The sequence below is a fragment of the Megalops cyprinoides genome, chromosome 1 (genome assembly GCF_013368585.1).
Source record: "Megalops cyprinoides isolate fMegCyp1 chromosome 1, fMegCyp1.pri, whole genome shotgun sequence".
Taxonomy (NCBI): Eukaryota; Metazoa; Chordata; class Actinopteri; order Elopiformes; family Megalopidae; genus Megalops; species Megalops cyprinoides.
Genome location: NC_050583.1, coordinates 15686809 through 15973830, shown reverse-complemented (window position 1 = coordinate 15973830; position 287022 = coordinate 15686809). Strand labels below are relative to the sequence as shown.

The 287022-nt window shown below is 42.8% G+C and overlaps 14 protein-coding genes and 3 long non-coding RNA genes across 23 annotated transcripts; 12 read left to right on the top strand and 5 right to left on the bottom strand.

Moving 5' to 3' along the window:
• Positions 1-10436: 10436 nt before the first annotated feature.
• nfil3-5 (nuclear factor, interleukin 3 regulated, member 5) lies at positions 10437-24401 on the bottom strand. Its single transcript, XM_036550478.1, has 2 exons — positions 24088-24401; positions 10437-14973 (listed from the first exon to the last, which is right to left on the bottom strand). The coding sequence occupies exon 2, from the start codon at positions 14355-14357 to the stop codon at positions 12561-12563; it is 1797 nt and encodes a 598-aa protein (XP_036406371.1). The 5' UTR covers positions 14358-14973; positions 24088-24401; the 3' UTR covers positions 10437-12560.
• Positions 24402-30099: 5698 nt separating this feature from the next.
• LOC118781012 (NFIL3 like protein-like) lies at positions 30100-34790 on the bottom strand. Its single transcript, XM_036533848.1, has 2 exons — positions 34483-34790; positions 30100-33133 (listed from the first exon to the last, which is right to left on the bottom strand). The coding sequence occupies exon 2, from the start codon at positions 32990-32992 to the stop codon at positions 31787-31789; it is 1206 nt and encodes a 401-aa protein (XP_036389741.1). The 5' UTR covers positions 32993-33133; positions 34483-34790; the 3' UTR covers positions 30100-31786.
• Positions 34791-61726: 26936 nt separating this feature from the next.
• Positions 61727-64610, bottom strand: klf1 (Kruppel-like factor 1 (erythroid)). Its single transcript, XM_036543130.1, has 3 exons — positions 64446-64610; positions 62749-63646; positions 61727-62333 (listed from the first exon to the last, which is right to left on the bottom strand). Exons 1-3 carry the CDS (start codon positions 64515-64517, stop codon positions 62158-62160), a joined length of 1146 nt encoding a protein of 381 aa, XP_036399023.1. The 5' UTR covers positions 64518-64610; the 3' UTR covers positions 61727-62157.
• A 4495-nt stretch (positions 64611-69105) lies between these two features.
• LOC118773960 lies at positions 69106-70054 on the top strand. Its single transcript, XR_005004794.1, has 3 exons — positions 69106-69272; positions 69776-69882; positions 70004-70054. It is a non-coding gene; the product is annotated as an uncharacterized LOC118773960 (long non-coding RNA).
• Positions 70055-70176: 122 nt separating this feature from the next.
• LOC118775645 lies at positions 70177-84711 on the top strand. Its single transcript, XM_036525696.1, has 18 exons — positions 70177-70182; positions 70874-70981; positions 71436-71636; positions 72087-72200; positions 73100-73224; positions 73437-73656; positions 74077-74224; positions 74508-74674; positions 74778-74961; positions 76175-76277; positions 76755-76875; positions 77029-77104; positions 77431-77664; positions 79741-80046; positions 82860-83207; positions 83934-84230; positions 84358-84396; positions 84701-84711. The coding sequence occupies exons 1-18, from the start codon at positions 70177-70179 to the stop codon at positions 84709-84711; spliced, it is 2808 nt and encodes a 935-aa protein (XP_036381589.1).
• A 223-nt stretch (positions 84712-84934) lies between these two features.
• LOC118793579 lies at positions 84935-85733 on the top strand. The gene is made up of 3 exons (XR_005005662.1): positions 84935-85034; positions 85523-85553; positions 85693-85733. It is a non-coding gene; the product is annotated as an uncharacterized LOC118793579 (long non-coding RNA).
• A 23273-nt stretch (positions 85734-109006) lies between these two features.
• On the bottom strand, positions 109007-138816 carry palm3 (paralemmin 3). 2 transcript variants are annotated; one of them, XM_036554906.1, is made up of 8 exons: positions 138399-138816; positions 121477-121528; positions 119037-119117; positions 116043-116161; positions 115233-115341; positions 112896-112932; positions 112293-112373; positions 109007-111216 (listed from the first exon to the last, which is right to left on the bottom strand). In XM_036554906.1, exons 2-8 carry the CDS (start codon positions 121519-121521, stop codon positions 109946-109948), a joined length of 1743 nt encoding a protein of 580 aa, XP_036410799.1. In that variant the 5' UTR covers positions 121522-121528; positions 138399-138816; the 3' UTR covers positions 109007-109945. The 2 variants fall into 2 exon arrangements, with proteins under 2 accessions (XP_036410799.1, XP_036371429.1); XM_036515536.1 differs by lacking the exon at positions 138399-138816 and adding an exon at positions 133320-133391.
• Positions 138817-142016: 3200 nt separating this feature from the next.
• On the top strand, positions 142017-173457 carry LOC118788904 (phospholipid phosphatase-related protein type 5-like). Of its 4 annotated transcripts, none has more exons than XM_036545114.1 (9): positions 142017-142034; positions 142465-142632; positions 145042-145147; positions 158160-158348; positions 169464-169584; positions 170457-170707; positions 171006-171182; positions 171436-171563; positions 172765-173457. In XM_036545114.1, the coding sequence occupies exons 3-9, from the start codon at positions 145079-145081 to the stop codon at positions 172868-172870; spliced, it is 1041 nt and encodes a 346-aa protein (XP_036401007.1). In that variant the 5' UTR covers positions 142017-142034; positions 142465-142632; positions 145042-145078; the 3' UTR covers positions 172871-173457. The 4 variants fall into 4 exon arrangements, with proteins under 4 accessions (XP_036401007.1, XP_036400998.1, XP_036401024.1 ...); XM_036545105.1 differs by lacking the exon at positions 142017-142034 and adding an exon at positions 142213-142292 and having other exon boundaries at positions 142462-142632; XM_036545131.1 differs by lacking the exon at positions 142017-142034 and having other exon boundaries at positions 142223-142632; positions 171436-171579; positions 172765-172872.
• Positions 173458-186813: 13356 nt separating this feature from the next.
• Positions 186814-194543, top strand: LOC118773435. Its single transcript, XR_005004730.1, has 3 exons — positions 186814-187101; positions 193709-193808; positions 194500-194543. It is a non-coding gene; the product is annotated as an uncharacterized LOC118773435 (long non-coding RNA).
• Positions 194544-200513: 5970 nt separating this feature from the next.
• Positions 200514-210814, top strand: LOC118785128 (TLC domain-containing protein 4-B-like). Of its 2 annotated transcripts, none has more exons than XM_036539671.1 (7): positions 200514-200772; positions 202809-202970; positions 203961-204050; positions 206043-206101; positions 206301-206395; positions 206706-206779; positions 207375-210814. In XM_036539671.1, exons 2-7 carry the CDS (start codon positions 202825-202827, stop codon positions 207721-207723), a joined length of 813 nt encoding a protein of 270 aa, XP_036395564.1. In that variant the 5' UTR covers positions 200514-200772; positions 202809-202824; the 3' UTR covers positions 207724-210814. The 2 variants fall into 2 exon arrangements, with proteins under 2 accessions (XP_036395564.1, XP_036395573.1); XM_036539680.1 differs by having other exon boundaries at positions 202512-202970.
• Positions 210815-216771: 5957 nt separating this feature from the next.
• Positions 216772-226465, top strand: LOC118784397 (calponin-1-like). The gene is made up of 7 exons (XM_036538633.1): positions 216772-217034; positions 220703-220824; positions 221262-221328; positions 222147-222284; positions 222835-222951; positions 223278-223424; positions 223894-226465. The coding sequence occupies exons 1-7, from the start codon at positions 216975-216977 to the stop codon at positions 224140-224142; spliced, it is 900 nt and encodes a 299-aa protein (XP_036394526.1). The 5' UTR covers positions 216772-216974; the 3' UTR covers positions 224143-226465.
• A 1164-nt stretch (positions 226466-227629) lies between these two features.
• Positions 227630-230741, bottom strand: elof1 (ELF1 homolog, elongation factor 1). Its single transcript, XM_036534959.1, has 4 exons — positions 230675-230741; positions 230069-230198; positions 229670-229740; positions 227630-229115 (listed from the first exon to the last, which is right to left on the bottom strand). Exons 2-4 carry the CDS (start codon positions 230182-230184, stop codon positions 229051-229053), a joined length of 252 nt encoding a protein of 83 aa, XP_036390852.1. The 5' UTR covers positions 230185-230198; positions 230675-230741; the 3' UTR covers positions 227630-229050.
• A 1861-nt stretch (positions 230742-232602) lies between these two features.
• Positions 232603-236404, top strand: pld6 (phospholipase D family, member 6). The gene is made up of 3 exons (XM_036525575.1): positions 232603-232799; positions 233131-233366; positions 236124-236404. Exons 1-3 carry the CDS (start codon positions 232603-232605, stop codon positions 236402-236404), a joined length of 714 nt encoding a protein of 237 aa, XP_036381468.1.
• Positions 236405-238299: 1895 nt separating this feature from the next.
• Positions 238300-249634, top strand: LOC118786912 (ras-related protein Rab-3D-like). 2 transcript variants are annotated; one of them, XM_036542272.1, is made up of 5 exons: positions 238300-238475; positions 243198-243434; positions 247272-247390; positions 247919-248043; positions 248204-249634. In XM_036542272.1, the coding sequence occupies exons 2-5, from the start codon at positions 243198-243200 to the stop codon at positions 248389-248391; spliced, it is 669 nt and encodes a 222-aa protein (XP_036398165.1). In that variant the 5' UTR covers positions 238300-238475; the 3' UTR covers positions 248392-249634. The 2 variants fall into 2 exon arrangements, with proteins under 2 accessions (XP_036398165.1, XP_036398171.1); XM_036542278.1 differs by having other exon boundaries at positions 238300-238523.
• A 2996-nt stretch (positions 249635-252630) lies between these two features.
• epor (erythropoietin receptor) lies at positions 252631-257033 on the top strand. The gene is made up of 8 exons (XM_036534892.1): positions 252631-252872; positions 253609-253732; positions 254229-254395; positions 254501-254652; positions 254954-255110; positions 255283-255370; positions 255583-255670; positions 255930-257033. The coding sequence occupies exons 1-8, from the start codon at positions 252773-252775 to the stop codon at positions 256641-256643; spliced, it is 1590 nt and encodes a 529-aa protein (XP_036390785.1). The 5' UTR covers positions 252631-252772; the 3' UTR covers positions 256644-257033.
• Positions 257034-262314: 5281 nt separating this feature from the next.
• LOC118792885 (tetraspanin-1-like) lies at positions 262315-268417 on the top strand. The gene is made up of 8 exons (XM_036550718.1): positions 262315-262359; positions 264753-264832; positions 265880-266095; positions 266558-266632; positions 266734-266841; positions 267174-267299; positions 267706-267798; positions 268324-268417. Exons 2-8 carry the CDS (start codon positions 264776-264778, stop codon positions 268381-268383), a joined length of 735 nt encoding a protein of 244 aa, XP_036406611.1. The 5' UTR covers positions 262315-262359; positions 264753-264775; the 3' UTR covers positions 268384-268417.
• Positions 268418-273043: 4626 nt separating this feature from the next.
• LOC118779363 (tetratricopeptide repeat protein 39A-like) lies at positions 273044-284178 on the top strand. The gene is made up of 18 exons (XM_036531430.1): positions 273044-273305; positions 274322-274426; positions 275616-275747; positions 276577-276641; positions 276820-276887; positions 277298-277362; positions 277869-277968; positions 278161-278226; positions 278560-278668; positions 278921-278988; positions 279546-279605; positions 279806-279967; positions 280061-280152; positions 280317-280437; positions 280575-280686; positions 281245-281359; positions 282117-282233; positions 282399-284178. The coding sequence occupies exons 1-18, from the start codon at positions 273268-273270 to the stop codon at positions 282508-282510; spliced, it is 1707 nt and encodes a 568-aa protein (XP_036387323.1). The 5' UTR covers positions 273044-273267; the 3' UTR covers positions 282511-284178.
• The last annotated feature ends 2844 nt before the right edge of the window (positions 284179-287022 follow it).

Genomic DNA, 287022 nt, shown 5'->3' with positions numbered 1-287022 from the left:
AATTTTTGCGTCCGACTTTGTGCCGCCCCGCCAAACTGTTTTCTGTTACATATTTAGGGAGGTCAATTAGATTTAAGCCTGTCGGTAAATAACATGAGCTACGGCTATTTGATGTTGGGTTTTTAAAGAGTACTCTGACTTGGTCTCGAAAACAGTGAAATGGTAAGCTGCAATGGCAAAATGTTTCAGACTCAGACGTGCACATACTGTAGTCTGAGACCTTTCAAGATTATAATTTATCAGCTTCATAATGTTATAATATTTCTTAACATTCATCTAGAGTGTCTTTTTTGGGTGTCTATTCTCAGGCTAATTTGTCATGACATTTGTTTCTTAGCCCCTGCTTCTCTGGTGAGAAATGTGTGTTCATCCACGTGCTAAGCAAGGTCATTGGTTACTTTAGATGACCTTTGAGTCTTTAAGTCCAGGTATACTAATTATAGATCCACTAAATAATCTGTGTTTCCTAACATCTGTCTTTCACAGTTATAAAAAGGAATTCCAAAATCCAGTGGAAAACTTTGACTCTGATTTCTTGATATGCGTCAATTAATCGATATTGATCTACTAGATACAATGTGAATTTATAAATCTAGATAGCTGTAAATAATCTAGAGCTACAAACTGGTACACCTTTCATCTAGAAAAATGGATAATGTGTTGGCTATAGGGAGGAGCCCATAGTTTGTGTGGCCTCACAACCCCTCTCCCTTTACAAAAAAAGACTTCTGGTAGAGAGAGACTAAAATATGGACTTACTAATGTATACTTGCTCTCATATTACAGCGATCTGCCCCATAAGGCCTGGCTATATTTGCTGCATTTCGGCTGTACATCTCTCCCATGGATGCTGTAGAGAGTACTGAGCTGTGATTCATTAGTAGCTGATGGCGCAGAGTGTATTTTTGTCTAAAACCTCCATCACACGCAGGATGTTGATGCACTAGGGGCTATTTACTATTGCATAATCTGGAATTGATTCATTACAGTCCAGTTACTCCAGTGCCCTGCTTCATCTTCCACGTCTGCTGAATATCCTACCCACTGAATCATGGTCATTTTACCTCCTGTCTTGTCCTTATCAGTTTCTCCAGTTTCACTGCTGTACTACTTTGGGGTTGGTCACCAGTACATAAATATAGCTGTCATTATTTCCAAGCGACTGTAACTGTAATTTTCGGTGTCACTGCTTTTCAAGTCGAGCAGCAGACCAAATGGCCATTCTTTTAATGCCTGACCTCACCACTTCTAAGGGCAGAAGTGAAGTCGAGAGCTTTCTCCCCTCCTGCCTTCCTTGCATTCACAAAAGGAGCAGCGTTGCATGCTGGGACGTCATCCTGGTCACGTGCGGGAGCTGTAGTTTTGTGTGTCAGTAGGCTGTGTCAGTGATCACAAGGCTGTGGCAGCCAGTTGGCCAGGATGACTGAAAGGGTAAGAAGGCCTTGGGGTGGCTGAGGCCTCACTGGGATTATGTGCTCTGGCATGTGGGACTCCGCCATAATGGCCTACAGAGCTCATGTTCTCTCCACCATGTCCCCCTGTTTTATCCATTACTGAAGCCAGTGAGGGACTGAGAGGAGGGTGTGGCAGGGGAAAAACACTCCGTGCTTGTTGAGAGGGAAATCAGTCGGGGGAATAAAGAAAAAGGAAAGAATCACATACGGTAAAAGGCCGCGAGCGTCGGCCAGAATGACCTCACCGCCATCATGCTCTGGCGGACAGCAACAGCACAGGGGCGGAGGGGTCACTGTGAACTGGTCAGTGACAAGGGGCTGATCAAAGTCCTTATTATTCATCACAGTCAAGTTTGGCCCTGCTGCCTCCGTGTAGGCTTTAAAGCAAAGGCACTTTGACTGCACACAACTGCACCACATTAAAAACACCTACGATTCTTGTTAACTTGTTGAATACAGTCCGGAAAGAAAAAAGGAAGTTTTTGGAAGTGGCTGTAAATCTAAATTGAACACAATAGAAGGAGAAAAAAGTTTCACTTTTGGTTGGTGGACAATGAATAAATAAATCAAAACAACTGCAGGCTGTAAATGATTAACCCTCCCTTACTTCCAAAACACAGCCGGCTCCCAGAGAGTTTCCAACACGTGAGCTTAATGTCAATAGCGCTTACCCAAGTGGAATGATTCTATATGAGGTAATGGCCACATATCAGTTTGGTAATGGTGTTGGTCAATCATTGCCATATTGCATCATGTGTTTTGCTTAGCAGATACCCTTTTCCCCAGGCTTGCTGTTGCTTTTGCTGGAGCAAGGGTGGGAAAGAGACCCACCTGGGCTTTGAACCCATGACTTGTTGAAGGATATAAGCACTCTTTTGCCCTGCTTCTCTTGTCTATCTATCTATCGGGGGTAGTGTGGTGTATTTTTGGCTGTTGGCCTCCTATCAAACCTGGCCCTAAATAACTCTGACCACAGAAAGCATATACAGTAAGTCACAAACATTAAGCTGCTTAACTGGACAGCTGGCAAGATCCTTTGCTGAAATTCTATACAGAGTCAAATTTAACAATTCACCCCCCCCCCCCCCACCAATACCACTACCCCATAGTACAAACACACCCTCAGTGTCTCTGGCTCCTTAAAAGGTTCTCTCCTTAAAAGTTGTTAAGCAGCACCAAAGACTAATTCTTACAACAGGCCAAACATTGCGAAGGCTAATGTTATAAAAGTCTGGGAAAATAAACTGTAAAAAAAACAGATTCCCTGAGAAACATGGTAGCAATAAAAGAAGATGACAGATGTTTGTGTAGTCTTTGATTAGAGCTGTATATGGTCTGGATTCTTGAAGAAGGGAGTGGAGCTCCTTCAAGTCAGAAGGGGGGACCGAGTGAGGGGAGACTGCAGAAGGGGGGGCAGGAGGCGGGAAGCTGGCTTGGCCTACTTTAACAGGGCCTCAGTCGGTCACTCCTCCCCCCACCCCCCCCTCGCCTACCCCGCCTTAGGCTCTCAGTCAAACAGGCTGCAAATATGTTGCCGGAGAGGGTTCACGCGAGGTTGTAGTGGAGAAATGTGTTTGCTGGAGGAAGGAGGGTGGTGGTCGGGGGGGGAGTTGGGCGAAGGGGGCCAGGGAATAGGGGAGTGACTGACCTACATTCTACATTAGCTGTTCCTCCCCAGTTAGTTTTTACTCACTCACTCATTTCTGGACACGCTCTTTCTTTCAAGTTACACCTCACCTCACTCCGCCCTGCTCTCGAACAGTAATGCACTGTATCGCACCTCTGTTGTCCATGTACGATGTTCAGTATTTCTCTCTCTTTTCATTTTTGTCCTTTTTTTCCTGTGCCTGGTTTTATTTCACTCCTTTATTTTAGTTTGTTTTGAGCTGAGATCATCATATGGACTCTGTGGGGACCTGTTTTTTATGTGAAAAAAAAAGGTCAGTAAAGTGGGAGAGAGCCAAAGTTAAACCCTTGTATATTATATCAGATCAAATGGGAGGACCCCAACGGACAGCGTGGCCCTGCACACGCCCAGTATGTGGAGCGGATGCCAGCTCGCACACAGTGACCCAGTGCAGCCACATGAGCCAGCGCGGCATGACTCACACACTCCGGTACATAATGGATGGCTGTGAATTTTCTGAGGGGGACGTCAGACATTTTTACTCCTCGCTCCCATCTCTCTCTTTCTCTGCCTCTCCACCCCTCTCCGGTGCCCCTTTGCTCCTGACAGGGACGACTGACCTATTTTCCACCACCGAAGGAAGGAGGAAAAAAAAAAGAAAAGGGAGCAGCCATTCCAGCAGCTGTAATTCAGCTCTGAACCCAGAGTCTCCCCGCAGGCACGCAGCCAACCAGGCCATGTCCATGACTCCTCTCATTCTCTCCAACAGACCTTCCTCTCCTGCCCAAACGGCGGGGAGACAAACATTCAACCTGATGTATTACACTGTAACCCAGAAGCAGAGCCAGACTGCAGCAAAGCTTGTGCCCGTCTGTGCCAACTAACCAAGATCGCTGGGTTGCTCTGCTTTCTCTCTGTCTGGTGTTTTTACGCTTTACCGGATAAATGCACCTCAACACCATGAAAAACAGCAGTGAATTGTGAAATAGGTTTTCTCTACTAGATCATATGAGTCACTTCAGGAAAAAAAATGCCCTGGAAAAAAAAGAGGTCCTTGAATAATAACAGTCATGATAATAGCTACAGTAATAGTGTCTGTGATTCTGCTCAATTTTGTCATCTTCAGATTTGAGGTCAACAGTGGGGGAAAGCTGTGACTGATAACATTACTGCCTATTCTCTGAACATGTACTCTTTTAAACTCTTTTAAAGTTCCTGTTAACTCAGTTTTAAAATAATTTTGTTTATCATGTATTATCATTAACAATAATTTTATGTATATGATACAATTATCAATAGTAATAATAATATGCATGCATTGTGTAGGCACATTTACACATACAAATTTTATGACCTAATATCTGATCCAGTATAATTATACCACTTATAGTGTAACAGCACTTCAGCTGGAAACCACCTCTGTGATTGGCATTTTTGATAATTATTTACTCCCAGCTCTCACCCTGACATTAATCATACTCGACACACTTTCAGTGAGGTTTCCCCACACTGTAATGTACGAGCACAGTGAGAACTGAGATTCACTTAATTAAAGTGGAACCATTCATCCCTTTACTGTTATTGGGCTCTTGAGATCATTCATAAAAATAATGTTTCACACTAGTGCAAAGATCCATAGTGTAATTTGCAGAGTCTGAGCATTGAGTTATAGTGGAAGGGGTGAATGAAAGAATCTGTTTTGGGCGAGTGTTGGATGTTTGATGGTCCAGTGCTGCTCCTGTTTTACTGACAACAGCAGTATTGTTTTGTGTAGCTGGGCAAAGACTGTCATTTCCAAATGGTAAAGGTCTTCTCAGCATGAGGAGACTATAATAGGTTTTTTTTTTTTTTTTGCATTTTAACACTGAGCAGAGAGTCTCTGTGTCTCCACTTGCCACTCTGTTTGAGTGACAGCGGTGCATGGGTAGGTTAGGCACTAGCATTGTGACACGAGGTTCCTAATCAAACAGGGCTTGGCTTTGGTCCAGCAGGAAGGAAATTTGAGAGAGAGAGATACAGTGAACCTTTTGTTTGACTTTGAGTTCCTCTCTGCTCCTTTCTCCCCCTCCCTGCCTCATTCCCTCCCTCTCTCTCTCTTCTCCTCCTCTCCCGCCCTCCTCTTTATCTCCGTGCTTCTCTCTCTCTCGCTCTCTCTCTCTCTCTCCCTCTCTCTCTCTCTCTCTGTTTTTCTGTGACCTACTTTCTAGGCACCTTGGTTACATAACTGGGCCGCTTTGTGCTCCGAATGCCCAATCCCGGCCTGCCACAGTGGCTGACCTCCAAAGGACTTCACTGGCTCTCTCCGGCAGGAAGTGGAGCAGACCGGGGGGGAGGGGGGGCAGTATCAGTGCCAGGACTGAGGGCAAGGGATACAGGGTCACTGCAGGAGTAGACACAGAGAGAGTTTGCTGCTCAAAATACATTTCCCTACCTCTTCCAAAAGGGTACAGACATAACTGCACTGGCAAATAGCTTTGCAGCCCTGGGTATTTGGGGAGGTACAGTGTGAGCTCTGCCAACGTTGCATGAGATGAAGAAAGATGTGTGCGGTACACACGGGGGTGAGGAACTGCATTGCATAATCGTTTCCCCTGTTGTTCAGTGAATTTTTCTGAATTTCATTGCTAAGCATGCATGTTTCAAATGAAAAGATGACACAACAAAAGGGCACGGGACAGACAATGATTCGGAGAAGGAATATGAGATGAAAGATTTGCATATGCTAACTCACTTATGTCCCAAAATCAAGTTCAGCATTTCAGGTTACCTTTTTTGTTTTGTTTCTCTGGATTTTCTGTCAAGTTAACTGAGAGGTTCCCAGCAGTTTCCCTGAGGCTAAAGGTTGAACAAACTGGTAAGACATCCAACACAAACAAGTTTGGTAAATGGTATTTATTTTCAAGAATTAAGGAAATGAATCACCCAGGCTGGGGTTGTGACAAAGTGAATTCTCTGAAAAGACCATGCCGTACAATGTCTTTAAGCCACATAACTTTATGAACAGAGACCTCGTGTACAGGTAACACTGGGTGGATTCCCAGACAGGTATGTGAGCAGTAAGTGCCTCAGGGGCAGCCCTCTCCCCACAGGTTCAGATGAGTAACTATACATACACAATTACACTGAACTTTGAATATGGAAGTGTGAATGTGTTAACCTTGAGCAACTGCTTGGCAGTTCTACAATTCTCTCTGTTTGTTTTTTGGCCAAGACATACACAAATATAACTGCTTATAAGTGCTTCACATAACATATAACATTAAAGAAAAACCCTCAAGTTTTAAGTACACCATGTTGCTCTCTGTCTACCAGGATTTACAACATAAACACCCCTCCACTATTGCCCCTCCAAAAAAAAATCTGCAAAATGTAGAGGAATTGTGGTTTTGATGTTAAGGCAGTTGTGTTGTGACATCTTAGTGCTTCATAAATTGGACAGGTCTTAGGGCTGGTGTGTTTTGAGTTTGGGGGCATCATCTAACAGCAATATAAATTCTATATTTGTGTCTGAAATATGTTTGTCTTTTGTGTGTCAGCGGCTTCCAAACAGGTTTGGAGGTTGTGAAACACCTCTCTGTGGTAATGTGCATTACGGAGCATAAATCGTGGAGGAGTCGAACGGGGGGAAAGAGCGTGACGAGACTCCTAAGCTGTGTAATATCCTGTGGTTTCTCATGAGAGCTAGGGTGGTGACCTGGCTGACTGGGCCCGGCCCGTTGCACCACACAGGCTCGGCTTGGGGCAGCTCAACAGCTGGACGACGCTCTCAGCAAAGGTAGTCCCGCTTTGGGCCAAAGTGTGTACGTTAGGCGTCCCAGATTAGACCAACGGCAGAAGAGGGAATCCAGGTCATGTTTTTGCTTTGCTAAGTTGTGGGGCGGGAGGGAGGAGACTGCTGTGGTGGTGGGGCGGAGGGGGGGGTGTCACTTCTTTGAGTCCAATCCAAGTAACTGACAATACCAGGATGTAAACACACAAGGCTCGCAAGCTCTTTCAGAATACAGTTTCAAACAAAGGAACGATTGTGGCATCTCCCTGAGGCCGTGATGCGTCAGGCCTGCATCCTGTAATCCTGGAGGAGGTCTGTGACTCGCTGTTGTGCCACGGACCCTCCGCCCCGGAGCGAGTCCGGGAGCCGGATAACCCTGCAGCCCTGTTTTACAGCATATCCTAGAGTGTTTACTCTGCACGACATGCTCTGTGACGTAGGCCCGCCACCCCCTCACTCTACCCCCTCTCTCCTTACTCTTCATTACTCCTCACTCCCTCCATCTTTCCCCTCCCTCCCTCCCTCCCCTCCACACTGACCTACTTTTTCCCTGACCTGTTTTTGCAAGCCTCCGCGTGTTTGAAGCGAGTCAAAAAGGCTAACAAAAAAAAAAGGGGGGGGGGGTGGTGGCGGGGAATCGCAGCAGAATCCACAGAGCGCCGGGGCTGTCAGGGAATGTCACCTTGTTATCGTTCCACGGGTGTCGTGGCAACCGGTAGAGTGACACCGGCCGTGGCTAACGAGGGGGATTACGCGGGACACAGGCACAGTGCGGGCCAAACAAAGAGTCCAGGCAGGGCGAGGCATCTGGTTTCAAAGGCCTGCTTTGTTTGCAGGCTCTTTTTGCAGGTTACTGGGACACGGTGCTGCCCTTGCCTGGCGTTTGTGCTTGCCGTAGCTCTGAACGTGACGTTATGAAAGCTCTGTGCGTGTGAGGAAAGGATCCTGACCCACTGATCTCATTCTGGTTTGCTGAACCCCCCCCCCCCACGCCTCACCCTATGTTTTTTGCTGGTTTTGTTTTACGCCTTATTCACAGTCCATGTGCTGGCAACATTGCAATTTAGCCAATGGTACACTTAGTATATTTACAAGATAATCTACTTTCCTGCACAATAGATTTAAGGATTTCACACAGGCTCATAAAACCGAACTTTTATAGGGCTCTGGTGGTTCAGTACATGCAGCCAATTATTAGGAGCTTAAGGACAAAAACGGCCAATGGACGCAAGTGTTTGTGTCATGGTTGTACAGTGCACTTAACTTGACCCGCTCTCGAGTGCTGGGAAAGATGTACTGTGTGAAGCCTGGAGAAATATGGCCCAAGAACCACGCTGAAGTAAAAGAGTCGTTATTGTCAATTAACAGCTGTGGGATCCTATTGGGAGGATAAACACAGGAGATTCTTGCTAAATCATAAAATGATATATGGTAAAGTTTCATGTTTTTTGGGAATGGAATGCTGTTACAATGTTCCAATCCCTCTCAGGCTCTTTTTATGCAGTGTTTGGTGCTTAAATTTATGAGTGCAGTCAATGCTCCGGACTGAACAGAAAGCAATACCCTGTCTTGTGTAATGAAGTGTGTGTGCATGTGTGCGTGCGTGCGTGCGTGCGTGCGTGTGTGCGTGTGTGCGTGTGTGTGTGTGTGTGTGCACGCGTGTGTGTGCAGCTTTGCCTTCTCTGCCTGGGTTCAGAATGAATAAGTAGGCCATTGTCAGGGATGAAAGTCAGGCACCCTGTGGAACAGTATGTACCCGTGTGTCACTTTGATGCTACTCTCATTTCAATTAATCCTTCGTGTCAGCACAGACAGAGAGAGAGGAAAATAGATGTTTCTTTATAGATATTTATATAAGAGACAGAGAGAGAGAGAGAGAGAGAGAATGAACCAAGGCTGTTTATACTTCATGTGCCTTAGAAAATGAGAGGCTTTCTCTCAATGCCTTTGCCAGATTGTTTAAATTTTCATCATTAAGCCACTTATCCAATGACACTGACCAAAAAAAAAAAGAAAAAACAGTTACCTCAAGCTGGTTGTCGCAAGAATCAGAAAAATATGTAAATATATATGTGACTCTATATGGCTAACGATACCTGAGAGAACAGGTCCCTACACGTGATTCAGCTCAAGACTCTTGAGTCTCAGGTTGTGTGTATGACCTTAGGCGGACTGGAAAAGATGTGGCCCTCGCTGTAATAATGCTGATACTCTGTGTAACACTGTCGGCATCCTGTAATACTGATGGAATGATGTAATAATACTGGCACACTGTAATACTGATGGAATGATGTAATAATACTGGCACACTGTAATACTGATGGAATGATGTAATAATACTTGAATTCTGTAATATTATTATTACATTGTAACATTGTTACATTGTACTGGGATGTTCTAATAATATTAGCACACTGGAAAACACTGGATAGCATGCTTTATTCATACTGATCCATTGTAATACTGCTAGCATGTTATAAAATTGTTACACTAATATTTCTGGCATGTTATAAATATACTGGCACACTGTAATATTGTTTTAGTACTCCTGGTATGCTGTAATAATATTGGTACAGTGTAATACTGCTTGAATGTTGAAATAATACCCCCATGTTGTAATAATACCGGGACACTGTAATGCTCTTGGCATACTCTTGGCTGCTGGGATGTTGTATTAATACTATGAATGTTGTAATACTGCTTGCAAGTTGCAGTAATACTGGGATTTTGCAGTACTGCTGGCATACCGTTATAATGCCAGCATGCTTTCATACTGCTGGTGCTCTGAAGTACTGTTGGCATATTCTTATACTGTTGGCATGCTGTAATAATGCTGGCACACTGTAGAGCTACTGGCATGTTCTAGCAGTGCTGGCATGTGGTAATACTGCTGGCGTGTTGTAATGATACCGGCACACTCCAATACTAATGGCATGCTGTAATATCATACACTGTAATATTACTGCCAGACTGCAATACTGCAATACCCTGCTACACCCCACACCCAATTATTTTTCAGTCTTATGGTGTAAATATGCAAATGAGAACCACAGTTTGTTTCTGACAACAAGGTAACATGACACTGGAAAAATACCTATATTTATTTTTTAATTCATGGTGTAGTGCAGGGTTTTGTTTTTATTTGTCCCTTATACTACTTGCCCCTACTACCCTTGAAAGAAATTGGGATACCCGGAGCGGGGGGGAAAAAAAGGGTCTTGCGTCATTTTGAGAAATTCAACATTTTATTTATTTTTTTTGTTTGGAATTCACTCTGCATCAAATAACCTTAGTGTCTTTACTTGCTCATCCATTTCTTAAAGATGGAGGATGAAAGCACTGACACCCCTTTCCTTCTCATTACAAGCCTCATTGTCTTCCTTTTTTCCTTTCTCTTTTTCTTTAAAACACACATCTCTGCTGAATACAGGTTTATAGGGAAGCAGGGAAAGGGGCCAAGTACACATCACTGTTAAGAGGAGAACGACAAAAGGAACAGAAAAAACATTTACCAAAAATCCAAATAATAATAATAAAATAATAATAATACAAAATAATAAAATAAACCATACAACATTGTCCAAGAGAGAAAAAACTTTACATTTATACACAAGGGCCAGTGGCAGGCACCTGAAACATGAAAACACTTAACACAGACTTTATAAACTGTACGATCCAGTGCAGGCTTAGCATTGCAACCCAACATGAGAAACAGAAAGGTGGGGGACAGGGTTAGGTCTATAATACAGGGAGGCACCTTGGAGACTTAAAAAAAAAAACAGTTTGACTGTCCGGTACCGGATGACAGTCCTGGTAACCAGTTAAATATTTGCCACTCATAAGAGTGATTTAATTTTTTTTTTTTTTTACCTGATTATTGTGACTGTTACATGCATTATCTCTTATGTCAGTGGAAAATGAACCAATCAGGAACAGTGGAAATGTCTGGAACTGTTGGAGCTGAACTTGGTTATGTCTAAAGATAGAGGGAAATGTGAGAGCTCTTGAATGGCAGAGTACAAGGTGCCCTTTCCTACTGAGGTAGTATGAGAACAGTCACCAAACCCTTAATCTCAGTGAAAAAGCACTGGACGTCATTGCATGACTTGTCGAACTTTGAGTGCAATGCTTTGTGTAGCTGTATGGTTCATCCTAGGAAGTGTGTGTGTGTGTGCGCAACTACTAACGTTCACATATATATCAACATTGTCCAGTTTTATATCATACTGTATTCCTATATTTACAGAGACCCCCACCTTTCGTGATTGCCATTTCATCTTGAATTCAATGATTTTACTCGTACAAACACTTTTTTTTTGTTGAGTTAACTTGTTTTAATCGGTCATATTCCGATTAAATGCTGTTTTTTTCTCTCTCATCTACATATTTGGGCATGACAGAAGCACAGATACAATGAGATAAAAATGGAAACACATCTGAAAGTGTAAAGACCAGGGCTAAGTTACAGTAAAAGCACAGTGGACTGGTGGCTTGCTGGAAATTCTCTAATACCCTGTTGGGAAGGCACTGGTTCAAATGTGATTTGAAGTATGGCAACTTCATATTTTTGTGTATTTAATAAAAAAAAAAAGCATTACAATATTTGGAATTATTTTCAGAGTGTAGTCATTTAAGCTGAACATCTCCCAGTCTTTAGTCCTTTAAAGATGACATTGTGAGCAACAGTGCATGATAGAGCACTGAAGTGGACATCTTAACCAGTCTGCACTGTCCAACAGGGTTGACCTCAACGCTCTCAGAGAGCCCCTGCTCTGGGCAGAGCGGCTGAGAACAGGAGGAAAACTATCACTGTACTTTTAAAAGCTGTGGTTCATAGTGCAGTAAACAAGAGAAAAAGTAAGAAACTTAAAAAAAACAACATTGGAAGCTTTTAATTTAAGTGGTATTTGCTGCAACAGACAAGGTAGGACTGTACAATGGTTCCAACAAGGACAAACTGACGACCTTTCAAGTCCACTCCCTCCTTTACAGTTTCCTGTCTTTATTTTTTTTGTTTGAACTTTTTTGTTTTCTTCTTAAAATATATTTATATATAATATATATATAATATGTATATTTATATATCACAGTAAGATACAATCCAAGTGCTTGAAAATTAAAGGGTGATGGGGCTGACATGGAAAAGGTACTAGCAGACTGGAAGTGATGGGGTTGAGGAAGAAGGATGGAACTCTTGTTCAGAGTAACAACTTTGGTCAGGGAATGTTCCCAGGACTCCTTGCTCTTCTGTTGTGGCCACCCACTAAGTCTGTGTCTGTCTCAAGGGCCCTTACAGATCACACAAAGTGTGGGTTGCAGCCTATCTTTCAAATGTTAATTAATGTGCTGTAATGACTTCTAATGTTCATCTCTCATTTACATCTTGTGAAATATCAGAAGATGAACACGGAGAGTTCCATTCCTCTTCTCACTCACACAGCTTGCCTGATCTGTAAGTGCTTCTGTTGTTTGGATACACTGGGGGGGGGAAGCCAGAGAAATGTCCTTTGATACTGTAAGACTGTGCACCCATAAGACCAGATGCATTTGGGAGTTTAGTTAATGAACCCTGCTTTCTGATGGTGAGGGTATTTATGATGCTTGATTATTGACAAAGAGGTCTTCAAATATCTGGGTGGGAAGGAGTTTCTGGCTAGTTTTTTTTCTTGAATGATGATGTGAGAGACACTGTTTAATCCACTTGTCTTGCTCAGTCACGCCTCTTGTTACGGGTGGTCCGACTACTAGAGTCCTTCTTCCCACCCTCCTTCCTCGCCTCCTCCTCCTTTTGCGGGGGTGCCTCTTGGGTGCCGATCCCCACAGGCGACCGGTTCTCTGTCTCCTTATAACAGCTGTGACCTGTCTGCTGGGTGAGGGCCAGGTAGGGGTGCTGCGGTAAGGCTGGGGCAGCCGACGTGGTGGGCGAGGTGTCGTACTGGGTGCCAGCCCCTCCGTTACTCAGTGCTCTGTGCTTCAGCCTCAGCTTGTGAGGCAGGGCGGTGCCTTTAACCTCCACCTGGTTCTCCTCGCTTTGGTTGTGGGAGGCAGCGGCCAGCGGGTCGGGCCGCGGGGAGGCCAGCTGCGCCACGGACAGGTGCTGGTGATAACTTCCCATCTCGGAGCTGGAGGAGGAAGGCGACTCGTCGTCGGTCGAGGCCTCTTTGTCCGAGCTCCGGGGGTCTCCGTCGCTGGAGGAGGTGTCCTTGGCTGAGGACGAGCGCTCTTGATAGTACCCCTCGGTTCCGGAGCCGCCCTCGTAGGTCAGCACGGGCGGCTCCTCGTCCATGGGGCTGAGGTAGGAGAGGTGGTGATGATACGGCTGGGACTCGCCCTCCTCACTGCTGTGAAGGAGATCTGGGGCAAAACAGTTGAGGCCCCTGTTCTTCTGTGCACCATGACTCTGATAGGCATACTGCCCCTGTCTCTCCTGCTGCTGCTGGTGGTTGGCTCCAAACCCTTGTCCCTCCCCTGCGTCAGTGCTACCGTTGGCATACTCATAGCGCGGGGAGTCTAAGGTCTTCATCTCCAGCTGCTTCGCCACCTCTGTCACACTCACTGAGCTCTCTTGCTTGGCAGCTTCATGGCCCGCCTGGGTAAGATGTGTGAATGGAGTGGCCTGTTGAGGTGGCGCTGGTTGTTGATCCATGTCCTGTGGTCTCTGGCTGTCGACGGGATAGGAGGTACTGCTGGAGCGGTACAGGATGACACTCCTCTGGGGGGTGGCAGCAGGGGGAGCAGGGGAGGTGTGGGACTCGTGGTGACCGTGGTGGTAGTCTTGGCCATGATGGAGCTGTGAGGGCCCCAGGCCGCGATGGACGTTGAACACGCCACTGGCGACGTTGGTCTCCAGCCCGCCCATGTCCATGGTTGCCTCGTGCTTGATGTCGTAGCTCATGGGCTCGGGGCTGTCCCGAGAGGAGCCGTCGGACATGTCGGACAGGGACCCGCGGGGGGAGTACTTGGGCAGCGGCGTGTGCCGCTCCCCCCTCGTGGACTGCTCCGCCTCCGAGGAGTCCGAGTTCATCATCACCTGGGAGGAGCTGGAGTAGCCGCTGCTGGAGAAGTAGGCGTTCCCGGAGGAGGAGCTGCCCCCGCCTCCGCTGCTGCCTATCTGCTGACTCTTTTCCATGTAGGAGGCGGTGCTGATGAGGCCGAAGCGGAGCTTCAGCTGCAGCAGCTCGGTCTTCAGCCGCACGTTCTCCTCGTTGAGCGCCATGACGCGATTCTCCAGCACCATGTCGTTGAGCCGCCGCTTCTCCCGGGAGCGCTTGGCTGCCTCGTTGTTCTTGCGGCGCTTCTCCCAGTAGGAGGCGTCCTTCTTCTCGTCGGATATGAACTCGCGCTTGCGGCGGCAGGTCATGTTGCTTGGCTTGGGCTTGATCACGCGGGCCTGGCGAGAGGGGTTGACGTTGGGGGAGGGCACGCTCTCACTGTAGCTGGAGAAAGTCTCCAAGTTTTCAAGGTTGTTGGAACTGGATGTCGAGACGTGCAAATTCAGGCTTTCCATTGTTCTTCACTGGAGGCCAGATTAGAAAGATGGCACTCAGCAGACATTGAAAATGAAATATGTTGAAAATGTAAAAACAAAACAGTGAGGTGGAACAAGCAATATTTTCTTATTTTGATTTGGATTGGATTTCTAAGTGGCTGGATCAGCAAAAAACTCCCGATGAGGTATTTGTGTTCCTTTGAGAGGGTACCTCATTGAGTTTGTTGTGGAATTTCCTTTCTTTTTCCTTTCTCACTGTGTTCAAGTGTCTACGTTAGCTAGGAAGATCAAGAATAGATGGAACTCCACAAAAATCTCGCACATTTATCTGAAGGTTAGGTTAGGCAACGCAAAGTCTCCTGCCATAAACAGAAGAGGTTCACAGTGATTCTTGCAAACTTTTTTTTCCACAGCAAAGTGGGTCAAAGCTGCCTGAAGGAATTCCTGGAGTCTGGAGAATGTGGAGGGTTTTTGTTTGTTTTCAAATCTTTGCAAGAGGTTTGTGCTTCCAGGGATGTGCCCCACTGCTCCTGGCGTCCCGCGAGATGTAGGTCACTCCGTCTGCCTGTGGATTTTCGACACCTCGCCGGGGTCTGCAGGCCCAGAATTCGTGTCACTGCTCACAAGGGACGTTCTGAGGAAACAAAGGAAGAAATTTAAATTTTTTTTATTCCCCATCAGATGCTGGTGTGAATACATGACAATACAAACACTGAATACAGCAATGCCTCATTGCACGCAGCAAACAATTTGTCTTGGGTTAATTAACATTAAGGAATTAATTCATGCACTTAAAGATTTCATTTACTGACAGTTTTTTATGTGCAAGTTATATGTAGACACATAGAGTTGTTAGATAAAGAACAAAAAATGAGATTCCTTTTTTGGTTCACACCCACAGTGTTTCAAACAACTCCTGCATAGTCTGTTACCCATAGCAACTACTGTCTGACCCTGTGCCCCAGGTAATTGATCTGCTCTGTCTCTGACCTGTAACCTCTAGCCTTTGACCTGATGTCGCAGTCTGCTGATCTTGTGTAACCATAGATACAGTATTTCTAATCAGGTACAATGTTTTCCCTCTGTTTCAAGAACTTGGCCAGTGTGGTCCAGTCTGATCGAGAAATGTAATCTTTGCAGATGTAATAACTATGATGCCAATAATGCAGCCTAAATCAAATGAATCAAAGGTCCAAATGAGAATGAAAAAGGTAGCTGAATTAGTAGAAAAAATGATTCATAATTTAAAATAATCTGTCTGAGCACTCTTGCAGCAGAAAAACATTGATCATAAACCCATTTTTGTCAGAAACTGTGATAAAAATGTATTTATATTAGTTAAAAAGCATTGACAATCATGATAAAATCTAAGCTCGAGGAAATCAAAGGCTGGAATTTAGGTGCTGGTTTTTGAAAAATGCTTTACTCTTCACAGTGTGGCATACACAGGTGGCCAGATAGGATCCCAGGTAGTGCCAGGGGCAATCCACAGGTGCAGCGGGGGAGGATTCTGTGATATTTTGGAATCTGGGTCAGTGATGGAATTTCAAATCACCCCCCCCCCCCAAAAAAAAAAAAAAAAAAAACCAAACAAACAAAAAGGACCTCAACAGTAATCCGCCCATAAAGGGAAAGACGAGATGGATGGGTATGGTGGGGAGGCAGACAGCAGGGTTGAGGAATATAGGTCAGATGAGAAGGGTGGGGGCTGGGGGGGGGGTGTGAGTCCTGATGCAGCTTGCTTGTGTAAGACTCAGACCATGTCACATAACTGCGGGTGTACGTGACTGCAGGGAGAGCTGAGGCAGGCTGAGCGAATGAGAGGAGAGGCAGGGCGGGGCCGCTGTATGGCCACTGTCATCCGCTCCCTCCCTGTTCTAACCTGCTCAGATCAGCTGCCGCAGGCAAACACTGCTAAGCACAGCAACGCGGAGCAGACTTCTGCACGTTTTGCTGCTTAAAATACGCATTGCATGTGACTTTTCCACTCAGTGGCAGTGTTGCTGATTTCAAGACATAAACAGTCATTAAGATACCAGAGGTGGTGCTTTTTTTAATAAGTGCCCATTGTTTTTGCAGACCAATTTCATCATTATTTTAAAACATACAAAATTGTTTCTTTTTTACATTTACTGCTGTGGTTAACCACATTGAACATTTGTGCATTTGTTCTATTAAGTAAGAACACAAGCTCATGTGAATTTCATTTTTGTATCTGCAACCTGTGTTTGACTATTCAACCCTAATACAAAGCCCAATCTGAAGACTGTGCTAAACTACTGTTTTAAATCACATTGTTGTTACATCCATGGTTTTTGTTTTGCTGTACAGACATCCAGTTTGCATCCATTTTAGAAGTATGCTGACCTCATGCTAACAGGGAGAATGATTGCTGTCTTCACAGCGCCAGCGAGACAGGATCAAAGTGAGATTGAGTATACTCAATTTGAAATAGAACTGTACTCTATAAAAATAAATATCTTCAATATTTCAGGATGGCCACCTGCACATGCTGACAAGGCTCATGGTGATGGGGGAAAAACTGAACTGTTGTTGGGTGTCATAAATCAAGGGCCCATTCATCACGTCAGAGGGGGGCTGCCCATTCATTAGAAGGGAGCTGTCACAAGCTGATGCCAGTGCTTGAAAAATACTGTGGAAGGAAATAGAGATTTCTTCACAACTGCTTCCGTGAATGTCAATTTGCAAGCCTACTAAAACTGTAAAGTGAGGATCTGTTATTACTTAAACAATTAATCCAACATATTCAAGTTTACGACATCTGGTGAAGCTATGAATATGTGTCGGTATTAGCTCTCCAATTTGTTGACTGGACAGCTATCTCCAGTCTGTGCTTGTGTGCTGAAATTAAAATATCCTTTGGCTCTGAGATGGAGCAGCCAAGTTTTTTAGACCTATTATGTCATCGTGGTATTGCACAACCCAGATATGTTCCCAGTACCTTCTGGAAGCAACACTAATCCTCACTATTAATGAACTGAACCACTGAAGCCCTGTCTCATATTGCGCATAAATATTACTTTATTTTTACAGTTTATTTTTATTTAAAAGACTTCATGTCCTCATTTCTTAATAAAATTATTCTTGGAGAAATAAGAGAGAGATGGAATGTCCCCCCATTCACACTAAATGTTTTTCAACAGGCTAGAAGTAATGTGATTATGCAACAGTCACACAAAAAAAACAAATTCCCATTTAATTATCCAACGAATACAATACTTGCTGATTTTTGTCTATGCTGGCTCTCATGTAGGATATTTGTGTCTGTATTCACTGTATCTGTTAAGACCATGAATGAACCCCCCCCTCTTTTGTTCTCAGCAGCATGACCTTGACAGGTATTCATTAAGACAATGCCATTATCAAGCAATTATAACTATCTAATTTTTCTGCATTTTCTTCCATCATGAATGGTAACTTAACACATGTTACAATTCCTAGACGGCCAAAAGAGAAATTCAGTTTTTTATGTTTTAAATATATGTCAAAGTCTTCAGTATATACTGAATAATATACCAGTCTCACATGTAATTTTATGCATAAATGTAAGTAGAAATAATTTTACAAACAACTAGAAATACATTTTGATAGAATAATACTACTATTTCACCTATATATTAAATTTTTACATCCTTGAGTGCGTACTAATTTTAATAATAGCTTTTTCTTTTCCCCATCTCCTGTGACAACATTTAAACACAGATAATCATTTGCACTGGGTCTTACTTGCTGAGACACACTGCTTGACGCATAAACCCTGATCTCTTCCAAGTGAGCTGCATGTAATCATGTAATCTACCAATCTTTTTCCTGTGTTATATCCCAGGAGTCTGGGATTATGTTACATAACCATTAACCATCATCCTTTTTTATGATGCAGTTTAATAACCATCTCTCTGCTTTCTCTGGAAATTCAGAGATTTCACGCTTCCCAGGGCTTCATTCAGCGGAGAGGTAGGGATACAGGAGAGCCTTTGTCTCCTCCTTTGCCGTCACCCCCAAAGCAGAGTCTTAAACGTCACCATTGTTCCTGTGTGCCCGCCTGTTATTACCAAATTACTGTGAATCACAAAGATTTGTATAATGAGAGACTGCATAACATGAAAGAGAAAAGGTCAGATCCAACAGCCATTTCCATATGGCTTTGGAAAAGGAGCACCAGAGGGGAAAGAGACTTTCTCCTGGCGTGTCCCACTGACCTAGAAACCAGGCTGCACAGTAAACACTGCTTTCTGTCTTGACGCCGCGCCGAAAAATAGGTCAGTGGGACTGCGAGTGAGGCACAGAGGGAGGAGAGAGAGAGAGAGAGAGAGAGAGAGAGAGAGAGAGAGAGAGAGAGAGAGAGAGGGAGAGAGAGGGAGAGGGAGAGGGAGAGAGAGAGAGAATTAGAACATGCTCTAAAAATAGAGCAAGTCAGGGAGAGGGAGGAGTGTGCCTGGAGGATTTCCATTGGCGGAGAGGAGGGGAATTTTACCAGCACTGCAGGATGGAGAAAAAAAAACGTCAGCAACAGAAAAACGGATTATACGGAGCAATGAATCATACCTAACATTAATCCCTAACACCTCCGCCCTTCCGATTCGGGGTGTCTGCAGTGATAAATACCCAGCAATAAAGCAGGAAAATAAACAAACAGAAAATTGACGTGACTGCATACGCACCCATGTCTGTTCAACTCTTGCAGTGAAAATGAAGAAAGACAATATTTTATCCTCTAATTCATCATTTGCTTTGTCCTCACAGCCAAGCTGATGTAAAATGCCCTGGTCCCCTGCATATCTAGACTGCAGTATGCAGCACAAAAGGTTACAGATGTGCTATTAAATGATATTAAGTTGCTAATTTCAGACTCACCTATTGTGCAAATAATGTTTGGTCTTGTGACTTAAACCCTTCTGCCAAAGCCTTCAGGCAAAGCAAGAAAAGGTGGACCTTAATTTAACACTCCACTAAATTGATACTTTCTCTTTTATTTACACCTGAGTGCTGGGGTACATTTCTGTCATATCTCATCCAGAAAAGAATTCATGAGGTTGGACCATACATGGTAGTTGCTCTGAAGAGAGGCTTGAAAGTTATTTCAGACATTGCTTAAAGTCCACCCTGACACTTAGCCAGGGCAGTGTGTGTGTGTGTGTGTGTGTGTGTGTGTGTGTGTGTGTGTGTGTGTGTGTGTGTGTGTGTGTGGCATCTCGTTTCTCTCAGCGACATGTTTAGCCTCTGCACGTGGAGAGGTCACTTTCCTGATTTCCACGTCTGGGTTCCATATTCCAAGAAAGAGTTTCCCTGAAAGTCAGGCAGAGTTCCATGCAAACTCCCAGTTCAATAAACAAAGATAAACATGAAAACGCAGCCCAGCTCCACATGCCTCTCCAGTCACATGCGCTCTGGAACCATAAAGTGCTGCAATTTACTCCCTTCAAACCACCTTGCAGTAACATTACACCCCCTTCTATCTTTTATGATCTTTTTTCTTAAAACCCTGTGAGGGGGAGGAGAGGGCAAGGTACACGCTGAAAGGCTCACACTGATCTGACAAAAAAAAAATAGCAGCACTCACTCTATAGTCTAAATAAGTGCACCAGTGCATGTGTCAGGGTTATATTTACTGATAGAATTCTTAGGTCTGTTCAGAGGTCAATCTATAAGACCTCTGAAAGAAATACTGTATCCAGATTTCTCTCTTTTAGTTGAAGCCAGCCCATTCAGTTCCATTAAACACTTAGATCAGGCTTTTTCATGACCGATGGATATTTTCCATTTAAAATGGGGAAAGTTATATAGCTCTATTACTTGATATTTCATCTGAAGCATGAGCAGATAAATAATGCTCTGCATTATCAGTTTATTACCAATGTTTATTTTAAGACAGGAGTAACATCCAGTTTTGTGCCACGTTACGCATTGTGTTTGCATACTGTCAGGAATCCCACAGTGCAGGAGAGATTTTTTTGCCTGTGTGTGATTAAGCTGGTTTCTAAAAGAAATGCATTTTAAAATGATGATTCTGTACCCAAGGCAACCGGTGCATCAATTTTACAACCTCCCTAGTGCGAAATATAAACAATCATTTGTGGACTTGACAACTACAAAACAAAAACCAAATACCACAGCAAACAGAGGCTTGTGTGGCTGTTTTTTAGGTATATTTGACAGGCTGTGTATGTGGACTGCTTGTGGAGGGACACAAAATATCAATGGATAATGTCAAAGCAGAACAATCGGATGTTTTGAGATAAGGACAGAGTATAAAAAAAACTGTACACTATGAACTCTATCCCCCTCACGAGTCTGCACAATATGGTCAAGATACGCATATAAGGTCCCTGTGCTTATACCCTTACAGTTCTCCCACAGAAATTCATGACTTAATACAGCTAGTGTGATACTTTATATTTAATAACTGCTGAAAGTGCCAGACAGGTGTTGGTTGCAATTTAGTTTCTACAGATTCCTGCTGACAGACAAGGCAGCCATGTAATTCTGTGAATGTCTATGTGAAAAAGGCTTAACTTGTCACTGGCATGGTGTGAACAATAAAAAAATTGCTACAAAATGTTGCTTGCACTGAACACCGCTTTAGCACAGTGTGTGCATCTGTGTATTGGGCTACAGACTATTAATTACAATGCTGATTTAAATCCAGGCAAGTAACCATCTGAATGAGAACATGGAATGCATTTGATACCACAGGTCTTAAAACTTTATGGACTGATGCTACCCAAAATTAGCAGTTATTCTTCTGTCAAATGTGTTTTACTGTAGATTGACAGAATTAAATTAAAGCTCTCATTGCATTTTTTCTTATGTAAGGTGGTCTTATGGGATTTTTTTGTTTTACCCCTCCTCCTTCTCTCTCCTTTTCCCCCTGTGACTAATTTGACCTACATTTCAAAGCTGGCAATGCAAACTGGGTTAAGCACTGACCAACTGGCAACCCTCCCCAATAGGCACATCATAGACTTTTGCTTTCCATTAGTTGCATCATCTGAACACATCCCAATTAATAATTATTTTATTATGCAACCCACTAAGAAGCCCTCTTGAACTCCCATGAGAGGGGTGCAACAAAATGTCCAAGGCCAAATGCACAACACACCTCTAAAATGCGAGCTGTCCATGCAGTACTTGAAAACAGGACACCCGTTTCACTATGAACTGTCAAAAACACTAACGAATTATTAGATTATTTAGAAAAAACCCCATTTACTGTCAAAACCAGTTGCAAGTACAGGTCTATTTATTACCTCCTCATTGTCACCGTTTTGACAATCTGGGACAAAAACATATGCAAGTGACATTATGCACTGCAAAATTACATTCTTTTCTTTGCACCACGCGCCTTCACTTCTAACGACTTCATACTCGATCACACCTCATTGCGATTTATATGCTGCATGACGAGATCAACAGTATTCGGATAACCCATTGTCTGACACTATATCGAATGTGGGTCATCGCGGAACTCCTGCAGGCGACCACGTGGAGCTGTGCTCTTTTCTTCTTGTGCCTGACCACGATTGACAATCGGATCACAGATTCACAGGAGTGACCTTTTTTATGTGTGTTTCTAGGAACCATTTGAACCCGATGGATCTACTACACTAGCTACACGAACCCAATAAACACGGAAGCCATTCGAGGACAGGAACCACTATCAATGAACAAAGGTTTTAGTTACGCATCTGACATCTGATCATTAAAACGACTTATACAGTGGTTTCTTTTGCAAAGCTGTGATTTAAGGAAAACTATAATAGCTTAATCGACAAGGTGACGCCACTTTAAGTTAACATGTGAGTGGGGCTCGTGTGTGGAATGTCTACAGCTCTTCAAGCGGCCTGCCCTACTGTACAAGGTTACACTTTTACCGCAACAGTTTCTTTATTAAACAGACTTCAGCATCCAGCTGTGGCACATCTGGGCTACAATTTGTGAAAGAATTTCCTTTTCAACTATATCTGTTTGCTACGAGCAAATGCTCTTTGTTAGCAAATTTCATGTGGCTCGTTAGCATTTTACAAAATGCGCCCAAGTCCTACATTTAATTAACCTATATCAAACCTGAAAGGTTAAATCATGGTTTGTGCATTCAGCTACATCTTAAATCAGTGTAATAAATCAAATCCAGTAGTATTTTAAGCCTCACGTACAAAATTGATAGCATAGCCAATTAAATTGCGTTAAAACATAGAGTCGAACACCTACCATAATCTAAACAGGGTTTTTTGCAGTGTTTGGTGTTACATTACTGTTTGCAACAGAATTAATTGACAAAGTTTATCTTAAAAGATTAGAAATACAAGATTAAATCTGCGTGTTCGACAGTCCGTGTTATATAGATTATATATTCATAACTTTTCCCGAAGAAACACTCCTTATTCTTAACTTAGCTTGTCTGCCAATTAGTATGTCTCATTCTGCCTGCCAAAAAATCACATGTACTATTGACGAAGCGTTACATTGTGCATGTGTAACATTAGCACATTTTTGTCACCATAGCTAGCTGTGCATATACCACTTCAAAATGGCTCACTGCGTGTCATCCTCCAACTCGCTTCCATTATGCAAAGACGCTGCTAACCAAAACAGTTTATACATTATTACGCAACAATCAAAGACGAAGCATGCTACAGTCAGCACTGACAAAAAACCTAAAGGACACTATCTTTCCCAATACAAACCACCGGTGAGCAGATCGTAGTACGAAAGTCGGTATTACCGTTGATATTTTGTTTGTGTGGGAAATGCATACGTAGAGTGATGAATAAATCAATGTATGGTCAGTTGTTCACTCCAGCAGGCATCTGTCACGTAAAGACATACATTGTGACTTGTAAGTACCCTCTGGCCCTCTGCGGAGAGCTCATACACGTGACAGCGAGACAAGTGTTCCTGGTTTTCGTAAGGAATTTTTTCCAGTTGTCCACGTGAGCTCGTGACCTCAAAAGCTTGTTTGAAAATAAACGTTTTTTTTTTTCCTCGTTACTTGGAGCCGCACGAAACTAAATGGCTGTTGTCACAATGTGTCAATAAGGAAGTTACAGTGTCGTTTACAGTGTACAATCTGTTTTTTATACTTTGTGGACACATCATAGGCACCTCGGCTTTTATTGTAGCCTATATCAAATGAAAACAAACTATCGTGCTACCTGTATGTCGTTCAGGAAAACGAGAAATATTCTTCCAAAGACTAAGCAACGGCACCTATCATCTCTGCTCAAAATTGAACTATGCAGTTTCATGCATTGCTCCAGCCACCCCTTCTCTTACAATGGACATTCCCTATACCCTTTGTATTCCCAAAGGAATTTACCCCCCTCCCCCAATCAAATTCATCACCGAAACACGAAGGGGAGAAAACCCGCCTCGCCTTGACATTGAGAACATGCGTGGCGTTATTGCCAACATACAAACCGCTCCAAACGACCCACATCATTTACAGCAATCCGCAACGTGAACAGCTTTTGTAAGAATGGTGCAAGACAAAAAAATACCATAGATTCAAACAGTATTTAAGATAATATAAGAATTCAAAATAATCATTGTAATGCAACACGTAGCGTCTAGACCAGCATACGAAACACTGAACATCTGCTAATTCTGTTAAAAACAATTTCCCCGGATTAACTCACAATTCACCATCGTGTCCAAGAACACAGGCTTTTTAGATACATTTATTAACCGATATCGGCGAAAGAAAAAGAAAAAAAAACGTGAAACCTACCTTTGTGTGTTTTCAAATTACAAATCCATATCGTTCCGCATCGTGCTTCGGTTCAGTAGTTATTTTCGCTTCTTTCTTTTTGTCTCCGAAGTTTGAATTGAAATATGCCGAACGGTAGAACACTCACTGGATCTAAGGTACCTCAGTCTCAGTGTGTGGATTCGGTGTCTCCCCCTTTGCTCTGAGTCCTCATGTTATGTTGGTGACTTGCTCCAATTCTCCCTCTCTCTCTTCCCGTCTCAGAATGTATGTTAGTAGGTCAGTAGTTGCATAACAGCCCGCTTTGGGTGCCTTGTCACGTTTTTTGTTCTCTCTCGCTCTCTCTCTCGCTCTCTCTCTCTCTCTCTCTCTCTCTCTCCCTCCCTCCCCGCCTTGCTCCCTGTTTACCCCCCTTCTCCATCGTCTCTCTCCCTGCAACGCGATGTGAGGAGAGGGGGGAGGGGATTGGGGTATCAGTGTAACGCCAGACTAGCTCCGATGTAGGGCACAAACACGCATAAATAATAAGGTTACTAAACCGAGAGCGGGAGAGAGAGAGAGTGAGTGAAACACTCAGACAGGCAGGCAGTCTGAAAAATAGAATACCTAGGGATGCATATTTAGAAACATGCCGCTAGCGGACGATATAAAAAGAAAAACATGGTTGTATGCCATAGCCATTGTGTGGGAAGAAAATATATCAACTGCACGCGCAACGACGGTGGGTGGTTATACAAAGCGTTCCACCAAGGGATGCCAATGTGGAGGAATCACAGACCAAAAGCAGTAATTGAAATGAAAGCCTAACAACATTATGGTAACAAGCCCAAGTCTCCGATTCACAATACTGCCTATATGCAACTAATGTGAAAATATTTAAAATGGGCTTTGGTCAAGGTCATTATATAACATTCAGAATGGTTAGTTGATTTCAACGAATAAAAACAAGTGCACTGCTGCCGAGGCTGGTGATAATATAGGGGTTCATTTAATGAAGAGCCACTCTGTTTTCCGTGCTTTGTTTATTCACTAGGCAGACATGATTATCTTGGATGACTTACACAGCTCACATTTGATGTATACCATTTGTTTCACTGAAGTAATTTAAGTGCATTGCTCATAATTACAATGCTACTGTACTTTCTGTTGTATGAAAGGTGACACTGGCTTCATTTTGATTAACTGATTTACCACTGATGTTTTTTTTTCAACACTGTATTTGGAACTGGCTTGCCCACCTTCCCACCCACAGCTTTTAAAGTATCTTCTGTATATACAAAAAAAAAAAAACAAGAAGTGCAAATGCAGAACTTGTGAGTTACATGTCAGAGGGAAATTACAGAGCATTTCTTACGAACCAAGAAAACACAAGTCAGAGGAAACAATGAAAAGCTTTCGTCACTGTTTGCCAACACTCACACACATACTGTACTTTGAAGTGAATGCTCGTGTCACAGTGTGATTCATTAGTGACAAGCTGCCTGATACAGATTTTGTATGTTTCTGACACGTTTGAATATAAAGTGGCTGATAATTACGAAAATTAAGACATTACGTGCAAAGATTTTGGGATATTGGATGGCCAGGTGTAAGTGTTACATAAAGAGGCACCAGTCTGATGCAGCTTGCACCTGTATAACAATATTTTTAGAACAGAGTGCACTTACAGCAAATGTGCATACAGCCTTTATATAGATTATGTACAGTATGTTCTTTTTTTTTTCTTAGACTTAAAGGGGGGATGTAACACATGACTTTTTTTTACATTAAACTATTGTCATTTAACAGATAGTTTTGTCTAGAGTGGTTTATATTGGTTGCATTTTTTCCATTTATAAAGCTGGGTATTTACTGAGGCAATTGTGGGTTAAGTATGTTGCCCAAGGTTACAACAGCAGTGTCCCAGCAGGGAATTGAACCAGCAACCTTTCAGTTATCAGCCCTGCTTCTTACCACTATGCCACATATGCTGCCCATATGTAATGCAGACAGTGATTTTGTTTATGTCCTGCAGACCTGATTCTTATGAAAAATACAGAGAAGCAATATAACCAAACCATGAGCCATAAGGTGTGGGGTTATATCTTTTGATGTAACATTTGAGAATCGGATGTTTAAGCCAATTATTCTTGAAGTAATGCAGTTAGGTATTGGTGTCATTTTAACTACAAATGCAATAAAAATTAAATGTTTTTTTTTCTTGTCTCTTAACTTTCCTTGGTTCTCTCACATTATTGTCATCATATTTTATTGCCATTTATTATGCCTGCAAAGCACTTTGTGCTACTTTATTGGATGTAAGATGCTGTAAACATAAATATATCGAAACTAAAATTGATTCCTTTAGAACTTTTACAATGTAGAGTACAGTCAGGTTAGGATCATGACCTTTGGAGTGGAGTGGGTGGTGCTTATAGTTTCAGTATAATGGCACTAATCATAAATGAATTGTTTTGCTTTCCTGTTTCATTTTTGGCTTCTATTTAATTTTTGATCTCTTACTGTCTACTAATTAACCTCATTCCTCAGAGTCCACCATTAATCATTTCAGGACTGAAAACACAAAGTTATGGACATTCTGGGAATGTCACAGGAAAAAAACAAAGAAGGACAAACATTAAAACCTGCACTATGTAAAATTATCCAGAAGCAGAAACCTGTGCTGAGAGTTTCTGTGAGGTGGTCAGTCAGGGCGAACACCCACCTAGTTCCTTGTTTACCTAGTTGTACACATGCCTGTGATCCACATCATGATTGGATTGCAGAGTCTTTCTTTTGCCCTTTGGGCACAAGGCTTTTTTTTTTTTTTTTACTGGTAACACACACAAGGTCTATAGGGTCAATCGAAAGGGCTCATTGAGGGAACCCAAGAGCAGTGAATAGTTTTTTTTTTTTCTTTTTGCTTTTTTTCCACAGTAGATTGGCACATAATAGAGTTTACACATTCTTCCACCGTATGAAGTAGGACTGTGTTTATTGTACCCTAGGTGTTTCCTAATAGGTCTCACACCTGCATGACCTGTCAGGTGTTTGGTAGGGATGGGGGCTGGGGGCTGTCTGCTTAACTGCTTTTTATGGAGACCAGCATGGCAACTGTGTGCAGCTTTCAACAAGGGAGTTTGGGTGAAGTGTGAGAGTGGTGAAATGAGTCACCTTCATTCTTTCCATGTTGGTAATCTTCTCTTTGTTTGTGGGAAACAGACTGAACTGGAGGCAGTGGCAAAGGGAGCGTTAGAAAGGGGCTGAACACCCACTATCAGACGCCTTCCTCTCTCTCATTCCGCTCTCCTCTCTTTGTTCCCAGACTGATGAAGGCAGCACAGAGCTGAAACGCTGGCCTTGAACTTGAGCCCCCCCCCCTCCCCCCGATACCTTCCCCCCCGACCCCATCCCTCTCAGCTGCGTCTGCAAGGGTTCCCATAGCAACTGTCGCGCTTCCTGCCTAGCAACAGGCTTTCTCTCCCAAAGAAAAAAAGGGGCTGGAGGTGGTATAGGGTGGTGGCTGGGGGTGGGGAGGGGGGGGTTGAACAAAGGCCTGATATGTGTTTATCTAACACCCTTATCAATCCAGCAGGGGAGTTTCAGCAAACCACACTCATTAATATGGCTCACTTCTGAGCACTGCTGTACGCTCAGCAAACCGCACTGCAGGCTCCTCTGAAAACAATGACGGAACATAGCATAAAGTACACTTCTAAAGAAAATGACCATGGGTGACAGAAGTATGTGGTGTCATTTGGACTCCATTTTAACAGGAGACAACCCATTTATTTCCCCTAATATTCCTTAAATCACTCTGACACCTTGCTGTGTTGACATCTTGTGATTCAGTGTGTGCAGTACCCCGTGGAGCCTAGAGAGGGAAGCGTGATTTAGAATTAATCCAATTAATTAAGCAGATAATGGAAAAAAAACAATTAAGTGATGGATATGAGTGCCTAGATGCTATGCCTTCCACCCTTCCTTATCATAAAATCAGGAACTGGAGGAGTCTGACACTGACATGTTCCAATATCACCCATTATGTACCAACATCTCCCTGCCATTTTTATTAATCTTATAATTTTTATTAAACATCAAATTACCCCATTGTGGTTAATGTGAACAGTCAAGGTAGCATCCATATTGTATAAAGTGGAACAGGAATGAAGCATTCAGTTCATTTCTCTCAAAGTGTGTTTAATGAAAATTGTCTCATTTGCAGTCTGCATTTGTAAGTCACATGATATTTAAACAATAAAAGATGAACGTGTCAACAATGACTGGAAGGCCATGCGTTTGCGGTTTCTTGGCACTATCAATGTAATTTAATTGTTGCTGCCATCTAGTGGTGTACAGTTGTAGCAAGACATTTTTTCCTTGATGAAGAAGTAAGAATATTTAAGGATCGACACAAGGCTAAATGAAGACTAAAAAGGTTCAGCAGCAAAAGATGGTGGTACCATAACCCTTTGTAGTTAAATGGTGAAAAAACACTGTATTTGACATTAAATGAAATTCTTTGATTAATTTCCATATGGGTGGATTTAAGGTATCTTAAAAATGTACCGGTACTTTGTGTTAGTATATTTGTCTTTTAATTTATGCATCTCAGATGGTATTATTGTATTTCCTGTTTTCAGTTAGTGGTAGATCAATGTTTGTTTGAATTCATAAGTGTAGTTTACCCTCGATTTCCCAGTCATTCTTAAGGCAGTCCATTTGTTAAAAAGTCAAAGTTGTTTGCTGTCATATTCAAAGTCTGCTTAAAGTACAGCATATAAATGCTTTAATGAGGTCAGAGCTGAACAGTGTGAGATACATTGGCGTGGACAAGAGCGTCACATCTGTGTCTGTCTCTCTGCCCTCATCTGCCCTCCCTCTACTCCTCTCCTCTCAATCCTTTCTGTTTTTCTCTCTCTGTCAGAGTAAAGCTTGCTGAACAACAGAGACGTGTAGCAAATTTAGTTAGAAGGCGAAAACTGATAACCCTCCGTGTGGCTTTTAGTAAGTGGTGCGCTGGCAAGTCTGTATAAATGACTGACTCACACAGGGTGGAGTGCACAGCATGACGCACTATTCACCCCATTCAGTCACAATCCCTGGGCGCCCGTACAGTGCAAACTTACTGCGCTTCTCTCCCCCCACCAGCACATTTTAAACCTTTGAGCTTGAATGGAATGCTGCCATTTTAAAAATTCTTTTTTCCAAGAAAAGAAAGAACATCTGCAGGATTCTATTTAGGCAACCGCAAATTGGACTGAAGAGTGTAGCATTTTCTAGGGATGGCTTAGACTGATCTCCTGTTTGCGTTCAGCGAGTCCCAGCACTGCTTGGCCCGCCACCCACATCCAGTCATCCTCCACCTCCACTCTGAGTGATCACGGGCTTAGGCACTGCAGAGGCCGAGTCTTTTAGCGAGCGCAGGGCGATGACTAACCGGAGGAGGGCTGTCAGCTCATGCTGGGCCCATCCCACAGGAGATGTTCTCCATGTCTCTACAGGCCAGTGGCTGTCAGGTCTAAAGGCCTCTGTGCAGCTCAAATCTGTCAGAACACATTGAGTCTGGGGGCAGGGACTGAGTCACGCAGGTACGAAAGCCATTTGGGAATACTTCTGTGCTGCCTTTTATTTTTGGAAGGAAAGGAAATGAAATAACTTCCTGATTGATTTTGCAGCATTAACAGTATTTTTTTTAAATGGTCATAATCATTTTTTAAAACTAATCTGTTCATCATTCCCTACAACATATGGACATTAATTACTATGAGATGGGGAGATGTTGATGTAGATATGTCACTTTCCATCAAGGGGTATCATTTTGAAATGAAATGTCTGTACTGTGTATGTAGTTGGTTTTGTAGGCACCATTTAATTTGACTCAGTAAGCCCCAATTCATTAGAGACAAGATCTGACATAAATAAAACCAAGACACAGTATTTTCAAAAAACGAAAAACATTTATTTACAAGTACATAAACCGTATTGCATATTATATTACATGACAATTGCATAATCAAAATCTATTGATATTTGCAATGCATGTATGTTAAATAAACTATGTTTTGAGTATCGTACTGTAAGAAACACTGTATACATAGACATGAGAATACAGCCAGTAATCGCAGAACAATGTGATGTCATACAGAAACAGCAATACAAAGCAGCAGTTTACTTAGTGTTATATCACGGTGGTGTATCACAGATAGCAGAATGGTTTCAGTGTTGCAAACTAATCCTGCTTGTTCAGTAGTCTGTTTGTATGATATGATACAGAGCAATATTTAGTTGTCCTTTGTTACCATGAACACCATGCTGACTGGAAATATCTGATAGGAAGTTTGATGAGTATTTCTTTAATGGTCTCTACAGTAACATCCTCACTGGTGTCAGAACAGTCAGTTACACCAGCTGGACATTAGCCCAGAGCTGGATGTGAACGTCCTTTTCTACAATGCTGCTGTCTTTGCCCACTTAATGCTCTTATCCAGAGTGACCCACATTGTGCTTTGTGTTTTACAAGTACAACAATAAGGTCAAACAGGTAACTGCCCAGTTGATTTTTACTTCAAGCTCTGAGACAGCTTGGTTCAGTGGAATGTACCATGTCTACCATGCAACACTGTCGTGGTGTTTAAATACTTCTCCAAAGTCACAGAAGACTGCAGTGCTCCATGCATTAGGCTATGTCCGCATATTCTTTTGCAACAGGTTGAAGTCTGGTCAAAGTCACCTTTCCTCTCCTTTTTCTCCTATATATGACCGCTCACATTTCAACATCAGATCAAGCTTAATTGCTGTATCAAACACCCTTTGTTAATAAGGCGTAGTTTTAAACTGTGATCATGTTAACTGTACGTGTGCACAGTGTACCCACTATTGGTGATGTGCAGTACCAAGCTGTGCAGTGATGTGATGTCAGTGAAATAACTTCATGCTTTGTGACCTTACAGTAATTACAGTGAGTCAAAAGTTCTTAATAGTTTGTGGGCTGTAGATAACATCCAGCGAAGACTTGAGTGGAATCTGACAAACCAAGCTGCATTCTTCCAGTCACGGTGAGGTTATGTGAGGTTTTCTGGGGTGAACACGGTAGTTAGTTAGCATATTCAACACTGCAAAACACTTTTGTGCGTGAGTATTTGTACCGAGAGCTGTCATGAGCTCAGTTAGTTGAAACGATACTTGATACAAAAGTTGAAAGTATACACGTAACCTTCAACAGAATCCTTGTTTGAAAACAAACCCATGCACATAGTGTGAGGTGTGGAGGTGTTTTTACATGTTCACGGTCCTCAAAAGTGTCTGAGGGACGGGAAGGGACAGAGGGACAGTACAGTGTTAGCAGAGTATTGCTCAGGTAGTGAGGAGATATAAATGGTTTGGACAGAAGCGGTGCTCTGTCTGAGGCAGAGAGCAAATGAACACCTTGATCCTTTTTGTAACCATGTACAACCCAATACATGACTGTGGCTGTATACTTTTGGCAGGGAAAAGAAGTCCCTGATACAGTAAAGTGGAACTTGTAAAAGTACACAGTTATGTTTAGAGAAGTCGAGCCTCTTTCAGTTTGTCTTGTAGATGGGGCACAGTGACAGCATACGGTAAATGTCTTTACTGCGCTCATGTCTGTCATGTTCTCTCTCTCTCGCCTTACTGTATGGCGGGAAGGCTGCAGTCTCCTGCCCCTCTCTCAGTTCCTTCAGTGAAAAGAGGTAGTGTCTCTTCGTTTCTCTCGGTCTTAGCTCATCCTTGAGAGCAGCTGCTGAGAGAAAAGCTTCTTGAGCTGGGCCACCTCCTCACTCAGGGAGCTGAGCTGGGACTTGAGGACACTGTTCTCCATGTGGTACTGTGCATCTGTCTGACTCTGTGGAGGGGGAAGGCTGTAACTGCCAGCCTGGGGGTAACACTGCTGCTCCTGCCTGGGATATTGTTGCTGCTGTTGCTGCTGCCAGGCGCCTGGACCCTCAGCCCCGCCGAAATGGACTTGGCCCCTTATTGGCTCCCTTGAAACATCCCGGCCTCCCATTGGCTGCATGGGGCTGCGCCTGCTGTCTCCATTCGGCCCTCCTGTCTCCGCCCCGTCCCCGGCTCCCGGAGTCTTGAACCTCAGTTTGTGAGGCAGGCTCTTCATGCCCTCTGCAGAGTCAACCCCAGCTGGGCCAGGGTGTGGTTCGTACCCTGGCTCCTCCCCGCCACGAGGGGACAGTTTACCGTGTTCGCTAAGCCGGTCATCGAAGAACACGGGGCTGCCCACACTGGAGCTTCCAGGGGTGGAGAAGCCCGAATCCTCCGACATGCTGCCCGTTTCTCGGGCCCCTCGGCCCCCATACAGGCAGCCCTGAGTGGGGGGAGGGTGCGGTGCCGGGGTGCTGGGATGACCTCCCTCACTGCGGGGGAGATAGTAGCGTGGCGCGGGATGCGGGGGAGCACAGGCCGCGGCGGAGAGGGGCAGGATGGGAGTGTCAGAGGGGTCCTTCACCAGGCCAAAGCGGAACTTGAGCGCCAGGAGCTCAGCCCGCAGGCGGGCGTTCTCCTCCAGCAGCGCCATCACCCTGTTTTCCAGCACCATGTCGTTGACACGGCGCTTCTCCCGCGAGCGCTTGGCCGCCTCGTTGTTCTTCTTGCGCTTGTCCCAGTAGCCGTCATCCTTCTTCTCGTCCGGGATGAACTCCCGCTTGCGGCGCAGGGAGTTGGCGTTGCTGCACTCCTTGCGCTTCAGAGCCGAGGTGCGGCCTAGCAGCGAACGAGCCAGCAGGCTGCTGGAGGTCAGAATGGACACGGTCTCGTCAGTGAAGGACAGAGTCCCGTCTGAAGAAGCCGTTTCCAGGCCCCCCACACTGGACGGCATAGGGGACACCAGCTCCTGCAGGACAGCATCACTTTGTCCAGTCATTTCTTCAGAATTCTCCTCTATCACCTTGACGACCCCACTCATTAGTTGCATGGACCGAGGGACTGGGGTTTTTCGAGTTTAGTGGTTTTCTGTCTTGAAGGAGGTATGGAGCTGGTGAAGGCTGGTGGTGACTCTTTAGAGCTAACTGTCCCTGAGATTTGAGACTAATCTTTCCTGCAGCCACAGCTCCTCCTAGTGGCACAAAGAGAAGAGTGAGAGAGATAGATGGTGAGGGGAATCTGAGTAAATGTTATGTAAGATCTGTTACCACACACTGTTACGTAACCAGTAACATCTTTTCAGTGAAATTATAATGTTTTCACGTCGGACACACAAACACGAAATATACAATAAATTACAGTTACTCAACACTTCATACAAAATTTCACTCCTTAACTTAAAGACTTTATCCGCAGAGATATGCATGGAAACTGTATGGCTACTGTGCCCATGAGAGAAAGACGTATGTTTTCAGTTGAGAACAAACGGTGACAGAACATTTAAACCACTCACCATTAACACTAAAAACAGCATGTTATAGAACACTAAATAACTAAAATAACTATATCATGGAAGTAACCGTAATACTTAATATCCAACATAAAGTGATCAAGTTGCCTTTCGAGAGATATGTTAACATTTTCAGAATATTAAAATATGCCTTTTTTTAAGTGACAATGCAGCCTCCACAGCTACGTAGCTCCTTTATTAAAGAAATCGATGTTGACCTACATAGACAGCAGCCAATGTGTAACTACTGTGATTTCATCTCATGGACTGAGGCGACATGAGCTGTTAAGCAGACACAGCTTCGACAATACGCAAACTCAGTGGCAACCTTGGGCACAACAAACAGCACTTAACATGCATGTTGTGCTAGAAATCAAACTCTTAGCTTGTCTTTACGCGTGGTACATACTCGCCTTCACAAGTTAGCCAGAAATAGAGGCTGGCTGAACTATCAGGTGATCGATAGATAACGCAGCGCAGTCTATTTCAAGCCTCACCCCGAATGTAATTTTCTCTCGTTATGCAACATTACCACGAGCGCGTTCCGTTCGAACATCCTGTACTCGCATTACATTCATTCTGCAGGCGCCACGCCAGGATTGTTATTTACACGTTGGATAACATTTCAATCCAATGTTATATAAATTTATAATACGTCTAACCTTTGATGTTAAGTAAAAGCTGGGGAAACTACACACGTCTAGATAATGATCGACAATTACGGAAGAAACCAAAAAATAAACACGACCGAGCCTACTAGTTCTCGTCTCCTTTCTATGTTGTCCGTTATCCTTAACTTTTCTAACCATAACATCTGTACGTATGCAGTCAAATACTACAACTCATACACAATACAAATTAAACCGTGTTTACACAGACATAGTAACTTTGATTACACACATAGCGTTCATTTTCACCCGTGAATCAGTACTATATTAATATTCCTTTTGTCCATGAGTCAGATAAATTAACTCGTTACGTGGTGATATTTTTGGTAGATTATGTATTCAAAAGAAAGGTGATAACCCTACCTGCGAAGAAATGGTAAATTCCTCTTACTCCTTTGGGAAATTGGCTATTCACAGCGATTTAAGGTGGGAATCTGTCCCATGTAACGCTATAAAAACCAAACAGTTGGTAGTTTAGTTTGATTGCTGCTCCTGTAAATATTCATAAAGAACTGTAGCCTATACGTAGGCTCTATAGAAATATGATGTAGCGATGCCAGTTGTTCTCCCACCTCGCCTTGCTTGTTTCTGCTCCGCGGTAGATGCCGCAGCTCGTATTTGTTTCTTCCACCGGCAAGTTCAGCCGAGGACGTACCCTTACCTCGCTTGAACCCCGGGGCCTCAGCGAGAGACAGCAGTTAAGACCGCCCCTCTGTCTGTTAAAGACCCACCCCGTCACGGGTAAGCTCCTATGCACTCGCAGAGATCCAATTCAGGCTTCATCCACCTTCCGATCACCCTCTTTCCCTAACAACTTTCATGGGGATAATCTTTTCATCAACATTAATTAATATTGCTCTCACTTCTCTGTCTGGTGTTTGTTCGACTGTCAATTTCAGAGCCTTATAGAATGCAGTGGTCTTTAGTGTTTAGGGAGTTTTTCTCGCTCCAATTTGTAGTCGAGGTCCGGCCCAGTCACATCGATTTACGGGAAGGGTCATAAATACAGAAGCTACAGGTATTTCACGGAGTGCACCACAAGATTATGCAAGCGACACTGTACAGATAAAACTTCACAGAAATCGCCTTTTCAGTTGTTATTTTGAAAATGACATTATGACTTCGTGTTCATTTACCATAGTGAAAACAGAACTGCGTTCAAACCCAGCTCCAATGTTTTAATGCTTCGCTTTTGCAAGGGCTTGAGGGGACAGAACAGGGGTAAAGAACTCTTTTCAGCTTTAAATGCTGAGATTACTTATAGAATAGAGAAATGATGGAATAAATTATACCCCTTTGACCATGCAGATCTCATGTTATCAGAGTACTTCATAAGCACAAGTGTAGTTTGTCCAGTCTAAAATACTAAAATATTCTGTAGTTTCTTTGTGAAACTGTCTTAAGACAGAAAGGCACAATACCTCTCTTTAGTTGCATGTAAAGCTATTATTGAACTAGCAGCGTCAGTAGACTAATTTAATTCAATGACACCCATTATTGCTGTGCTGCAATGTTTGTTAAACAAACATTTCCTCTTTATATCAAAATTATCATTATCCATCAAGTGGTTTTAGCACAATTGTAATGGTGGACAGTATGTGAAACCCATGGAATATATATAAGAACAAACTCTCTGTTTCTTCAACATCTTATAATTACTCAAAGGTAGTGGCGCATTGTGTCATTTTAAAATTCCTATGCCTAAATGGGGTAATTAAACAAATCTTGATAAGTGTGTGATGAGTTAAGGTCTATGTCCAAATAAACAGTATGAGAGCTTTTTTCCCATTTTGGTGGAAATTGTTTGAATATAGCAGCGTTTCCCAAACCTGCTCCAACACATCTGATTTAAATGATCAGTTTGTTATTAAGCAGCTTCAGGAGTTCATAACGAGTTGATCATTTGAATCTAAAACATAGATCTAAAACATGCAGGACAAGGGGTCCTCCAGGAGAAGTTTGGGAAACACTGGGATACAGTATACTTCAGACCTTGGTGAAAGGAGTTGTATGCTCCCATTCTACTTATGCTTGCTGTTAGAGTTTCGAGGACCCAAGCAAATTGAAAGCATGAACATATTTAAAAGATTGAACAGCTCAAGGTGGCAATGGGCTTACTTGCCACGCTCCCCCCCACCCCCACCCCAGTCGAAGACGGTGAAAAATGAGACGTGTTTGCTATTCAGCAAATGACTTAATCCTAGAGAGCTGATTAATAAGACTTTTGCAGTCTTATTTTTCTGACTCTCTTTTCCTGGAGTGGCTAAACTTTCCTGGAAAAACAAAGAACTCAAACGTGAGTGGAGAACAGCATATACAACTCACAGTTCAATGACACACAGATTATTGTTTCCCTTTGCCTTCTCGTCAGAGCATTTTTACATATGCCTTTTCAATATGTTCATACAGCTATCCATATAGTCTATAGTCAGCAATGAATGCTTTTCAGCTTTTACTGAATGAGTTGAAAATTCAAGTTTTTTTGCAGTTTTTGTTTTAGCCATCCTTTTATGTTATGTTTTTTGTTAGTCATAATGAATGTGACTGTGGTCCAAAGTATTCAGTTATACAGGACACCTGCTCAGTTATAAAGAATTCCACAACAGTGGTTTTCTGAGAAAATGCTTTGCTTGGAAAGAACAGATTCAACTACAGCAGCCATTACTAGGTCCCTTCTCAAGGACCCAATAATCCCAGTAGATAGAATGACCTGTAAATATTGTCTCATCATTTTATCCTTGGAAATCCCAGTGGAATGGAAGGTAACAATTTAGACTGAACTCAGACAAGGTGCATGTTAAACAGATGTCAGATTATATTTAAGGTTTACACATCAGAACATTGTGTTGGGTAGGATGGAGGGAAGTGAACGCTTTTGCTCTACTCTGCTGCGCTGTCTCAATCCCTGAACCCATATACATGTACTGTAGATATTTTTGTCACTCTGTAGTGAGTGACAAACAGGCCACTGCTTAGGTTTTGACACCCAAGTTTTAACTCAGACATAAATCCATGTGCTAATGAAGCAGGCTGCAAGAGGCTCGCGAAAAGCTTCATCAGGAGCAAACAGACCTCCACCACATGTCCACAAAGAGAGTGCTAACACTGGGGATGAACACATCGGAGGTGATAATGAAGAGACAAATCTCTGTGATCTTTAATCTTCAGCACTTCCGCAAATGGTCTACTCCCAGTCTGCCCAGTACTCCCCCTCCCGCCCCCTCCCGCCCCCTCCCGCCCCACAGTGCCCACCTGCACTGGGCCGCTGCGTCATCTCTAATCCCCCTGGTTCTTCCTTCCGGATCAGATCTTTAATCAGAGGCCCCCTGGCAGGAACATCTCACGTCCTTCCTGGCTGCACCTAGGGATTACAGTAGAATCAGCCACAGTCTCACACCTACTGGTTTCTCTAAGCAGAGTGAATGGGGCTGCTGGCCGGTCCTGTTAGACCTCTCCCTACAGCTTCTGCCACAGCTTACACTTTCTGCTGCATTGGGGGGTGGAGTCCATGTCAAAACATCTTTCTCTGGCCTCCTGTCCTGCTCTCTGCTGTGGTGCGATGGAGTTCACACTGATCTCCGCACCATCTCCTGTGCTCTATACTGCCCCCCTATGCTCGGTGTTACAATGACATTCATGCGGGCATTGTTATCCATGCTACATCCATGCTACGAAACATTACATTGGCACCATAAATTGTAAAAGCACCAAAACACTTATCACATTGACTGCTAATTCACCTTAGAACAAATCACAAATAGTTGCTTTGCCAATAATTGTTTGAAAACAAAGCAAAAAAAAAAGTCTTGCACAACTAGAGAGCTACAACTTGAATAAGAAATTATCCTCAAACTTAATGTTTGTTAACAACCAGATTTTATGCTATATTGCACAACAGTGCCCTGCCCACAAATGTCCTAGAGATAACATGGCACTGCTGCAAGTTCACTTGCCAATATATTCTGGTCTTTGTAGACTGTAATAAGTTGTGTGTGACCCAGATGTCAACAATATCCACTTGTACTTGGAGTCATAATGCACTTGTGTTATTAGTTCCACTGTAAATCCCTTGGCCATTCTGTCCCTGCACTGTGGTCACAGAGCCCATCCTATTCATTGTCTGCAACACGGCCCTTGTGCCTTGTTTTAATTAATTCCCAATCCTACGAAATGCTAATGCCCGTGTGGTTTTGCTTGGGTTTTAGTGGAGCATTTCCTCATTTATTTGCAACAACTCGTACACCACAATCCAGACGAAATCACAGATTGTTTCTCGACTCCAGTTCAGATGCCAGTGGGTTGGAATTGCTCATAGGTGATAATTTAATTCTAATTAAAAACTCACAAGCCCACCTACTCTCACCAGTTTTTCAGGTCAGGTTGCACATAGAGTGTACTGTTGATATATGGAAAGAGAGGAGCCAAATTACCTTATTGAGGTCAAAGATAGTAAACAGTTCAAAATCAAACATATTATGTTGTGCTAGTTTTTCATCATCTTGACAAGCTGGAGACATTATGCATGTCATATAGAATGCATGAGTTATATTTTTATACACAATATTGTGTGAATCCTACTTTCTCCCTGAGAAATTTAAAGAATGTTGTTTAAGAAATGGCTATAGTGTATGCTGGCCTTGCAGATACTCTGTCGTTTGTATGATTTTTAATGGCTTTAGTAGTGTGCAGGGGCAAGAAGGCAAAAGCCTTTCAGAAAACTTTTCAGAAACGTTTCCTGCTCCTGCAGATGCTGCCAGGGTACCCATGGAGTGAGAAGGAAATTCACCAGATGGGAGCTGCCCATGGCAGTGTAAAACCAAAGACCAAATCTCATCTCATAATTTTTTTCAGACTTCCCCAGACGATTGGTTTTAAAGCCTGACTCCTTGTTGTGCTCTGGCATTGTCTCCCCTCCCCTACTGGTCTCCGCCCCTACAGTAAGCAGTGAGGTCCAGCCCATACTCCCCCTGACCAGATCACTGTGTATGCTTGGAGGTCACTGTCCTCCACTCTGTTTGCCGTGATGACTATCATAAGCCCAAGATGTCCAAACATCCAGTCTCACAGGGCCAGCTTAGCCTGGGGGAAAGACAGGACCTGAGCTGAACACATATATCTGCCTTGAACACACCCAAAACACAGCTTGCTTTACATACCTACGTATTTGTACACACACTCACACACACACATGCATACCTTACATATGCAGGTTTTACAGAAGAACACATTCATGTACGTCAACACGCATTTCTACTGGTATCCACTACAGCTCAATGCAGCATACATTTTTCTGCACACTCAGAGATGCACACTATATATCTAGAGTGACAGTCTAACCTGGAAAGACCTTTTGACTGCTTTGACAGTGAAATGAAGTGAAGAGCTGGTGATGTCATCAGGCTGAGGATATTTGCCACTGAGAGAGCATTATGCAATAAACCCACGAGGGTAAAACTACATCAGGTTATAAAATGTTTTCTCCTCTAAAGCTAATTCCTTTATAACAATAATAGCCATTGTCATTTTTTAAAGACGGTTTCATTGTTTTATGGAATTGGCACAGTTGAGGAGATCGTATGTACGCAGGAAAAACTTTAGCATTACTAAAGTCCGTAATAAGATAAGTGCGCTCGGGGTTGGACTGTTCTGACTTCACCTCACACAGCCTCAGACAGATCAAAACCTCCACAAACACTCAGTGCGTGAATCAGTCTCAGGCCATGCAAATTTGATAAGATTCTTGAGAGGCTCCAGCTCCAGCGTTGGCTGGAACCTGGTCAGGAAGGTTTCTGTATGATTATCCATTTCTATCCTCAACAAAACGTGCACTTTCCTTCCAGCCTGTCAAATGATGTGAATGCCAAGAGACTGCCAAGTGGGTCTGGGCAGAGATATAAATGGCCACTGCTGGCCTGCCTGGCACTGGGGGTGGCACTCGAAAGCCTTTGGCTATGTTGTTATTCCGCAAGTGTAACTGGAGAAAAGGAAAGCAGGAAAACGGAGAGAAAGAGAGGAGTTGTTTTGCAGGGCCCTCTGGTACGTGCATGACCACTGCTCTAGGTTCCAGGCCGAGGTACCGCTTTGAGGTCAGCTGAGGTTTCTAGATTAAGGACACAACTGTATGCACTCTCTATCTCTATCGATAAAACAAATAACAACAAGCATAAAGTCACCTCTCCAGCTGTAGCTAGGTCACTCCCCCCGGATTCGCCCAGTGCTGTATCTGAGGAACCGTGGTTATGGCCACAAAGTAGCTTTGTGTGATAATCCCATCTTTACTGTCTAATTCATACCATGCTGACACACGTTTCAGCCCTGCACTCCAGATCCTTTTTTGCTGAGTTCTTCTACTCACATACCTCAAAGTTTTTAATGAGAGCTTTGGCTCTGAGTGTTTTTAGCCAGACCTTTTGCAGATGATGTGGCCATATTGCTCATGTTAAATATCCAAAGACATGTTAATTCTCATTTGCCCATATTTCAAAAGGGAGCAGCTGCCTCTGTTTTGTGTTTATCTGTTGGAAATTTCATTGGATCCTCAGTGCACACTTTTACATTCTTGGTTTACTCTACATACAATATTCTCAATTTCCAGGGGGATATTCAGAATGTAATTTTGAAGAAAATTAGTCTGAAAATTATTCCAAATAAAGCACTTAATAGAATATGTTTATATACCATATCACTCAAATGTTGTTTTTAAACATAACATAGACTTCCTATTTGAAACAAAAGAAGAATTATGCATATACATTTTATAATTATGCATGAATGTATAGCTAAGGACAGAAACTAAAGTTTTATATACTTTTATTAAGGACACATTTAAACCTGAAAGTTGTAACATGATATAACTGTGTCCTTACTTAACCTAAAATGATGCTGTAGAGGGAAACATTTGTCATTCTGAGTCAGTATGTCACAGCTAATGAATACAGATTGAGCATAGTCAAAAATGTTACAATGTAGTTAGAACTACATGAGTCTGTTTGGCAGAGTACTGATAGTGGCCTCTGCTTATAGATAAAAAATCTTTTACGCTAAGTAATGATTATTGTTATGATTATTATTATTATACGGGACAAAGTGTCAGCATTGGAAAGTGTAATGAAATTTTCTGATAAAATACACAGGATTTTGTCCTTGAAATGGAAATGGAAATTATTAGTCTTATGAAATGGGAACAATAAGACTGTTAAAATATGTGCATCAACCAGTATGAGTAATCACTAATATAGTACCTACTACTGTAAAAAAAAAAAAAAACTCAATGGAATAAAAACAGAATAAAATTTCTTAAGGTTTATAATACTTATTTTTGCTGATCATTACTGATTGTTTTACTTCCATGTAACAATGATAAAAATTGAGGAAAACAGGGTGGTGTTTAGTAGGTTATCCTGCACACATTCACTTGGATAATATTAGCTTCCATTTGGAGAATGGGAATTTTTCTGCTGCATGTTGTTTATAACAAGGCTTTAGCTGGTTTTAAGGGGATCAGTTGTATTCTATAGGCCAAGACTGAAAGAGTGTTTTGGAAGCATGACTGGCTATATATATATATATATATATATATATATATATATATATATATATATGGCTATATATATATATATATATATATATATATATATATATAGCCATATATATATATCAGAGAACACCATGTAAAAAGTAATGTACCATATAGCAGGGGGATAAGGTCAATATAGATTCATTCATTACATTCTAGGACACATAGAAAAGGAATGGTAAAATGGAGGTCACAATTGTTTATCAAATTTTAAATCTCAGGCTTTACCCATTTCAAATGTACTACATACTATTAGCTACACAGCAAGTGTGAAGAGTGTAAAAATACATAAAACTGGATCACATAAAACATTTACCTTTTTCGCTTTAACAAATTTGATAGTAAAATCCAAAATCAGCCCACAAAAATATTGAAATAAAAGCGGTATTTATTAGCAGGCGTTTGTGAGGCTTGCATTCAACTGAGGCAAAGTGGAAAACAGTGTCCTTGTTTGACTCCGCACACATTTGCCAGTTCAAGTGAGGAAACGGCTAAGCCGTCCAACCCTCCCCAACCTCTCTTGCCCTCGCTCACTCGCTCGCTCTCTCCCCCCATACACCCCCCCCCCCCCCCCCCACCTCTGAAAAGCTGTCTCTAATCCTGGACTCTGACATTGTGCCAAGGTCTACATTATGACAGTTTGAGTAACAACCTTAGACAGTCGAGACAATAGAATTGCATCACAGTGATGACTGTGAGAGGCACTGCAGAGAGGAAAAAAACAACAAAAAAAAACTGCTGGAGCATAAACACTCTTTTTAGAAGCTTTTTTCAATCTGTAATATTTACAGATGAGGTAGAAATGAGGGCAGCAATTATCTTCGTAGGTGTTCAATCTTTCATTTCCTTTTGAATTCTGTAATAATGAGGTAGATATTTTCAATGCACAAAAAGCTCTTTTGTCTTTTCCACAGAAGGCAGGACTGCGGGCTTGTCATAGCTGATGACGATAATGACAGTGGAAATGATAATTATGATGGATTATTATTATTATTGTCATTATTACATAAAGTTAACCACCTTTAGGTAAGGTTTTTCTCCTTTTGCAATGATATTCAGCTCTGTGTGTGGATGTTTTCCAGTGGTGGGTTACCAGAAATGTATGTTTATGTAACACTATATGGGTGCATATGTTCTCACATGTTCCGCATCATGAACATGTGAAATGCGAGGTTCTGGCCAAAAATAGAGCATGACTCAGTAAGGGTAACTTTGGAGTCTGTTACATAACAAGAGCCACACTCTTCCTCCTCCATTCTAAAATGAATTTCTCTCAATCTCCCCAGCCCCCCCCCCCCCACTCCCCCCGCACACAGCGCATCAGTTCACAAACCACATGCTACCCGTCCAATCTTACACACAATATCCCACAGTAGCAGTCTGTTCTATCAGATGTTTTTCAGCATTGGGATCTTATCCAGATTGGAGGGGAATATCAAAAGAAAGTGAAGTGTTGAACATTAGATAAGACCTCCCTTTTCCTTCTATGCAGTGCTATTCCCAAACCCCCATCTACATCACCCTGTTACTGTAGCAACAAACTGATGGATTCTAGAATGTGAATTAAAGCAGGGAATTGTTTGTGTGAGGGACAGTGACAGGGAGAAATCTAGAATAAGGAAAATGATAAGATAGATGATATGGATATGGTTTTCTCAAAGATCAATAATATATAGTAGGGTATGGCAGGTTGTAAGAGGTACATTTAGCTCTTTGGCTGAGACTAACAGAGACTTGCTTTGGGTGGTAGGATTTCGATTGGATTTGTAAAACACTTAGATTTCACTGCCTATTATTAAACGTGATGGGGCTATGTTTGAAATTTACCTGGGAGAAGCAAAGCCGTATTGGAAAGTTTCTTTATGGGACAGCTATTTTTGATATTTAAAATATACAAAAAACTTAACTGACAGTTGGTTTATGCACACAGTCCTGCATGGGCGGGAGCAAGCCAACTATAGTAATTTAATGTGTACAGTGTTTCATGCAATTAGTCCCCGGTTATACAACTCCAAGACCAACTGTATAAATGATGACTACAAAAACAAGGAATCTAGGATTCCTCTTTCATGAGAGCAAGAGGCAAGCTGAGTTGAAATCCTAAAATAAACTTCTCAGCTAAATCAAATCAACGTGAAATGAGTAAACAGAAATAAGATGAAGCATACAAGTTCTCTCTGAGCAAAAAAATATGTCAAAATAACAGCGGAAAGCACACAAAGCAGCTTTTGTCTTCACACTGAGAGGACTGTCTGAGAATTGTAAAAGAGAGGGAGAGGGAGAGAGGGTGTGAACAGTTTGTATGACCTGACTCTAATTATACTGTTAGCTTTGGGGGAATCTGCGTAGACAGCTGTCCTGAGATGGCCTCAGGTAAATTAGCCGTGAGGCCAGGCGTGCTTTCTATATTAACTTGAAACTCTAAACACTGTGCTATTTAGTTCATCTTAGGATATATTGTCAGGTCCTTACGCTCCTCAGAGTTGTAATGGTTGAACCTTTACCATGCAAAAGCTAATGCTGAGACACATTAATTCTTTAATACATTACTCTTGTGAAGACAATTATAGATTCCCAATAATTCTAGTCAAGTGCTGGCCACCTTAACACCTTCCCAGATGCATATTTCTTGTTTGATTACAAGTAATCAATAAAAGTTCTTCTTTTTACAACAAAACATTTTTGGAATTGGAGTCAAACAGTACAGGAAGTTGTAGAGCCTTAAGTTGTAGAGGTCTCTTGCGAGCCAGTTTTGTCTTATTTCTGTGCTAGGGTGGCAGCTATACCTGCCAGCAAAATAGAGACTAGGAAAAGAAACAAACTGTTCAGTGCTTAGTATGCTGTCAGTTCTGTAGCATTCACATATTATATGGATATTTAACCTGTCTATATCTGTGCCCTGTAATAATGTTAATTTATTTAGGCAGTGACACCATTTTTAAAAATTTTAACACCATTTGGCAGATTGATGCGTTTTATATCCAGGGCACTGATTTAACCATGCAGGTTTCACACCAGTTGCACAATCGGTAACATATAATGTAAACCTGAAACCTCAGTTGACCCCATATGATGTTATGGAAAATCTTGCTTACACTAGATGGAATGTATGTATCAGGTTTCATTCATGTATGGTAGTGTTGCCTTGCTGATCCATGCTGGCAGTCTTTTATAACTAAGTTAAACTACTCAGTAAAACCCAACGAATCGAGAATATGAAAATAATTGAATTACTTGCTGTCAAGCCAGACAAAGTGAGCTTTTTTAATAAATACTGGCAGAGGTTTGCATGATCTGATGAATTTGTATACAACAGGTTTGCATTACATTTAAAATGTACTTCAGCATTTGGCAGGATTAATAAAAACTATCAGCCACAAATAACTTGCTAGAATTAGCTATGAATTTTAATAGCTTGTTGGTAAACATCCTTACATTAAAGCACACATAGACTATAATTAATATGTGTGTATAAGTAATAAGTGTTCATTATGGAGAGAGTTTCAAAAACACTAATTACAAAGTGTGTGTGTTTTGGAGCAAGATTTTACAGCATTGTATTGCTAATAAATGTATATAGAGGCCAATTAATCAGAAGCAATGTACAGTAGGTAGACAAAATAAGGGAAACACCGTCAATATGTATTTATTAACTGATGGGAGAGTTGGACCACCCTTTGCTTCAGAAAGGTTTTGGTGCTTTTTGGACTGCTGTTAAACAAGTTTTGAACTGTTTTCAGTGGGATATTGGAAAAAAATCTTCAAAAAGGCAAACCTCTCCTGCTTTGAGAGATGAAGGAAGTGGAAATATCCTCTGCACTCTGTGTTCCAGAACTTCCCATAAAGGTTCAATGATGCTTACATTACATTACATTATATTACATCATTTAGCAGACGCTCTTACCCAGAGCAAGTTCCGAATAAGTGCATCACTATGCTAAGAGTGGTCATTGAGAAGTATTACATAAATAGAAAATAGGGATAGATAGGATATATAGAGGTAGATAGAGAGGAAGGTAGCCTAGAGATGCAGCTTGAAAAGATGAGTTTTCAGCTTTCTCTTGAAGGCACTCAGGGAGTCTGTTGTACGAATCTCATGTGCTTAGATCTGGTGATTGGGGAGGCCATGGAAGGTGTTTGACTTCATCACAGTATTTATGAAACCATTCTTGAATCCATTTAGTAGTGTGTATGGGGGTATTACTATCTTGGAATATGGGAACATATGGTGGAAAAATGTTTACACCATAGGGTGCCCCTGGTTGCCTAAAATGGCTTTGTGTATTCTTTAGCCATAATTCCTCCATGCAGAGTAATAACTGGACCCAATGACTCCCATAAGAAGACTGCCCATACTATAACAAATCCATCTCCATGTTTAACAGTTTGTTGAAAGCTTCCTTTGGCTTTCTCCAAACACACATGTCCAGATGCAGGAAGACTAAAAGACAACTCAGCAGACCACATTACTTTCTTTCACTGCTCAGAAGTCCAGGTTTTGTGCTTGTTGCTAGTTAACTGCAATTTTTCAGACGAGGTAGATATCGTCATTGAATTAATTAGCTAGCTAGCTTCTGTCAGCTTGCAGTTAGCTAGATATTTTGTAAATGTGAATGTCCTCTTGAAAAACGATCTTCTCATCTTGGTATTAAACTGTCCAAACCGGATCTATGGTGCTGTATATCATACTGGAAGAGTAGGTGACATAAATAAGAAAATGGGATGGGTTGGCTAGACTTGTGGCTTTGTTAGAGAGGTTGACCTGCCAATGACAGATAGAACACCACAGAATAAGTGTATATTTTACAGTACAAATGCAACATTTTTCCTTTGTTGTGCCTCTACAAGCATAGCTACTTAGCAGCTAGCTACTGGACATAAGAATGAACTGCATTAGCTACAGTGGATGAAGGATCACTCAACTTTAAATGTACTCTACATGTTTTATCTCTCTGTACATCAATGGTCAGTATGATTTTTTGACTATATAGTTACTTAGCTAGCCGTGTTGCAAAAAAGTGCTGACCCATTGTCGTCGGTGATGTTTGAAAGAGTAATGTTAACACCAAAAGCTACTACACTGCCACCTGCTGGTTGAATCTGGGCTCACATTGAAAATAGCTGACAAAAGATTTCAGGTCTTGTTGCTGAAATGGCTTCTTCACACTCCCACCTGAAAGACCTCCACCTGCATTACTGATGTCTGCTGCTCATCTGACCAGAAATCTTTAATGATAATGGAGTGCCATGGCAGTGGTCACAGGCATGACTAAAAGCCAGTGCAGTGATTTTTAAATATGATTTTAATATGAAAGAATAACAAACACAATCCTTGTGTTTGTAATTCAGCTCTGTTGTGAGGGGACTGGTTTAACAGCTTTGACATTAATGTCACAGGAATACACCATGTACATCAGCAATCTGGAGAGTCAAGCCTACTGGCAAATGTACTGTCTCCATTAAATTTGAACTGTCACACCTATATATATATATATATATTTTCAGGACACACCCTGTACCATTTGCTGAAGGGTAATGTAGCACTTGATTAGCTGGTAGTGCAAGGTGTTCAAGCCAGTGCAGTGTTTAAGCTGAGCCAGTGGCAAAAAAAGAGTACAAATGCAAGTGGATACTACAGATATATTGTAAACACTTCCGTGAAGCCTGAGGCTTACCCTTAGCCAAAAGTCACAGAATTATTTGCAACTTTGGCTGTGTACCTTTCATAAAGCCGGACATAAAATAGGCAGGGCTTCCAACAGCTGGTTTAGAATGTAGGTACGGCAGAGCTGGTCACCATTACATTACACACAGGGAACTTTTTTCATGCATTGCAATGACAAGTCATAACAATGTTCCAATGATTTAAAGATACACTTATTCAAAGCTGCTGTTTTGGAACTGCTGTACCAGCTGGATCAGTCAGCCGCTTGGAAGTAGATGGCAGCTACTGTGGGTTGATGATGATCGGCCACAGTATGATGAGTAGAAGCCACCAGTACTGTTGGCTGATGACTCCCCATATGACCCTGTTGAATCAGGTATAACTTTATGGCCAGGAGACCCCTGTCTGTTTTGCTTCAAGAATAATCACCACTGTAGGGCATAACGATACTGAGAGTGAGAAAGAGGCCGTAAAGGTTTTCTTTGCAGTGATGAAATCTCACCAATATCTCCTCTCCTCCAGGTACAGGCTTTTTGAGCAACTAGTGAATGCTGATGCTTTGAGTCACTTCCCACTGCTTCTCAATGCCATGAAATTCTGCCTCTGTTAAGAGGACTCAGAGGTGGTTCCTGACACCCCACTGTGTGCAAAGAAAATTGCTTTGCTGGCTTTGAAGGATCAGGTCCTATTCAGAAAGTTGTGCTAGATGCTGCACATATGACCATCTGATGTGCAGAATGGCCTTTGAAAGTTCTTTACTGATCAACGCAACAAGCACTCGGTGCAGGAGACCTGCCCGCTCTAGGGGACTTGCCATGCTGGGGACATCCAGACAAGGGTGGAGATTCTCACAATGTTGCGTGATTTTCACCCTGGGATTATGTCCATGACAGTGCCAGTGAGAAGCTATATATGGTGGCCGAGAATGGATATTGACATCTGGCAAGTCGGGTAGCGTTTGACACTTCATTTGAAAACTAAGAACTGGAAGTGGAAGGAGTAGTCAAATGTTGCTCAACGTGCCAGATGCCATGTCATACACCACAAGGAATGGAATCAGGAACATAACAATACCAAGAAACAGCATTGGCAAGGATCACCACAAGTGACTAGCAAACATGCCTGGCGAGGTTCCTGTTGTCACAACACATCAGACCCAGTTCATAACTGAAAGAATCCCCGCATAATCATCTATGGATTGCTGGCTGACCACTTCCTTCCAGGCCAGGCTCCACCGTGACTTTGGGGGGAAAATGCATGGAGAACAAGAGTCTGAGATCGAGAAGAGACAGTGTGCCAACTGAGGGTTTCTTCCTGATAAAAGTGTATACATTACAGAAGTTCATGGGAGGTCAAAACTGAATACTAGCGGTCTTTGAAGGAGGGACTGGCCTGGTGTCCTATTGGGTATGGATGCCTGACAGTCATTGTCGTGGCCCTGTGTTGACTAGAGCAGCCCCCATGTTCAGACGAGTCAGCAGAGAGTTCTGAGTCCCATCCTGACAGCCTCTCCATAGGCAGTCCTCTTGCCACCTCTCTTGAGCATTGAGTTTTCCTCTCATACAGGTATGCTGCCCTTCTCAGTTGTGCTACCAGATATGCTACCTTCTGATCATGTTCTTGCCCTGTCAGCCACTCCCTTCGGCTTCCCTGCTTTGTGAAATGTCTGCCAAGTTGTTTCAAGGACTGCGTTAACAGGAGGGTATCGGTGTGATTAACTGGTGAACTGTTACATGCACATATCCCATCTAGAAATGGGGTGTACACTTGCTGGACTTCCAGGTAATAAGATGGTGCCTAGCTAATATAATATACATTGCTTTACCAAGTTTGCCTTTTGGGCAGAAAGGCTGAGTTAGTATTCATCCCCCGTCTCCTCATCATTTCTGCCAACGTTCACACGCTGAGCTCAGAATCTAACATTTACATTCTCAGCATATAAACATGGAGGTGTACAGAAGGAGAGAGGGAGAACACAGTCTAAACCCTTTCAACTCTGTTCATCTCAGTCTCACTTCACAAGGATGTGTGGTTAGTTGCCTCGCTGTGGGGTGGGTTGGGTGGCGACTGGGCAGAGCCGTCACAAAGGACAACTAAACATGTGCGCTGGATCTGAGAAGGTCTCAGAAGATCCAAGAAGGTCTTTGTTAGCTTGTATGGGAGCAAAATGCTTTTGATGAAATATTTGTGGGAAAGTGTGAGACTAACATTGAAGGGCTGTTTGCATGCTAGAAATAATGACTTGCTGTGAATGAGGCAGGGGAGTTCAATGCTATATTATGAGCCTACTTGATATAAGACAGATGAATAGGCAATATTCTAAGGTTTATAAATCTATGAAGCCAGTGAGAGCTGCAAAATAAAAACATTATTTTTTGCCATTGTAGGTCAAACTCTGTTCAGATTTGTTATGTTGTTTAATTTATTTTAATTTGTTTTTAACTTCAACTTCAACTTCAAAATGTTGTGATTCATTGTAGCCATGAGGAGGATTCACTACACCGAATACTTATACTGTACTTTATGAATGTGTAAATTCAAATATCCAAATATGTAGACGGTAATAATAACCTATGAATATTTCACCTGGCCATATTTGTCTAGCCCTTTGCCTTTAACTTATCATCTATGGGAAACCATGATTTAACTGACAATGATCCAGCTTGAGACAAGGTTTCCAGGAAAACATTTTATCTCGAAAACAGGCACCGTCTATGCTTAAATTAATCTCATAAATTCAGAGCTCATAAATTCAGAGGACAGAGGAAAACATGAGACTGGAGCATATTTAAATAGCAGTAATGTGGAATTTAGTGTTATGGTTTGTGATTTTTTTAATTCATATATATTAATTCATATACATATTGAACATAACTTTTTCTCTCTCTCTCTCTCTCTCTTTTTCTATACACACACACACACACACACACACACACACACACACACACACACACACACACACAATGTGTGAGTGTGAAGATATTGCATTTTGTAATATTCCCAGGGCATCAGGCAATATCGTAACACATTCGTCACAGCCTTGCTAAAATGGCGCTGTTTAATAATGAAGAAAAAAAATCCTTTTATAGATGACTACAGGGGACAGCTTATGTAAAATTTAAGAGAAGGTTGAGAGGGGTTTGGGATGATTGCCAGTCATCTTTTGTACCACAGGGGAGGGAGGGAAGGGGGGGGGGGGTAAGAGAATGAAAGAGAGAGAGAGAGCAACAAGGGTTATGCAACCAGTGCTGGGTTCTTACGTAATAGAAAGAGAAGCAGTGGGTAGGACGAATATAGATAGCCCAGTTTCAGGACAGTGGACTGAAATGCACGTCTGAGTCCAAGTGGTACATGTGCAGGTATCTAGAACATTCAGTGTATCCTAAGTCTCTGTTGCCCAGTTATTATTTTATTTCAACAATGTTTCTCTCACAAAACATAATCATAGGTTTTTTGATTAAAAAAATTAAGGTAAAATATATAAAAAAATAAAATATAAATCATAACTTTAAAGTAAACTTAATTAAAAAAAAAAATCAAAAACAAAATTGATTTCTTGGTAATTATTTGCTTTGGTTAATGCACTAGCAAAATTAAATGTTAATTAAAATCTAGGGAAGCTGTAGTTTTGCCTAATTTATCGTTCCTAACAACTGTTGAGTTGTTTTCACTTATATATATAATGTATATATATATAATGTATTTAGCTAATATCTTCCTTCAGTTGAGGAAAATATTCCAAGTCAGCAAAGTAAAACCCAACATAATGCATGGAAACATTATAAAACCCATCCATCTCTAGCGAGGGTGCTTGTGAAAGCTACCCATTGACTTGTCAATCCCAAAGGTTTCTTTTTATCTGCAGTAGTCACTCACTGAATGTTATTATGGTGGACTGTAAGTAGCAAAAAAAAAAAAAAAAAAAAATTTAAATGACTCCCCACAGAATTGTAGAAGAGCCTGTCTTTCTGGAGAGAAATATGTCTGATTTTCAAAGACATTCATGCATCAATTTCATTTTCTCTGTTGCTTCTCTTTCCTTTGTCTTTTAGTGCTAATGATGAAAAGGCATTTCATTTTTAACAACATTAAAGGAGAGGGTAGGGCTTAAAATCTATTTTTAAAGAGAGATTTTTAGAATTTTGATGATGGTATCTTATAGTACGCTTTTCCCCTGTCTATCAACCCACATGGGCTATTTTACCTGGAACCTTCAGTATTGCACATGTAAATTTGTGCATTGTCTAAGGCTAGCACACCTGGAGTTAATTTTTGCCATCCTTCTCTCTTTTGGTGTGTTAAACGCAGTTGATGACATTTCCCTGGCTTGTAGCCTGAAAGTGTACAGCAGTTGTGACATTTTGAGGATGTGGGCTTCATTATTTGCGAAGCATTTACACGAGAAAAGCTTTGACAAAACTTATGAGGTTAGCACAAGCTAATTGGTACAATCAGACAACATGAGAATGTGTTTGATTGTAAAAAATCTTTGATTCTCAGTACATGGCTTTTTAGTTTGGGAAAATTACTTTCTCATGACATATGAAGCACACTACATCTGCAGTGCACATGGATGGATTCGGCACACGAACACCTTATTTTTATTACCTTGGATGAAAAATGGACATGTGCATGCGAGAACACATTTTCTCAGAAATATATAGGCTTCCTGTGCAGGCCCCATATCTTCCTTACCCATCTTTTTTTTTTTCTGGGAAAATGTTTTTTGCGGCAAACTGCTCTTAGCAGCACTCCCCAGCACAGCCAGATCTAGGTCGTTCTGACCAGTAAACAACCCTCTCCTATTCCGGGGCTTCTTACAGCCACGGTTGCTTGGCAACCAGTCTCTCTGACAATGTTGCTGGCCATTTTAGAAACCGCCCCAAGCACCTTGCAGAGACATACATGTCTTTGATAATAGATAACGACAAACGTTTCCTCCCTCTGTCTTTCCCTGTTCCTACCGATTGGAGCACTTTGAGTTGATGGACAGTGACAATATGCTTTTAGTACTCCTTTCAAGTTATAACATTGAAAATATAAAAATAAAAAGGGGTCAGCAACATTTCAGAAGACTCAAGGATATTTCCAGGATGTTGAGTCCACATGTTTCCGTGACGTTGACCTGCGAGATAAGGATACTTGCATCTATTACAGGACTGATGATAAATCATATATTTTATTCATGTGTTTATGCAAGTGCTTTTACGCTTGAGAGGCCCCATTTGAAAGTAAAGTCAGATCAGCAGGGTCTGTTAAGGGGAACCTGTGAAAAAAGTTTCAGAGCCAACGGAAGACTAATATAGGAACTTATAGAACAGTAATATATTAACAAACGAGCTAATAGATTTGTATGTATGGATTAGGGCTCCCGATGATGAGCCAGGTAGACTCATCAGCCTCGTTGTCAAGCTACTATTTAAAAATTTTACATAATTTATTTTTTTTCCCAAGTGACAGAGAACTGATTTCAGTTTATTTTAAATGAGCTTGATACTAGCACAAATTGTCCTAAATCACAAACGTGGCACACCAAAGGGAGAATGTTCAGTAATCAATTTGGTATGAGAAAAGATGTGGTAATTACCACCAGCTCTAAGTTTCACTTCTGCTCTGGGGTATAGGTTGTCCATTTAAAAACCTCTGGGGTAGCAGTGTTGCACAGTAGTAAGGAGCAGCGCTTGTAACCAAAAGGCTGTTGGTTCTATTCCCTGCAGGAGCATTGCTGCTGTACCCTTGGACAAGGTACTTAACCTAGAATTGCCTCAATAAATATCCAGCTGTATACATGTACGATAAATAACATGTTAAAACTGTAACCTGTGTAAGTCGCTCTGGATAAGAGGGTCTGATAAATGCCAATGATGTAATATAATAATATTTGGTCCAGAAGGAAGACTGCCCCCTGCCAACAACTCTTATGACAACAAACTGGTCTTCTGAGGTCTCTGATCCAAGATGTCTCCCTGCCCATTCCTGCCTCTGGGAAATGGCTGTTGGGAAGCACAGAGCCCCCACTGCCAGGACATGTTGTGCATCAGGAACCAATATCCACCTTGATTGAAAACCATGAGATAGCTGAAATTCATAAAAAAGGAAATATTTTAAGCTTAATATTTTGGATCACAAATTAAGAAGGCTTAAACCTGAATCCAGGACAGAGAAAAATTAAATTTATTTTGTGGTATTCTTTAAAACGGACAGATCTAAAGCTCCATCATCCTTGCAATATGACTGAGTTCAATATTACACAATATGCTCTAAAGCCAAAGACCAGTTGTACGGAATTTAGCCATTGATGGCTTACCGGCTTACATTCATCTCTGTTGTAAGATGAAAATTCTCCACAAAGAGTTATTGGTAGCCTACATAAAGAGGTTTATTTACATGCCTTTCACAGATCAAGGGATTTATTACCCGCAAGAAAAACAACACCACCACCATCAAACACCGCTGCTGCATTAATGTAGGGAACGGCCTCTGACAGTAGTCAACAGCAAATCAGTGTAATTAGCAGGTTCTTTTGTCCAATAGCTGGGAGGTAGCTGTTGCACCTGCTCCTTCTTCAATGCCTTATCAGTACAGTTTTCACCAGAGAAGAAATGTTCTACTCTGTTGTAGAACAGAGAAACCTTCTGTTCTGGAGAAACTTTCCTCATGATTGAACAGGAACCATTTCAGATAATAGCACCTTTCCCAAAATAACACAATGGCACTTAAGGGCCACTGTAGTCCTGCTTCCTTTTCATTCCCTATTGGGTTGTGGGAAAGAAACAGCCTTCAACGTACCTCTCAAATTTATTGCGTAATCAAAAAAAATGAGCCATTTAGATCATAATTATGATCATGATTTAGATCATAAGATTAGTTTTAGATATTTTTTATCTTTGCAAGTTCACCCATTCCTTGGACTCAAAGCCCACAATGCTGAGTGTAGGCAATCATTCCTTAGAGCAAACATGATAGAAAATGTTTCCAACAGAAAGGGGGGGGGGCTTCACAGTACTGTGAAGAAAGTATATTGTTCAAGATTCATGGAGCTTGGTTTCTGCCATTATTTGTCAGAAAGTTGTGACCCCTGATGAAGGAGACAGCGGTCAGTGACAGTATCTAGCAGAAAGCAAGCCATCAAGAACTGAGTAATGTCTGGAGCTCAATATAGCAAAATAAATGAATGGTTGACTGATCTAAGGTGCAATTTACAAGTGCCCCCATCTACTGCTATTAGCAGGCAAAACTTGAATCTGACAGGAATGCAAAATATGTCAGTAAAGTTCATGTACTTAATGCATGTGATGAGACCTTCCAAATAAAAGAACCAATACATTATCTACTTCTTACTGCCTAATGGTGGAATTTAAATGGGGTTTTGACAATCCTAGCTCTCTTTTATAAAGTAAATTGCTCTGTAGGGACATTTAAATCATGTACTGTGCTAGTATGGGAATTCAAGTTTTCACAAACAAGCTGGGAAAAATAACAGAGATGTGAAGGACAACAGAAGTCACATTTTATCTGCAAAACAGCAGCAGCAACAACAACAAGTCCATTTATTTCAAAAAGAGCATGCATTACCTAAATGCAAAGTAATAAATGTAATTCAATAAATCAACTGTTCTGTTTATGTACTGTAGAGCCAGAAATTCAAAAGAAAAACTATTAATTTGGCTATGTGCAAGGTAAACAACAGAGGTGTCCCTTGCAGACTGTGTGTCTCAATTGGCTTAACATACTGGAAATGCAACGCAGTAGAATTACCATACTGTAAAGATGGGGACAAAGCCAAAAGTACCGTTTTGTTTCTGAGACAAATTTTATGCTGCTCAAATAAAGCGTAATGATTTAATGTGTTTGTTTTTTGGGAAATGCTTTACATTAAGCTCATACACGGATTTGTCCTGCTAATAAGATCTGTTTTGTTTGACTCCTCTGTTACTGCTGTGCATGTTGTCCCTTCTCTACTACTTACTGTAAATGTTCCAGATAGAAATGTTCTAAATAGAAAAGTGATTTTTTTTTTCTTCATTGATTTTCCACTTTGGTGAAGCCCTTTTTTGTTTTAGTACATGAGCTGTAATATTGATACATTTGAAGACCCCAATTAAGGACATATGCAGCTTTTCATCTGGTTCATTTCACAAAAGGATGTGACGGCTGAATTTCAATCATGAGCCTAAACTGTACTTGTTAATAAATATGAGCTTTATTAATACAGCGATTGTTCTTGTCTGAAACTGAGAAAATAGTGTTGTGTGTGTATATCTTTCCTTACTTCAAACTAAATGTTTTTATTTTGTTTTGTAAATGTTCTCTTGTTTTGATCATGGACATCTCATGAACACAAAGGAGTATGTTGAAAAAAAACATAAGTTTGATTGAATTAGCACCAAAGACTGCTTTTCCACAATAGAAGACCTGAACCCCTTTTTGCAGTCATGAACCCCTGTATCCAAACACTTCTCCAAAGATTGTAAATTAAATGGTTTTACATAACAAAACTCTCTGTGCAAGATTTTTAATGGGAAAAGGAATGTTACTGTTTATCTAGTTGGGGCTGGGAAGCAATATGTGATAATAGTTCAGCCCAGTCCGAGAGACAGAACACATAGCTCCCTTTATTTTAAATGTTACTGTGAAATAAAATGTGGGGCAAAAGACATCATGAAACACAACACCCCATCATACCAGAAATATCTGATAAGACTATCCCTTGTGTGTGGGTGGATAACAACCTATATAACCTATATGAAGAGTGTAGAACATGAGCTTAAGAATGTGAGGTTTTGATAACATTGTTTATTCCAATGAATGTAATCTATAGGAATGGGAGTGTCCTGTGTGGTTGGCATTGAGGTGAGGAAAAACTTATTTGGTGATTGTGTAAAGCAGTTGCAAGAACGGATAATACACAGTCATAGGTACCAGCTGAAGTAGAAATGTAAATACACAGGGTTCAGAAAGCTCTTACTGAAAGCTGAATTTTGACCTTTTACCTTGAGGATTAAAAGTCTTCTGGCGACAAGTGAGGGTAACATTTGTGTCAAAATCCGTGCATAACTGGCTGTTTGAGACTGGAAACTACTTCTGTGATGACAGGACAGAAGGACAATCTGAAAATACCTTGTTGAATTACTTTATCGGTGGGGGACAATGCATGTCTGGCAAGATATTCTATCACAGAGGTAGAAAGCATGTGAATATATGCCAGGATACTTAACACATATGTCCGGCTCTGGATTTTACCTTCATCAGTGCTGCTGCACACTGTTTTTGCCCAGTGAACTCACCCACAGTGTGTGCTGTAAATGAGCTTAACCCAAAGCGATGGCCCCAATCAGCTAACCAATGAGAGACTTGCAGCCAGTATGGTAAACAAGCTCTGATTGGCCAGCTGTGTGCTCTGTCCCAGATTGCTCTCTCATTCCCAGCAGCTGACCTTAAATCACATCTCTCATGACGTCCCTGTGTGACTTCTGCGCGCTGATTCTGTGATTCTCGTCTGCTCTTTTACTGTGCTCTGCCTTCTCCCTTTTCTCCTCTGGCTTCTCTATAGCCCCCCCTCCCCTTTGTTCTCGGCTTTTTACGTCTCCAGCGATTTCCTCTCTGTCTCTCACTCCCTTGATTTCACCCTGTTGAGGAAACGACAGTTCTGGAGATGTACACATTTGGCAAAATGAAGTATGTAAATATTACAGTGCAAATCAAATGAGACCTATATCAGAAACACACCAATTTTGCTTTGATTTATATGATTCAGAGCTCTGTAGCAAAGTGCTCACCATCTGTATCAAGGGAGAACAGCCTCTAAACTGGAAATAGTAGAAGTTGATTGAAATGATGAAATATAGTTGCCTACTTGGAAAAGAGATAGAAAATGACAAATATATGGCTCATTTACCATGACAGTTAAGTATGCATGAAAATTGCCAATGATACAAAACAAGCAACAGTGCTATATTTCTGTACTATTTAAAACAATATGAAGGCTTGCAGTTGTCATGTGGAGGTGACGGAAATTGTGAACTCCTTTGAATCACTTGTCAGTTGGAAAAAGTCCTACCTTATGCAACACATTACGTCTGCCAAGCAGGTAATTTAAAAGGTTAACTCAAGAAAGGGTGCGTGGTTTTGGGGGAGGGGAGATGTGACACATCATGAAAGAAAACAAGTGGCAACAAGCAAGGTGTGTCTTTCCAAAGAAAGCGAAGGATTAAGCCTAAGGAAAATTCATGCCTGGAATCAGTTAACTTTGAACTTTGACACACAATTAAACACACCTGTTCCTTTTACTCTTCATAAACACAGTTCAACCAAGTTCAATGATCACAACAATTACATACAAAAAGAATTATGGCTTCAGTGAAAAGAAGTAGCTCTTGTATTACAAGCTAAGGACAATTGTGGGTTGAATTCAGGCCTCAGCTTTTAAGCAATTGATTGTTCAGTAGCACACTTTGGAACAGGGCTTCATATTTGTATTTGTATTTTCCATGTCATTACCTTTTTAAGGATAAATGTAGCAGAATATTTTCAATGATTATTTTTGGTTTGCTGCCGGTGTGAAAGTAAGGTGAATTTGGGCTACTCTGAAGGTGGAATCATAAGGGTTAATTCTTTCTGAGAGCTTAATGGACAGGTCACGAGGTCAATTTATTAGCAGTAGATGTTTTTGTTTTGTTATTGTTTGGACAATTTCCCTTGTTTTTTCTAGGACAGTGGAATGTTTGAGAACTCTCCATGACTTTCCTGGAAGAAAATATTTTCAAGGATTTTCAAAGGCACTTAACCCAGAGTTGCCTCAATAAATCTGCATAAATGGGTAACATGTAAAAACTGTAACCTATGTAAATAGCTCTGGGTTAGAGTGTCTGCTAAATGCCGATAGTGTAATGCAATGTAACGTAAAGACTGTGAAACTTTCTAGGGGTTCTGTATGTTTGGGATGACTAATCTTTCCAACTAATGGCAACAAGCATAAAAACACATTTTTTCATTTTTTTCATTCAAATTCTTTGAGAGTCTTTAATAGAGTATTCTTTAAGAATATTCTATTAACAACACATTCTTAAAATATTAATATTCCTTCTAAAAGCCGTAAAATCTGATAGCTGCAGCATTATGCATCAGCACTGGGAAAACATCAATCCTCTGTGTTTAACCAGTTTCAACCCCAGGCAGTGCCACCCAACCGGAGGTCAGAACTGAAACAAGAGCTTGGCTGCTGTGGTGTTGTTTACACCGTAGTGGGTCGAGTCAGGCCACTCTGCATGTATGCATGTTGAGGTGAACTGAGGTTGGGCGGGGGGGGGGGAGACGGAGAGGACTCAGCTTTAGAGATGAGTCATATGTTTACTGGACCTCGAAGTGCAGCAGCCATGTCTAAGATTTATCATTTGTGGCAGTAGACAGGGGGCAAAAACATTTTCGGGTGAGGAAGGGTGCCCAATGTGTGTGCGTTAGATTGGTAGATTGGTGATTATGTGCCGCAGCGCATTGTTTCCCCTATAATAAATGAATAATAACTTACAGCTTGCAATGCATTTTCTTGTCTGTCCAAATGACATGTGGCTTTTATTTTTTTATCTATTCATTTTTACTTGCAGTCTTAAAGTTATAATGGAGATGCAGTATATTGGGGTAGGGGATATCACAATGTGCAATGTACAATACCTTCCTCATTCCAAGTTATGTTGCTTTCTTTCACCACATGCTTGTGAATGCTATAACCTCCAGCAACTCCTCCAGCTTGCCTGCCCTCCTCCTCCTGGTGTCCAGCAGTAATCGTGTGTCGTGAGTCGTGTGCAGAGTGATGTATGGGTCCGCGGAGATGGGTAGGGCCAGGGCTAGCTCCAGGCCATGTCCAGAGAGCAGCCAAGTGGACAGACAGTGGCTACATACAGGGGTTTGGCACCTAATCAGAGATATGGGGCATGAGAGGGGAGGCACACATTTGTGTAAGGAGTTTATGCCCAATCCTCCCTATCTCTCCCCTGTTATCTGTTCATCCATTGTTGTTGTTGCCCTCACAGGTAGTCGTGTAGATTTCTGATTGTTTCAGAGCGTGCCTGTGTGCACGCCTGCACAGCTGAATGGTTAGGTGTGACGTCCGCCCAGCAGTGCGAGGGCCGGTCACTCCGGATGGCGCTCATCAAGGCCGCCGCGGCGCTCGGCTCCCGCGGCGGCAGGTGACTCATCCTCACCGCGGGGCGATGGCGCTGAACGGCTCGTCGCCCAGCAGCGGGAGGGTGATGTCAGACAGTCTGCGGAGCTCGCCGTCGCAGCGAGAGACTCCACACAGCGCGCCCCTGTTTGCGAATGACTCGCGCAGAGAGACAGAGCGAGACAGAGAGAGAAAGCGAGAAAGAGAGAGAGAGAGAAGGATGAATGGACAGCACTGTCTGAGTCTCTATCCCCCCTCACACACACACACACACACTTACACACACGCACGCACGCACACACTCACACACACACACGCACGCACGCACGCACACACTCACACACAGGCACGCACGCACACACACACACACACACACACACACGCACATCTGACTGCATCTCTGGTGAATACTGCCCAGCCACTGAGAACATGGCAGTTATCTAAAAGTCACCCAAGGCTTTCCAAGAAATGCTTGGAACATGGCGTTTCTTTTGTGAAGAAAAATTGGCTTCTGTCCAAGGCTACTGTCAGGGCTCATTTTGAAAGTTGGATGACTTTGGGGAAATTACATTATTTTAACGCTGTTTCTAGTTTGATACTCTGTCATGGTATCACAGGATGTCCTGTGCCTACATTCCTGTGGTTTGTGCTTTTCCTGTGATGTGTAATTTGTGTGTCATGCCATGATGCAATTGCTGTTGCTGTGGATATATGCTCCTGCCATATTAACTAAAAAAATACATAAAGAGAAAGAGACAGAAAAGAGTGGCAAATATGCTCTATATAAGAGCCCTGTCACAGGTGTGGTGGTCACCATAGCAATATGACTTCATACTGGCAGTCAAAAGCTACAGTGGAAGTGAAACTTTTATACTTGTGTACTGGCCCTGTCCAATTTTCCACAAAAGGACATCTTCCTTGTTTCTGGGTGGCAGCAGAGAAGATTAATCCTTCTCTCCCTGTCTGAGAGCTTGTTGTTAGGGGCTTACTAGAACCCTTGCCAGTGTATTACAGCTATCAATCCAATTCTGACAGGCAAAGATGTGATGACAAACCCAGTACGAATCACACCTGTTAGACCGTGTGAGTGCCTAAGTGAGTATGCTCAAACTGTTCTTTCATTTGACGCAACGACTGAATCACTCCTCAGTGTGTTGCATAAGAGAATATTTTGTTAATTGAGTGGCTGATCCTTGGCATCTCTTAGATGTGGTGATCCTTGCTGAGACCATGAGGAACTGATTCGAAAACGGCATAGAAGCCTTGTGTAGTGTTTTCCACCTGCTGGTGAAAAGTGGCATTGCATGCATGTTTTCCTTAATTCACTAGCACAATAAAGATTCAGAATTGTCATCCAGATCTGAATGCAATGAAATAAGACTCACATTTTTTTCAAAGCAAAACACTTTTATTTAACAGAGTAATAAATTTAATTGTGAATTATGAACTTTTACAAAAGTAGAAACAAATGGTTTTATATTAAAAATATAATCATACAAATGCAAAAAGGGTTCCTTAGAGATTTTAAATCGAAAATATTCTTGTTTAACATATAGGGGAACTTTTAATTGTCACATCTGCAGTCTGTACCACTGGGGTAGTATATGCTAAGCCAGCTATGTAATCAGTTTAAGTACAGTAACCAAATTCCTGTCTTTATTTTTAACTTTGCCAAGCATAGTGCACTAACACGGACAACAGACAGGGGGTAGAGCTCACAACTGGAACATAGGCAGACAGTAAGGCTAGGACCAGGGTCCATCTCTTTAACATCTCACAGTGTTTATACACTTCTCACCATGTATACTGACACTGAATGACATTTTTTAAATCTCCACCTTCTCTTTTTACAGTGCTGCACTAAAACCTACAGAAAATGAATGCCTCCCCTTGATTTCCAACACTAATTCTCCACTCAGTGCTGGTGGTCCTTTTTGTGTAAATACATTTATATATAAAACTTTTGACCATTTTGATTTTGCCTGTGCACATTATACGTGAAGCTTTTTTACACACTCTGCAAGACATTCTGAAACACATCTTAGGTAAAGTTACATGTTAACAAGTACAACAGCGCCATGGTTGAAATATGAACCAACCCTCAATCATGAGTTTAGTGTCCTAACAGCTAGTCCACACTGTTGCCATACGTAGCAGTTCTGTGGTATTTTCAGACCAAGGCATTGCTTAGTGTTGAGTCCTGAATTAAAGCTGTGTGGTTGAGTTTCCTTCGGCGCACTTTGAAGTTGGAGCGTGGCAGTGGTACAACTCTATCCCAGGAAAACATGAATGTGCCCTTTAAACTGATTTAAACTTTACCGTTTTCTCACCCTGCCATTAAAATTACAGTTGGTCTGGAAGCTGCAATCCATTGGGCGTGGGATCAGATGAGCGTGAAGGAATGAGATGGGAATGAGAAGAGTGCATCAGAGAGAAGTTGGGCAACTTGCATATATCAGGGAATGAAAATAATGTGTGATTTATTGCTAGCCAGTCTGTTACCTCTATGGCAGGGTGTGTTACTGTCTTTGTGCATTCTTGTCTGAGCGCCGTTGCTTGACAACATGTGTGGGTGAGGACATGTGTGTGTGTATGTGTGTGTGAGTGTGTGAGCGTAAGTGCGCGCGTGTGTGTGTCTCAGGTGTGTCTCTTCATGTGCAGGGCCAGGTGGTCGGAGCGTGAAAAGGCCCGCTGACACAGAATGCACTCGTAGGGTTTCTGCCCGGTGTGTTTGCGGTAGTGTCGGGTCAGCTCATCTGAGCGGGCAAACTTCCAGCCACACCCCTCCCAGGTGCAGTGGTATGGCTTTTCACCTGTGGAGACAATAGGAGAGATGTAGCTTGTTGTTAGTACTGTCAAGTGATAACCTATTACACGAGGAGTATTCACAAATGCCCATACATTTCAATACAGCATTCAGTTTCATGCTCTAGAGTGTGCTTTCTTCAGAAATCCAAACAATTTAGGCACATTTGTGGTGTGTCTTCAGATCATTCAAAAGATTTATTAACATAAATCCCCTTGTTTTGGTGAAGCAGCTACATTATTATCCTATATTTGTTTTGTATTCAGATTTTTACTTTACAGATTTTATTCAGAGACATTTACTGCCCTCTTTGATTTTCTTGAGACTGGGGTTTGACCATTGCTACATATGTAGCAATTGTTTGTTCACTGAATATTTTCCTTGCCTTATTTTCCCCCAACAGTATAACAGTATTTTGTTACCTGTATGAGTGCGAAGGTGTGCTTTGAGGTGGGAGCTCTTGGTGTAAGTCTTGCTGCAGCCTGGGTACTCACAACAGTGAATTGCAGCCCGTTTCTTGACAACAGTCTTTCTGTTGCGCTTCCCATCTGGGCCTGCAGGGGGCGCTGAAGAACTTGGGAGGAGGGATTTTGAAGAGGGAAAAAAATTGGGTGCATGATAGTGGGTGTAGGTACTTTGATTCGGGTAAACTCCAGGGTAGTGGTAGTTTGGGATGAAGTTGTAGTGATGAGGGGGGATTAATGAGGCATCTGTGTCTATTGTTGGTGTTTGAAGATATCGGGTATCAGGAAAAGATATTGCAGAGGAGGAATGAGGGTAGTAGTGTCCAAAATCCTGTGGCTTCCCCTTGCCTTGGCCCACAGCAACCCTTTCACCATTTCGCTCCAGGTTGCTCCCTACAGGGAAACCAAATTGGTCCACAGGGGGTTGTGTTGGGTAGGGTTTCCCTTGTTGTTCCACACCGTAGCTTCTGTGATAGAGCTCTGGTAAAGTAGAGTTGAGGGATTCAACAGGTGAGAGAAGTTCAGCCATAAGGCTGCTGTTGTTTAAATGGTATCTGTCTGTTCCGACCTGCTCCTTTGGGCCCCTTCCTTCCTGTGCATTGGGTACGTACAATCCAGTTTGGTCTTGCAGCGTGAGTCGTTGTGAACTGTAGTCCAGAGGAGGGTTCAGCTCAGGGGATGAGCTGCCCCAGTTAGACAGTAGGAACTCCATGTCCCAGCAGGCTTCATTGTCATCCTCCAGGTGCTCCTCTGTCAAAGACTCAGGGGGCTTCTGCTGGTGCGTGTTTTGAGCCCCAAAGACTGTCTTTTTCTCCTCAGCCTCCACACTGACAGAACCATCACTGAACTTCCACACCTAGTTGGGAGGGAGGGGCAGGGGTTAAAAGAGGCAAATAGCGGAATAAATAAGAGGTGGAGAGAGTGAATAGAAACGATGAGAGAGATAAAGGATGTTTACAGAGACAAAGGAAGAGATAGAAATGACAACTGGGTGGACGAGAAAGATGACGAAAGAATTCTACTTTCACTCTTGTTAAATAAGTGAAGACACATAATGATTCTATTATCCTAATTGTTATTATAATATACTCCTAATTAACTAAATCTTTGAGTTATTCGCAGTCCATGTGTCGCATCGATATTTTGTTGTTATCAGCAAACTTGGTTTTTGTAACATAATGTTCTTCATTAATTAATTAAAAATTAACAAACATTTCTGTGCCATAAAGTAAAATGTACGAGATCATACATATAATGAAATGCATATACATGGCAATAATATGAAGAATAAAAGCAAGAAACCAGATGCGTGTCAAACTGGGTAACACTGTGGAGTTGAGAGTCCTGGTGGTTGAAGTCTTAGGGTTCAAATAGATGGAACGAGGACTGAAACTCATGGGCCAGATTACTATTACCCTTTAATAAGCTTTGTATCTAAATAGCTACATGAAGCCCTCAATCAATATTAATAGTTTCAAATATTTCTAAAACTCTTCCTTGTGAATGTATACTTTAGAGGGAGCAGAGGGTTACATGCATTAAAACAAGAATTACAATGCTGTAGTAATGCAACTTACTGTACATACCATCTCCATGTATAACCACTGCTGTGCATATTTGTTTAAACATTAGGGAAAAAGGAAAAAAAAACTTACCTTCATCTCTTCAAAGTTACAGAAGTTTGAAAATGAACTGAAGGAAGGCAGGACTGCCTGAGTCAAAGCCATCCGAGCACGCTTGCACAGAAGTATATAATGAAACACCAGCAAAAAACTGTGCAAAACCTCTGAAAGAGGTTTTTTTGGTGTGATTAGAGTGATGTAAATATTTAAGGGCTTAAATAAATAATATCATCAATTACCATAAATAATAAAAAATATAGTAAATCACACTTGTCTTGTCTGAATTCCTTACCCCCTTTTTGTCCCTCAATTTTAAATTTCACTTTTGACTCCTTCAGAGTATTCAGACACTGATGGGTGGGGCTTGAATATTCACCAACAGCTTATTTACATGTTCCAGTCTGTTGTCTGTGTAAGAACAGTGACCCAGCAATTCTGCTATCACCTCTGTGATGTTTGTGTCTTTCCTATTCTTTGTGATCTTGATTGAAATCAGACCTGTTTGCATCTTAATATCAGAGCCCCTAATGGCTTTCTGATCCTTTGCAAATAAAGAATAAATTGAATGAAACTGCACGATTAAAATGTTTTGAATGTGCTACTTTACTAAATACAGGTCAGATATTAGGTACATGCACTGCTGTCATAGCTGTTAGAATAATATGACAGCTCTTAAATGTACTAATATTGTGTGTGTGTGTGTTTGTGCGTGTGTGTGTGTGTGTGTGTGTGTGCGTGTGTGTGCATGTGTGCGTGCGTGTGTGTGTGTGTGTGTTTGTGCATGTGTGTGTGTGTGTGTGTTTGTGTGTGTGCATGTGCGTATGTCTATGAGTGCATGTGTGTGTACCTGGACAAAAACATATGCCTTTCAAAATGTTGGTCTTTTAGACTCACTCACTTTTAGACCCTCACTGCAACGGATTGCTTTATTTTGTCAGTGTACACATTTCCATTCAGGTTTCAGCATGGTGAACATGTTCTTCCTCCTCTCTTTCTTTCACGCTGTCTTGCTGCGCTGGAAGATTCGTTTCTGGGAAGACCTGTGCACGCAGGGTGATTATAGAGGGGTCGTGTTTATCAGCGAGTGAGGCACGAAGACAGACTCCCTGTTCCAGGACAGATAATGGCAACCTGGCCCCTGACAGCCACTGATGACTCTTCACAGCAGATAAAGACGCGCACTTCCACTACACGGCATCTTAGGAACATCGCTGAAAAACATACTCACAACGTTGTATGAAAGCTTGCCTATATGTCCAGCAACACCTGTATTTATGCGTGACCATGCTATTGCCCCAAGTTATCAAGAGAATGTCTTCATTTGCATTATTTCAAAGAGTAATAAGCTGTAACTGCACAGTGTTTTATTTCAGGATTTGTGTTGAATATTAGTGTTTGTTTTCCCTGGGATGGTGCTCTAACTTAGCCTGGGGATGTTCATTTGACTATTCTTTCAAGCTGCAATCCCATGAACATTTCTGAAGTTCTTCTGAAGGCCTTTTGGCTTATTTTTGTGGGGTTGGAGTTGTTCTTATGTATGTCTGTTAGGATCTGAGGGGGATAAACCAGTTCACTTGCCTTTACGTAGTTCAACCTATTTATTTTGAGTACTGCACGAAACCTAAATTAAATTATTTGACCAAGGAGTCGATTATTCGACTCTAGTCGCTAAGCATGGAACTGGTTTTGTCTACCACATCGGTTGGCAACGGGTTGCTATGGCACAGGCGCATGCAAACTGTTTGCTGCTAAGTGCGAGGTACTGTGTGGAGGAATACAGATAAGCTTTTAATACACATTGTACTTTGGTAATTTAGCCACTTTGGTTATTTCTCTTTGGCAATGTTGTAACGCTTTTTTGTACTGTACTAAATAGTAATAATGACAATATCTGATCAGATAAATCTGTAAAACTACAAAACGCTTTAACAACACGTGAATCATTTCAGGCTACTGTCATTTGTCGTAGAAGGCAGTAAGCAATCTTCAGTGAGGTGTATGCAGCTGTGAATTGCTAATATTTTAACTGTAACGAACATCATTGATAATGAGTGAGTGACAATCCTTGTAATTAAGCCGAATATTTAAAATATGTCGCCGAACTATGCATATTTAATTTATAATCCAATAGTAATGCTAAACGCTACCGTTCACTATTCAGTGGTTTGTGTTTTGTGTAAGTTACGTGTGCTGATGTGAATGTGTAATGTATATGATGTTTGTGCATATAGTAATATCATTGCCCCAATGTTTCTTAATAGCTTTAACAATTTTGACCTGCGCTGTCTTTACAAATTCTGTATGACCACTGTCAGGCGCGGACAGTGATGCAGCGGTCTGAGCGAGCTCCGCCGCCTCTCTGCGAGCGGCCCCAGCCCCCCAGGCCCAGCGAGGTGGGGCAAGCACGTCAAATGAACGAGATGTGGCGGTATCTGGAGGAGAGCGGTCTGCAGCGCTGCGCCCACAGCCTGTGTGCCGACACGCTGCGTCACGCTCAGGCAAACGAGACAGCAGGCTCGCTTACGGTCCCAGTCAACCCGTACCCCGCCTTCGCGGGCCGGCTGCGACAGCTTGCGGAGAGGTGGGATGCCTAACAATGTGGGATGTGGTGGGATGCCTCTGTGCTATGCAGATATCGTTTTATGTTTGACGGTGTGGTGCATACTCATCCCTGCAAGAGAGTAATAGCAATAAAATCAGGTGTCTCGCAGATCGAATCTGTTTTGTATGCAGGAGGAGGATGGCTAAGCCGAGCACTGAGGAGAGATTCAAAAGGGCAGTCTCCTTCCCCACCACCCTCACTGCCGTCAAACATGTTGCAGGTCAGGCAAGGCGGATTGTTAATCAAAGCCTGTATTTCAATGTTATTTTTGGTAGTCATTGCCTTCATGAGAGGTTTGCCCTTTCCCACATATCAACTATAATCAGTGTGGAAGCTCTGCTCATTGTAATAATATGGATAAGGCAGAAGTAGTGTGTGGGACATTGGTGGCTTCCGCTATCTACTATCGTCTGTCTACCTGTACATTCAGGTGCTAAAGGGTGCTCCCATGTGTGGGGTGTTCCCAGCATCCTCCGCTGTGTAAACCCACGGGAGATGAGGCAGTACCAATGGCTGCTGGAGGATGCAACCCCTCCGCTTTCGAAGATGGGCCACCACAGTCCTTACACTGTGAGTCTGCATTGAGAATGCACTGCGTCGCAAATGATCACCCTCTGCTCTGAGGCGGACCATGGCCCCTTTCTGGTGTCTTTGCATTACATGACATTATTGGTATTTTAGCGGACGCTCTTATCCAGAGCGACTTATATTGGTTTTTTATAATGTTATCCATTTATACAGCTGGATATTTACTGAGGCAATTGTGGATTAAGTACCTTTCCCAAGGGTTCAGCAGCTGTGCCCTAGAGGAGAATCGAACCGGCAACCTTTTGGAGTCCTGCTCCTTAACGACTATGCTACACTGCCTGAATAACTGAAGGGCTCCCTCTCTGCCCATGCCTCAGATCCAGGCCGCCTGCTCCCTCACAGGACCCTGCATATTCTCTGGCACCCTCCTCCCCGCCTCTCCCGCACTCTGCCTGGATCTGCTTCAGATCTGCATCATCGCTGGGCCCGACCCGTGCCGTGCCCGGGCCCTCTTCGCCCGCTGTCTCCGCCAGGATGTCATCAGGATGAGCCAGCAGGGCCGCCACCGTGTCCTCGGGTCAGTGGAGGTCAGAAGGCGGCATAACTGCAGAGGAAGCTGAAAACCACAATTCATACCCCATGTACTGCGTGTAGTGCCGTCTCTCTGATAGCCAAACGAACTTAATTCCTCACCAGGATAAGAAAAAAGTTTGGGGTTTGAGGTACACAAAGCACTAGAACCCATAGAACATTAAGGATACATGGCTATCGGTAGATGTATGGACTTCATGTTATCAGTTTGTAAGTCTAGTCAATATCTCATGCTTAGCACAACCTCCAAATGCCTTAATATTTTCAGGTGTCAAAGTCATTTGTTCTTGTTCAGTTCATTTGTAATTTTGTATATAGTGGTTGTTTTTGTTTATTGCAAATACTGTACAATGGCACAGTAATGTTTTTAAAGTAAAGAAACGTACACATATTTGATCTACTCCTGGAAGAAGCAGCTGACATGTTTGGATAAACTAATTCTTATGGTATGTAATAAATGTGTTGACCTTTTTGTTATTAAAAAAATCCATTAAACTTTGACATCCTCAAAGTTGGTAAGAAGATGAGTTTTAAGTAGCTTGCTTTGTGCAACTGGAGCGTACAATTGCATGCTCATTGTTTGAGATAGTTGTCAGAGAGTGGCAGCTAAGTATGTACAATCAGCAATTTTGGAAAACAGCTGATTAGTTACCGAAATTGCATAACGTCACTTACATTAAAATTAAATCAAAGTCTTCTACTGGATTTAACTTTGGAAGTCACCTACTATGCACTTCCTTTTTAAATCTAGATTTGTTTGAATCACCTGATCTCTTTGTTTCTCATTTATTTATATTTTGCAGAATTACAGTTCCAGCTGATGTTAAAGGTGGGACCAAGGTGTTCTCCAAGGCACGTATCTCTCTATTCTGAGACAGGCGTTTCTTCATGTGATCAATAATGTGTAACTCTTACCTTACACTAACACAAATGTCACATATCTTGTAGGAGGAAGTCTCTTTGCCGGACTCAGGGTTCGAGGAGGCGGTTCAGAGCTTCCTGGACCGTGACAGGGAGGGGCTTGTGAAAGTGCTGTGCATCTGGAGGGTGGACCCCAAAGGCCTACGCTACCAAAGGGGCAGCAAGGCCTATTGCCTCACGGTCATTCAAACTGCTTCTGACCACAAGGAGAAGGAGAGGTGAGAGAATGGAGAGAAATATCTACAAACTCTCAATGTCTCTGATGTAAAGGATGCGTGGTGTTTTCCCACTACAAACAGAGAATAAAATGCTTGATTGCTGACAGCAAAGTCTTTTGTAAAAAATGAAAAATGGAATATTCAAAGCATTTAATGAGAAACATGCCTGAGTCTGAACATAAAGCATCACCTGTGTGCCTTTCGATGGAATAGTCAAAATCCAGTTTGTAGTTTTGCTGTTTCTGACACTATAATGAATGAATATTTCACAAATGGATACTGCTCAGTCATATGAGTTCATTATAAACAGACCTGGCAATACATCCTATTTAGACACACCCAATTTTGATACTTTTTTGTTTTAAGATCTGGCTCTTTGATTCTTTAAATATATAACACAATGATAAAACATTTCGCATTTGCAGCGTCATTATCTTGCTGCCCTAAAGTGAGTGACAATGGGTAGTAATGGCTTACATCTTTCCTCTTCTTCTTTTTGTCAGAGTGCTTTCTTTCCCACAGCGCCCCCTGCTGTTGCTGTGCTGCAGCGTGTTCCCCCAGCAGGCTCAGGCTGAGGCTTACACCCGTGCTCACATACCTGAGCATGCAGGTCAAAAACTTCCCTGCGCTATAACCTTTTTTCATGTTTATTGCATTGTAAGATCAGTGATACGAAAGAGGAAAACTTCAAGAAAATAATGCCCCATGCTTGCTATATATTTGTTCTGCAGCAGAGAGCATCGTGGATGTTTTTGCCCCGGTCCGTAACATCTTGACAGGGGAGCTGTCAGCCCTGCGTCTCCCCCAGGATGCCCTCCCTGCAGCTCATCTTTGCTGTGTGCTGTTGCTTCTGCTCCTGGAGGCGGATGGCAACACACGCAGCACTGAAATACAGACACCTCCCATGGAGGTGGGGCTGAGCGCTCACTCTGAGGTGTGTGAGAGGGCTGGGGTGCTGAATGAGCTGTAATCCTCTCTTGATTCTCTGCATTAAATCAGTCCATTGTTTTAGTGTAGCACCTTTCATAGTGGTATCGCTGCAGAGAGAACCTGAGAGAGCAGGAGCTAGTGTTTGAGGTGCTGTCTATTGGATGAGCTGCTGGGCTGAGGTCCTGACTCTCTGTGGTATTTAAATACAGCATCAGATTTACCGTATCCTAATTGTAGGGTATCTTCGGCAGCTGCGGTGTCCTGGTCAAATTCCCAATCTGGTTTTGTAATCTCTTCCCAGTTTAACTGACTTAGTAAATCTTTGGTCTCTATTGCCAGTGATATGAGTGAGTTCTTTAGTGGAAAATGGCTTCTTGCCCACACACACACACACACACACACACACGCACACACAGTGGTGGAGGATGAGGCGAATAACCTCACTTTAAAAAGCTTTGAATTCCTTGTAAGGTTGAATTCCTTGTAAGGTTGTAATTATCATTACTCACTCTCTGTGAGTCGAAAACAGGTGTGCCACTGTCTCCGGGGTGATCCCTGGAGTAGTCTGGTTTGCTTCTACATCTGCATTCAGAATACTTCCATAATCCAGTCACTCCTCCACAGAGGTGCCTGCATCGCCATGTTTTGCATCTTGTTGCTCACTGTTCCAGGCTCTGGAGCAGCTCTACAGGTTCCTGCAGGGTCCGGCTGCTGGGCTGTGGGCCCTGAGGCAGCACGCTCTGTCCCTCTGCCAGCTCCTCCAGTCCCAGCCGGCAGAGGTGAGGAGGCGGGCGTTCCGCCAAAAACAAGAAGAGCATAGCTACCTGTGCATATCAAACACTTATGTCTTGTTTTTTTTTACCAGGATGGGTGCAGATGCACTTAAACGTGGCAATGCTAACAGTGCCATTGTTAAAAAGTAAATGTTGAATGTTAACAGACCTTAACTGCAGCCTTTTCTGTACTTAATCACCTTGCTGCATGTGAAGGAAAATGGCAAAGCAGACCTACGGATTTTCTGAAGTTACAGACTAAAATATATACTTTAGGAGCATATTCAGATCTGTTAGGTTGGACTGCTTTTCTTCTTAGCTAATTAGCTAGCTAACTTGCTGCCTTATGTGACCACACATTAGCTTTTTAGGTAGCTTGAAGCTGCGCTGGTTGCTAGTTGTCGTCCATTGTGCAAGATGTGGATCTGAGAAGGGTAAGACATCTGATGTCTGCTTTCAGAGCATGGATGCGGAGATATGCGCCGTCCTGGCTGGCCAGCTGCAGGAGCTGCTTCTGGATTATGTGACTGAGTCAGAGCCCCACGACAGTTGGTGCGCTGACTCACAGCACTCCCTGAAGAGTCTGCGCAGCCAACTGCAGGCTGTGCGCAGCCAGCTGGCGCATGGCCCCAGTCATACCGCACTTGCACAGCTGAGAGAGGTGAGGCGGGGAAGGGGTGGGAGATGCGCACTGGCGTGCTGTAAGCATGTCTCTCGCCGTGTGTGTGCTCTGCACAGTGACGCTAGCACATCTCTCTGCACTGTATGCTCAGCGGTGTAGGCATTCAGAGGTGCATGTTCAGTACTCTGACTCAGGGCCGGCGCCATGGGGGTGCATTCCACCCCCAGGCGGACCTCAGTGCACCCCCCCAGTTGTCTCTTTATATCCCAGTGTCTACATAGTATTTGTTATGTTTTTTTTTTAAGATATGACGTTTTGTGCCCCCCCAGTGGATTACAAGTGCACCCCTCTTTATTTTCTCTGGGCGCCGAGCCTGCTCTGACTTCATGCCTCTGTCTGTTTGAAGAACAGTGCTTGTATAGTCTCGCTCTGTCACTGCAGTGGTATCGATGATACTGTATAGTCTCTCCCTCACATATGCAAATCCAGTGGTGCTGGAGGAGCAGTGTTTTGGAGTGCCAGCTGGTGTCAGACTCCCTGCCCTGGGTACCGGTCCTCAAGGACATCCTGCAGAAGGCTGAGCCAGGGGATGGTGCAGTAGAGGTAACTAGGAATGACTCAAATTTGTGATTGCATGCTTCTGATTCAGCTCAGTCTTACCTTGCACTATTAATACTTAGGTATCCATAGTAATTGGGTGGGTGTTCACCACCATGAGAATCCTGTGGTTTTGCACACCAATGATGTTAGTGCAGAAAGTTAGAAACATGTTAACAAATCTTATCATAGTGATTAGTCACTGCACAGAGACAAATTTTGCACTACAGGAAGTGACCAAACTGCACCCCTGCTGTTCCAGAACCCTTGAAGGCGTTGTGGACCACTGTTTTGTGCTCCGTATGTGACTAAGCAGGATATTAAACGAGACACATTCAGTGGAAGAAGATCAAAAACATATTGTTGATAAAATGAAATAAATGTGACTCTCGTAGAAGTTAAAAAAGAGGTGGGACACAGTTAGGGGGTAATGTCTCACTCCTCTTGGTCACTGACCACAGCAGCATACCAGTGCAATGCAGAGAGCAGTGTTGGACAAAGAGCTGCTGTACTGCACAGAGCGTACAGTGCAGCTAGGACGCGGTGAGGACCCTGCACACCTAACAGGCGCGGTCTTACGGGTAACTTGCACATATGCACACACATGCATGAATGCACGCGTGCACATACACACATACAGATACACACACATACATATGCACACACATATGTGTGAACACGCACATGCACAGGTTTTCATGCACACGCACACATGCACTTGTGTGCATACACACTTGAATAGTAATTAATTATCACAGTAATTACTAGCATGTTAAGTAGTATCTTCATAAAAGTTGTTTTTAGTAATTTTTTATAATAAATATAAATAATTTTTTCATTAAAATATCAATTGCTTAATATGAAATACAAAAGAGTGTGTCTGTATATCTGTGTGTGCGTTTCAGTACCTGGTGGACTGTGAATTGGACCGTTGCTGGGAGAGATGTCTATGGACAGTGCTCTCTGTCTCCCCGCTGCCTTTTAACCCGTACATTTCCCTAGTCCAGGAGTTCAGGCTCGCTGCGCTCAGGTCAGGCCCTCACTCAGCGCCGTCCATCCTGTGTTGTCTGTGCACATTACAGCCTCTTACTTTGAGTTGGCTCAAAAACAGATGATTGGAAAACAGATCATCTTCTGTCATTGGTACAGGTCTTTAGTACTAAATGTTTCGTAACATGATAAGGGGAAGACTGACAAATGCTGTCTGATTTGGCGGGGTGGTATTATGGCCTGCCCCCACAGGAAGTCACTATGGGAACAGTCAGATGCGGAGCTGCTGAAGCAGGTGCTGCCGCCCCAGACTCTGACCCGCGCTCCCGGGGGACTCCTGCACTGCGGGCCGGGGGGCGAAGGATTCGGCCTGCAGACTGCTCTCGGGGCCTCGCATCCTGACCGGGTCAAAGAGTGTCTGCGTCTAGCTCAGAGCCTGGAGTGTAAGCCCAAACATGCTGGGAGATTCAAGGTACTGTACACGAGGAGCTGATTTGTGTGTTTTTTGTTGCACCTGCATATTGTTATAATCATAGATGCTGTCAAATATATACCTAGACAATCATATGCCACCACAGTATGGTTAATGCTGCGTGCAGACATCTGAAAATCCATACAAACTCCAGATGTACCCACAGGCATGTTATTATCAGTCCAGTTCAGAGCAGGTGACCAAACTGGGAAATATGAGCAGAGCTATAGTTGCTTTGAAATTGCATAAAAATGCGTAATATAAAAAAATGAATTTTCGTATGAAATATGAAATGTCTCACAAGATACTGCAGTATCACTAATTGCAATATGTCATGGCATGCACCAAATGGACACAGGCTGACATTATATCTGTAGTTTTCCAAAATCCTGTAAGTAACAGCACGCTGTATGTCCGCAGGTGGAGAGAAGCATAGCAGTTGTGTCCCCCAGGGCATGGCTTGGGACGCTCTCTCCCTTCCTTTGTGGATTGCAAGTTGTTGAGTTCTGCTACATAAGAGCGCCACCTGGCTGCCTTGAAGAAGTGCTGCAGGTGTACGCCAAAATGGGTAAGCAGGATCTTTAATCTTGTTTTTAAAATGTATATTCATTTTTAATATTGCTTAGTACCTGAAAAAGGATTAAAAAAATAAGATTTCAACTTACGGAGGAAACTGTCCTAGAGAGAACGTTCCTCTGAAGTGAATGGTAGTAATGATGCTTTGCCACTAGAGGGCAAAAAGGGTTAGAATATGGTCCTAGTTATTGAACACAGCCTATTCAGCTCTTAATTTCTACACAGCTCACTCCTGTCTTATTCATTCTCTGGCCACTCTGTGCTCCCCCATGTAGTCCTGTCTGAGCTGTCTGAGCTGGGTGGGAAGGATGGCCTGACTCCATACACAGTGCACCTGGGCCCTGGGCGGGCGTGGCGCATGCAGCAGGTCGCAGCCTTCCCAACCCGCTTCCAGGAGTGTTTCATAGACGCCTTGCGACAGAAGCACCCTGTGCACCTCCAGGTAACAGCATTAAACCACAAAGCCTGGATGGAGGGGCGGTGGTGGTCCCGTAAATCTGCTGTTTGTTAGGTTGTTGTGTACGGTGGTCTGTATGCGCCTGCAGGTGTTCCGGGCCCCGCGTGGGAGTGCGCAGTGGCGCTTCCTACCCCTCCAGAAGCACTTTGTTCTCTACTGCCTGCATGAGGATGGATCCACGTGGCTGTGTCTTCCCCATCACAACCCTCTGTTCCTCTACCAGGCTGTCTTTACCTCTTTGGACCAAGCGGCCCTCCACCTCCGCACCGTCGGTATGTGCCTCTACTAGCCTTGCACTCCAGCTATGCTCTCATGACTGGGGAGTTTGAGGACATTCGGGTGTTCTGTTTTGTTCCACTTTGCCCCAGGAGAACCCTTCGGCAGTCTAGACTGTGCAGCAGATTATCTGCGAGTCAGACCTGTCTGGTTCCTGTTGCTGCAAAGCTTCCAGCAGCCTGCGTTGTAAGCGCCGCCCAGGACAAAGATCAAAAATAGTATGCCCTGGAGGAGATCCCAGGGTTCTCTGAGGATACAGTGGCTTTCTATTCTGGGCTCATGTGATGCTTCATTCACATCTCTCTCCTCAGGTCATCGCTCTTATAAGCTGTTGTGGCTCTGCAGTGTTAAAATGGGTTCTAGCTCCAGAGTTACCCTTCTTTACCCTCTCTGCTGTAGCCTAGGCTGGGTTTTTTTCTTCAGGGTCTGAGACGAAGGAGTTATATCCTGTCTTAGACCTGGGGAGCCCACACAGCTGCAATATTAGGAGCTGTGGGCCCTGCAGCTTTACAGCACTGATTTGGTGGGGTGGTTCGTCTCAGGAGGAAGCTGCAGTTTTGTGGTTTCACAATAACTGATGCTCACCTAATGCTCTTCCAGGAAGCTGTCCCCACTGCGGTCAATGACTTAACCCTAAATTAGCCGCGGGCCCCAGCAGTGCCTCACAGCACTGCAGTCAACACTCCAGCAGTACCTCTGTCCCCATGTACTGGTCCTCTTCATGCTCTGAAATTACTTCACCATCCAGTTCTCTAAGACCTCTGTCCAATGTGGCCTGGCTGGGGTGTATCCGATTACAGTTTTCAGTGTCATGATCTTGCGGTTACAGGATAATTTTTTTTTTACAGGATCAAGATTTTGAGATAGGCAAACAGTTGCAGGTCACAGCTTACTTTGGCATGTTATACAGTGCATAGATCCGTAGGGTGTCTATAGCAACATACATCCACAAGGTGTCAGTGCATACACAAGTTTTCCTTGTCAGAGGTTTTGAGTCTCCACCAGATTGTGGCTCATGTCAGTATTTATAATAACTGGGTCTTTGCTGCATATTAAAATGTATCTTAATTACATTAAGTGCAGCTGCACTGATGCACTGAAATGCAAAAATGCAGTAGTCTCAATAACTGAATAATCAGTAGACTCAATTAGTCAAAAATTACTTGTTTGGCTTGGAGAACTCTTCGAATGAATGCTGTCTTTGCTCAGGACAGGATCCATTCAGTAGTGGCAGTCTTCAGCAGGTGATGTCAGAGGTGGATTCCCAAATCACCGACGCTTTCCTGAGAGGCGAGATACTGCAGGGCTACCGGTAAGTGGCAGTATCACCAAGACTGTGTGCCATAACAGCCTCACAATGATGCTTTGTTAACAGCAAATAAATTACTTGCAACCACAATGCTAATGTTTCAGTTTCAAGGCACATCATCTCAAACCCTGTGCTGTTTGGTTTTTTTTGTGCTGTCTGGTTCATCCTGGCTTGTCTATTTCACAGCACCTGACTTTGCTGTGTGTTTGCTTATAGTACACGCACCCTCATGCGACTTGTGTTGTGGGTACTAAGCAACAATAAACAGTTGAATGGAATGGTTTATGGAAGTTGGAATATGTTTGCTTCTCTGTGCTCTGGCTCTGCTGCATGTTAAGTTATGGCAGTATGTGGCAGTACGTCTTTAGTGTGGCATCTGCTGGTGCTTGTATTACTCTGTAGTCTGTGCTGTGTTTAATGTACAGTTCTTTGCACATGTACACTTGTATGTGTATCAGCTTGTGCTATCCCCCAACACAGGCTGGTGGCTCTGAGGTGTCTGGTGACAGGAGAGGAAGCCTGTCTGCCGGACTGCTGGAGAATGTGTCACAGTGTCTGCGCTCAGCTGGAGTTCCTCTCTGCCGTTGCCGAGGGCCTGCAGGTCAGTGAGGGGTCACCTTTCAACCGCAGCCCCAGGCAGGAGGCTGCATGGAGATATGTTAAGGACTGGACTGGGTGCATTTCTGCCACTGTTTCTCTGTTTCTCCTCTGCCTCAGGAAACATGAACTGATCATTCTTGTTACTTTGATTCAGGGCCTCCTGGAGCTGGGTGAGCAAGGGGAGCAGTCGGCACCAGGACAGACAGCGTTACCATACCAGGCAGCCATTGGTAAAGAGTGTCATGAATTTTCTGTTGCGTGTAAAGAAAATGTGCTGGGATGAGGGAATTTCTTTCCTGTGATTTGTGAAGAGTTATGTGCACAACACATGACTAGAGCTTTTATGAATTACTCACATTTAATAAATTAATGATTTGCTTTTAATTTTTTTTTTTCAAGTGGAGAAAGGATTCATGAACAAACCATAAATGCAAACACTCGTAATGTTTTCAGATATTTGTGATTTTTGTCATGTTGGTGCCTTATTAATTATTTGTTTCCCACTTGATCAGGTTTTTGCTTTTTTGCTGGTCTTTTCTTTCCCTTCCATGCTCAGAGGAGATGTCTGAAGGCCTCTCCTGGCTCTTAAAGCAAACACTGCAGCACCCTGAGGCTCTGGCGCCCCCTGGAGTGTGGGAGACAGTACTGAACTGGCAGGAAAGTGTGGCGAGGGGTAGCAGGGCAGTGTGGGTGAGGGGTGTGGTGGGGGTCTGCCGGGCTGTTTCGGAGGGCCTGTTCCGCGACCTTCACCCTCTCTGTCACCAGGTGCAGGCCCTGCTAGACAGACTGGGTACTGCTGGAGAGATGCGGGAGGTCAGGACAGAGGTCTGCTGCACAAAAATGGTACCCCCCCACTCACAGTCCCACCCCCACGGAAGCCCTGCATGCCACAACCAGAAGCCCAGTCGCAACGTACACCTCACTGGGGCACAGGCCCTGGAGCTTTTCTGATTGCCTCATTGTCTTGCGGTCCATCTGTTAACTCTTGGATAGAGTCCTGCAGTCCTTGGAGAGAAGGAAATGGGATATGTCTACAAGCCTGCATCTGTTATGATCTACGTATTGCTGTTTATTCTTGTTATATGCAATGAAAATATTTGATAACACCCTTATGACACACAAACACACACTGTAATTTTTATTTTAATTTATTTTATGTTGTCTCGGGAAAGTGCCGCCAGAAGGGACCCAGAAGTGGCTCAGCTAGTTAGGGTGCTTCTTCCAAGTGTAGGCTCAGTCCTATGGCGTATGTTCAAATCCAGCAATGTCATCTGCCAATAAGGACTGGGAGCTCACAGCAGCAGAGCAAATTGACCTTCTGCTGGGGATAGGGGTGGGTAGATTGACCAGGGCCCCTTTGTGACACAGCTCTTGGCTCGTTCATGTCCCTACGAGTTGCTCATATGGTGTCAGTTATATGCACCTATCTTCTGTTTGGTGCCTGCTTCCTGCTGCTCTGTGTAACCTGGGGTGCTGAAAATAATCATAATAGGTGTGTGTGTGTGTGCATATCAGAAGATTGCGTTAGTATTTCACCTCACGCTCTTACGCGAGTGCATTAGTTGTTGCAATGGGATGAGCCTAATGAGCAATTAGCGATCACAAAGCGTCTGTTGAAAAAGGAGGGAGGGAGAGGAAAAGGCAAATTGAAATGTATTTAAAGCGTTGCCTCGGAAATGAACAGGGAAATGATGAAGAGAATCGGGAAATGAAAAAGAGAATGAGAGCGGCCGCAGGCTCTCTCCAGCGAGGGCTGGTGTTGGGGTTGTGACTGTCGGTACATGACTCACAGCATGGAACACTGGTGTAGCTCACTCAAGAATGGTCCTCTGCTTGAAATTGTCCAGATGTAAACCTGCTTAGGTAATGGAATGGTTAAGACATAATAAAATATGAGTGCTTTATGTTTGGTCGCCATTTATGATATGAAGTGGATTGATAAGCAAATAAATGTATACAGTAGTTATCAGACTGAGATAAATTATTTTAAATATTGTTCCCTGAATTCCTGCATGAGAAAAAAAAAATAAAAAAGGACTCTCTCAAAGACAGTGATAGTATCTATATAGATGACTCTGTCATTTCTGTTGCTGTAAGTTTTATAAGAAGTTCCTCCTCTCTACAGATAGTCTTTTCTGAAGGTCTGAGAGTAAACTACCACTAAAACATCTGGTAAAAAGCTGCTGTGGTTTGAGTTTTGCTTCCTGTTTAGGTGACATCAGATCCTTGCTTACGGTCAGGGGGGACGTTCATGAACAGGGAAGAAGTGTTTCCATGTAGAAAGACCTCATGAGAGCACCATTTCCCTGTCTTGTGAGAACCGTGTTGCATATGAAAGTGACTTTGCACTAGGTGGTTCCACAAACCACACACATGCATGCGCACAGATACACAAAGACACACACACACACACACACACACACACACTCCTAGCTATATCCTGTTCAGTTTGACAGTTATAATGCACTGAATTTTGGGTGAACTGCGGTGAAGAATGCCAGCAGCTCGACAGTACTGCTCAGTTAAAGAGTTAGTCCTCATAAACAGTTGTATCCTGCTGTTGTGGGGTAAGTATTTTTTCTCTGCTTTCCTACATATGTAATCTAATCTTAATGGGAAAATATCTTGAAGAAGGCTAAAAAGGCTAAAAAGTCCTTTTAGGGAAACAAAGAAAGCAGAACTTAATGAAATAGTGTTTGTTTGTATAGATACCTAATATTTTATACATAAGCTTGGACTACATGGAATGACCAAATTCAGGTAATTTTAAGAGACAACGTTAATCTTCCTTTCTCATGGGTGGTTTACATTTTTCAAATACTGAAACGGAACGGATGCAGTCTGATGGTGTTTTGTTCTCTCCCAGTTTCAGCCTCTGTGTCAGACCCTGCCCCTCCTGTTTCACCGGCACCCTCACTGTCCCAGGAGGCGCAGGAAGGGGGTACGGTACACCTGCTGTGTCAGGCCCCTAGGGGCCACACCGGGGTCCTATTCCGTCTCTTCAGAGTTCAAGAGCTGGTGGACAGCATAAACTTCGAAAACGAACAGCAAGGAGCCCGATTTAGTCTGAGAGGTGATGCTGTGGCCAAACAGGCGTTGTACTGCTGCCTGTATAAGACTCGTGACGGAATCTACAGCAACGTCAGCCCTTATCTGACAGTGGGCCCAGTTGGTGAGTGTGCGGGCTGGGTTTGGTGTACTGTTGCTCAGTGTGGAATCCTCTGGCTGGATCACACCAGCAGGTTGCGTTGAATTTGATGGGCTTGTTGCCTTGGTGATCCTTGTGCTGAACACATTGGTGATGCTTGGTGCTGTTTTGTCAGAATGCCCAGATTTATTCAGCCTGCGACTTGATGGTATTAGTGCAGCAAGAAAAGAGTTCATGTGCACCTGAGTGCAGTCATTATAAAAGCACATGTAAATATTGATGTAAATATTGAAATATCTGGATGATATTGATTTGTATTTGAAAAACTCTCTGCTGAAATAAAGAATCAAGGATGGAAACGGGTGTAGATTTTGAAGAATGTATGGTGTTGCTCTGCGGATGATAGCATCACTGTCATCGCATATGTGTGAGCTGTATCAAGACATTAGCCTTCAGATAGCCCTCTTGTACAGTATGTAATTGTAAAAGGACTGTGGTTTTAAACTTAAGAGTATTGCTTAAAAAGGACGTATGTGGATTATTCGAACACGTGTTTTGATATTTTGGCATTTTCAGTTTTTAGTATCAGCATGTGACAGTTTGATTTAGTGATGGATAAGCATGCTCTAGCCCAGCTGAGCTATGTTTCATTTGTTCATTTGTTTTCAGGGATTGTGTCATACTGGCCCAGAGTTTACTGCTTGATAGAGCTAGACCCATTAAGAACACTGAATTCAATTCATTGCTCACAATAAAAAACAATAAGCCTGATGAGCTTATGTACTTAGAGCAGTCTCAGTGATTCCAAATGTCCACATGTCTACTATTTTCCCCTCTGTCCAATTTGGCCTCTTAAACATTTATTCTTCTCTCCGCAAAGCCAGTCTTATTTATGAACTAATTACTGAAAAAATGTAGATGTTATTCATTTGACCAAAGCTGGGCTCTGACAAACGAATTGTTTAAAGTGGACAGACCAGATGGCTGCATTTTTACCCCCAGAAGCTTGCCTCAGTGATTAGAGGAAGGAGAACTGTCTACATTTAAAACTCCCTGATGGTTATGTCTTCTGATAGTGGGGAACATTCCGTTTATTAATGAGTTTCTTGGAAGGGCCTTACTACATACAGTATAATAATCCTGCCCCTCCACAGTTATGGTAAATCGTCCTACTGTACTAATCAAATCTTATTGAGGAACATGAAGACAATCCCATGTTTTTTTACAACACTGTAGCTCAGTCAGCAAACAAATGGATTTACACGTTTTGTCCCTTAAGGCAGGACTAATACAATGTGTTATTATTTGGGAACCAAACTGGTGCCAAAACCCTCCCCACCTACTGTAAAATGGTACAGTACAAGACTCCTAACATTGCCTCAGTCACTGCCCATTAAACATCACACTGACTTCCAAGTACTGTCTTCAGCCATAAAAATTTTATGTGGGTTTGCATCTTAATCCAAGAAAAACCACCAATGCACTATGGCCATGCCTTTAGTCATTATGCCCTAAAACAGGGGCAAATTTGCCATATATTTTATATATCTAGCAAATGCTGTCTGTCTGTTTAAATCCAACTTTAGAGTTAATCTCTTGAGCTTTTGCTCTGTCTGTAATTGGTCATATAATTGTTCATTATATGATGGTTTCCTAAAGCAAGGTTTAGGGAGCCCTGGGGGTGGGAGGGTGTTCAAAGGAACAGCCGTCTCTAAGCAACACTGAACTTGCGATTCTACAGCTGTGTTTCTATTATGGATTTTGTGGAAGAGTTCTTTGTCTAAATTGTGTAAAAACTGTGCCATACTAAAGACAGATTACCTTTCCTGAAGAAGTGCAAGACAAAGGAAGACAGATATCCTCAGACATGCTGTACCTCCGTTATTACAAAAGAACACTCCCATCCGTTTTGAGAAACGTAGACGTAGACGCTCAGCTACCAACTGGCTGATTTACAGATTTCATTGTCCTTCCTCTTTACATTGTGGTGGGTGTGTCTCACACACAGAATCTTGCAAACACACACACACTCACACACACACACATACACACACACACTCACACACACACACATACACACACACACACACACACACACACTCACACACACACACACACACACACACACACACATACACACACACACACACACACACACACACACACACACACACACACACACATACACACACACACACACACATACACACACACACACACACGCACACACACACACACACACACACACACACACACGCATACACACACACACACACACGCACACACACACACACACACACACACACACACACAGGTGTGAAGGTATGCATACACACTCATATGGTCACATTCACAGATACTCGCAGAGATAAAAGCATGTGGCAGGAAGTGTGGAGAAGATGACTTCACTGAGGTGTGACCGTTAGAGATAAAGCTGGCAGCAGCTGAAACAATGCGGTGACTGGAACCTCAGTATGACCTGCCACATCCCCTAAACTCTTACACTGAGGCCGACAGGCGTGCTGCCATCTCCACAGAGCCACTCAGCCACAGAATGAAGCACACAGTGCACCAGTTGCTCTGCAAAGTATACAGCAGCTTCCCCTTCTTCTCTGTGTGCCCTCATACATATTCTCTGTAAAGCACTTAGTTTGGTGTGTCATATATTCTCTTATTGGTTTATAAGAAAACAGCTAACATTTTCATATATCTTATATATAAATAAATAAATATATATATATATTTGTATCGCAGGGCAACATTGGCCTTCATATTTGAATAATCTCATATTTTCCTCCATTTTGTTCTCTTACTCTTTCTCACTTCTCCCTCCACAGTTCCAGTCTCACCTCCCCCACAACCCTTCTTATCAGTGGAGCCCCCTGGTGGCAGGGTCAGCCGGGGCCAGAGTCTGTCCTTCCACTGCTCAGCCCCACCCTTCCAACGCCCCACTCCCCAAGCCTTCCTCCTGCTGAGGCGGGGTGCAGTGACCGAGGCGTCTATGGTGTCCCCGGTCTCGCTGGTGTCGCGTTATTCCGCCGCCCCTGGCTCGGAGGTGTCCTTTGACGTCGGCCCAGTGAGGGGAGAGGAAGGGGGCTTTTACACCTGCCTGTACCAGGTCGCCCTGCCAGAACATGGTCAGATAAACTCCTCTGCCAGCGAACCCGTCCGTGTCACTGTCTCAGGTGAGAATGACAGAAAGAGACAGGCAGGGAGTTCCCCTGTATAGCTCAGTGGTTGAGGTGTTTGTGCTGATCGCAAGCTATGCTCTGATGGAACCCCGGCCATATCATCAGCCAGCGATGACTGGGATACTACAGCGGAGGACAAATTTGCTTTTTCCTTTGGGGATAGGGGTGACACCAGCAGCCCCCACTGGTCAGCTGGGCACCCACATTCTCCAGGATAAAACTGCACATGTCCGATGTCTGTGCAGGCTTGACAGGGGGTCTGCAGCATGAACAAAAGTGACTCTTGCCAAGTGTTTCAGAGGAGAGCATGTGTTTGTCTGCACTTTCCTGGGTTGTTAGTGGGGGATGTAGCGATGGATGGCATATCTATGCTACAATGGGAATGTTCTAAATTAGGGAAAAGGGGAAAATATCATTGTGCATTCCAACTTTTAAAAAAGCGAAAAGACAAAGAGAAGATGAGGGTCAGTACTGGATATGTTAGTGATGCACAACAACTTTATTCATTGAATCAGATATAACTTTTTTATCCAATCAAACAGTAGGTTCACTTGGGGGTATGACATAAGCTTCATCAATGTCACTTTCGGGGAATTATTGTCTGTGACCCTTCAGCAGTACAGCAGTATGCAGCAAAAGCCATTGAAAATATCCTATAGTGATGTGGTGCCCAAGTGTGAATGTTCTGGCTTCTCTCTCCTCTTGATGTCTTCCTCTCAGAGCTGCTGCCTGCACCCACGCTCTCCCTGGGTCAGGACCCAAAAGACCAGTTCAGAAAAGTTCTGGAGTGCAGGGGGTCGCCGTCTTACCCCGGGGTCCAGTTCTCATTGTTCCACGTGGGCTCCTCGCTCCCTGTAAGCGTCCGCCGTGCCCCCTCGACCCGCCACGCCGTGCTCTTCCCCCTGCCCGTCCACCAGCGGGACCCGGACCAGTACCAGTGCCAGTACAGCGTGCTGCTGGGTGACGGCTGGAGGGAGTCAGAGCGCAGCCGTCCCCTCGCCGTACCCACCCCCACGGGTGCGTATATGTGCCAGCGTGTAGGTGTGATGCGCGACGTTCTCTGCAACGGTAATTAAAACCGAACTCGCCTCGCTAACTGTGTGCTCTCTGCTTGGTTCCATCTGCTCCATTTATTGCCTCTCAGACACGGATGTCGTCACGTCTCCACCTACTCCTCCATCAGGTAACGCTTCATAAATTTCAGCGTATACTGTAATCATTCCCGTTCCTTCCTACACAGAGAGGCGCAGTCATTAAAGGGAGCTGCATCTGAGCGTTAATCAGCTTCACTTACTGCCAACTCCCATCCCTGTTTATGTTCGCATGCTGTAAATTAGCACCCAGTTTATTTATTTGCATCTCTCATCTTCACAAGGCATTTACTGAAGCATTTCAGGCACTTTCAAGTCCCTTTCCTTATTCAGTACACCCCAGTATGGCTTACCCTCTCTTTGTGCTACTTTCCCCCCTGTGTGCACCCTTGTTAGATGACTGGTAAGGACGGAGAGAATCCCAGTGTGAACATTATAAACCCTGTCCCCCCCCCCCCTCCTCCCCCTTCCTGTTTTACTGATTCACTGGCCCACTCAGCGATGTCAGAAAACGCTCAATGCTGAGGAGGCCTCTGATTTAGTGGATAGGGGAAGGGGGGGGGGGCAGTGTTGTAACCCAGCATTAAACTGTGTTCACTGAGTGAAACAGAGGGCTGTGCTCTCCTTCCCTTAGGGTCTATCGATTGGCCACTGGTCGCAGGTTCGGTGTCAGCTGTCCTTCTGTTCCTGGTAGTGCTGGCTGGGCTGGGTATCGCCATTCACAGGAAAGGTAGGGAAGGTAGTCATTTAGGGCTCTGTTTTACACAACTTTATTCTTTTAAGAGCACGTCACACCAAGTTCACTTGCATTTGGTTCACATTGGGTGTACTTTCAAACAACATTCCCTCTTTTTCAAATAAGCTTTTCTTCATTTCGGACCAGGGTATACAATCAGACAAATTAATTCGGAAACACACTTACATTTGTTCACAGCACTTGCAACAACACACCAAAATTCTGCTAGATTCAAATGACGTCTTTTCAACCGCTCACAGTGGAGATTCTTCAGTTAATATATAAGTATGATGAAAAATACAGCAAGTCTGTGTACTGTGCTCTTCACGCTTCTGTTTGAATCAGCCTGTCCACAGTGCACCCACTGCACCAATATTTATATATAAATATTAAGTAAGGCTGTTCAAACAGATGACTGTTGCTGCAGCCGTGATCACCTTGCTCCAGGATATAACAGCAGTGTCTGTCTCTTTACATTTCAGTCAAAGCTGTGGCAAAGGAAAGAAAGAAAAGGTGGGTATAACACACAGGAAGTCAGTTTAGAGTAATTTGCATGCCATTAATTAACATAAATAGTGTTCTAGCAATGCATGATATCACATCCTTTGATGTGTAACACATAAGAACAGAAATGTTCTTTACTTGTGTACAGGGAGGAAGCCCATTTCTGGAAATGCATTCACCCAAGAGACCACATCCTTGGCAAGTCCCCTCATTTGTTTCATGCTGCTTTGTACTTTGTACTTGTTTTTGTCTGAATGACACATGTGTGGTCAGTGATTAGGGCCGCTTGACCTTCAGAACTGATGAGCTGTTTGTCAAAAGTGAGGATCAGAACAAAGAAATGACATGTGTCGTCAGTTTGCTTTATTTAAATTATGCGGCATGATTTTTTTTTTCCCCCCACAGACCTAACCCTCAACCGTGTCAGCACTGGTTCTCAGGTAATGAATTATATACCTTCCCTTCTCACTTATTAATAAGCTACTCTGAAAGTTCTACTCAATACCCCATTGAGTGGTGCTGGCAGTGCAGAAATCCCTCTGTCAGTAATGATCCGCCATCTGATCTTTGCTCTAATCTGACAGCTGTGTTCATAATGAGAGCTATATTAATAAACATGCCCACTATAGTGCCTCCGCTTCAGGAAGAGTTGTCAGAAGATTATTTTCAGTGTAGAGTATTTTTTTCAGAGGAGAAATAAAAAGTACCCTACAGTGTCATAGCTGTATAAAATGGCCAAGGTGATAAGACAAAAGAAAGACTTCTGGTGAAGATATAGCCTGGTTTACCTATGCCTATCTTGGCATTACATGGAAATGTGTTGCAGTATAATTATCTAATTATAATATCTCATTATTAAACACGCTGTTGTGTAGAATCCCTGTTATGGAATGTTCGCATGGATTCTATTTAATTGTTGTTGTGCAGTTTAGACATTGTAAAATAGATGATTGTTGAGCTAGTAAGATTGAACTTAAATGATATATTTTGACTTCATAAATATTTTAGAGAGATGGTTTTCACTTGGATATACAAGTGAAAACCTTGCCTTGCAAGGGTTTTCCACCTGGCAGTTGAATATATGTATTAGCAAAGAATTTTATTCATGAGTTTGTCTCATCCATGGTTTGATTTCTCTACTTTTTCCTTTTAACCCTTGTCATGTCAAGACATTTTATGCCCCTATCACTAGAGTTCAATAAGTGACAAAAAAGACGTCTGCATTTCCTGGCCGTTTCTGTCCCACAAGGCTATATTGTCCATTTATGTGGTTTAGACCTTTCTGATGGGTCAATCATACAACTTAAACACGTATTTCAATTCTGAGGCAGGAAGCACATTCAGTGCTTAGCAAGAAGCGTTTCAGCAAGCGAATGGAGGTGATATTGCTTCCCTGAACTGGAAGCAATTTTTTTTTCCCTTACCTTGTCTACCTAACAATTATGACTTCTCCTTGAACCCTAAACATATATTGTCAGTACACTGTGTTTGTCGTGTCGTGACTACTTTAAACCACCCCATTCTGTACTCTGTAGCAACGCGTGTTGAGCAAAATCATTTCCTTTCCCCATGCATTTCAAAACACCGTGACTTCAGCACTGCTTCATACAGGCGTGTAAGACTACGCGTCATTGCTTGCGCTCACTGGATGGAGCAAGCGCTGAAAATGTTGCAGTCGGTAACAGTCTCCTCTGTTGTGTTTAATCTTGCTCCCTCTCCCTCCCGCAGCAGTAACAATGCCCTCCCTCTGTGCCACCGGGCGTCCATGCACCCAGGCGCACTGTAGCCGCAGTGCTCTCCAAATTTCACCTCCCAAGGGCCCGCTCGGCATTGTCTCCTGTTCCAAACCTCGGCTCACTCGCTTCGAGCGTGGATTAATTACCCGATTAATTAGGCAGATTAATGTAATGCCTCTTGCCGGGCTTCGAATTCTTACATGGATTCTCTATCCCAAATCAGCACAGCGCCCGTTTAAAGCTATTAACGGCACGAGGAAAAACACTCGTAAGAAGCCTGAGAGAGAAAAGAAAGGGCTTGCGATACATGAGGCAGAGGACACTTCAGGATCTGGGGCACCTCCTGTGTCTTTTCTGAATCCAAACCTGTTTAAGCTATATTGTGTTGGCTGATTTTGACATTGTTACCGTGCTGTGCTCCATGTGTATGGGCACACGCTGTGTGTCTGTTTCAGGCCCAAGTTTTTAATTGCAGGCACGGCAGAGGTTCAGCCTGGTGTTCATGTATCTGTGTGGGACTGAATGAAAGATGTAATAGGAAAACAGCTGAGGCATGGGTTGTGAGTCACACTGCTGCTGAGGTGTACAGGGGTGGGCGGTTTGTTGGGGAGTGGAAGTGTGATTTTGAGGGGGTGATTGGTGGGGAACCGGGAAGGTTTTGTGCCCAGGTTTGTGTTCTTATAGTTTGGCTTTGTGGGGTATAAAATGACGTGATTGTGACAGAGCGTTCTCTGGGATTTGTTTGCAGGAATGGGGTCCCAGTGTCAGAGCTCCGCTCCGATCATCCTCATCGCCCACCCCCCAGGATCAACTCTCCACGTTTCTGAACCCCCCGACCAGCTGACCCCATCTCCCATAGGGAACACATCTCTTTCTCCCCTTCCCCTTTTGACCCGTATTGCTGTATTTTAACTTTTAATTGTCAACTGTTTCTCCTCCTTACTTCTCACTTTTGAATAATAACTTTATTCACTGCTGCTCTTTGTGAGATAATCTTGTTGAGATATTCAGAGAGCACCAATAAGGAAGGATCCAGGGGAACTTTTGTTAATGCCAGATATCACGTATTAGAGTATGATAGGAAGTGAAAGAAGACACAACTGTAGCCATAATCCCCCAAAATATTCATGTTTACAGTTCATACAACATGGTGATGGTGGTAATTCAATAATGTTGGTTCCTTATTTTTTGCTAAGTCTTGCACAATATTTAGTTATTAAAGAAAAACATTCTGAGGGAAGTTCCAAAGGATCTGGCAAAAAAGCATTATTTTGCAGAAAAGCCTAAAATGAGTTATTTGGTTTCTGTGCAGTGGTATGTGCATACATACAATTAATGTATATATGTCTATTGATAAAGATGTTGAAATAGTAAAATATATTTTCAATTAAAATGTATCTTTTATGAGATGCCACAGAGAAATTCTGTCTTTTTTAGTCTGGGCTGGGGTTGTGGGCTTATTTTTAGGATCATTGACAAATTTATTCTGCAGTTTGTGTGTGGACTGTGCTTCATCTATGAACAGTTATTTCCACATGTCACAAGAGGGCACTGTAGGCTATAGAATTAGGAATAGAATGCTTTAACAATTTAAAAGTCTACAGGAAAGGTATGTCGTTATGACTTATTATATGAAAGAAAATAAAGATGAAATGTTTGCTTTGTTATAACTGGTAAAATGTTTGGAAAGTTGAAACTGGCATAGTAGGTTGCTGTCACCATTATTTGAATAGTGTCACAGTCTAGGTTTCCCTGGAGACAGAGCCCTTGCCAACAGAGGCAATGCAATCCTGATATCCAGGGAGGCACAGACAGAGAGAAGCCAGAGAGTAACAGTGCTTCAAGTTTTACTGTGTGAGCTGAAATAGCGCGGTGTGGCTAAGACTTAGCAGTACTTAGCGAAAGGTGGACAGCAGCTTCATATTGTTTTCCAACATCTGTGTTTCTTCATTCCTAAAACAGAACGCCTTTCTAAGACCAAGTACTATTACCAGGAACATTCCAATGTAAGAAGAAGTGAAACACAACCACTTCAAAATTCACAGTGCATGCTTTGGTTAACAAATTGGTTAGTCCCAGGGCTTTGTTCAGAGGTCCAGTACTCAGAATGGTTGAGAATGTTATCAGTGTGTGTTATCATGTTTAAATACATCACTCGGTCTCTTGTCATAATGACTATATTAACTCCTCAGTGAGACTTTACTATGAAGTTAATAAATTCTGGATGTCTCAGCTGTTCCTTTCCTAACAGAGCCTGGAAAATACTTAACAGCAGAGTGGTAGTCAACGATAATGCAACAGGAGTCAGAAAATGGATGTGTTCAACTGCTGCTGGCCAGAGCAGCACCTTTGTACGGTGTGATAAACCTCAGGGCGGCCAGGCGCTTCCCCCTCCTGCGGTTTTATCCTCCTGTCAGACTGTGTGAAAGTAGGTGGCGGTGTGAGAATCCAAACCCTACTTATCAATTGTAGGTGGAGAATTGCAGGTTGTATAATGGGACTCTGTGTGCGTTCTGGGCTTTTATGATCATACGAGCTTTCCAGAACGCCGCCTTGGGTAAAGACACAGACATCCTGCAGCTCTGATGGGAACAGTGACGGACTCGTTGTGTCAGAGCTGATAGCACATGGCATCGTCGCCATAAAAGGATATGGTTTCTCGCAGCCATGTCCTGGGCCACACCATAAGGCACACTGCACATTCAAACACATTGTTTCTATAGACATTCAAGGCAACTTTTCTTATATTCTTTGATACACGCTTACATTACAGTGTGGCACTGAAACAGCTGAGATAAAGCAGGGATGATAGTGCGTTTGGATTCTAAACTCACGAGTCCCTCAATGAGGTAACCAGAGAGGTATTTTGGGTGTGTAAATCTATTCAAATGTTATGTTTGTTTTGCAGTATAATTACGGACTATGTCATGATCAGGGAAAGGTGGAGCGTCATTTTTGTTGACTCCTTTTTCCAACATGGCCTTACTGTCACGAAACTGAGAGTGCATAGATGAGAGGAAGATAAGGCAAGGGGGTGTATTTTTATTTGGGGAAACTAAGATCAACAATGTAACTATGCAGTGTCTGGCAAGAGAACTACTGCGTCATAGGCTCTATAGACTTCTTTCAGTGTAACATACTTGATAATTATACACAACAATCAAAAACAGGTTCAGGGTGATTACAGTTGAAGTTCTCTGCCACCCTTATTTGAAGCTCATCAGCTACCGCTGCTTCACATGTAGCTATATTTCTTCACTTCTACTGAGCTCACCACTAAACAAAACTGAAATGTAGCATAGTGGTAAGGAGCAGGAGTCGTAACTGAAAGGTTGCCAGTTTGATTCCCGGCTGGGGCACTGCCGTTGTAACGTTGGTCAAGGTACTGAACCAACAATTGTGTCAGTAAATACCCAGCTTTATAAATAGGTAACATGTAAAAAAAACTGTAACTTACGTAGGTTGCTCTGGATATTCTGCTAAATGCCAGTAATATAAAGAAACAAAAAGTTACTTACATAGTATTAACACAAAAAGAATTACTCATGATGGTTGAACATATTTGAAAATGTCTTTTAAAATTCAATTTTATATAGTGAACGATACCACATTTTATCTAGGTACCTCTCCATGGATGATATGAAACCAGCACCAAGTGCAAAAGATAATCACCATAAACACAGTAGTGCCTGATAGTGGCCTAGTGTAGTATCCATGCAGCATGAGCCAAGAATGTGTGTGTGCATGTGTGAGTGAGCGGGTGAGAGAGAGCAAGAGATAACACACTGCTGTGTGCGGCTGTGTGATGTCATGTGTGAAGTCTCTGGTGTGTCACTCATAGGAAGGTGTGGGGTGTTCTGGTCATATTGATCTTATGGGATGGTAGTGCAGCTGCCACCTCACCTACAGGACGGTCCCATCCACAATGACGTAACTAAACTCTGTGAGTCAGAGGTGGCACAATGATAGGGGATTCAATCTATGAGATTGAACGCTGATAACGCTGATTGAGCACTGATAACTTCAGCGGGACCGGAGGGAGATAACTGATCACATTTGAATACAACTAAAGTATATTGGACTAATTTGGCTCCAACTCCTACCATTCAAACGTAAAACAATGTGCCTTTTGTGCCCTTATATTTAATGCTGTTTTCCATTTATAGCATTAGGGATGTAAAGCAATGAAGGAGGCATCTGTTGTGATCCTTGATTTGTTCCCCCGTGCAGACAGCCCCAGCGCTGTGTAATTCTCAAAGCTCTCTCCAACACAAACACAGGGCCCTCCAACAAGCGGTAAATGATCCAAAATGACTGGGAGGAAGACAGTGACACGTCTCGTTGCAAACCGCGGGGCGCTTTGCAGACAGTTGCTGGAGGACATAACAATGGCGAGGTTGAAAGGGGTTTCGGAGGAAGGCGTCGGGAGGCAGAACGCTGCCCTGGGCGTGTTTCTGCTCTCCCATTGATAAGTGCAGCAGTCGGGGAGACAGCCCTGTGGAAAGATCAGCACTGCAGACAGTGAGCCCCCCCCCATGTCAGTTCGATCAGGCGCTGCTCCAGGTTGCCTTGTCAGCCATCCGATCTCTGTCAGCAGTCTAGTCAGTTACACGCGTGAATATCGCAAAGTCAGAGCTGACGCTGAGATTGATGTTCTGTCCTTTCCCATCACTTTAAAGGCTAATCTCTGATCACCGTAACAAGGAGACGGGTGAGTAAATCGGGTAAAACGGTTTTACGGATGTCGTCAGCAAAAGTCTGTCTGTCAGTCTGCGTCACCATAAAGAGGCTCTCGCTTTCTCATTCTGAACATTCACATTCATCAACACACACCCAGAATCCAGGCCATAGTGAATGACAATATATCTCCAAATGCACGCATATTACATTACACAAAACAAGGGTTAGTCACTAACACAAACATTGTCTCGTGATTACTCATGCCTGCTGGTGACATTGCGTGATATTGGCAAGAATAGGCAGCAGAACAAAGGTCATTATAACCTGTAAAGATACTAAAGAAGCTCTGTAGCACAAGTGAGTCAGAGACATGCATCTCAGTTTACTTAAATGAGGTATATCCCGTAATTTCAACTGAGTGACGAACGTATGCCTTAATAACACTACTTAAACTATAACACGCGGAAAACCCTGCTATTTTACTCATCGGTTTCTTGGAAATGCATCAGAAACAGAATAATGTGCATCCACTTTCTTCCCTGCCGCGAAACGGGCTCACAATACCAATTTGTCCCTGCCAGGTTACGTTACACCAGCCGCCCCCTCCACCCCCCTCCGCTCCCCCATTGTTTGGGCCTCCTTACAAAGGATTGTTGCGTAAGCACACGGAGCCAGTCTCGCTGGACTGAGGCTCCTCTGATCCTGTGTTTACATACGAGTGAGAGAGCATGCAAGACAGAAAGAGGGATACTTGTCTCTTTGATTTCTTTGCTCAGGTCCCTGTAAGCTACTGTTGGTAAGGCTTTGAGGGCATCAAGTACAGTGTTGCATTTAAGGGCTGTGTTTTGCTGTTACTGTTTGAAACTGGGGGCTGTTTTGACCATTTAGGGCCTGCAGGGAATGGCCAGAGGACCCGTAACCTCAGTTTCAGCTGAACTGAGGCACTTGGACAGGTATGTATAGATGTGCACAGAACCAGTGAAGACTCTCAAAGGTTATCAGCCCTATCATCAGTCACAGACTCTTCCACATTCTCCAAACAGAAACTTTTTTGTGATGTAATTATGCCAAGCATCACAACAGAAGAGTCTCATTGTGTCACACAGTTAATGTAATTTATGAGGTGTAAACATAACAATAGAAGCACCGCCCTCAAGGGGCTGAGCTTTACCATATTTGGTTGTGTTTGTCTGTGATGGACGCATTGACAAAGAGACAAGGAAATATGGTTGAGTGTGGTATGTGGGCATGGTTTCAGCGGACTCACCACCCCAGTAAAACAACCCTCTCTCTCACCACCACAGAGGGTTTATGTGCTAATAAAAATGACATGAGACCTCAAATGCAGTAGCACTGACATCTGATTTATTTATTCCTGTTTTTGTTTTACACAGGACTTGTAAGGTCATGAAAGCGGAGAAATTTTGCCTTGAGATATTTATGTCAGGCTATACAAGTGAAATTATTTGTTCGACTGTCAAAAAAGGCAATATTCAGCATGATTATCCTAAGGACAATGACTGTAAAGACAAAGTTTTCAGATTTAAATAAAACTGGATCACAATGACAGCATGAATCTTGAAACTATAATTGTCTAAATGAGTCTAAAAATACTGATACATCATATCACTATAAACAGAATAGAGAGGCTTTTCCTCTCTGATTCATTCATTCATATTTAGGTCTACTCATAAAATATACTATATATACATATATAAAATCATAGATGGCAAATAGTGCTACAAGGCTGGTAAAGCAAATAGAGAATGCAATGCACACTGTAAGGGTTGGGCTGAGAGATCAGAGCAGGGTGCCAAGACTGCAGTCAAATAAAGTCCCTCTGAAAGCCCTGACAAGCCATGCCCAGGATTCACACACCCTGTGGCGGCATGCAACAAATGAGAAGCATGAATGGATGAATTCATCAGCCACCCTTCTGCTGACGTGTCCAGAACATCTACCCAAAGTTCTTTTGTTCTGAAACTTCCAACATTCCACAGTTCTGCCATCCTGGGCCCGCTGTTCTAGATCCCTAGAGGGTGGGAGGGGGGACTCTTGATTCTGAGTCAGGGGACGTTGGGGAGGTGGGGTGCAGTTCATTGTGGCGGTCTGAAGGGCAATGCTGAGCTCAGTCCTGCTCTTCATGGTGTCCGTTCACCATGCCGGACTCCCAGCGCTGCAAGAGTGGATTCTTCTGCCGGGGGGCCCTGGGATGAATGGGGGCCTGAAGAAGTCAACCAGAACACAGAGATCAAGCTTACACAGGGAGCTGAATAACTTAACACTCCAAGGTCACTGTCAGAATCTCCTCTTCAGATCAAATTAATTGCACCTAGATTATAATTACAGGTGAATGATATGCCACATGTACCTGAACCTGCTCTAATTATCTCAGCTAATTACAGACTGATATTAAATATGTCCATTTTGTCTGTACTTCAGGGCTTGTCTTTGCTGCCTAATTCAGCACTAATCATTTACACGTCAGTGCAACTAAGGAAATGTTGTTGTGTTGGCTCATTTAAGCTCAGTACACCACTATTGCAGCCATATTGTGTCACAATTGTAAACAGAGGTTGCCAATGCGAATTTAAGTAGTGTTTCTGATATTTCATAAACCCATATCCTAGGTGAACTCGGCAGTGATGAATGTGCATACTGTGTCTGGATTTTAATTTCAAACACTAAACCCTTTTATTAGTCTGTGGCTATATTTGCTGAGGGAGGTTCATTACAGTTGTAAATGTAATGATAAGAGTAGATGAACATTCCTGAACTGGAAACACAGCACATTGGACTATGAGACAGTATACCAGACAAGAGGAGGACATGGAAATAGCAGGGAGTGCGGTTGCAGGCAATAATACAGGGCACAGTTTATTTCTTTGTCAGTCAGTCAGTCATTCAGTCATTCCAAACTCCTCAGTCTGATAATGGCAGCATGTCAGCTTTACCTCGGTCTGCTCCGCCGCCTCCGCGTCGTTCTGCGGTGGCGGCCAGGTAAAGTCCAGTTTCCGCAGCGACTGCCGAGCTGTAGCCAAGGAACAAGGGAAAGAGGGGAGAATAAAAAAAAAAAAAAGAAATCCAAAAAATATTTATGTCAGACACATAGGCCACCTCGTAAGGAATCACTGTTTTTCAGAAGGTTTGTAACTCAAACAGACACTTGTAAAAGGCATGGGAATCCTAACCTGTCTTCTGCCCACCGTGACTTCAGTTTCCTAATGTACAGAACCACAACAGGGCGGGCAAGACTCGCTTGTTACAGACATATAACGGGATGATATGGACAGGAATGATATAGACATGAATAGACATGATACAGTGGACAGCTCTGTTGGACAGAAGGTGCTGTTTGATTATGGCTGAGCTGGCCATTTGGTCAGTATGTTATACCATGCTGTGGTTTCAGTGGATTCACATGTGTTTCAGTCTGTGCTCCGTCATTGGCCAACATATACCAATTCTCTGTCACATGGCTGTCTGGAGTGTAATGTCTCAGCATTGGACAACATATAGGTTTTAGCTGTTAAGCTCAGAAGCATCAGTGTTGAAGGGCCCAACACGTTCTTGGAGGTGCTAGAAACTGTCAGCAGCAGTTAGCTGATCTATAGAATAAGGTATTAACACAATGCTTGTCATCCTTGGTGCTGGGGACATGCTTAGAGGACATTAGAGGACAAGCAATTACATTTCATTGCATTGGGATTGTCAATGAACACTACTTAATATGTCTTGGCAGTTAGTCTCCAACAACACATATGTGAAAGAAAGTAAATGGTTTATTCACCATAGCCTTGTGAATGACGAACCCTTAAAATACAGAGAGAACTGTCTTAAGCTTAATTTTTCACATCAAATGTAATCTTACTTAAATAAGCTTGAATCATTTCTCATTATTAATTTCTTTAAGGGGCCCAGGTGAGCAGAAACAATTTAGAGAAATATTACATTATTAAGTCTTTCTTATTCTACAAACACCATTCCCATTACACGTGTCATTTACAAAGAACAGTACATAAGATACCTGTCAAGTAATGTTGAACAGAGATCAATATTCAGTAAACAGCTAACCAATGAAGACTTTGAGTAGAACACAATGCGCCCCTGGGACAAAGACTGTGGCACACCATGCTAACCAGTCTACAGAACCTGAAGTTGGAATGAAAACCATACATGCCCACACTCAAAGAAACACACTCAGCAAGTTGCTAGGACAGTATTCGATTGGATAATAGGATGTGTGTTTGATCTCCTGACTAAACACATATCCCTCATGCTGAGCTAAATCTTCTTATGGTACTTAATGCAGGACTCAATGGCCTAACCTAAACTCTAAAGACAAATGCATTGAGGTCAGATACATATGAACATAGAGGAATACACATTTGCTGTGTCACCAGCAGTTATTACTGTGTTCTTAGTACAGACTTGCCAGCTAATGACACCTATTAAATCCCTGGACTTGGTGGAACCGACCTGGGGAGAACTTCAGTTCTAACACACATTCATCCTAATAGACGACCTGCCATTGTGTTCCCTCATACACCATCTACACAGGGTGTTAATGAGTGCCCAAAGGACTGCATTCTGTCCAGCTACTAACAACCTGGCATTCCTCTAACAGCCTCCGACACTTCAGTATTGAAGTTCAGACTGGGAATAAGACGTGAAGGCAGGCCTCAGGTGCAGAGGAGTTACAGTGTTGTGAGTGGTTTTACCACCTTCTCTCTGGATATGCACTCAGCTGGATGGCAAGGTTTGAGATTCCTTTCTCTACCCCACCCATTGACAGAGCTTCATATGCTGCTTTATAAGGTCCAGAGTTATCTCTAAGTCTATTATGGGACACCCTGGGCTCTGTGCATATGACACAGAGAAATAAAAGCAAACAACATCTCTGAGATGCTTTACCCTAATCCTGCTGTGTCAGGGCAAACGCCCTAGTAAAGTGCCACTCTCTCTCATTCTCACGTCTCTCAGGTGGCTAATGCCACATTCCGATGTGATGAGTTTGCATTTTGGGTTTGGTACAGAGCTTGACAAACCCAGGCTTGGACCTTAAGAAACACCCCCCTTCAGCACTGCTCTCTCCTGTCTTTGAAGTGCCTCAGCAGCTGAAATGTCTCTGAGCCTGACATGGGGAGTTGTTTGTGTTTGGTATTCTGCTGAGCACAGTAGGTGTGGCTGAGGTCGCCTGATGTCACAACACTAAATTGGGTGTGTGTTCTGTTCTGTAGCAGCATTTAGGACACCCACTACAACAAGAATCACCTTAACGGTAGTTGAATAGTGCACACTGGTCTGTACTAAACATCAGAATATTGTAATTATTAGAAATAAATATCAAAATAAATATCAAAATAAAATAAATATGAAAATTGATGTAAAATAGTTCCTGTCAACTGAGGAAACTTTACATATATAGGGTAAAGGGTACAGGCAATTTTAGCGGGGGGGGGATGTGTGTCTTTATACCCTATTTGCTGTTGTAAAAGATATCCACACACGCGCACACACACATACACACATACAGAACATTTTCACAAACACTCCATCTCCATCGTCATTCACTGAGTCACTGAGAACTTCAGGGCTAGTTGAGCCAGACTGTACCGTGTCAGGACTAGAGGGCAGGGAAGGGCACAGAGAAAACGATGTTCTAACAGTGTTCTCGGAAGAAGGAAATTAAAAATGAGTGACAGAGAGAGTGAGGGGGAACTGTAGAACTTGCGCAAGGAGAGGACAGACAGGAAGTTTTAATTATCGTGGAGCAGTTTTGTGATCTTCTCCTGGCAGCTCCTCCGTGTAACAGAACCCCGGGGAGAATGCACTGTACAGAAGGCCCCTATACAGACACAGCCAGACTGGCACCTGCCAGGTTTCCCTACATAAACACTGAGGTGGTGCCAGATCAGTGATAATCATCTCAGCTACCAAAACACCGAGACAGAAATGAACACTGGGGTAGTCCCAGTTCAGAACTGATCACCAGCGCATATTCAGAGTGTTGTGGGGGGGGCACAGTAGGAGACGGCACACTTTCCATCAAGGAGAGGTGAGACTATCCCTGTTAAAGTCTCCTACCTCCCTTAGAGTAATGTGTCTATTAACAGAAATTTCCAGTTTGCATGTCCTTCCACCATTCTAATTAAGTACTTACAAAATGAGCAGTCTCTGTTCTCTGCCTGGCTTTGCAGGCACCTCTCGCCTGAGTGTTACTGCACAGGTGTGGGGAGAGCAGGACAGGGATGGCATGTTTGGGGCTTAGCGCGGATCAGCGCCGGGCACAAACACATGGGGAACCAGGCGTGAAAACTTCACGGCAGTTTCGGGAGGATAGTGTTTCAGGACCGTGTGAATGCCATCCTGGACAATGGGGCCCACAAGCAACGCAACACTGATTCCTTCCCGCTCACCTGAGCACAGGTAAGAGAAGACCTTGAGACAGGTCTCACTTTTGTGTGTGCTGCCCAAAAAAAGAGCACTTGTTCAAACCACAAACGCTGAAAGGCATTTTGTGTGTGAAATCTGTTACGAGTGCTTTTGCCTATTCAGGAGGGTGCAGTTGTTTGCCTGGCTGTTTCGTGCTACCATAATTACATGATAGCAATTATGGGATCACATTAACCATCCAGACATGGAAACAGAACTGCTTAGCACATTCTGAAGGAGGGCATGCCTCATGTACAAGCCTGAGCTGAACCAGGCCGCTTTTGAGTTGGGGTCCTGTGTCCATCCTTGCTGACACTCTCACTAACTAAGTCCCCTCTCAGACACTGTAATTAAGGTGTGCTGAGGAGTGGAATATCCTGGCAGCAACACAGGATCTGGGCTACTGGAAACAAGCACCTTGGGGGCTCCAGTCCCAGAAACCTCCCGCTAAGTTTCGCGTCAGATGCTGGACCAGCACTGCGGCGGAAAACAGGAGGCCTGTTTGCAGGCGCAAACGACCTGTCCCTTCTGGCTCGGCTGCGCTTCCGCTTGCCAAAAAAACATCCTACTCACATTAAAAGCAGATGGCTACTCTGACTCTGCTCCTCTCTAAATGGGAAGAGTGGGAATACTGTGTAAGCAGAGACAGCCTCGCGCTCTGTGCCCCAGAGATCGCCTCAGTGTTAGATTAGTGTCGTTCCTGCTGCTGTGTGGGCTGCTAATAGAGGAGCACAAAGTTACAGCCTCTGACGCAATTACAGGCTGAGGCCACAGTAACCGGTACGAAAAATACTGGCTGATGGATAGTAATGGTGTAAGAGGTTTAATCTACAGCCAGGTGACATGTTGACCTGACTGTCCTTTCACACATGAGCACACACACACCCAGGTTAATTTACTTTGCAAATCAAGCTTGGCTAGCATTCCTAATCTGGGTTTGAATGAAACATCTGAATGTCTCTTATTCCATATCAATTCAAATATACAGGGATTGGCCAATATGCTGCTATGGGGAGTGTTAGCCTGGTCTGACACTGTTGCTTATTCAACTTGAATAGATACACTTCTGTTCTGTTGTGCTGGAAATCGCTCTGGGTAAAAGTGCCTGCTATATGAATGTAATGTAATGTCACTGTGAAGTCATAAGGCCTGTAATTAAGGCATACTAACTATTCAATGTTATAGCAACAGAGATATTGTATATGTAAACATTCAATGAGAGGCTGTGACCTGCAGCATACTGGCTTGCAGTTGTCAGTGGACTTGTGATACATACATTTCTTATACTAACAGTCACCTGTTGATGCTGTGATATAAATTGATTAAGAATGTCAAAAAAGTAGCTCCTTCATTCACAACAAGGCTCCAATTCAAACACCCAAATCCTGAGGTAGCTCCTTCAGGATTTGGATGTGTGAATTGCTCTTTTTCTGAGTACGAAAGTGTGGGGAAATACCTACAAATAATTATGTAGCAAATACATGTTACATTCTGAAATTGTATCATCAGTAATGGACTAGGCAGGTCAATGGACAAAGGTCTTCGATGGACAGAGAGTATTATTGTTCTAACTGGGATCTGGGAGATCTCAGGATTCTTTTCAGAGCTCTACAGAAGATTGCAGTGTACCTCCAATATACACGGTAGTAGAGGACAAAGAATGCTGACTACCTTTTATTGAAATTAATTGAAATTGATTTTTTATGTTATCATTATTGAAAAATAGTAAATTGAAATGTAACAAAAGGACCCCACTTTGCGCACACACACACACACACACACACACACACACACACACACATACACACACACACCCAGCACTGACCTGATGGTGTTGATGAGGAGGCCCGCAAGTGTGGTTCTGGACTCAAAAGACCATTGTGGGGAGGGGTAGGGCTGCGTATCTCTGTGCTGGGCGGCTGCCCCCCTCCAGCGCCTGTCACCCCGTAAAGACTGTTCCTCTGTCTCTGCAGCTCTCTCTCCCTCTCCCGGGCCTCCCGGATATCCTGTTCCACCTGTGGCTTCAAAGACATGGAGGAGCGCAGCTTGAAGAAGGGGTTCTCCTTGGGCACAAGAGACTCTTCTTCTTCTTGCCTTCCTTCATCCTCTCCAGTGTTGCTCCTGTCCTCTACTCCGGGATCCAAGGAGGGCAACATAGTCCCTGAGTCCACCACCGTTACCCTGTGCCCCTCGGACAGGGACCCTGTGCTGTGGCAGGTACGCAGTGGCCTGTCTGGGTTGGGCAGAGGGGCACAGAGGACAAGGTTGTTCTCCAAAATGATGACCTGGCTGGTAGTTCCCTCAGAGAGTGTGGGGCCACGGGGGGCTGCAGGGACGTGGGAGCAGGCCTGGTTCTGGTTCTGGCCAAGCAGCTCCATGCTACTTGTACGTTCCAGGATAGAAGTAGAGGTGGATCCATCCCCCTGGACTCCCAGAGCAGAGATGTCACTGGCAGAAGAGGAGGCCCTCTTGGACTGTGAGGCTGAAGTCCTGGGTGTCTCTTTGATCTCCTGAAAGGCTTCAAACAGCTGCTTTTTCTCTCGCAGTTGCCGCACAGTGCCCTTGTCGTAGACGCCTGGCACTTTACCCAGCTGGACCAGAACCTGCTCCCTCTCGGTCTCTGCGTTGATCTCCCTCTGCATCTTCTTTCCAGCAAACTGCCTGTCTTTGCCTGCACCGTTGCTCGATTTGGAGGGTAGGGCCTGGGAGAGGATGGGCTTCCGCAAAGGGATCTCCACAAACTCCTCCGTTTTGGAAAGCCCGCGGGACATCCGCAGGCTCTGCTCTCTCTCCATGGCACGGCGGATCTCCCTCTCAATGGGTGTCTCGTTCGGAGGCGAGGGGGGCCTGCTGTGTTCCTCTGAGGTGAGGGGGGCAGAGTGGAGCTCCACTGTGCTGCCGGGAGAGAAGTCAGCAGACACCCCGCTGTCACTCTGGTTATCCTCGCCGTTCTCCACCTCCATCCTAGCCACTCTGCTGTCTTTCAGCTGGGCTGGAGGACCTGATTTAGCTTTCTCGCTTTCCTTTACCTCTGTGTTTACTCTTTGCTCGTCCTCTGCACTTCTCTCCCTCTGTTCCTCTTGCCCTTCCTCGCCCGTGTGGAGCCCAGCTACGCTCTGCTCTCCCTCTCCACTCATTTGTCCTCCTGCTCCCTCCTCCCCCTCTCCCTCGCTCCCCCGCCCTGCCCGCTCCTTTACAACAGAACTGGAGCCACAGCACTCTGCCCCTTCATTGGTAGGCTCCAGGGCAACCGTAGCTAAGGGTGGAGATCTGTCGAACACCTGTTGCACTTCTTGCCTCTGTTGTAAGAGACACAGGCGATGCAGCAGCAGCTCCCCCTGCTGTCTCTCTTGTGCGATTTTGGCATGTTGTGGAGTGCCCTCCTCCTGTTGCTGCTGAGAGGGCTGGGAGGTCGCCGTTGGAGAGGGGTCTAAGATCTGGCCATCGGACAACCTCCGGGAAAATGAGGGTTTAGGCGGTCTGCTGCTGGTGCTGTCGAGTCTGACCCACTGCTTCCGGGCTGTGCTGAAGTCAAGGGGCTTGCAGTCCACCCTTTGGTTCTCACTACCTCCCCTCGTATCATGCATCCCAGGTGTGGCCTCTGACTGTCCTGCTGACTCTCCTTTGTTAGGAGCATTTGCAAGATCCAGGGAGAGTACTTTTCTAAGCCTGCGTCCATGTGCTGGGTTGGATGTAATTTTGTGGACATCTGCAGCACTCCAACTGTAAAGTCGAGACTTTAAACGTGTCTGCTCTGATCTACCCCCCATGCTCTCATGTGCTGATTGTGGAGGTTCACCTTCCTCACCGAGCACTTTCACATCCTTAATGCTTCCCTCCTTGGAATGAACTGACATTCTCTCCTCTTTCTCCATTTCCAAACCAGCATCCAGGAGCGGGGCGGGTGGCCACTCTTGACCCTCAGATGGATCCGTGTCCTCTTGAGCAAAAGAGATATAAGTTACACATGTTGTACTGGCTTCCACTTCAGGGCCCTGTCTGCTGCTGTGATTGACACCACTCTCTACAGCCCGGGTTGGATCGGTGCAGGGTGGGGGAATTTGAAAAACCTCAATTACTCCATCTGAATCATTATGGTTCCCCACACTGATCAACTGCTGAGGCTCCTCAACTGGACAATCAGACTGTGGTACATCAAGGTAAGTGTCCTCCCGTTCTGCTCTGGGGACATCCCTGTTCTCATCTGAGTCCCTATCCATCCACAGCCTGCTGCCCAAGTCCTCCCGAGGACTGGTAATGGCCTCTGTTGCCATGGTGAGGAAGTTCTTGTTTGGTTCCATTGACCTTTAATGTGGAAAAGTGTTTGCTGCCTTCTGCACCTGCTAAAATTAAATCTCCTCTGACCTCCTCAATAAATGAATCTGCAATGGTGAGAGCAAAGAGAATTATGAAATTTACAAGAATTAGTGAACTAATCCCCCTTCCTAACAACCTTTCAACTCCCAAAGCAATATCCACATGGTGAGTCTGCCAACATCTCCAACAGAAGTCTTGATAAATTCATCCAAGATACTTCATGGAGTACTTAAGTAATTTTTAATATTTTAAAGCCATTTGAAAAAAAAGCTATTATTAATTTACATAGACACAATATCTTAATTTAGCTTGTATAAACAAGATTCAGAACACTTCAATGTCTAGAAACTGATTTCTCGTGATCTGCATTTTTATTTTATTTTTAAAATTTATTTAACCTTTATTTAACCAGGATAAAAACCCGCTGAGATATAAAATCTCTTTTGCAAGGGTGACCTGGCCAAGAGGACAGCAGGGAACATTAAAACAGTTACATGACATTATATTACAAGTAAGACATTACAGCATAAAAATATACAGCAACATGGATCTAAAAAGGAAGTTTTGACCAATCAAGCCGCCTTGCAAAATTCACTCAAGGCCTGTGTGTTGTCTTAGCCTGCTTCTGAAGCGCGAGGTCTATGGTAGTTAGGTTCAGTACAGACATGGGTCCATGGCGAGCCCTCAGGGCAAGTCTTTACAGCAGTATTCTGACACAAACCAGCTGACTACTTGCCCTGACATGATCATAATATTTGATCTCGCTGGCAAAGATCATTTGTAATATGACCTGGCTACACAACAATCTGAATCTCTAAGAAGGCCTAGGGGTGTTGCATATTCCATTCAGTAATTCCGTGTGAACAAGAGGAAGAAACATCATCCCATCAATAACACATTGTGTACTCCTCCATGTGTGACAAACCCCGCTGATTAATGATGCTGCGTGGGTTTTGAAGGTAGTGTGCAAACAAATGACATCTCTATTTAGAGGGCGTTTATGCTGCACACACAGTGAGCGTACGGGATCCCCCTGGATGCCGACAAAACTGCACCTTTCACCTTGCAAAAAGAAGCCCCGTGAACCTATCCAGAGGGGCTACTATGCAGATCTTACTGTTTTCTGTAGCAGTAAGAGCTCGCCTCCCCACCGCCGGACATAAGAGGCTCTCCTCATCCATGCTGTGCAACCTGCAATGTTTCTTGCTGATTCGGGGCAAACTTTAATGAGCTTACCTCTCTCAGAGCAGCTCAAGGCAAGTATGACATATATCTGCCAGCTGACAGAACAATGGCTGAGCTTTCAGCTCTGTCAGGTCACTGTGGTCCTTTCCCTCCCTCCTTCCCTCCTTCGGTTGTAGTTCAGTACTCCCTCTGCATCTCATTATATGCTCATGATACATTATGTTATTGGTATTTAGCAGACGCTCTTTTCCAGGGCGACTTACACAGGCTACAGTTTTTTTTTTTTACATGTTACCCATGCTAAGTACCTTGCCCATGGGTATGACAGCACTGACTCAGCGGGAAATCAAACTAGCAACCTTTTGGTTAGAAGTCCTGCTCCTTACCACTACCATACACTGCCGTCTCTCCTCTGTCCTGGCTGTGCATCCAGCTCTCCCTTGTCCACATGACCAGATCTGTCTGCATCTTTGCATTCAGCACAAGTATATCTCTGGTTCATCTCCCGTTGGCCTTACTCCAGTCATGGGCCCTTTGTGTATGTGTCAGTCCACCACGTGTCCAGCGTGCCCTCATTGCCCCCCTCCCCCTCCCCTCTACCCCTCTGTTCATTCATGAGACCCGTTCAAGGGATGGATTCGAGGGCCTTGCCAAAAAATTTCCACGGTTGACAAACTTTTCGGCGAGGTCTGGATTTTTCCTGCATAAATTAGAAAGTGATTAACAGAGGAATGTCAAGCCCGAAGGAGAGGGTGTACAAATGGACCACATGTAGATTCTACCACCCCCTTGCTCCATAAACCCACACAAAACCCTACCTGTTATAAAACAATGAGTAATTTCGAACTAATCACAAACACTTCTGGGTTACAGGCCAGTAATTGTGTCCTATTACACAAGAGGCAGAGGGAAGTTATGCAGAGATTACTCTCCCACAGAAATATCTTTAAATAAACAGAAAACCCAGCCATCCTTGGTAAATGTATTTTCAGATATTTCAAACAGATAGCCACCACACCAAAAGGGTTATGTAAAAGGCTGCATCCATCAAGTCCACATTGCCTAAGTATCACATCTCCTGAATAAGCCACCTTTTTCATTGCCATCCTTCAGTAAATGTTTGAGTTTGACCACAGGTTGAACACTATTACACCCATATCCCTAAAGGGCTCATACAAATTGATAAGGCCTCCCATGTATCTGAGTCAGATTTTCCCTTTGGGACATAGTACTTTCCTTATAAGGGAAATAGTATTGTACTGTTGTGGGGAATGGTGGAGTGGGGTGTGTTAAGGTGGAGGAGATGGCAAGAAGTGTAATAAAAAACTATAAATGTCTATAAATGTCCTTTGTCTTCTGAGGCACAGGACTCTTCCTATTCACTACGTTTACAGTAGAAACATCTGAAAATCTGCCACAAACTCAAAAACACATTGCATATATTATTGTTTAAAAGAGCTTTACGCAATTGTTTTGTTTAGAAAAGCAGTATGTCCTCCGTCAATGCAGAAGTGCTTTTTTTTTTTTAACGCAGTGTAGCGTTCAGCAAAAAGTGTGACTTGAACTATATCCTACCTGTCCGAGGGCAGTGTCATACAAAACTAGTAGACAACTGTGTCTGTTTGTGCTCAGTATATGAATACTGGGCCTGATGAGAAACCTGAGGCAATCAGAGGCACCTGAATTCCATTTCTCTCCCCATGAGCTGGATTTGCAAAAAAAAAAAAAAAAAAAATTTGCTGTAAGCATTTGAGCAAGATGTTAACCCACACTCATTTTCATGACAGGACTCTAATCCTACCAACAATAAACAAATATGTAATTACTTAAACCACTGTTTATAATGAAATACATACAGATAAAAGAATGGGAATGCATGCTTAAGTTTTTCATAGTGCATACCAATAGGATTGTACTGGAAGACACAGAGAGACAGAAAATTGTACTCTTTTTGCTTTTATCTAGGCCTAAATACAATTAAAAGGATAGAATATTGTGCAACATTATTTTGATAAAATATACATGACACATTGCACATTCCATTCATTTTAGAACGTATATTTTATATCCATTCAATGTAAAAAAATTGTTGGCGCTAATGCAATAGTTTCATGTTAGCGTAGCATGGGCCGCTTCTCAGAGATCTCTTCAAAGCCATGTTATATGACCATTTCCATTAATTTTCTTACATTCCTATATTTTTGAGATATAAAATAAGGACAATTGAGTTACAATGACGATTCTCCAAATATATTCTCAAGGTTTTAAGCACAAGCAGGGCTTGTATTTTGGCTTGTTTACTTACAGCGTTCACAGCAGTGAAGTATGTGAAGACTTGCAGTACAAGTGTGCTCAGTATGGCAAAGCATGCAGATTAACACTTTCAATCTGATTATTAAATCTCATTAGAAGACAATGTGGTCACCTTCAATTTCCTAAAGACTGTGATCCCTGCACGTGTTGCAAAGGTGGTTTCAGATTTCACATGGAAAAATTACAGCAGATTTGACTGATAGGATTTCCTTTAGTCCTATGGGATATTCTTGGGAAACAGTAATCTGTTTCTACAGACGCAAGAAAACATTTTTATGTGTAGGTATTTCTGGTATATTTTTCTTTTGATGCTCTGATGTAAAACATTCTTGTGTACTTCCTTAAATAATGACAACACATATCACAAAAAGATGACATTTTTCTTGTCAGAGAAGATTTTTGTTCTGAGCCTTCAGGCATGTGTGCCTGCACATCTGATTGAGTCCTACCGATGCAATTAAGCACAACTGAGTAAAGGTACTGCTGTTGTAAAAGGTATGCCATTGCAGTGGGCCTTGCTTGATTATTTTAAGTAGTAAACTGAATAATTTACAGATTAGTGCATGTGCAGAACCATTGGATGGATAGTGTTACAAAAGAAGTTACATTTGTGATAATTTGAATCCTCCAATGAGGGTGGTTTTTTCCCCAAGAAGTCACTTAAAGTGCTTATATCAGTCCCTCTTTTTACCTCATGAACTTTATAAACACCATATCATTAAAGTTATTAAAACTGCATAAAAAGGACAAAGAAGTTCAAATAAATGATGAAATACAATTTAGATGCAAAACTACAGAAGAAAGTGTTTTATGCTTTTCTTCTCTGGGGAAAAAAAAAACTTTTGACTGGTACTGTATATCCACCAAATTCAGATATTTGTGTACAGTCAATTTAGCAATGGTTATCTGTCAATTCCTGATGTAAGCACTAAAAAACAAGTGCGTAATCAGGTTGTTAATGGAAGTTAATGCTATACGGCTTATTGAGAAGTGGAGAGTGTACAGTACATGCACAGTATCAGTCAAAAGTTTGGACAGACCTTTCTTTCTTTATTTTTACTATTTTCCACATGTTAGAATAATAGTAAAGATATCAAAACTATGAAATAACACAAAACGAATTATGCACTGACCAAAAAAAGTGTTAAACAAATGAAAACTCTTATATTTTAGATTTTTCAAATTAGCCAAAAAATACTCTTTTTAAACTTAAAATGTTTTTTGCAAGAACTTCATAGACATCATTTTCACTGTTTATATTTGTCTAAAAAACAAAATTCAAGCATTTCAGCACAAGTCTTTAGATCAAAATGTCTTTGGATGCACGTCTTCCATGATCTTAATTCGGTGTGTCCAAACGTTTGACTGGTACTGTACATAAGTGGCAATCGCATTCTAAATGAACTCTGGGTGCATTACTACCCTTGACCATAGCATCCTTGGAGACAAGTGTGAGATCTTTATCCGAATACATTGTATTGTTATAATAGCAAACACCACCATTAAGTATATTAATGTAAATATCAGTGTAATTTGTAAAGCAAAACTTCTGACTTGATGTGTTTGAAAGCTGTACCGTACTACGAAGCAGTAATAATTGCAACGATTATTAACGATACTTACTAAACTGTACCAGCATTTACTACTACTACAATTCAATAAATGTTGGAGGTTGGATAATATGAAAAATTAAAAGTATGGAGGAACAGACTAAGTCCTCTTTTAACTCACGAGGTTAAATGACTGTTGTGTTGACACTTGGCTCTTACGTGCGCAAACAACTCAATCAGTTCATGACGAAAATAACTATATACCCACCTGTTTGAAGAGAATATTGCTTAGTTTCGTCGTGCCTGCGCGCCCTGGTTCGTCAGAAGCATAATCATCAACCAACTCCCACAGAACAAAATCAATGCGACGCCAGCAACAGGGTTGGAAACACAACTAAGGCATGATTGAAGTACTGAACCGTACGCCGCGCCTCCCGTGCAGTTCCCTCCCTCCCTGGCACACATACACGGTGCACACGACTGCTCTCGGCCCACTTTTTCTGTTGTGCACTCCTGAATTCGACACTGAGTAACGCAGTAGCGTTGCAACATTATCCCTGCAATTTATTCGTTGCCCTAAAACAGATTCATGCCTAGGTTTCGAACGTTGTCTGTGGAAAATGTTCGTATGGTTTTCCCTCGCAGATCATTTAAAATTGCTTATTTAAACGTTTGCTGGACTCGAGAGTTTAAAATGTCTCCTAAAATTAAAGACGCTTTTAATACTTAAGCGCACATACCGTAAACACCGTGAGCAGTCATGCTTTTTATTTCATAACAGAACGAACATAATCGCTATTACCGTTCGCTTGTTCAATATCTCGATTCGTTGCCAGAAGATTTATTAACCTCAAAAGAAATAATTTTATGGTTAATCACTGCACAAAAACCTGTTTAGTAGTGGCCCTCTTGTCCAATTTTGGTAAAAAGTATCCCGTCTTTCCATAAATTTATTGGAGTACACGGTCTACACTGTATTAGCCTTTTAATCCATTTTTCACTGCGCTGCTTGCGACATTGAATTAGAGATTTTAATTGTGTATAGATGAAAAACACAATCTTTCTGACACTTTTGACAGTGTACACCCACTACTGAAGATGTATCTATGGAAACAGTTCTCTCTCGTTTTTATAAAGCACTCAATACTTACAAAAACTGTTATTTCACATATGTCAGTTTAATTATTAAACCACTTTTTTCAAAATAACTCAACCATGAAACATACATTTTATACAATAACCCCCACCTGTCTCAGTTCATGTTATATACATTAAGCTACACAGCAATATTACAAAACGGTAACTGTGCATTTACTTTTTTTAATATTGTCTTGATCCTTGAGGACCATGTATTAAAGCATTTCAAACACATGAATATTTGTGTAAAATGATTTCCCTATAAAGATTGCTGATTAAAAGTAAAATCAAGGCTTGGAAGCCATAAAGGACTGTAGGCGTCAAAACTGTGAAAAGTAAGTCCAGATGATAAAAACTGCATATCCTCCCTTCAGTCCTAAAACAAGTTTGTGATAATGCGGACTCTACAATGCCAAACAAACAAACAAAAAAATCATCAGAGGAATAAGAGCAGTAAAAATACACCTGCAGCAAAAAAGACAACTGCAGTACTCTATTATGTCCAGCAGATGGAGTATCTGAATCATTGTAACCCTGGGGTAATGCACACAGGACATGATTAGTACAGTAAATAAACAATGAAACACTTCATTTTACGGTAACAAAAAAGGCGGATCTTGTGTAAAGCTGAAAAATCTAGCTGTAACCTGAAACCAGGCAACAATCACAGTTTGTGAGTTGTTTGCCGTTTTATTGTGGTTTGGTTCAGATTGCTCCACTGTCTGGGATCAGCCTCACAGTGTCCAGGTCCAGCTCCACTCATTCATTTGGTATTTGCTCAGATGTGCTAGAGTGTTGGGGAGGGCAGATTTTCTCAGTGGAGCCAGCGGTTTGCGGCCACTTTGTGAACACTGCCTGTCAATGTTCAAGAGCAGACAGGGGGGAGGGGAACTCGGGAGGCAGGTTGCTGATGCAGTTTGATGTAGTCTTTACAGTCTGTAGTGTGCTGAGGAAATCACCTGAGAGAGAGAGAGAGACAGACAGAGAGAGACAGAAAGAAATAGGGAGGGGAAGTGAGAGGGAAACAGTTTTGTCCTAGTCTGAGAAATCACATGACAGAGCAGCACTGGCAGGTCTTGCGTTTGGGGGCGTCCCCTCCCTCGCCTCGGCTGGGAGCGGCGGCGTCGGTCTGGCCGGAGGCTTTGGAGGAGACCAGTAGGGTCTCCTGCTCAGATGGCTGGACTGGGGTTTCTGTCGTCTCCTTCAGAGGTTGAAGCTCTGGCTCGCCAGCGTCCTCCACCTTCGCGTTCCCATCCAGAGGAACATCCTGGAACTGCCCGGGTGTGCCTGCCGGAGCCGCGGCCTCATCTTCCTCGATCTTCCCCTCTGCGTCCGCACCCTCTTCCTCCGTGCCGGGCTGGGGTGTGAGCGAGGGCTGGCCTGTGGAGTACACCGGGAGCTGAGAGGCCGAGGCTTCCGCCTCTGCAGAGGCAGCAGGAAGCTCCGCCTCAGGAGCTGGAGCCTCCTCTGCAGGCTGACCCGCTCCCTCGCACACTGCCCCTCCTGCTTGTGTTTCTGTTTCAGTTTCTGTGTCTGCTGCTGCGGCTTCCTCAGCCTGGGGGGCCTCGGGTTCAGTCTTTATTTCGGAATCCAAAGGACCCCCAGCACCCGCTTCTGTGTCAGGTTGAGGGGCCTCTCCCTCTGCCTCAGTCTCAGCCTCAGAGGGTTCAGCTGCAGCAGAGCTGTCAGATGGTGCGGGAGGCTCTGTGCTGTTGCCTGGGGGTGCCTCCTGCTCCGTTTCGGGCAGCTCTTCACCCTCGTCTGTGATGATCACCCTCTCCGCCCGGATGATCTCTCCAGCATCCTCATCTCCCCCGTCCTCCCCGGGCTCTGCCTCCGCGAACCCCAGGAACGTCATGGTGACGGGACCCTCCCCCAGCTGATCCGGTGCGCCGTCCGCGCTACCTCCTTCCAGCTGTGGGCTTTGCGCATCACTCACGGGGCCATTGGTGCTGGGCGTGCCTTCGGGCTGCGGGGGACTGGGGGTGGAATCAGCTCCTGTGCACCCGTTCTCCTCTGCCGGGCCTTTGTGGGTCTCCTCCCCATCCCCCTCTGTCCCATTGGGGGTGACTGCAGCCTCCTCCGGCGCCGCCTCGGCCGCGGTGCCCGCGACCGCAGACAGGACCTGTCCCAGCTCCTCGGGGGTGGGCTGAGCCCCATCCCCCAGGCCCCCGACAGTCTGCACACTCGTGCGGCCGTCGTCAAACACCGTCTCCCCCGAGGGCGCCAGCTCCCCTGGAGCCACGGGGGACACAGACTTGATGGTGGTGGCCCCTGTCTTCAGGTCCCTCTCCACCTGCACCTCAACAACTCCCACCACTGCAATGAAAAAAGGAGGGAAAGAGCCTGACTTCAAACAGACAGATCTACAGAACGCAAGGCCACACTGGAAACAGCACAAAAATAAAACAAGCGCACAGCGGAGCAGAGAGGGGAAGTTGGAGCGTCTTTGTTTCGTCTAATTCAGATCTCTTCCTTCCCCTGACTAATGTGGTTTAATCTGAAGCGGTAAACGGAGCAGTGAGAAGCGGAGTCACATGGCGTTCTCCTGTTCTGGATTTACCCTCTCCTTGCCCCTCAGCGCGCATCAAAACTGCATCAAAAACACACTGGGCCCAATTTTCGTTCCAGCGCAAGCGGCATCAAAGCTGTTTACGCTACCCAGACCTCTGTGCGGCAAAAACGCCAAGAGCGCCAAAAAAGCAGTTTGCGTCCTGATTACACTACCGCGTAGCCTTGAATAGGAGGGGGACAGGAAATGGTTATCTTTTCAAGGAACTGTTGTGAGTACCAGTGGCACAATGGCATGCTGAAGCTGATGCAATAGGCTTTTTCTTTCTGCAGCACAGAATCCGCTGGGTCCATTCCTCAGCGGGGTTCTGTGGCAGTCTTTTATGAACATCTGAAAAGGTGCGTTTGTTAAAGAAGGTCATGTTTTGAGACGGCTCAAGAGACACCTAATAGTGTGTGCTGCTAATTCTACAGGAGTAACCAGAGGGCGTTCATTCTTAAGATGTGACGTCTACATATTACATCGCCATGGGCCAGCTAACTAATTTGGTCTGCAATTAATACTGAATTCACTTAAATTCAATCTATGGTATGAATTAACAGTTATGAAAATCACATTCAAGAAGCTAACTAACCCACAGTGACCACAATGCAGAAATTAGTATTAATGTTTTTCACTTGCCAGCTGACCCATTAGCTGTATTGTGCAGCTTGTGGGTAATGACTGAAATTATAAGGTATAGAGAGGTATAGAGGTGATTAGAAATTTAGTTATTAGACATTAGGGGTTAGATGTTGTCTGAAAATAATCAGAGATGTGTTTAAAATGTAAGAATGAGTCCATAATACACAAATATTTTGGGGTTGCAGACTATTTCCTTTACCTGAGCGCTCCTGTTCTCCATTCTCAACAGTATTTCCCTGGAGGGAGGTGGGGAGTATGGGAATCTCAGGGGAACCACCATCTAAACAACAGATAGAAACGTTGACAAGAGAAGCACTGGGAATGATCACATTTACACAGAAAATTATTCAGCTGTACCCCTCACGCACGGTCATACACAAACTATAAGCACACAAGCACAAGATGGGATCCAAAAGATGGAAACTTGCCTACTCAGTAATGACTAGTTTTTATCTTCTATCTGTTAGAGGGCCAGCAAGCACTTGTGAAGAGATCCATTGTTGGCAATACACCATGTTTGTAGTTTTTGTCAGCGTGCATTTGAAGGTTGCCTCAAATTTCATAACCACTACTTTAGTCTGCCAACCTAATTGCAAACTGAGACATGCGTAAAAACTTGAAAGGCAATTTCTCGTGTGGCTGTTTCTTTTTACAAACGGAGTGAAAGACTCATTACCACAGCAGGGGAGCTCTGTGATAGTGGTTCAGTAGTAGAGGAAAAAAATACAGAGACAGAGAGTGAGAGAGAAGGTGGGTGAGAGGAGGGTCATACAGGTAGTTGAGACAGACAGGCCACACCCACCTCCCGTCACGACCTCCGCCTTCTCTGCCTCGTCACTCTGTTGGAGCAGAAGATAGACAAGGTCACCTGACGTCTCGGGACTAAGCACCTCTGGCATTCCTTCCACCTCCTCTAAATACTCACTATCACTGAAACCCTAAACTGGTGAATATTTCATGATGACCAGACAGGGAGGAGCAGCAGAGTGTCACAGTACACAGCTCTCCACGCAATCCTTGCTGACATATAGCTGCACCTTTCAGGAACTGCACAGTGGTCCTGCTAACACTCCCAAGGGAGAATATCAAATATTTTACAGCAGGTAACTGAAAATTTTCAGATTTCAGAACTGAAATATAAAGCAGGAAGAATGCCTACAAAGACAGAATCAATGCCAAAAAAACTGCCATTTGGAAACACAAGACGGCGTCAGTGAGTCACACAGTACTGTATAATATATAGAGCTGAGTGGTAATTATAATGCCTTGGGGTTGGCAGGAATTTGCGGGGCATGCACAAAGAAAACTTTTGTAGATCAAGCACCTGAATGTTCACTGAAAAACAGACGGTATGGATAAAAGCGATACTATGTGATAAAAGTGGCCCTCCTCCTGCACAAACTCTCTCATTATCCAGCCCCTTTAGGGTGTCTCAGAATGGCAGTGTGAATTTAAGTGCAACTTTCTTTAGCATTCAGTCTTATCTAAAAGCCAGTTTTTCTTGAAAAAAAAAAAAAGATCACATACTATGTGGGTGTTCTGTAAATCACCTAGCACATTTCGGGTTGGGGGAAAGCAAGTGATGCAGCTGAACAAAGCGAGGGGTATAGAGTCAATGGAAAACATCTGTACTCACTACAAATATTTTTAAGCTTTAAGTTACTGCTTTCTTCACAGTTGCATCCCCTGTGAGAAGCAGGATCTCTAGGAATGTGTAGTTTGGGTGATTTAGCGCAGCGCAGGAAACTCACATATGTCAGTAGGTCCCCAAAGCATTAAATACTTTTTTGTACTTTATGACCAGTTTTAAGTGGGTGCAGTATTTTCAAAAAAGAATATTTTTGGAGTAAATTTATTTTTTAACTTTTTTGTTAAACTTTTTTGAGTTATTGCTAGATAAAATGGAAGTATATCCAAAACAATTTAAGTGATACAATTCATATCTTATCATAACACGGAGAAAAAGGATTTTCTCCTGAACTGTAAAAAGTTTAGCTGATAAAGTGGTAGCTGGTGCTTTAGGTTGACTCTTACTAAAAAAAAACAAAACAAATAAACAGAAAAAACTACCCAGACATCCAGATCCTTATTTGTATAATGTGCCATATTGGCATTATGGTTTCTGAAGTCAATTTGGACTCTAGCACAGAATGAGAACAGAGACTATATCTGAGAGGACATGCACCTGTGAATCCTGCTCGTAATTGAATGAACACAAAAAGAAAATGAACACTGACACTAAGAAGCACTTTTTCATGCAGACTGTTATCAATGCATGAACTATTCAACAGGATTGTTAGTAGGAGCAGAGACACCTTCTTCATGTTAGAGGACTGGCTTGACACAGTGCAAGATACACTCTGGACTGTAGTGAAATGATGATCTTAGCTGGACTGAATGGCCTGTGCTCGTCATTAAACTTATTATTTTCTAAAATAGGAGGGGTGACATGTTGCTGATCTCTGATTTAGCATGATCCTATGATTTGCTATGGGAGTATTTGTACGCTTGTTTAATTGGTATGAACGGTACAGTGAACCTTTTGCAATGAATTCTGGGAAGAGGTTGTCAGTGCACACAGTTAACTCTGAATCCGCAAGCAATTATTTTAATCAAGGAAAATATTTCCCTGTGTTGCTTTGACAATACCAGAATGCTCAAGAGCTCTTCTCTCTGGCTCACACTGACAGATTAACAAAGTGCTTTTATTCCAAGGTTCAGAGCATTGGAAGAACATATACCACATATATCTCTATCTATGGGAACAAAATTACTTGGTGTAGTTTTTAGTCCTCTAATTACCATAAGTAACAAGTTAGTGATTCTTTAGACCTGAAAAGGACTGGTATGCAACAGTATGTGCTGAAGGAGAGTATGGGAGCTGAGTGTAAGTCTGATTCAGAATACAGGGCTGTGGCATTTACAGGTCAATAGTTTAGTTAATTAAATCCTTATCCGCATTTTCTGTTTACTTAATTAAAAGCGCACCATTCTGGTGTCCCCAGAGAAGAATAAAATCTATCCAGGTAATAGAGGTAAATGAATCAATAAAAAAGTGACTGATTCAGTGGAGATGCAAATTTGCCAGGGTGCGAGTTCTCCCTCCGGGGCGGCTGCAGCAATCCACACCCTCCCTCACCTGACTGATGCCGGCTTTGTCGCCATCTGTGTCATTCTGGGCTTGTGCATCCCCCTGCTGTTGCAGCTTCTCTGCTTCTTCTGCCAGCTGCTGGCTCTCTGTCTGCAGCCTGAAACACGCACACACAGCCTCCCGTAAGCATCAACACGCATACACATGAACACACACACACACACACAAACCCACAAACGCACACGCATTCACGCACACAATCGCATGCGTACACACATAAACGCATGCACCCATATGCGCACGCACACATATGCAGACGCACACATATGTGGACACACACATACACAATCACAGCCTGCGGCGTCCCACACACACACACACAACAGTTTCATGCACACATACAACATTTTATTCCAGTCCACACAAAGACATACAAACTCACCAGCCCAAACACTTTCGTAATTACACACACTGTTATTCGCATACCTACACAAACACACACACAGGAACAGGAACCACAGAGAGCTCAGCCAACACTGTAATCTATCCACAGCCCACACAATTACTGATCTCACCTTTATTTCTAATATTGGTAAACCACAGGAAACTCAGTCTGCAAAATCTGCTATAAACTAAACAATAGTTTAATTGAACTCAACTTCTTAAGCAAATAAACTTACATCCTTCGGTTGGCTTTGCAGTGGGAACGCAGCAAAGTGAGGGTGGGGTCAGCATAAGTGATATCCCTAAAGTTGATCTAATCCAGCTCCAATAGTGTGAGCATGTGATGATAGGTGGAGGGGGTGGGGCGTAGCGGAGTTGGGCGTGAGTGTATGGTGGGCGGTGGTGAGGTCTTACTTGTCTATCCGCTCCTCTATCTCCTGAGCCTGTGAGCCCCAGAGAGGAGAGCTGGGCCCAGCACTGTCAGGAGTGGAGGGGGGGCCGTCCATCAACCACTGGTCTCTCAGAGACTTCCTCTGCGAGACAGACAAAGAGAGAGAGAGAGAGAGACGCTGTCACACAAGTCCCCTTCGCCACAGCGCAGTGACAGTTCATTATGTTAAACATTCTTCTCCTCTGCACACATCAGCACACACACACACACGCATGCACGCACACACACACACACACACACACACACACACACACGCATATACACACGCACACAGACATTCACAGATGTCTGTGTGCGTCTAGTTAGCTAGCTGTTAATTTACCCATTGAACAGGTCACCTTAGCCATCATCGCAACAATTGCCCCCCCTGAGAAATTTGGCATGAGCTGCCACTGAATTGTATATACATAGTTCAATTATTCATTGCCAAAGACAATTCATGCCAATTTATGCACATTCTTAGGTCATAGCTGGCTACTTTTATTTTATTTTATTAAAGAAGGAAAGCAGAAGCACTTTAAGTTAAAAGGAAAAACAAATTTTAAACAAATAAAAAAATGCTGATTTACTATTTAATAAAGGACATTTTTTCAAGTCATCGTTTTTCTTGTGTTTTTTAGTACCGCGATAAATATCGCATTGTGGACTTTTTATTGTGGTATTATCATACTGTGAGTTTTTGGTATCGTTACATCCCTAACAGACACACACAGAAACACGCGCGCGCACACACGCACACCCAAACGTCCCTGTGAGCTGGCACACGCTGCGCTGTGTAAGAATCTGAGATCTGGCTCTGAAAAGACCATTTATCAACATGTAGATATGATATGGCAGCCGCACAATGTGGCCTGATTCGGTGCTTGGGACCACCTTGCTGCAAGTCTCCATCTCCGCCTCAGACTGGCGCTGCCAGTGTGTACACAGTGATGCAGATCACGTGGAAGCTGGCAAACGGGCACCACGGCTGACAGAGCTCCTCTCCCAGCATGCACTGCTCCTTCTTTTCCTTGCCTGTCCATCTTTTTAAAGTTTAGAACGATCTGTCCACGACAAAGAGCCTGCCCATCCTTTTAAACCAGCATATGATTTCCAAAACAAATAGCGCCTCAGCCCAAGGCACAACCTCTCTGATCGCCGGTGGAAGATGCAAAGCCAAGAGCACTGTGCCACTGCCAAATGAGGAAATCTGCTCCAAGCGCTTCCTTCCTGGGGCTGGGAGGTCCTAGAACGTCTGTAGCTAAGCCTCGCGCCCTTTCCGTGATGGGCTGAGTGCAGGCATTCGGGTCCTGCGCTTCAGAACAAAACAGGGCAGCTCACAGCAATGAAAAAAGCATTCCAAATGGAGCAGAACTTAAATACATAAATAAATAAATAAATAAATAAATAAAAAGTGTGAAAAAAGAGACACAGGTTAAGAGCTTCAAAGGAAAAATGGAAAGGTGTTCAGGTTTTTTTCTCTCAGGGGAAAAAAAAAACTTCAATGGAGGCTTTTAGAGCAGAGGATGGGATGAAACGTAATTATCTGGGCTTGAACTTTAAGGAATTCATACTGCAGGAGAGAAATAAGCAGAAGCTCTCTCTTTCTCTCCTCACTTTCTCTCATATATATGTATGTACTGAGAGCTAGAGACAGATAGATAGAGAGAGTGAGAAAGAGAGAGAGAGAGAGTGAGAGAGAGGGAAACACATTAAGACAGACTAGTTTTATTCACGCACGAAATAAACAGGGCCTCTTTTGTGGCGCTAGATTTAGATCAACAGATTTTCAAAGCACTGCAGCGAGGCGTGGAAGGCCAGTTTAGAAAACATTCGGAGGCAGGAAGAGACCCGAGCTGTGAAACTGAGACACTGTTCTCTGGACTGTAACCACTGTGCGAAACCATCAGACAAGGGCTAGACCCGGATGCAGGCTCCAAAGCATACAGCGGCACTGACGCCAGTGATCCTCAGCCCCTGGCTGCACAACTCTAGCGTTCAGAGCGTAAGGACTGTGCTGGCACTGGGCGTGTGTGAAGAGAAGGGGACCCTGATCTCTGCAGCTTTAAACGAGGGTGAACAGGTCAGGTGGAGCTGAAAGGGATCAGCATCAAGGTAAACCAGCACAGGAAGCGGAGTCACTGCCACAGAAGGAAACTCAACAAGCCCCCCTCCCAGCCACGCCCCTCATCCAGCTCTCCCCTGCTGGAGCTCACACCGTGTCCACTGCCAGGTCATTATGAGGGGCTCATTAGCACGGTGGGATGGAGGGAGCTGTGGCATTAGTGTGTCTGGGAGCAGGAGAGACAGGGAGAAAGAGAGAGAGAGAGAGAGAGAGAGAGAGAGAGAGAGAGAGAGAGAGAGAGAGAGAGGAAGGCAGACTGTGGGGAAGTGGAAAAAAAAACTGATAGAGAAAGAGGAAACAGATTGAACAGTAGATTTCTGTGTGTATGCAATGCTGCTACGTTACCATATTCACGTGTATACACACACATGCATGCACAAGCGCACGCGCACACACGCACAGACACACACACACACACACACACTAAAGAATTTGCTTGGAACAGTGTCGCTCACTTCAACTGCAGTACAGTCGGAAGGGGGAACGCCAATCTGGAAACAATGTGAACAATAGGAGAGCGGCTCATTGCAGAGAGTAAATAAACAGACACATAAAGTGATTTCATGAGAGGAAGACTAATCCCGAGCCGTGCCGGAGAGACTGGCAGGGTCAGGAAGGGTGTGCGTGTTGGGAATGGGATCGGCACTCCGGACCAAACAGGAACGTGACAGCGCAAGCGCTCAACACAACAGTCTGAGGCCGTGCCTTTACTCCGGGTGAACTGCATGTGAGAGAGTTAATCCATCTACTTTCGTAGTGTTTTTTTTCTGATTTGCTTGCTGTTTTATCACGCTGGCAATGTACGTGAGACTTGTGGGATCGGGGGTGGGGGTTGAGGGGTTAAAGTTCACACCTTGAGCTGCTGCAGTCTGAGCCTCTCGTCCTCCATCTCTCGCCTGGCTCGCTCCTGCTCCTCCTGGAGTCGCCGCTTCTCCTGAGGAGAGAAACACGTCAAGGGTGCAGCCACAGCCAAGCCGGCTTGCTGATCCATGGATTCAGCGCTCTCATACCCCCATCTGTCCAATCTTACAGATCTGACTTGTGCAGCATGCGCCCGTAAAGCATGCGCCCTGTGACATCATCTCTGTGAGCCCAGCAGTTGGCGCCACTGATAAGCCAAAAGGGCACACACCTTCTAGCACAGCGTGCTCATCACTCTCACTACAGATTGCTGGGGAGTAGCATGGCTTTGGTGCTAAGCATGATCAGTGCAGCTTCTAAAATTATACTGTTCACACAGTACACCACCACCAGTGTGACAGGCTCTGAAGCAAGGGCATAACTTTGGGTTGAACATTGGGGGGGGTTGAGGTCTCCATGAATATGATTATTTGGGGGGTTGTACTGGCCAGATTTGATTATTAAGGGGTTACAACCCCACCATCCCCCCCGTAATTTACGCCCATGCTCTGAAGTGTCTGTCTTAACCAACATCGTTCTCAACTAAGCCAAACTGCTATGAGAATGAAGCCTGTGTGTGTGTGTGTGCATGTGTGTGTGAGTCAGTGCCGGTATACTGCAGGAATGTAAGGAGTTACGTGTCTGTGTGACAGTTCGGCACCCACCCCGCTGTATCTGGGTATGCTGCAGCTTTATCTACGCCATCAGAGGCCGACACAGTGATGTCATCAGGAGTGAGTCTGTGGTAACCACACTTTCTCTGCTGCACAGTAACACACAGCCTTCCCCCGGCTGCTCTGTGGAGCACAGAAATGCCCCTCTCATGGGAGGGGAAGACAGGGTGCAGCCCCTCCCTCGCTGTGTGGAGTGTTTCTGGTCCCTGCTGCTGGTGCATTGTGCTCAGGAAGGCGCTGCTTCCGACGCTGCAGCGGCAAGCTGAATTATTCAGATGGCGCAGCATGGCGAGCCGGGCTTGGGTTTACATACCTGGCGCTCTCTGCGTGTGTGTGTGTGCGTGTGCATGTGCGCATGTGCATGCGTACGTACGTGTCAGTGTTTGCGGATGCTGCGACAGAATGCTCTCTCAAACAGCCATGACAATTTGGTAAGCGTTTCACATTTCGCTGTTAACTCTGATGAGGAGACTATGGTGCTAGGCTGCTCTCTAAGGATCCAGCACAGCCCTCTGCACCATTCTGCCGGAACAGGAAGGTCTGCTACTTCTATGACATCATGAGGCAGGCTGTCTAACCTGTAATTTCGCAGTTCCATACCCTCAGACCACCTAATGTTGATGGAAGCATGTCAATCTAGTACTTTACTCAGCGCTTACAGAGCATGCTCACTACTGTCGTATTGGGTCATACAGTGGTCCTCTCTAATAAATTAAGAATCATAATTTGCATTGAAATTTTAATGAAATGCTTATTTTTTTAATATTCAGATCTGAAATGTGTTAATTGGCCAGCATGGAGCCAGAATTTTAAAGGCCCTGCCAAACAGTCTGGCACGATGACATCAAATCTTGCTTTTAAACTGTGTACAGTGTAGATTCTAATAAATTAAAACAACCGCTCATATAAGTTGGATAAATTGAATTATTTCACATATAATTTGATCACCGCTCAATTAAATGGAGAGAGGTACGAATTTTTTTTTTTTTTTTTTATGAATGAATACAAAATTAAGCACAGAGAACAAAGAGAAGCTCCACCACACCGTGGCCGGAAGAAACAGGGGGCGTGACCGGGTTGTGTTACCCCACAGGGCAGGGACAGCTAGGCACCTTGATCCTGTCAAATGGACTGGTCTGGCAGGTGTCAAATAGCCACCAAACCTTTCTGGCCCTGACATGGTGGAATGAGCTTCCCTTAGGGGTTAGGACAGGAGAGTTGCCAGCCATCTCCTGCCACGGTTTTGTCCCCTACCTAATCCCATCACTGAAATATTGCATTTACTTATGTATTACTGTAGGAAATTACTGCATATTATATTATATTTTCCAATTAAAAAAAAATGTTTCAGCTGTATTCCGTATGGCGCTGCTTATTACAACACTGTGTGAGGGACGGACCCACGCTGACATGTGGTCTGTCATTTAATGTAAAAGTTGCTGCAGTAACAAAAATGCCTTTAAGCCAATCAATATCGGGTGAAAGCTGCTCTCCACCTGTCCTCCTCTCACTCCTCTCCTGCTGTCCCCCTCTTCTACACCCACTCTTTCCCAGCTCTCCCATGACCTTTCAAATGGTTTTCCTCCACCCAAAGCCCAGTACCCACTCCACACCCACTTTCCACCCACTCTTCGCCAAATTTTTCCCACTTTCAGTCCAGCATTCCACCCATTCTCAGCCTGTTCTCCCCTCCTCCCTGCTCGCGTTCTGCCCACTCACCGCAATGGCCTGCAGCCTCTGCTGGTACTTCTCTGCCTCGTCCATTTTGGATCTGCAACAGACAAGCAAAGAGGAGAGGGTTTCTGTAGTGCTGAGATTGTGATTGTGAATGCCAGAGCAGAGCCCTGGAGGATCCCCATCCCACCTGTGGAAACCTGCTACACCATGGCCCACAAATCATAGCTGTTATTCCAAACATCGAGAAACATACAGCTATTACATGTCATTCATCAAATATCACAGACAAGAGAGTTCACAGCAAGAGATAAGCATACAAAATATTTTTACAGATTCTGATCAAGGAAGGTGACATAATTAGGGTGTTGGGTCCCAGCCTGACTGAATCTTAGGGCCAGAGTTCAAAATCTCTGACAATCAGCAGAGTAGCTGCTCAGTTTTTATGTGGCACAAAGATAGAACTGGCCACCTTTACTTGCATTTCTCAGTTTTGCGGACACAAGCAATTTTTGGGAAATACGCCCGAGGCATGAAGTGGAATGTTTCTGATGGCAAGACAATTCAGTTAGTTTGAAGGTAACAACTCATGGAAAGTTGTAGAAGTTGTAGAAAGCAGTACGTGCTCAAGCAGAATCTGTACTCTGAGCCTAAAAACAGCCTCCTGCTTCCCACACTGCCGACCCCTTCGGGTTACAAAGATTTTCCAACGTCGCTCCATGGCTCCACGAAGTGTCTTCCACACCATCTCCACACACAACAAACTAAACGCCTGCTTTCTCACACACTTCCCGAGTGAGGCGTCAGTGTGAAACCGATGTACGTGGAGGCTTCGGCATGCAGCTTTCTATGAACACCCTCTCACTTGGTTCCAACTTTATGCTGGAGAGAAGATTTCTCACAGAGCTTCAGAAAACCTTGCCCGGAAAAAAGAATTTAGGAGTAAACAAAAAAAAAAGCCTTTGATGATGCATGTTGTTGTGCTCCCAAAAGAAAAGCCTGGCGCTGATTAAAAAAAAAAACCCTTTTCATCATGAGGCTTTTCATCCTCACAGGAGAGAGAGAGAGCGAGAGAGAGAGAAAGAGAGAGAGAGAGGGAGAGAGAGAGAGAGAGAGAGAGAGAGAAAGGGAGAGAGAGACTGACACATGCGCCTCTGTACCTCAAGGCTTTAAGTTACCTAGCCCAGCTGTTGCCATGGTGACCTACCCACCGCCACACAAACAAGCATATTCAGACTCAAATTCGTCCTTTTTTTTCTCTGCAACAGTTCCAAAACATAGTATAAAAGCCCAAGTATAAAAGCTTTTCTGGATTATTGCGGCTCAAAGGAGAACGCCCACATACAGTAGGAATTGATCTGCTTGTGGAGGAGACGAGGGAGAGCTTTGAAAGCCTGGTTTTCTTCTCAGAGTGGTCCAGAGGAGTCAGGGATAGGACAGGAGGCAAGAGGAGTCAGAGAGAAAATGGGAGGCAGGGGAAGTCAGGGGGAGGATGAGAGGCAGAGGTTAGTAATAAGTCCCTCCACCCTTTGTGGCCCCCTGTGGGCTCATAGCAGGTCAGGTTTCAGGGCATATTCTCACACTAGGATGGATGTTTTCCCTGTAGGAAACCATGGAAGCGATATGGAATCTGCCTGCAGCGCAGCAGTAGAAGCAGACTTCAGTAACCATGCAGAGTGGCTGAGGGAGTGGAAAGAACACCACAGTGCAGTCAGCTGCATTTAGCGCTAGCTTATTGAGCTGACAGCTTTGCCAAGCTTCAGTGACTGAGGCTATCCACTGCGCCGCACACGGCTTCGAGCCCCCTCTTTCAGGGTGCTTTATTACCATTGATTCCTTACAGAATGCATCACTTAAGGTCTTTGTCAAAGGCAATCCAGTCCATCGCAAACCAGCCTCCTTCACTCTCACTCGTCCTCTCTCAAACACGCGCTGAATATTAGCGCATCACCGGTTCAGAAGTACAGGCCTCGTGCATCGGCTTGTTCCGTCAGCAATTAAGGCTCTGTGATTCTTGTTCTTGGCATTTCACCCCCTAACCCTACCGCTTCTGCTCATGCGCTCCCTGAAGCTATTGCAAAGGCAGAGTACACAAAACCCACATCAAAGGGAATGCTGCACCACACTGGCTGTTTGTAGCCGGCAGGTGAGCTAAGCGACTGTCGACAGCTTTCAGACGATGAGCCAGGCTGCGTCACATCACCGGCTCAGTCTGACAGAGCACTGCGCTCTGGGCCACCTGGGCACCTGTGAACAACGCCACTCAGCGCTGTGAGCCACAACTTTTATTCTTTACTTTTACTATTTTCCGCATTTTATGATTATAGCAAAGGCATCAAAACTATGAAACAACACAAATGGAATTATGCAGTGACCAAAAAAAGCGTTACAGAAATCACAACTCTCTTACATTTTAAATTCTTCAAAGTAGACAAAAAATATTTTTTAAAAATCCAAATCCAAAATGCCATACATAGGCATCAACGTCACTCATATTTGCCTAAGAAACAAATTTCAAGCATTTAAACATAAGTCTTTAGATTAAAATGTCTTTGAATGCGTATTTCCCATTATCTTATCCTACCTTGATCACGTGTGTCCAAACTACACTGGTACTGTATGTATGAAACTCAGCGACGTCCATTACATGGGGGTAACATCATAAAATAAAATAATAATGGTGATAGCTGCTTGGCATCAGTGTTTCAATATACATGCTTTTTGATTTTCTGACATCAGAAAAAAAAGACAGACTATGTACCTGTCAGACCTTAATCACTATATATGACCTCACTGGTGACTGGGAAAACCTGTTTCGTATGCTTACTGGTTCTGCCTGAAACCATCTGAAGCTGGCACTGGCACACAGCCTAATTGGCTCAGAGACAGGGTAGAGACTGACACATACAGCCCGGTTTAGGCTCAAACACAGGGTAGAGACTGGTGCACACGGCTTGGTCTAGGCTTACAGGCAGGGAAAGTCGAATTGGACAATTGAATGGCAAGTACTAGCACCCAGCCCCCAGTGACATTCACCAGTGACATCACCCTGCCAATCAAATCCAGTGTAGCAAATCCTGATGCAATTATCGCACACCGCAAACAATTTCACTCTTTCTGCTCCAGTGCCCTAGCCTAACAGAAATAACCTTCTGGGGATATTCTCCAGAGGTGACTGACTGAGCTGATTTTTTTCTTTAAATTAACCAATGAATACACTTATTGTTATATGTACATTGCACTAAAAAGCTGTTGAACAAACATTTTTTTACCGATGTGTTACCATGTGTGACTATTGTAATTAGTGCGGTGAAGGCCGTCTGCCAGCAGCATGACTGCAAACTCAGAGAGGTGAAGGAACAGACCTCAGTGGCAGATGTGCGGGGGGATCATGACGCTGACAGGTGTGCTGTGGGACCGGAGCAGGTGTTCGGCTGGACTGCAACGGAGAATGCCCTGCAATGTGTCGTGCTGCGTCGCCATGGTGACAGAGCGGCCGCGAGACCACTTCATCAGCGGCTTGTTCGTAAGTGTGTGGATATTGCGCACCCTGGAAAAACCCTGCCGCTCTTAAAGATGGATCGCTCACAGAGCTGCATGTGGCAGCTATCCTTCATCTGGGGTGTTATTCTGTACTCTACTAGTCTAGCCTAGCACAGCTTTCATGAACAGGAAGTGTGTAAGCTGGATGTGACAAAGATGAATAGTAGAGATATGGGAGATCTTTTTTTGTGTCAGATTCTGGGGGAACAGGCGACAGTTATGGGCCTGAATGGTGATGAATCACTCAATACGAAAGAGGCTGTCAAAACCTCGCCTCGGTGAATGAAATGCAATAAGTGAAAATGCTAGAGAGCCATCCCGGTGTATGGGCGGGCCTTTGTAGTGAGCGATACTATAGGAAAAGAGCTCTCAGTGTCCTCCAGACAAGGTCTTTTAGGTTATGTCACGACCTGTGGCTTTCTGATCCTGACTCAAGAGAGGAGACACACCTGATCCTCCATAGCACTGGTCCTTAATAAATGTATTGCCTGTCTGCACATGCATCACAGACATCAAATTACAATCTTATATTAACATATCTGGGAAAGGTTAACTTCCTGGAATAAAGGTACTTATGCAATTGTTCTATGGCAAACAGCCAAAGATGGCAACGTCCCAAAACTACTGAGATGGACAAAAAGGAGGACACCTGAGAACCTGAAGAGCATGTGACAGGGAGTTGCTAAGGTTTTGTGAGTTGTTACCCTTTGGTTTGTGGTGGGAGAGGTAAGGCTGGGTGATTAATCGAATGTTATTTTCCAATTATGATTTTGGCTTCCAACGATTACGAAAACAAGATAATTGAGATAATGCGGCACAATAATCGTTACTGAAATGAATATACAAACTGTATCTATTATTTATGTTTGTCTCATTTTTTTACACTTATTTTTTTTTATTTGTTTTTCAGTTGAATTATATTTAAAGTTCTGCGCTTTAAGAAAAGAAAATCCGCTGTTAACCCTTTCACACGTAACTTACTTTTATGCTATGTAGCGTGCATGTTACGTTACATGGTTTGTTATGTTTTCATTAGTGTTATTAAGCTTCTCATAGTTTTCAATCAGCATTTGCTATATTTTTAACGTTAAATCTCTGTTTCCTCAAAGCTAAAATTAGCTAGAATTTTTCCAATCTAGTGTTCTAATCGCACAGGTTTTAGCATACACACTACACGGCAAATCACACTGGTGTGACCGTATGCGCAAAAGTTTTTTTTTAAAAGTTCAATAAATGCATGATGTTTCCAAAGTCAATGAGTAATTGTGTTAAATAATCGTGATCTCAATATTGACCCAAATAATCGCAATTATGATTTTTGCCATAATCGAGCAGCCCTAGGGAGAGGTGGGGCATTGTACTAGGCTCTGCCTGGCCTTTGAAATTCCCCAAGGCAAACACTGGTCCCCTGATTTTTGCTGTACAGTTCAGATGAGCTTAAATTGTTTACACATACTGGGTCTGACCTGTACATGTGTGTGCCCATGAGTGTCATTGCCTTTGTCCCCTGAGATCATTTCCTGTTCTTCAGCTGCACCGACAGGGAGGCATACTCAATCATGGAGAACCGAGAGGTCTCAAGCTGTGAGTGAGACAGGGGAGCGAGGTGGACCTCACTCAGGAATGCAGAGAGACAGTGTTCGAGGTGCTGACTTTGGGGGAGGGCGGGGTGAAGGGGGGTTGGGGGGGCGGAGCATGCATGCATTGGCTGGGGCTGCGGTTGGAATGCCCCATCCCTAGCTGCACGCCCCATCAGCTTGCTGTGAAATCACCGAATGATGTGAACCTCGACGTTTAAATGCCATATTCTACACCGGTCAGCCACGGCTGAGTGAGAAAATGATTTACTGCACTGGAAATCAGTCATATACCAGAGTAAGGACATTCTGGTCCTTAAAGCACTACTCTGCCCTTCAAAGGTGATCCCGTCTTTAAGGCAGCTTTGTCCTTGAGTGCACATTCAGGGAAGGCCTTTCTTATCAGTTATTTGTTTTCTGTTCCCTTCCAAATCCTGTTGCTGAAGGTTCATATTTGGGATTTAAACACGCTGCTCTCAGATAAAGGACATTGCAGCTAACATCTGTCTTGTGTGTGTCTGTCTCAGCATGACGTGTATGCAGTGCACACTTATGTATATGTGTGAGTGTGTGTGTGTGTGTGTGTGTGTGTGTGTGTGTATGCGTATGCATCTCATACATGTGAGTATGTGTTTGTGAGTGGTGTGGGTGTTGCGGGGGTATGAGTGGAATCTTAAAAATGCTGTAAAAGCAGCCGCAGTCCTGTGGAGTGCACTCCCTGGGCAGCACTGGGTCAAGGGAAGGAAAACAGAGCATTCCAGCGAGAGCATGTTAACGTGTGGCCCTACGGCAAGAGTGCAGCACTTTGTCATGACAGATCACAGGTCTGGGCACGAGCCAGGGATTATTAAACATAACACAGGTCTGGCTCAAAAGACACATAAAATCCCAGCACTGAGACACGATTCCAATCCTTTAAATTGAGTGGATCATTAGACAAACACACACACACACACACACAACTGGTTGATCCACTCCACTCTTATGTATTTAGATTCCATAACATTCCAAGGAAAGAGGGCTAAAGCAGAAAGCCTGAGGAGAACCCTGTTTAAACAATACTGGAAAAAACTCTTTAAAACTGTGTGTATGCGCTTGTGCATTAGAAGAGGCAAGTTTCAGCGCGGGCAGAGAGGTAATAATGCGTAATTGACTTACAGGGGCTCGTTTCAGAGCGGGCCTGTGTTTGGTCGGAGGCCACCTCCCTCTCTGAGCGGTGATATTATGGAGCAGATCAATGCTCTCTCTGTCAGGGTTTTTCCCCAGGGCTGTGCTCTTAAACAATGGCACTCCTGTTCAGACAGGAACCGGTACTTCAGAGCACCCGAGCGCTCTCCATGCCGCCCGTCACCGAACACCGCGAAACTCTCACCTTTACCTGCTCGCCGCTTTGCCTCTGCCTCGCGCAGCAGTCACATCTTTACATTAAAAACGAGGCGCAAATTCAGCGGACACGTTCCCGAGATGTCACGCCATCGGGATCACACTTCACACGCCGGGCAGCGGTGTCTGCTCTGGGCTGCCTTCCATTAACATGGCAGACAGCGCTGAGGTCAGGCTGCTGAAGGCAGATGATTCTTGACGTGTCAGGGTGTGAACTCTGCCATGCAAGTGAGCAAACAATTTCACTTATTCCTCGGCCCCGCTCGGCAGCCCCCCCCCCCCCCCCCCCTCGACACACATTCACACACAGACATGCTCTGCTGAAAATGTGTGTGTTTGTGTGTGCGTGCACCCTTCCTGTTAATGCAGGCTTCCTGGTAGAGCCGCTGCAGACCGACTGAGCGTGTGGTCATATGTGTGAGAGTGCCTGTATTCACAGGTCTCTTAACAATGAAACGGAATGAAAAAGGGAGGATCTCCTGTTTCCGCGAGGGTGTGGGGATGTTGGTGAGGGAGAAGAGAGAGGGAGGTGGATGGGGGAGGGGGTGCTGAGTGGGAGTGGGTGGACGTGAACCTGCAGCTTCCTGGATCAAGCTTGGCAGGCCAAACGCAGGTGTGTGAGGGGTTAACCCCGTCACCTGGCTGAAAAGCTGAACCAAAAGCGCGCACACACCCTTCCTCAGGGTGTCATCATGATGCTGTTAAATCTGTCAGTCAGCATTCCTCAGCGGTAATATGCGTTAGCTCACGGCTGTAACATCCTGCCCTTTAGGGTGCCTTTCCAGCACAGATAATGAGGGCCTGTGTGTGGTGCAGGCCTTCATACTGGTCAGCACCTGGAATAGCTGGAGCCTCCTGCCAGCGTGCACGCGCGCACACACACACACACACACACACACAATCGCTCTGTAAAGCGACACTGTTGCACACACACATCCTCTACAGAAATCCCCACCCTGCCCCCAACCAGTCCGCTGCTGCTTTCCGCGCAAGCGCGCTCCATGCTCAAATGCTTCACAAACTCCTGTGTGACCTTCCCACTGAAAGTAACCCAATAAAAAGGGATTCTCTGTCTGCTATGCGGGCATGTCCGCACAGCCACTTTTAATCTGGCCAGCCAGAGACGCATAGCCTGTGTCATCTCCCCCCCCCCGTGCATATAGCCTAACCCACATTCCTTTAATTAGGATCTTCAAGCGGGCCGCAGGGAATGGAGTCTGAGTCACAGCAGGACAAAGCCATGCGGAGAGACACCTCCGTCTGGGGCTGCCGCATCCCGGGAGAGGCGGTTCTGCGTTCACATCCATCAGCTGCGTGTGCGCCCGACTAGCGAAACCTCAAATCAACCCGATTCATCACACTCTGAAGTGACGAAAGCCTGTGGTGTTCTCTGATCGCAACATTAAGGATGCACGAGTGAAGTAGCAATGGTGATGAGAAATGTTGCAGTTCTCTCCCGGGACTCTTCATCCATGCAGTCTGAAGAAGCTATCTGCCACTTTAGCGGTTTTGTACTTTGGGGTGTGAAATCTACAACGTGACCCTCTCTTCCAGCACTGTGGAGGGAACAGGAGGACTCAGGAGTCTCAGAGGAGTCTCAGAGGTGTCTGTTCGCCCTTAGCCTTCACTCCTTTTTCATTCTCCTTTTTGCCATCATCACTGTGTGTGTGAGGGTGCAACCCATGACTGATGATCCAGGGGTTCATGTGTCCCTTATGGGGTAGGGGGTGTGAGTGTGCCTCTGTGTGTGTGTGTGTGTGTGTGTGTGTGTGTAAGGGGGAGGGGGCGTTGTCTCCATGGCTCCATGATACACAGATGTGCCCCTGTTGTCACTAATAGGCCCAGAGGAGAGGAAATGACAAAGTGGGTCCCACAGACACAGAGACACACACACACACACACACAGACACACTCGAGCACACACACACACACACACACACACAGAGGCATGTGCGCACATGCGCGCGTGCACACACACACACACACACACACACACACACACACACACACACACACACACACAGATATCCACACCAAAGGGTAAACACTCGGAAGCTTTTCACACTACAATTACTCAGGAGCCACAGCTCTTCCCATCATTCAGATCCCATCAACGGTTATTGGCATTTAAATGGGTTGGTGCACTTTCGTAATGTACACTCAAAAATATACGCTTGACAGCCGACAACTGAGACTTTTTTTTTTTTGGCTTTCAAGCATTTTGAAACCACGGCGAAGACCTGGAAAATGCAGTTAGTCTACACGCATGGCCAGGTTTGAACTGCAGTGAACCATCCAAGCTGACTTCTCATCCGTTGTCATATCATATTTAGAAATGACACCACTGGCTCCCAGGGTACAGAATTCACCAATACTCATTACTGTTTCCAAAAGAAATGATAAGAACGTGTCCTTAAAAACATGGCAGAATAATTTGTATTTACGTAACCGATGCCCTTAATACCTCCGAGTGGAATGGAGATAGACGCTTTATCGGCTAGGGAAGTGTACCGAGAGATCATAAAAAAAACAACGATAACATCCCCCCAATCAATCTCATACATTCACACAGCCGACACTTGCCAACGCAGACAGGAAGAGGAAGAGAGTTTGTCAAGGCCAGGAACACTCTGACTGTCTCTCCCTCCACACCCCTCAACCCAGCACTGAAATAATGTCGCCTAGGCCTTGTGTTTTGGGGCTGTCTTTTAAAGGCATTTGTCATTTGGAAGACTGATTCTCTCACTCTTGCCCCCCCCCCATCCTCCATATTGAGTTACAGCCCCTAGCAGCATACCACAGCTACTGTCCTATCCCTGTCAGGCCAGCTCAGAACTCTCTAAATCCCGTGTTCACCTTTACAAGCCTAAAGCGATTATCTGATGCCTTCAGTTGACAGCTACCGCAGAAAAGAAGAGGCTGACTGGTAAAAACCTGCACGTTATCTCACACACGGTTTTTAGTCATAACATCCTTGACTGAAAATCAGTGCATGTTAAAATTCCTAATAGTCCATGATCTGAACTAATGCTGATTTCCATGTTTGACAAGAAGCCAAAGCACGGCTCACAGAAGAATGAGAGAGGAGGAGGATCTCTCCCCCCGAGCCACAGCAGAGCCACCCGGCTCTGACGAGTCCTGACAAGACACCTTCAACTGCCCCTGAATACCGAGACTGTTCATCCCAACGCTATGTGCTGCACGCCCTTTCAGCACATACCGGGGTCAAAGCACAGACTAAAACTCTCGCTCTTTCTCACATACACAAACACCTACTGCATAATGCACACACACATAATCTCAGATCCACTCACAGGCAAAAATGCACCAACCGCATATGCAAGTACCTGCAAACTGCTAGATACACTCACGCCATACGCGGGCGGTGTGTGTTAGGGTTAGGGTTAGTCTGTGAGTTTATCTGGGAAACACGCTTGCTCTATCCATAACCTAAATGGGGGGATAAACAGAAAAATGCAAAGATGCTAACACAAATGCAGCTTTATTACACAAACGTCTAACCCCTAACTGCGAGAAGCCCAAGCGCTATAATCAATCTTTTTTAGATGGCTTTAAAGGATGGTCACAGCTTTACAGGCTGAACAGCTGTTATCACAGCATACATACTGTACATGTGTGCTAACATGTCATTACTTGTTCTTGTCATTTTCCTGTCTGTGTGCAGGATTAGCATTTTACCGAAACAGGTTTGGGAAGGCATTTGTGTGTGTCTGTTGTAATCAGGTATCAGTGTCGTACTGATGTCATCAGGTAAGGCTCCCATATGAATGGCATGCAGGCCTCTCTGCCTCATGGCAAGGTAATTATATACGTATTAGTATCCTGCAATAGCCCTGCAATTGTATTTTGAAGGCAAGCTCCTGTTTGTGTACTACTATCCTTGACATTTGTAATGTGACATGTCATGTGTCATGATGAAGTTACATATAAGAAACTGGAAAGACTGAATGTCAGTTTTATTATGCACAGTTTCTATTGCCATGGTGATCCAAGTTACACAGAACAATATTTGGCAAATAAAAGGCAATGGTAAACAGTACCCAACACCCTGCAGCTACCCAAGGTTAAATAATTTTGCGTTTGTATTTGTTATTTTTGTACCCTAACTTTTTTTTTTTTTTTTGCAAATGACTCTGGTATTTCCCATTCGTTGGCGTCCCAGAACAGCAGCAGCTACGACGAAAACAAAAGCTTTTCAAAAGCAATCAGATCTTATTTCTATGCAGATGCATTTTCCACCCCGAGGCCCTGAAAAAGCTGAGTCACCTTGCAGCTCGCTGCCTTCAGTGCTCAACATTTAACTCCAGCGCTGACCCAAATCCTGCCTGAAGAAGCACGGGTGGGGAAGACAAACTCGCCTCTTGATTCAGCCAGCGCGTGAAAGATAATAGTCATAATGCAACTATTATGGAGTGGCTCTCATAATGGAACACGTTCCCAGTAAACTCTTTCAGGGACTCTTCGGAGGGCGTCAGCAGCTCGTTAACCCCTTTACTGCTGGGATGAGCCGCAGAGAACAGAAGCATTGTGGTAACCTTTAATGCCGAGGGGAATGTCTGCACGTTTTCTGAGGGGTCTGACACTGACAAAACAGATGCCACATAATGTACGAGGATGATTATTCAAGCAAGCAAAAATGTATTTGCATGCATACAAGATAATTAGGAAAATACAATTGCACATCTGCCGTGATGTGCATTTAATTTCGCATACAACTACATATTATGTGCATTCCTTTGCAAACCTCAAAAAATATAGGGGGAGAACTCTAACCATCTCTGGATAGCTGAAATTGCACTGGAAATGAGCAAATTTTGCCAAAGATAATGAGCAAATAGAAACAGGTCATGTAGTCTTTTTTCCATCCACTAATACGCATATATTATGCTTTTTAGCCATTTAAATTGGGACAAAAAGGCTTACATAATTAATCTTAATAAATCTTTCAAAGATCAGCAAAAGAACGTAGAGGAACGCAACCCTAAAACATAAGTGTCAATTAGCACCTGCAACTTGCCCTCCTAGTAAAGTCTCTTTCAAGAGTGCAGGCGCAACCTCACAGTCTCACCACCCTAATTACACTTGGGTTGCAGTGTGCAGTAGTTTTCTAAACAGGAAGCATTTTTATGAGTCAAAACTAGTCAGGGCATCATAAAACCACACACGCTGATGAAGACAACTGCAGCCTGTTTCAACTGAAAAAAACACAACCATGTGTTTATCTCTATGTGTTCCCATGAAAGGCTGTGAAATTCTTACGTAGGCTTCTGTAATGGCAAATGACATTATGAAGTCTCTGTCATTCAGTAAAATGCAGTTTTTTGGTACATTTGTAGAGAATACATTAATACGTGATAATTTAACTGTCACCGATTCCCACTGGTCAACATTAATGTAGGAAGTAAAGAGCTCCTGCATTCATGGAGTTAAAATGCTCCGAGAGGAATGCCTGGATATTTCTGCGGATACAGCGTAAGGGTCAACCGATGTCCTTTCAATAAATGAAGAGGCCCCTGTTCGTTTTCGGCCGTGCTGCGTGACAGCTCAAACGCACTCAGCTGGGCAGATAGGATCTAAAGATGCAGGAGACATTGCACATGCCATCAAAGAGCAGTTGGAGCGATTTTTCACACTGCCTGCACAGATTAAAAATTAAACGCATGAAGCGGAGAGGGAAGGGGCGGTCGTCAGATGTGCTTCTGAATGCGGATCCAAAGCTAATTCCAAACGAGCGCTCTGGCTCTGGGGCACATGGGCTGAGATTTTCATGGCATCACTGCTCTGCTGATTGTGGTCTCCACATCAACCAGCATTCAAGGTCTGCCGGGGAAGTGTGTATGACAGAGTCACAGGGTTCACAGCAACAGGGAGACGTAGCAGCGCACACAGGCCGTTATTCACAGGGTAAACACACAAAGGTTCTGCGCCTGTCAGGAACTGTTATTGCTGGAAAGCTCCAATATAATAGGACACAGCCCTCTCATGTGAATGTGGGGACCTTTGGGGCAACTGACTGTCAGCGTCAAAAACTGACTGGCAGCCAGAGATTTACGGTACGTATAGCAATATTTCACAATCCAGTCCACTGTGAAGCACAGACTTTATGCAGCATGCAAAGCAGATGTTCACCTATCAGCTGCATATTCAAATAAATGTTCACTGTCACAGGTGTCTATATTTATCAAGGATCCATCTTTGATGCTTTGAATCCACAGTGAATGAGTCTCGAACAGCCAGCACACACCGATAGGGCTGTTGCACATCCAATCCCTTTACGGAACCCAGACACTAAAGGTATCTACAAGGGTTTCAGTGAAAGTCAGCCATGTTTACACTGGCCTGGATTTAGCTGTACTTCAACCCGGCTGGAGTTTTCATCGCGTTGACATTACCTTCAGGTACACCTTGGCCTGGGACCAGACTCTGCAGGCTCGTTCTCCGACATTATATTCAACGTGGCCAAAAGTGGGCCATGCAGAGGCAGTCAGGTTTACTGCGCAGCATGGAACTAGGACACGGCTCGCACACCATGGCAGATGTGTCCCGGTAAAAGCCCTTCGCCTCACCGCATTCTGCGTTACGTTCCACAAGAAACGTTATAAAACCAAGGAAAGCTACAGAGAAGTCAACTGACAACCGCCACTTTTATTATTCAAAAGGTGTACTGTGATGGACGGCGCTTCCCCGAGCGCGCGACAGAGCTCCTTAATAACCGGCTGCCGTCACACAGGGGCGAGACGCCGCTTTAAGCAGCTGTTCCACAGGTGTCCCGCTAAAGGGATGGCAGATGAGGAACTGCGCTCCACACGCTGTGGTGTTGAACAATAAGCAGAGGCACAGTGCATTCGCTGAGGGCTGTGGGAACCTCACACGTTATATTGCTGATGTAATAAATTAGGTAGCATGAAGCCCCCCCCCCCCCGACTTCCTCAAACGAACAGGAATGGACTTTGTCTGGAACCACATTTGAATGCTAATTTCATGCACTTCCATCATTTAACTAGAATCATTCAGGCAGTTGTCAATTAAGAGGAAGCATCTCAGAACTGTATGCAAAATGACTTAGATGAGGAGTGGCATAATCAATTCATTGCCTCCAGCTCCACGTTTAATTTTGTTTTCCAAGTTCCCCACCAAACGAACTGTAAATGGCAAGTGTGGCAACATAAGAAAGTACTGCATTTATTTTGCAAGCACATTTACACTGTGTTGTAGGAATATGTGATATGCAGAGGAGTACTGAGGCCAAGTTGAGATAGGATGTTATGTGTAACTGACAAAATTCAACAAAAACTCAAAGATCTTTTGGAATGACTCTGAGTGGAATTGGTATGGGTCAGCTTCATCTGACTGCGTCCAGTGAGAGCATAGCATATATTAGGAAGGGTCCACTTCAATTTGACTTGACTCTACGGAGACCTGCTGGAGAGGGCTGTGCAAAGATCCAGCATGACTGTTAGAAAGCATTGTTTAACAAATGCTTAGAAGCCTTGATTTACAGTTATGTTCACATTTTAAAAGTTTGTATTGACTTCCTTTAAAAGTGGGTACCTTTATTTGAGTGTAATGTAGCATGAATGACAAAGAACCTCATAAATAATAGGAATAAAGCTGCCATTATGTCAGGAAGGGCCACTTCCTTGTTTATAATCACGCTAGCAGGCTTTGCCTCATCAGTAACAAGTAGAATATTGTTTGTATTTTTTTTGTTTGTTTTTTTAATATTGTTATTTTAACAGTCTCACCTGTCACCACATTGAAGGGACTTAGGGAAAGTGGCAGGATATTACATGTAGGAGTTGGAAAACCGTTTACTTCCAAAGCCTGCCTTCCCAGGCAAAACAAACAATATGACATCTTTCACACCATTCAGGTAGTAGGAGGATGGGAAGGAGGAGAAAGAGAAAGAATGACACAGAGAAGCAGAGACAGGAGGGCCAGCAGAGCAAACAGACTGTGTGTAAAGAGTGCGAGGCAGGCAGAAGCAGCAGGCGCCCCACACACACACACACACACACACACACACACACACGCACACGCACACGCACACGCACACGCACACGCGCACACGCACACGCACACGCACACGCACACACACACACACACGCACACACACACACGCACACGCACATACACACACACGCACACGCACGCACACGCACACACACGCACAGGCACAGGCACACACAGGCACAGGCACACACAGGCACAGGCACACACAGGCACAGGCACACACAGGCACAGGCACACACGTGCACACACGTGCACACACAGGCACACACACAGGCACACGGACACACAGGCACACGGACACACAGATACACGGACACAGACATACACACACAGCTGTGTAGATGCCTATATGAAGCTTTCAGGCACCTTATGCAGGTGACAGGGTGGCCTGTAAAAAAGGGAGGGCTGGGTTCGCAGGCAAAAGCCACTCATAGGAGCCACTGTCCTTCAGAGCAAGTGTCAACATAAACTCTAGCACAGCTGATGAGCACTGCTTTTGCAGCTCCCTTTTAACACATGGTCAAAGATCTCAGATTCATTCCAATTAAGAATATTTGTAGGAGGAGAAGTATGCGTGCAATTTTTTAAGTGGGACCAGAGATCCCCAGAGTGGCATGTGTAGAAATACGATGCACTCGAAGACTGCAATGTTCACCACAAAGGACACTGCAAGCAGTGAGGAATTTCCCTCCAGCGTGTTTCACATCCATCACCATAAACAGGGTCATTTTCCAGGATCTGCACCAGACTGTGCTGACTGGGGGCCCTGCCCCACCTCTGCTTTCAGCTCACCGGAACGCCTTTAAGCGAATGCTACCGCCACCTTACTATTAGCATTTACAGTACTGACAGTATGGCCATTTTTGCCCACGTGTCCTTCATATCAGAGCTAAGAAAACACAAGCTGCACTCTCGCCTCCCTGCACATGCCACCCATAGGTCCGACACACACCAGACGCTGTGGTTCTTTTCATCTCCTGCTTCAGACACCTGCACGGGGTTCTCTTTTCTTTTTGAGGAAACGGACTCATTGTAATTACAGACCACAAAAATTGAGTGAGGTTCTGCCAAGGTGGAAACATCAGCGTAGCCTCTTCATCTGCAATAATTCAGCCCACTGCAATGCCCTATTCCCACGTTTCTCTTTCTGTTTTGTGAGCTTCTGTTTTTTTTTTTTTTTTTTTTCCTTTTTCGGAAAGCACAGGGGTGTCTTAAAGTCAGCCCTGAAAGCCCCAGGCTGAGTGTGCCTGCTCATAACCCAAGCAGGGAGCTTAAACGCGGTTTCTCTTTTTCACTGTGACAGCTTCAGGCTCTCTGCATTTGTTACAGAAGTCAGTGAGGGGGTGGCAGCACAAGAGTTGCTAGTAGTGAAGGAGGCAGTGGTTTCACAGGAACTGCAACAATTTAGCTGCTGATCAGAACATGTAAAGCACTTTAAAGTGTCCTCTAAAAATGTGTCCGTTTCAACAGCTGTGGTTTCATGTTCTCGTTATACAGCGTAATTGAGATATTTGTATTTTTTTAAGCTTTAAAAGGAGCCATGTGGAGTGCTATTGATCAATTCCCTCTAGCAGTACTAATAATAATTTTTACTTAGATCTACAGTCACATCAGGTCATTTATAGTAGGCCAGACATCTGTAGATCACTGTTCATTCCGCATGCATCAACTCAGAAAGCGAGCCGCCCGCTCTGATGAGTAGGCCTTAACCACATACTAAATTTGTTAGTATTACATCACTCACTTCATTCCGCATTATACCTGTAAACAGATAAGGGGTTGCCCATTAGCGCTTTGCCTCCTTTATTGACGTGAGAAACGTGGTGTCATGGGCTAATTCCACACGTTGCACCGAAGGATGTCCTCTGGGGGGCGAATGCTTTATTTTCATTGCTTAGTGCCAGTACCCAGTGAGAGGCAATATATTCCCCCCTCCCGCAAGTGAAGATGACATTCATACTATGCGGCTGAAACGGAATTAATTCAACTTTAGCCAGACAGGCAAGGGGTTCCCTCCCACTCCCAACCAAACGCCTTCACTAGCCAACCTTGCCCAACTTCTAAAATGCTCCACCTCCTGCCGAACAACATATGTCAAGATAATGATCTGGATAGATAGAAAATACAAAATATAGGAAACTTCGGTATTTTCTATCATTTGACACATTAACAATCGTATATTATATAAAAAATAAGTCCCGGGTGTATTACGTTCACATAAAAACAGCTGAATCGTAGTCTGACAACTAAGAAACGTCCACCCAACAACTCAGTTTTTACCTGCTGGCTGGCACGGTCTCAAACGGTCTGCCCAAGGACCCAAATTTGCCCTAATTTTAAAATTAACAGCTCACAATCGTCCCCAGGTACTACACTCCAAGAAATGCAGAGAACTTTAAATCAACAATGTGAGTGGTCTGACAGCCTTACCTGATTCGATGTAGCTAGCTAGCTACTGTGCGCGGAGGTCCCACTCAGTGTGAAAAAGAACGTGAAATAAAATCTAAAAACACTCGGAATTCTGCTCGACAAATAAAATAAACCGTATCAACACATAAGCTTTCAATAAAATATCTCCGATGTTAATTAAATTTCCACGAAACAAATGTTTCCGTGCAGGTCTTCCTGTGTAAAAGAAACACCTGAGTTCTTTGTCCGAAAGAAAACCCAATGTAAAATCTAGTTGCATTCGTGCTAGAGCGAATACATTCAACTTTTACGCACGCGAATAAGCTGTAAAAGACAAAAAAAGTTCTAGAACTCCTCACAAAAGCTACTTCTGCCACCTCTCTGGTTTCTCCCTCTAAGTTGGTGCGTGTCAAATTTTAACAGCAAGCACGCTGTGCTTCTTCGCTGCTAACCAGCTCTACCTGACTTTGAGTTCCTGCGGTGTGGCCAACCCACTTTTTACATTGCTAACGTTAGCGATCTTTTAAACAGGGGTGTATGGTTTCCTGTTATTTTTCACAGGTGGCGAAACAAATGCACTCTTAAAACTCCCTCATTAAAACCAGCGGGCAAAACGCGAAGGATATTTGAACATTTTGGTGGGAGGTTCAAATAGCAGGTTAGTTTAAAGTTAACGGGGTGGCTTATAAAACGTGTGGGCAACGTGTGGACTATGATTATGTAATCGACGATAATGTTGCAGCGGGTTATACTGTATCTGCCTTACACGTGGGGCTAAAGGAAAAAAACTTACCTATTACGTGGACATTTCAGTCCTTAATTTCTTTGAATTGTATTTCTTATTTACAAAACTGGAACCGACCTCCCTTAAATATGATTTCTTTAAAATGATATCCCGTTATTTAAGAATTGCGCAAGAACAACTGTTTTTGTTGAAATACAGACTGCGTGTTATTGATTATTCTAAGTAACTGTGGCTCAGATGTAGCTCAACTAAACCATGTTATGCAAACAACAATGGTATAATGCAAACACTATGTAAATCTGAGGACTTGTACAACTTGCGCAAAATGGATATGGAATGTTAAATAATCGTTAAAAATATTTGCAAGGCTTATTGGGCTTCTGTGTCTTCAGTTTTGTCACCGTTGTCACAGATGAAGCTTCACTGGAGAACGGAATGAAATTGTGTTTGACAGAGCGTTTAAACACAGCGGCTTGGGCACATGACGGTCAATGATCTGCTACGGAAATGAGCGTCTCGGCCCAGCATTCTAAGAACTCCCTCACAGCAGAATGGAGCTCTGTAACGCAATTTAGGATGAGAGGAATTACATGGGTGCATGTGAGAGAGCGGTCATGAGGATGGTTCACATTTCGCATTCAAGTGTCCTTTATTGTCCTCACATGAGGAAATTCTTTCTGAAACTCACAGAATACAGCAGCATGCATGCGAAATCACATGTTTGGTTGAAGCCAGCCCTGTGTTCACACACAGTGTAATTTTTTTTGTTTTATAAAATTTACATTTTTTTCAAGCTGGTGGTGGAATGAACCCCTTTTTTGATGTAAAAATTTCTAAGCCCAGATAGTAACTTTACAGTTTTTTAACGGTTGCGTAAAGTTGCATAGAGGGTGGTCAACAACTGAAACAGTCACGTTTCCCCCTCTTTTGAAGGGATTCTTCTGACATTCAAAAATATGGTTTATATATATATATATATATATATATATATATATATATATATATATATATATATATATATATATATATATATGGAGAAAGAGAGAGAGAGCATAAAATGACATTTATTGCAGTAGATTTAAAATGGCCTCTGATATTGAAGTAAAGTGTGATAATTTCATTTGTACAGAATGGAATGCATCTGTGAATTTCATAGCACTTTACAAGTATGTGTGTCTATATGTGTGAGTGAGTGAGTGGGTGTGTGTGTGTGTGTGTGTGTGTGTGTGTGTGTGTGTGTGGGGGGGGGGGGGGGGGGGGGGGGGGGCCTGCTCACCTCAACCACCACCAATGTGATGCATGGCAGCCATTTTGAAGCACATTAGCTACACATCAGCTGAGGTGAGGAGGGAGGCATTGAAAGAAGAGAGAACAGAGACAGAGTGCAGCCCGTGAAGCACATGCTCTGTAGTCGCTGCTCTGCTAGGGCTGATGGGAACCTTTTGCGGGCTACTGCTTGCTCACAGCGCAGGGTAACTGACACCCACACTGGCACAGCGAGAGAAAGGGAAGGAGGGAAACATTGTGTGCCGTGGCCTACAACCTGGAACCTTGCCATATTCCATAGAAGCCTGTGGACCTTTTTGGTCTTTTGCAGCACTTCTCTGCGTAGACACCTTTTTTTTTTCTATGTCTTTGTATGAGTCAGCCTGTATGAAGCTGTGCCTTTGTGTATACTGTTGTATACAGTATATGGTTTGTGCATGAGAAGTGTGTCTCATTGTCAGCTGTCCATTGTATGGCGGCAGGTCTTTGTCGTGGAATGCGTGTTAGCATGCACACGTTCTGTTGGCCTGTGTAGTCATGTGCAGCGTGTGTCTTTGTTGGTAACGGGGAACCTTTTGTGTGGACTGCCTCCATCTCTTTGTTTCTGGTCTTTGCAGTGTACATGTTTTTGTTAATAACTGCCCCTCCTCAGCTGTATGAATTGTATGTGGGGATCTGTTTTGAGGAGTGTGTGCGTGTGTGTGTGTGTGTTGTGTGCTGTGTCTGACTACAGTATGGCTCAGAGTTGTATGACACTGTGTGTGCGACTGCATCTCTGCCTCAGTATATAATGCAGACACAGGGTTGTCATGGCAACCACAAATCCACATCCTGCACTTCATGAAGACCCCCTGTCAATAGCAATCACTTAGGCAACGGCACCCCCCCTCTATCTGGGCAGACAGTAATTATGGGGTGGATAAAAACCCAATGCCCCTACATGACAAAGGAATAAATAATCATTTGTGGATTTAACATTTCTATCACTGTGTGACAGTAGAATATTTTTTGTCTGATTGCATGTAGCTAGATTGGGGAACACTGCGTTCTTAATGGTACCTGTGTCATTACTATGCAGCATTGACGTTTCATGGAATATATCCATAACATATTAAGGCAAGTTGCCATTAAAACATTGGTCCTTCTGTTTCCAGGCATCAGACTCATACAAAGCACAACAGACACAGAGATTCATATGCAGATGTTCACAGCCATACTGCCAGCATGCACAACTACTGAAACACACACAAACAGAGACAATAGGAGTCATCACAAGTATACAACAGAAAAATACAAACAAAATGAAAAAAAAAAAAACGCTGTATGTGCAAGCCTGTGTGTGTATACATAGCTGCACACAGATTTTGTACTCACATTTACACAAGAAAACCTTTAAGATGTCTACACAAAGATATATGTATCACATGCACTTGCAGCCACTCTGCCTGCAGCCATTCCCAAATAGCTAGGCAGCCCCTGCACCTGAGCGCTCCTGACCCACATTGCTCAACCTGCGCCAATGCAAATGTGCGCGACTCGTGTGGCGGGATGTGCCATTAACCCCGCATCACTGAAGCCCATGCCTGAGGCGCACGCACAGGCTGCAATCTGATGACTGATGCTCACCTGACTGTCATTTCTACTCTGTGCGTTTGTAATGTCTCCTCTTGTATACAGTGAGCGGGAAAAAAAAAAGGCTGGCTGGCTTTCGAATACAAATGAGCTGCGCTCGCTCTCTTTTCCCCAGCACTCCCTCTCTCCTGCTCTCTTTCTCTCTCGCTCTCTTTCTCTCTCCCTCTCTCTCTCTCTCTCTCTCCCTCTCTCGCTCTCTCGCCTTCAAACTCTCCCTCTCTCTTTCTCTCTCTCCATCTCCACAGCAGCTGTATCTAAGAGCACTGAAGCCAGTAATTTCAGACTGTTGATTAATTAGCTCTAGCTAGCTATTTGAACAGGCAAATTAGGGGGAATCTGCTTGCTGTGTTGCTTGTTGAGGAGAGGGGAGGGAGGACAACGCGATCACTGCCGTTTCTTTTTTGTGTCTGTGGTGCTTGTGTCTCGTGCTCCGCTGAGAAGCAGCAGAAGTGGATGGCAGTCAGCTATAACTGAGGAGAGAACGGAAAGGAGAGCAGACACACAGCAGAAATCTGAAGCTCTGAAATCACTGTGCTCTGAAAAAGCACCTTCCTCCACCAGAAATGGCCTCTGCATAGGAATTCACTTGCACACAGCAGCAAGAAATCAGAGGTAAGACAATGGCTACAGCATGCTTCTGTTTCCCTGCTTGATGCTTTTGTTAGGACTTGGCATGTGCTTCATAGCACCTTTGTCCAAGATTGTGGATTTCCGTGCAATTTGTTTGGGTGCTTTTCCTTTGAAATGCCATGCAGAATGAGAGCAGAGTGGGTCAGGGCTGTTGCAGAAAGAGAATATTCAGCCTGTGACCCACATTGCTGGACCCTAGCAGGAGAGAGACACCATGTTTCACTGTGGTATTCCCCTAATGGCAGTTCCAATTACCCTTCATTCTGAAATCCTATTACAATTATCCGTCACCCTATTAATAGTGTGAAGTGGGACTTTGCTAGGTATGGGGGTGGGTGGTGAAAAGAGGGGAGGTATGACTGTGTGTGTGTGTGTGTGTGTGCGTGTGTGTGTGTGTGTGTGTGTGTGTGTGTGTGTGTGTGTGTGCTGCAGTTGGGTGAGTATGAGCCTGCATCAGCAGGTGCCCCCCAGTTGGAAGATAGTATGAGAAGAAAGTGATACTAAAGCACTAACACAGCCAACACACTGATGTAGCCCACACACACAAACACACACACAAACACAAACACACTGACACTGACTGCGCTGAGGCTATGGTATTGGTATAAATTGATTAGCTCTACATTAATGCATATCCTAAAATAGCTGTGCATACATTATGCGGGCATTCAGACTGTTGTGTTCAATTAGCATGTGTGTCTGGAGGCACTTGACAAGTGGACATATGGCTTGTGTTTTTTTTCTACACTAGTGATGACTGTGGACATGAGGGGTGGTGTAGTTGACCTCAGCTGTCAGTTAGTTTCCTTTCTCTTCTTTTCACATGATGTCCCTTCTATTGTTTGAGTTAGAGTTCCCCTTTCCAGTCTTTTTCATCTTTCACAGACTTCTCTCTTCCCTGCTCCCTCTCTTTGCCTCCTGATTCTACCTGCTTTCCTTCTTCTCATCTTTCCCTCTTTTAATCCTTCTCTGTGGCATGGATAACACTGCACTGCAGCCTATATCTCAGTGGCAGTGATCCCCACTGTGTGTGTGTGTGTGTGTGTGTGTGTGTGCATGTGTGTGTGTGTGCGTGTGTGTGTGTGTGTGTGTGTGTGTGTGCATATGTGTGTGTGTGTGTGTGTGCTTGTGTGTGTGTTTGTGTGTGTGTGTGTGTGTGTGTGTGTGTGTGTGTGTGTGTGTGTGTTCGTGTGCTGCTTTGTTGTGTAGGAGTCCAGGTCACTCTGTCATTTCAAACTCCTTTTTCAAATGAAGCTGTTATGGACACTGACCTGGGTTCCTCGCGTACAAAGGACCAGGGGCTCCAGGGAAACTAGAGGAATTAAGTACAGCATGCCTCTCCAGATTCTCAATATGTGCAACTGCATGTCTCAAAGCATTCTTTTGCATGAAAAGGAAAACCACTATAAAGTAGTTGGATCTTCTTAGATTGCCTCCCTCTGTCCCATACTGGGTGAATTAGCATCCCTGCCCTAGTTTTCTGTCTTACTCAACAGCTTTTCAGTGAAGCTAACTTCACAAAAGATCAGTTGAATATCACTACTTTCCTCTCAGGTTCTCTGATTCTTGATCTGCACCACGGATGAAAGTGAGCACTGAGCATGTGCAGTTCTAATGAGCTTTAACCGTTTGGAAATGGCAGCTCTGAAATTTCTGAGATCTAACATTCTTTTAAAGTCTCTGCACTCACTATCCTCCAGGTTAATCTTGAAAGCTCTCCTCATCTTGACCCATGCTGTAGAAAGTGACAAATAAAAGATTTTCCTGCCAAAGCATGCACGAGTCAGCTTTACTGTACACATGCCTCATGTCATTCTTGCTGACAATGGAACTGAATATCATGTCTTATTCATTTGTCTTTCTTCCTCTTTCTCCCCCTCTCTCACTGATGATGTTAGAAGCTGGATAAGTGCATTCACACTGCTGGTGGGGGGGGGTCACTGATCCCTGCTTATACTTATGCGTCCGGCAGCAGATATCTCTTTGGTACGGGGTGGTTGTAAACTGATAACAGAACTGTGCACAGAGTGAGCTTCTCTTGTACCGCTGGCTCCGCACTGATTCTATCAACTACTCCATCTCACTATTGAAAAAATCTACTATCCTCCCCCCCCCCATTCAGGCCTGTTCGGTCAGTCCTAAGGGTGGGAGGCCTCTTGTTCTCAGAGCAGCAGAGTTGTGAATGTCCCTACTGGGTCAGCCACAGCAAGGCAATGCAGAGGCAGGGTTGATCTGGCCTCTGGGTTTCGGCACACAAAGTCAAGTGTGTTTTTAGATTACATCACGTGTATCGAGATGTTATGAGGAGGGCTGATTGTGCCATTGCTCCAGGAAAGATCATTCGTACAGCACATGGACTGGATCACTGCTGAGACCAGTGTCTCTCTCCAGGTCTGAGACAGCGGAGGGGGACCGAACGGACAGGAAGATGGCGGGAGAAAAGCCAGGAGGAGTGAAAAACAGCATCTCCATTGTGCCTTGCTTCCTGTTTGTGGAGGTGAGTTGGCTGGTCAGGGGTCCTTACGTGAGCTTCTAGCCCTGCAGCTGCATGCACTTCGGTTTTTGGCAGTCTATGGTATCTCATACCAAATTTGATCTCAATCAATGGTATTTGTTTTATGCTGCCTTTCATTCATAGAAATCAAACTGCACTTTAATTCCACCCTGTATCTTTGCTTATTTTCAGAGCATTTGTTTTTCATCGGTGGCCTACGTCTCAGCCTCACTGCTTTTTTTCAATATCCGTTTAATTAACTTATTATTGATATTGTGTGACTCCTTGTCTTGTACCTTCGCAGGACACAATTTCAGCTGCACTTGATGCCATTCCATTCCATTCACCGATGGTTGAATCAATGCTGCATTATGAGAATATCAGTTATCGTGGGTTTAGTGGAGAAAAGTTATTGCTTTGATCAAAGTCCTCTGGTTGTTCTTTGACCTCTTTGTTCTGTGCATCAAAACTGTTCTTCTCTCATACATTTCCCACGTCTCTTTAATCCCTAAATGACTCAGGGGGTTCACATATCCTCTGAAGTTGTTCTTAATTAATCCTTGTAATTAATGTAGAACTCAATTAGCCCAATCGGCCTTCACACCCATATTACAACAAGGATGAGGAGCCCTCGGGTGGGTCGTGTGGAAACCCAGCACACCCCTGAGACTGACACGGAGTCCTGGAACAGCTGAGGACACAGAGTGTTGCGCAAGCGTTCTGTGACTGTGCAACAGCTCACAGGTCTGACTGAAACAGCTGCAGTGACGCTAAAATGCTCTGTGACTGTGAAGTAGCACAGAGCCCTAAATCAGCTGAACTAAGGCATACGGCGCAGTGCTGCATGACTGTGCAATATCGCAAACGGTCATGAAACTGACACACCGAGTGACTCAGAATGGTCTGGTGACTGTGAAACAGACCATGGCCATAAAATAGCTGAACTGAGGCTTACATGAATGTTACCTGACTGTGTAATGCCAGAGAGTTCTGTAACAGCTGCACAGAATGGCCTTACGAATGTCATGCGAATGTGCAGCATCACATGGTCCCGAAGCATCTGCGCTGAGTAACACGCGTGTGAGCCCAGACACAGAGCCCAGACACAGCTGAACCGAAGGAATCGCAAATTCATGTGACCGTGCAAAAAGCACAGAGCCCCGAAACAGCTGAACTGAGCAACCATGTGAGCGCTGCTCAAGTGTACAAACATTTACATTTATTCATTTAGCAGACGCTTTTATCCAAAGCGACTTACATAGGTTACAGCTCTTTACAACGGTATCCAATTTTACAGCTGGGTGTTTAGGCAACTGTGGGTTAAGCACCTTGCCCAAAGGTACAGCAGCAGTGTCCCAGCGGGGATCGAACCAGCAACCTTTCGGTTACGAGTCCTGCTCCTTAACCACTATGCTACACTGCCGCCCACTGCCTGCCCAAACCACACAGAGCCCCCAGAACTTCTGAGCTCAGTAACTGTGTGACTTTGTGACTGTGCAACGGCACACGGCCTTGCTTGTGCTCACGGCCCACCAGCACGCAGAGGGCTGGGATCCATTGTGATGCTTGGTTAGGATAGCACAGCTCAGTGAGCAATGCTGCTCACATTAAAGCCTCTCTGTTTCCGGCTCTGTCAGTCTCGCGCATCTCTCACTCTGCCATGTGCAGAGCTTTTTTATCCTCGAGTGGCACAACCGAAAGTGTGATAAAAGGAGAGAGCCCCCGCATGCATCCGTCTTTAAGCTCTCTATTTACATCTCATTGTCATTTTTTGCCAGATGCAAAATTCTCAGCCATTTCCTCTTCCTTTTATTTGGTGCAGTTGTGCCCTCCTTCATTTCTGCCTCTGTATGTGAGAAATATCAGTGGAAAGGATTACAACAGGCTTTGCTTTTCATTCCAGCGAGGCAGTGGGATTTAGACAGTGAGGATTGTTATGCTTTTTACTAATAATTGACTAGTGTGTTCCAGTGAAGAGAGAATGACTTAACATCACCCTGGTTGTAAGGGTCACATATTAACAGAAGTTAATTGAAACTTAGGTGTCCTGATCAACGCAGAATTAAATATAATATCCCCGTGCCTGATCTGTGAAATGAGTCTACACTTTGACAGTGTTGTAAATGAAAAATGTGTGACTATTTGCTTGGTGAAAATGGAACACAAAAGAATGCTTTGGCCATTAAAAAAAGGTTTCTATTGCTCCATTCACAGAAGAATGTGAAGAATAATGTACAACAGAAAACTATTTATACTGCTGTTGTAAAGGTATCTTATGATGTACTGTGTATGATTGCACCAGTTACTCAATGCTCTAGTGCAGGACTTTGGTGTATTTCTGTGTAGTTTGTTTAATGTTGTATCCTCTTGGTTTGTGCTTCCGGTGTGTTTGTGCTGATCTGGATAATTCTTTTCGACATACATATGTTCAAGGACAGGCCTTTACCAGGATAATTCGTTTCCCAATAACTCAAAAACATAAAGGTACACCATTATTCTGTTAAAGATTTACACGTCCTGTATAAAGTGTCACTACAATGTCCTTTGGACATGGTCCCCCAAACGCTTGCTCAGCTGAGTGAAACTCGTTAAAAACCAGATCCGTTTAACTTTGAGTGAAATGCCCCCTTCCCTTATGTAATATGTTGACTGAAATGTGTTCCCTCCTGTACACTCAGTGCACCCCCCATACTAAACTGTCAGGACAGGTTCAACAGGTAAGCTAACTGTACATTTAAAGTAAGGAATTTGGCGTTTTTTAATATCTCAACTTGAAAAAAAACAGGCATACATCTGTCCATTTTTTATCTGTTGTAACTTAAAATTCATATATTCACATCAGTACTCTGATTCTAAACTGTGTAGAATCATTTGCATAGGCAGTCTTGAGTTTGTCTGTAATCTGATTGGTGGGACCTAGGTGATGGTGGGAGGCCCTCGCATTACGCACGCAGCCCCCAGTGGCTATATTTAGTACTGCGTGGGCTTCACATCCCTCCTACAGCACATGGAAGGCAGAATCTCTGCTGTCCGCAAGACTGCATTTTAATCGGTTCAGGCCAGGGTGGCTGTGTCAGATTAGGCTCAGTTTGACCTCATTGAGCTTGGCTGCGTGATGATTTGTTGGCCTACAGTTTTCATCGATTTATTTGCTTTTGCGGACACCCACGGCTACGTGTTTGATTGAATTGCACTAGAGGGTGCTATTGGAATGTCAGCTGTGGTTTGGTCCCCCTCATATCCATTTCATTGAAGACATACAGTACAGCTGGCAACCAGCAAACTGGGGATGCGAGGGTGCTGTTTCTTGCTGTTCTGATGTGTAATTTGTATAATGCACTGTCTCTCCTGTGTCATTTACTGTCTCTGTTACTCTGTGCCCTCTCTTACAATTTGGTTGAGTTTAATGAGTTTAATGCGGGCGGCAGTGTAGCATAGTGGTTAAGGAGCAGGACTCGTAACCGAAAGGTTGCCGGTTCAATCCCCGCTGGGACACCGCTGCTGTACCCTTGGGCAAGGTACTTAACCCACAATTGCTTCAGTAGATATCCAACTATATAAATGGATAACATTGTACAGAACTGTAACCTATGTAAGTCGCTTTGGATAAAAGCATCTGCCAAATGAATAAATGTAATGAGGCTTCATTGAGACGACAAAAAACACTTGTCAAAGCACCTGAACAGAAATGCATCTTTCAACAAAAACATGTGTTGTTACAAAAGTAAGTCTGACGTACTTCAAAGCCGCTGTTGTGGTGGTATCGTGGTCATTCCCCATCCCTCAGGTGGTGCTCCTCGGTGAAGGACTGCGCTACCGTACTGTGCACGGCCCTTCCTCAGGACCCGGAGTCTGGCCTTGTCTGAGAGGGTGTGGAAATTTTGGAGGCTTTCAGCTATTTTTGGGACATGCACATCCCTCATTTCACTATATTTATCACGTAAGAGGATAAAAAACAACTGTTGCTTGACCTCTCGCTGATCGCAGTCGGAACACAGCCTGGATGATCTGGGCAAACAGGTTTGCCTCTGGCAATCCAATCTTTCTGAATAGTCAAACTGTGTTCTCTGAATCTGTATTTTGTCTTTGTTTTTTTTATCCGTTTCATATTTTTCACTGTGGACAGATAGTTTGCCATGGTGTGATGTTTTTTTACGACACCATAACACCTCATTCTACACAGTAGCCATTTTCTCAAATGAACTCCAGACAACGTCTGGAGAATCAGGTCCAGACATTGTCTGGAGTTGCCCTTTGTCACATGTAACACACAACAGGAGATTGTCCATGTCAGGTGTATTCTCACCTACTCGAAATACTCCATTTGGTTTAGGCAAGGAGTCTGGGTAGAGTGTGCAGCAGGCAGGACAGGACACAAAAAGTACGCTGCGGAAATCACAGTGTTTTGTTTACAGCACATCAAAGATGGCGGACGACTCATCCGTAATGATGACTGTTTTTGCATTGATATCAGTACCGCATGTATTTGGATGTATCCGCAATATCAGCGAAAGAGTGGAAAGCAATATACAGGCGAGCAGAAAAGAGTACGAAGCAGCTGCACTGTGTGCACCCTTGGATGTTTGTATTCTTCCAGTTTCCCGCCAGTCACATGATAGAAACGTTATCAACACACCCACTCGCTCGCTGTGAATTCTCCGGACAATGACCCGCTCTATTCACAAATGGACTCAATCGGACATTACACGGGCTTTGTACTAGGGAGCTGGTAGGGTAAAGTCTGTTTAATGTCTGGTCCAACCGATTCAGACATTTGCGCTCTCACATACAGCTCCTCCAGGTAATGTCTAGATGAGTTCAGGGTCGCAGTGCATGTCTGAAAGGGGCTAGTGATTATGAGTGTGTCCCAATAGGTCACATAGCTTTGTTTGTGTTGTGTTACAAGTTGGTGGGCTCTTGTGTGCATCTGTAAGGGGCTGTCCTGAGACTGCCTGTGTTAGTGGGGCTAATGCTTTTACCCTCAGGATGTGCTGGTTGAGGGGTGCAGATCTTGGCATTGTGGGGGTTTGGGATGATTCACACAGAGGCCCCAGCTTTTCAGGTCTTTCCAAAGTGTAATTACACTTTTATTGAATTTTGATGAGCAAAGGGCATTGGCCTAATTTTGCTCTGCATATGTTGTTTGGAGTCCTCCATTGTAAATGGTAGGTGCATGCAGGATGTTTGTTAGACGTTCGTCCCATTGGAAAGTCTTGGGATTGTAAACCAAGCCCATTTTTCACTGTCATACAACGCAGTTGTTTCAAATACATATCCATGTGCTCTCATGGAGATTTTAAATGGGTTCATTTTTTTATCATTGTAGACAGCCCTGTGAGTATTTTTTCTGAGTTTATTTGCTGCCAGGTTGGAGATGAGCCCACCTTTAAACCCACCTTTACACCTAGTAGTGTGCAGTGTAGTGTTCTTCCTCTCCTTTTGTTTTTTCCACTGTTCTATGATTAGCTCCTCTCTCTCTCTCTCTCTCTCTCTCTCTCTCTCCCTCTCTCTCTCTCTCTCTCTCTCTGGCTCTCTGTCTTCACACCTGTTGGAGGGAGTTTTTAAAGGGATATCTCCAGCACACTGCTGTTGTGAGAGCAAAGCCATGCAATATCTCCCTTCATAACCGTCTTATTTGGTTTTTATAACCGTGATGCAACATCTGCTTGCATTCTGCTTGCAAGTTAACACGACAGACTGACCAGAATAATCTGGGGTAATAAGAGGACATTTTAAAGCTTTAAGAGAAGTGTATATGTAAATAATGCTAATAATGTAAGATAATGTAATGTAAAAATAATGCTTGGTGAAATGCATAAAAATATAAATAATAAAAATAATGATGCATGATGCAATGATGCTAATATTAACTTAAAATGTATATTTCTGATCTATGAGTACAGTTGCACATCAACTACAGCTGTGTGTATGTGTGCATGTATATTCATACACAAGAGAGTCTCTTGCTGGTGTGAAGCTTAGATTTGACCAAGTTTGGATTTAGCCTCTTGTCAAGGATACAGATACCTAACAGAATACCTACTTCATGTATCATATTACAATCCATTAAACTGCAAAGAATTCTGATTGATGCACATGTGATATCTCTTAGCCTAGCTGTTTTCCAATCAATTGTGTTAGTTTCACATGTACTAAGCTAAGTTAAATATTTGATCTTCCCTCGCTGATTAAAATATTAATATATTAAGTAGATATGCTGTGTTCAATGTAAGGAGGTCTGTATGCACTCTGCCCTCTGCATCTACTGCTAGGCATTGACTGCTGGGTTTTTCCTGCGCTTATTGGTGTTTGCTCTTTGTGTTTGCTTTGTGTCTATAGGTTGTGTGCATGTGGAGGTTGGTACATTGTGGTTTATGTGTAATGTCCTCCAGGTGTACACTGAAATCAATATTTGAGTGTAAATCCTTCCGTTGTGTTTGCACTGCATACAATAGTGCATGTATAGCAGTCTACATGCCCCGTTCTCTGTAACGCTGTGCAGCTCCCTACAGCAATGCCGAAGAATTGCTGTCACAGTTCACACACAAGGATTCAGAGAGAGAGAGAGAGAGAGAGAGAGCAGAGAGATGGAGAGATGGAAAAATATATTTTAAATCAGGGTAAGAAGAGCCAGAGTATTGAATAGGACACCTGGAAAAGAATAAAGATAGAAAGAAAACAATAGCGAACAAAAAATTGGCAAGTAATGAGGGAGTCTAAGAGAGTGAGAGAAAGAACTGGAGTATAAGCGAGTGCCACGAGATGCATGCTGGGCTTTGATCCTTCTCCAGCCCACGCCTCTCTCTCTCCCTCTCTCTCCCTCTCTCCCTCTCTCTCTCTCTGTCTGTCTCTCTCTCTCTCTCTCTCGCTCTCTCTCTCACACACACGCACGCACACACACACACACACACACACACAGTCTCTTTCTCGTTTTCTCGCTCTTTCCTCAAAGTAGCCCCCGGGGCATGTTTAACAGTATTGCAGAGGCTCAAACTCACAATCCTCTTACAGCCTCCCAGAGTCAGCCCTGCAACCTCCCTCTGCCTAAGAACATGAGCCCACACATGTCAACTGTGTTCTCTTGCCCAGCCTATTAACCCCTCTCACGTCCCCTCAACCTTTAATTCCCTCCCTTCTCTCTCTTTGCGTTCTTCTCTCCTCCTCCTCATTCTTTTCGTCCGTCCATCGGGGGGAATCTGTGGCCCTTGTGTCGTATAGCCTCAGCACTAGGGGGCAGACTGACCCGCACACTGCCCCTCTCGCTCTCCCCTTCATCTCCGTTCCATCCACATCCTCCTCTGTTTTGCCTCCCATCTTCCTCTGTCTCTCTCACGCTCACTGTTCTCTGGTTCGCTCTCCTGACAACCTCTCCCGCTTCCTATTTCTCCTCATTTCTCTATTTGCTGTTTTTGTTTTCATATGTAGCCAGAGAGCACAATAGGAAAAAAAAAATCCATTTCAGAACTCTAAGGGTATTATTGTGCCGCCTGTGTGAGAGTGAAAAGGGTGAGAAGGTATGCCATCGCACAGGCCGGTGAGCACACCTGTGCATCATCCATCCCTCTCCAGAATTTGACAGAATGGTATTTGTATTGCAAAAATCTGCATATGAAAAGACGTGGTTAGGGTGTTGCATTAAAATGCAGAAATATTGTGCCACTGCATTGTTCCCCTGTTCAATGTGTGATCTTCTTTGACGAATTGAAAGGAGCGCAGTGTTAGCCCGGGCAGTTCCAGCCCTCCGGGACAACAGGGGTCACTACTGCTTTGTTTGTTTGTTTCACCTGTAAGGATGCATCAGGTTTCACAGCTCTTTGAATCCAGTTACCTGTTTGTCCTCTGGCCTTCATTTGTTTCCAGATGAATAGGTCCCACAGCCACCTGCAGGTTGCAGGGCCATTAGCTCAGTGGCATTCAACGGAGCCTTTTAGCTGACTGTAATAACTGTAATCTGGGATTTGGATGGTGAAAGCTTCTCTGGATATCAAGCTCAGCTGAAGTACAATGTGTGCAAGTATCTGCACCATGGCAGTGCCACTCTGGGGTCCAATCACACCCTAATGCGCCTACCCACCCAAGCAGTGTAATTATGAATACAGCTATGAACTCAGCTAGGTGCGCAGCCCCTGATGAATGAGCACTGCACTGAAGGGGGGGTTCTCAAGTCACATACCTATGTCAAATATACAGAGCTGTGGAAGCTGACAATCACACCTCACCTGCCATTATGTTTCTGGTGGCTTAGATTTGGCCAGTGCTGATTTGGATAGGGAAGGGGAGAGAGTAAATGTTCTTTGGAAGCTCCTGACGGGCTGAAAACCTTAAAAGCTGACAACGTGTTGCGCAGACACGGAAACTGCTGTCTTAGAACAGTTTGAAAGGGTGGAACTCCCAAGGGAAAAACTTGCAATTAAACCACAGAAAACAATATCAGCACGCAGCGAATTGTCTTGCTTCCACTGTGTGGGTCATTGCCTGCCCCGCTGCGTTTCACCGTAAAAGCTGTCACTGTAAAAGCTGATTCACCTCCCCTAGTTAGTTCACGTTATCTTTGTCTCAGCGGTGCTGTGCAGGTTAATTGCACTGAAGCTGATTGGGGACAAGCCCTCAGGAAAAAAACCTGTCCTCCCCGCTACTGTACACGCTACCCTCTGATGTAAAGAATGACAGAGAAATGAAGAGGTTTAAAAAATGAGAGAGAAAGAGACAAAGGATAGCGGCAGAGATTGGTGCAGGTAGGAACAGCCACAGGAAGTGAGGCCACAAAGAGGAGAGAGGCACTTGTACAAGAATTTCAGCTGAATAGCTTTTTAAAAGTGGAGAGCTTTTAAAGGTGCAGCTACCCCCTGTTGTGTACGAGTGGCCATGTTGGATGCAAGCTCATCTGCTTGCAGCCCCAGGGGGTTCTACAGCTGGGGTCCTCTCTCTGATCTGCACAGGGGCTCCAATCATCTCATAGATGGGGGGAGGGGTGAGAAAGCTCCTTCAGTGGCACAGGCATGGCCATTAAATATTCAGAAGGGATAAAATGTTACTATGAGCACAGAGAGGCAGGAAATGAGGTCAGAGGAGAAAATGTGCAGAGAGGTGGAGTGTGAGATCGAGGTGGAGGGGTTGAGGTGCCATTTAACTGTTGAAATAAAACTAGCCTCCATACCCAATGCATCAGGGCATCCCTAAATGAGGTGATATTGCGAAAGATCAGCCTTCCTGGTTCACAGCACTGCTGGTTATAGCATGCCATCTCCTCCATCACCTCCCTCCACCACATGCCACAGCTTCAGAGGAAACCTTGTTATCTGTGAACAGCCGTGCAAGAGTCCTCATTAACATGGAGCTGTCCAGACCTCTCAACTCACACACTTGACTTTACACTTGACTTTTCTCCATCTGTGGCCAAGCTGACGCAAGGAACTCCGTCCTGTTCCTGTCAGAGCTGTGCTTGCAGGTTAGCGCTGTGTCAGCCCTGCTGCTGTCTTTTCCGCCATGTTTGTCTCTGTTCCATGCTCCACCTACCACCTACCACCACTCCTGTATCAGTGGTAAACTTGCTCCAAGTCCGAGAGGACTGCAGGGGGCCCTGAAAGCCAGCCGTGATTCAGTGAAGGTGGCAATGACATTCCATCAGTCCTTCGTCACAGTTCTACTCATTCACAGTCCAGCGCTCTCTCTCTCTCTCTCTCTCTCTCTCTCTCTCTCTCTCTCTCTCCCTCTGTCTTTCTCTCTCTTTCTCTCTGTCTCTCTCTCTCTTGCTCACCCCAGGATTAGACATGTGCTCTCTGACACAGCCAGGTATGTGCTTTAATGAGCAGGACGTGGACAAGGACCGGATTGCAGTTAAAAATAAATCAATTGAAACTACTGTGATCAATTGGTTTAGATGGCTGGCTCAAAGTAGGGCAGCTTCATCAGAAAAATTATGAACAGTGCACTGAAGTGTCTATTACTACTGTAGTAAGAAGCGATGCACTAATATAAGCTGGCATGTGAATGTACTGCTGCTAGCTTGAGGTCAGCTTGGATTTGAATAATTAGCTTGAAATGAAGAGTCTCCTTTTAGACTGCCAAGCAAATCACTCTACAAAATGGCAGTGGTGGCAGCATGTGCAGGATGAGCAACCATATTAACAGTAATGATGTGTTGTATGATTGAAGCCAATTTAAAACCAAGTGAAAGCTGTGCTTTGACGACAGAAACTTAACTACTAGCCTAATGCCAATTTGACTGAATTTAGCTAAGTTAGTTAAGCGAGAAACCTCTCTTAAAGTCAGTTTAGAAGAATCTGACAGGTATGAACTGTCTCGTAAACGCTACGACATCAACAGCTAAAGATACTTAATCTGTTTTAGACTAACAGATGGGGGAGCTGTAGATTTGGACAAGGCCACAAAACACATTTTCCAATGCCCTGGACTCCCTGCTAATAATAAATTGTCCATCACATGTCAAATTAACAAAGGAGGCTCATTTGACCACTCTGATTTCTATGAACAATGAATGTGTGCATTCTTGGGTTAGTATACCAATTGCATTATTCTTTAGACAATCCCTACACAATTAACAAGCCTGTCCCATCCTCAAATACAAAAAAAAACCATTCACCACTTCCTTTTCAGGTCAGCTGTCCACAGCATCCCTCCTCCACCCCATCTCTTCCCTTTTTTCTGTACGTGTGTACAATGTAAAATGTGGCAGTCAACAACTCACACCCAAGGCAAGGCGTGACCCCTTCCTCAGACTCCAAGCGAAAGACCTCTACTCAATTCATATTTGTTATTAATATGCTGAGTTTCACTGGACCACGATATGCTGTGAAAAGGGTACGGCTGCTGTTCAGTGCCCATTGATACAGGCCTGAGTCACTAAGCCGTTTCTATCAACGGTGTGAAGTTGTTGCCCTGTAAATATTTTGGCACACTTGTACTAGAGTGACTGGGCCTGGATTGAGGTGAGTCTAGTGACAGTGCAGAGAGCTGGTGGGAGGGATTATGGAAACAAAGACAGGGTGCTGGAGAACAGGCTTCAGGATGTGACATATTTCCCCTCAGAGGGGAGGGAAACGGGGACAAACCTGTTACCATGATGAGGAGGAGGGAGAGACGTCTGAAGTCCTGAACGGGTCTGAACTCATGGGATGAGGGTCTGTAAATCGTATTGAAAGGGGAATGCGCAATTCAGTGGGCAAAGTCTGGTGTTATTTCCCAGACAAAACATTTATGAAGAGATTGATGAGCTGTCAGTAGAACAGTACTAATGTTGGAGGAATATGCACAACAATAGCACTTGTCTGAAAATATTTTGATCCACTGTTACCCTCCTGGAAGACTTCACAATTAAAAGGATTGACTAAACTGAAAACTGCTGTTTTTCCTGTTTAAACCATCTTGCACCTTGTCCCAGTCAGTGCAGAGAGCTGAGAAACACAACATGAAAGGGAAGAAGACAAAACCACACACTTTGAGAAGTTGGGAAGGCAGGGAAAGGAGTCAGACAGTCCTGATGCGGGAATGTGATAACGCTTTAAATGTTTGCTCAGCAGTTTATGGAAGGAAATGTTGAATTCAAAGCACTGAAGTTAAAAAGTCTTACTTTGTTCTCAGCGGTTGAAAGCTCAGCATGGGGTTTGTGTGTGCTTCTGCATAGTTTTTAACAAGAAAATAGCAAGTGTTGATACATGTCAAATGAATCAGTAAATCTGTGATTGTTGTTTTTGTTACAGCAATTAAACTCATTTTACTCTTTCATGAACCCACTTCAGCATCTCCTCTTGTTCATTGAAGATCAACCTCCCCCACCCCTACATCCCCTAATCCACCCCCATCTGCCAAAAAAAGGCTTATGTTCTTTATGGCTTATGACGACTTTTAAAAGAGGTACCCCCTCTCCATGACAACCTGTACGGAGGTGAGAGATTCAAAAGAGATTAAAAATACGTCGTGTGCTAAAATAGAAAAGGAATCAATTTAATGAGGACTTAAGCCTGTGTCTATACAGGGAAAATGGGAGCAGGCAAAGCTAAAGGAAAAGAATGTGTTTGATTTAATGTGACTATAAATAACTGCGTGCTTGAGCTGCTGTTTGTGTGTTGCACATGTCCCCAGTGTCTTCGGTCTTGACGAGATGGTTGAAGTTGAGCAAATAAAATGAGCTGAAAGGGTTTGGGGCTGAAACATGTTAAAAATACACTAATACGTGCATAGCACATTCATACAAGTACAAACACATACACACAAAAACACAGTGCTGCATGATTTGCATATATACAAATACTAAATATTAAGAACATACATACACACACACACACACACACACACACACACACACACACACACACCCCTCAATGCAAAGTAAAATGACACGCGTGTACCAGAGTGTGCTGCAGGCACACGCTCTTAGTCCTTCACACATTTACAGACACATGCACATCACACTGCATGCTCACGGACACACACACACGCACACACACACGCACACACTTTCAATAATACACCCACTCCTCCTCAGTACATACACACACATAAGCACGCACAGTACCACACACAATCCCCCATCCCTCTCCCTTTCTCTCCCCTTCTCTCTCATAAGCTTGCACTTGTTCTCTGTCTCTCTCTCTCTCTCCCTCCCTCTCCCTCACCCTCACTCTCGCTCTCTCCCTCCCTCCCTCCCTCTCTCCCTCTTTCTCTCTCTCTCTCTCTGCCATCTCATTTCTTTGTTTTCTTCCTTGCTGTACAGCAGAATCTTCATATTTTTTGTTTGTTTATTTTATCCTTCTCCTGGGTATGAAGGCACTTCTCTCCTGTTGACAGCAGCCTCCTTCCATCTCTCACCGTGCACATTTTCACGTTTAACACACTGTGGCAGCCTCCATGCCTCCTCTCCAAAGGACTATTCTTTTAAATTCTGGGCATTGATTCGATATTTTGCCTCTTCTATGTTTCTCTTCTTCGCACTTAAGATAAGAGCGCCTGGCTTTCCCTTTTCTTGCCTAAAGCTGGGACCATGTTCTATTTCCAGCTGGTGATCATGGCCGGCACAGTGCTCCTGGCTTACTACTTCGAGTACACGGATACTTTCCCCGTCCACATCCAGGGCTTCTTCTGCTACGACAAGGCATTCTCCAAGCCCTACCCCGGCCCGGAGGACAACAGCAAAGCCCCTCCAGTGCTGGTGTACTCCCTGGTCACTGCCATCCCCACCGTCACGGTAAGACTGTCACTGCCAGCCTCCTCTCTCTGGTATAGCTCCGGTAGATGGAGTATGTGTGCGTGTGTCACAGTGTGTGTGTGTGTGTGTGTGTGTGTGTGTGTATATGAATATGCGCATATGTGCAGGAGTGTTTACCTATTAGTAGCTGAATGTTCTGTTGTGTGTTTTTTTTAAATAATGTGCAATTCTCTCACACTATTTGCAAATGTGTGCCTGTGTGCTGTGTAGATCTTGCATGTTTCTGAGTGCTCTGTATTGCTACCGCTGTGTGTGTTTTTATGCAGACAGTATGTGTTGTTGTCTGTTCTTTTTTGAGTCCCTCCACTTTAAATGGGAGACAGAATGAACAGCTTGCCTGGCCGTGCCCCCAGCCTCTGCTGCCCTCTGTCCCTCTGTCACACTGTCACTCTGTCACTCAGCACTGGGTGTCACAGTGGGAGGTTGTGTTTGTGTGTGTGTGTGTGTGTGTGTGTGTGTCTGTGTCTGTGTGTCTGACGGTATGAATGGGCACACAGGGAGCCAGTGAGCATGAAACATGCTGCACCTGGCACTACCGTTTTCACAGTCAGCCTGCTGTGGACTCAGGGAAAACCCGACACGGCCCAGGTCACGCTGGAGTGGAGAGACGGTGACAGTGTGTGAGGCACTGTGATAATGTAAAGAGCCATTCCTCACTTGCAAGACATCAGTTCTTTAACTGATGCAGCTGATGCAACTGATTAGGAGTAGAAAAGCCTAAAATTGCATTTTAAATGCATTTTTTTTTCAATAGAATAATGAATGCCAATCAATAGGAAGTCTTCAGGAGAATTGTGTGTGCACACATGTCCATGTGGGTCTGTGTGAGCATGCGTACAAGCGTACATGCATGCTTGTGTGTGTGTGTGTGTGTGTGTGTGTGGTGTGCTTTCTGTTCACCTGTGCACATATACTAGATGAAGAAAATCACTGTCTCACTGGCACACTGGACATCTCCTGCAGTTTAGAGGACACTTCCATCTCATTCCTCCACTGTCAAAGAAATTACGTGGTAGCAGTGCAATAGTCCATTGGCGGTTTTAGGCCGTAAACAGCATTGGGTGACTGCAATCTCCCAAAGTGTCATGGCTCATCGCTTTTCATTTTACCCTTTAGTCTTACTTTCCAAATTAAAGTCAGATGTCATTAGTTTCAGTCGTTATATCAGCTACATTAGGTGACTGAAACAACCCTGAAACAATCCATAGCTTAATGTTCTTTGCTTGCTACATCATTCAATGTACACTCACACCTGACAGAGGCACTTGACCATTTTCTGCAGTTCACTGGACCAAGCACTATAACATTCTACCATTGATTTGACTGGTTACGTTTATTGCAGATTGCAGATTGTACACACAATGTGTACTGCTGGCTTTTGCCGGGAGTACCACTGTGTGATATTTTTGAACACATTTCTCACATTATGGAGCGTGTGACACACTTGATCCTCACACAATTCAGTTTCATTTTGACATTTTAAATGGAAGTTGATCGTGCTTGTTTAAACTTTTTGTTAAGAAAGGTGTGCAAATCAAAATAATTTCAGCATCTATATTTATGAAAAAAACTGCATGCAAAGCTTTATTAAAGGTATTCATTTATCCACACACCTTTGTATTCAACCTAAAATGTAGATTTAAACAAGAGTGCAATCCACTTCTGTTGAAAATTTGTAGTTTTTTGATTTGCTGGTACAGGTTAGATGCTTGTTAACTGCCTCTCTGAAAATAGAGGCACTGATTGGCAATTCCTCTGTAATTAACTCGTACACCTGTGGTGACATTTTAGAGTTAGGTATGCAAAGACTGCAGAATAACACCACTAAACCTATGATGGCAATGTGCCAAAATGTAAAAAAAAAAAAAATCTCATGTTAATCAGACAAAGTGAGAAGAATGAGAGAAGCGGGACCCATGGGAATAAACAACCATAGCATGGTGTACAGCAGAAGTTTAAATATGCATAGACTCTGAACCTGAGACAGGCCCATAGTCTCTGTGCATGGCACCTTGCAGCTGATTCATTAATTATAAGTTGTTGTTTTTTTCCCAAGACAAAATTTGTCATGCACCATATGGTCCCAAAGAGATCGGCTCCCCTAACATACTGTAAAAAACCTGCTAATTGACACATCTGTCTGTACTGAACCACCAAGGGCTGCAGCATGTGATGAGTCTCACTGATGTACTGATAGCTCTCTGACACCCTGCTCAGCCTGCCAAAAACCGTACCGGGAGAAAGGCCTCTACTGTACAGAAGCACAGCTTTCAATCATTGAGGAAAGTGATCTGCATTCATCAGTTAAGTAAAAGTGATAATTATTGTGGAAAGCACCGTGACAACACTGAGCACAATAATCTTAACTCCTCTGTCAGCACAGGGTAACAGATTGCAACTTTACTTCAACTACAGCTACTTGTAATGCTTGCTGTTTATGTTACATGCAATATCGAGATGTGTTTTGGATCCTGTGATCTAGTGACTGTGATGCATGGTGGTATACTTGGCTTCTCTTGTTTAGTCAGGTTGCACAAGTTAACTTGTGGTAGGGCTTGAATGGTGTTATGCTCACACTCATTAGTCTGGGTGTTTTGTTAGCCTGGTCTGACACTGTTGCTCATTTAACTTGAATGGATACGCTTCTGTTCTAATTGTGCTGGAAGTTGCTCTGGATAACAGTGACTGCTAAATGAATGTAATGTAATGTACTGTACGGTTTGGGTGCATTTTATACCTGACATTAGGGACAATATAATTAGTGTTGAGATTTACTGCTGAAGTCAGATGTCCTTTTTGATCATATTGTGAGTACTGAATGAATGTGCTGGGATTAATGCCCTTGTCTGATACAGACCCCAAACCTCTCAGAGTTCACCTGGGATAGTTCATTCATGATGGCCAGGCACTGTGACAGAGCTGAAACCACCCTGGGCGATCTTGCACCGGGGAGAAAGCCACATGGTGTGGAAAAACAACCCTGACAATAATGCAATAGGACTTCATTTTTTCCTAATCTGGAACAAAAATCTAAAAATCCGCCCCCATTGGTGTGGAAGGTGTATCAGAGCCGAAGCAGAACCTTAAGAGGGCTGGCTGCCTGCCAGACGTACAGATGTGTAGGTAAGGGGAGGCAAGTGCGGGTGAGTCCTAATTTTTCTCAAGGGCACAGATCCTGACAGCTCATAATGACTTCCTGTTGGAATATGCACCTGCCTGCCTCTGAAAGGAGAGCCACTCGCCCAGTACGCCCTACTCTCCAAATTTGCGTGTCCCCCTTGAACTCCTTGAAAGCTCATATGAGCACTGCCATGCTGAGGTCTCTCTCTTTCCCTCTTTCTCTCTCTCTCTCTCTTTCTCTTTCTCTGCCGCCCGCAGAAACACACCAATGACAGCAGGTTAAAAGGATCCCGTCTCGCCCTGTGACATCGTCACTTCCCTCGCGCTCCCTCTGTCTTTCCGCCTAATTATCGGCGCATGCCGAGGGGGCTTCCATGCTGTCTCTCACGAGCTCCCTCTGAAAGAGCGCCACTGAGATGGCAGCAATTAAAACACAACAAAGTTCTTTTTCCCCTCTCCCCGCCCGATGCAACTGAGGCTGTTTTAACAGTCAGTAATTACCCGCCACGCTTAATGAACTCCCTGCAACCAGGCAACGAAACATGAAAGGCCGACTTGGAAGCAATTATCAAAATTTTAATATTAGCATTAAGCACTTAATATCGGCTCTGTTTTTACTATCATAATTACATGCTGCTTGTTTGTTCTTATGAGGTTGGGAGTTCAGCTTCTGCCTCTTCAGAAGTACGGTAATAGCTAATGCGATTAGAAAGGCTCTGTGCTGGGCTGCGCACTGAATGGGAGACTTCTGCTCTTCAGTTCTCTGCCTCTTCTTGAACCAATATGCACCCTTAAACTTCTCAGATATTAATAGCTTCTGCTGGTGCAGGTTATTTCTCTGCCAGGGCATTCCTTTTCGTCTAGTTCATAGAAAGCCTCTCCAGAGTGTTGGAACAGACATTGCACTTGAATTGGATGGAGAGAGATGCATGCATTGAGTGAGAGAAACACAAGGAACTTGATTTATAAGCCAGGGGAAGATAGGTATAAGATGGAGGATCATTAGTGATAAAAGAATGACAGCCCCCCCCCCCCCCCCCCCCAACCTCAGTCCCATATTCACTCATCCACTCAGTGTTGAATTTGCCCTGCGGGATGGTGCTCAGTTAGCTGGCTCATGGAAGCAGATGGCATGGGAAACCTCAGGGGCTACGCGCCGGCTCTCTCACATCTGTCCGCAATAGGGCTGCACTTTGGATGCAGGGAGGAGGGGCAGCTTGAAAGACTGGGAGAGGGAGAGGAGTGGCACTTAGTCTTACAGAACAGCGAGAGCTGTCTCTTCCTCAAAAACCTAGAGTGGGAAAGAGAGAAAGGGAAGAAAATGAGGGACAGAATAGAAATGTGACTTGATGTCTACAGATGGTGGGGAGCACTGGTAACGTGAGGAAAGGAAGACATTGAAAGAGATGGTTGAGATTGAGAGTAACTGCATGAGACATTGTTCATTTTTTAGGACCTTGTATTTATGGATATTTTTATATTGTCAGCAAGGGAGGGGGTCGGGGGTATCTGAGAGGGCCTGCAGACCCTGACCTCCTGTGTCGCTGGCAACGACATTACTATAATACATCTCAAAGGTCGAGGCCCCTTAATGGGACTGGTATCCTCTGCTATCGAGCTCTCAGCTTGTGAGGTCTTCATTTGCTTGCATGTGGTGCCAGGCCCAATCATTGTAGCTGTACCCTGAGGAAGATGCTAAACCTCCATTGATCTTGAGAAGACCAGTGGTATGGGTGGGTAGCCGAATGTCAATACAAACATGCAAGCACTATAAGTTGTCCTGAACTCCCGAATGTGCCGCAAAAAGAAATTATGTAAATACTGTACTGTAAATGATGTAATTAGCTATGACAAAGTAGGTTTTGACTATTGCTGTGATTTCCATGCAAATGTGTAACAGATCGTGAAGGCACACCAGCCCTGCAGCTCAGTCCATTCAGCTGGAGTGTACAAAGTTTGCATCATTTAAAAATCAATAGTTTATCAAACAATATCTGAAGGCAAAATGAAACCAATCAAGCACAGACAGTTTCGAGACAACAGTGGGTAGCATTCCCAGCTGAGATATGCACAAGTCATGTTTGCGATTGCCGTGGTAAGGCTGCGGGTTCCTACAGCATGAATAGGCCTGTGTGTAAGGAACATGTGTGCATGAATTGTGCTGGACACACAAACACACACACACACACACACACACACACACGCAGTATGACAGATGAAGACACATGAGTGTGTAATAGGATTAAAGTGCGTTTGTCACAGATCTTCCATTTCAGTCCTCTGAGAGACCCAGAAGTAAGCCATCTCTTCTTTTGCGTTTCACATCCTCCTTTACCAGACATGAAAGACCAGAGTATCCATTTAGCCGCTCTGTCTCAAATGGATGTGCCTTCAGAATCTCAAGAAGCTTTAATAAGGGCTTTTTTCATGTTTACTGATGCTTCCCCAAAATCAGCCCTGAAAATGTCATGGAAAAGAAATGAATCAAAAGACAGGATGTGGGGAAGGAAAAAAGAAGAAGGGAAGTCTACTGAAGAGGAACAGACAGGAGAGGAGGGAGAAGAGGAGAATGACTTCTGCATGTCATACCTGGGTCAGCGGTTGAGCGCTGAGCGAGACGAAAAGGGATTGGGAGGGATTTAACCAGGAAGAGAGGGGAGAGGGAGAGAGAGAAAGAGAGAGCGTGAAATTGAAGTAGAAGAGAACAGCAGAGGTGGAGAGAGAGAGAGAGAGGAAGAGAGAGATGCTAACCTACTTTTCCACACTGGGGTTGGAAATATGCCCGGGTAATAGAGAAGATCAGGAAAAGAAAGGATGAGAGAGAAAAGGAGAGATGAGGAGGAAAGTAGGAGAGGGCTGGGTTAGAAAATTGAGATGACATCGTCACACAGGGAGCTTTGACTGCAGCTCTTTTGATAGCCAGAGGTCTGAAATACTGAACTGCGGACTGAGAACAGACAAAGGTGAGAGTCAGGATGCCACGTTACTACAGGGGCTCTGCTTTTTACTATTCTTAAGGTATTTGCTGAATGGAGATTTAAGAGAATCATGGGAATTAGCATGGCCATGGTTTATGACATTTGACTTGGAGTCCTAGGTTGATGTAGAGCATACTATCTGGAACAGATTGTGGACACTAGAAAAGGTTATTGAGCCCCTTCCCCCTTCACCCAGTTGCCATCACTGACTGGAGACTGGGCAGCAGGGAAGGAGGGTGATACTGACACAGGAAGGTAAAGGTGCAATGGGCTCTTTATGTAAGCTGGGAAAACTGGTTCAGTAGATTTAGTCTGCTTTCTGAAAAGGCTTTCTAATCTTTCACTTAAAACCCCCTTCATTCTGTTCCCTCTCGTCTCCCTCATCTCATAGTCTCCTATCTCAAAACCTTTCCCTTTTCCTACCCTGCTTTCTTTGTGTACCCTTTCTACACCCCCCCCCACCCCCCCCCCCCCCCCCCCCGTATCACTCCTTCCCCTCTTTAAAATCAACTGAAACTCCTTCTCCATGCTCCCTTTTAACCTTGTCCACCATGACTTGACATAATTTTTGACAATGACAGTTAGCAGCACTTAAATTTGCAGTTTCATTTGTTCATTTGATAAACGTTCTGCGCGTGTGGGGGTGGCTTGGGTGTGCTGGTGTGCTCTTTACTCAGTTCAATCAACTGGAATCTTCAGTTTTCCCTCGGATGAATCAGCCTTCAGCAAACAGACATTATCGATCAATAAGTATGGTTTAACAAACCCCTTAAATTCAGCTCACTGAACAAAATGGATTCACCACCTAATAATGGCTCAATTTATGGCTGCGAATGCCGGAATAGAACTGAACCTGTCACATTTGCTGATTTCACACGAGATCAGCACAGGTCACTGGGGCGATAAGGCAGAAAATGCCTGACGCTTCTGAATCGGGTGGAACAAAAGAGGCGCATACCCTGGAGGCGGCCGGGCGCAGAGCCCCAGAACCCTGGGGGACATCTGGCCTCTCTTACAGTGACATCGGAGTCACGGTGTGGGTCGGCGGTGCTGTCCCAGAATCGGGAGCAGACTGATAGGCTTCCTCACCGATCGGCAATTTATGAGTCACGCTCCATCACTGTCCACGGTGTTTTTCCACACCGCCCACGTTGCTGCCACATGACTCTCTCTTCCATACACTGACGCCCATATTGGTCTGATTTCTACTCCGTTGCTTGGTGGCTTCTGCCCCACTAGTGTAGAAATCCTCTCAGCTCTGTGCACCAGCCCTACTGCTATGCCGTCGGCACTCACACGGACAGGAAAGTGTTAACAGGTACAGCTCAGCAGGTGGAGGTTGTACGTGATGCTCCACTGAGCTTCCAGGGCACAGCATGTTTTTATGCTAATAATCAAGCTGATGTGCTGTGCTGTAATATATTTTTAATGCAATATAAATAAAATATATTAAAGATACAGCGATTAATAGGGTGGTACAAAGCCCAGGACCACAATCTTTTTTTTTTAAACATATTAGCTATTACCTTTCATTTTTAGCCATAGACTTGACTGTATTGACAGCGGTTATAATGTAGCCTGCATTCAAAGCGGCCTTTCATCATGCGATACATCTGTTAGGGTGAATACACTGCCAGTGTCAGTCACTGTCACCCTCAGTATCCTTCTCTTTGCCTCCCTCTCATCATCTTACCTCCCTCTCGAACTCCCAAACCTCCCTCTCCATCGCTGTCTCCTCCTCTTCCTCAGGCTGTGTAATGGTCATAAATAAAAAATGGTAACTTCGCCTGCATATATGTCACAGCTAATATATTTCAACATCTTTTTATCTCCCTTACAAATCTAATAAAAATAAGATACTAAAAATTATTTTACCACAGATTATGACTTAGCCTATTTTATCATCTAGATGGATGACCTATAGTTTCTTTTTTTCTATTTGTTTACCTTTTTTCTGCCACTGTTGGGCCTTTACAGGTCTTGTTCCCCCTTTGATACTGAAATATTTCAACAGGTTTGTTAAATACTTATAACAGTGCCTGTGGCTTAAACTGTGATCCGGACCACGATGAACAACCTTTTATCAGCCTGAGCCCCGGAGCAGCCACTGTGCACAATATTCCCCAGCAGTGCTGTGTCAGCCATAGATGCTTAGTATTGATACTATTGTGTTACACTTGATAGAGTCTGTGCATTACCTTCTGGCCGAGGGCCAGTGAGTGGTCCCATGTGCAATAACACTGATGAGCGCTCTCTTTGTCCCAGCAGCTCACAGATACACCCCTCTCCACCGCTTGACCCCAGGCGTTTAGACAGCTTTTGTCTCCTATCCTTTTTTGTAGTGACGTAATCTTCTTTCTGATACACAGACCAAAGGTGGGGTCATTCATGCTTGACATGCAATGCGTACATGAGGCGCATCATCTAATATGATTGCATCTACTTAAAGAGTTGTGTGCATCATGTTTAGGTGCATGTGTTTGCATCTGTGTGTGTGTGTGTGTGTGTGTGTGTATGTGTGTGTGTGTGTGTTTTAAAGTCCATGAGAATATAGCAGTATCATCAGGTTTGCACGATGCAGATGCATGATTTAAAAGCTGCTGGTTTAAATATGTGTGTGACATGGTTTACTGTGTGAGCTGCATCTAGGGTTTCCTGTGAATAATTCATCTTTTTCTCCCTCCCTCCCCACTGTACTATAAAAGCATTTATAATTTAGTCTTATCAACACAAGTAGCCATTAACACTGTGCTGAAACGTGCAGAGGACGCCTAGTCACCCGTAATGAGCTGTGTAATAACTTTTTCAATGCAATCATTTAAGTGCATTTTGGTGGGGAGCAGGGAATGATTACAGCACTGCTTCCTCTTAGTGTTGCAGGGTGAAGTGCTTAAATGGTTATGTGGAGGGAATGAAGTCGGACATGTGAGACCACATCGCCATCGTTCATCACCAAAGGCAGCCATAAGCCTGTTTGTGACAGTTTCACTCTCTGCTTTCCCTCTCTGCTTATCTATTAATTTGCTCTAACAGTGCTCCTCATCCGGGGCTGACCTGAGTAGTTTCCTCTTGTACAGCTGAGTATTCATTAAGGCCAATCAAGTCAGAGCTGTGTATTACTGAACTGGTTGCAATTACAGTGGTATTAATTCTTAACCAGAAAAACCTATTCTTCAAATGAACCTTTAACAGGACTATGAATAATATAGCCTTGTATGTCTGAATAACACTTTTCATAGGATTTTTGTTGCCCAAGGGAGCTCAGGGGATCTCAATAAAAGATTAAAAAATGATGATAATATTAAAAACAGCTACATTTTAGATAAAGTGCAAATGAAAGGAGTGCTTATCATTCTAAAAAGGGTAGCATCCTGTTCCTATCAGTCAAAGATTGAGTTAAGGGGTGGGTCACTTCTCACCGGGGGAGACGTGTCACCGGAAAGCCCTGCTGCGATGACGCACCGAGGCCCGCCAGGTCGCGCGGTACGTCAGCGATGACTCTGCAGACAGCCCCGGGATGAGGTCCTGGCTCTCCTCAAACGTTGTGACACGGGGGAGGCATCCGCCCCGACGAGAGGGGTCACCAACTGAGGCGGTCACGCGGACAAGGACACGTGCCCACCGGCGTGTCGGATCCGTCTCCTGTCTGTCACCCCGGCTTATCAACGGCCACCTTCCTCTGCTCCGCACGTCCCTCTGATATCATAACACGCTGGAGCTCGCGATTATATATGGCCGCGCGGCTAGACAGGAACTCACACTGATGGCAGAGTGTTCCCTGGCACGGGAGCTGTGGTGCAGTTACAGCTCTGCAGCCCCTCAGAGCTCATAGCTCCAGGACAGGCGCTGTGTACACTTGGCTCCTCCACGGGACGGCCACGTGGGGGAAGGAGCTCTCCTATTATTTGGACATCCACAGCTGTGCGTTTAGCGTAGTGTCAATATTAGTCTACTGGCGTTGGGGCTGAGTCGAATTGTGTCAACGCTGGGGGCTCTCAGTTCAGCCTGCAGTCCCCACCCAGCCCTGCACATCACAGGCTGCGTGCACAGGCTTGGATCTGCTGTTCCCGATCCGTACATCCGATGACTAACACACATCAAAGCCCCAATCGTCTCTGCCGATTATCCTCGGGCCCGAAGACTCCATTAAATCCCATTTTCCCTCATTTCTATTAATAAAGACGTGCCACCAGCCTGTGTCGGACTCTGTTGTTCCTCCGCGTCTCGTTTGTACCGTGGGTTTCTGCCATGCATATTTCATGACCATGTAACCTACATTCGGTCCCTGTCAATAGTGCTTTGGAGACGCTGTGATCAGAAGATATCGCTGCTTGCAGTATAGGTTTTCGGGACCCAAGTCTTGACAGCTGTGACTCTTGAGTGGAGTTGGTTATTTTGTAAAGCTTTGGCTCCTCGAAACAAAATTTCCTGCTGCACAACCGCAGAGCAGAAACAGAAAGCAGCAGTGCTGTGTGTGTTAATGTACATCACGTGACCGCAAATTATGAATGCCTACTTTGTTACTGTAAAACATTTATCAGCAAACATTTCATTATATGTTATGCACACAAGGAAGGACAGCTTTGATCATTGATCCCGTCTTTTATTAAATAAAGCTCTCTGGTATGTATTCACACCGTTTTGTAAAATATGAATACTTGATGGATGTGGCTATAAATCGATCGTTTGTAATAAAAAGGAAACATTTTGTGTTATGTTTTCTGTAGAGAAAACAGTGCTTTTGCTTGTCCATATGTTTTGTGGTCCTGGAGCTACAATTACGTTTGTTTGGAATAATGATGTATTCCAAACATCATGCAGCTTTTTAAAATGGAATCTGATGTGCTGTCATGATTAAGCCAGTAGCATTTGTCCTTGGTTAGCCCTTCACTCGGGGAGGTATTACAGAGGGAACAGAAATCCGCACAGAATGTGCCTTGAATGTTCTCCTGTAAAGCCCCTGCTTTTGATTGGTCATGTTTTGTTCTTCCTCCAGATCCTGGCAGGTGAGCTGACCTGTTTCTTCATGAAGTCAGAGGGGGTGCAGGAGAAGACCATAGTGACGGCAGACTGCTGCTACTTCAACCCCCTGCTGCGCAGAATTGTGCGCTTCCTCGGTAACTATGGCACCGCTTCAGTTTAACGCACCTCTGTCTGACACAGCCCAAACTAACACACCCCTCGGTCTAATGCACCTCAGTCTGACACAGCCCTCGGTCTAATACATCTCAGTCTTACACAGCCCTCGGTCTAACACACCTCAGTGTGACACAGCCCTCGGTCTAACACACCTCAGTCTAACACAGCCCTCGGTCTAACACACCTCAGTGTGACACAGCCCACAGTCTAACACAGTGTTTCTCAACCCTCTCCTGGAGTACCCCCTGCTCTGCATGTTTTAGATCTCTCCCTGATCCAACACAGCTGATTCAAATGATCAGTTTGTTATTAAGCAGCTTCAGGAGTTCATAATGAGTTGATCATTTGAATCAGTGCTGTGTTGGAGCAGGGAGAGATCTAAAACATGCAGGGCAGGGGGTACTCCAGGAGAGGGTTGAGAAACACTGGTCTAACACACCTCATTCTGATACGCCTCAGGCTCACACCCTTCAGTCTTCTACGTTTCAGCTCTGAATTTAACACTCAATAAGGAACATAAGGTGCATGAAGTGTCCAGTTACACATTGCGATTGCACCATGGTCAATGAGCTTTTCACTTCATTTGACTGATGATTATATATGCCAACAAGTTACTTATGATTTTCTCTCTCTATTCTCTCTGTCTCTCTCTACTTGTGTGTCTTGTTCTGTCCCTCATCTCTGAATCTTCTTTATTGCTCCTCTCTTTCATTTTCTCACACACCCTTCTTTTCCATTCTTCTCATAATTTTCATTCTCAAATTTTCAAATTTCTCCCCTCTTACCCCTTCATCCCTTCCCCCACCCTTTCTCACCCTTATATCTCTCTCTTCTCTCTTTCCTCTCTCAGGAGTCTATTCTTTTGGTCTCTTCACCACTACTATATTTGCCAATGCAGGGCAGGTGGTGACAGGAAATCAGACGCCTCACTTCCTGTCTGCCTGTCGCCCCAACTACACAGCCCTGGGCTGCCACTCCCCCATGCAGTACATTACTGAGCGTCGCGCGTGCACAGGAAACCCCTTTGTTGTTGCGTCCGCCCGCAAATCCTTCCCCTCCAAGGATGCAGCTCTCAGCATCTACTCTGCTGTCTACACAGTGGTATGAGCTCCAAGGGCAGGGACGAAGGGGTGCAGGGAGGGAAAGGAGTCCTGGATCATTGGGGTCTGTTTTATCAACCTGTTTGTTTGCTGACACTGGTTATTATCATTGGTTTGGCTTGTCAAGACTCAGACATCCGCATCCGGTAACACAGAGCATCTTCAGCTGCTAACAATCTCCAGATTATGTAATATACTGTATATATAACTTGAAAAGTACTTTATAACTGTATCCTACAAATTTCCAATTGCTTGCCTCTCAGTATGTGTCTCTGTGTTCGTGTGAATCTCTGTCCCAGATGTACGTGACCATAGTATTCCGCACGAAGGGCACAAGGCTGACAAAACCCACCCTGTGCCTGACGCTGCTGTCTCTGGCCGTGCTGGTAGGCGTGGTCCGTGTGGCCGAGTACCGCAACCATTGGTCAGACGTGTTGGCTGGTTTCCTGACTGGGGGTGCCATTGCAGCTTTTCTGGTGAGGGGTGTGGAGTGCTGAATGGGAGGAAGTGGCATGTGCGCTGCTAAGGTGTGTTATGTGGATGGGACTCCAACAGGGGTCTGAAATTTCCTATGTGGGAATGTCAGTGTTACAGTATCAGCCATATCCATGCCATTGGTAGTGCCCTCCAGCTTAGAAACTAGAGCCCCCCTCTCTGGCTTTTTTTGTATCCACCCTCTTTCCTTCCCTCCTCCCTCTACCCTTTCTTACACTGACCTTTCACCTCCAGGTGACTTGTGTGATCAACAACTTCCAGCAGCCGCGGCCCCCCCCACCGCCGGCCCCGCCCCAACGTCCAGAGCCCGTACTCAGCATGCCGATGATGCCCCTTCCCTGTGTGGAGAGTCCACTCGAAAAGTTAAGTGGCCCTCAGGTAAGGGGTGGGGGGGAGTGGCAGACAGCAGGGCAAAGGGGGAAATGTGCACCCCGTCCCTTCTCTACCCCTCAAACGTCCCCACGAAAGCACACCTGCACCACATCCCTCCCCTTGCAGGAGTGCCCACCTAAAGCCCACCCACCCTGAGCCCCACACTGCACACCCTGCACGCAGATCCTGGCTCTCTCCACACATGAGCAGACCCCAGCCCCTTCAAGCCCCACCCACCCTGGTCCTCAAACTCTCCCTCTGGCACACAGTCTAGCTTCAAGACCAAAGCTTTTTGTCCTGCAGGCGGTATGTAAAGGATTCACTGACGCCTGTGGCACATTTACCTGTCAGTCTTAAAGCAGGGGTGACGAGTTACAGACCCAAAAGCACTCTGCAGGACCTGCACAGAAGCGGGTACTTGAACCTGACTGAATACTCTATATCTATATCTACTCTATATCTACTCTATGAATACTGCATTTGTTCTGCTGAAATTACTGATGTTGATACAGAAATCAATAGCACTTACAGTAACAAAGCACTATTGTATGACTGTGCTGTGGGTCCAGCATCCCAAGAGCATTTTCTCCAGAAATGACTTGAACTGATGAGACGTGTATCTGCATCCTAGTTTGTAATAACAGACATGAGCACACAGCTGTTCCTCTTATAGCTCTCTCCAGCACTCAGTGTTTATGGAGGGGAGCTTAGTTCCTTGAGGTGAATCAGCATTTATGCTGACCTAATTCAGGTCCAGAAGAGAAGAGGAATTTGAGACCAGAGTTCTTCCTTTTCTACAGTCAATGCTGTGGAATACTCTTTAACTGTTGAACCCTGAAAGACATTATGAGGCGACTGACACTTATTATTTTCTGACTGCCACTCTCTCTAGCTCTCCTGTCTCTCTCCTCTTTCACTCATCTTCTCTCCTTCTGCACCCTCACTGTCCTCATGTCTCTCCTCATCCCCTCACAAACTATTTTCTGTCTTCCTGTTCATCCCTGTCGATCACACACAATATTCTTTCATTCCCCTATTCCTCTTCCCTCTCTTTATTGACAGTTGTGCATCTGATGATCTCACGCTCCGCGTCTCTTCTTTTTTCTCCTCACTCTCCCTCTTCCTCTCTCTACTCCTACTACCTCTCTCCAATCCTTTCTCCCTTCTCTCTCCCTCTTTTCACCTCTGCAGACTGCGGGATCTGCGTTCACAGAGATCACATGACCATCAGCCTTACCTGTTCCCCGCCACCCCCGATGTCCTCATACCGTCTCGCTCCATCTCCAGCGAAGTCTAGACCTTCCGTCCGACCACGCCCACCAATGTGCCGTTCATCCTGCTGGAAGACCCCCCCTCACCCGCTCTTATTCCACACAGGTCTAGACTCAGACCCCATCATGCTGTGCGAACATTACCAAAAATAATACGTATGCCCCCTTCCTCTAGGCACGCTTTTCTATTCTGGACTGAGGTGAGCTACTGTCGTGTACAGTGTTATTTGCCTTTTTCATAGTTGTTTTTTCATACTGACCATTGTGATAGTAAAAAATTTACAACAGTCCAGACTTCAAAAAGTCCACACATTTTTATTTTCCTTTGAGCTTTTTTTCCTCCACCTGAAAGAAAGAAGACGAAATCCTTATTTTCTGGCATTAACTTAAGATATTCAGTTCCAATGGTATGGAAAAAAACTGAAAAGAATCCACATCAGCCCCTAAATCTAACTGAGAAATTGATTGTTCCTGGTTGTTATTCAGCATTCTCTATGTTTTGAAGGAGCACAAACTGGGACAAAGGCAGTCTATAAGTGAGATTCACCCTTCAGGTTGGGTGTCTAAATAGCATCTCCTCCCTTCACACCTATTAGAACTGACTCCAGCCCCTGACCCCAAATATGGACTTTTGTGGTGTGATGCACAGAAATGGTCCCCAGATGGTCCAACCCAACTGCTCACGACCAGCTTCTCCAGGAGTCCTTTAATCTGCCATTCAAAGGACACAGAGCCCTCTGTGGGAACTACTGCAGGTCCTATCACAGACTCCACAGGAAGTGACATCATTCTCTGTGATGGACACAGGAACCCTGGACACACAGGCCCATCCCCTCTCTGTCTGCCCATCCTTTCATCTCAGCCGACACAAGCCACTGTAAACAAATCCCTTCTCCTCAGCACATCCACAGAATAAACTGCCAGTGAAGCTCACTCTGAAGATCAGATTCACACCAGCTCCCCAGGCCCCATCCTCCTTTCTTTTCTCAGCTGGATCACAAACTTCTCACTCTTGTACAAATGTTAGATTGCACGGGAACATTTGCCTACCGCCATACAGAGGATCAACATAGAGACTCAGAACTCTGATCTCCAGTCTGTAGTGCAGGTAAGGAGAGAGACCTAAGCTCCTATGACTGTAACACCTGAATCGGTGAGCGCTTACACATTGCCGTGTGTCTGGAATAATGTCCATCTGTGAGGTTAGAATGTAGCTCTCACTCAGTGACTCCCAGAGCAGTAGGCTGCATGGCATACATTACCCTGACTGAATCTACGTAATCAAGCCTTTGTGTATGGTTAAATTGCTGCAGTCAGCTGATGAACTTCACAGCTCTCCATGTAATGGAACACTTCAAAAATCAGATAAAGGACCTCAGCATGATGAGACAAAAGTCCCTTTAATTGAAAGAATGACCAGTTTGATGGATGCACAGCTACAGTATGTATTCTTTGACACTAAAAGGTGGTAGTATTAGCTGGATAACTGTGTCCTCTCGCTGCTCTGTGCCGAGACTTGAGTACATTGCCGGGCACCATGGTGTCCTTTTACCAGGGAATGTTCTAGACTTCTTCCACTTAGTCCCACACAAAGAAATAGAAATTAAATTCATCCTTGTGTTGGCTGAGGAGCCGACCGGAAAACACTTTTCACAGGCTTGTGCAATTCAAAGGATCTTTTCATATTGCTCAGGAACAAAGAAACAAAAAAAGGGAATTCAACCACTGACATACGTTCATTCATTTCTTTGATGGTTGGAGGCGTGTAAAAAGAAACGTTTAAAAGAAACACTCTTAGATTTTAGAAAAGTTGGAAGAGACAAACCTTGACAGGTCATAGCATAGGAAATTTGTATTTTCTGTATAGGGGAAATTTTTCATATGGTATTTGTCATGTGTTTTCAAAGCAGGGAACTTGTTATTGTGACGTAAGCTGTAGCGGATAGCCACTAACATGACCCTGAGATTCAGTATGGCAGAAGGAGAGCAGGAGTCAGAGAGAAAGATGGGAATACAAAAAGAATCTTTCCGGAATGGAATCGTATCAAATGGAACAAATTTAAATTGCATATAATAGAAGCATTGAACCATGTACTGCCTAGCACATGGGACTACTCTTAATTTTTTACTTCTGTCTACTTCTGCTCTACTGAAAGTTGTCTGTTTATTATGTATCTATTTATTTATGAAATAATTCATTAACAGATGGTTTATAGATTTCTTTATGTACACGTATATCAGGTGTGCACACTGTGTACGCCGCTACTTTCAGTCGGCATGACAGTTTTGCTGGTGTTGATTTGCACAACCCCCCCGACTCACGCACTTCCTTTCTCTCCTCCAGCTGTTTGTCCTTCTTTCTTTCTACCACAAGTACTTTGATTGCTATAATTTCACCAAATGCTCCTTCAGCTGTGTCCTCCTCTCACTTCACTCTCCTCTTCTTTCTCCACCTTCCTTTTTTTCCCTCACACTGGAACCTGTTTGTATCATTTTGTAAATATCTCTTTTTGTATAAAAAAAAAATATTTTACGCACACGCACACTGTCAATGCTTCAGTCGTTACAGAGAGAGAGAGAGAGACAGAGAGAGAGAGAGAGAGCATCAATTGTCTGACTGTAGCGGGAAGGCGGGATCTGATGATACAACTCAGCGTTATACCAACTGCATTAGGAATGCCGTGGAATCCTGTAGGTTTCACGTTACTTTTCAATTTATAAGCACCTGCAGCAACACACGAGGTCACTTCCTGTCCAGATAATGACTTCGATTCTACTGACAGGGGATTAGAATGAAAGCATAGCAGGCGCTGTAGGCCTACAGGACCCAAATTACCCAGCTGTGGGCTATACTGTGTGTGAACGGAGCGTCACCCTCACTGAAACACACGTCTGAGGATCAGCTTGTGCTGAACATTCTGCAGCAAAAATGAGAATGGATTATCTGTAACGTACACAGTAAAAGGGATAATATGGCCCCATCTTTGCCACAGTAAAGGATATCACAATCGTTGAAAGACTGCTGCCAGCTGATGTTGTGCAAGTCTATCCTGAACACAGATGACTATTGTCTTACTCTGGCCATTGATCTCTTTAATCCAGAATGTGGAACATGGAACATGGAGTATATGAGATGCAGTCAGTATTGTGTGTGTGTGTGTGTGTGTGTGTGTGTGTGTGTGTGTGTGTGTGTGTGTGTGTGTGTGTGTGTACGTATGGGGCACAACGGAGGGTGTCAGTTCAAGACTCTAGTCAATACCGAAGCCTGAAGTTGACCTGTAAAGGTATATACATATTACATGTAGGCCAATTTGTCCATACAATTTCAAATAGGAAATGTAGCTGTCCATACTTTACAATAGGAGATGTAGCTGTCCATCACTTTCAGACATCAGTACACTAAATGGACCCCATACACACACAGTACATGTATTTAATTGTGTTTACTAAAACCTCATAGACCCAGTCTAAGAAAAAAGCATCATTCCAAGCTCAGCTCACACAGGTACATATATACACATGGTTGGGAGTGGAAGCTGACTTCTAGAATGACATCATTTTCCAGCTTTAAAGTAGACTCCATCAGTCCATCAGTGCTGGATGTAGAGGCCGTGCAAGCCAATTTGTGGGTCAAATTAGGTACAGCTAATTAATAGTAATTAATTAATAATTAATAGCAATCTTATTTGGGCTGCCAGCTCTCACTCTGAGGCCCTTGTTTTTAAGTTTCCTTTTTCAAATAGCAAATACAGCAGCTGATGTGCTCTTGTGGGTGTCTTTATACATATGAAGTACTGCTCAGTCTAAACCAATCTTTTCACTGCTCTGCCACACTTTTCATTATTAATTTTTGCTAACAAATTTCAGCTACTCCTGTACTGTTGCTGCATTTGGTTTATGTTATCAGCTCTATTGGAGGGCAGCCTTGGCTTTAATTAGATTCCTATACCTTATTTTAAGTATCTATTATCAAGCACTTAAACTTAAAGTTAGACACCCCCCTGTGGACCCTTGGAAAGTGTCTAAACACAGTGCTAGCAGGTGCTCATGATGTTGATGTTTTTGGCTTTTTTCAGCCAACACTTTTTAAAAATCAATTAGGAAAAAAAGAACACGAAAAAGAAGCAAAATGTAATATGAAGTGTTTTAAGGTGACACTGTTTTTTTCCTGTTATGATGATGTACCTTCTGTTTTGTAAAGGTTTGTCAGATAAAAAAATAAATAAATAAAAAAACTGTATGTATTGCAAAAGACGTGTTGTGTTCTGTTCGATTAAAAAAAAAAGCTTGAGCTTCTTAACTCATGTCCCTCTCCATAAAATTCTGTTCCAAACTCTGCCGGGTATGACCTTCAATAGATCTCCAGCAGGCCTCCAGACTTCCAGATCTCCATAAAAACCTCAGACATCCAGCAGATCTCTGTCTAAACCCTCAACCTCTAATGGATCCCTAGCAGACCTCCAGACCTCTATCAGAACCCCCAAGCAAACCTTGCTTATGTCACAAGCTCCAGGCCCTGTCCACCACCTCACACTCCCTCTTTATTTTTCATTTCCAAAGGTCCATCAATGAGCCCAAGAACTCAATGAAAAAACAATCAGACATACATGGATCTATACTGCCCCCTTTTGGCATTTTAAAGAACTTTTATACTTGTCTCAGCGTTAATAAAGCATTTGAAGCAAGCGTCAAATGGTACTGAATCTATAAGTTACGTGAAACTGTTTCTTTCATAAAATCAATTGTTTGCCAGGATAATTGTCAATATCGATAAAATAGTATCATAATTGGTCCTTGATCAATTCCTTGAAATGAAATACACCTTATAGTCCACAAGGTGGCCACATTTACCTTTTCAATTTTTTTTTACTCCAGTTTCCAGCTTTTAAAAATCTTCTTGACTGTTTTTCATCATTTCATACATAAAGAAAATCTGTGTTGGTGTGTGAATTGGACAATTTTCTGTGACACCTGTTTTTCTAAGCACAAAAAGAGGAGAGAATAAGTCTTGTTAATTACATGTTTCTTTGACAGGGAGTTTTTCCATCATTGTTGTTATTAGAGTGAAACGAAAGTTCTAACAGCTGTCAGCGTTGCCATGGTTTCCTAAGCAGGTGTCACAAAACTACAGCCCCCCAGAGTTACAATCCAGCAGACTTTCCAGTACTCTTTAAACCTATGTCAGTGACACATGGCTGTAGCTTTAATTGCAATGGCTCAGACATGTAGCTGCAGCTTCAGCTGTGGTCAATCAGATATGTAGCTGCAGCTTCAGCTGCTGTTGGGTAGATGGGCAATTGTTGGCTTCTGCTTCTGGATCAGTGCCTCAACCCCCCCCCCCCCCCCCCCCCCCGGAGAAAAATATCACAATTACTGAAATCTTTTCAACAATGTGCGGTAAATGTAGTGTTACAGTAATGTACTATATGCAGATTATTCCTAGAAATGTAATGGCGGCATTACCCTCCCTCTGTTACAGTCTTCATTGTGTACCTTGCAGATACAACAGATACTGTACACCTGTACTGTACAGACTGTACATCTGTGGATTCTATTGGAGATGACAGAGTGCGCAACAAAACACAAGGCCAGATATTTACATATCCAGATATCAGTCTGTAATACTGTACAGAGATTGTAACCAGAAAGGAGAACTGATCACTGACTGCTTCCCTAAAGCCGTAAGCTTTCCTGCGAATTTCTGAATGTCCTACACATCACTGCACAGTAAATACCTCCCATCGCACAGTCATAGAGCTCCCCTGTGTGTGTGTGTCCTACCTCGTGTTAGATGAACTGGTCCCTCTGCTTATGTGACCTTCCCTCCAGGTGGGGCGAATACCCGCACAGAGGCAATTATCAGGATGTCACTGATTGCTCCATTAAAGAAGCTGCAATTATGCCAGTGTGCATCGACATGAAAAAGAGGAAATAGGGAAATAGCTTATTATGAGAGTGATGTGGAAAGGATGAAACTTGACTATGCAAACTGTTCAGAGGGACACGTGGACTCATGGGTGGAACTGATGGAGATAGATATTAGTAGCTTGTTCCATGAATGACTGTCTGGTGAATGGATGAACAAATCTTACTCCTCATTTTAGGTTTCTTATTGTTTTTTTTCCTCCATGAAAATTAAATTAATGACAATAATATTATATAATCATACAGCACAGTCAAACCATATATACACACACATGCATATGTACACATATGCACGCATGCATGCACAAAACCAGACAAACACATATATACACCTACACATGCATATTCATAAACATTACCACATGCATGCATGCACATGTGTGTACACACACACACACACACACACATATACTCATTTGCACACACACACATACACACACACACACACACACACTCCTACACACAAGCGCAGAGCACTCACAGCCCCCTCTCGCTCCAGCATTATCTTTCCCGGAAATTGCATTTCCAGCGCAGCCGGGGCTCCATTATAAAAAGGGAGCGACATGCTGTAACCTTTTTAAAAAGCCATTAGCGATGCACCTGCCCCTCCCCCCTTCATCTGCACCCTCTCTGCCTCCCTCCTTCCTGAAAGCCTTGTAATGTTATTTACATTTTACACCAATTATCTACAAACCCCCCCCCCCCCCCCCCGCCTTCTATGACCGCCGTGCCCCGAACAAGAGCGGCGAGGGGTGAGAGATCATAGGGAGTCAAGGGGTGACTCCGGGTTTGAGTGATGGGGTGAAACAGTGTATCAGAGTGATGGGGTGACGGTATGTTGGAGTGTTGGGGTGACAGCATATTAGAGTAATGGGGTGACATTAGATTGAAATGATTTGGTGACAGTAGATTAGGCTAATGGGGTGCCAGTATATAGGAGTGTTGGGGTGGCAGTAAATTAAAGTAATGGGGTGATGGTAGATTGGAATGATTGGGTGGCAAGAGAGGGGATTCATTGGGTGACAGTATATTAGAGTGACTACACAGCATGTTGAACATTACCTTAAAAACTAAGCGCTGGTGGATTGTTGTTGCATTTTATGCCAGTGTAGAATAAATTCAGAGACTTGTACTCTGCAGTCTACGACTTGTATCCCCACTCCCCCACACCCCACCTCACACACACACACACACACACACACACACACAAAACAGAAGGAGAGGCACAGGCAGCGAGAGGAAATTGAGGCAAGGCAGATGCACAGACTGACAGGGAGCAAATCCAATTGTGAGGGCCACTTCCAGGAAGTGAGAGTGGAGAGCCGAGCCCGGTATAATGAGCAGGACTCAGGATGAGATGGAGCTCAGAGCTCCTCCGTGTTCCAGAACTCAGCGGCACGCTTCCGCTGCCCCTGGTCCTCGCTCCACCAACTTTCCGCTCCGCAACTCCTATTCCTACGAGCGCTCCTTCTGTCCCCCAGCTCTCTGTCTCCGCACGTGGAGGCGAGACTCCTGGTTTATCTGCTGGGATTGTGGAATTGTCAGGGAGAAAAAAAAAATAACAAGACTTATTCAGTATAACATAATGTAAAATGCTTGTTAGCCAATTCACCAAGGATGAAACCCTATACTCACGGCCTGGTAGTGTCTGCCCCGGTAGCATCGGCAGCTGGTGGTCGACAGAATTCTGCGTGATGGGGTTCGGATTTCCATTTGCATTGTCACAGCAAACTCGTCACACTTACTTTACCTTTACGTCAAGATCAGATTAGTCTATACTCTGCAACCATCCCACCCTGCTATTTCCCAGATTTCGACTGAACACCGAATGAATGGATCGGTTTGCTCACTTAAGGCTTTTTTTTGTTATTATTATTTTAGACCACAGCGACGCCTCCCTCTGTATTTCCTCTCCTCCACAGTACTGACATGTGACCCACCGCAGATTTCAGCGGATCAATGCTATTGCATCATCCCGACAGACTGGGACCCGAGGGCCCGGCGGTGTTCAGCAGCCGGCTGCAGTACATCAGAGAGCATCTCGCCGTGCGCCGCTGCGTCCGGGGGGAGCTCTTCAGAGCAGCCCGCTGCCACTCCCTTCAAGGAGCAGAAATCACCACAGGGTCATCACATGTAAGCACAAGCTCTAAGGTGTGTTTGCTGACGGGGGGGATTTGGGATTTGGGACTTGCGGGATATCAAGTAGGATGTGCAGCTACAGACACGGAATGTCTGCTGCACTGCCCAGGGAGGGAGAGAAGGCTCAGCTTAAAGAATAAAGGAGGCATTAGCCATGTGGTGAGGAGCTGAAGGCCTGTACAGATTTGGCCAATTATACACGCCATAATAGAAGCAATAAATACAGCTTTTACAGGCCGAGTTTACAGCCACTCATAACTCAGTTTAGTCATGGGGAATCATTACGGTTTACACATGGATCCATCACTGGTCATGCTAGTGTCGGGGAGATGGCATGGATCAATATGGACACTTTAATGAGCATTTATGCGACTTAACAGCTCACCCAAGGACACGTCTCAAGCAAATGATAAGATATATTCCACATAAAAAACATGCAAATTGCACGGGTGCCGCCACACATCTGTGTTTGCTGGGCGAAATGTGTGCAACAGAATGTGGTAATGAACCCCTTGAAGACATGTGTGGTGTGAGTTAGAGTATCTGTCATCTCTCTTTGCACCCCTGAGCACTGGGTCATATTGATACTACAGCTCAGTACTCTACCCCCCCCTCCCCTTTCACTCTACCACCCTGGAGCTCAGCGCTAGTAACCATCTCTTCCTCTTCCAGGGAATTAAGGTTCTGCTCTCTTGTGGCCTATCTGGTGTCCCTACCCTCTATCTGTCGGTGTCTCTATCCCTGTATCCTTTCTCTAACAACACGCACTGCTGCATTCTGGGCAGGGAAGCTGCAGCCTTCCCTGTGCTTTGAAAACCGCTCCCCATCTCAATATTTTTCTCATCTGTTCAAAGCGCAATATCTCCTTTGTGTCCATTCATCTGCAGCCAACAAATCCTCCCCGTTCTCGGGAGAGAGCGTTGCACTGCCACTGAAGTTCATTCATCTCCCCATCTGCATCATGGCCCTGCCCCGTCTGGCTACCCGCGGTAATTTGTCTCGCTGGCCCTGCTCTGTAGCTGTGACACTACAGCAGGTGTGTCAGGAGAGAGCACTGGGACAGATGCCCTAAGGCCCACAGCAGACTGGATGGAGTCAGACACTGGGCCCATATGGAGGGTCAGCATGCTTCAAACGCTGAGTGGAACAGACAAGGGATCTTCACAGAGCTCCTCGCAGGGCCAAAGCCGCAGGCTGTGGGATGTGAGCGTTAGGGGCCTCAACAACGCCGCTAATGTTTTTGATCGTGTTTCGAAACTCCTCATTCAGTACGCGTGATCAGCCGAAATGTATCACGCTGAATTGCCCAAGCATGCTCAAAGCACCACAACAGCAGCCATCCCCGTACTTCCTTTCCTCACAGATCTGTCAAATATCACCAGGCCCCATCGTAGCCACCGTCCGCCAGGATCTGTACTGTACAACAGGTCTGTGGCAATCTGGGATCCAATTTCCAGCCTGAGGCTGGAGGGACTTGGCTTGCACAGGGCCCATTAAAAGTGTGCCTGCTGTCTGCCCACCTCTCTGATTTGGCACCGCAGTTGCAGGGAGCTGGCAGCGGGTGCATCTGGGCTCCGTTCTGCTGTTTCTCCGGCGGTCCTCCTGTGGTGGCTGTTAAGGACTGTGATTTGTGAGGGTGTTCTTGTAAGAAGCGCAGCCCTGGCAATGCAGGTGAGCAGAGAGGAGAGGAGAGGAGGAAATAAAGAGTGAGCCGGGTACACTTCATCCCTCTTTTGTAACCGTAACGGATGGTTGATCCCTTCCCAAAAATATATCATTGACTTGCTAAATAATTTTGTACCAGGCATCAGCTTGCCCTTTTTTTAAAAATATTTTTTATTGTTGTTTTTTGTGTCAGTTTCACTGCCATTTTCAAATGTACAAGAGTTTATACACACTAACAAACTGATTCAGTTTTCGGTTCATCCTCATTCTGCCATTCTGCGCACAGAAACATCCATTACAATATTGAGACAGACAGCAGTGTGCATATGACTTCACCCTTGCCTTGTACAGAGCTCTATTAAAAGAACAAACAAAACATCATGCACATGAGGAAGCAGTCACAGACACATCACGTGTGACTAATCACTTGGTCTCCCACACTGTTACGAATGCTTAGAATTCTCAAAGAGCCATGATTTCACTACATCTACAGCTTTGCATTAAATCTGCAGGTTAGCCTGTGGTACCATCAGGTTATTGGCAAGATTCCACTGTTTCAGCTCATAACAACTGTGTGCAATTCTAATTGTGCATCAGAAATAATGTCAACTATGTAATGTAAACTATACAGATTCATAAATGTTTCATTTTTTTATCCAAAGATAGGCAGGTAATCTGGAATAAATTCAAATCTAATAAAATCAATCTTTGTACTATAAGATGCTGTCATATATGAAATGACATATAATGAAATATAAACAAAGGTGAAACATGCTAAAGCTTAGTGGAGCCCACAGCCTGTATGTATGCATTTAAGACAGTAGTCCATGGAGTCATGACTGAATGGTGGAGACTTCTATGGCTGTTCTGAATTTGCATCATATCTTGCCACAGATTTACCTCTGTCTCTGCCACACAGTGAATTTCAGAGTGGGACGTACGGTTTTTCTGAAAGCTAAATGTCTGAAGGCTATGAGTAACCCTAGCATCTAATCAAATTTTGATCTCTGCTCATGTGTGTTTAGTTGAGACATTGTTTATGTAAACCACATACAGGCCATATGCAAGCAGCCCATTTTGCCTTTCAAAACTATTGACATTGGACAAGCAGTATGGGAAATAATTCTGTGTCTGTGTGTGTGTGTGTGTGAGATTTTGTGTGCATGCCTGACTGTGTGTGCAGTGAGGAGCTCTTTTGCACATTCTAGCACAAACCACCCAACCCCATTGTAATAGAGCATGAATTCATTTTTGCGATAAAAAATTATATTTTGCCTAGCTCTGCTGTACCCCCTAATAACTTTAAGACTCTGTCTTGCAAGTAGGGAGACAAAGAGAAGGACTTAAAGCAGGGGAAGAAGAAGAGACTAATAACAAATGCTGAGCAAAGGGTGAGAGAAGGCCATAAAATCAGAGTTGATATTAAAGTTGCACAAGCTCTTAACAAGCTGTTATACACAGGTGGATCTCTATTTTCACAACTGTTTTTAAAAGTAGAAACTGAGGCAAGTGTCTGATCACAAACAAGGCTACCATGAGGAACTTTGGATTTGTTGTCATATTTTCATCTCTGGTTCAAAGGTTGTGTCTTGATGATCTTCAGCTAGGTTTTCGTTTTACAAAAAAAAAAAAAAAATTAAAAATCAATGAGGTCTGCAAAGTTTCCCACCAAAGTGTGGTGATGGCTGAGAGGATAATCATTCCGGTCCATCCAGCCAGCACTGTGACATCAGCAACATGATTCATTCTCTTAATCAGACAGCACATTGTGACATCACCATAGTGATCCACTCTCTTTCCCACACAGTGAAGTGTGACATCACCATAGTGATCCACACCCTTCCCAGACAGCACCATGGCATCATGGGTAAAAACCATACTCTTCACCAATGGTGAATTGATCTACCAAAAATTATTGGCCATCTGTGCTGTCTTCAGATAGTTGTGGGCTAACATTTTAATATTTGTTACGTTTACAAGGACCACAATAAATATTGGGGTGGGTATAAGCTTATAATAAAAATTGCAGTTAAGCAGCAAATAGTCATTCTCATAGGATTTTAATTGGTGCCCCACACACACTAAGCCAATTAGCTAAGTGGGAGACAGAGGTGAAGTAATACTTCAAAATCTGTATAAATAATAGGAAGCTAGCTACCCAGTTTACAGTAGCTAGCTACATTATTTATTTTATTACTGAAGTCATCACATTCATATAATGTCCTTGTATGCCAGTTATGTGGGTTATACTTTCAGCAGCTTTGAAAATCATGACAAACTCTGTGAAAAGGTGGGTTTGCCGGGGTTCAATGAAATAAAAACATTACATTGCATCTACCTCCCTCCTGTAGTCATAGCTACTTCAGTCCCCATTTTTGGTGGCTGTTAGCTATTAGCTTGTGTTAGCAAATGGCAAACAGTGGCCTCCCGTTTAATGGTTCTTCAACCCCCCCCCCCACACACACACACACACACACACACACGCACACACACACACACACACACACAGTGCATCCCTTGTGTGTTCGTCCCACACACCGGTGATATAAAAAAATAAAAAAAGAAGCTGGAATTCATTAGTGAACATTTCCAGTGTTTGCAGAGGTGAATGTGTCTTAATTGGCAAAGTGTGACATCATAAGCACAATCCACACCCTGTGCGAGAGAGTGTTGTGCAACTTCACCTCTGTGTTTCAATGCCCTGTTAAATGAAACATGGGAACATGCAGAAAACTGAGCAGAGCCAGTTCTGTAGACACTGTAGCTGAATTCTCTTCCTCTGACCTTTTGCATTAAATGTGACCCCTCTTTGCAATCCAGACCTTATTATTCACACTCTCTATACTAGCCCCTCTCAAATCTAAAATAGCTGGGAACACTTCAGGTACCTTCTCTTTTCAAAGCTACTTGGAGCAAATGTGCTTGTGTCGTTCCAGAATAGCTGTAACCACCACAAAAAAAAACCCTGTGCGATATACCGGTTTGGTTCTGTTCTTTGTGCTTAACCAGTCTTGATAGTGATGTTTATACTCTGAGTGCCTTGGGAGAAAAAGGTAGACCGTAACCTCAGCAGTGAATTTCTGAGGGAAATGGTTTGAGCGAGGACATCTTGTATTACAACAGATGAGAAGCGGATTAGGGACCGAGGAAGCCACGATCCCATTCAGCACGCCTGTTTAATGGCTACGCCTGGATGTCCCGTGAGATTGGATTAGGGACGCAGCCCAACTCGCAGGGTTTTCTTCCAGAGCCCCTTCTGTCTTCTGCACGGTTCACACTCGCCACTCCACAGAATTCGAAGAGTCTGCCATTTTGTCATTAGAATTGCAGTTTAATTAAAGCTCCGAGTGTACAGTCCGATTATTTACTTTGAAGACCACTCTAAAAACATTCTGAGACCACACCTGTATGTGGCATCGAGTGACATCATCCCCATTTCCTCTTTAGGCAATAAATTCATAAAGACAGCTACCTTTCTGGCATTGTGTGTGACATCCTCAGATGGAAGGAAAAAAATGTCTTGGGTTATTTGAATGCAATCACAAAAAGGAAGTCATGTATTTATTAACATCACTGGAAAAAGCATGTAATCTGAACGAATGACAGCAAAAGTTTTAAAATGTCATCACGTCTTTTAGTATGATACAGTATAACAATTTAAGTTATACTGTTCACTGGTGGAGGGAAACATAAGAATGAAAAATAATGATGTCAATCAATGGTATTAAAATTAAATTATGTTTGTAAATGAAGAAAAAGTTCACTGAAGATCAGGGTCATGTTGAGGCCAAGATACACAAAGAAAGATGTATCCTAGCAACGAGGCACCATTGTAATTAGCGTCCCTGATCTTGGAACTATATTGTACATTTAAGTCATTTCCTGCAAGGTGGTTACTTTTAGAAGAGTTAATCTAAAGACACAAATCTTTTGAAAAATAGTGTTCAGGTGTGATGATTTAGTAGATGTTTAGTAGATTTAGTAGATGGAGAAGAATGTACCCACTGACAATGATGATAACACCACCTCCAATAATAATAATACTATTAACAATAATGCATTTCATTCCTCTTGTTAAATCTCCTTGTGAATTACTATAAATTGACTTCGCCGCGCCCAGGTTGCCATTCTCCACATTAGCAAGGCTTGTTAGACATACGGTGATAGAGTTAGGGTGTGTGTGTGTGTGTGTGAGAGAGAGAGAGAGAGAGAGAGAGAGAGAGAGAAAGAGAGAGAGAGAGAGAGAGAGAGAGTGCGCGCGCGTGTGTGTGTGGGATGGAGGGATGGAGCCAAAGGATTCAAGGGATCAAGCAAGGGGTAAGGGTGGTTCAGAAATAGAAGATGTCACTTGGATCTTTTTCCCTTCTTTCTTCTCCTAAAAAGGAGGAGCAGTGCGAGGTGACAGCGGCGAAAGAGAAAGACAGAGCAGAGGGGGGCGTTTCCCGATCATATTTTTTCCAATACACGGTCAGAATTGTGTCACTGACTTGTGTGTGAAAGAAGACAATGGCTGAAGTAGAGACAACGGGTGAGTTTTTAAAACATGTATCATACATTTATACGAAGCACGTTAGATGTACTCAATTTTATATGGTATGCTCCGGGACACAAAATCATAAAAGTGTGTAGAAAGGAGGTGATGTTCATGTTTTGCAGTCTTCGTGATTTGAAAGCTGTTAAGATGATAAAAAACCACTATGGTATACGGATGCTCTGGACATCTTGCTAATTTATTTGTGAAAGTATGCGATTACTCTAACGCTGCAAGTGGTCCCTGTAGCGGTATACCGCACACATGCGACTATAATTCCTTCTGGTTGATAACAAAAGATAGTCCATCGTTGAATCAAGAGCTTCCCTTAATCACACTACCACGAAGCGGACGGCGCCCTTCCCGTGCTCGTTTCGTAGCGTCAGTTGTGAGCGCACGAATCTGAAATTTTACAGATTACCTTGCCGTAAGATTAACAAACCGTACCAGGAGGGATCCTCCCTGCAGAGAAGTTGTGTGTTCAGCCACTTGCCTCGTGATTCCTTTCATTTCTAAAAGACTACAAACTGTTATATTGCAAATCTGAGTGAATTCCATTCATGGATGTGTCTTAGTAAAATCTTCCGAAGGACGGATACTCAGTTCAAACGTTTCTGAAGACAAATATCGTTTTGTAAAGCAACAAAGAAACATTGGTACAAATGTCAAAACCCTAAAAACGTGTTCACTTTTTGGGAAAAATAAATAAATAAATAAATAAAAATCCTCGAAGTCGCGGACCTATAACGCGGAGATGACGTGTAAAATTGTGCAAGGGAAATTAGCTTTTGATAATGGGAAGCCTATTCAATACAGTCAAACTGATCAACCAGTTAGGTCTGTTTTTCGTCTCCAACGCGGGGCTGGAGTCTTAGGGAAATAGTTTATGTATACATATATATAAACTTCACCATCTTCAGATTCTGGTTAGAAATGTATTTGTTAGGCCATATCATTCTGCCTGCTCTGAAGAATTGCTCCGAGGGGTGTAATAAAAACCCATACAATTCTCGGGGTGGAAATACCGGAAACCGTTTGCATTACCATTGTCAACTGGGGAATAGCTTCGTACGCTGTCTTTGCTATAATAACAGATCTCGGCCTTTGATAACATTTGGATGTCTTCATATTGTAATATCAATCTTAAAAGTGTTCTCTTTGCGCGTATTTGTATTGTACGTAGATGTAGAATTTAAATGAATCAAAGTGTCCCCAGATGCGATGAGACAAAAACTTAAAGTCATGCTAATTAATGTATTCCATCTGAGGGCCTCCTCATTCCAGCTTCACATTCAGTCTCAGTGTTGATCCTGGACTGAATGTTGAAACGACTTTCTTCTTTGGATGCGTTATGATAGACTGATGTAACGTGTATGCGCTGAAAAGATAGGATTGGTTGATGCAGAGGGAAATGGTGTGATAAAATTATGTAACATGAATTCCTTTTCAAATGGAGAGTTATTTTAAATTTAATTTTCATTTTAACATGAGCTGTCCTTCTTGCCGTAAACACAAAGTCTGTCTTTGTGTGTGTTTGTTTCAGATACCACAGAAAATCACTTTTTTATGGAGTGCACCCTAAAACCAGTCTTAATCGTAGTGTTTTCACAAACCAGAAAAGTGCTGTGCTGTTACATTTTGCAGATTATATATTGAATAAATTGTTATGCATTGTGCCAGTATTATGACAGACATCGTATGTCATCACAATATGTATGTATTAATTTGAAGTAAGCTTGTCAGTGTGTATAGCTATTTACAGTAGTTGAGAATAATAACACAAGGACCGTCTGTTTGTGGTTCTCTAGCATAGGATTGTACATGTCGTGCACATGTCTCATGTGCTTCTGATATAAACATTATATGTGTTTCCTCTTGATCCACCTCAGGGATCATTAAACAACATTGTTAAAAATGGGATTATTTTCCTTTTGAATTTGCCTTCCTGCTCAACAGGGGTTGGATTGCAAAAAGATACAGTCTTACTCTGAAATCCAACATTTTTGCCCATTCAGTCTGGCATTGTTAAACAGAGACCCACCAAGGCATTATAAGAGCTGGCCATACTGATTGTAGCTCTGTGTTCTTCTTCCCACTCAACACCCAATTGCTGAGTCCTGGTTTCTAGATTTTCAGATTTTCACTGGCCAGGGACATGTAGTTAGAGAAGAAACAGTTGTGACTGTTGCAGAAGTGAGGAGTTGTTTTTTTTCACCTCCTGTTTTGACACCTCCCTCCTGTAGTGTGGGGGGAGGGGGCATGAGATGCTTTGGTGATAACTACTCTCTGGTGCCTTGTTAGGAAAAACATTTTTAAAGATAGATGAAAACTACTCAATCAAAATTTTCAATCTTCCTATTTATCGACAGATTCTTTTATCTAACAGTTTCCGTTTGTCTTGGACCAATATGGCAGCATGGACTGATTTTTTTTTTCATCACACCTACATATATGGTTATTTTATTTTATCGATAATTTAATATTGTTTATGCAGAACCTCACTGAACTAATCAAAGTATGTCCGTGTAGTATTACAATGAGGGACACTTTATGTGAAAGGGAACAAGAGAATGAAAGATGGAAAGGAATTAGAGGAATGGTGAAAAGAAAAACAGAGCGAAATAATCAAAATATATTAAAAACATGAACAGATGGACAGCCAGAGAGAGAAAGAGAAACTCCAGTTTGTAAACTAGCACTGATATCTCCATGTGGTGCTGTCCGTGGTGCTGCTCTGTTCATGCCCCTCCCCTTCTCTCTTTCAGAGTGGCATCTCCAGTCTTTATAACTGACAAGTACAAAATAGGGGTGGTGCACATTATCTCTCAGTCATATGCTCAATGGGACTGACAGAGAGTGCATGGGGGAAAGGAGAGGAGTGAAACTAAACATCTGCTTGATAATTGGGCTCCCTATAGTATTGTATCATGCACTGACATCTATTGGATAACTGGTTTTCCTGGCTTCTTCATTATGGTTATGCAAAGTCTAGTTCAGCATGAAAACATGGGACTGAAAGGGGGGGTGGGGGGGCGAGTGAGGCAAAGATGACCGCAAAACCCAGCTACGTTAATGGCTCCCACGATTTAAAAGTCGATTTGGACTGGAGGATTTTTCAAATTCAGAGATAAATAAGCAATCGATTCACAAACATGTGAGAAAGGACATTAATGCTGATGTAGCCCCAAAGGCGCAAAACTTGTGAGAAACCCCAGTGTGCCTCTTCATGAGCTGTAGATTAAACCTCTGTAAGTAGTCAAGAGACAGATCTCTGTGTCTGCTACATTTTTAGTTGCTGGTCGGAACCACAGATCTCACAGCTCTTTGTACGATGTCGTCTTTTCGAGAGAAGAGAAGAATGGACAGTTTCTTAATGCACTTTAATTCATGAAATCCTTAGGGAGATGGGGGGAAAGTACAGTTAAAGTGCTTAGAGGCTGACAGCAGGATTTCTGCTCTCGCTATGAAAGTGCTGTTATCGGTCTGGAGTTGCCTACCAAATCCCCACCATTGATTCCAACATTCTTTCGGGTTTCATCAAGCCATCAGTGATTTTACATTTTAACAGTTTTGGGATGATAGAAAAATAGGAAAATAAATTATTCTTTTCCTTTTCCCCTTTTCAGATTGACATTTACATTTATCTAGCAGATAACCAGAGCATCTTAAATAGGCTAGTGCTCCAGAACAAATCAGGCAAGACTGCGCATAGTGCATATTCCAGCTGGTCACATATTGTCACTGTTTAATTCAGATCTAGAAAAGGCATGGACGAAGTGTGAAATGGCTTTTTGCATGTTCTCTGGCATGCCAAAATCATTCAGAAAGCCAAACTGTGAGCATTTTATGCCATTTCTACATTTTAAACCTTGTTATCCTAGAATTTTAAATCTGGGAAAGTGTGTCACTTACTTTTATTTGAATGGTGAAAACAGCACTAGGACTCAAATTTTAGATGTTTTAAAATCACTGAAGTGTTTTCTTTTTTTTCAAGACAACATGATATGAACAGACTGTTTTCATCAGCAGACACATTTGTCTTCCAAGCCAAGAATTAGACATCTGCCTATGGAATGTTACAAACCTCAGCACCGGATAGAGATAGAGAGATAGAGGAAGTCAGTGGAGACAGACAGCAACAATATGGACTACTAGTGTCAAATGTTTATAATGGTGCATTCTAGGAATCAGTTGGAGGCATCTTGGAAACATACACAGACAGTATTAATATATTTTAAAAATATGTGAATATTCAGCAAAAATCTTTAATAGTCAGCACTGTTCAATCAGAGGGAGTAGGTTCTGTGTTCTAAAACATTAAAAGCCTGTTTATAAATTCTGATCAGAATCTTAGTCATAGCACCACACAGAACCACATAGCATAGCTTTTGCAGAGGTTAGGAACACACTTTGAACCCAAAGTATATTTAGGACCTTTTCACAAATAATTAATTGCATGCACATCAAAGGGGACATTCAGTGAGTAAACTCACATCCACTAAAAATAGTGCCTAGCCTAAAGCCCTGTACAACACATTCTTTGAACAGATGCATATATAAAAACAAACATTTCTGCTGATAACATTTTAAGTGACAGATAGCACGTGACCATTGGATTTAATTGTTGGTATTGAAATGTTGTCTATGATACTATTATTAAAACCTCCAAACTTATGAGCTCATCAAAAAGAAATTGCTTTCATTTTCTCCACATACAGTCTGCATATGCAGATATGTGCATATGTACATATACATATGTATACACACATACATTGATGGGCAGGTAAGTGAACAATTTCATAATTGCTCTTCTAATAGCTGGTCAGTCACAACATTAGCAAACCAGCCAGAGAGAGTAAATGGAGAGTAAATAATAATCCTCCTGAGCTTTTGAAGGTGAATAACAGTTGGTTTTTTAAAAGATACAACATTGTCTATATTAACTGCTAATATATTTACAATATGTTAAGCTCTTATTGTTAACAGTGAGCAGCAGTGCCAGTAAAATAAAACAGTAGAGTCTGAGAATATGACTGAGAGATTAGCAAACCAATCGGTTGATTCAGCAATCTGATCATAAACTAATGGAAAATGACAGGCACTTATTCAGATAGCAGCCACCCACGTAGAGTAAAAGTCAGATAAGGCCATTTTTATTCAGAGGTACTCCAAACAAAGCCCTATACCATGCACGTATTTTTTTTAGATGAATGAATTACAAACCTTAAACAAATAATTATCTGTAATAAACTGAGATCACCTTGACAGACAGCACATTCATTAATATTATTTAACAATACTCACAAAATGAAACACAGACATTTAGTATTTCATCATTAGACTGATGACTTATTTGCATGTATTAAATTTGCCATTGTTTTGAGAAAGCATTTATTCTATTTGCAGCAGTTTACATTTTAATTATAGTATGTTTCAGTGTATTTTTTAATTATGATACTCTTCAAATCTAATCTCAGTCTCCAGGAAAAATTCAGTTATTCATATTTAAAGGAGACTAAACCATCCCATATATTTGGATAAAACAGAAATTTGCTACCCTTAAAATTTGCATAACAAGGATTTCAGTTAGAATATTATACTGATTTACAGGGGCCATTGTTTACCAAATGCCAATATATTTGCTCTCATTGTTATAATTTAATAGCAGGAAAGAGTTCTCCAGGAAACAGCAGTGCACTGATTTAATCTTTTTGATAATTAAAATTGATGCCTGATGTTTTCTAGCTCACCATTTCAATTTTAAAGAGCCAAAGCATGCACAGAAATGGGAAAAAGTCTGTTGTTTTTGAATGAAAGATTGCTGAATCCTTTCATATCGTGTACCTGGGTTTGGTTGTGCAGAATGGGGTGCTGTGACATATCTGTAAGTAATTTCAAGGGTGTAGAGCTGAAACAATGATGTGACTGTATGCTGTTTTAAAGTGACAGAAACACACTAAGCGATGTGTAGCTAAGAGTTACAATTATAGTGCTAAAAATACAGTTGAAACTCCACTGGTTACAGAAGCTAAAGGAATTTATTTTTCATTTGTGGCCTGTACAGAATACAGGTATTATGATGCTAATAGACCCATCAAAAGAAGGAAGAAGCAAACTTTAGATGCTTACTGAGAAGCATACTGTAAGTCTGTGTTTTAGCCTTGGCAGGCTGCAGGAACAGGACTCTCCAATAGCAAGTGCATGGGGAAATACAGATTTGTGTATATCACGAAAGGGTCCAGTGATGTTATGGCTGGAATGAAGGTTACAGGCTCAAGTACTTAATGGGAGAGTGTTAGTTCACTTTTGAATAAGATAGCTAATTTGAATTACTTTAGTAAACCAATCCAGCATTATGATTTGTAGTATAATGATTTAAAATGTATGCATGGTAATTATAAATCTACCATACATATTTTATCCTAAACTCTAACTATTTATAAATGAAATAGAGAGTTGTAGACAGTTGAGGTCAAATTATTCATGTGCTTAGTAAGTATGGTGGTATTGTTTTTATACATATTTTCCATGTGTGTATTTTGTGGCATCAATTTTAAAAGCCTTGTTTGACTAAATGTCTTACAAATAACATGGATTTCCACAGGCTGGGCGTCCTTACTGATTGGATCATTTGCGTGGGTGATTGTTGGATAATCTACTCAATTGGACCCAGACCGGCAGTAGTGTACTGTGAAGAATGTATGGTACGTGAATGTTATGTGCAAGTGGACTTTTTTCATGGTATTTACAGGGCCAATCAAGTACAGAGAAGTATAGAAAAAAAAAAACTTAAAAGGCTGCAAGCATGTTTCATTTGAATAAAGCAAAGTGATGATACAGAGGTCCAAAAGGGTGAGACTATGAAAAATAATACTAAAAACAATGGGCTTCCACCCTTCAGGCTTGGAAGTCTAAAATTCACACTCAAATACAGAGAAAATGCTATGCTCGTAATGCGGTGGCGAACAGTCGCTGAGCCACTTTGTTAGGGCTGGGGTTTTAATGATGGGTTTTCTTTTGAAACACACAAGGTTGAACAAATGCTACACAGCCCTATGTACCTATGGTTTTACCTTGCAGGGTCTGAAACAGTCCTAGCCGTTCTCTTCTGCAGTATTGGGGATGTCCATGACCAGGTCTAATGCATCCAACTGCATCGTAATGGACCCTCAAAGCATCCTAAATGCATGTCCTTCTGCAGCTCTGGTTGTCTGCCATACACTGATTGAGTCTGTGTTCTAAATCAAAGAAATATAATTTCAAGAAGTCTGTTTATTTTGGGTTCTTAAAAGAAAAACAGATGTCTTAATGTGATTGCATGTATGACAAAAGTTGCTTTAAAAAACTATTCACAACAAAGGCCCTTTTTCAATATTTTCATGTTTTCTTTTCCAGGTTATAGTTCCTCTGTTACTCACAGTCCCCTTACCCCGCCATCTTCCCTCCTTAATGGAAAGGGGGATGGGATGGAGAGAGAGAGAGAGAGAGAGAGAGAAGGTATAGGGGATTATGTCCTTGGACCCAGGTGCTCCCGTCTCGACCACGGGTATTCTTGGGTTGATAATACGGATGTCGATGTTATTGCTTGAGAATACGCGTAGCTGAGTGGAAGCCATTATCTTCAAAGGCCTGTTGCTTCGATAACGAAAAAACCCTCTCTGGAGGGGGGAAGAGATGGCAGAGGGGTGGAGCCATCGTGTTCTAAATTTCTGTCACCCTGAGTAAGAGGGTAAAATATGAACACATCCTGGAAGTCACGTCATCACCAGGGTAAGAACCTTGTGCAGTTAAATGCTGTTATTCTGAAATGTCGTGGACAATGACACTGAAATAAGTATTTATAAGTCATGTGGACAATGACACTGCAACTTTAAAAGTCATCCAAAGTTGAAAGATGCCAGGGACATTGAGTCTGAAAAGGAACACATCTTATTTGTTGTTTTTGTTTGTGTTCCAATATTGAATATGAGAACATAGCTATTCTGGGCAATCCAGGTTCAAATAAGACCATAATAAAATGTAGTGTTGAGAACAAGCCATTCAGACCTAGTCTCATTATTTTACCCATAGTGCATCGAGCACTTCATCAAGTCTGGTCTTCAACAATTCAAGGGTATCTACATCCACTATGCAGATACCCTTGTATTGCATACCCATCCACTGTGAGTCCCGGTAAGATATTGAAGGTATGAAGGCAATAGGACCGAGGTATAAAGGCAATGTAGAAGTCCCATAAATTCCCATAAATTACTGGAAAGTGCATTTGGGACTGCATACATTAGTGAGAAAGCACTTGAAAGATTGGCAGGTTGGGATATGTGTTAGGAGAAGATTGTGGGGTATGGGTCAAAGTACTTATTCATTCCATTATTTCATTTTTTAAGCTCATAATTTTGCTGGTTTAAAATTGGTTTTAACAAGATTATGTAAATCCTCCCATTTCACAGTGGGGGATGTAAGGCCGTTCGACAACTTATCCTTGTCAAACCATTGAAACCCCCAGGAAAATGGATTCTCCCTGCCCTTGTACAGTACAGAGTAATACTCCTGGGACAAGCATTGCCAATGAGCGATCCAGATGTGTGGGCAGGGATGTGGGCAGGAGTGTGTGTGTGTGTGTGTGTGTGTGTGTGTGTGTGTGTGTATGCGTGTGCACGCGCGTGTGTGTGTGTGTGTGTGTGTGTGTGTGTGTGTGTGTGTGTGTGTGTATGCGTGTGCGCGCGCATTTCAGCTCATCTTAATGACAAACCCTCACCAATGAGCAGGCCAACTATAATTAAGCCACGTGGATGCGTGTCTGGCCTTCGCACGCGCAATGGGTTTGTCAACAATAATTTGACTGAGAAAGAAAAATGACAATGATAAAGGAGCAGCATGCTCTGGTGGTTATGAACCTGGGCCAGTAATCTAAAAGTTACAGGTTCAATTCCCAAATGGAGTGTCTGAGTTGTACCCTTGAGCAAGGTACTTAACCCGAATTTCCTCTGTAAACATTCTGGCGCACAAACAAATAATGTGTATGTCAGTCTGGATAGTGCCATCTCATCAGTAAATAATGTAGTGAGTAGATAAATTTAGGATTTGGTGTGGGGGTGGGGCCATTTTCTCTGATTTTGAAGCCCATTATGATTACTTTGTAATATTTTCCATCTAAACAATGAGTCCACGTTTGAGCGGCCAGGGGACTCGTAATTACCCTTCTAATTAATCTGCTCTCGTTAGGTTTAATTTAATTATGTCCAGAGACCTGAAAAAAGTGTGACTCGCTTATGAGATGTGGCATATGACTGCAGAGAAGAGAACCAAAGAAACACATTAGAGCAAGTGATGTTTATTATTATAACCGATACCATCATTGGTGTGGTGTTTTAGTTCCCAATTTCAGCATTTGAACAGATGTTGTTAGGAAATAAATGCATGTCGACAAAATAGCAAATTTTTTGTTAGCTTATACATGTGCATCTTACAAGTAAGACATTATAATGTCTGTCTGCAAATCAAACTGTGCATTTCTGTCTTTTTGCTTGGCACTTCATTTTTTGGTGCCTCTTTTAATTGCTAATCATCCCACCTTTGTTAACATGGTCGTGTTGTATTTGTGCTACTTCATAACATCGAGTAGATAATGTACATATGTGTGTGCATTTTAAACAGATAAAAAAACAATATAAATAAATAAATAACAATCACGCGCATAGCTCTAGGTGCCTAGCAACCGAATCCCTCGGTTGCCTGGGAAACAGTCGCTCTGGAATGTGAGGTGATTGGCAACCGTTACAACGAGGAGGGAATGACACTTGACCTCGTGTGCTGACTGAGGGGGAAGACAGAGAGAGAGAGAGAAAGAAAGAAAGAAAGAAAGAAAGAAAGAAATTAATAATCATTTTACATTTTTGTCTACAACCTCTCCCAGTTTTAACCTCTCCTGCTCTCTTGCTCTCTGATACACACATCTCACACACACACAAGCACGTACGCATGGTCACACGCAACCAAATAGATGTGCTCATAAGCATTGATTCACTTGGAAAACATTGCTTTCATGTGACTTCCCAAACAATGTAATACAGAAGGCAACCAACTGAATTACTGCTAAGCAAAGCGGTATAAAAAGAGGTAACAAAGCTTGGTTTTGGTAAATTACTAAGCATGTCCATCCTGCCGAATAATTTTTCATTAATTGCAGCATGACCTTGGGTAGTTAGGTCAAGAGATCATCACAGATTGTGACATGTTAGAGATTATAGAGCTTAAAGATGGAAGGACTCAGACACAAAGAGGAAGGGAGAAACTTCAATTAAATTAGATATGAATCTCGTAGCATTGTTTGTGTTTGATAAGCCTCCAACTGGTATTTCCACATTGATTTTTCATTCATTCATTTGGTGAGAGAGAGAAAGAGACAGAAAGAAACTTGTGCTCACGGTCTGGCTTATATTCCATAGTGAGGAGCACAATGATTTATTGAGATGTTGCAATGCTGTCAATGCTGGTATTTGATATACCGAATAGTGTTAATGTTGTCAAGTATCCCGCGTCTTCTCAATGATTTTAATGCATTTTATTAAACAAGTCTGTGCCAATATCTGTTTTCAAAAATGCTGGCAGTCAACTGTTCCACCTAGCACCACTTTTAATACATGTTTAAACTGTGTGTGGTCTGTGTGATGCCAGGCAGGGGTATGATTTTGAAACGATGTGTAGGTGTGTATTTTATAGAATGGCAATGCAAAAAATATGTCCCCCACCGTAAAGCAGCCCTCACACTCCATGCCACCTCCACAATCCCCCCCACGCACACACACACACACAAACACACACATCCTTATTCCCACCCACTCCAGCGCAGAACATGGCCCACACTGTGGCAAACACCCTTAGACAACTGGATTGGAATGCTGTAGTATGAAAATAATGACTGGTCACAACCACAGAAGGGATCCAATTAACCCACAGTGTTTATTTGAACCTGAGGAGCTCCATCACACCCAGTCATGTCAGCTGAGGCCACCGCTACAGCAGACATACTATATAAAGTCAAGACCACACCCAAAACCCAGGCCCTTCCTGTCATAGCAGACAAATGCGGATTTTAGTTTAACCTCATGCTTCTTTTTTGTTATCTTATTTTATTGTTTTTCTCAATCGCACTGTCTTCACAGAGTTTGTTGTGATTGTGTCTTGGTCCAAGATGGAGATGGTGGAGATGAGAAGCCCTGTCCCCACCCTCCTCGGATAACCTCAGTGAATCAGGCTGAACAGAAAAGAAGCAGACGATTATATAAAACAGGGATGCCTGCAGATAGCTCCCCCAGCACACAGGATATACCTTTTTGGCTGTGACTAAGCAGCCATAAAATGGTGTCCTTCATACACTTATTGACTAACAGAGCGAGCATATCCCTCAATGTAACAGCAGCAACTTCACGGTGCTGTTAAAGGGATCAACAAAAGCAGCCCCTGAGTACTGCCTGTTCTTACTCTTGTCTGATTTGGGGAAAAAGAGAATCTGAAATAATTTTGTCCATACAGTAAACACCATTTTATCTGTGAAAACCAGAACTATGTCTGCAATTATTTTCCACTGAAGATGTATTATTTACTTGTAACACCAGTAATGAGGACAGCATAATAATGGTGCCACCTTATGGTGATCCTTAGTATGGAATTTCATCAAAAACATGTTTCTTTGAGCAGAGGTGAAGTATTCATTTTTATCTTAACAAACAGCAGGGGTAATGGAACATGATGGCTGCTGCTCTCACAGCAATGACACAGCTTTGTTGCTCTTTTTAGGAGGAGAATTCAATTATAATTCAGCCACATTACAATGAGTCAGACTGAAATAAATCATATCCATGCTTCTGCATTTATGAGTACTAAGAAAACACTACGCTATTAGTTGGCTTTTCATAATCAGAATCAGTCTTTAATGGCCAAGTATGGTTTTACACATACAAGGAATTTGACTCCGGTTCCAGTGTCTCTCTCCAGTGCGTTCAGACAATGATTTACAAGGTGACAACAACAAATACCATCCAAGACCTTTGACTGAGATGTGGTATCAGTTTCATTCTTAATATTTCAGTCACAGAATTGATCATTTCACAAGTCAGTGTTATCCAGTTGAGCCTATTTGGGACATGTTTCTTTTGAACTGGTAACACAGGTTTTAAAAGGAAGGACTCTTTCTGCAGGAAACAATGCTGCAATCTAGCGACATCCAGTGGGGGCATGTGAGCCTCAAACAGAGAAGGATAAATTTCTAATTGTCCTGAACCATTTTTGGATTGTGTTGTGTGATCAACAAAAGCATCAGTATATGTAAAAGTACCATAATTGCCTGGTTATGATCCAAATTATTCAATGTAATCTGATGTCTGTCAGTGAATTGAACTGAAGTGATTAAATTCAGTTGAAGTGATTCAGTGTGAAGTGGTCAAATGTATTATTACCACATTAGAATTCATCAAGTAAAAGGAATTGGTTGGTGAGCAACCCGTACAAAAATCAGCAAGCTTCCAAACCACAAGAAACAAATTCAGAATTATTATGAGTATTATCAATATTTCTGTATGCCCTATTTGTATCCTACCAGTTGGTACTGATTAAATGAGGTCAAACCATATCATATGCAAGAATGAAGAAAAAGAAGCAGGTGAATGTTATGGGTGGAGTGGTACAACACTGCCTCTGGGACGTACATTTCATACATAATAACATATTAAAATAAGTATGTTTTATTAAAACATTCTCCAAGTTGACTGTTCATTCATTTTGTACAAATGTAAACTCTAACAGTCATACATTTCATACATACAGGTATTGATTGATTATTTCATATAGGAGAAATGGAGAAGGTTTATTTGTGGGGAACAAACAAACTAAATTCTTATTTTCATTTCATTTTATTTTCATTCTCTATGACAGAGGACTTAGTAGAGTAGACAGAGAGAGAGACTTAGTAGTAGAGACTTAGAGTATTGTATATCACCGCTACATAAAGAGCAATCAAATCACTTCAAACCACTGATTGTAGCATGTGTGCTGATTGTATGTGGGAAAATCATTCATAGATCTAAAGATATAGATACATCATGGAAAAACATCATGGATAAAGTATCAGTCACAGGTGTACAACTTGCCCGCCACCCCCTCCCCGTAAGTCAAGCGATCTTTTCTTGAAGCTGTACACTGGAAATTGAGGAAATCGAGTACAGGGTGAACGGATTTCTTGCGATGAAGGTTTGACCATACATCATGTATACGGAACAGGGGAGAAAGGTCATACTCCAACTGAGTGAACCCCGTTATTGTTGCTCAAGGAAGGCGTGGTTACGTGGAGGGGCGTGTAGTCGAGGAGGAGCCCGGCCAAGATACGCGCTGTCGTCACAGGTCTGTCTGAGCTGTCAGTGTAGAAACAGAACGGGCAGACAACAAAAACTTTGTAGTGGTTGTTTACTTCCAGCAAAGGTTCACGGGAATGAAACCATAAAATGACCCTTTCAAGAAATTATGCGGGTTGTATTTGCAATTGTGGGATTAATGCATAACGACATGAAAAAATATCTCAGGCTATAGGCATCCCTGACGTGCCTACCCACCAAGAAAGTACGAAGACGGCAAGCGAAGCGTCCCGCCGATACAGGCATATGCAACTGTTTTCAGGTAGCTGTCTGCATGAATTTATTTATGTATTTATATCGTGTGTTCAGAAATAACGTTACAGTTTTATCAACATTAAGATGCGACGGAAACGCCTAGCATTGTTGGTGCTTAATCGTGCTAGTGATCAATGAGATATGAGGAGCGAATACCAAAGAAAAATGAGAAGTCTAGAGGCTGAACGTTTGCTCCAGCTATTTTTTTTTCTGTAATTTTATTTTAAATAATACCTACTGTAAAGACAATAAACTCGATTTATTCCGTTTTTTAACCGTTACTGTTTCTCTTTGTTTTCCTATTAATGAACATGTAGTCACACGGCTTCGTCAAATTACAAACTGTAACGTTGGTTAGCTATTGCTAGCTCTCGGAAAACTGGCTTGCAGTGGGTTGCCATGTTTTTTTCTTTTCTATTATTCAAGAGCAACAGCTATAGCCTATAGGAGTACTGAACTGTGACGGTTCTGTATTGTCTTAAGAGAATGTGCCACAAAGCTACGCTATATAGATTTCATAGGCGAAAATGTTACATATACTTGTATGCAAGAGTCAAAGTGATATTATAATTTCAATGGCTTCAGCTACTCGCCCTGAGAATTCAGACTAAAGTGTTGAAATTTTTGAAGAACTAGGTTCAGTCATGTGTTTTTCCGGGTAAAAATAAATGCGTACGTGTTTTTAACTTTTTCAGTTCCGGTATACACTGTAGGGCGAAAAAAGTTGGAATTTAGTGAAACACAATTAGAATTCAGCAACAACAAAACTATGGTCAACTATGGGCAAAAACTTTAGATTTTTTTTTAAAACAATGTTTGTATGAAGATAAAGTGAAGGTCTACACAACAAGATGAACTGCAATATTATCAGTCCATTCGATTCAATCTAGTTCCAAAAAGGCGCTTTCGGGTTCAGGCTTTTTCGGAACCAGATTGTCTGTAGACTAGAGGATGCAAAGGAAACGTCGTTCCAGCTCCTAGTCAGATTTAACAGACCAAGTCAACTCACTAAAACGTTTCCAGTGCATAAAGGTACGTGTCTAAATAATACTAATCTGTACGTATCAAGTGCCAGGCAGGGAAAATGCTATTATGGTGTGTTGGTGTGGGAATGTGTTTTCAAGGAAAGTAATTGAAGGGAGAGCAAAGCAGCATAAAGTAGCATTGTCTCCAACGGGCTAACTTTTCAGCTCCTAATCCTAAATGCAGTAATGATAAACCCTCTCAGCCCTTGTCCTTAAATTACTGCTATGTTTCTGGTATGGCACAGTGTAAGATCCTGGAAGATCCTGCCCCACTGGAGATCAATTTCTTTAATTTCAGTAATTATACATCATAACAAGTTGCATAGGGGCTGAAATAGTGGGTGTATGGTGGCACAGTATGCAACTCTAGGGCTTAAAGAGCACCGTCTTAAAGCACATTAAGAAGACAAAATCCACTTTCCTTTAATCCCTGGGAATTCTGGGAAATTGGGCCTTGTTAATATAGCACAAGTGTGAACTTCTACAGTGTTTGCCTTAGGCCTATTTGTAGCGTGTGTTAATGTGGCTTTTTAAAATCAGGCCTTTCGTAGTGCGGTGGTGTAGAGAGCTCTTGTGACAGTGCAAAGTCATTCTCCAGGGTATTAACGGACACTGACCCCTTCAAGGCCCTGTTCCATAAACAAAGGATTTGTCACTGTAATGCTGTTGTCTCTCTTTTTTCTCTCCTTTCTTCTCCCTCTCTCTCCCTCCTTAACCTCAGTCTTATCCTCAAGCTTCATCTTGAAAAATCCTATTTTTTAATGATCTTTTCCTCCCTGTTTTCACACTGGTTAGAGAGCTTTCCTGCAGCTTTTCTCAGTCATCTGTTGCCCATCTCTCCTCCGCCCACACTCCAGAGCTTTCTGCACCCCATCTGTCTTGGCCTCCTGATCTTCTCATATTGCCCTATTTATCTCTTTGGGTCTACACATGACCTTTCCTGCACCTCTCTCCCGCCTCCCATCCCTGGTGTCACTCTCTGGTTTGCCCTCTCACACCTGCTCTTCCTGCCGTCCAGCTGTTTCAGGTGAGTGATGGAGATGAGAGAGTGGAGTGTGGTGGCCGGGAGCTTTGCTGGTTTCCAGCTGCTCTTCTCCATAGTCTGTCCCCTGCTCTCCCGTGCCCTGGCCCCAGGATACAGCCGCCTAGCCCCTGGCAAGCACACAGAGTGGAACTCCAGGTAGGGCAGACCTCTCACACATATCTTAGCTAGGCATCAAAATATAAGCATCAGCATACATTAAATGTAATCACAATGTAAAGCTTTTAAACCGGAGTTTATACAGCTAACATAACTCTTGGATGATCAATCTTATTAGTAAGTCGCTTAGAACATTTATACTAGAGCATAAAGTAACAAGGGAAAAATATTCACCGCCAAATGCACCATATCACAATGAGCAACGAATAACCATTTCTTCATTTCAAGTACTCATTTACCAATATATTTATAAATAGAGAGGCCATTGTAAACTGTGATGTAAACTTTCATAAACACACCCTCAACATTCTCCATGGAGGAGAATGCAGTGGCTTGTGAAAAGGGACAGAGTTTAGCAAAATGCAACCCATATTTTATTCCAGTTTCCTTCCTTCCTCAGAAACCGCTGGTGTCAAATCCCCCGACAATGTAAATTATTTACAGGCACTGATGCATAGCTCTGGCTGTGTCACTGCTCTTTACACCCCTTTCTCACGCCAGAGCTTAAACCAGACTAGCACAAGCTGGCTACCCTGATACACGATTGCTTTTCCATGGTGTTAGCAGCAACTAGAGCTGTAGCACATGACATTACACTGAATGCAGGTGTCTACCCAAATCAAAATGGCTGCCTGGACTTCCTGTGCAGTCCAAGGTGAAAGCCCCCCACCCCCTAAAAAAAAAAAAAATTAAAGTCCATCTTATTTCTGTGTATGTCTGTCCTCTGTTTGGTGTGATCAGTAATGGCACTGTGGTTTTAGCAGCAAGGCCATCCGTAATGACGAACGTACACATTATAGATGTCCTTGGATATCTCTCTTGAAAGTTGGCAATCGTCAGTAACACTAGCAGGCTAAGCGGATATGGTTTAACATGGTAAAAAGCAAACCACTCAGACCCTGAACTAAGGACTCCATCCTGTTTTCAGCTTTACAGTAAAAAGGGCTGATGTTGTGTCTTTGTTTCTAGGTTGGTTTCCACCATCCATGCTCTGATTGTGGGATTTTTCTGTCTCTATATCCTGTGGTTTGATGACGCTGTCAACACAGACCCAGTCTGGTAAGAGAACAGCTGAGATAACCCCTCCATTGTGAAAAGAGGGTCAGATACTGGTTAAATAGTGCCCCTATCAGCTACTAGATTAGGGTAGGTGAAAATAATGTTCTCATGATGTTGTAATGTTGTAAAAATGTACACGTGCTATTGCAATAGCATACTTATTTACTGTAGTGAGAAAGATCGTTCTCTGTATTGAGACAGAGAGAGAGAGAGATAAAGCCAACTGGCTGGTTTTAAATGTCTCAGTTCTGTTTTTCATGTTGAGCCCAGTGTTTCTGAGTTTCACTTCTCACTTCTACTGCTGCCCTCCTCTCTCACATCGTCCACCCAGAGGAGGAGGGGTAATTAATTTCTTTCCTCTTTGCCTCCTTCTTTTCACAGCACTCCACATCACACCAATAGAGAAACTAGACCGTGTCTCTCACTCTCTCTCTCTCTCTCTCTCTCTCTCTATCCTGTATTCATTCTCTCTCTCTCTCTTTCACTCTCATTCTCTCTCTCTCTCTCTCTGTCCCTCCCTCATGCCAAACAAGGCTCCTTTTCATGGCCAGCAACAGCAGCACTGTCTGCAGCCCCCGTTCCTCCCCATGTGACCCCCCCCCCCCCCCAAGCTCTTGCCGTCTGATCAATACCCCAGCTCTCTTGCTTCCATTGTCTCCTCTGTCCAGCATATCGAATGGAGAGAGCAACGAAAGAAAATCCCCTCCTTCTTTCTTTCTCTCCCTCTTTCTCTTTCGTTTGTTTTTTTCACCCTAGTTGCATTCCCAGGCTTTTGTAGGGGTATCTCACACTGGCTCCCTGTTTCTCTCCTGCTTTTGTTTTCTTCCTTTGAGCTCCTGCTTCTCTTCCTGTAGCTGTAATCTTCTACTTGACCTGTTCATAAATTATGTTTTGTTGTCTCATTTTGTCCTTCAATTTGTCCTCTTTTTTTGTACCTACTTTTATTGTCATTTTAATGGCAAGTTTTAGGCGAGATGTTGTCTTTCCTCACCATCCTCTCTTACTTTTCATTTGAGCCCTCTCTGTTGTCTCTGTCTTTTCCCCATTCACCCTTCTTTCTCTCTCTCTCTCTTTGTTGATAAAAATGAAACTTATAGCATAGGAGTCATTGATTATGACAGTTTTCATATTAATTGTCTTTACTATCTCATTGTATTTCCAGGAATAATGCACACACGGGCACTAAAGAGGGTTTCACAGAATGAACGACTTGCTTAGTCATTATTCTGACAGTCAGACATCAGGAGTACGATTAAATGATCTCCTCCCCACCCATTGCTGGGGGAGATAGCCCCACCGCCAGGCACTCACATCCACTGTCATTTAACACCATGTTGTATTTCAGCAAAACAAATCTTTTGTTAAGATACTGTTGTTGCATTACGGTCTTCTGTAATGTACATGTCCAGACATGATCACAAATCAGTGGGATGGCAGGGCAGGCTTACAACAGGTGGCATGTGCAAAAGTGCATTAGATTAGACTGTCAGGTTGGAACATGGTTTCTGTCATGTTGCAATGAGGATATTTGTGATGGGTATCATTCACGGTTAAGTTGGCCCCTCTCTGTCTCTTTTTCTCTTTCATACATGCACACACGTACATGTACTTGCATGCACATACACACACACACACACACACACACACACACCTTTTATTTTTAATTCTGGATAGGCAATGTTTAAATTAGTGATAACATTCATTTGAAATGTGTAGTTTACATTTACCCTTTTTGCATTTTTTCAAAACTATAACATGGAAGTAATGGGTTTTGACCCTGCATTTCAGATGTTACAGCATGTTCCCTTAAAAAAGAGTGAATATTATATTTTTTTTTCTAATGTCACATGAAGAATGACTTGTAACTGTCATAATTTCAGTAGTTTTAGTTCCAGTAGCATTATATGGTATGTCCTCCTGGATAAAATATGGTGAGCACAGAAAGTATATCTCCACTTCTTGTGCTTCACTAAGAAATATGTTAATGTGTAGGGGAGATCCCAGACTTGTGAAGCTCAACGTCGCAATAACCTGTGGCTACCTCCTTTATGGTGAGTTCCCATCTTCTGTCTGTAGCACATCTTGTTTGATATGTCCTCAGATAAGCTGTCGTGACCAAGATAAGTGCCTGTTTACGCAGAACTTTACTTTGTGGCTGTGCTGGTTTTGTCTATGTAGAACATTTAGCAGGGGCAGTCTCTTAACTTTTGGCATTGGAGCAACTGATACATATTTCTCTTTGTCACACAGACCTTCTACTGCTGGCCTGTAACTGGAGCTCAATGGGAGACAGCTTTTTCGTGTGTCACCACTTGGCGGCGCTCTACGCTTATGGATACGTCCTGGTAAGCCATTTACTGACTCAGACTTGAAATCCTTAATGATAAACATTAAAAATGACTGGACTCTGCTATTTATGTGAAACAGGATTTGGTGCACACATGGAAAAATAAATGTTTTTATCTCTGTGATGGTGTGTTTTGATACTACTCATCTCTGATGTTCACAGTGAGAAGCTTTTCTGCATAATAAGTTATCTGTGCTGACATCTGTGCATCTGTTACTGATCCTGGTAACCCTTTAGGGTGATTTATGAAGCGTATTTTCAGTACCGAACAAGAATGATCAGTAAGTGTGTGTTTGTGTGTGTTACAGAGTCGAGGAGTGCTACCCTATTTTGCCAATTTCCGTCTCATTTCAGAGCTCTCCACCCCATTTGTTAACCAGAGGCAAGTCTTTATGCTGTCTGTGCTTATCTTTGATTCTCTCACTTCATCTCGTTGTCACTCTATTCATTGCAACATTTCAGAACTGTTACACAACAGTTTTTTGATAATGATGATGGTGGTTATGTGTGTGTTTCTGAGCTGTTTTGAGATATAAAATATTGATATGTATGACCACAGATGCAATAATTAGGAAATGTAACATCCATCTGCCCCAAAAGAACTGTTCTCCCAGAACACAGTAGCATTAAATTACTGGTATTTCTTAATGTGTATCATGAATATGAATACAATTTTCAATTTGTGTTATATTGAATAATAATTAGCAAAAGTTGCTATTCACACAAAAAAGGGAGAGAAAATGTGTTCATTGATTAATGATTAATGATCACTTCTGTTCTAATTAATTATTACCTCTCTCTTCTAACATGAGGCAAGGTCATCACACTGATCGTGTTCCATCCGTCCATGACCCCTTGTCTTTATAGATATCTCTCCGTTTAACACACCATCACTCCGTCTGTCTCTCTCACTCTACCTGTTATATCGGAGGGGAAACCTCTTACGTGACACCCCCCGCCCTTTCTAATTTTTTCAGATGGTTCTTTGAGGTCCTCTTGTACCCGCGCTCGGGCAACCTGGTCGTGGCCAACGGAGTGGCCATGACGGTGGCCTTCTTCCTGGTCCGGATCGCCGTGATTCCCTCCTACTACTCCAAGGTCGTGGCCACCGTAGGGACACCTGCATTCACACGCCTGGGCCCGGGGCCACAGGTGGCTTGGATTCTCTCCAGCGTCTGCCTGGATGTCCTGAACAGCATATGGATGTACAAAATCGGCAGGGGGCTGTACAAGGTCCTGGCTAATGTCGTCAGGAAGGGTGAAGGCGGCCGCCCCATGAAGCAGAACCACCTCTCCGGCTCCCACGTGAACAACCACTCAGACTGAGGGGTGGGAGGCTGAGCAAAGGTGTGAGCCATTGGATGCTTTTCTCTTTTTTTTTTCTGATGATTTGTGAAATTGCTGCCATCAGGTATCAGTGGAATCAGTGTCCCAACCTGAATTTCCCTTCCCTACTCACAGCACATTTCATCTTTTACTTCCTGATGCGCTCTCATAATCAGCTTCACGGAGATGACAGGGATGTAAAGCATCTACGCTATGCTCTCCCTCTTTTCAGCAATCCCAAACCAAATCCACTTTATTGAGGAATTGATTCTTCATGCTATATTAGCCTATGCCAGCCCTGTCACTCCACATCAAGGTCGTTATGGGTTGATTGCTACCTTCTTCTTCCTCCCTTTCATTACACACACCCTCGTCAATTTCCTCCCATCAGACAACCTGCTCTGGAGAGAGCTCTCTGCTGCTTACAACAAAAGGACCTCTGTCAGATAGTGGGACACAGTACAGTGACCAAGATGCCTCTTACCCAGCTGCCTTGACTACTGCATGTGAAAAACTCCTTTTTGTCCATAGTCTGTACACTTAGAAAAAAGCCAGCTCACATTTACCAACATTCACAGGTCCTCAAGGTGTCTAGGCCTTAGAAACAGCCAGATTTCAACCAGCAGCTTGGACAGAAAGGCAGAAGAACCCTAGAGAAATGTAAAACTGCACATGGGTTCAACCAGATATATCTATTGTGGTGTCCTACAGTGGAGTATCAGGGGGACTGTTTCCATTGCCCATATGTTTCTGCTCTGAGATGGGAAATATCTTTTCTTAACCCCAATGATGTATTCTAGAAAAGTCATGACCCAGATCTTAAGTTTATTAACTGTTAGGTAATTTCCTACTCTCTTTAGCCCATCACACTTAGCCCTTGTGAGTTCTTCATTCATTTATAAAAAACACAAAACGTCCTCAGGATCTCTGAATGTAACCGTCCATGCTGTTTATCTGGTATTATTATTTTGCTCCTATTTCATTCTTTTTACACCTATAAATTGTCACAGTGTTTCACATAGTCCTTGCCTTGACAAGCCTAGTGCTTCTGCGGCAACACGTTGTGAGACATTGTTGTATTATTGATGCAAAAAAGTTGCATTTCTCCGTGGGATGCCCGTTCTCAGTGTTACAAAAGCAAAAGCGTCAGTCATACCATGGGCATATCACAGGAGACTGAGAGGAACATTAAATGTAACGTCTACACTTCATCCTTAACTTTGAGCAACAAAGTGAAACAATTAGATTTTTTATTATTCTAGTTCCTTATTATGAGGTCATATATTGGCTTCTTTCTTTGCTTATATTTTCTCTTCAGAGTTACATACATCATACATCATAGCATTTAGTTTTAAGCCCCCTACCCCCAAGTATTCACATAAAGTCATGTGTTGCCTTAAGGTGCTTCTCAGTCTTCAGCCATGAAAAATGGATTTACCATTGGAACCAGTAGTGAGATTTATGTTTTTTAATCATAGTTTTTGATCACTTGTAAATAATGGTTCAGAAGTATAGGTGCTTTGTGAATGTATCAGGTCTGTTTTGTTTATTACTATGATCAGATGGAATTTAGCTTTCACTAAATTACAGATCATTATGTCTCTTTGGCTGCAGACATCTAATGAAGTAAGTTCCCAGAATTAGAATGGTCTGGGTCCCTTCAGCACTCAGTTTTAAAGGTACCCTGATCTGAATAAGATCTTTTTGGGTGCTGATGTAAGATGACCTACAAACCCTGCTATGGGTCTTGTGCCTTTAAACAAACAGGAACTTCAATGCAGCCAAGCAGAGATTAACAGTTTTCTTTTAAAGCAGGTGTTGTTTTCAGTGTTTTTACTCTGTTTTCTATACAAGTACTCTATACTGTAAATGACTGTCCATACATTCTTTCATTAATTTTGGTCAAATGATATCTGGATGGGAAGGAACTGGAGGAAGCAGATTGTGTCTATGAACAGTTACTGTACATCTTACACAAAATGCTGATTACCAATGTGAAGAGGTGGGTAGGAGGTCCACAGATGAAAATGTCTTTTGAAGGGGCTAAGAAATTCCCTAGGTGCCGGCATTGTGTCTGGGGAGCTCTGGGGAGCCCCATATTGCTACTCTGATCTGTAGAAAGGACATGTTCTGCTGATACCTCTTCCTCTTACTGAAGCTGGGGTGCAAGCCTTTAGTTTATAAAGAGGAGAAAAAGCCCCGTGGAACTCTTATAGCAATATTATCTTATGCTGTAGGCCGAGGGTGCCAAACCCAATTCCTTCATTCACTTTGCTGTAGTCTTCGCTCTTAATTTACCAGCCCAGTTGGTCACGTTGTTTGGCAGTTTGTTAAATACGATGTGATGGCTATTCTCAAATATTTTGCCGTAGCGTATTTTGGGAAGTGCATTAGGGTAAAAGTCATATGGCTAACACCTAATTGGACCAGCAAAGCCAGGGGAATTGGCTGAAACAGAAACCAGCATAGTCACCGTCCCAGTAGGAATTGAGTTTGACACCACTGTTATAAATGAGGCCATTGGGAGCTGTATGCGTCTCTGGTGGTTTATGTGGAGTGGGCCAGTCCAGTCTCTCCCTCTGGTTTCCTGTGGCCCATACAGCTGATTGAGTTTAAAAAAGGATAGCACAAGAGGCAAATGTATTATGCCCACTCCAAAATACAGTTAGCATTATGGTGCTTATTAATATGAGACTAATGTGAGGGGTAGTTTAATTACCTATAGGCTATATTTTTGATAAATTTACAGAATTTAAAGCTGCATTAAATAAAATGGAAAGGAAGTAAAGACTTCCATGCCATTACTGATCAAAAGCACACCACGGGCTTTGGCATTAAGATCACAAATGACTATGATGTGTACAGTTGTATTTAGTACATGATATCTTAAAATCATGGAGACGGTACAGTATTGTGAAAGGGCATGCAGTCCGTAAACCCTGGGATGGTTGTGGTTTGTGTGGTCCACACCGTTATACTTACAGTCTGGAGGGAAACACAAGCCACCTGGGGTTAAGGAATGGTTTTTCCCCCGTAGCTCAGGAAATTTTCACCTTTTGCTTCTGCATGTGTTCTGCATCAAGGAAACCGTATTTGCATACAATAACATGGAGTTGCTTTTGATAAACTTGATAACCCATTAAAAATGTGTGCATGGAAATTAGGGCTTTTGCCTGTGAAAGAGACGTTGAATCCTGCAACTGGCATGGTTACTGACTTGATCATTACTGTCCTCAGTAGGCTAGTACTGGAGTAAAAGTGATTGTAATGTGAAAATTGTTCATCATAATGTGTCAGATAAGGGATATCAATTTTATTTTTCAGATTCTCCCTGAAATACAAGTGAATGGGTTTGGTGAATCAAATGGTCTGCAGTTTATTTTGTTTTCTTTTTATCAGATTGTTCCTTTAAACAATGCAAAGTGTTCTTTATTTCTCTCAATGTACAGTACCAATGTGAAATGAACAATCTGGCTGTGTCTCGGTCTCAGTCTAAATCACTTTAACTGTTGTAAAGGGCAAATACTACTAATGTAATGGTAGCAATCAAATGGGAGATTTACTTGAAAGCACTACTTTGATACATTCAATGATAGAATTTTTTGTATTAATACACTTGTATGAAGAGGGCTATGAGCATGAGCAGTATGAGTACCTACACTTTTGAAAGGTCAGTCATGCCTACATTTATTTCTTAATATTGCATGTTGGTTGGCTATTCTTATAGGTATGCTGTTGTATTTCCATGTCATTGTCTGGATTTTTGTTTTCAGTTATGATGTGAATTGGTATACAGAATTTTATAGCCCACATTTTGTATGAAACAACATCTCTAAACACAAAGTGGTTGTCTGTTTTTGAGTGTCGTCATGCTGCTGTCTATCTTGTATTGGTGAATGGATGTTACAGAACAAATCTGCATTGCACAGAAGCCTAGCAACCAGAGAATTCCCCCTGTTTATACCGATGTCCTCTTCGAACCATAAGACCAGCCTTGGTCTTGAAGATGAGACGTTTAATGAACAAATCATGACCATGGTCCTTTTTCAGCCTTACTACCTTGACGTAGAGTGTTGATATATGAGGTAAAATTTCTTAAGGCCATAAAATCTGACAGAAGACATGTAATACTTGGCTTCTTGTAGGAATATTTGATGCGGTGGTCAGAATTCCTGCTCTTCTGAGCACAGAGGGGGTGGGGGTAGTGGTGGTGGTGGGGGGGGGGGAGTATAAACACCAAATGTGTTCATTTGGGGCTTTTAAGAAAAGAAACGGGGAGCGACTGGAATAATGTTGTCTTCTGATTGATTCCAGCTCTCTGCAGTGCAGTTCAGACTAGGGGCTGGGAGAGTGACTGTGCTTAAAGTGTCTTTTTACCAAACATGGTCACAGCAGCAAGAGCAAACAAAACACTGTTCAGCACACATGCACCCTCTCTCAAACATACATTTGTATATAAAAAAGGATTAGTCAACATGATATTCACTGAGAAACATCCAGAATGGATGTGATGTTGTCTTTGTCTGACTAATTACTTAATACGTAATTATAGTAGTAGCCTTTGAGTGTTGATTAGTATTTTAATCACCAGGCTATAAAAGCTGCTACTTATTTGAATTATGGTATGAAACTGGCACTGTTAAAAATACTGTTGTGGATAATGAATACTTTCATAGGAGGTAATCTTCACCACCTCTACTTTTGATCTTAATACCATGTTTTTTTTTTTTCTTTCACGGGAAAGACAAAAGACTTCACAATGAAACAAGTTAAAATGTTAGCCTGTTGTTTTTCCTTTTTTGTGAAAAATGAGTATAAAGACATAATCTACTTAAAGTGCCTCCCCACTACAAGTTGCATCCAGAATTTATGATTTTTTTTTCAACTTAATCATTAAATGGAAATGTTCTATAAGGAGCTTATATAGGGAATATATTGAAATGCAGGGCAAACACAGAATATTCAACTACGATTACTGTTAAAAACATGCTGTACACTCAGTTGCAGTCTACAGTTACAGTGCATTTACAGTACACATGTACATACACACACGCACACAGTATACACACAGAGAAGTACTGAGCCCAGACTCTTAAATTCTTCCCAGTCTTGCAGGTTGAGGGAACCTTTTCCATAAATAGCCAGGCAGTTCAGAGCAGAACAGAGAGGGCTGAGGCTAGTGCCCTCATAAGATCCCCACACAGCAGCTTTCTCTCTCTCTCCCCCTCTCCATCTCTCTCTCTTTCTCTGTATGTGCTTCCCTACTGTTCTGGCTACTCTCATCCCTGTTCTCTCCCTCCTTTTTCAACTCTGGCTCCCTGTCTTATTAACCCTCTGTATTTCCTGTTCCTGTACACCCTCTCCTCCCTCTCTGCTTGTGATGGCTAGACATTTGTCACCTAATGCAGCTCTCACACAGCTGTTCTCTTCTTATTCTTTCCCATGTCTTGGAGTTCTTATGAATGTCATTTCGCCATAAAGGTTATCACTCCCTTGTTCCATGCCTGCAACATCTCTATAATACTTGGGGTAGTGGAGTCCAAATATATTTTTGAATCAATCAGAGCCTTTATAATATCCAACCTGAATGACCCTGCTACCCATCGTCACCAGTAGCTACTCCCTTTAACATTAAACGTGTAACATTAGACCTGGAAGGATGTAACCTACAGGCTTAACAATACTGTAACCATCCATTTCAGTAATGACACTAGTTTCCTAAATAGCCTTTACAACAGTTGAAGTTTGTGATAAATATGTTGTAATGAATTAAGGCTCGGTGTGCTCGGCCCAGACACCCCCTTCACAAAAACTGTTCACAAAACACGGAATTCACCAACCACCAAACAGACGGAAGGAAATGAATAATGACACCTTCGAGCTGGGCAGTGCGGCAGCGTGATATGGTTCACTTTATTCTTTAGTCAATCAATTTCAAAGTTGTAGGATGCCCTTCAACACTGGGTCTAGAGTATTGCACGTTTTGTGAGCCACATAATCAAACACCCTATTACATGGACCAGAGGGAAGATTCTCGCTCGCTCCCGCACATTTACACGTTCCAAACTCGGGTTTAAGATCCAGCCAGTTACAATACTTGGCTGTACCACTATCATGTCCAAATAAAGCCTTCGCATTCCTTTGGTCTTTTTTCCCTCCCTTACCAAGCAATTTGAAGCAAAGGTCTTGTAAACATCTTTCTCTCACTTTCTTTCTCGCTGTCTCAAGCTCTCGCTGCCTTGCCATCACAGCTGTGTTGTAGTACGCTGTAGAATATTGTGTGAGATATTGCCAATGCATCCACATAAACTTAATGTGGTCATAAAGTCAATGCCATAAAAGTGCTACTGTCGCACTAGTAGTCAGTTTTCACTGCAGTAATACTGCTTTATGCTTATTCAAAGTTTAATCATTGTGTAATATTAGGTAAGTTAGTTTTGCTATTACAGATGATTTGAATGTAACACAGACCCTGATTTTTTGTATTGTGTTGTATTCTGGGTTATCTAAAACAGAATTATTTCGAGGCATATTTAAACGGAACTATTCAGCTGCGGCCCTAAATGTACTGCTACCTACTAATTTAGTAGTGTAGCCCAGTGCACGATGCAACAATGGTGTGGTAGGGACGATCAACAACATCCATTAATATATGTATATACAAATTTATGGTCACATTATGTCATGGCCCATTATTTAGTTTTACACTCGTCCTCCACGCATGCTTCCATTCCCGAAATAGTGACATGCTGATAGCCTTGGCCATATCTCCATTAGTATTCATTAAGCTGAATATTATATTTTATCCCACATTTGATTAAAAAAAATGCCCCGTCCCCAATATCTGTGATCTTTTATCTTACATAATAAATTTGCAGTCCCAATTGTTAAATATTTTAAACAAAAACAAATGTCTAATCCAAATGTTTTATTATTTACTGGTTTTCAACATTCAGGAAGTATTTGAAACACTTGAAAAGTTCACAGAAGCAATTAAGGTTTAGTAACTGGCTCAAATGTGCAACACTTGCCACACTGCTGTACAACTATATTTAATACATTTTCCAAATATTTAATAATTTTAGTAAACTTTTCATTACATTTGTGTTGTTACAGTTTCAAATATTATGCAAATGTATATAAATGTATGTACATTTGTACATACATCATACATTCAACAAATATTTACATTTGGTGATAGTTTAATGTTGTCAATGCTTCATACATTATTTAATGTTTCACAAATTAATTTATTTATATATATATATATATATATATATATATATATATATATATATATATATATATATATATATATATGTATATGTATATGTATAGAAACATTTTAACCATTTACTAAATATTTCTTATGCTTACTATGAGTTCAGTACATACATATTTCATACATTCCATACAATTATTTCATACATTTAACAAATATAGTACATATTCATTAATTGTTTAATTTCTTAAATGAAAGAGTATGGTTTTAACTGCGACCAAGTCTGGTTCAGAGCAACGAAAGTTGCTCACGTCTATTATTAGAAGGTTACAAAATTTAAAATCTAGTGCATTGTCAACCGATATTAAAAGCATTTGTCATGGACGTGGAATGGTACTGGATATGAACGGTGGGTTGTCATATTTTTAACCCGAGTCCACCCACTTGCATCTCATTGCACCGCGTTTCCAGAACACTCTCCTGATTGCCCATTCCATTGTCTGTTAATGCACTGCTGGCACATGAGTCTCAGACAGGGACCCAGAGGGTGACTCATCTGCACAGCCCCCCCTGGCAGGACATTCCATTCCCCTGTTCTCCCTATATGCGACGGCGATGCAGAGCGGCGAAAGAGGAGAACCATCCCGCTGTTGCCCGTTCACCCAGGTGATGCCTGTCCTTCAAGCCTGACTCATGTCTCCCTGGAAGAGAAATGTGTGGGACAGATTATCACCAATTACAGCCAGGCTTCTCTGAGGACCCCTTCAAACATGGTTTTTAGTGTGGTTGTAGACTAATTTAAAATAAAATGTACAAATTCATGATCATTACACTATTCAATAAAGACTGAATGCAACATTGCCTTTGGAAATGTTGGTGGTATACAACACTGAAGGGTTAAATCTTATTTTATTATTAATCTGAAACTGATTATAAGTCTGAAATACAATCTGTACAGAAAAAAATGGATAGTATATATACATAATCATATAGTCACCATGTTTACACAATATGCATGGCCTAAGATCTTTCTGTGTTTCAGTGACTTTGATAATACATTTAAAGCTTAACATTAAGTGAGTTTGACATGTTTAGTTCCTCGATTATTATCTTATTGCTTGCAATATTGATAACCACATGGATTCCCTCTAAAACTGAGATGGAGCCACATTAAAATAGACCTGGTAAAAAGAGAATCATGTAACCTCCCCTGTGTCATGTTCTGTAACTTTGAACATTAATTGTATAATTTATAAATGCATTGGCTATATAGTCATAACCTGACCAACAATAAAAATGTTATCAACACGGTTAGCCTAGTTTATTCCTCAGGGACAATGTACAATGAAATACATGAATGACATGTCATGCAGTGCATATCCACTTTACCCAAGTTAGCCAGGGGCCACTTTTCATTGGTAGTCCCAAAAGATAACGGCCTAAATTTGCCAATAGAAGTTAAGGAACAGAAAATCTGAGCTGGAACTGGCTTTAAACATTTCTCATATATTCTGTGTGTGTGTTGGTTTCTTCACACAACACATAAGTTAAATGAAGATCAAAGTGTACTTTGATACAGACGTTTTTTTCTTATTAAACTGTTTTTGTTTATGCACATCTCTTACTTAAATGTTTGAGGAGAAAGCACCTTCTAGAGGTGGAAAAATTGACGCGGCTGGAGCATAATGCCATCCCGATGACATCACTGAGACGAAGCGGCATCGTCGTGATTGGACAGGAGCCCTAGCCAATCGCGGCCTGCTGTACCCAAGCACAGATGGGAAGAGTTTAAAAAAGATTCAGAAAAGTTCTGCGAAGTGGTCCAGCGTGTCCTGAGGGGAGCGAGAGGGGATAAGACCAGCAACAGAAGCAATACAAATATCATCATTGCATTTTCCACACCTGGTCATAGAAAAAAAAGGGTTGAATTATCTTTGCTTCTCAGAACCGACTAGGCCTACTTTGTAACTTTCCCTAACTAGTTTAAACTACATAACTGAAATCGACTGCAAACGTAGAAAAAGACACGATGACAACTCATTTCAGCAAAGGACCAGCTTTCGGACTGTCAGCTGAAGTCAAGAGTAAGGTAGGTTGAGTAGTTGCATGCTGCTAACAAAGCCCACGTGTACACTGTAATCAGATGCTCGCCCAGTGCCACCCTGAGTACAGCAGCACCTGTCCTCTCCATCACTGTTTTGAAAGTGCCCCGTAGTAACTTGATGGTTCGAAACGATAGTGGGTGTGTTGCACGGCAAGTGGAATGTGTACATTTCTGGTTTTGTAAGCAGACCGCTGACAGTGATGTGGGATTTTTCTGTGATGTTGACATCGTTTGCTTGAAATAGCAACACTTTCCCCGCCTGCCTTGGGCGTACTTACCAAAGAAGATGTCCACTCTGGCATAACGGGAGAATATTTTATTCTTTCGATTTAGCGCAACGCTTGACCATGCAGATCAAGGGTATGAGACTACTTGCGTCACTAAGTTTTTTTTATATATTTGTAAAAGGGATATCCGATGATAGATGTGGTACTGACGAAGATCCTTTGGGGTCTAAAAGACTGAATGTGCAAATGCTCCGTTTCTTATTTTCATTCTATGCTTCTCTTCTGCTGTTACAACTTTAAAACCTCAGCAGACACCACAATGAAACGAGCCACACCACAGTGATGACAGGGCAGTGCTAGTGCTTCCGTTACTACAGGTCGTGTACATCTTGAAATAATTATTGATGCAAATTACACACCTACATATCATTACAACTGTAGGTGAAATATACCTGTAAACATTTATTTTTGACTGTAATCACCACTAATTAATACTTTTAATACCACAGATGGAATGCTGTCATTTACTCAAATTTGAGCTCTGACCCTGGAAAGAACACGCTTACATAACGGATTTTATTATCGCGGTATTTTCCCAAATACCTCATCGAGGCTCTAGTTAGTAGGACCAGGAGTGGATTTAAATTCTTTCCTTTCCTTTCTCTTTTCAGTGGTAATTCCGTGCTGGCGGATACTACTGAGAAGTGAGAGAGATGGAACAAACTGAGACTGATTGGGAGACTGAGACAGTCTCCCAGTCCTCCGCAGTACAGATCTGTCAGGCCGTTGGGATTTGTATCAGACTATCACCAGTTTCTACTCCAATGCTGGGACAGAGCACATGCTGGATGTTCACACCCATGCTGTCTGAGGGTGTAGAGTAGATTAGTGTTATTATGGTCCTTCAATAACACCGTTTTAATTCATTATTTGATGGAATATTGTTGTCTTGTTGTGCCAATATTTAGAGGTTCTGAAAGGCTGCGTTTTGAATTCAGTCTGGCCACAGGACCTGCAAAATGTATCAACTGGAGTCCTTTAAGCACTGGCAAAAGTAAATATTTAGAGTTAACTCCACTATCTGAGAGTAGGAATTATGGCAGAGACTGCAGCCCTGATACTGCCATTAAAAATTATGTATGGGGGGCCTCTTTATTCCTTGTTGGCCAGATAAATCACTGCATGCCCGATGCAGCACAACACACTTTCACTTCATAGGATACCGGTGAACTGTAAACATTATTTCCTGCTGGATGGCATCTGATTGAATGGCTTTGTTTATGTAAGTAACAGCTGTCAGGAACTACAATAGAAAATTCCAGAATTAGTATCCTGTGAATGAGTCATGATGTATTGTATGATGCTGTTACTATCATTAGTACTGATGTGTGGTTCTCTGTCTTTCTCAGTCTTCCATTGTCTTCCAGCTTATTGTGATGTTGTCATGAACAATGCAATACTGGTGCATTTCGTCACTAAATAATTTGTCATTTCTGTCATTATCGAACGCAGCAAAATGTCACAGTTACAGAACACCGTGAAAAGTAAGCCAAGTCCCCTACTACTTGATGTAAAGCACCACCCGTAAGTCGTATTTCCTGTGGTATAGGATGTTCCGATGATGTGTAGCGCAACGTCTTGCGTTGCAGTGCAGTGTCAACCCGCTGCATGTATTCCCCATGCCTCTCTCCCAGGGGACTGTGTAGACTGGAGGGGGCCAGATCAGATAACTAAGGAGTGATGTTTTACACACACAGGCAGACAGGTGCTTCTGCTTCTTCTGCCTCCTTTTATGGAGTCACTGTGCACTGTCAAGGGATTTAAGAAGATGACTTACAGTTAAGAGGCTAAAGTAGGTGGGGCATTTGGCAACAGAGGCAGAATAATGTGTGCTGGAGATCGTACAGTATATTCTCGCAGTGATATATGGCCACAGCAAAGCTAAACGGATTGCAGATGTTCTTTTCCTCCAAGTCATTTTGTCTGGCCCCTCAGTGTTTTGTTTCTTATCCTCCCTCTGATCTCTTCATTCTCTCCAAACTATGTATCCCACACAGGGGGTGCATTTCTCCTTTGGGTTTTCTGGTCTCAAAATCCCATTTCCACTTTATGCCTGGCAGGCAGAATTGACTTTGAGTCTTGAGTGTCACACAAAGTCCACAGTCTACTTCAGCCTGGGCCAGCCTGGACTTTGTAAACAGATTGTGATAAAATTCCATGTTATAACAAAACAGAAATTTAAGATTAAATCAGGGAAAAAGCACTACAGATTTCGTCTTCTCAGTTTCTTAGTGGCGCTTTGTCTGACGTGTGCATGGTTTGCGTGTTTGCATGAGTGTTCAGCCAACTGTAAAAGGACAGATTCCGGAAAGGCCATACCACAGAGGGAAAGAGAGAGAGCTGTTTCTCCCTAGTTTGGTGCGTTGGACTGGAAGCTACTCAAGCCTGCTGCTTTGAAATACCTGTTTGTGTTGGCTCCCCCCTTTCTTTTTTTCTCTGTTTGGAAGAGGAAGAATTCTTAAAAGGAGAAGGGACCAGGGAGGGTGGAGAAGTAGGCAGCTGTCCTGGAATTTGAAATATGGGGCTGTTGATCTCGCCAATAAGGAAATACAAGGAAACAGGGAATCGGTACGGTTCCATGCAGGAATTTCACAGGGACTCTTTCATTTTCCTTCCCTCTGTTGTTGCCCTGGGTTTGAAAGTAAAAGGATAAGGGAGGGGAAGTGTGTGCTGTGGAATCGTAGTGAAAGGAGTGAGGAAAAGAGGAGGATGGATCTGGTCTTTTCTTGGGAGGAACCAATCATTAACTGGGGGCATCATAGTCAGTTCAGATCTTGTACTTTGCAGGTTAGCTAACACTAATACTTGTCTAATACCTGTACATAAGAAAGTCTTTGCAGCCATAAGTGAAAGCTGGCCAACTGGAGGAGATATGAGTTGTAAATGTAGGTGTTTAGTGACATGTGCAAGGCTGGATTCCAGTGATTTGTTAGTGACATATCAATTTGTGTTTCCCAGAATTTCCACAGAATTGAGGATCGTGAACACAAGGTAGATGTGGCACATTGGAAGAAAAACATTGCTACATGGGGCACCACACTGACGCATGCCAAAAAATACAAAAGCCAGGAAATGCACCTACTCTTTCTTCTTAACCGTTTGCATGTGGCTGACTTGAAGGGCAGTGTAGCATAGTGGTAAGGAACAGGGCTCGTATTCAAAAGGTTGCAGGCTCGATTCCCCAATGGCACACTGCTGCTGTACTCTTGAGCAACATACTCAATCCATAATTGCCTCAGTAAAGTACCTTCTACCATCTGTGTAAATGGGTAGCACGTAAAAATTGTAACCTGTGTAATTCACTCTGGATACGAGTGTCTGCTCAATAATGTAATGTGACCTGTGATCACTGATGTGTGCCTCAAGCTGGCCCAGAAGTATGACCCCCACAAAGAGGAGGAGCTCCGCCTGTGGATCCAGGATGTGACCGGCCGCAGGATCGGGGACAATTTCATGGAGTCACTGAAAGATGGGGTCATCCTGTGCGAGTGAGTGGGAGTTGGGAGGGGGAGGGAGAGGGAGGACAGAGGTGATCCATAAACTACCGCTGTTTGGCTAAGATCTGCATGTATTTCTCTTTCTGCCTCATATTGTGATGGTGGCACTTCATCCTCGAGTGAAAGAGGACTGACCACAGAAGTGTTTAACAGATCAGACGCACATGCTGAAATAATGGCTGGATGAAAGGGAAGGATGCAGGATATGGTGTGCAAATGTTCAGTTACTCAGCCCTTGAGAGCTGTAAAAAAGTTTTCACTGTAGACTTAATTTAACGTCCGTTATTAGCTGAACCACTGCATCGTTGTCCACAGGACCAGTAACATCCGAGCTATCCAGAATGAGTTCCTGTTAGCGATTTAAAGACTTATCTGTGCCTGTGGACTCTCATTGCTATACTTGTGCTGTTTTCTTGTCTGCTCTCCAGGCTGATCAACACGCTGCAGCCTGGATCTGTGAAAAAGATTAACAATTCCCCACAAAATTGGCACCAGGTAACTCAGTACAGCAAGATTAAAGATAATTTTAAACACCTGTGGACCAACTGGAGTAACTGGACCAATCAGTTGCACTGAAGTCTGTTGTTTTCAGAATTCTTTTCTCTAGTCAGTAAGGAATTGTTCACAGCAGATTTCCTTCAAGGCTGCAGCCTTTTTGGAAGAAAACACACACACACACACACACACACACACACACACATATATATAAATATATTATACACAGGAAGCTCTTTGCCAAATAGTATGACTATGATTTGGCTACATCCTTCAAAGAAATCTTCAGTGCTATAGAATAATGTTTACATTCCATGGGCTGTTAAATGTGGTTAATCTTTTGTGCACATGTTGTTTGAAAAGAGCTTGACAGCCCTGTTCATCCAGGAATTGTGGGCTCTCTCAGGCGACACGTGTATATCTTCAGATTTATTATCTGAATTATAAGTAAAAAGGAGGAAACACTAAAAAAGGAATAACTGGTCACAACTTGAGCCCCATGGAGGAGGCCGCTTACTTTATGAGTATCAGCACTGTGTTCTGTGGTAGACACTAAACAAGTCTGGAAACCCTATGGACACCCTATGGAAATACAGCAGATATTGCGGTTATTTCACAAATCAGAAACATAGGTTTCAAATAATAATATAATCTGTTCAGTAATGCACTGTATGTGGGTGGGGGCAGTGAACCTTTGTAGCTTACCACTTATTTTAAGCAACATGATGAAACTGACAGTTCAGTGTTTCTCTCCGCAAAACCAATATTCCAGCCTAATATAAGGAATCCATTCCCTTTCCCCTTTATTTTCCATTTAGTTGGAAAACATTGGCAATTTCGTCAGAGCTATAACAGAATATGGGCTGAAGCCACATGACCTCTTCGAAGCCAACGACCTATTTGAAAATGTCAACCACACCCAGGTTCAGAGCACACTCATTGCCCTGGCTGGAGTGGTAAGTACCATTTAGTTACCTGTGTTCATTTGGCAGACGTTCTTATTCAATATGACTTACAAAGCAAAGTTACATTATGTGTATTATAATAAAACCATAAAACAACTGTATGTACAGAAAACCTCACACCACAGTTTAGCCTACAATAACTACCATAACCAGTTCCATGATGAAAATACAGACTACTAATTGCAATCATCAACATGCCTACAATAACTCAGATATCAGTGCAATCAGTGCTGTAATTCATTTAAGGCAGGACTTAAGTGCAACTTAGGGACTTAAGGACTTAAGTTTTTTCAGATCAACAAGGACATTATTCCATATGGAAATGCTATCTGAAAAGCTTAGAGGTGCATATTACTATTAACACAATGTATATAGATGAAATAAGACTATATAGCCTAAACATTAACCTCCTTTGTATCTGAAAATAACTGTTCTTGTGGGTTTGAATCATGACATCAATGGTAAACATGCCTGGCCTTGTCTGGTTATGTCCTTGCTTCCTTTTCTGTACTGTTTTCACCCTGTCTGGTTCTTCTCCTAGGCAAAGACCAAAGGTTTCCACACTAAGCATGACATTGGGGTGAAGTATGCTGAGAAACAGTATCGCCGTTTCAACCCTGAAAAGCTGAAAGAGGGGCGCAACATCATCGGCCTGCAGGTTAGAGCAGTGCCTCAGTGGCTCTCTCTCTCTTTCTCTCTCTTTCTCTCTCTCTCTCTCTTGCTCTCCCTCGCTCTCTCTCTCTCTCTCTCTCTCTCTTTCTCTGGCCCCTACAAGAATCCAAAGAGGGGATGCTATAACATCAAACACGTGATTCAAAATATGCTGTCAATATCTGTGTGGAGCAATGATGACGAGTCTATATGGATAACATGTTTTAAGCTTCATCAATAACAAATGGAGTCAGAAAAAGGACTACAATTCACGATAGCTAAATATAGCAGTATTGTAATTTTTGTAATGCCCCCTTACTTTTCTCAACCCAGATGGGCACCAACAAGTTTGCTAGTCAGAAAGGAATGACCTCGTATGGCACACGTCGCCACCTGTACGATCCCAAGACGGGCATGGAAAGACCAGTTGACCAATCCACTATCAGTCTACAGATGGGAACCAATAAAGGGGCCAACCAGGTGGGGAAATAGCGGTGGAAGTGTTTCTCCTGTTATGTTCTTGTTGCAGTACAATCAGGTCGATCCTATTCAGATTTGCATAATATGCATGTTCTAGTCCATACCAATGCTATCCAAAGCAAGAATGAGGCGTGTGCTGTTTTTTGTTAATAATAAAACTACCAACAGCTGTAACTATCAATAAGATAGAAAAGGTGGTCCAAAATGTAACCAGTTAAATATTTTGGAAAAAAAAAACAAAAGTTAAATGTGGATAATGGGATATTGTGCAAGGGCTTGTATAAATAGTTAGAAAAGCTTTCTGTGAACACAGGCACATTGTGGTGTCAGTGGAAGATGTTTATCCTTTGGTGAAGACATACATTTCATAGGTGATGTAATGAGTCAAAACTATGAGTCAAAAGGAACAACAACCCATGGATGTACTGCCACGTCTGAATATACGTGCGTGTGTCATCCCCCTCTCTAGTCTGGCATGACAGCCCCAGGCACCAAGAGGCAGATTTTCGACAAGAAGATGGACCTGGAGCCGTGCGACATGTCGACTGTTTCCTTGCAGATGGGCACCAATAAGGTAGCTTCCCAGACAGGCATGACAGTGTACGGCCTCCCGCGCCAGGTCTACGACAGCAAGTACTGTGTCAACCCTGACAGCTACATCAACAATGGAGAAGGTGGGGCTGAGTACGGTTACGATGGCTACAACTACTCTGACTAAAGAAGATGGAGACTCTGCGCCTTAACCCAACGAGACCATTACTGTCAATCATCCTCATCCCTTTGGCCATGTTGGTTGCGGCTGACTTCCCGAAATCATCCAAGTGTTCCTAAGCTCTCCCCTCCATTCAGTCCCACTGTGCTTCTGTACCCAGCTATTTGAATCACTGTTTTCTTTAGGGGGGGGGGTTATTTGTTCTAGATTTTTATGCTGTCCTACCACCTGTCCTTTAACCAGCAGGTCCAGGTTTTTAATATCAAATTATTGCATCATAAGATCCTTAAACGACTTTTGCCCAACACACATCACTGTGGTGTCATTTGCTCATTCATTTTACTCTTCTTCCGTTTTCTCGGAAATATATAATTTTTTTATTTAATTGGGAGCACCAAAGGTACCCTCCCATTGTAGTCCAAAACAGAAAATCATGGAAGGCCCAGTTACCAGATAAATTTGTTGAATATAAAAAGAGGTTGTGAATTTCTTGATTTTGACCCCCTTTTTGAGGAGCAATGAGGAGCCGGAGCATGAAATCCACAGACATTGAATACTGGCTTGTATCTGCTGGGAACGCCTCACCGCTGACTTTGTATTCCCCATGGAATCTGACCATGAGGCCATGGTTTGGAGAATGTAAGATCAATTACATGAAATAGATCCTGTTGTTCCAGCCTGACGTTCCTGTTTCTGTACTTTTAAAATAATGTGTGCAATGCTCATTGAGCAACAGGCTGTAAACCAGACAGTATTTTTGTTGTCATTCAGCGTATTTTGTCTGATTACGTTTAATCTGTAAACTGGTCAAACTGATGACAGAGGTCATCATACACAGCCTTAGTAATAAAAAACATTTTCCTCACTTTTTTTTGTTTGAAGATTCAACGTTATATTTAACGTTAGTATGCAGTCCACAATGTATGGCTAGTGTTCCATCCACTATTTTTTAACTGTGGACACTACAGGTGCTGTAGAAATAGGTATATCAACTAACTTATTCATATTGATAACTGTTGTCTGAAACTTTGGTCCTTAAATATTTTACCCTGGGATCCAAATACTAAGTTGAACAACCTGTCTTGGCCCGTTACAGACTGCAAAAACGTGATATGAAAGCTACGTTTATTTCAACAGAATAAATATCCAAACAAAATACATTTAAAAAGCATTTCTAACATCATTTGGATAGTAAATGGTTACCTGCTGATGAACAACCACGTTAATTGATTGTTCAAATTAATATTGTATATACTTAAAGCTGAATTTGATAATGAAATTTATGATTATTTTTTAGAGCCGAAAATATATGTATTTGAATACAAACATAGTTTGCTATGGCATAGTGGTGGCAGTAACAACTGCACTCTGATTGTTGATGCCCACTTTATCTCAGCTCCATGCAAACTAAGAGTACAAAGCTGCCTTCCGACGGATTTAGGTAATTTATCAGCCTATAGTTTCAGAGCTGATGTTCTCAGTGTTTCACTCTAGATAATGCCAAACAATGATCAGGTGGAACATCAGATACATGAGCATGGTCAGTTTCAGAAAGATTTTGAGTGTCTGTCTCAATTGGGTGTAAGCACTGGTTTATCCTATGGACTTTTCGTGGGAGGGTGAATAAACTTTTGACTCAAAAGTCAATTTAATGAATAAATCATCGTTTAGCTGTGAAATTATTTTCTAAAGATGACTTTTGTTGCTATGTGGATTATAGGTCTTTTCCAAAGGTAATTATTATAGTATGTACATTGACCAAGATTCTGAAGGTAAACAAAACATGCAGGGCAGGGGCAAGTGCTTGGTATCAAACCTGAGTCAGTTAATGCCATTTCAGTTGCACCAGTCTCTACAATGCTATGTGGTGTTTGTTCAGACTATTTCTATTGTAATAATGATGGCACTGAGGTATAAAAGTGCACTGTGTAGTACATATAAAGAGAAAACATGTTCATGCTCTTTTCAGAGTTGTCAGGAGATAAGACAGAGTCATTAATGAGCTCTTTTGAAAGTTACTGAAAAAGCATTTTAGGTAGGACTGTAAGTGAATTGAAATGGTTGCAAACTCACCAGGATTCTGTTGCTTTCATTACATTACATTATGATCATTTAGCAGACTCCTTCATTATGCAATGCTGTTCACCTGTGAACTGTTTCCCTCTCACCACAGCCAGGGTGGGGGGAAATGTTGCTTTTCTTCAGTCCAACATCCCTAATGGAACCATTTGCTTTGAGCTGTTAAAAAAAGTTGGCTGTGGGTTCAAAAATAGAAAAAAGAAGAAAAAAAAAACGCTTTCTACATGCTTTTTTTCCAGTTTCTGAAACAACAGAACAGATCTTGCCTATTCTCAGTTTTAAATTTTAAGTGGCTATTGCTGTACCAAAAAACTATGGTTACAATTTATCAGTATTTCACCAGGAATTAACATTGTGCAATGTTAAAAATAAACACATATGAAAAATAAAAATAATTTGTGAATTCTCATTTTTTGTTTGTTTTCTATTTTTGCAACATTTCCAATTCTACTATCAAAGTCTGGCTGGGTCTGCAATAGTATTTAGCTGTGTCAGCAGAAAGTGTCCAACTACGTTATGGACTCCATGCATTTAAGCTTGAAGAGGGATTGATTTTGGCTTTGTTTTGGGGGAAAGGGCTACTGCTTGCCCACAGTTCTTATCAAATATCCATTATAAATATGTCAAGTAAAGTTTCAGTAAACGCTTTTTTGATTGAGACTGATTCGGTTTAATCATTTTAACTATTGCATTATGTGCAATAGGACACACAGGGCTGTTACAGCTGTGGGCATAGCCCCTTGTTCTGTCCATTGTCTCTCTTTTCTTTTGTTCAGCAGTCCTGTGTGTGTGTGTCCTGGTATGTTTTGTGAACTAAAGTAAACTAAAGTCCTGACTGTCATGTTCTTTGGTAGTTCATGCTTGAGTCCTTTACAAAAATTAATATATCATCCAGATGGCTGTTCACCTCCACACTAACACACTAAGAGACTGCTAGAGAATTACAGTAGTCATATGTATCTCTATCCAGGGGGTTTGTCTGTGAATGAGAGAGTGAGCAGCTAAAATTTACCCTCTATCTGGCTATCTATCTGAAGGTACAGTATAACAAGTGTGTAAGTTATTGGAAAAACGTGACTAACACACAGGTTTAACATGGAACAGCTGAGTCAGGGTCCCAAATCTAGCAAACTGGCTACTTCAGCAGAAGATTACATTCAATTCTGTGAACTTTCTGCACAGCAGCAATACACTGAAAACAAGATGAGGGTTCATGGTCTTGTTTAGTGTATTCGGAAATAGCACCCAATAACACAACATTAGCTGGCTGTTTAGAAAATTCACGCTTAACTTGAGCTTGAACTTGATTTTCTCCAAATCACACAGTCACCGATGGACAAATTAAGAACAAAATGAATGTGTGCTTGTCAAACCATTGTGGACATCAGTAACAGACAAGAGTAGGAATTGAGGCTTACTTTTTGAGAATTTAAGTTTATTGTTCAAGTCATCGGTCACACACGACAAAAAACACTGGATTTATATTTCAAAAAGGAAACTATTAATAATCTCCACATAGATGGCACCAGGAATTAATCTGTCACAATCTGCATTTCTGTTTTTAATTTTTTTCCAACAAACACAAAGGATTGGTTTTACAAATGGCGCACGCAACAAACCTATTTGTTGTATTTAACAGTAGCAGCTGATAGAACTAGTTACAAACTGAAATTCACACAAAGGGGAGTTGATTTCTAAAACATGTAATACAGTTACCCAAGTGAAGGGTTAAGTTAATAGATCAAAACATTGATGTCTTCCACAGACAAATCGAACTGTTTGACATGACAAAGACCTATTTGGATGGAAGTGGAAATCTCAGACGAACAAAGTCACATCAAACAACATTTGGAATTAGTGATTTTGCAAGCTGATTGGAAGATGTGACTCCATTAATCCATTGTTAAATATCCCAACATATAATAGTTCACTCACTTTTTTGCATTTATCAACTTCACTGAGGTCAGTACCTGATTTCTGAATATCCACAAGCATGCTGGTTTTAAACTTTTTTTTTTTTTTATGAAAACACAAATGAAATAAAGAGCACATAATAAAGGGATAAACCACAGTCCACTGTACTTTGACAGCTCAAGGCTGCTATACACCATTGCATTAACTCAATGGGTGAGGTGGCGGAGTGACAGACAATCTTCAGCAGAAAGTGACGGTCACTCAGACTGTAGCTCTACACAGGAGTCTTTGAACTGGCGCTTTGGTTTATTTGAAAATTATGGCAGGTTAAATGGCTGGCTGGCACTGTACAGCAATTCTGATTCCAAAAAAACAGTTTGTGTAGTTAGCCCATAAGAATGTGTGTTAGTTTTTCTATTTTAGATTAAAGGGAGTCTTTACTTGTCTGTTCCCACGGAGGCTCACCCAGTTCTAAAGCCTGCAAAACACTGCAGCCTCCCGGGAAAAGCACTACAGCCCATTAAGAAAGAGACAAAGAGCACACTTAAAAGCTAAAACTCTGACATAATGAACATGTTCTCATTAGCAAAACATTCTTAATTCATTCATAACTGCTATATCAAGTCAGCTTCTTCAGCATTAAGATTCCCTACAGATTGTGTGTGCTGTGTGTGCCAGTCCCCTTAAGCTGTGCTGGTTCAGAGTTAATGGAATAGATCAGAAACAAGAAAGAAGGTACAATGTCTAATCATTACTCCTCAGAATAACATTTTCACCAAAGCCAATTTCTGGTTTACTCTAACTGATTTAAGGACTTGCGCTCAGTAAGAATGTGGACTGGCACAGCCAAAGTGGTTCAAACTACTGTGACTGTAACTAATTTCCTTTTTTCACATTCATTGGAATGACTGGAGAAGACTGCTACTGATTGGCTGCTTCACAAGCATCTATCCAATCACTATAAACATCCACAGGTTCTGAAAGATCTTGAAAGCCATGTTAAGGAAATCACAGGAAAAAAATTCAAGCTGGAAAAGAAAGTGGTTAAAATTATTAAAAAAAAAGAAAAAAAACTGTCCCTGCATTTAATGTATGAGTGTGGTCCACAGTAACAAGCTCTAAACAGAAGTGATATAAGTTCAAATCTCAAGTAAGAGCATCTGGTGTATTCAGAGCCTACCTTATCAATGTGTTTTCTTTGTTTAAAATGCATAAATTCTTGTTTGTGAACATTCCTAAAGTAGCCCTCTGGGAATCAACTACATAGAACATGCTGGGTGGCCGACCTAAATACTATGTGAAGGAATAATGCTCAATGGATTTCAAAATCTATTATATTCATAATTAGTTTAATTACTGGCAACGTTCAAAGAAACACCCTACCTGTCCTTTAAATCTGCCCTTACGTGACTATCCACTCTCAATGTCTTTAAGATGTTATTCTCAACTGTACACATTGGTTGTACAACTGCTCTATTTATAGATCATTATAAGCATGTTGACAAAACAGTATTTAAACATCACGTTTTCTGAAGGATACAGGTTATGGGAGTCTGGAATTCCTCCAAACAAACTGTGCAGGATATTATTCCTGTATTTCTACTGCGTTCCCTGTAGGGTGAGAAAGAAGGCTTCAAATGAAATCAGTCAAGATAAACACAAATTCTGTGTGAGAAAAATGACGGCAGTATAACATATACTAACATCGTTATATTCTAAAACTTCCTCTTACACTCTATATGGATATTAACAGAATATAGCATGCCATGCAATGACTCCTACTATCGGATTGTGAAATTAATGATTTAGCATCGTCTCTCCTCGTAGCCCAACCTTCTTGCATATGCACCTTTGTAAGTCCCTCCGGATGACAGCGTACGCTAAATGACTGAATGTAAATGTAAATTCATGTTCACAGTAGTGCCGTCACTATCCTTACATTTTTACGTCGCACGACTTCTCGTGGTTACAAAATGGACAGGTGAACTGGGTGTCCAAATTTCCAGTCAACTTCTTCTTAGGAGGCGGCTTCCGCTTCGATTTGCGCCGACCCATGGTCTTTTATTTGTCTATGGAACATAAAATAACATGATATTAGCAACACAAAGTTTGATTGATGGGTATTACTGTCAGCCGTTTGTAAGACAGGCGTAATGTAGACTCAGATCTAACTCGTTACGTTAGTCGGTGAAAGATTCAAGCAGCCATCGGTGTCGACCATTTGCTTGTTTTAGTTTAGCTCGCTAGCTACTTAAATGAGCAAGACAAAACAAATCAGCAAAACTAGTTTGTTATACTTGCGATTTACGCAGAGCAATGTTCCAGCCAGCCAGCTAGCTAGCTAGCCAGCCAGCTACATTAGCTAACTGCCTATTATTAGCTATTGTTAAATCTGGTCAACAAGCAAAGTTAGATAACGTTCATCAAAGAAAGATAAACACGTTCCAAATCATTTTTGGGAAAATTATTCTACTGTACGAAGACCAAAAAATATCATTATCTAATAAGCTACCGACCGCTAAATAATAGATAACATATTGTTTACCCGCTTGCTCCGTCAAAGCACGCACGTAGCTGGCCTGTGTTTTAAAAGGAAACGAACTCTGAGGCGGAAGTTGTAACGAACTGTTTTTATTATTGGGTGTATGGCGACACTTCTGCGCGACCCATTGGTTCAATCCATACGCCAGTCAACGGTCGCGTTTTAAAGTCGTCAAACTGCACAATATTCACCAATAAGCGTCGAACCTTATTGCAAGTGGATCGTCTCATTTAATGAGATCCGGCAGTGGTAAAATTAGTAGTGTGATTTTAAGAACGTGATTGTTCATCATGGCAGAATAAATTTATTAATCTACTGTTATCTACAGACATCAGTTTAGACCAGGCGGAGCAGAAATCCACTAATCTTTATACCTTACAGATGCAAGAACTTGAATGTCGGGGTCCGTTGCCAGATCATCGTATTGAGATCAGTTGTCTGCGCATCACTGAAGTGATGATCACAGACAAACAGAACTTGATGTGATGAGTCGTAGGAACTGGACACCTGGGAGTGACTTTTCTTCTTTTTTTCCAAAATAAAAGTACGTGCATTCAAAAACGTGACAGTAATTTCACGTTGTTTATAAGCCGAAGGGGAATAATTGTTTGCATTCATGTTCACCATGACCAATCAACCAACTTCAATACGTTAATTTGCATGATGAAGACACATTAAACAAAGTGGAGTGTTGTGTAGTATTTTTTTTAATGGTTTTCTTCAGCATTTTCTACACTAAAGGAGACAGGCATATACATAAATGATCACATACATATTCGTGATCATCCCAATATAACTATTACAAAACTGAGGCGTATATTGAGATTTACAATTATTACCGTAGTTGATGTACAACGCACACAAACGTATAAGTAAAGCACTAGCTAGAACACTATCCAGCTATCAAACTAGCAACGGAAGTTGCTAACTAAGCGCGCGATACGAGGCAAACGCAGAAGTTCGATGCAGGTGAGAACGTCAGAAACCGGCTTTGAGTTTTGTCTTTTATTGACATGGACAGAACAATCTGTAGCCGGATAGCCTATGAAACTCGGGGAATTATCTAGATTTGTGTGTTAGGTGCTGCTAGCCGTGCACGACAACATTTTGTGTGTATGTGAAGAAAACGGCCTTGTAGGGGCCACCTCTCGCTTTGAGCCAAATGGAAAGGAAAAGACAACGGGAACGTTAGGCCCAAGCCTGAGACATTGCCCAAAAAGTACAAGTCAAAACTTTATCAAACCATGTTTTTAGTTTTTCTGACTGGCGTGTCAAGGTCGCTTATTGGTTCCTCATAACATTTGGATTTCTAGCTAGTTCCACTAATCGGAGTACTCCTTGCGTAACTCAGTTTGATTAAATGCAACTAGTTACGGTTAGCCAGAAAATTTAGCAAACCGATCACCACTGAAAGGCGCTTTTACAGTAGCTATCTGACATGACTTTTAGTCATTGCACAGCTAGCGGTATTATACAAAAGTTACGTTAGTTGTCATTTCAGATAGGCCAAACTTATTTTATTAAATGGATACTACTCATGAATTGCCGAATTACGTTAAAACTTCACACCGAAGGTCTACGGCAGTCACCCACGTGTATACGTTAGGTAGACTTTTCAGCTTTTTCTGCTAGCTACATTAGCTGGCGTTACATAGACGAAACTGCAAATGTGAGTCATCGTTTTTCGTAGTCTGGTTACATTTTTATGTAGAAACTCCGGCACTCTCCAGCTAAGTAACCTAACGCTTAGCCCATTAGGCCCATCGGTGAATCATAAATAGTCCGCATGCTGGTGTCAGTGTTGAGATGTCGTTTTTTTACTGGTGGTTTACAAGTCGATAGACTCGTATTCGTCGTCTGTATCATATGGCATATCAGAGCTCCCTTGCCCACGCCTGTTCACATTTTGCTTATCTCTTCTTTCTCCGTAGATGTCTGTGAGACAGACACTCAAGATGCTTGGCCTCAGTGCCCTGGCCATCACCATAAGCGTGGAGTGGCTGAGCTGGCTGTTCCGCCGTCTGTGGCCAGAGCGCTCCCCCCGGGGGCCGCTGAAGGAAGTGCTCTTCTTTCCTACCACCACCACATGCGTGGAGCACCTCCTCAATCCTAACACAAGATCCACCGTGTATTTATCTGTTTTCTTTATTTCTTTATTTCCTTAATAAATTCCTGTGTGTACTAAGCAGTTGATTCTGCAATTGAGATTTAATAATTAAATGAATAATTCCAGTAATTATTTGGAGTGTCTTTGTCGTGCATGCATGAGGGCATTTAAATTTGACAGCATTTTGCAGTCGGCATCTTGTATCTGCTCAATGGAGGGTACTGTTTGTGTTGACTTGGTTGTATTTGTGTGACATCTATCCTTTTTCCCTTGGGATTCCACCCTCACCCATGTCTTCTGTGGTGACGTCAACCTCCCTGATCCTGGACTTTACTGCCCGTCTCTCGCCCAGCTCTTGCCCCTGCCCCTGCCCCCTCCCGCATGGATTGGAGACCCCCTTCACTCGGCTCCTGCAGCACCTCCTGTCGGCCTCAGTGTCCCTGGACCTGTGTGTCTTTGCCTTCTCCAGTCAGGAGCTGAGTCGGGCCGTGCTGCTTCTGCAGGGCAGAGGGGTGGCTGTGCGGGTCATCACTGATAAGGACTACATGGTCATCACCGGCTCCCAGATCGGCACGCTCCGCAAGGCAGGTGCTGTATTATTATGACTGTTGTTTCTGCCGGCATATGCCTCTTGAGCATGACTAACAGATCATTTATAGATACAGGACAGTACAAAATGGAGATTGTGACTACCTCTGCAAATATAATGAAGAGTAATATATATCACAGTCACTACAACAAGTTGACTAGTTACACCATACCTCTAGCAGTACAGTCCATACAAGCAGGGTATAGAAAACTGTTGAACAAGTGGCACAGTGCCAGTTTCTCAGTCTCAGGACAAGTCATAGTTAAGCACAGTACATATATCATACAATTCTTGTGAACTGCAAGCCTGTTTACTGCGAGTGAACACGACACAGTTTTCATGTGAGCGACTGCCAGATTGGTCAGGCCCTGACATGCCATATGAGTTTTGAAATTGGGTAGCTCACCACCTTAGGACATTACAACAGTTCCTGAGCCTTATAGCCCAACCAACCAGATACCATATACTTCAGTTGTCATTAGGTACATTGCCATGAATACTGGGATGTGATCAGGCAAATTAAAACTAAAATGAATGTTGCCTACAATATAACTAAAGAAGAGTTGCTGTTTACTAAATATGGGCGTTTGATACTGGTCCATAAAAAATGGGGTAGATATCAGTTAGGGATGTAACCAATGTGTCAGTTAATTGGTTGTCAGTCATAAGCATGTATGTTGACAAACTTTTTTTCCCCAAATTGTTCAAAATGAGAGAGGACTGTGAAACATTACTGGGTGATGCTGGATGATATGGCAGGTGTGGCGCTTTCTCTTTCTTATTCCAAGCTTTTTAGTTAGAGAGATGGCTAGCTTGTGCAGGAGTAACCCGTTATTAAATGACTCAGTTCTAAGAAATAATGTGAGGTCAGAATGGTCAGAAATGTGTGCCATTTACATGCCTAATATCAATCCAGATAGCCTGATAACAATCAACTTGAATGGGTACACAGAAGTGTATCCATTCAAGTTGGATGAGCAACAGTGTCAGACCAGGCTAACACTCCTAAACCAATGAGTGTGAGCATAACACTGTTCAAGCCCTACATGTCATAAAAGGCTAGATGGAGACACTAACATATCTGCGGCACCTTGGCTGACAAGTTTACACTATTCTTTTCCTCCATGCTATTAAATTTGAGCTTGCTAGTGCCAGCGCTACTGCATAAAAAGTAATCTTACAGCCCTGCATGTAGGCCCATCCAACGGTCAATGGTGCTGCCTTGTAGAGTTTTAAAGTAATGAACAGAAATCATTGCAGTCATTTCTTTCTTTCTTGTGCTAATCTTGTTTGTAGTGAAAAATGTCTGCAAATGGATCAAATTAAAGTTCGTGCTCTTGCCACAGCTCAATAAATTCCTCATCTTTGGCTTCTGTTCGATGTGCATTTTTTTGCTAGGTGCTCGCATCTTTTGCATTTTGAAAGGCTTGTGAAACCTGACACTGGATTCAGTGGACAGGATTCTGCGAAAATTTCTAGCCTGTTTTAGACCTTCACTTTCAGCTCATAGACACTCGCAAGAGCAATTGTCCTTGCTCATAAGCACCTGGCACACTATGCCAATATGTTATGCCAATTTCAGCGGGCACATGCTGACTTTCAACAAGAATCATGGCCAACTTGTAAAAGATATTAAACAAAAGAAAGTAATAATATGTGCACTATCCTTCAAGAGAACTCAGATGCTGCTTGAAAGTCCCTTTCACGGGGTGAGTCAGGTCTTTTTCTCTATCAAGCAAAGTGCTATAAATGTGTCAACAACTCCACAGACCCAGCTCTCCTGTATGGTCACGAACTTGTCTTTTTCTGAAGACACAAGCAGCTAAGACACCCGGTCATCCGCTGACTGATTGCTAAAAATTATTTATGATCCTGACATAAAGTACGCCAGCCAGGCTAAAAAGGTTTGGGCAGTGTTATTGGAGAATGCATATTTACTTTTTGTAGATTAAAAAGAAAAAAAAAACAATAGGGACTGGAAAAGTCAATACTGCAGATGAGCCCAGAAGGAGAGGAAATGAGGGGAGCTGAATGAGTTTCTCTCTTCACTGCTCGCTTTCTAATCAAAGCTACATCATCAGCACTAATGGGCAGCTGGACAGTACACAAAGCAGTAATTTAATCTGTGAGAGAGTCGGAGGGAGGGGCGTAGGCTCAGAGAGAGTGGCAGATGGGGAGGGAAGCATGGACTGAGGAGAAGCACGCAGTGAAAGAGAAAGGAGAGAACCATGGGGACAGAGCACAGGAGGAGGTCGAGGCAAGGTGGTGAGAAAGTAGCAAGTTTAACAGGTTTACAGTTTTCTGTAACCCCAACGGTGTCAGATCTACAAATACTGTTTAATAACTTGCTACATAAGGGTTCATTGATGTTGATGTTCATTTTTGGTTATGTGCTGCTCCCTCCCTGGCTGATTTAAAATGACTATACTAATGACTAAGATCAATATAATATCCTAATTAGAAACCAATTGCATTGTATTTGCAAGCATTGACAATAACTAAAACTATTGTTAGCTATCTGTTAGCCTAAATTATGCAGAGGGCCTCTCCCTTTTATTTTCACCACCAACACACAATTTCCCACTCATCACAGCATTATCCATTACTGTGGCTAGCTCCACCCTCAATGCAGATTTAGGTATACACCCTTAACACTGTCACTACTGCTGAAGAAAATAAGAAAAGACAAAAAAATCCATTTGATGCAGTTGTTTGATACTGATCCCACAATGTTTGCCTGCCTTCCCCTGTCCCAGGGATCTGTGTGAGACATGAAATGGGAGCCGTCCACATGCACCACAAGTTTGCGGTGGTGGACGGCCGGCGTCTCATCACGGGCTCCCTCAACTGGACCCTGACAGCTATCCAGAGCAACAAGGAGAACATCCTGGTGACCGAGGAGCCAGACCTGGTCCGTCCCTTCATTAGGGAGTTCCAGCAGCTGTGGGACTCCAATGATCCTGCACGGCGCTTCCCCAGCACCTCTCCTTTAACCAATGAACTGCCACACCTCAGAGACAGGGTGTCATCTGTCTAATAACCAACACAGTAATATACTACATATATAGTATATTACTTGTGCTCATTCTGTTAATTATTTTGTTTGCTCGATTAGCAAATGTACAATATTATTTTTTACTTTGTGATTTGAAAAATAAAAACAGTTATGGGTGAGCAGTGATGTTTTTTAACACAATGTTGGTATATAAAAGGGGGACTCGGGCACATTGTGTGCGGGGGAGCAGTAAAGACTAGTGTCAAGCACTGCTCCAAAAACAATACAGTGTTATTAGTGCTGCAGTCTGGCGAGCCTCACTTTGCGTGCCTGGAGCTGCACTTTTATCAAGTAGAAACATGATTAATGGAGGAGCAGTGGGTGACAGGAGCCAGGCCTCCGAGGTTGCGCAAGCGCTCCGAAGCCGTCTGCCCATCTCCTCCCGCTGCGTGCAGAAGAAGCAGGAGGGAAGGTTCTGCGTAGCCCTCGGACAGCATCCAGAATCGATCTCTCACTGCAGAGGAGGAAAAAAACAAGGGTGCCGTTTTGGAAAACCTCTGGGATTTGAGGAGGGGGTTATGAGGTGTTAAAACCGGTGTGTTACATGCAGGTACCTTTTAGCATAAACACATTTCTACAAAAAGCAAACAGCACTACTCGGGTCACTCATAATGGAGTCATTTTGTACTCTGTTTTGATGAGCTATTAATCTATGTGTGTTTCAGACCTAATGTCCTCTCTGGCTTTCAAACTGCACTAGACCAAATGATGTATGGTGCACTGAAGCAATGTTGTTGACCCTAAGTGAGAAAAATATGCTTGGAGAGAGGGAAAGTGGTAAGATTGAGATGCTGGCATTTGTAACACAAACCTAGAAACAGCAACGGAAGCTAGCTAATGTCTGCCGTTGAGCCCGAGGGTTTCAAGGGAGATCAACTCAGCCACTCAGTAGATTATAATACCATTCTTGCTTTTCAATAGGATTTCGCTTGTTGGGACAACAAGGGGTTTGCATACATGTGAATAACGGATTACAAGGAGATATAACTAGATCATATATCGCTTGAGGAGATACTAAAAGACGCACGAAAATACCAAGGTCTCTACCCACCTGCCTACACGTCGGTTTTAGGATGCAAAGTTTATCTTGTGAGCTGTTAGCATTGGCTGATAGGGAGCAGGGAACATTAAAGTAAAACATAAACAGGCTCACAACGAAGACTGATTAAGCACGGACATAAACACGGTACATTTAAGAAACATGGCTGAAAGGGTCCTTTGAAGCTATGGAGACACCTACCTTTCCAATGTAAGAGTTGTTTTTTAAAAGCAAAGGTTTTAAAAAACCTTTGCCTGACTGGTTGAGGCAGTCAGGCAATGGTGTTTTTGAGGAAAGCAAGATGCGAAATGTAGAAAAGATGAACATTTAATGGAGACCTGCAGAAGTAAACTGAAAAAAGGGATTTTTTCCTAACTACTAAAAAAGATCCTAGATTACAAATAATCCTCGCCGTTTAATTCATGGTGCAAAAAAAAAAAAAAAAACAAAAAACGTACACAAATGCACGTCTGGATCACGTCAGCATATTTGGAGTTGAACTGCGGTGACAATATATAGTTTTAATCAAATTGCGTTTAGCATTAAATTAAACGTCTGAGCTGCGCACGCATCCGTGATTAAATTGTAACACCTTGAAGTGGTGTGTTACAAATATGATGAGTCAACTATGATGTTTCCTAAATTCTGCGACCGTATAATTCTGCAGGTACACGGGCACCCCTTATGCTAGCGTGTCACTGAGGCGACAGCCAACATAACGTTACATTTGGATCAGGATTAGTGTTTAACTTTGCAGAAAGTGATTGGGTGAGGCTGCGTGTCCTCCCATGAAGCGGAGCAGCGTTTGGCACACTTCCGTGTTACAATAGAGCAGACGGAGCAGCTTAGTGCGAGATCCGGGAGCACGGCGTTCAGCTGTACAGTGCGCGAAGGGTGGGAGTGGAAAAGGAAAAGAAAGGATATATGCGCCTGGAAGTACTCCCTGTTAAACACCCTCGTCAAATTCAAGCTTACAAGTTAAATTAAACCACGGAAAAGGTTACCGTACCGAAGGTTGGTCGATTTGCTTCTTATTCTATTTACAACGTTCTGTGTTTTCAGGTGAGGCTTTATTTTTGGTTTTGTTTTATTTGTAAGAGCTATAGACGCCTCGTTATTATGGAGGAAACGTCCATATGGTAGCCATGGGATGAATGTGCGAAACGAAATTCGGAATGAATAGGTTGAGTTAGGTAGATTACTGTTTCTTTAGTGAGAAAAACTTTTTGTCTCCTATATCTGTATATGTGGAATTGATCTGAGGGCTGTTAGATCTATTTCAAATGCACACACCTGGCTGGTAAGAGGTTGTTGGACGGTAGTTTAAGCCACTGCTTTTTCATCGCGTTGATAGTTTTCCATTGAGCCCAACCTGTGCCTATACTACCGTAAAGCATAGGGGCTAGTTAATATGAATTACTTTCATACATACAATGCTTATTCACTTTAATTTTAAGAGACAACGTTTGAGTTTTTCGTTTTTAATGTCCACTAGTTAGCCTGGGTTGGCGTTCATACGTAAGCAGTACATTGCCTTGTTATTTATAGTTTTAATTTACAACTTTTCGATGTTTCTTGTCAAAGCTATGATGTAGTGTTATTTATTGCTATGTCATGTGCGTGTTCATAGAAGAAAATCAAACGCCAAAGCCTGTGCGAAGAGATAAAGCCAGTCGCTTTTGAGATTTATTCTTATGCCATCCAATTTATGCCTTTATAGAGAAGAATAAATTACCACGCCAGCTGAGAAAATTTAGTTTTTATTGTAGAGGAACGCATACAAGACATTTTGTGGGACATACAGTGTTTATTAAACATGTATTATTTCTCCATCGGAAGACAGCAGCGCATGCAGATGTGGCTCCGTCCAGTTCACCGGGGGACGGAAAGAACTTGCTCAGCAAAACACGTGAAGGAGTCAGGGTTTTAGAATTTATGAACCCGCATTAGTAACCAGCCTGTTCAATAGAAAGCTCTGTGAATCCTTTCAGTTATTTCCACTGCTCTAAAGGTTAAAAGCCACCATCCGCTTTGGAATAGTTTATTTAAACGCTTGTAATGGCAGGAACTTGCCAAGAAGCATGCCGTAATTAAATGAACATTTATCTGCGGTTCTCTGAGGTGTGTCATATCCTGCTGAAAGAATTAGACAGTTTTGGGGCATGGTTTTTTAGACAGATCAGCCCCTACTTTATAATTGTTGAACTTTTTTGACCTCTTATCTTTTATGCCCCTTTACTCACACATACACACACACACACACACACACACATACACACACATATACATCTAAAACCGATAAGTCACTCTCCACAACCACTGAAAAACAGGGCATGGCTGTCGGGCCTTTTTACAATGAAAATGAATAATATGTAAAGCATAAGATGTGAGTCACAAGCACTCATCAGGGCTTCATGGATTAGGCTTGTAGCAGCACAGAACCAGGCCAAACAGTTTCCTTTTACCCACTGGTACCTCCTGATGCAACGCCTGTGTCCAGGACTTGCCATACCTGAGAAGTAACTGGGTGATTTGATAAAGCCGTCCTGGAGCAATGGAGAACATTTCATATTTACACACTTCAGTCTTTTGGAGAAAGAAAATTAAAAGCTCAACACAGTGGGTTGTGGAAGTAGGAGTGTTTTATCTAACGTACACCTGTATTTTTCAGACATTGCGTTGAGTATTCTCAGTAGGAAGCCTTGTATTTCCTGTTAAATTAGCTGTGTTTTTTTAAATGGTCACAAGTAACCCTTATTCTTTGCAAAAACCTATATTTCATGAAATAATTTTCAGCTCTTATTATGAGAAGAGCAAAAATGACATCTGCTTACATTTTAAGATGATTTACCTGATGTGTTTAAAAATGAAATATAATGTTTATAGTCACAAAATCTAGGCTGTATTAGTCATTCATTTTTTCCTCTGATATATCGACCATTAACAGTGATGTGAGGCGCAACCTATTAGAGGAAACTTGTGGAAATATGGCGTGTGTTTCAACTTAATAATGGAAACCTCTATCATAAGTGTATTGTTCTTTTAAGATGAAATTATTAATGCATGTGGCTGTTATGCGACTTGTGCTCTGTGATTTAGTTTGCTAAATTGACCCTTGACTGTGTAGTCTAAACCCTTGAGGCTGATGCCTGTTGGTCAGCTGAGGAAAATGTGGGTGGTTAAAAAGGGAAACTGAGCTCATTGTGTATGTGGGTCTCATATGGACGGAGAAGTCACTTCTTGGAGTCTGTGATAAGAGCTTTAGTATGTCTTGTTGAGGGGTCTTTGGTGGTCTGTTTGTGACTAGCCATTAATCTCTTACAGGAAGTTGTGGCCTGCATAGTTTACAAAGTGGCCTATTACATGTTATTTGTGGTAACATCTGGATTACCATACCAGTTATACATGTTTTTTTTTGGTTTGCTTTGTTTTTTTTTAATAATAATTTAAGTGGCATCAGGATAAAACCACAGATATGTTGGCTGATGAATGCCTAGGGATATTATTGTCATTGTGCCTGTACTTGGGTATGGTGTATGGTTTGTAGATATAGGGCCTATTTCGCTCATTCTTACTTACATTCTTGCCACTGTCAGTAAAAATGGCACTTGTGTATATTGGGAGAGGTTATTTGCATAGCACTGCCAGCGAATGAAAAGAAAAAAAAAAAAACTTTGGTTGCTTGAAGTTGTCATGTTATGTTTTCCACTGGAACAAAGTTAGCTTAGCTTCATAGCTGCTGGATAAATCTCAGCCTTGTTTCCCAGTCAGCTTAGCCTCAGCAGCATGGTCTTCGCTATAAAACATGTAGGGCTGCACCGTTTTTACATTACTGTCTCATTAACTAGAAACTAAGTGGATATTTTCCAGCATACCATCATTTCAGGTTTACATGGTGGTCCCTGACTGTGCCCCCCAACTGCATAATGCAAACAATGTTCAGTTTATATGGGTATGATACATAACCCTTTTGCAGCAAAAATGCCAAAAGCAATTGATTCTAATAAGTTAACACTGTGCATGGAAAACAGTTCCATGTGTAGTTTGGAAGGTTAGATTCAGTACTTTCATTAAAAAAATTCTAGGATTGGTGGAATACTACACTGAGCCACAGGTCTACAGCATAATTAAATACATTAATCATCTAAATTTTCGGTTTGCACAGGTGGGAGACATCTTTCTGCTTTTCAAGAGTTTCATCGCCTGAAACATTTGTTTGTTGTTTGTTACTATTAGAAATACTGAAGCAACAGAAAAATGTACAGCATTTAATTCTCCTAGGTTAGGGGCGCAGACACAGATCCCAGCTTCACGAGTGGTCCATTATGTGAAACCTAGGTATGATATCTCTCTGTCTAAACACACCCTCTCTCTGTGTGTTACAGCATTAAAAATTTAGCTACAGTGCTACAAGGTGGTGATAAAATGTTTTGACATTTTGTCTGCCTTTTTCCCCAGCAAGGGGAGAAAACTAGATGCAATCCAGCGATTTGTTCTGGACGCGCCACGGAACAATAGAGTTTAGGTCTAAAATAACAAGCAGAACAGAACAATACGCCTCTCAAACGCTCAGATGCTGTGCTCTTCCTTCCTCCCCAGCGGAGCCTTATCTTCTGGTGCAGACAGTTCATATCACTCTAGTGAATAGAATGCCTATGATATGAGGCTTTAGACACTTTTAAGATGTTTACTACCTATAAGTGTTCCCAGGGTCTGTTTATGTGTGTATGTGATTTTTGTCTGTTTTTTTGCCCAGCTTGTCTACAGCATCCTACCATGTAAAAGCTGGAAAGAAGGAAAAGAAGAATTGTGGATTGAAAATGTCCACAAATTGGATAACAAATAATAGGAGGGCCATCCCTTTAGTTAATGTAATATAGTATTTTGAAATGAGACAAATTAAACTATATGTATGAAGCTGTAATTTTCCCCACGAAGAGGGAAACAGCAGCAAATGTGTCTTGTTTGTACAAAGTTACTGTAACTATACACTCAGTTTTCCATCCTTTATTTTTACCAACATGAAACCTCTCAATAGGGGTTTAAGTGCGGTATTGAAACTATTTCCCTTAAATTTTAAAAAGAACAATGATTGTATTCACCTTTTCCACTCTTTTTGAACAGCCTTTTAAACAGATTTGTCATTTACTTTTAACTGCTGATCACAGAATTTTGTAGTCCATAAACCTTGCAATTAAGCATTCTGGGGCCTTGGGATCCAGCTGAGTACACATCTTGCTTTATTTGCTATGTAATATCTGCTGCAGGCTGCTCTCTGTTGTGTGATATCTTTGTCTCTAGCAGTGATCAGTGCTGAGTGTGTGTTGGCTGGCTTTTAATGGGCCTGGATGCTTTGTGCTTAGCTGGTTTCCATGGAGACGGTTGTAATCAGAGGCAAGTGGTGCTGAAGGGAAGGGTGGAGGGGTTAGATGGGTGCGTGGGGGTGTTCTATGGATGGGAGCTCTTTTCACTGCCTTTGTTCTTGTATCACAACACCATCAGTCTGATCTGCAGTGGCCCATACTCAGAGACCTCAAAGGTCTCTTCAAAGCATCAGTGTGTCACGATCTGAATCACAAATGACTGAATATGTTGTGTTTGTGATGAAAAAAGCTTCCATGACTCAAGGATCAGCTCTAAATTGGGGGTTGGACACCTTAAGCCTTCAAAGGTTGACAAATCCCCAGAAAGGTCTGCAGCTGTACTTTATCTCTCCCTTTTTGTCCTCTTCACTAGATGGCATCTGCAAATGACTCTCGCCAACAGCAGCAGTCCCAAAAGGATGCAGCGGACCAGAACTTTGACTACATGTTCAAGCTGCTGATCATTGGGAACAGCAGCGTGGGCAAAACCAGCTTCCTGTTCCGCTATGCCGATGACTCCTTCACCTCCGCCTTCGTCAGCACTGTTGGGATCGACTTCAAAGTCAAGACTGTCTACCGCAACGATAAGAGGGTCAAGCTGCAGATCTGGGTGAGTTGGACTGGGGTGACAAGGGGCTGGAGAGGGGAGACATGAGGTAGTAAAAATTGGGGTGGACTCTAGAAATAGAGAAGAGAAGTGTCATCATGTATCCCTCTCTCCCAGCTGAAGTCTGGTAGAGCTTCCCCACCCTGTTCTCAGACAGATGGGGATACTTACAGCTGATGAACTTGCTGGGTTACTTGTGTGACTTGAAAGTCAAATGTAGACAGTTGAAGAGCGTATGCTCAGTGGGTGCAAATATTGAAAACAGGATGGCGGGGGGGGGGGGGGGGCATTATAGCGCAGAGGACAGCAGGATGGGACTGTAATCTGTGTACAGCAAACATGTTACATTGTCAGGGAAAAAAGTGCAGTGTAGATGTCTTTAAGTGATTTTAGGCCCATGGTTTGGTTAGGGTATGCAAAAAGAGAGAGAAGGAGGAAGAGAGAGAGGTATTTGATGCAGCTTTTTGCAATTTACTGGTACCAGGAGACATTGCCAGTCCATCGAAAGGAAAAGGAAGCTCTGCAGCACAGAAAACAGTGCTTCAGGAATTTGCTTTAAGTGTTGACTCCAAAGCTGCTGGTTGACTGAGGAGGATTTCAGTTAACTAAAGGAAAACTGCACCCAGCAAAGGTTCTGAGTAACAGCCTCACCATGTGTGTACTGCTTTATTTAAATTAATTCCTTGATCTAAACATGATCAAGTGTTTTTTTATTACTTTCTTAGAATTAATCTACATTTCATGATTGTAGAAGTGGTGTTTTTGGGACTTTACACCAAAGATGTTAGCCTCCACGTCCATGGAATGTTATCAGTAATCACCCTAATCACTGAACATTACTGAGTCATACTGATGGCTGAAGTTCTGTTCGCTTACTGTGTGTAGAACAGAGGTATCTGGCCTCAGTTGTCCCAGAGGGGCAGGTCTCAGTACGCTGGTGTACACAACGGGTGTGGGAGCTGCCAGCCCTTCTGAGAGGGATTCCCCACCAAGCCCTAACTGTGCAGTTAATACTTCAGTGGTGCACGGGAAACCTAAGTCACTTTAACCCTTTCTCTCTGGCATCGATCCTTAGCTGTCCTCTGTTATTGTTCCAGTGTTGAAGCAAGCTGCAGAATTCTTGTCAGGCTAGATGAGGGCTCCACCGCCTTACAACAAGATGACCTCTGTGCAACTTCAAGTTGCAATAAGTTGTATAAATAAGGAAGTGATGTTCTTGGTTAGTGTGCAGTAGTGTTGTATGAATTTGGTAGCTCTAAATTCTGACCTCCAGACTGGAACAAAAACTTAAAAAAGAACTGTACTGCAATGGAGAAATGGTGTGCTGCGATTGCTCTCTCTCAATCTGTGTGTGTGTCTGTGTGTGTGTAGAAGGGGTTAATCTTATGCAGTTGAAGTCAGGGTTTGACTTATGACTTGATGAAAGAATGGGCGAAACCAAGGCAGAAGAGCAAACATTACAAAGTGCTATTTGAGTGGCAGCACCAGTTCAGATGGACGGAGTGTTTGCCTGTTTGATGTCATCCAGGATGTGGGGCATTATGCTTTCTTTAACTGTGGTGACCAATGAACAGTGGAATTTCCTCTGACAGTACCTTGCTGAGTTGAAATCTGGGTCTGGCTGATAGGGCTTGCTTAGTTTTCTGTTTCAGCACTATGTCGTCGAAGGCTACAATAACTCATGTGATGTCACTCGAATTTGATTAGTTGGAAAGGTATGCGCTGTTGCAGATACCTAAAATTAATATGTATGTATGTGCTCCTTTCCCAAAGATTTTGTTAGCGAGCTACTCCTGTTACTGGTTGATTTGGGCGATCAATGTTTCAAAACCTCAATGTTTCAAGAGAACTAGCTACACATCACAGAAAATCCACTTAAATTTCCTGTAACACTTCCTTCTTCCTGATGATGCTGGCACTGGATGATGCAATGTTGTTATACCAGTCACTAACCCAGCACCTAGCCTATTTGTAGCCAGGTGAGGCTACAGGTTGTTGGGCCAGAGATTCCTGTTGGCTGACACTCAGCCTCACACACAAAAAATAATGTGGAAATTTGCAAAAACTACCTGTTTCCAGCACCACACCAGTAAAAATGGTATAAGATTTTAGTCCTGGGTCTCCCACAGCAATGCAGGTGTGGATGACAGTGAGTTGTAATGAGTTCAGACTTACTGTCTTTACAGCCAACCGTGTGCTTTGAGGTTGGGTTTGCTCCTGACATTCCTTGAAGTTCTGCTGTCAGAAATAGAACAGCATTTTTTTCTATTGCCTCGTTTTTTGAACAAACCCCTAATCCACCCATGGGAGCTGCCTGCTACGGTCTTCTCAGAGGTGGAAGACTTTCATAATATTACGGCGTAATAGACCCTCAGGGGTTGAACAATGTCACTCATCAGGTTTGCAGAGATAAAGCTAGGCTTTAGAGCAGATCCAGCTTGAAGTTTTAGTAAAGTGAGGAGGGAAGCTAAACTAGCCACAGACTTGGATGCGAGGTATAAACAAGCACAATATTATCAGGTGTTGAGAGAGATGTAATCGTAAAATGGTACTGGGAGGGAATCAGTCAGTAGCCTTGTAGGCCAACCCCAGAATTGCGTGCGGTACTTTGGTTTGGAAAACGTGTTGGAGACACCATGGGTAAATCCACAGTTAAGCACTTAATAGTGAACAACAGAATACCAACTATTTGGTGAATGCTGACTGCAGTTGTTCAGGTTAGTCTGGCTAGACACAGGTCAGAAACAGCCAGTTCTCAGATACTCAGTAATACGTGGGTGTCCCTTGTTCTCTTTGTTGTTTGTTTGCTATTTTTTTTTGGGGGGGAGGGGGGGGGGCACTTACACACAGGTGAGATACACAATTCTGATGCTGATCCCAACACACACAGATCTCATAGCACACAATGCAGCAAAAGCTACAGCTGCAGTACAGCCTGAAAAAGATGAGCATGGTATTCTAGCATTCAAGTGAGAAGGAAGAACCTGCACAATGAAGGATAAGGAACCAGTCACTGTGGATTATTGGATGATGTCGCTAATACAGAAACCCGATCCTCAGGACGTCTCAGTCAGAGAACAGATGCTTGTCTATCAGTGTTCAGATAGGCATCTCCATTGCATCTAAACTGGTTTCTGTCATGAGCACTCTGACCACAATTCACACACTTAGGACCTGCAGCAGCTTGAGTGACCCATCGTTACCCAGGCAACCCCTGTAATGATGTCATAGCTCCTGCGCAAATTGGGGCTCAAGCTGTGTTACCAGGTAACGAGATGGGCTGGTTACCATGCCACTTGGATTCACTCACCTCTTGATTCTGGTTTTAATCGGTTTTTAGGGGGTTGGGGGGTGCATTTATTTATTCTCATTTGCAAACAGAACCAGAAACATCTGCCCCAATTGTTCACGTCCACAAAATTAAACTAGATGAAGTTTTCCGATGCTGTGGGGCAATGTCTGAAGCTTTTGTGAAAGCCATTTTCTCCTCCGTGTGATTTTTTTTTTGCTGGATTCTACATATAATTGCTGTACTGTTGTGACTGATATTTATAGCTCTTGTGGCTTGTCAATGACACATTCAGTTGTGTGTCTATCTGTATTTGACACATGTTCATGCAGTATGTAGTTCAGTCCCTTGTGTTCTTGTGACTCCATTAGACACACTTTTGTACTCTTAGTGTGCAAGTCTCTCTGGGTAAGGACGTCCCCATGAGTGACTACATGGAAAATGCTAGATATTGATGTGCTGTGCTGTGCTGTGCTGTTATATGGAAAGCTGTGGTCCTGACGGGCTCTGTGCTCTAACACTGGGGTGTTCTTTGTCTTTGTGGGCTACAGGACACAGCTGGGCAGGAGCGCTACAGGACCATCACCACAGCCTATTACAGAGGGGCCATGGGCTTCCTGCTCATGTATGACATCACCAACCAGGACTCTTTCAACGCTGTGCAGGACTGGTCAGTTTGAAGGGGAGGGGGGAGAGGATACCTGTTTCTGGGTGTCTTTTCCGCAGTTGAATTTTCTCTTCTTTCTCCTTTACCTCTTCCTTTCCTGTGCTTTGTTCTCCTCCTCCTCCTCTGTCACTTTCAGGTTTATTCTGTTTCCTTGTCTGCTCTTTCCTCCTATTGCCTAATACCTCCCCATCTCTCATCCTATTGGTCTCTTCGTCCCACCACCCCTCTCTGCCACTGGCTCACCACCCTTATTTCCCTCTCTTCCACTCCGTTACATTACATTACATTATTATCATCATTGAGCAGATGCTCTTATCCAGAGGGACTTACATAGGTTGCATTTTTCACATGTTATCCACTTATACAGTTGGATATTTACTGAAGCAGTTCTGGGTTTAGTACCTTGCCACAGGGTACAGCAGCAGTGCTCCAGCAAGGAATCAAACTGGCAACCTTTCGGTTATGAGCCCCGCTCCTTACAACTTTGCTACACTGCTGCCCTATTAACACCACCTTCTTTCCCCATCACAGGGCAACCCAGATTAAGACATACTCATGGGACAATGCACAGGTGATCCTGGTGGGTAACAAGTGTGACCTGGAGGATGACAGGTTGGTGCCCACAGAAGAAGGCCAGAGGCTGGCAGATGAGTTAGGTGAGCTAACCAATTTCTAATACTCAGGCTACATACATACACACACTCACTCACTCACACACACACACACACACACACACACACACATTGTCTCTTACTTATCTGTCAGCCCTCTGTCTCCCTCACCTTGGTACATCAAGGCCTCTCTCTTTCCCTTCAGGCTTCCAGTTCTTCGAAGCCAGTGCCAAGGACAACATCAATGTTAAGCAGGTGTTTGAGCGTCTGGTGGACATCATCTGTGAGAAGATGAATGAAAGCATGGATGGAGAGCCGAGCCCAATGGCCAATCACCGAGGTCCCACCCTGCAGGATACGCCCCCTGAGAGCCAGGGTGGCTGCTCTTGCTAGCCACACCCTTTACCAGCTATGTGAAATAATCCTTGAACCTTCACCCTGCCAGTAAACAATAACCTGAGATAACCCTGCCTCCCTCACTTGGCCCTGATCGCCACCCACTTCCCCAGTAAACAGTATATTACAATTCATCCAAATGCTTCATCACCTCCTAGATTAATTGTTGTTGCCTGAAATTCATGTGAAATGCACTCAAGCTACTACCCGGAATGCTAGAAAATTCTCTTTCCGCCTGCTTCCTCTGCTCTCTTCCTCTCTGCCAGTTGCTGTGCGCTCTGTAACCATCAGTGCTACAAATCTTTGGTTCCTTGTGAATGAGCAGCAGAAGTTACTGTAGCCAAAAAAAAAATGCCAACACTGTGAATATTGCACTCTTGTCTGGGTTTGCCACTATCCTGGGGCAGTATTCTTGTGCCTCCCTACTGTTGCTGCACATGGGCTGCTATATCTCCACATGCAAGTGGAGGAGTCAGAAGACCCTGTCACAAACACTGTCTTGGCACGGTTGCACTACTCTGTGTTTTCGGTCTGGAGGCGATACGCTTAACACCTGATAAATGGCTTTTTGTTCACTTGCTGATACCAACTGACTTGTGTCCCTTTGTTGCCTGGCCCCAAACACTTAGGCTCTTTGACGATGATGACTCTTGAGAACTCCCTGCTACCCCATTTTTAGAAATGTAAAAGGTAATGCACATGAAGTGCCTGGAGAAGATCTCTCTAAAAATCTGTATGGTAAATGGAAAAACTCTCACTAACCAGTCTGCAGTGCTGTAAAAAAAAAGTATGAGATTGAGAGATTGAGCTCAGGCACTTGTAAGGACAGCACCTCGAGCCATTTCAAGAAAGACTCAAGTGTGAAATATTAGTTAAATCTGCATGGCACTTGAATAGTTTCAGTAGAACTCCTGCGGTGTCCACTCAGGTATGGCAACTGTTGGGCAGAAGCATTGTGTCTGAAGATATCAGTGGAAGCAGTGCCAGTTTGGCCTGGATCTGAGCTGTTATAAGACCACTATGGAGTCCTGCCAAGCTAGTGTGACTCACCATTTTTTCTTTACAAATTATTCATTTTACTTGGGAGAGTAAGCAGCAGCAGTCAACTGTTTCTCAGTGGTTTGAGGTGTGGCAGTGCGTGCATGTATACATGCATGACTGCCTGTGCACGTATGTGTGTGCTGGGGGGCATTCTTGCTTTTAGTAAATTATGGTTCTAGATTATTGTAAGGTCAGGAATGCCCTGCAGACTGATATTTATGTCAGTATCAATGAGTTTCAAGTTTCTTTTTAAACAGATGTTTTCTGTTTTTGAGTGTGCATGTTCGTACATGACACTTTTCCGAATGTACTGAGAGGTATTTTGTCCAGGAAGTGTAGCTTGCGGTTGTTTCTTAAATGGCTTGTCTCAAAGTGCAACTCTTCCACCTGGTGGACCCCAAGTGGTACTGCACAAAGAAACATTGAGGCAATGATTGTCTTCGGCTGTCCACTGAGTCTGTCTTATTTAAGTCTAAAATGTAATGCCTTAAGATTCACTCGACATTTTTATTGACGCAGTTGATGAAGAATTAGAATGCAAATGTCTATATTACTCGACACGGTTCCCCCTCTCTCTCACCTTGTCCCATCCAGAAATGCAAGGCTGTGGTCTCACTTTTGACAGTCTGTATGTTGGCAGTTAGTCAGTGCCTACTCAGCTGCTTTGCTGTGATAGCAGCAGCAGCAGCAGCAAATTATACCGCCAAAATGCTTTACCACTGGATACTTGGTCTGGATGGTTTTTATCAAAACTGCCAGAGATGCAGGTTCTGTTATTTACTGGACCCTTCTGTGTTTTAAGGTAAAGGACATTTCGTCAAGTCATCTTACAGTCGATTTGCATTTGTGAATGCTCCATCAGACATGTAACGCTTTACCGCCTTGATGTGTCTCCAACAGCTGGTGACTATATCATCATCAGTCTGAAAAAAAAATCCAGACTAGAGACACAATTAGTATTTATACAGGAAAAAAATGTGGTCATTTAATTTAGTATTGTGTTATGTCAGTGGCATAGTCACGTGAGTACAACATAAAGATCCAAAACAGAAAGCACCTTTTTGTATGCATGTTTTCTGCTGTGTAGTTTAAGGAAGCAAAACGCATGTCTTCAAAGCAAGGTCTGACTGGTACAGACACTAGGAGCCATGGTGTATTGTATTCCTTCCAATGTAATTCCTTTTCTCATTCAGAAGTGTGTTTATTTGGCTGACATGGTTATTTCTTTGTATAACTAAAATATTTCCAAGAAGTATGCTGACATTTTCCCTATAGTGAAGCAGCTGAGGGAAAACAAATGCAAAGATGTAGATGCAAACACACTGGACACTGAAATGTTATGTGTTATCAATTTAGGTTGATAATAAGTGTTGTTATTTAGATGTTCGTCAAGATCACTGAGAAACACAAATATTATGTTTCGTTATATTTTTTGTGCCAGTTTGATTTCTGTATTTTCATAGGTTAAAAGGAAACCACAGAAAGACACAGCCTCCCTTGTATTGTGAAGATACTGTAAGAATTTGTGTTCAAAAGCCCACTGCATGTTCAATTAATGAATGGGACATTTAAAGCTCTGAAAGTGTTTCCCTGTGTTCCAGATTCTTTATGTCCTTGTTTTTTTTTTTTTTGCTAATTTGGTTTGGGAATGCCAAAATGCAATGGGGGGAGAGAGAGAAACAACACTACTGTAACAATTTTTTTGATGTCTTGTCATTTTTTATTTAGGACATGAATATAGGCGTTCATTTAGCAAGAAAGAAACGTACAAAAAATATACTGAAATTGTATTTGTTAAAATAAACTAGATTGTATTCATAACCAAATGTTGTGTTGTTCTGAATTGTGTGTGCAATAGAAATGTTTGAGAATGCTTAAGCCCTTCTTGAAGAATACTTGAAGATGACGTGAATGCTTAGTCTGTTAGCTTTGATTTGCGTTTGTCCTGCACGTGTATTCATCTGCAGAAGGTTTACTACCTGTGTATTGTTAGAAAGAACATGTAAGTTATGGCACATTCCATTTATTATGCACTGTCCAGTTCTGTGCTGCCCTATTCGGTTGTGAGTTCTTATCTAACTACACAGAACACCATGGTTTGTTATTGTCCCCGTTTCTGAAGAACAAGCCACTTCCTGGTGCCCTTTCCTGCTACCTGCCAGCACTCTGCAACTCCTCAACACACTTCCCACTTCCTGGGGATAATAATCTCTCTTGTTGGCTACTTTTTCTGCATATGATAAAGAACAATCATTTTGTGCTTTTTGTTATCCAATATTAGTCCACGCTTCTCAGAATATGTGCTATTAAACAAAGAATCTTGACAAAATTAACATTTAATTTTCACATGCATATGGAGTCTTTGGTTACACACAGTACTGGTGCATCTTTGTGTTTTTGGATATTTGGAAAGCTCCAGAAATTGAAGTTCACATCCTGCCTTGAACACTATTAGGAAATTTGAAGAGGCCGTTGACATCTCAGTACATTACAGACCAGCAAAGTTAAAGGGTCAACAAGGCGGGAAAAAACTGAAAACATGGCGCATAATTATCTCTACTAAGGATGCCAGGCTGGGCAGCACTGATAATGCGAACTACGCGCCAGAAACGAACTGTGTAACAGACTGATAAAGGACGGTTTACTATTAGTTGACCTGAGAAGCATCTGACACACTTGTAGGTTCCCTGCCCTAAGGACATATTGTACCTATGCGTCATTGAACATTTTTTTGTGTACCTTGCATGTCCTGACTTGACAGTATTGGTTTAAATTGCCCTAGTGTACATGTGATCATGAATGCCCAAAGGTGCCCTGCAACACTTAGGCCTAGGCCTCCCTGTGGCACTTGTGTGCTTTTTATCACCACAGTTATTGTGCCATAATGAGGCTGTTGATACGTTTTGCCAATGTGCATATTACCGCCACAATCTGTAATTAATCAAGACAAATTGCACATGATACCCTATATTAAAGTTATTCTTCACGTCTCATGGATGTGTTAATTACTTTTTTCTCTTGAGAAAAAGAAAAAAAAAACATCAATGAACATTACACGCAAAACTCGAGTTCCCTCCCATGAAGATCTCTGTACAAATGGTAGCCTTCGTGCTCCTCCTACTAGCCTCGAAAAGGAAGTAAACAGTTTGGGTAACTTGCTGCTGTGTTCAGGTTATCTTCTGTGATGCACACATGTTGCATCGTCTTGGGGTCCTTCATATCTCAGAGACAAGCTGTCACGGTGATAGTGTGCAAATGAGGACAGTGTGAAGTGCACGCATTCTGTTATGCTGCATGCCAGTGCGCCAGGGAGGCTTTGTTTTTTGGAGTTGACAAAATGACCAAAGTTGAATCATTGAAGCACTGGGGATTTTTTGTATTTCTTTGCTTTCAAAAGGCTACCTTCTTACAGGGCGCTCGAAATTTGGAAACCAAAGGTAGGAGGTTATCTTATGTTTGCTATTTGTATTTCCACATTCTAATCGGCTTAAAACAAGTGTAGCGACCATGAAAAAATATGAAAAAACACACCTGCTGATTTGCCTTGCAACATCTGAAATTGTTTCAAATAAGAAAATATTAACTCGACTGTAGTTACGTAATTGTTCATTGTTATTGCTGGAGAAGTCTGACAACAGCATGACCTCCTCAGTTGCTGACGCGAGTATATGTAGCGGTATTCTAAGAGATTTGAAGTCACCTAATAAATTGTGCTCTGTCTCTGTTTTGTGCATGTAGTTCTAACATTTTGGTAAGCTTTATAAATGAGCAGCCTGTTTGCTGTAGTATAGCGACTCCAACCGCCAATGTACGGATCTGTGAAGGGTAAAAGAAACTTTTATAGTTGATTTTTCATGACCGCTGTCTGTAGCTTTAGTTGTGACATAGGACAACCGTTCAGTGGACCGAATGGTTTGTAACAAACAACGAAGGTTAGGATGTCACCAGTGACCAGTGGTTCAGTATTCTCCGAAGAGAATTTGCGATTTTTACGATGAGGTGTCACAACCGCTATCACCCGGTCTTAGACCTTACGGTTCGGTGTTGCCGGACTAGATGACCCTTTAGTTGTGGAAAGATAGGGGTTTCCTAGTAAGATTACAAATTATTGTAATTAATTTAACAAATACTAGAACACTACTGTTCATTTAAAAAATATCCCATGTCCCACAGTGGCCCTCTTGCTCGCCGTTGAGCCACAGGACCCAAAATGCTTTGCAGAAGGAATGGAAGATCTGACGTGCTTCTGGGAGGATGACGGCATTCTGGAAGAATACACGTTCATGTACACTTATCAGTAAGTTTCATCTGGCTACGTGTCTAAAGATACTGGCGCTTTAACTGTTCGTTTCTTAAATATATTAAAGAGTTGTTCAGTTTATACAGTTCATACATGTTATTAACATATGATATTTGGTGAAATGTACACCATCTTATACTGTAACACTGCCGGCAAAGTGAGAAGAATGTGCTCATGTTAAGTCAGTGAAGTTGTCTAATATAATATGTATTTAATAAACAAATCTATAATGTTCCAAAGATGATAAGTTAAGATTTGACAATATTATGATTTTGATTGTTTCTAGATCTGTCACCCAGGGAGTGTAGGATTCGTGTTATTCTGTGTTTGTTATACAACAGTAACTTGAATTTTGGTAAACAATGGCAGATTAGGGTGGAGACAAGGATTTAAGCAGTGCACATCTAGATGTATCGTTTCACTTTGACCTTGAATGTTGACGAACCCTGTTGTATTGTACTATGTTTAATTTGTCTCTGTGGGTGTCTTGCAGATATGAGAAGACTACTGACTGTGTTGTGACAGCCCAGCCAACAGGGGGCAGCAAGGCACGCTACTTCTGCAAGCTATCCAAGGTTCAGCACTTTGTACCTCTGGATCTCCATGTGTACCGTGGTGGACAGCGGATCCACAACCGCAGCCTCTTCGTTGAGCATGTGTGTGAGTTCAAGGGGGCCAGGGTTTCCTCAACTTATTTCAGTCTTTCTCTGTTTCTCACTCAATGAGTCGGACATGGGTGACACTTTCTTCTTCTTTGACCCACAGTCCTGTTAGATCCCCCAGCCAACCTGACGGTGAATTGGACTGGCAAGCAGGGGCAGCTGAGACTGAGCTGGTTGCCTCCACCTCTCAAGTACATGGACAACAGCATGATCTATGAAATCAGCTACGTCATTGCCGGCAGACAAATGGGCAAGGTGGTGGCCTTACCTTCATGCATATGAGCTCCCTCTCTTCTGAGTCTTGTGAGATTATTATTGAAGTTTATTAAGGATGAGTAAGATTAAAAATAAGACAATTTAGAGATTTATCTCGTGGGAGATGGTGTGCTGTGTGGTCTTTCGTGGTCTGGCTGAGGTGTACAAGTAGCTACTTTTGTAGAACTGTTGAACTAAGGAGTATGGTGATGGAACTCTCATTTCCTCAGTACAGTGACACAACTTTCATATTAAAGTATAGCAAGTGATGCGTCAGTAACCTGACTCCATTCTCTATCAGCTGGAGGTGGTGCAAGCCAACACAGAGATCACCCTACGGGGCCTGCAGCCAGGCACCAGGTATGAGGTGCGGGCACGAGTCAAACCTGATGGTGTCACCTATGATGGCTACTGGAGTGCATGGACATCCTTGGTCTCCAGGGAGACACCCCAAAGGGGTAAGATATCTAAATCACACCAGCCTTCCTTATCAGGGCACTAAGTGGGCAACAGATCTTGAATAATGTCAGTGGTGCCTGTGTCACCTTTTCCTTTTGAGCGAGAAAAGGTGCATTAGCCTTACCTCAAGGTTCTGTTTAAAAGCATCCCTCTCCCCTCTTCATGTTTCAGACATGGACCCACTCATCCTGACCCTGTGCCTTGTCATCTCCTTTATCCTCATCCTGTTGTCTTTATCTATGCTCCTGTCCCATCGCAGGTTAGTAACTATTGTTTGTTTTTTGCAACAGTCTTGCGAGTCTAGATTTACCCAGGAGCAGGATACGTCCACTGATTGCTGGCATTCATTTTTACTTTTTAGATTTTATACTTTGCGGAATGATTTGTATAGTGCTGGCGGAATATATAAAGATCTGATCCATAGCTGCTTCACTCTGCCTGAAACTTCATGTCTTTGTATCTTGACTTAAGGTTTCTGTTGAAGAAGATGTGGCCTCTCATCCCTAATCCTGAAAACAAGTTTGAGGGTCTCTTCACTGTATATGGAGGTGACTTTCAGGTGAGGAGCTTTTCCACTTCCTTTCACGTTACAACTAAAAGTATTGTAAGGATTGTCCCAGTAGGCATATATTGGCAATTATGAAAGTACATTTAGCGTGTAACTTTTTGGGTAATATGCTCAATAATGACTGTCTGTCGTTCCTGGGGTATGCATTGCTATTTTTGACTTAAGGAATGGCTTTACAGCTCCGTCCTTCCTAAATCTAGAGCAAAATAATTGTGAATTTTAAAAATAATTGTGATTGTGGTCATTTCAGGCATGGTTGGTCCACAGCAGTGGTGGATTGTGGTGGAGACCAGGGTTTTTTTACGTGGAGGAACTTCCAGCCCCACTTGAGGTGCTGTCAGAGGGCAGTCTGGGACCTGCTGTCTCCAGCCGCACAGTGCCCTCCAGGGCCTTGGCTGCGCTGGGAGAAGAAAGGGAAGACGAGCAGGAAGGAATGGGTAAGGCAGACCCAGCGTTGACGGACAGGTGGAATCCGCAACCACAGGGCCAGTGGCTATTCGATCAGCTGTGGCCCCTTCATCAGCACTCTCTCCCTCCCTTCGATTCTGGCCCGCTGGAGTCCAAGGACACCTACGTGACTCTGAACCAGGGGTCCCAGCCTGAGGGTGGAGAGGGTCCGTTGGACGATGTCTCGGAGGAATCTCTGCCCCTGCAAGTTCTCTTTGCCACCCCTGGGACACCTGTCTCCCAGTCAGACTTAGGGTCCCTCAGACACAGCTCCGGGTCTGGAAGGCTGTCCTCTCAGTCAAGCTTTGAGTACGCCCACAACACCTGGCCGCCTAAAAGCTCCAGCTATGCCTACTTGGCCATAGCTGATTCCGGTATTTACATGGACTATAGCCCAATGAGCTCGGCAAGGACAGGGGTGGTTGGGACAGGGGGCATTTACACCAATGAGTATGAGAATGACATTCACCCTCACAAGTTGCCTCATCCAGGACAACCCATTCATTCAGAGTGTTGAATACCTAAGACACAGAGGATCACAGGAGCCCATGGGGATTTATGAAGTCCAGTGAAGCAAAGAAGTGAAGCCAGTGCAAAGCCACATGAAGCTGGCCAGATTCAGTTGAAAGGACAGTCAGAATGTGAGACTGTGGCATATTATCTAAATATTTCCTGATTCTGACTGTGAAAGCAGTGTCTTCTCATGATCACAGACCTTGTTGGTATACCGCTCAATATCATAGTGAGAGGTGGCAATGCAAGACCACACATGCACCACTAACTTGGACAATGCACAAACTGAGCAGTATCAGATCTGACAGAAATATCTTAAAGCTCGTACATGATAAATATGTGTCATTTCTTTATAGCTTTAATAAGTATATTATATGTTATTGGCAACCACAGTAGCAAGACATCATTGGTTATTTCATGTAAATGTCTGTACAGTATAATATAATTTGTGTTTGTATGAATGTATGTATAACATATGTAGTAATCATTCTGATATATTTGGTAATAATATATGTATTGACATTGTATGGTGACTATCAATTTTTTTCCTCACAAAAAGTTTTGCTCTTAATGCAGGAAGCCTGCAAGGGCAGCATTTTCGATATCAGTCTGCCTGTCAGAACTGTGTTGTCATCACTGCTCAGAATGATCTGACTATGGCTGAGATAGTGTAACATTTTTAATTCACTATTAGAAATTTGCAATATTCTCAGGGTGTCAATAGTCGTAACCTGCCAAAGATTTCTTGTTCCAACCTCAGAGGGATATTTGCAGTATTGAGTTATTTTTATTTTAAGAAAAGCAGGCTGATCCGTATTTGACTCTGTTACAGATTAAGGATTATTGTTAGATCGGTGAGACAAATGACTGTATGTTGTCCCTGTCAGCATCTTGAGAATGCCACCAAGACTGTAATGTCCTCAGCTAACAGATGTTGTACTTAACCGCATTTGCATTTATTTGGGGTTGAGGCAAACTGACACCTGTTATAGAAGACCTAAGTCACCAGTAAATGAAAATCAGTTGGGAAGTGTTTATTACTTTGCAAATAGGCTTGTGTCCCATCATGCATAGGTTTTGTAGCTTTGTTCTTCTCAAATCTCATGTGCCTTAAAATGTCTCCTGGTTTTCCAGTCTTTAGAGTAAATGATCTGACACTATTTCTCTTCTGGAGTATGTAACTGTTTGTATAGTTTGCTGATGAATTATTACTGTGATTATCCTTCATTAATTGCTGAATTGCAAACTTGTATATGAATGCTGTAAATCATTTCCATGTTATGTATTATTATAAGCAACACTCAATTAAATAATGAGTTGAAATAAAAGTGGCTGGTTTCACTCATTTAACATGCGCACGAAGTTAAACTAATGATAAGTACAATTATAAGCCTCACATTCACTTTGTCTCTGCCTCAATTGAAGGACCAGCTAGAGTGGTAGATCACAAGCAAACAAACAGGAGGACATGCAACTGTTATCAGAGACAGCGAGGCCATGGAGATCACAGTGGATAATAGGAGTTGGAAATAGAGGGGAAGAGTTTAAGACATGTTTTTGTTTTGCTTCGTCCATACTGACTCCTGACCGGTGTGCTGTTAGAATGGTCATCTTGACCTGCGGTGGTCACACTGCAACAGCAGGCCTTATCAGCTTGAACAGACTCGCAAACTGTTAGCAATGCAACGGACATTGTTGCTGAGGAGTAGGCTGCTCTGGACAGAGAGCTTGGTGATCTATGAGATTTGAAAACAATATAGGGCCTGGCCCTACCTCGTGTACACCAACTTGCCTACTGTGAGTGTGTTGTAAAAGTCATAATCTTTAACAGGAGGAGAACGTGAGCACCAGACCTATGACTGTAGGCAATAAAGTGAAAGTTTGAAGTGTCCTATTGGACCTGTTACAGCTATGCTGTGTCATGGACACCACAGAGGAGGAAGAAAATTAGGAAAATGTGAGGGAAATATGAAAGTGTGATGAAAGTAACCGATCATAAGAAATGCTACACAAACTGAACAAGACCAATTGCGATTGTAATCAGGCTTTTATACTTAAATTATATTTTAAGTAAGTGTTTCAATGTGAACAACACAATTATGAGCAGAGAAGTGAAGTAAATAAAACACAAAGGAACCAAATACTTCTGATGCCAGTTGCTTTTTAGTAATAATATTTTGGCTAATCAACCTTGAGTACTTTTCTTTTGTTCATTTGCGATGTCATCAGGGCTCAAAGTTTTTTCTTTCTTTTTTATCACAAATATCAAGTTAAAGAAGTTCCCTGAATCAGAATTTTGTATCTCAATTAGTATTTGCACTGCACCCTTTAGTCTATACCTGAAATAAACTCAACGTTCTTAAAATCATACTCTTCCACAAAAACATTGGGACAATTTCAAATGAGTTTACAAGAAGTCATCCAAGCACTGAAATACATTGTTCACCGTAAATAGACATAATCTTTAGTAAATGGAAATTGTAAGCATTTCATTGGTAGCTGCTCTCATAAAATAAACACGAACAGAGACTATAATCCAGTTTACTTGTACTTCTGAATCAGGCCAGCTCGTTAACCTTTACAGGGAATATGTTTGCTCTTCTGTACAATATCATTCAGAATGGTCAAAAATACCGATCACAAGGCAATTGTAGGCAGCCGGTTGAAGTGACAAATAGTCTTGTGGGTGAGTGATAAGTCTATCTGGTCAACAAACAAGAGGGCTTGTAGTGGTTATCAGCAACAAGGAGAGATCACTGTGGGTAACAGGAGCTGGAAATAGAAGAGAAGAGGGCTACTTAAAGGCCCCATTTGAGCGCTAGGAATGTAATGACTGGTGGTTCATCAGTTTTTTTTGTTCATGCTGACTCCTGATTGGATCCTATTAGAATGGTCATCTTAGAGTGGTCACATCGCAAAAGCAGGCTTTATCAGCTTAGACAGACTCACAGACTGTTAGCAGTGCAACGGACATTGGTGCTGAGGAAAAGCCTGCTCTGGACAGAGCAAGGGGGATGATATTGAAGAGATCTGATGACCAGATAGGACCTGGCCCTACATCATAGACACCAGCTGGCCTAATGCGTCTTTTACATGTGGATGTGTTTTAAGATTTTTTTTTAAACATTTTCCCTTTATACAACCATGGACTTGCCAGGTGCACATGCGTTTCACCTGACCCCAACAACCTCTGTAGTCATGCAGATCCTCCAAAACACTAATACACAAGCCAATGGCTATTAAGTCTAGCCTACAGCTACACACCTGTTTGAACGCACATATAAAAACATATAGTTCTAGAGACTTTTTAAAATATAACTTAATCATCAGCCTAATTTCCTCCTATTCATATAGCAAGTTTGTACAGAATCTCACATTCTGCCAACAGACTAACTATCACTATTAGTGATCACTGAGTATTACAAGTGGGGAACTGCAACTGAGTCTTAAAAAGCAGGGTGATAATTACCTTTAAATCAACCATTTAGTAAAAATTTCATTGAGAATTACCCAATAACATATAACCCAAGACATGTCTAAATGGAAATACACCCACCAAGTAAAATATATAGTCATTCATTAACTGAAGAGGAAATGTTTTCATTCCTACAGAGGAAGTAAAAATCCCCTGAGTCAATATTCTGGCAAACTAAAGAATGAACACAAAAGATTATGACCAATGGTTGCTGACTGTTACCAAGATCGACACATTCAAGAATGAAGGCAAATTTGTACATTCCTTAGCTGACACAAACATTGGGGTGGTATAAATCACAGTGGCAAAAACCACCCCTGCCTCACTTACTTAAACACCAGTGCTGCTAACTCTGATCTGTTTTCACAATGATCTCACTTGGGACAATTACTCCAGTCTATCACTCACTTTTGGGGTGTTCCATTTTTACCCATTTCTTGGAGCAATAGCAATAGCTGCCGAAGTCAGTTACAAAATGCAAAAGAGGGGGTAACTGTGTGAAAGGAATGCATTACCCTAAGGAAAATGATACAGTTAATTCACACTCGAACAGATAATTTATTTCCATGCTGTGTGTATGTTCACATACGTGGGTTATCCATTTCCAGCCGTTATTCATAGTTCTTGTTAATATGTTTAAAAAATGCAAAACAGGTGACGTACCAGCCCCCCCCAACATTGTCTCTGCCAGATGGCACACATTGAGGGTGTGCAGTGCTGCAGTGTAGGATGTATTAGCAGCTTTCACCTAAGGTTGTTTTCGGATAACCGAGATCTTGTTACCAAGGAAGTTACAGTAACTGCGATGCTCCTGAGCATAGCAACACGGATTTGAGTGTTGCGAATGTGTTGCTAAACACTATCTGGTTATGCAACAAACATGACTGCAGCTAGCTACCTACATAGCTTCTTACTTATATAGTTACAAAGAAACTTTTTACTTAGCTACCTAGTCTTTTGGGAGATCTATATTTACTTAGGTAGTGAAATGTGTCTTGAATACACATAGACATGCAAACATAGGTGGCTAGCCATAGATGGGATTATTCATCCACCTGCCTTCATTTTACTACTCCTTTGATAGAACTAGCTAGCAAGCAAACAGAAAGAGGCAGCAACATTTACATTTCAAACAGCATTACTCTTAAATCACAAAGGTTAGCAGCATGCACTCTGAGCCCTGCCAATCAGTTGTAGCCAACCATATTTGAGACTTGGATATGACACATTAGGTCTAACACAGCTCAGGGTGGAGATGGGTGTGTTACATGGAGTACCGCACCTCAAGAGACAGCCGCAATTTTAAACAACAAAAAGATTTATTAAAGGGGTGAAAAGGCTCACAACAGAGCTACTGAAGAACAGAAAAGTACATGTACAAAAGATGAAAAACTAAAAATTAACTCACTTCCAACAGTTTAAACAAACCTTTAGTTCTGGAAGAGCTTATCTCTTACCCAAAGATCTTATTCTAAACTGTTTCATCACAGGTTTTCACTTCTTTACTACAAAACACAAGTGCAGCCACAGAGTGTTTTATGCTGGGGCTGATCATTTGTGCCCAGCTAGTTGCCATTTCCCAGGAACGGGTAAGCGGTCAAGAGATGGCAGCATTTCAGCCACAATCCAATCTACCTGTCTGGTCACACACAAGTCTGAACGATCACACTGTCCTCAGATGGTAATATGAGAAAACAGAAAACAATATGACAATATGTGTGCGTGTGTGTGTGTGTGTTACTAATTTTTGTGTACTGAAAACCTTTTTTTTTCTTTTTTTTTCCTGTTCCTCACTTATAGTCCTCCTAAGGCTATTCCCAGCATTCAGTTTAACACAATACTGCAATACTGTCAGAAGGCTGTACACTATGGCTGTATTTGACTTGATTATTTATAGTTTTGCAGTGGTGGATCAGGGTGTTTGCCATACGACAACAAATCAACAATCACATAAAATGATACATGCATAACTGCTGTTATTCTTATTTAATGCTCATACTCTGTGACTGCCACCTGTGTGTGCAAGTCGCAACAAAGGCTATTCTCTTCCTCTGATTGTGCTATTTCACAAGGTAAGATTTTGTACCCTCTTTTGAAAAACAAATCACTCCCACCTGCTCAAAGCAGTTCCCTCCCTCCTCTCATTTATATACAACCTGCACTGAGGTGACAGTCAGGAAGAAGATAAGGATACATTCCCACACGCTCTCTCAACAGTGCCTCTCACTACCTCACCTGGGTAAAGGTAAGGCTTGTACTGCCCTCCCTTTCTGTCTGTCTTTAGATTTGTAGAGTTTACTTGGTGTTATGAAAACTTGTTTTCACCAGATAGAGTATATGATCATATAATGTTGCTGTGAATTTTCAATAACATGTGGACAAAAATTGTATGGCAAAGTCTTTCTCATTCAGACCAGAATCTGTGCATTTGTCTTAAAATTTCTTCATCCCACCACTTACTGAAATACTTAAAAATATGTTTGTGCTGGGGTTATTGATCATAGGTGACATCCAGTAGTGAGAGTTCTTTTTCATTTATTAGATATGACCTATCATCAGCTTTATGGACATTAAGAATGTAACCAGCAGGTTTTGAGAAAATCTTTTTGCTGATGTTCACTGTTCCTTCCTCTCAACATTTTAATTACATGGCTGAAAACAATGTTATTTTACGTATCCTCATAATTCAAATGTATAAATTAAAAGAGCTGCATCCGTAAAATACGATAAACTAAGAAAAAATGTTAAGGAAAAAAATCATTAAACATTATGTGCACAGGACTTCTGCTACAGAAATTAGTGTGCAAAGTGTGCACATTGATCTATCTTAAACCTTGTTGGCATATTGTAATAATATTACAGTCTGTGTGTATGAAGGTGAGAATTGCAATGGTTAATAAGTCACTGATTAAGTGGACAAGGAAAGCCCCTTACCTTTCAAAAACTAGGTGTAAAGTTCATTGCTTAGAGAAGGAAATCATGGGAAAGCTGTATCTGAAAAAGAGACATGGAAAATATTAGCAAAGGAGAAGAGATACTCAGCTGTTCTGATGATCAAGTCATGCTCTGTCATATGATTCATTTACATACACTTAAACATGTGAAATCTGCCTATTTAAAAGTAGTTTCTTGATGTCTTGTTATGCCCTGTGCTCTCAGGGAAGCAAATGTAAATCAAATAAGTCCTAGAGTTTAAAAAGTACAGCTACTGCTAGTCTTTCCTGAAGTGTGGTCCTCCTGATCTTTTAGGTATTTTACCACTCAGGGAACATCTAACTGTGGAAACACAGGTCATTTATCTGCATATGCAAATAATGATCTCAGTGAAACAACTGTTAGTAAAATGAAAGCTCAAAAAGTTTCTCACCACCCTTAAAGAAGGCCTTCAATGCCACGGGGTCACATTCTGACCACAGCTATAACGCATTTCACATTACATTACAACGCAAGCAAAATGTGATCTCTATGTATACTGTTGCAATATACACAGTGACGTACAAAAGGGCAATAAAGGAAGCTCAGCAGGACCCATAAAAGCAGACAGAAATAGATCCAGAGATAGCAGGTCGTTTCATGCTGAGGGAGGAGAGAGGCAATAAAGTTGCAAATGGTTCCTGATTGCTCTATATCCTCCGGTTGGAGTCTTTATCATGCTACCGACCTGAAGCCAGTGCCAGGAGACACCGTGTTCCTGTCTCCCTGATCCAACAGTGGCCTATTTATCACTGGGCTATATACACATAAATGAGGTTCATACAGATTTCACAGTATTTTCACATTAGCTACTGTGCATATGCTGTTTGCATCAGTCAGCTTTGTTGCACACACATACCTCTGTGTTTGATATCATTTTTAATATGGGCTGGATGCTTTTCATGGCTTTCATTAATGGTTTGTTAGCCACATAGGGACCTAGAATTTCTGTCAGAGGAAACTCATCAATAAGGGTGAGATTTTTTTCTTTGCTCAGCATCTCTAGCCATTGTTGTTGGATTGGAAGCACCCAAAGACTAGAGTTTCCCAGGTCTTTCCAACAGTGGGGATAGCATCAGAGTTAATAGAAACTTATCTAACTTATCTAACTTATCTAATGATCTATCATATTCAGGTAATTCAGCATTGCAGTTTCCAGCAATTAGGTCCATACAGAATAACTAAAAGCAGTTATGAAAAGATATTATTTATTCATAAAAAATGTACTTTGAGTACAGTGGGTGTAGGTCTTTATTCATATAAAGCATCTTTTTTTTCCATTACAGATTATTACTTCTGTTGGAGTGTAGTATAGCTCATTATAAACAGACAAAACAGATTTCCTTCAGGATAAAAGCTATGCTTTAGATCAAGAGCAAACTCAAACACTGTGAGGGGGATTCCATAGGAAACCGTTTATCTTACATTACCATCTGTGTTCAGGACAAATCCCTCATCTGGTTTCAGTTAACAGAGGTTATTGAAGCTTAATAGCAATTAATGAAATCAGATAATGGCAAAACTGATGCTTTTAGTCTCACATAAAGCCTGAAAAAAGATCTGTCTCAAATAAACACAGCTCAACCTCCACTATAACACTGTGCAACACCATCCTTGTATGTGTGACGTGACCTCCTAAAGTATATTCTGTGTTCTTCATTTCAGGAAGGAAAAAAAAAACAGTGAAAATGGGCTGCTTTGGGTTTCTCAAAGTCATGATGTTCCTTTTCAATGGCATCATCTTTGTGAGTTGAAACTTTTATTATTCATTTGTCTTTGCACCTCCAATATTCTATTAAAATAAAACAAGAAGAGGGCACCTGCAGGCCTGGTCTTCAGTGGCCAGTAGCCTTGTAAATCAGAATTAAGTAAGGCTTATCTCTGCTGCCTGCTCAAGTTGCCCTGATTAAGCTAACACTATGGTGTTGCTCTGGAGCTGTTAATATTTCTCAAGGTCAATCAGCAGGTGTGTTGGAATGTGTTTTTGATAAGTATGGACTGTGTGGGCAGAATGAACTTTATACTGTGTGTTCATCGTGGAAAAATTGGTTAAAAAAATTGTGCTGGACACGCTTCTACAGAATCGAGGTTGTGGACAGATTGTGTATGGCCCCTACAGCCCAGTTCCTTGTGTGAAAAATGTTTCTTGAAAATAAACCTGTCTGTTTATCTGTATAAAGATTTCATGAGACTTTACGAGATCATCAGGAAGTTACAGTGTTTTCTGTTGATATTTGTGTTGTCTGCACCTATAAAGCTATACTTCATCCTGACTTAAATCGGCTATGAAATCTACTGGTTAACCCTGAACTAACATTACCTATAGTAACAAACAGTAAAACGATTACCTATCAAAGAGTGAAATGGGCCGATGTCCTGGAAACTGCGCCTGATTTACGGTTCCCAGAACATTTACATGACACTGAGGAACCCTCCCACTTCGTGGTCAATGTGCCAGTATACAGTAACATTGTTGTCTATCTTTTGGCTATGAGTTGACATGCAGCATGGGTAGATTTATCATTGGTTAGGAAAGCACAGCTTTATGGAGAAATAAAATGGTCTGATCACGAGATCTGGTGTATGAGAGGAGTCGGGCTCCCTGCCTTCTGTCCCTGTGTCTTTCTTCTTTTTATAACCGAACAATGTAATTGAACTTGTAGCGCAGGTGAGCACATAAATTAGCTATTGTATGCAATGAAGCAACGTTACCTGTTATAGACCTTGCTTCCTTATTGCTGCTTCTTTGAATCGGAACTTTCCGCCTGACTTTGTCCCTCTCCCTTCTTCAGTTAGCAGGTGGGGCAATTTTGGGCGTGGGGGTGTGGGTAAAGGTGGACAGCGGCTCCCTGCTTGGCGTCCTGGAGGAGATAGAAGACGCCCCGGCGGAGCTGGATCAGCTCTTGAATGTGGGGTACCTGCTGATTGCGGTGGGGGGCGTCCTGCTGCTCATGGGGTTCCTGGGCTGCTGCGGGGCCATGAAGGAGAGCAGGTGTATGCTGCTAATGGTGAGTTACCTGGAGGCCACAACCCACAAAACAGCCTCCGAAACAGACCTTAACACCCTTATCAATACACTACGCTCAGTATGGAGTTGTGTTGACTTATCTACTGAGTATCTCTTAGTCAATTTACTGATGAGACCTGCTGCCTTTCTTCCATTGGTGAACTGCTTATGCATTGAATGGACACAGGGGCACATACACATTCTGGAACATTCACTGAATTCTAAGAACAATTTTGATCACAGATTTCCTTACATCACATGCAAGGCTGTAAAAAAAATCTTCCACCTCTTTATACCCAATGAGGTTTCAGGCTCAGCACCTGACATGGGTTTCCCAGGAGCATGGTTTCCGTGTAGAAAAAACAAAACTGCCATTGAATATTTTCTTGGACGTCTGATGATTGACTCATAAACATAGGTTGAACTTTGAACTTTATTTCAAACCGTCTCTCCCATTCCCCAGTTCTTTGTCATTGTGCTGCTGGTCTTCATAGCAGAAGTGGCGGGAGCTATTGTGGTCCTAGTCTTTCAACCCCTGGTGAGTGAAGCCAACATGTTAAGATGTCTGTCCAATATGAGTAAAGGAGGGTTTGAGCAGCATTGAGACTTTGATGGTTTGATCTGAATTGTGCTTTTCAGGCAGAGGATCTGATTAAGAAGGTGGGCGACAAAGCTGTTGAGGTCATCAAGAGGGATTATGGAACAAACTCTGACATCACTGGTTTATGGAATGCCACTATGGATGGGGTATGACATTGTCAGAGGACTAGCTTTGGATTTGCTAGCTGTAACCTTGATATTGCAGCACTTGCACCACAGCATTTTAATGACATTGATGTCTTTTTAAAAATGATTATGTATACATGCATTATTTAACAATAATAAATAAAGTTATAAGAACACTAGTAATATAATTCTAGTTGTTTTCAGAAGGCCCAGCCGACATGGTGGAAGAATGACCATTACCATTGCTGCAGTCTTCTGTCCACTAAAAATGGCACATTTGAGTTTTTTATACATTAGTTTGCCTGCTGAATATGTGAAACTGAAATGCTCTCCTGCATTTATCTCCTTCCTAGTTGGACTGCTGTGGATTCTATGACTACACGGACTTCACGCATTCTCCATTTAACAATATAACTACGGCCTACCCAACAGAATGTTGCAAATTAGGCCCCTGCACTCTTCAGAATGCCATGAGAACGGTACTGATCCTTTCTTGTCCCTCGGTTGCATGGTAATGCTTTCCCACACTTTATTTTCTGCCCTACATAGTATAGTTTTCTGTACTATGTAACTGCCTTTCTCTAATTTCTGTACCTTATGTAAGCTGTAGGTTTTTATGCATGCCGTCTTTTGTGTTTTTTGTTGGAAACATTTTTAGCTGTTTTGTCTTGGTGAGTTTTTATTCCTTGTGTGTGTTATAAAATGTTGTTATTCTTTCTGACATTTTGCTAAACTCAGATCCATACTTTATTCTCTTCTATTTTTTTACATCTTTTACATTCAATCATTCTGTTATTATATCATATTTTGTACCATATCATATTATGTTATTACTGCACTTCACATGGCCTGTTCTCTTGTCTGTGTGTTCATGGTGATTTACAGAATGCCACTGGCTGTTTCCCTAAACTGGTAGAATTAATAGAGGACAACTCAGTGATCCTAGGAGCTGTAGCACTGGGAATCGCTGCTCTGGAGGTACCCCCCACCCTCTCTCTTTCTCACTCTCCCCCACTCTGTCTCTTTCCCTCTATCAAAAAGCAGCAGGAGTCACATTGTTGCGAATATTAATAGAATATTCTACATGTTGGGACTAATTTGTTTGTCTGAAGTACACAACCAAACTTATTCCATTGTTTAAAGTAATTCACGCCAAAAATTTACATGAGCTCAAAACATTTAAACAAGGACAATATATAAGCAAAAAGTACTTTAACTGTCTTTCACAAGAAATTGTTTTATAAATTTCCATGAAAGCCACCATGTAAATATTAAGTCAATGCTCAAGAATCCATCACTGGTCCTCTCTGACTAGTGAGGTAGGAGACTGATATTGTACAGGACAGTTGGTAACATGAATGTACTGTGCTATAACAGAGACCCATAAAAAACTAACTATTATGACTGGAGACATAAATCATAAAACTGGTTTAAGCTGGTTTAAGCTTGCACGCAGGTGCCATCGACAGTATATTCATGTTTTGTTGTCTGTTGTTTTTTCAGATTGCTGCAATGGCTGTCTCCATGTCAATGTACCGCCATATAGGCTCCAAGCGAGGATAAAGACCAGGAGAGGAAGAATCACATGAATATTACAGGACTACTCACCACTGTGTCATTATTTTTAATTCCTGGAAATTCTAAATGAATATCCATGAGTGTGTTTCGGTCTAATCCAAAGCCTCCTTCTAAGTAAGCAAAGATTGGCATGTACAGGCCTACAATTTGTGGTTGACTGGACGGCCAGAGGTTTTATGAATTTTTATCAGAACTCATTGCTACGGAATAGCCACCATTGCTATAAAAGTAGTATTATAGTTGCTAGTATGTATGACCTTTGACTTTCCAGTCACTCCCCTAATATATATATGAGGATATTTGTGTCTTTACACATACTGAAGACTCTAGTTAAAGGGTATGATGACGTCTTGTGTAAGGAAGTGACACTCCCCACATGCTCAGACACACAATACTCAGCTACATCTTTTTTTCTAATAAATCCATCATTAGATCCCTCACTACTGTTGGAATAACAGAATTATTTATTTCCATGTATCCCTCTCACTGCAGGGAGTGACAATATATTGTTCTGTTATTATTTCACGACTGTTTGGAAAAGGTTTGTATTTCTAAATTTACAAAAACAGTATGAAGTGTTTGAAATCTCATACAGTACACAGAACTGTTAAATTCAGAGATGATTATTTTATTCTTATTTCTAATAATAAAAGGACATACATTTTAAGGAACTTGTTTTTTTTTTTTACATTTATTCCTAATTATTTTTGGAAAGTCTTTCCGATGTATTTTGTTGTATTTAGAGATTTAATGCTGAACTGTCATTGAATGATTTTGTTTATCATACAAATTATGTGAAATAATGTTTTATTTTTGTTATTTTGTTATCATTAAAAAAACAGCTGGTTCTGTGACTCAGTGGATAATACAATACATGCACAGATGTCATCAAAATGCGTCTATCTGGAATTCATTTTTAAACTCACATTGTTTATTAAATCACTCCTTTAGAAAAGTCTCTGTATATAATAATTAAAATGTCATGTAATGGTCATTTAACAAATGAATAGAGGATAACTTAGAATAACAAAACCCTAGCAGACCTCTCTCTCCCTCTTATATACTGTATACATGATCAAACAAATTAAATCCCAAAATTACAAAACACTTGCAAATTATTTTACATTTATGCCAACAATGGCGCCACATCTTAATTCCAATACATAAATTTGCTAATGTGCTGATAAAACTGCCACATAATGAACTAGACCTTTTATTCTAATCAATTAAGAGATGTAGTAGCAAAAAATCAGCATACATCAGCAGCAGTTCCGCCAAACACCATTTTAGCTGAGCAAGTGTATCTTTCTTTGCCATTTTGCTACAAAATGTCTTAAGTGTATTTTTGGCCCAAACCAAACCAAGAGGAATTGATATAGATATGCACTCTGTTTCAAAGTTTTTCATTTGCCAGGTTTCTGTCTTAACCAACTACAAGTCCTCACAGGTTCCTCAGTAGGGGCAGACCCTCCCACAGCAGATCCCATTGTCTCCTCTCTTCATCCTCATTTTCACAATGCTGTTTGCCACAGCAACCTTTATGTGCATAGACCCTCCATATTTATGTACCCCAAACTTAATTTCTAATTTCCCATTGATATTTTCATTGCCTTACTGACAGCTTTCACATTCTCATATGTAGTCATTTGTAATGTAGCTTCTTAACCTGACTAACTCCTATTTTTTCTGAAACCATATATATTTTATATACAAAAGGCAAACACAGTCTATATTCTAGGGTACATTCTGTCATTTGTATGTAAATCTTGATACTTTAATGTATACAAGTACTGCTAAAAAAAAGTTCAGTAAAGACTGTGCCTATGAGAATGCATACATGCTGTTTTAGGTAAAGATAATGTTTCACATACCACATATGACTACATAACAAGCAGTGACTATTGCCAGCCAGTGGGGCTTATCACCTTCCGATCCATTTTTAGCAACACAAGTAGATTTGTTATCTAAAGTTCACTGAGTTAACAGTTTTTGGAAACACCCTAGGGGAGGATCTACAGATATTGGTACATTTGCTAAATTTAGAACATCAATTTCAGTACAATATTGTATATTTTTAAACTGCGAGCAATGATGCAGACTATGACAAAAACATCTTACGCTATCCTTTGAAATTATGTCGCTATGACTATTCCAAAATGTTACATATCAATTAATCTTCAGACAAATAGAAGATGACTTCATGTTTATGTAGTGACTCTTAAATTTAGGTATGACACTGCCCCTTAATATCTTAAAAAAAAAAAAAAACTACCCCGGGGGACTTATGGAAATGTACATGTCATGATGTTTCAGCATGATATAGATTTATAGATTTATAGATTTATAGAGGGGGTATATATGTGGAAGAACAGAACACAAAGGTGTTTGTTTGCCCTCTCCTGTTCCATTATACAGGGTAGAAAGGGGGGGGAGACTGAGGTTGAGTGTTTCAGGTGTAGTCTGTGTTTGTACAAATGTGTGCAATGTCCCTGTGGTTAAATAAAACACATGCTCATGGTACCACACCAGACAAGCGATGTTTGTGTCATAATTTTCTGATCCTCAACAGCAGTTACATCTGTTTCTATTGTCATATTAAAAAAAACGTCTGTGTGGAAGCAACATCTGTGCTGCTAAAATAAGGATGACCTCTGGGCATATTTACCCCATTTTTGCCCACGAGTTCTCTAATATGTGATTACCGGCGTAACTGTGCCAGTACGACTTAGCTGATCTGTTGATCCAATGCCAGTACCAACACTGCTGCAGACGGCCCTGCCGTTGAGGCTGTTTTAATTCGATGACACTTTGTTCCCTCCGTTTTTCACACGTGTCCAAGGAAACGAGCAACTCAGCTAAAGTATTCAATTTTGTCAATATCCATTCTTTTGTTACACTGGAATGTACCTCTGCGTGTTTCCCCTCGTTTTGTAATAATGTTTTAAAATCCATAATAATAATAGAAAAATATTATTATGGATTTGAAAGCGTTATGGGTGTGCTTGCTAAAAATCGGACGCTGAAAAAAGAAAGGCAAATCAACAGCAGTTCAAATACACGACAACAGTGCCCTCTTGTGGAATGCTTATTTTTCTTCTTCAATTAAAAATGTTCAATACAAGCCAATGAAGCCATAACGTGCAACTACCTAAATGGCAAAGCATAGCATGCAATTAATAGACCCGTCAGCAAGAATAGTAAGTTCAATATAAAGTGAAATCATAATCAAATACCCATTGCTGACTGTCAGAATATCTTACAAATAACAGCAGTAAGGTGTGTTTCAGGTAACAGCCCATCTAACAAATTACGGCAAACATTAATCGCTGATGCCCAAGTCAGTCTTGGATGAGGAGGTGATAGATTGTTGGGGAGGGAGGGGAGGGACACATGGGTGATCAGCGTGGGAGGGTGGGGGAAAATGATAGACTGGTAGAAGGTGGGGGAGGTGTGGACCGGTTTTGCATTATGTCCTGTACAGTGACAAGATACCGCAGTTGTGTCTGTGTATATTGTGTAGTTTGGACCCTTGTCCTCTGTTTCTCGCCTGCTTCTTTTCCAGACCTCCCTCCGACCAGTAGACCTTCAATCACTAACTGCAGGTTCACACCTTATGCTGTCCCTGGGTTCCACCACCCACTCTGTCAGCTGCTCGACTGGACAAGCTTTACAGCTAAATCATAACGTCCTTGACTCACATTATTATAATAGCTGCGCAAATTGATTTAGCAATTGTGTTTTATCAGTAATTGCGAGATAGCTTACTTTTGATATATCGGAACTTTGCATTTATTATATGCATAGTGATGTAGCTTGCACTTACCTCCGACAGCTCTTTCATGCTAGACTGTATAAGGGCTTCTGCAAAATCATTAACCCTTGGGACCCATATAGGTCATCTATCATTTCAATTCATGAATGAAAGGAGTTAGAGCACTGTCAGAATCCAGTATACATTGGGTGTAGCAGGCGCTTTTAGAATAGTTCAGCTAGAATGACGCGAGATAAGACCAGTTCTAAATGTGTTTGACTTTGGGGCTGTCCAGTGTTAGAATCCTTCCTCATTCTCCTGCCTGTGTCTGGCGTCTAATTGCATTCCATCACAGTGTTACTCACAAGTGTCACACTTCCTTAGTCATTGTGAATGACGCCTGTGAGTGTGTCCGCGTGTGTAGCACGACAGATCTATGCGGAAGGAAAGCTTGTTCGCCTATAACAAAATAACTTTACATTCAGTTTCACAGCATGCTGTAGATAAATTAGCCCATGCATTAAACCCTCAAGCAACACGATACGTTCATTTACACTGTGCTTTGCGTTGCGTGTCCGCAATTAGCCGGTCACCTGATATCTGCGCAGGCGGACCTGAACTAACCTGCTGAATAAGGTGGGAGGTGGGGGTGGGCCAATGAATTCGAGTCCTTGTAATAAAAAAAATGGTACAGCAAATGTTTTCAGGAAAAAAACATAATACATTTCCTACGAAATCAGTCATTAGCTCTGATCTGTTTTACCTTGTTGGATGAGGACTGAACGGGTACATGTGCAAGAGTGAGAGATCCTGCTGTCTGCTCGAGTTGTTAAGGAGGAGTCCAGTTACGCTACAGCCTGCCTCTGCGCACTTGAAAGACAGGTAGTAGCGAGTGAGTGCATTTCTTTGCACTTCTTTACTTTTCCGTCATAAAGGGGGATTGTCGACTTTTTACGAGATGGAAGAAACAACCATTTTATGAGAAAAACCGTGCGAATGAAAATACGGTTGAGAAATAACTTTAACATCTGGTGGATACCTGTTGCGACTCCAGGATTCTTTCAGGAGTCTTTTTTTCGTCTTGCACCGCTTGGACTGTGTTTTGGACGTTTAGAACCATGTCGAACTGCGAGAAAGATGCACCTGCAACCGAGAAGTAAGTATAACACATGTTTTAGCTGAGTACGACTGAAAGAGGGCTTCAGTCGCTGTCAGGGAGAATTCAACAGATAGCTTCGTTGAGTTTTGCCTAGTGTGATATCGATGCGTTCTCGGTAGGTGCGTGACAACTATCAGTTTGCAATGACTCAGGGACACCATTACAATGGTTTATAGTTCTGTTACAGTTGTTTAACTACTAGACAATCCCTTGACACTGTTACAGTTATGATTTCACTGCGGAACTTACCCTATGCGCTCGACATTTAGTAAGTCCCTGACTTTTGGAATCCTCAACAAACCTCCCCAAATCCACAGTGGCAAAATAGTTCTATGTCCACCCATATCATGTTTTCGGCGTTGTTTCTGAAATTACGTTACTTTCAAGATAAAATGATAAAGTATTATGAGATTTTCGTGGCAGTTTGGGAGACAGAGAGGCCCAGGGCCATTTTCCGTATGTTGATGCTCATTTCTTTTTGACACAGACCACACTGAGTATGTTTTATTGTATTCCTCTCTGTGTGAATATGGTGATTTTTGAATCACTAGAGAGCGTCATCGTCAAAGGGAAAATTGTTTCCATGCACCTGCAAACCATTCCCATGATTGCTGTGATGGTGCTTTTAAATGTATGCTTGTTTCAAACCTTATATCAATTCTTATATGTATCACACAATTTTATTGAATATGATTTGTTATCATAACTGTGTGTGTGTGTGTGTGTGTGTGTGTGTGTGTGTGTGTGTGTGTGTGTGTGTGCGCGTGACAGAGAGAGAGAGAGAGAGAGACAGACAGACAGACAGACAGACAGAGAGAAGGAAATTGTGTGTATTTGATTCCCTGCTGGGGCACAACTGTTGTACCCGTGGGCAAGGTATTTAACCTGAATTACCTCAATATATATCCAGCTGTAAGTGGCTAACATATAATATAAGATATATAATTTGCTCTGTATAAGAAAACCTGCTAAGCAACTAATACTGTGCTGTGTGTATGTGGGTGTGTGTTCAGCTCCACACCGCTAACGCTACAGGCATGTCTGGAGGAATGCATGGAGGCTGTAGACCTCTTCCTGAACAATCACTTCACTGAGAGTCTCAACAAGCTGCAACCACGGTGAGATGGTCCATTATGCTCTCCTCCCTGTCTCTCCCACTCCACCCCTACTCTCAATCTTCCTGTCCACATACTGCATCTCCTTCCTTGCCCCCCCCCCCCCCTCCCCGATCTCCTTCAGTCCTCTTCTTCCTCAAGCTCTCTCTATCATTCTCTCCTTCCTTTATTCCCTGTTGCTGTGTGATGCAATAAGTGAAGAGGAAGAGAATGAGGAAACCTACCTCTGCTTACTTAGAGAGGAGACACTGAATGATATCTTTGTGAGGAGCTGACCTCTAACAATTTGGGAAATTCCTACAGGGTCTACCACAAATGTGTGCATGTTCGTCACAGAAGCCATGACAGATGGGGCTTCTTATTACAAAACAATGGTAAATGTAATCTGCGTTCTTGCGTAGTCACCAAAAGAATTTACCTGCAATCATCACCAATTCAATGGGTTCACATTCTCTACAAAAACAGGACTGATCCAGATCCTCGCACAGATGTGTCTCACCTTTAATCCTCCCACTTTGTTTTCCCTAAGCACAGATACGGTGTTTCACAGGGTGTCCCTGTCCTCTAGGATATGGAGTGTTTGTTGAAGCTGACGCCCAGCTGGGCCGTGCAGTCAGGCCTGAGAACCTAGCAAATAAAGAACAAAGGTGTGGTTGGGAGGCAGGGATAGAAGGAGAGAGAGAGAGAGAGAGAGAGAGAGAGAGAGAGAGGGGAAAAGAGTGAGCAAGGGAGAGAGGTTCCAGATTGGTATTGTCAGTAACATGAGAGCTCAAAGGTCAATGCCATTACAGAAGGGTCCCCAGGTTGAGTGAAGGTCCCCCCATTGAGTGCTATGTTGTAGAACAGCGTTTCCCAAACCTCTCCTGGAGGACCCCTTGTCCTGCATGTTTTAGATCTCTCCCTCCTCCAACACAGCTGATTCAAATGATCAGCTTGTTATGAACTCCCGAAGCTGCTTAATAACAAACTCATCATGATCACTGATCATTCACCTGAAGTGAAATTCTAACAAGAATAAATATGGGTGGTGCAGAATCATGGACTGCCAGCACTAAATTTGTACAGAGAGTGACTGGATCAATACATGTTGAAAGAGACGTTTTAGGTCTCAAGTGAACTCCAGAGAGATTTCACTGACCTTCTTCAGTGTTAGGTGTGTGTGTATTTAGTGTGTTTTGTGTATCCCCTGCAGGGTGAAGGACAGCATGTACCATGCCCTGGTCTACGCCACAGTGCTGGAGATGCAGGCCATGATGACTTTTCAGCAGGAAGACATCATCAGTGCAGGAAGCACCATGAAGAGAGCCCAAGAAATCTGCCAGAGGTGGGGACACACGCACACACACACACACGCATGGTAACATACACATATGCACACATACACAGGAACAGGGAAGCACATACACAGGCATGGTCACACACCCACAAACACACACACAAACACACTTGGGTTCATAAGCACATGCACATATGTACATAGGCACACCCATTTGTACACATACACATATATACACATGTATGCAGTTTTGACTTTGACAGCTGGCAGACTAGTTAAGACGGGAGATGCCTGAGGTTGAAGTCCTTAATGAAACACTGCATTAACTGTGCTTTTGACAGAGGAGTGAGGGGAATTACTGGCTTTAGTATTCTCGCACACTGGATTTTATTGGTGTTAAAGGCAGGTTGTCGTCTCAAATGGTGAAAAAACGATGAAGCTTTCCTCTCATTCCTGTTCCCCTTAAAAAGAGCCTTCATAAGCTACAGCCCTTATCTCTGTTCCTCCGCCCAAATTTGCCTGCATTTACATGCACTCTGAATAGTTGCAGAGTTTGCCTATGGTGTCCCCCACGGTCATACTCTCATGCACATGCGCACACATACAGGCACACACTCTTTTGCATACACATACACATCTATGTATCCGCACATGTAAGCACACACACATTCATGTACCAAATACCAACATCTGTACTGGTATATTTCATTTCAACTTTACAACCATTTTTATTACATAGTTTGTCTTATTTGATTTTCACTGCACATCTTTGTGGCTCGTTCAATGTATTTTTAAAACTATTTATTCTTTCAGTGAGATTAATTTGCATGTCCACAATTATTCGCCTATTCGTATTTTTGCCCTCCTTGCTTTTTAGGTTCCGGAAAAAGACCGCCACGGTTGGGTCTGTCGCCAAGTCATCCGGTGAAATACTGACTGAAGGTAGGAGTGGGAACTGTGGAGTGATGTGTCTGCGATGGACAGCATGGCACTGGGCCTCATGTCGAAGACTGCGGAGAGCACGTTTACCAATACTCTGCACACTCTTAACGTGTGTATGCCAGCTGCGTTAGCTGTGCTCCGTATGGGCGCTGACAGTGTGCTGTGGATGTTTTTGCAGAGGAGCTTCACGCGGAGGTGTGCTATGCAGAGTGCCTGCTACAAAGGGCTGCTCTCACTTTCCTGCAGGTAATGTGGCTGGGATCAGTCTGAGGCAGTCAAGAGTGGGGCCAGCTTTATCTGTTAACTATGCACTAGAATCCCGTGTAAAAAAAAAAAAAAGGAATGGATATTGGATGGATATATTACACATATTACACATTTAGCTTTTCATTTAGGAGCATTTTCAGAATATGTAGAATGTCAATGTGATAGTTTCATTGTGCATAATCATTGCAGATCATTATTTGTACCTGTTCAGTATGTTGGCCTCCAATAGCTGATATGGTGCAGAGGCAGTGTGATTCATGAGCCAGTTTCAGCTTAAATTCAGTTACAGATGCAGGACAGCAGATCTTTGTCTTCAGTAAGTCTCAAGTGTCGTGTTGTTTACTTGAGTGTCTTTCCTTATTCCTGTCTTCCTGTTCCCCTCCCCTCAGGATGAGAGTATGATGAGTTTCATCAAAGGAGGAATCAAAGTGCGCAACAGCTATGTGATCTACAAGTAAGTGCTTACAGAGCCAATTCAGAAGACTGAAAGCACCAATCATATGGTTGTATCTCCCTCTAAACAGAATACAGCAACCAATCAAACTGCTGCATCTCCCTCTCTCTGTGTCTGTGTATAAGAGTGAGAGTAAGTGCTGGATACAGAATTTATTATTAATACAAGGTGATGGTGTGGCATATTTGTTAGAGAACTGGACTTTTCACCAGATGATTTCAGGTTTGAATATTTGTCAGGAGGCACAGAATTATACAGTAATGTAAGGTATGATGTTAATGTAATAATTTTGTGTAAATGAGTAAAGTAATGCAAATGGTTACATTTTTATTTAAATGGTTTCCTATTATTGTTAATGCAATGTGAATTGATGCACTATCTGTCCTTTTGTCCTTCTGAGTTTATGTATTATTGTTCTATATCAATGTGTATGGCATTGTCACCTTTCTAAAAAGGTTATTTTAAAAATAAAAAATATATATTTTAAAGCGATGTTTCTCATATAGGGAGCTCCATGCCTTCATCCACTCAGACAACTTTTCCAAAGGACCAAACCACTGTCACTTAGAAGGAGGGGTCTCCCTAGGGGTTGGAGCATTCAATTTGGTAAGTCACACAGATAGATTCACGCTTTATTGCACAGACTCTCCGGACATAGACAGCAATACTTGCCTCCTCTGTGTCTTTGCCTCAGTTTTTACGCTATGAGGAAACCTCTGCCAGATAGATCTGGGTTAGAGTACATCAGCCTCCTGTACCTGTCCTGTATCACTGTGTTGTATGTTCAACCCACAACAGACTCTCTCGATGTTTCCTCCTCGGATTCTCAAATTGTTGGAGTTTGTTGGCTTCTCCGGGGACAAGGTGAGGATGTATGTTGTGTCTATTTTTCAATCTTTATGCACACTTTCTCTTTCTCAGCATGGGTGATAGTGTTTCCCCACTCAGTAACTGTAAATGTTTGTGTAGGTAGCAGCAGCTGATGAACTGGTGTGCACTTGCATATGAGTACATCATTGTGGTCTACAATTAGTATCTCAATGCAGTAATATGGTCTCTTAGCCTCTGTGAGTTTGCATGTGTGCACAGGCTCATGGTCTTTCAACTCGTACACATTTCCTGTATGTGTGTGTATATATTTTGGTGTAAGAGCAGGAGTATGGTCTCTCTGGTCTCTGTTTGCGTTTCTGTGTGCAGGAGTATGGGCTCTCCCAGCTGTATGAAGGTGCCACATCTCTCAACCTGCGCTCCATGCTGTGTGCCCTGCTGCTGCTCTGCCACTACACCTTCCTCACCTTCATCCTGGGTAACAAACACCCCCCGCAACCACACACACACACACACACACACACACAAATACTCACTCACTCACTGGCACAACACTAATACACACACACTCATGTCACACATGCAAATACAACAGAAAGTAATGTGCACACATACTCAGGATACAACACATATATTGAACTCAGACTTGCTCATACACAAAGGAATAAATAATATTACATGTGTATGATTATAATTTATGACTATCTGCCACTGTTCTTTGTCCCTGTAGGGACAGGGGAGGGGGATGTGGATGAGGCAGAGAAGCTGCTGAAGCCGTTCCGGGTTCGATATCCACGTGTAAGCAAAGTTACTGCACCCCATACCCTGCCCAGCACAAAGCACAGGGCCACACATGTACAAAAGCAAACACAATTCTTGGGTACAAGAAAGAGCATTAGGTCTTCATTGTCAGAGCAGAAAGTGTCGAGGGTGAAGACTACAGGATCACAGAGACAACAGCACATGTGACAATGGGAGTAGTGTTCTCAAAGGAGAAACATTTGTTGAATTGATTAACAGGGGAAAAAAAGTGTAGCAGAGGTGAAAGCTGACCTCACAGGGGCCGGGTGACACTTCTTGGGTGTATACCAGGTTAACGCAATTCTGTACAATGTGCAGTACAATCTTGATTAATTGATGATTCATTCTCAATAACCACTGGCTGATTTGCACTGCAGCTGTAGTAAAAGCAAAGCAAATATTCGGGGGCACAGCATGACGCAGATGTATGACTTCTAAAGAGGAAAATCCAATGATAAATCCAGTGATAATCTGTGAAATTTGGACCTGTATCCCCAAAGTAGCCAATCTCTTTACTAGCTTCTTCTTGATCCGCCTCTGTCTCGATTTTGCAGGGCGCTATATTTCTCTTCTTTGCAGGTAGAGCTGAAGAGATCAAAGGAAACATTGACGAGGTAACGTTCTGACACAAAATATCCTGGCTTCATTGGGATAGTACATCTTTTAATCTCTGAGTGTGATGCATGCTTCGTTTAATTCTTAGATTGAAGTTTCATGCGGGTGAGCTTTTGTTGAATGTTAGGAGCAGTCTTCATCTGTGTGTATGCGTGCGTGTACCTGCACATGTATGCTTGTCATGTCCCTTTCTGACCAGGCGGTGTCACTGTTCGAAGATGGCTGCAAGGCCCAGCAAGAGTGGAAGCAGTTCCACCACATGTGCTACTGGGAGCTGATGTGGTGCTTCACTTTCAAGCGTGCCTGGAAGATGGCCTACTTCTATGCTGACTTGCTGAGTCAAGAGAGCCGCTGGTCCAAGGTAAGGCAGCAGACTGACGTTTCTAATGTTTAACATTAAGGTATCTCTTACTATACTAGATGCATGTTACTGTTTCTCACTGTCAACTCCTAGGCAATGTATGTGTACATGAAAGCTGCCTACCTCAGCATGCTGCCCCAGGATGAAGCCAGGCCCTTTGGGGAGGATGAAGTGGAACTCTTCAGGTAAACTGTCACTGAGACCTGATACAGTTACGCTAACCCTAGAATTACTTTCAGCATGCAGTATGTGTGAGTGCGTATGTATGTACATGGGACAGAGACCTGATAACATGTCTCTGTCAACAGGTGTATTTCCCAGCTCATTCAGTCACCCTTCTCTCCTTCAGACAGGTGCCCTCCCTTAAGCAGAAGATAGCAGGAAAGTCTCCCCCAACGGAAAAGTTTGCTATTCGCAAAGCCAGACGCTACAAGGCCAGTTGCCCGGTGAAGCTCCCGGTGCCTGTTCTGGTGAGACCCCCACAGCATCCTCCAACACAGAGGAAAAGCCTTCTGTTGCAGCACAGCTTGTCATCATCCGAGTGTGAATGATTTGTGAATATTTCTTTGCGGGGCCTGACTGTATGTGGTGGCCATATGTGTTTTAGGAAATGATGTACATGTGGAACGGCTTCACCATGATCCACAGACGACCAGAACTAACAGAGGGGATGATGCAGACCCTGGTGGATGCAGAGCGCACCCTGCAGGATACTCCATGTACTGCAGCTCACATATTACACACTGTGCTGTCAAACACATTGTGCAGACCATACTAATGACATACAGAATACACCAGAATAAACAGGCATTCCAGATGGATCCTGTTTAGCCCCATTTCTAAATCCCTTACCCCTCTTCAGCAAAGTCCCAGCTGACCTCAAAACCCTTCTACAGGATAGCAACAACAAGATCAGAAGCTACCAGACACAGGCCAGGCAATCAGAACTGATACTAGGTCTAGACGTGTCTGTTTGGCTCTCAAAAACACAATGCTGAAACTTTTCAGAGCACAGAAAAGCACATTTAACCACATTTGTCTCAGGAGTAACGTAACTGGGAAACTATGAGTGAAATGCTAGAATACACAGATATGTTGCTTCCGAATGTTGGTGGATATGTATTGTGCAACCCAACAAACAGTGTTTCCAGCAATTCCAGGCTTCATCGGGTGAAACTGAGTTTTCACTCTCTAACCCTTAATAATCCTTCCCTCTCATTTCACTCTCCCGCTCCAACCTTTCCCCTCTTCTCTCCCCCCTCTGTTCTGTCCTACAGTGAACGAGTACACAATAGATGACCGCTGTGTGGTTCTGCTGCTGAAGGGGCTCTGCTTTAAGAACCAGGGGCAGACTCAAGCGGCCGAGGACTGCTTCAACAAGGTGTACAAGAGGTGAGGGGCTCGTCTGTATCTGCCAGCTGGAGAGAGCTGTCTGCATCACAAAGCACATGCGTTTGCGCTTTTTCTCTGGAGACACAGTCATACCCATTTGTATCCTCAAGTGGGCATCGAGAAATATCAGATCCTTTAATTACTTTTCATTGAACTGACATACACATACACACCCACACATCACATGTTCCTCCAGCATTCAGAGAGGGTGGTTACTCAGAAAGAAAAGCTTGGTTTCAAATAGTGGAGATAAACTTTACTGTGCTCACAGTGACACTTTTATTCCTTGTTATTTACTTTGTGAGGAAATTTGCATGACTCACAAGAATGATACTGCACTCGTTAGTATCTTACAAGCCATCAGTAATCCACTTAACAAGTGCTGTCTGTGTGTAAATGTCATAGACATCCCTGGTTTAGGAGGACTGGTAAAGTGAGAGCACTGGGAACAACACCAAAACATAAAAGACAGGGTGTTTTGCTACGGAATACATCCTTCCTTTCATAGCAAAAGAAAAAGCAAAGAAATACATATGCAGTACAGTAACTGGTTATGAAGGAGGATAGAAGCAATTTGGAAAACTATCTGGATAAATACCACGTGTAATATTCTGCCAAATGCTGTACTGTGGAGACTGCATGGAACCTTTCTCTGAATGGTGTATTGCTCTTCATGAGTTTATAGAGGGGTAGGTGACACTGAGGGACGGAAAAATCTCTGCCCTCTAACTGCAGCTGTTTCCTCACCCCCCCACAGTGAGAAGAAGATTAAGTTCGACCACTACTTGGTGCCGAATGCACTGTTGGAGCTTGGTCTGCTGTACACACAACTGGGGCACAAAGATCAGGCCATCAAGCTGCTACAGAAAGCCAAGTGAGTCTCCTTTCTGCTGCCCTCTGCTGGTCACCTTGAAACACAGCAAGTTGATTTTCACTGGGCAAATACAACATTAAGTGCATGGCCCTCTACAAAATATGGCACCTCACTGTATGTGACAAATATTTCTCCATTTTGATCCAGCTGCCTTTCTCTCCTCAGAAATAACTACAAGGACTACTCCATGGAGTCTCGCACTATGTTCAGAATTCACGCTGCCCTGTCCAAACTCAAGGATGACAAGAGTGACTTGGATGAACTCACAGTACTCTAATGCGCAGCACATTTATCTACAGACAGGACACATGGACAGCCTCCATCCACATCACCGCTCCTTTTGACCTCTGTTCGGGGGAGTTCTTCTGTTGTGGCTGTAGGCTTCTGTTTGAGCTCCTTCTCCTCCCCCAGCAGGGGAATGGAAAGTTTCCCTGAGATGCAGACACAACTGCGTGTCCATCTCAGCTGACACAAATTTTTGATGCTATCTACTGTATGATCAGTCTTCCCCACCACTGGTGGCTCAAATCCAATATCCTCCGTGTGTCTTCTAGTGTTTCGATTTAATTTGTTGTTGCACCTTTTGCGTAATCTCAGGACAGATATTCCAAATGAAGGATACCTTCACTAGTATGTGACACAATAACGTATGTCGCAGCTGACAAGAACTCTCAGCAATTTGCTGCTCACTCATTGTAGAGTTTGCTTACTGACCATGTACTTGTTTCTTGTGTAGTCTGAGCAGGCACCAAATCCAGGCCTTCACAAGCACAACTCCTGGCAAACACACCATTAGGCTGCCAAATCAAAGACCAAGGTCCCCACCTGCAGAACGTATCAAGCTATCAGACTCATGTGCACTCCTTGAGCAGCTCTGCATTCAAATATCATGCCTTAATTGTTCTGTTTGTCTTGTAACGAACGGCTGTTTTAAAAAGAATTGTATAGGACTGCATACCATTCACTGTTTAAAATCCATGAGGGGATTGGTGGCACCTGGGACTTCACCACCATGCATAACTAGACCTTCGTACTTCTACATGTAATTTTTGTGGGGAAAGCACTTTGTTACACGCCCTATGCCAAAAAGCAGATGACATGACTAGACAGGCATGTTTTACTCCTGAAAGTATTCAGAATTAAAACTCAGATGTTAGATTTGAAAGGCACAAAAGGTCAGAAATCGGGGCGCCCAAGTAACTCGGTGTTTAAGGCAGTCAGCTCGAGCACAGCCTGAACTGTGTGGCCTGAATTTGATCCCAGATATGTAACCAGCCAATGATGATCGGAAGCCCACAGCAGTGGAACAAATTGGTTGCACTGCTCTGGTGATAGGTGTGGGTAAGGCGGCAGAGTTTGCTCATTGCACCACTCTCAGGCACCCTGTGATTGGTCAGGTGCCCATGAGTTGCTTGGAGAAAGTCACTGTCTTGGAGGGAGTAGTGCCTGTCCTCTAATGCGCACCCACTGTAGTGTGCTGTGTGACTTGCAGTGTGGAAAAAATAGTCATTGGCTGCCTGTCAAAGTATCTGAGGATTGTGTTTATCTCATCTCAGAGAACAGAGGTTGTCACGGTATAACATGGCTTCTACTGAATACAACTTCTGATTCTAAAATTAGGGTTGTTTAAAGGGGAAAATCCCCAATATGATTTGGGGAAGGACCACACAAACACAACTTCAGCCCAAAGAAGGATGCTAGGTTTTCTGTATGGAGAAATTAAATTACATTTCCATTGTACTGTCATGAATCACACCAAACTGTTAATGCAGCGACAAAATGTAATTGTATTCAACCTCAACATTTAATCATTGACACTTACTATCATGGTAAAAAATGTTCAGACACTACTGCCCAAATTCAAACTAACTGCATGGCAATTTGTCCTTAACTTTTAATAGCAAATATAATGCATTTGTGGTGATTATATATAGATTATCACAAGTTAACCGCCCACATAAACCATGTGAAAAATACTTTGAAATGGGTGATGAAATTGTTGTCTTGTTATCATATATTTTTTATTCTTATGTTGAAATGTTTTTGTGGAGATCAATTATTTAAATATTTTAATTCAGTGTGTTTTTAGTATATGTGCACTATGTACATGTATTTGAACAGCTATAATTTATATGTAGCTGAATTTGCATTGTATGATTGGTGAAGCTGCAGTGTTAGCTGTCTCCTTGAGTGGCCTGACTGGCTGTGAACCATGCACATTTCAAACTCCATTTCCCTATTTCCCTACTTACACGTGATTTGGCCACATGGTTGGTGGCATGTTGTGGGAAAGGCTTGCATGTTGTTCTGCATATTGTGGGAAAAGCTTGAATGTCAACTCTCCCTGAACTGTTCATTGGATTGACATATTTAAAACATAATTGTACAGCATTGTGGAAAAACCAAAATGTTGATTCCTCTTATGATACAATATGATATGCTATTTTTATTGGTAGCAAATTCCATAAACTAATCAAACTGCAGCTTTATATGTTTTGTATAAATCCAGTTTTCACTTGGTTGTTTTTTTTTCATGGAAGACTCTGTATTAACAATATGTTCCATGGCCCAGTTAGACAAGAGGCAGGTAAACACAAAACATTAATCCTTCACCCCTAATAAACTGTAGCCCTATAAAATATCCACGTAGAGTGACTTGTGCTTGGATGTCCTGCATATCCCATACTCCGCCTGTTGTGTTTTACCTCAATTTCTCATCATTTGCAGCTGCCCAGTTTTATCACCGTAACTAATAGTAACAGTGGCAGCAGTAGTCAAATCCCACTCACCCAAAGCAACTTCCAATACAAATAATTTCTATGACTTGATTATAAATGGCATGCAACATGGAAGAACATTAATTTTTCAGATCGCATTCTGTACCACTTTGTTCGAACTGTCAGCAGAAGCCCTAAATATTGATATAAATGGTATGTCATGTTTATAATCGTAGTGCTTCATCAGATATTAGTTATAAACAGAAAGAAACCAGAGCTTCCAAAGTCAACTCAAACTTTTTTTTTGTCAAGATACAATTAGCTGTATCTGACCCAGCACACACATGTATTTTCTACATATTCTTAGCTGAACTACTTTTCTTCTAATTATACCCTTGTTTATTTACAATGGGACTAGATCTTTTGCGTTAGTTTACCTTTGCATGTGTGAGAGCGAGCTGTGTGCCGGGAACATTTTGCTGCTGCTGGTCTCCCAGGCGTCGCAAACGCAGGCAGGGAAACTCGCACTGTCGTGGGGCTGACAGCTGCTCGTACCCAGGTGTGAGGACAGGTATCCTTCATCCTGGGAAACGGGCACAGAGGGACATAGGGAAGTGGCGGGAATGTGAAGTTTAAGGCCTAATTAACACTAACACACCATGGGAAACCCAACAGAGGGGAGAGGTGGTGTGTGTTTGAATTTTGGAGGGAAGATCATGGCTGTGAGGACATCATCAAGGCTTATCATCATAAACAGGACTATGTGTTTGTGTATTCGTTTCCCTGTTTATTGACTGAGTGGGATGGTCTATTTTCTGCTTTTGGTCATTGCTAGTAGCAGCTAATGCACACACAGTTTCTGCACAATGAGTAAACATCATATCAGGGGTACCACAATGCATATGAGTTAAGGCTTAAGTTGCTTAAAAAACTTTACATGCAATTAATTCAATGAAATATGAAGGGTTACTTAGGCTGGACTGCAGGGACAGTATGTATCACTTTACAAATCTTCACATTATTTCCCTTCATTGCAAATAAATTAGTCGTTTTATATTACTCTGATTTGCTTATTCGAATAATGAAGCCAATGTATTCCTAAAACAAATCTTTAACAGCCCATTTTGTCAGCTCCTCCTCATACCGTTGCATAAATATGAGATCGGCACAATATACATCCAGGATAGTCGACAGAGCCAACACGTTGGCAAAGGTTTGTCACCCCCTTTCGAAAACTCACCTGTTGTAAACCAGAACCTTTAATGTTGTACTTTTCCCTTTTCTTCATATTAAGCAGGTGCGAGATGTGTCCGGCTATAAGTATGGGAATATTGGCACCCTCACAAGGAGATGTGTCTCCTTAGTGTGCTAGGACAGGTATCCTTCATCCTGGGAAACGGGCACAGAGGGACATAGGGAAGTGGCGGGAATGTGAAGTTTAAGGCCTAATTAACACTAACACACCATGGGAAACCCAACAGAGGGGAGAGGTGGTGTGTGTTTGAATTTTGGAGGGAAGATCATGGCTGTGAGGACATCATCAAGGCTTATCATCATAAACAGGACTATGTGTTTGTGTATTCGTTTCCCTGTTTATTGACTGAGTGGGATGGTCTATTTTCTGCTTTTGGTCATTGCTAGTAGCAGCTAATGCACACACAGTTTCTGCACAATGAGTAAACATCATATCAGGGGTACCACAATGCATATGAGTTAAGGCTTAAGTTGCTTAAAAAACTTTACATGCAATTAATTCAATGAAATATGAAGGGTTACTTAGGCTGGACTGCAGGGACAGTATGTATCACTTTACAAATCTTCACATTATTTCCCTTCATTGCAAATAAATTAGTCGTTTTATATTACTCTGATTTGCTTATTCGAATAATGAAGCCAATGTATTCCTAAAACAAATCTTTAACAGCCCATTTTGTCAGCTCCTCCTCATACCGTTGCATAAATATGAGATCGGCACAATATACATCCAGGATAGTCGACAGAGCCAACACGTTGGCAAAGGTTTGTCACCCCCTTTCGAAAACTCACCTGTTGTAAACCAGAACCTTTAATGT

What these genes read in the sequence shown, in the direction of transcription:
- pld6 (XM_036525575.1), top strand. Translation starts at nt 232,603, where the DNA reads ATGTCTGTGAGACAGACACTCAAGATGCTTGGCCTCAGTGCCCTGGCC. An exon ending in CCTAACACAAGATCCACCGT is followed by an intron (nt 232,800 to 233,130) that starts GTATTTATCTGT and finishes TCTCTCGCCCAG; the next exon opens with CTCTTGCCCCTGCCCCTGCC. An exon ending in CGGCACGCTCCGCAAGGCAG is followed by an intron (nt 233,367 to 236,123) that starts GTGCTGTATTAT and finishes CCCCTGTCCCAG; the next exon opens with GGATCTGTGTGAGACATGAA.
- LOC118775645 (XM_036525696.1), top strand. An exon ending in AACATGCTGGGAGATTCAAG is followed by an intron (nt 73,657 to 74,076) that starts GTACTGTACACG and finishes GTATGTCCGCAG; the next exon opens with GTGGAGAGAAGCATAGCAGT. An exon ending in CCGTTGCCGAGGGCCTGCAG is followed by an intron (nt 76,876 to 77,028) that starts GTCAGTGAGGGG and finishes ACTTTGATTCAG; the next exon opens with GGCCTCCTGGAGCTGGGTGA.
- LOC118785128 (XM_036539671.1), top strand. Translation starts at nt 202,825, where the DNA reads ATGGAGATGAGAGAGTGGAGTGTGGTGGCCGGGAGCTTTGCTGGTTTC. An exon ending in CACACAGAGTGGAACTCCAG is followed by an intron (nt 202,971 to 203,960) that starts GTAGGGCAGACC and finishes CTTTGTTTCTAG; the next exon opens with GTTGGTTTCCACCATCCATG. An exon ending in ACCCCATTTGTTAACCAGAG is followed by an intron (nt 206,780 to 207,374) that starts GCAAGTCTTTAT and finishes TAATTTTTTCAG; the next exon opens with ATGGTTCTTTGAGGTCCTCT.
- epor (XM_036534892.1), top strand. Translation starts at nt 252,773, where the DNA reads ATGACCAAAGTTGAATCATTGAAGCACTGGGGATTTTTTGTATTTCTT. An exon ending in CCGGCAGACAAATGGGCAAG is followed by an intron (nt 254,653 to 254,953) that starts GTGGTGGCCTTA and finishes ATTCTCTATCAG; the next exon opens with CTGGAGGTGGTGCAAGCCAA. An exon ending in CAGGGAGACACCCCAAAGGG is followed by an intron (nt 255,111 to 255,282) that starts GTAAGATATCTA and finishes TTCATGTTTCAG; the next exon opens with ACATGGACCCACTCATCCTG.
- LOC118779363 (XM_036531430.1), top strand. Translation starts at nt 273,268, where the DNA reads ATGTCGAACTGCGAGAAAGATGCACCTGCAACCGAGAA. An exon ending in AACAGCTATGTGATCTACAA is followed by an intron (nt 277,363 to 277,868) that starts GTAAGTGCTTAC and finishes TTTCTCATATAG; the next exon opens with GGAGCTCCATGCCTTCATCC. An exon ending in AAGAGAGCCGCTGGTCCAAG is followed by an intron (nt 279,968 to 280,060) that starts GTAAGGCAGCAG and finishes GTCAACTCCTAG; the next exon opens with GCAATGTATGTGTACATGAA.
- LOC118788904 (XM_036545114.1), top strand. Translation starts at nt 145,079, where the DNA reads ATGGCGGGAGAAAAGCCAGGAGGAGTGAAAAACAGCATCTCCATTGTG. An exon ending in ACTCTGCTGTCTACACAGTG is followed by an intron (nt 170,708 to 171,005) that starts GTATGAGCTCCA and finishes TCTCTGTCCCAG; the next exon opens with ATGTACGTGACCATAGTATT. An exon ending in GTGGAGAGTCCACTCGAAAA is followed by an intron (nt 171,564 to 172,764) that starts GTTAAGTGGCCC and finishes TCACCTCTGCAG; the next exon opens with ACTGCGGGATCTGCGTTCAC.
- nfil3-5 (XM_036550478.1), bottom strand. Translation starts at nt 14,357, where the DNA reads ATGGAAAGCCTGAATTTGCACGTCTCGACATCCAGTTCCAACAACCTT.
- klf1 (XM_036543130.1), bottom strand. Translation starts at nt 64,517, where the DNA reads ATGGCTTTGACTCAGGCAGTCCTGCCTTCCTTCAGTTCATTTTCAAAC. An exon ending in GTAACTTTGAAGAGATGAAG is followed by an intron (nt 63,647 to 64,445) that starts GTAAGTTTTTTT and finishes CCTCCCAACTAG; the next exon opens with GTGTGGAAGTTCAGTGATGG. An exon ending in ACACCTTCGCACTCATACAG is followed by an intron (nt 62,334 to 62,748) that starts GTAACAAAATAC and finishes TTGTCTCCACAG; the next exon opens with GTGAAAAGCCATACCACTGC.
- elof1 (XM_036534959.1), bottom strand. Translation starts at nt 230,184, where the DNA reads ATGGGTCGGCGCAAATCGAAGCGGAAGCCGCCTCCTAAGAAGAAGTTG. An exon ending in AAGTCGTGCGACGTAAAAAT is followed by an intron (nt 229,741 to 230,068) that starts GTAAGGATAGTG and finishes CTCACCCTACAG; the next exon opens with GGAACGCAGTAGAAATACAG. An exon ending in ATTCCAGACTCCCATAACCT is followed by an intron (nt 229,116 to 229,669) that starts GTATCCTTCAGA and finishes ATGGCTTTCAAG; the next exon opens with ATCTTTCAGAACCTGTGGAT.
- LOC118786912 (XM_036542272.1), top strand. Translation starts at nt 243,198, where the DNA reads ATGGCATCTGCAAATGACTCTCGCCAACAGCAGCAGTCCCAAAAGGAT. An exon ending in TTCAACGCTGTGCAGGACTG is followed by an intron (nt 247,391 to 247,918) that starts GTCAGTTTGAAG and finishes TCCCCATCACAG; the next exon opens with GGCAACCCAGATTAAGACAT. An exon ending in GAGGCTGGCAGATGAGTTAG is followed by an intron (nt 248,044 to 248,203) that starts GTGAGCTAACCA and finishes CTTTCCCTTCAG; the next exon opens with GCTTCCAGTTCTTCGAAGCC.
- LOC118784397 (XM_036538633.1), top strand. Translation starts at nt 216,975, where the DNA reads ATGACAACTCATTTCAGCAAAGGACCAGCTTTCGGACTGTCAGCTGAA. An exon ending in CAGCTGAAGTCAAGAGTAAG is followed by an intron (nt 217,035 to 220,702) that starts GTAGGTTGAGTA and finishes GTGTGCCTCAAG; the next exon opens with CTGGCCCAGAAGTATGACCC. An exon ending in TCATTGCCCTGGCTGGAGTG is followed by an intron (nt 222,285 to 222,834) that starts GTAAGTACCATT and finishes TTCTTCTCCTAG; the next exon opens with GCAAAGACCAAAGGTTTCCA.
- LOC118792885 (XM_036550718.1), top strand. Translation starts at nt 264,776, where the DNA reads ATGGGCTGCTTTGGGTTTCTCAAAGTCATGATGTTCCTTTTCAATGGC. An exon ending in TTTTCAATGGCATCATCTTT is followed by an intron (nt 264,833 to 265,879) that starts GTGAGTTGAAAC and finishes TCCCTTCTTCAG; the next exon opens with TTAGCAGGTGGGGCAATTTT. An exon ending in TGGGAATCGCTGCTCTGGAG is followed by an intron (nt 267,799 to 268,323) that starts GTACCCCCCACC and finishes TTGTTTTTTCAG; the next exon opens with ATTGCTGCAATGGCTGTCTC.
- LOC118781012 (XM_036533848.1), bottom strand. Translation starts at nt 32,992, where the DNA reads ATGCAACTAATGAGTGGGGTCGTCAAGGTGATAGAGGAGAATTCTGAA.
- palm3 (XM_036554906.1), bottom strand. Translation starts at nt 121,521, where the DNA reads ATGGACGAGGCAGAGAAGTACCAGCAGAGGCTGCAGGCCATTGCG. An exon ending in AGAGGCTGCAGGCCATTGCG is followed by an intron (nt 119,118 to 121,476) that starts GTGAGTGGGCAG and finishes TTCTCTCCTCAG; the next exon opens with GAGAAGCGGCGACTCCAGGA. An exon ending in TGGAGAACAGGAGCGCTCAG is followed by an intron (nt 111,217 to 112,292) that starts GTAAAGGAAATA and finishes TTTTCATTGCAG; the next exon opens with TGGTGGGAGTTGTTGAGGTG.